Source organism: Myotis myotis, unplaced genomic scaffold, assembly GCF_014108235.1.
Source record: "Myotis myotis isolate mMyoMyo1 unplaced genomic scaffold, mMyoMyo1.p scaffold_m19_p_2, whole genome shotgun sequence".
Taxonomy (NCBI): Eukaryota; Metazoa; Chordata; class Mammalia; order Chiroptera; family Vespertilionidae; genus Myotis; species Myotis myotis.
In genome coordinates, this window is record NW_023416324.1 from 17,024,207 (window position 1) to 17,290,656 (window position 266,450).

The 266,450-nt window shown below is 43.3% G+C and overlaps 4 protein-coding genes across 49 annotated transcripts; 2 read left to right on the forward strand and 2 right to left on the reverse strand.

Annotated features, from left to right (window-relative positions):
- Positions 1-22,128: 22,128 nt before the first annotated feature.
- Positions 22,129-28,514, forward strand: OPRD1 (opioid receptor delta 1). Its single transcript, XM_036352794.1, has 2 exons — positions 22,129-22,480; positions 25,075-28,514. Exons 1-2 carry the CDS (start codon positions 22,141-22,143, stop codon positions 25,611-25,613), a joined length of 879 nt encoding a protein of 292 aa, XP_036208687.1. The 5' UTR covers positions 22,129-22,140; the 3' UTR covers positions 25,614-28,514.
- A 15,336-nt stretch (positions 28,515-43,850) lies between these two features.
- Positions 43,851-210,297, forward strand: EPB41 (erythrocyte membrane protein band 4.1). 44 transcript variants are annotated; one of them, XM_036348079.1, is made up of 22 exons: positions 43,851-44,000; positions 105,946-106,406; positions 114,932-115,144; positions 117,005-117,109; positions 121,129-121,171; positions 128,430-128,505; positions 129,207-129,425; positions 140,726-140,813; positions 146,923-147,075; positions 149,857-149,954; positions 155,578-155,750; positions 160,126-160,331; positions 163,426-163,482; positions 163,649-163,690; positions 164,900-164,962; positions 169,807-169,983; positions 195,404-195,853; positions 197,089-197,217; positions 203,214-203,315; positions 204,508-204,588; positions 207,566-207,670; positions 208,345-210,297. In XM_036348079.1, exons 3-21 carry the CDS (start codon positions 115,091-115,093, stop codon positions 207,662-207,664), a joined length of 2,415 nt encoding a protein of 804 aa, XP_036203972.1. In that variant the 5' UTR covers positions 43,851-44,000; positions 105,946-106,406; positions 114,932-115,090; the 3' UTR covers positions 207,665-207,670; positions 208,345-210,297. The 44 variants fall into 44 exon arrangements, 36 of the variants coding, with proteins under 36 accessions (XP_036203972.1, XP_036203961.1, XP_036203966.1 ...); XM_036348073.1 differs by lacking the exons at positions 43,851-44,000; positions 195,404-195,853 and adding exons at positions 171,738-171,785; positions 173,113-173,220 and having other exon boundaries at positions 105,929-106,406; XM_036348074.1 differs by lacking the exons at positions 43,851-44,000; positions 195,404-195,853 and adding exons at positions 171,738-171,770; positions 173,113-173,220 and having other exon boundaries at positions 105,929-106,406.
- Positions 209,710-213,969, reverse strand: TMEM200B (transmembrane protein 200B). Of its 3 annotated transcripts, none has more exons than XM_036348107.1 (2): positions 213,873-213,969; positions 209,710-212,053 (listed from the first exon to the last, which is right to left on the reverse strand). In XM_036348107.1, the coding sequence occupies exon 2, from the start codon at positions 212,031-212,033 to the stop codon at positions 211,110-211,112; it is 924 nt and encodes a 307-aa protein (XP_036204000.1). In that variant the 5' UTR covers positions 212,034-212,053; positions 213,873-213,969; the 3' UTR covers positions 209,710-211,109. The 3 variants fall into 3 exon arrangements, with proteins under 3 accessions (XP_036204000.1, XP_036204002.1, XP_036204001.1); XM_036348109.1 differs by lacking the exon at positions 213,873-213,969 and adding an exon at positions 212,659-213,856; XM_036348108.1 differs by lacking the exon at positions 213,873-213,969 and adding an exon at positions 212,550-213,856.
- A 17,102-nt stretch (positions 213,970-231,071) lies between these two features.
- Positions 231,072-261,329, reverse strand: SRSF4 (serine and arginine rich splicing factor 4). The gene is made up of 6 exons (XM_036347178.1): positions 261,045-261,329; positions 243,894-244,036; positions 242,899-243,011; positions 236,361-236,575; positions 232,828-232,917; positions 231,072-232,575 (listed from the first exon to the last, which is right to left on the reverse strand). The coding sequence occupies exons 1-6, from the start codon at positions 261,149-261,151 to the stop codon at positions 231,741-231,743; spliced, it is 1,503 nt and encodes a 500-aa protein (XP_036203071.1). The 5' UTR covers positions 261,152-261,329; the 3' UTR covers positions 231,072-231,740.
- Positions 261,330-266,450: the final 5,121 nt, after the last annotated feature.

The window sequence follows — 266,450 nt, forward strand, 5'->3', positions numbered from 1 at the left end:
TGATGCCTGTGCTGCGCTGTGTTTGGGGGCAGCAGTTGGCTATGAGGAGAGGTGGGGTAGGGCATTCCAGGCAGAGGGAACAGCAGGAGCAAGGAAGGGTTCCGCGGATTTCCTGCCGAGGGCAGGGCTGGGTGGCTGTGACAGGGACAAAGGCAGGGAAGGCCTTGCCAGCAGGTGTCCTCCTGGCCATGCGTGTCGGGTGCCTGCTGTGTGCTGAGCTTCGGCCAGGCTTTGGAGCCAGGGGTGAACCCACCAACTATGTCTCTGCCTTCCACAGTTCCCGCACATGTTAGAGGAACTCCGTGGACCAGCCCCCGGTAATTGCAGGGAGTCCTTCTGGTGGGGATGGGGAGGCGGGGAGACAGGACTGAGGAAGGAGACAGCCTGGCAGGGCTGTGCTAGGGGCTGGAGGTCGAACGGAGGCTCCAGTTTCAAGCCTGGGCAGTGGGAGCTGGGGCTGGACAGGTTCTCAGGCCCCAGGATAAGGTGGCCGTGCTGGGAAACCAGGAGCTTTGGGTCACAGGCCGTGGGGGGAGGACTTCGGAGCAATGTCTGTCCAGAATGGTGTTCAGGAGGATGAGTTTGGTGTGGGTGGATGTGAGGTGGATTGTGCGGGGAGGGCCTCAGTGTGTGGAAACCAGAGAGGCCAGCTCTGGGTGATGGAAGAGAGCTGTGTGACCTTGGGCTGGCCCCTGAAACCCTGGCCTCAGTTGTCCCCCGAAGCACTGTCAGACCTACAGGAAGTCAGGAGGCTGCCAGGTGACTCGCGGTGAGGCAGAGCAGGGAGAGCAAGCAGCAGCCCAGGCTGGTGCTCCTGCCCTGCCTTCTGGCCTTGCCCGGAACCAACACTTCCCAGGCCCTGGGTTCATTCCCTGAGGAGTGTGTGACTCAGACCCAAGCCACTGAGCCCAGGAGTCACAGAGGGCACGGAGGGGCCTCTCTCGAGCTCCTGCCACGTGCCAGAGGCCTCTCCAAGCCTCACAACAGCTCTGTCGCGGGGACTGGGCATTCTCACGGGTGGGTGAGGGAGTAGGTGCCCCTCACAGCCAGATGGTACAAATCCAGGTCTTTCTGATGGCAAATCCTCTCCACTTCAGCTCTGCTCCTGCTGTCCACGAGACACAAGAGGAATGGGGGCGAGAGCTGGGGGAGGGACAGGGGAGATTGTACACCTCTGAGGCCTCTGTGTGGGTAACAGCTGATGGGAGCCTGGACATTGGAGCCAGACTGACCTGGGGTCACGTCCCAGCTGTGCCACTTACTGAGAGAGTGAGCTGGGGCCACATATACACGGCCTCTCGGAGCCTCAGTTTTCTCATTTGTGAAATGGGAGTAGCAGTAGATCCATACGGGGGGCGGCGGGTTAGGAGAAGTTCATGAGGCATGACGTGAGGGACTGCAGCACGGAACCAGGCATTTAGGAAGTATTCAGCAAACATTTTCTATTATTATGTCTACTTAGAAGAGGAGTGAGACTTGCTTCTCATTCCTTGGATTGATATTTATCAAGCCCCATAGGAACCAGACTTATTGGGTGGATACTACAGGGAAACTTGATCAGTTCAATATTAGAAATATTCTTTTACTATAAAGGTAACACAGTGGTTATTTCAGAGAAAAGCTTTGCCATTTTGGTGTATTTCTTTCCTCTCTCTCTATCTCTCTCTCTGTTTTAATGGCATGAGGATCACACTTTATTGAAATAATGAGCACATTATATAAACTATTTTGTAAACTGCCTTTTCACTTAACATTATCTCATGCGCATGTACTCATGGTATCAAACACTCTCTGAAAACATGATTATTTTTATGGCTGCAGTATATGAGTGTGTTCTATGTGTGTGGGGGGGGGAAATTACATTATTTCTAATATTATGCCAATCTAAATAATGCATCTGTGAACATTCTGGAACACTTATGTTTGTGCACATTTCATATGATTTCTATAAGAAATTTTGCAATTGTCAAAGCTCTCCAAGAAGACATGGGCTGCTGTGTAATGTAGGGAGCGCCCCGTCACTGGCGGTGTGCAAGAGGACACCGCATAACCACTGGTGCAGGTTTGGCACTGCAGATTTGGGTGGAGAAAACATAAGACAAACAATTCCAGGCTCCTCTCACCATGGCTGAGATTTGAAGAATGCTTCTCAGATGTGATCTCAGATTCCCCCTCTCCCCTTCCTGGCAGATGATGCCTGGATTTTGAGAGGAAGGGGGGCCGTGCAAGGCATGATTTCATTAAGTTCAGAGTCCTGGGACCTCTAAATCCAATTGGCTACCCAGCACATCATAACATGCCCAGGAAGAGGGATAATCGCGGGGCGAGTAGAGCAGAAAGCCTGGCTTAAATGAGCAATTTAGGCCCCATTATCAGCTGGGAGATACAGGGTGGGATGGGGCATCTGGGTTGCGCTCTGTTGATTTATAGCTCCCCGTGCAGCTGCGAAAATCAGCCGCTTTGTCTCTGGCCTGGGTGGGTGTGAGCAGAAAGAATCATGTCTTTCTTTTGTAGCTTTCTGAGTCATTCTTGATAAGTGGAAAGAACTCAAACTTCGAAGTCCTTCACGGCCCAAAAGCCCCATTCAATAAACATCACACAGAGAGAGGGAGAAGCAGCCTCGCTCTTCTCCCTGCAGAAGTAACCTTTTCACCAAGGCCTAGAATTTTGAATCATGGATGATCATTCTCTCTTTTTTTTAAATATATTTTATTGATTTTTTACAAAGAGGAAGGGAGAGAGATAGAGAGTTAGAAACATCAATGAGAGAGAAACATCAATCAGCCGCCTCCTGCACACTCCCAATTGGGGATGGGCCCACAACCAAGCTACATGCCTGTGACGGGAATCGAACCTGGGACCCTTGAGTTCGCAGGCCGACGCTCTATGCACTGAGCCAAACCGGTTAGGGCCGATCATTCTCTTTATTGAACACTTATGTTGTGCCGGGTGCTCTGCTTAGAGATGTGTATATAGTTTCCCGTTTAATCCTTATGCCCATATGAGGTGAGCGCCCATATTATAGATGAGGAAAGGTGAGGCTCAGAGAAGTGACAGTGACTCAAAGTTCTGATCTTAGAGCCCACACTCTTAACCACTGCCCTGGTTTCTGCCACCTCGTATGTCAAGTGCAGTCCGTCTGATTTACGAATGAGGAAACTGGGGCCTGGGACATGTTCTGTGTCTTTTGAGTTAGTGGCCAAGCCACAGTTGGAACCTGCTTTTCCTAATCCCTTGTCCCCTCTTCTTGCATTTCTTTCCACGCTTAGAATTTCCTGGGCTAAGGGAGAGCCAAGGAGTAGCGAGAAGTAGTGGTTCTGGGAGCATGAGAAGTGGGTTCCTGCCCAGGTCAGTCCAGCCTGGGTGCCGGTGACAATGCCTGACAGGCCCCAAAGAACACTAAGTGTCGTCTGGCAGCCGCTGGAGAGGCAGCCACATCCTCAGAGGTGGAGAGGTTGGGATTCAAATCCAGGTCTGCTTCTTGCTGGGTGTTCACCCTTGGGCTCACCCCACTGAGCCTGTTTTCTCATCTGTGAAATGGGGATGATAGGAAAACACTTGATTGTCCAGAGCCTGTCACATAGAAAGAGGGGCGACGCACACAAAAATAGATGGTCATGAAATAGTGTTTTCTTTTACAAAAAAAAAAAAATTTTCATTGATTTCAGAGAGGAAGGGACCGGGAGAGAGAGAGATAGAAACATCAATGATGAGAGAGAATCATTGATCAGCTGTCTCGTGCAAGCCCCCCACTGGGGATTGAACCCATAATCCAGGCATGTGCCCTGACCAGGGATCGAACCGAAACCCGCCTGGCTCATAGGTTGAGGCTCAACCACTGAGCCACACTGGCTGGGCTGAAATCGTGTTTTCTAATTGCAGTGTAATTGTTCCTGTGTTTGCCTTCCCTTTTATACTGGCTGCTCCTGGAGGGCAGGGACTGTGTCCCATTCATCTTCTGTCTTGTTTCCTAGTTCAATCCCTGGCCCTAAGGAGCCATCACTAAGCATTTCTTAAATATCTAGTTGACACTTTGTGCATGAGATTCCCTCTCTTGAGTTGGGTTCTATAATAAAAATCCTCCAACTCCCAGACAAGAGGGAAGTAAAATGTGCAGGGACCTTGGGTCTCGGTTCTCTCTTGAATAACCCCTTCTCAGCCCAGGAGATCTTTCCTCCAGGGGCCTTCTCTGATCCCCCTCCTCTGTGTTCCCACAGTGCCCTCCGTGGGTCCCGTTACAGCAGGGACCACACACATTTTCAAACACATGATTGCTCTTCTCTTTCTCTACCCCCCAAATGAGCAGATGTGTGGTGGGGGCGGGGGGGGGGGAGGGTAGGGAAGAATCCTTCGTTCAAAGCTAGAGCTTTAGCCCAGGGGCTGACACTCAGGTGTTTGGTCAGTAGGTGTTTGTAGGAGGGATATGTCCTCTTTCCAGAGACCCATGGGTTGACCAGCGACACTTGAGGAACTCTGTTGTGTCCGACTGCTCCATCCCTTGGTCCAGCCACCCGTAAGCCTCCGTGGCTTCCACGAGCATATTGTGGTTCTTGAACTGACCCGAACAAGGAATCTGCCCTGTTTGTTGCTGACCTGGCTGGCCTCCCTGATCATGTTCAACTCAGTGGCCCTGTGTTTCCATATTCCAGCCCTTAAGCTTCTGTGACACACTGGGTCTCATTATAATGAACCACCTTCCTTCCTCAGGCTTTGCCAAAACGGAGACAGCTAATTAATTTCTGGCCACTCGCCACTCCTCAAATGGTGGACAGGGCTGTCGCTTGCAGCCCTTGCTGTCCAGCCGCCTTGTTTTGCCAGTCGGAAGAGCAACCACCCTTTGTCTGCAAACAGGGAGCCCCCGCTGGACCCCTGCTTGCTGGCAGCTGCTTTATTTAAGCTGTTCCCACAATGGGCAGAGCCTTTGTGATCACTGCTGTCGCTGTGCCTTGGTTTCCTCATTTGTAAGACAAAGGGACTGAACTTGCCATTCAGGGAGAAGAAGGTGTGGTAGAGGTTAGGAGTGTCTGAGCCTCAACATTCCTCATCTGTAAAATGGGGTTGCTACCGCTCACCTCCTGTGGTGGTTGTGCAGATTCCATGGGACAATGAACACACATGTGGCACTTACTTAGTAAGTGCTCAGTGAATACTCTCACCAGCCATCTTTCCTTTCAGTGCTAACATTCTATATTCCTGATGGAAAAAAGTCCTTTTGTTGGGAGAGCTGGAGAGTGGAGCAATTTCAACAGACATTGCTTCTGTGTTTTAGGCCACGGCTGGCAACACGGTGAATCCCTCTCTACTAGTTTCCTTGGGTCGCCGTCACAAATGACCATAAACTGGGTGGTTTAAAGCAACAGTCCAGGAGGCTAGAGGTCTGAAACCAAGCAGAGCCACGCTCCCTCTGAAGGGTCTAGCGAAGATGCCTTCCTTTCTAGCTTCTGGTGCTCTTGGGCAGTCCTTGGCCTCCCTTGGGCTCACAGCTGCATCCCAGTTTTAGCCTCTGTTTTCACATGGCTGTGTTCCTTCTCTCTGTGTGTCTCTGTGTTTCCTTTCGTAAAGACACCCACCAGTCATTGGATTTGGGTCCACCCTAATCTCGTATGGCTTCATCTTAGTGAATTTCGTCTGCAAAGACCCTATTTCCAAATAAGGTTGCATTCTGAGGTGCCAGGTAGAAGTGAATTTTGGGGACACCTATTTAACCCAGTACACTTCCTAGACCCACTCTCCTCCTGTGTATGAGGGTGATAATAGTAGCAATTTCATAGGGTGGTTGGAGTCATTAAACGAGATCATCTATGTAAATGTCATGGTAGAATTCTGTAGACTGTCAGGACCGTGTAAGCACTGAGTCTGTGTAGCTGCTGTGATGGCGATGGTGGTGAAGATGACGACGATGATGGGGATGGTTCTATCCATGGACCTACGCTACCTTGGTTAATCATTGGACACGGACCTAGAACACAGGCATCTACTAAGAGCCCAGAGCCGCTTCAGGAATTCTGGAGCTTTGGACAGGAGCTCCCTTCCCTCTGGCCTCAGCTGTCCTGAACCCTCACCTGGGACTCATCCTGGGGATGCAGCTTGGAGGAATAGAACGTGGCCTCCCAGAAGTCAGGAGAACCAGTACTCTAAGTTAGAGAACGTGTAACCTTGTGCCTTACATCTTTCCCTCTCCAGGCCTCAGTTTCCCCATCTTTAAAGCGGGAGAGGAGTTTTTAATGAATGATTGCAGATCAGAGTCTCTTCTAGTGCTGAAGTTGCAGCACAGGGCTCTGTGTCCCACCAGCGGTGGCGGGTTCCAAGGGCCAGCACAGAAGTCAGGTTTCTGAGACACCCCGGAGCAGTTCCGTAGGTATCACTCTAGACCTATTTTCATCTGGACAAGAAGAGAAGCTACTGTTATAAGAGTGCGCCTGGCCGTGTGCTAGGGACATCATAGGCATGAACTCATGCGGTACTCACCACACCCTCATGTGGTAGGATCGATATACCCAGTTCACAGATGAGCAAACTGAGGCTTGGAGATGTTAGAATTGCCCGAGGTCAGACTGTTAGTTAGAGGCAGAGCTGGGGCTTAAATATATTGTGTCCAGTGACAAAGTCTGTGCTTCTCCCTGGTTTGCACCTTTACTATTTACGGGCTGCCATAACACATTACCACAAACTTGATGGGTTACAGTGGTTCTCAACCTTCTGGCCCTTTAAATACAGTTCCTCATGTTGTGACCCAGCCATAAAATTATTTTCGTGGCTACTTCATAACTGTCATGTTGCTACTGTTATGAATCGTCATGTAAATATCTGATTTGCAGGATGGTCTTAGGCGACCCCTGTGAAAGGGTCGTTCGACCGCCAAAGGGGTCTTTACCCACAGGTTGAGAACCGCTGGGTTAGAAGAACAGAAATGTATTCTCTCACAGTTCTGGAAGCCAATAAAAAATAATGTCTGCCCGGCTGTACTTCCTTGGAAGGCTCCTGGGGGGAATCCTTCCCCACCCCTTCCAGTTTCTGGTGGCTCCAGGCCTCCATCGCTTGGCTTGTGGTTGCATCACTCTGATTTCTGCTTTCATCCTCACATGGCCGTCTCCTCTTCTCCCTGTGTGTCTCTTACAAGCACACCGGTCATTGGAGGTAGGGCCCACCCAGATAATCCAGGATGGGCTCCTCCGGAGAGCCTTAACTTAATCACATCGGTGAAGACCCTTTTTCAAATACGCCACCGTCACCGCTACTGGGGGTTGGGATGTGGACTTGTCTCTTTCAGAGCCACTTTCTTTTTTTTCTTTTTTCAAGTAAAATTTATTATAATAATATAAAAATATGGTATTAAAAACATTTATTAAGAGAAGTAACTTCAGCCCTGACCGGTTTGGCTCAGTGGATAGCATCAGCCTGTGGACTGAAAGGTCCCAGGTTTGATTCTGGTCAAGGGCATGCACCTTAGTTGCAGGCACATCCCTGGTAGGAGGTGTGCAGGAGGCAGCAGATCGATGTTTCTCTCTCATCGATGTTTCTTTTCTTTTTTCTTTTTTAAATTAAATCTTTATTGTTCAGATTATTACATTTGTTCCTCTTTTTCCCCCCCATCACTCCCCTTCATCGATGTTTCTAACTCTCTATCCCTCTCCCTTCCTCTCTGTAAAAAATCAATAAAATATATTTAAAAAAAAAAAAAGAGAGAAGTAACTTCAGAGGTCTTCTGACTTTATAACTGAAAAACAATGAAAATTGTTCTGTGCTTTCCAAAAAACAAACAAACAAACAATGCCACCTATCTGCCACTTGTTTTTTCACAATAGGGAAATTCTCATGTTACTCTACCTATTTCAATTCCGGTTTATTTTTTAAGTCACCTTTTCCTCAGAAGGAATGCTGGCCTTCTGAGAGAAAATGGGGTATTTATAACCCAGAGGATCTTCTGTTGCCTGATTTTCAAAGGAAGTTGGTTTTCATCTGACTTAGCTAACTTTCATTCAGAAAATTTTAATAAAATACATTTAAAGCTTGGTATTGTGAGCATGCAGAAGAAAAAAAACACAAGACTAAATGAAATGAAATAAAAGCTAGAATTAAAAGCCTCTAAATTGTACAGGTGACTACTAGTCTGACACTGATTCCTAAAACGAGTCCTTGTGCGCCGTGCCAGCCCCAGGTTTGTCCCACCGACTCTTACAGGACGTATATGACGACAACAATAATCAAAACTTACATGGAAACTTATTTTTCCTCAAGTTTTTGTCCTGTGGATGTGAATCACTAAGCTCACACATTTCCCACTTTAAGGAGATAAGGCAAAAAAAAAAAAAATCATCTTTGGAGTTTGCTCTGGTTTAAGCTTCATGGAGTAACACATAGGAGGCTACAAATCTGAGGATTTTCATCTGCCTGGGTCCCTTGGCAAGAAAGTCAGAATCATTGTCACTCTCTTCTGGGGGCTCAGGTTTCCGGACCTGCGACTAGGTTTAGCTGGAGAGAGAGCAGTGCTCTCATCTGCCATGTCCATGTCACTGTCCTCTGAGTCTTCGTCATCATCGGCGTCCCCCCCTTGGATTGTGCCCATGATGCATTTGCTAGGTCTTCTTTGCGCGAGCACCTCCCTGGCTGTCCACGGCTTGGACGGCCTCAGGGCCATTTGCAGTTATGGAAGTCTTGGTGGTGACAGTATCTGCTGAGTGCCTGGCCCCTGACGGGGAGGTGCAGGGAACGGGGAATTTCTGGAGTGGTTTGAAAATAGAAGGATGGCAAAACCGGTTTGGCTCAGTGGATAGAGCGTTGGCCTGCGGACTGAAAGGTCCCAGGTTCGATTCCGGTCAAGGGCATGTACCTGGGTTGCGGGCACATCCCCAGTAGGAGATGTGCAGGAGGCGGCTGATCGATGTTTCTCGCTCATTGATGTTTCTAACTCTCTATCTCTCTCCCTTCCTCTCTGTAAAAAATCAATAAAATATATTAAAAAAAAAAAGTAGAAGGAGATGAAAACGTTGTGACTTGGGGAGGCCGATCTGGGGGGCCTGTGTGACGGGGGTGCCGCTTCAGCTGACGTTCTGCCAGCAGTGCTGCCGGTTCGGTAGGACATACGTGAAGACCACATCTGGTAATGGGTGGAGGAGCCAGCCATGGGCAGAGACCTGGGAACCTGTCCTCAGGAGCCATCTGTGCTGGCTGGGGCATGTGGCCATGTGGATTGAAATTGCAGATCCCACAGAAAAGGGATTTGGCCTCATTTACTTGCCTGGAGAGATGGGAGAAACCAGGCCCGAGCACCATCTGTGCCCGTGACGTGATTTCCCTGCATCGTCTCGGGCCCTCCATTCACCTAAGAAGTGGTGTCTTCTTCACTCAGATAATCTCATTAATGAACACATGAGGACAAACCAAGATGGGAGCTCCAAGAATGGCCACACCACGCTGAGAAGGCCACTGACCAACAGGCCGTAACAGCGGACACATACCGAGCACTTCCTTGTGCTAACTCACGTCTCCCCAGAGCTGGATGAGATGTGTACTGTTAATATCTCCACTTTCCACCATGTGGGAAGGAGGAGGGTTAGGTTTAGTTTCTGTGATTCCATGGGCAGAACCAGGAATAATAGTGCCAGGTAAGAAGGAGCCAGTCTTTAGTCCTGCCCCATCCCCTATCCCCCACCTTCCCCCCCTCCCCCAAAAAAAAGAGAAAGAGAAAAGAAAGAACTTGCCTACCCTGTGAGTTGTGCCAACAGCGGGATGGGTTGTGCCTGCAGGTGGGGGCTTTGCTGTCTCCAACACACTCAAGTAGAAACTGCGAAACCTGTGCCTGGAGGGCCATAGAGGGAATGCCCTCTCTGTGAAGTTTCCTTCTAGCTCATATTCTAGGATTTCTTTCTCTAGGAGACCATCAGATAGCTGGGTGCACGAAGATGTGTATCACAGCCTTATCTATAATAACAAAAAGAGAGGAAACAGCCTGTGTGTCTTTCCACAGGGGATGTATTAAGTAACTTTCTTTGGGAGGTTTAGTATCTCTGAGTGACTAGATCCAGCCTGAAGTCTGTTCTTGAGCTAAAAATGACTTTTATCCTCTTAAAGGGTTGTTAAATAAAAATAAAAAAGAATATGCAACAGAGATGTTATATGGCCTACAAAGCCTAAAATACTTACTCTCTGACTCCTCAGAAAGAAGTTGGTTGACCTCTGGACTAGAATTTGGTCACCAAAATCTTTATTAATTTATATGTATGGTGCCCTGGCTGGTTTGGTTCAGTGGATAGAGCGTCAGCCTGCAGACTGAAAGGTCCCGGGTTCAATTCCAGTCAAGGGCCCATGCCAGGGTTGTGGGCTTGATCCCCAGTAGGGGGCATGCAGGAGGCAGCCAGTCGGTGACTCTCTTTCATCATTGATGTTTCTGTTTCTCACTCCCTCTCCCTTCCTCTCTAAAGTCAATAAAAATATATTAAAAAAAGAATGTAGTTTAAAAAATTTGGTTTTTATGGTTATAGAAAGATGGTCACAGCATAATTTTGAGAGAAACAGGTTACATAACAGTATTAGAGCAAGATCCCAATGATTTAAAACAGGGTATGTGTGTTGCATGCTATCTGTAACGATGGTCTGTAAAAGTAATGATGTTTTTAAAGCTTTCTTTATTAAATCATTCTGTATTGTTTGAACATTTTATAGTGAGCAGCTGTTATTTTTGAGCTCCCAAAAGCATTTGGGAATAAAATTAATTCTAAATACTCCAGCAATCCACGCTGTTTGGGACCAAGTGAGTTTTGATCGAGGCTGAAGCTATTTTCTTCGATTTGGTTCCTCTGGTACCACAAGGTGGATCAGACTGTGGGTTGGTGCTCTTACCTTGTTGCTGTTACTGTTATTGTTTTGGTTTTTAGGTCTCTTGCCCTGACTTTGACCCATATGGAGCTTTGTGTATAAATAGAAAAAAACATTCCCCTCAGTTTGGTTGAAAACAAAGGAGCTACTTGGAGAAATGATCTGACAGTATTTCCCTTTGCTGCCGCAGAGCTGAGTCACTTCAGATTCAGGGCAAACAGGGTGAGGCCCAGATGTCCTTCAGGGGACCTGGACTGGTCCAGGTTGGAAGGAAGGAATCGAAGAAGGAATGAAGGAGAGAGGTAGCGAGTGGGGAAGGGCTGTCCCAATCTGAGCTCTTCACTCCGTGACTGGTTACTTTCAAGGGTCAGGACACTGAGACTCCTCTGCCCACAGGGAGTCCTCCAGGCAACGCTGTCCCCTGTGGATAGCATGAAGGGGACACGGGTTTTGCCTGAGGATGTCCCAGTCTAGTTTGGAAGGCTGAGTCGCCAACATTCATTCATTCACCAAATGTGTTTGGACCCCTGCTTTGTGCTAAGGGCTGCTGTAAGTTCTAGGCACATAGTGGTGAGACGTTCTGGGGGACGTATGCTTTAACTGTTCAAGAGAATGTGTGGGGGGCACACAGAGCACTCTGGATTCATGAGAGAAGCAGAAACCGAAGTCCAAGGCAGACACTGGGGTTTCAGGGAAGAGCTCAGGGTTTGAATCTGCTCAGCCTCTTTCTGACTGTGCAACCTTGGGGAAGTTCTGTGTGAATTGGGAATCATAAGTACTGTCTACTCTGTAGGGGTTCCGTGAGGATTAAATGACGCAGAACGCTTTTCCAGTGCCTGCTACGTACTCAGTGTCCAACAAATGTTTGTATTCTATTAAAACACAAAACAAAACAAACACAGGTGTAAGGAGTGCATCAAACCATGCCTGAGCAGACCTTACACATAGCTGTTCATAAATACTGGCTACTGCCCCTCGTGACCAGAGGGGTATATTTTGTGCTGCATTGACCTCCCCTCCCTGCCCCATAAGTAGTAACTCCCCATTGGGCCCCGTCATTGTGCCTGTGACATTGTTCTGATGTTTATTGGTCTGCCTCTCCCTGACCCCATCTGGATTGTGAGCAGGGTTGAGGAATGTGTGAAAACCAGACGAATGCTATAGAGCCAGCCCACCTCTGGACCAGTGTACTCCACTCGGTCCTGGCCTCCGGACTGGGGCCCTCGCCATGGCCAATGCTTGATAAGGTAGTGCAGGTGGCAGGGAGACCGTAAACAGCAAAGCACAGACCCGAGGGGTTATGAGTGTGGGTTCTGGAAACCAGTTCGAAGTTTGCATCCTGTCACTGCCGCCTCCTAGCCATGTGTCTTTGGGAGCATCACCTAACTTGGCTCATCTGTAGAACGAGCATGGCATTAACACTCAGGGTTGCAGTGAGGAGGAGATGAAATCATGCATTTGCTGCTTTAGGCATAGTGCCTGGCCCACGGAAGCAAAGGCAGCCAGAGAATATTGCTTAAAGGAAACAAACAACCCCCACAAAGCTGTCAGACCAGGCCCATCGAGGCCTGCTCGCAGGAGGGAATGCGTTAGCCTTCTTCTGGGCGCCAGGCACTAAGACGTCAGCCAGTCTAACCAACTGCCCCGGGGGTGCCTCCGGGAGAAAATTCTTACGAGGAGCTTGCTTGTCATCCGAGAAGCCCAGCTCTTCAGAGCTCAGGAGGGTGTGTGGGTTTAATGTGGCCCTGCCTGTGCTGCAGTCACACCCCGTCTCCTTCAAATGGAAGGGAAGTCAGTAGAGGTGGTGATGACCTCCCCTGACAATGGGCTGTTTGACAGAAGACAGGAGGGGTTTAGAGCTCCGGAACTGGTATGATGAAGCCTCGCTGAGGACTGCGATGTTTGGGAGCAAATTCCCTAGCAGCTGCGTAATTCAAGGTGAGCTAATGGGGACCTGACTTTGAGAGAAAGCAAAGGGTTTCCCAGTGCATCTCAGTGTCAATAGAGGTTCAGCCAGCGCTTACCTCACCTCTGGGGTTGGGTCCAATGGTGAGGATTGAACCTCATGAGAAAAAAGCAGAAAAATATCAGAAGAAAAACAAACAAACAAAAAAGGCTGCCAGTTCTTGTCTACATGCTGGCTAGTAAGCTAGTCATTTTCACACGTTTTGGCTCCGAAAAAGCATGATTACACTGAAATTACCAACAAGAAAACAGGTTCAGAGAGGTGAAATAATTTCTCCAAGATCACACAGCTGTCTGTTGAGGAGCCAAATCTGAAAGGCTCTGAAGGACTCCCTCACCGCGTTCTCCAGCTTAGAAAATAGACAGCAACAGCTCTTGGTTACCCGCCACCTTTTTTCTTTATTGTGGTAAAATACACATAGCATAACAGTTACCATCTTAACCATTAAGTGCACAGTTCATTGCCATTAAGTGCATTAACATGGTTGTGCAGCCGTCACCACTATTCGTCTTCAGAACTCTTCTCATCTTTGCAAACTGAAGCTCTGTTCTAATCTATACTAATAAAAGCGTAATATGCTAATTAGACTGGATGTCCTTCCAGACGACCTTCAGGAGGAAGCCGGGGCTGCGAGGGAAGCCTGGGTCCCGGGTGGCCGGAGGGAAACCAGTGCCGGCAGCCGGGGGAAGGAAGGCCTACTCTTGCATGAATTTCGTGCATCGGGCCTCTAGTTAAATAATAAGTCCCCATAGCCTCCTCCCCCAGATCCCAGAAACTGCCATTCTACTTTCTGCCTCTATGAATCTGACTTCTCTATGTACCTCATGTCGTATTTGTCTTTTTGTGACTGGCTTACTTCACTTGGCACAATGTCCTTAAGGTGTATCCGTGGCATAGCATGTGTCAGAATTCCCTTCCTTTTTAAGGCTGAATAGTATTCCATTGACTGTACCACATTTTGTTTATCCACTCATCCATCCGTGGACGCTTGGATTGCTTCCAGCATTTGGCTGTAGTGAATAATGCTGCTATGAACATGGGGTGTCTGTATATCTGAGATCCTACTTTTACATCTTCTGGTTATATACCCAGAAGTGGAATTGCTGGATCATATGGCAATTATTTTAGTTTTTTGAGCTCTTGCTGTACTGTTTTCCACAGCATCTGTACCACTTTACGTTCCTACCAGCAGAGCACAAGGGTTTCAGTTTCTCCACATCCTTGCCAGTATTTATTTTCTGTATTTTTTTAATAGTAGCCATCCTGCTAGGTATGAAGTACTATCTCATTGTGATTTTGATTTACAGTTCCCTAATGATTGATGATGTTCAGCATCTTTACAGGTGCCTATTGATCATTTATGTATCTTCAGAGTTATGCCTATTTAAGTCCTTTGCCCTTTTAAAAAAATCTGTGTTTTTTAAAAATATTTTTAAAAATAGATTTTTAGAGAGAGAGGGAGGGAGAGGGATAGAGAGATAGAAACATTGATGAGAGAGAAACTTCATCAACGGGCTGCCTCCTGCATGCCCCCTTCTGGGATCGAGCCCGAAACCCGGCATGAGCACTGACAGGGAATCGAACCCGTGACTTCTTGGTTCCTGGGTCGGTGCTCAACCGCTGAGCCACACGGGTTGGGTTGTGGTTTTGTTGTTGTTTGTTTTTTGAGTTGTAGGAGTTCTTTATATATTTTGGATATTAATTCCCTTATCAGATATGTGATTTGCAGGTATTTTCTTCCGTCTGTGGGTGGCCTTTTTACTCTGTTGGTAGTGTCCTTTGGTGCACAAAAGTTTTTAATTTTGATGTAACCCAATTTATCTATTTTATTTTTTGTTGCCTATTCTTTTGGTATCATATCCAAGTAACCACTGTCAAATCCAGTGTCATGAAGCTTTTCCCATATTTTCTTCTAAGAGTTTTATAGTTTCAGCTCTTTCATCCATTTTCAGTTCATTCTTAATATGGTATTAAAGTAGGAGCTCAATGGCATATCCACAACTTTTTGAAAAAGGGAAAAAAAATTAGAAACCAATGTAGGATTTTGGGGGTGGGGCAATAAGCACTTTATTTTTCTAGAAAGTTCAGTCTCTTGCCCTTCTTGCTCTGCCTCCATCTAGCCTCCACGCAGTAGTCAGAGTGATTTTTAAAGACGCACGCATAGATCAGACCAGATCACTCCTCTGCTTAAAATCTCTGATGACTCCCCCCAACCCCTTGCCCTCAGGATAAAATCCACACTTTGTGTTATGGCCCGAAGGCTCCGCATGACTGACTGCTCAGCAGCGGACCACTGCTGCCTCTCCTGTTGTCCCTCTCTGGCTCACTCCCCTTGAGTTGCACTTGATTTATGATGATTCCTGCAGCTCACCAGGCTCTTTGCTGCCACAGGGTCTTTGTACATGTTGTTCTTTCCGTCCGAAACAACCTCGCCTTTCATCTTCACAGGACTGACTCCTCATTCTTTCCAACATGGCAGAGATGTCGTTTCGTCTCAGCTCGGACTGCCATAACAAAACACCACAAACTGGGTAGCTTAAGCAACAGAAGCTTATTTTCTCATAGTTCTGGAGGCTAAGGTCCAAGATCAAGGTGCCAGAGAGCTCTCTTCCTAGCTTCGCATGACAAGGAGCGAGGGAGCGACTGGAAGATGGGGGGGGGGGGGCGGGAAAAGGAGAGAAAGAGAGAGATATTAGTGCCCTTATAACAGGTGTCTCTTCTTAAATGGGCACTAGTCCCATCATGACTTCATATAACCCCAAGGCTCTCCCAAGGCCCGATCTCCAAACACCATCACATGGGTAGGGTTCCAATAAGAGTTTGGGGGAACACAGTTCAGTTCATTGTACATCTCCTCAGAGCAGCCATCAGTGACCTCCCAATCTATGCCAGGTTCCTCTCATGAACCCGCCTCGTGCTCCCACTGGTAATGTCCATCACTAAACCCTTCTCTTGTCCTTCGTGGTAGAGTGGTAATAGTGGGTAACTGTGCACTAATTAATACAGCGATTTGTTCAGTGTCTGCCCCCTCCCTACGACCATACATTTCAAGGAGCCAGACTATCACCTTCTCTCCTACGTCCCCTACTCGGTGCCTGGCACAGAAGAGGTGCTTGCTAATGCCTATTGGAGGAGTGAAGACCGTTAGCATAAGCTCACATCCCTTGACCTTTTCACTAACTGTGGGAGGTGGGGGAGGAAGGAAGGTGACACGCACTGAGGGGCAGTAGAGCAAAGTCACTACCAGGTGTGTTGGCACTAGAATGCCTCAACTAAATACCAGCTCTGCCACTCACTTGCCCATGTCACTTGGGCAAGTCACTTTACCTTTTATGCCTCAGCTTATGTCTCTTAAGAGATGTCAGCACCTCTTTGGAAGATGGAAAGCAATTGGAACAGGAGTACCAGGCTGAGCAGCGGTGGGGTGTGGGAATGAAAACAGGCAGGGGGTTGAGTCTCCATAGAGGGAGCAGTGAGACATTTAGGCCTCTCACTCTTAGGCCCTGCCCAACCAGGTAACGACCCCTATTTTGCAGGAAGTCAAGATTTTTTCCCTCGAGAAGTTAACCTGGAGAAACTCCGAGCTCAGGGCCAGCAGACACAGGAAGGGTCAGAGTGAGATACCGAATGGAAAATGGAGGGATCCGAAGGTTGTCTGTCTCTGCTACCAGAATCCCTGCAGCCAGATGTGTGTTGCCAGCAGGAGATGGGCGGATTCTTTTCTGAAAGCCTCAGAGAAGAGAACTGATATTTAGCTGTCCCCCAGTGTAAAGCCAGATCTTTGCTCAGTCCCCCTACAGGGCCCTGTGCTGACACGTGTGCATGCGCGTGCACACACAACACCCCTGTCAATTAGTTTAATGCTTCATGGAAAGATCCACCTTTAGTCACATATTACCAGATAGTTGAAGGCAGTCTCCAGAATAGAAGAGAAAGACCAATACAGACAATTAAACAAAAATGTTCGAAGCAAAAAGACAATGCAGAGAGCAGAAGAAAATACAAAAAACTATTATATCCTTAGAGAGGTCAGGGAGGATATTGTATCCATGAAATGAGATGTTATAAAAAGGAATAAGAAGAAAGGGCACTGAAAAAACAAAACACAAGAGCCATAACTTTAAAAAAAAAGTCAATAAAAAGGTTGAGAGATAATGAAAAGGAAATGTCCCCCAAAGACAAAGAGATGAAAGTAAGAAAATTTGAGATCAATCCAGGAGGCCCAATGTCTGACTAACGGATTGCCCAGACCAAGCAGAGGTGGAAATGACCTAATAACTATAAGGACATTTCAAATCGAAGGACATGAATCTCCAGACTGAGAGGGCCCAATAAAAGGAAAAAGAACCAACCAAAGTACATCTCCGCGAACGTCAGAATACTAGCGATAAAGAGACAATACTAAAAGTTTCTTGGCTGGGGAGGGCAGCTGACAAATCACCAGGAGTCAGAATGGTTCAGATACTTCAGGGGCAACAGGGAAGTTAGAAGATGAGGAAGCCAGACCTTCAAAATTCTGATGGAAAATGATTTTCAACCTACTCATCCTTATACAGTCAGAGAAATCAGAAGTGAGGATAGAAGGAAGGCATTGTCAGACATGGAAGAGTGTAAAAATGTTATTTTCTATGTGTCCTTTCTTAGGAAGGGACTAAAGGATGTGTTGCACCAACACGAGGGCACAAACCAAGACAGAAAAGACGTGTGAGCCAGAAAGCAGGTGTGCTAACACAAGAGCACAGGTGTGCAGCTGGTCTGGAAAGAAACCACCCGCGGAGTGAAAGGGGAGGAGGGACCTAGCCGCTTTGGCTCAGTGGGTAGAGCATCAACCTGCAGACCCGAGGGTCCCGGGTTCGATTCCGGTCAAGGGCATTCTCTCTGTGTTTCCCTCTCTTTTCCCCTCTCTCTAAAAATCAATGGAAACATACCCTCTGGTGAGGATTTTTTTAAAAAATGCAAGGGAAGGAGAGTGACTCCAGGAGATAGATCACTAGGAAAAGGAACTGGTATATTATGTGACTACATGGGAAAGGCATTTTATGGGTCTGCTGGAATGTTTGAGGAGATTTAGCAATATGTGTACAAATGAAGAAAAAAAAAGAGGCAATTATTCCAGGAAAAACAAAAATCTGTAGTAGAAAATAAATGTGATTATAGCATACCATTTGGCTCAGCAGTGGACAATATCGACAAAATCATAAGAATATAAACCCCATGCCCTAACCGGTTTGGCTCAGTGGATAGAGCTTCGGCCTGCAGACTGAATGGTCCCAGGTTTGATTCCGGTCAAGGGCATGTACCTTGGCTGTGGGCACATCCCCAGTAGGTAGTGTGCAGGAGACAGCTGATGGATGTTTCTCTCCCATCCATGTTTCTAACTCTCTCTCCCTCTCCCTTCCTCTCTGTAAAAAATCAATAAAATATTTTTTTTTTAAAAAGAAAGGAAAAGAATATAAACCCCACCAAAAAGAGTATAAACCTTGAATATCGGTTTCACTTAAATTTTTAAAATTGTGGTAAAACTATATTGGAAGAATGGGGAGGGGTGGTGGCGTTGGATCGTGTAAGAGTGAATCCTCTCCCGCCATAATAGGGAGTTGGGGAGGTCATTGCTAGTGTTCCGTAATACCTGATTCTCCCTGCTTCTGGGCACATAAAAGACTGCACTTCTCAGCCCCTTGCTGTTGGCTGGGGCCACAGGACTAGTTCTAGTCCGTGGGCTGCAGGTGGAAGTGCTATGCTGCAGCTAGACCAGAGCCTAGATGGCCCTGCAGCTGTCTCTTCTCCCTCCCTCCGGTGATCAAGGAGGCCTCAGGCAGAGCCGCACGATTACAGCAGGCTGGGATTATCTGTGGCATATAGTCCTTTGCAGCAGGCTGGGATTGCCTTGTGGCATATAGTCCTGGAAGCACTGACAGCACTCTGCAGGGGTGAGAGAGAGACCTTGGTTGTGTTAAGCCATTGAGATTTTGGGATTGTTTGTCACGGCTGCCTAGCCTGGCTCAACCGAATACAAACTACTGTCTAACATGGCTAAATACTGTCTAACATGGCTACATCAGGAAACCACCATTTAAACATGTTGTTTAGAATGATGGAGATAATGATTAGAAGAATAACTAAAAACGTGAAAAGTGGTGGCTCTGGCGAGCAGGCCAGAGGCATGGGGAAGGGCAGGGCAGAGGGGCACCTATTTTCATTATGGTGCTATGTGACTTTTTATATGATGTCATTGGATTACACTGGCAGAAATAAAATTTTATAAAAAGCTATATGCATATATGTGGCTTGGAAGGAGTCCCGCCAAACCATTATAGTGGCTGTCTCTTAGCGGGGAGGGGATGCGAGATGGAGTGGCTGGGCGCGGAGGCACTGTGGGAAAGGAGCCCGCACAGATGGAATGCCCGTCTGAGGGGTTTGGCTTTTATCCAGATGGCAATGGGGAGCCGCAGAAGGACTGTAAGCAGAAGAGTGTCCTGAGCAAATCTGCCTGTTATTGTGAGCACCCCGGCTTATGTGGATGATGACTTGAGGGGCGGAGAGGCTGCTGTGGTGGTCCCTGTGAGAGCTGGTGAGACCTGGCCTCTACAACAAATGCCTATTGAAAGCTTGCTATTTACCAGGCACTGTTGGTAGGGCCGATAATACAGCAGGGAACAAAATGGACAAAAGGCCTGTCTTCGGGGAGTTTATGTGGGCGAGAGAGTCAAATGGACAGAAACGAAGATAAATATTAAGTCAGGCGGTAGTTTGTGGTATAAAGAAAATGGAGCAGTGTTAGGAGCGAGAGGGCGATGGTGGGGATAGGGAGGTCAGGGCAGCCTCTCTGAGGAGGCCACATTTGAATAGAGTCCTGAGTTAAGTGAAGGAGCAAGCCATGCACAATTGGGGACTCAAGGCTTCTAGGAAGAGTGAGCAGCAGTCCGGAGGCCCTGAGGTGGAAATGGGCTGGATGTGTCCAAGGAACAGGGAAGAAGTGAGGGGTGGGGGGCAGCCATCAAGGGAAGGTTCTGGGAGCTGAGGCCTGAGAGGTGGTTGGGGCCAGTTTGTGGAATTGGACCTGAGCGCAGGAGAACGGCATGATTTTTTATTTATTTTTTTTGGTTAATCTTCATCCAAGGATATTTTTTCCACTGAATTTTAGAGAAAGTAGAAGGGTGTGTGGGGGAGAAACAGAGAGAGAGAAACATCAATGTGCGAGAGACATGCCGATTGGTTGCCTCCTGCACACTCCCAACCAGCACTGGGGATCGAGCCTGCAACTGAAGTACGTGCCCTTGGCTGGGAGTTGAACCCGCAACCCTTCAGGCCCAGGGCCGGTGGTCTAACCACTGAGCAACCAACTAGGGCAGAGCGGCATGATTTGTCAGAAGAGGCCAACAGGACAGGGCTGGGGCTGGTTAGCTGCGGGGTGGGGAGGCCTGTGAGGAGAGGGGGCTCTGGCTGGCAGTGCTCGGCCTCTCAGCCCTGCCTGGATCAGCTACAGCAGCTTCATCACCTACTTCCCAGCAGCTCATCCCCCCCCCCCCCCCGGGGAATTGAAGGAGCCTTCATAAATCAAAATAGCAGGCAAAGAACAGCCTCTAATTGTTCTGCGTAAAAGAAGCAAAATTAGACGAGTCAGCTGTGGGGTTGAGACTGCCTCCCACACAGCTGTGATCCCGCACCCCACTGAAGACAGACTTTCCAAGACTTGCAATTCTGCTGTCTTCCAGCAAAACTTTCTGCTTCTCCAGCTGCAGGACAAGTGACGGCTATTTTGGGAGGGAGTAGGACAGATGCTGGCCATGGAGGACAATGAGTGACTCAGCATCTTTTTTTTTTTAAAGCCAGACAAATCAGTGACATCATGGAGCCTTAGCGGTAGAACCCATTCAGTCATTCCAAACACCTTGAGGGCATGCATCGGTCCCGCCTAGAGGGGTAGAGGCAGAAGTGGGTTCCACCCTTGGGGTAGAGTGGAGAGAAAGCCTTGGTCCGGGAGTCAGGAGGTCTAAGTTCTTGACTTAGCTCTGCCGCTGTCCCTCCTCACCTTGGCTCAGTTTCCACATCTCTACTCAACATGGGCAATAGGCTACATCGTGTTTCTTAAACTTTAAGATCCATAAGAATCACTTGGGGGAGGGGGTTCTGGTTAAAGATGAAGATTCCCAGAGATTAAGATCTCAAGGTCTGGGGTGGGGTCCCAGGATCTGCATTTCTTGGGGTTCTTCCAATGATTGTGAGGGAAGTCCTTAAACCACACGTTCATAAAATCACTCCCCTCCACCTCTCAGAGTTCTTCTGCTTTGAAATTTGAGGAGTCACTCAGACAACTCTTCTTTGAGTTTCTCAGATCATTCCAGGGACATGAAAGCAGTCCTTACCCCTGCCTCGGTGCACTGGTATGTTTCCATGATCACATTGCACTGGCACTGTTTTCAGTGTACGAGTCTCCTCCAGTGTACCTGGTGCCCAGCCCAGGACTGGAAATGTTGGCCAAACCGGGGCCAGCTGTGGTGCTAGCAGCTATGTGGCAGCATAGACCGTGGAGGGATGGATGGTGGAGAGTTTCAGGTACCGGGCCTGGTTGCAGACATTTGGCTTGGACACCTGGGCATGTGCTCTGTGTTGGAGGTCTGACACTGTCCCCTGCTCCCCTTTCCTACAGCTGGGTGAGTCCAGCTGTATGGGAATAAGATAGTCTGGAAAGGGCAGTAAGAAGGACTGGGAGCCCATGGAGGACATTCCAGGTGGTCTAAGGTCCTAGTCATTCTGCTAGGCAGAGTCCCTCCATCAGAGCTGCCCAATCATATTCCCAAAAGACCAGGTCAGTGGTAGAGGGTCAGGTCACTCTGGTCTAGCCCCCAGCTCCGTTCTTTGCACTTGAAGAATAATAACATCTATCATATACCAAGCACTTATCATGCTTTGCGCTCTGGCCTAAGTGCTATATCATCTCATTACATTTCATAGCAACTCAATGAGATTGGTAAAAATATTGTCCCTCCTTTTACAGTTGTGGACACTAAGGCTTAGAAAGGTCAAGTTACTAGCCCAGAAGCACTCAGCTGACAAACAGTAGAGGCAGGATTCGAACCTAGACCTGTTTCCCTCTGGAGCTGTTTTATTTTTAAAAGATAAGGGTTTTTCCTACAATACCTTCTGCCAAAGTTACTCCAAGCCAGATAAATGCTCTTTCATCTGTTAGAATGGAAAGGAATGATGCTGAATCAGAGAGGTCAGGGTTCTAGTCCCTCCTATGCCCCGGACTTTTGTGTGACCTTGGATCAGTCATTTTGCCTCCCTGAGTTTCAAGTGGAACGGAAATCTGTGCATTGGGACAGTTATATGTGCGTTTCCCTTTAAGGTACACCAAGATGAAGACAGCCACCAACATCTACATCTTCAACCTGGCCTTGGCAGATGCACTGGCCACCAGCACGCTGCCCTTCCAGAGCGCCAAGTACCTGATGGAGACGTGGCCTTTTGGGGAACTTCTCTGCAAGGCTGTGCTCTCCATTGACTACTATAATATGTTCACCAGCATCTTCACACTCACCATGATGAGTGTAGACCGCTATATTGCTGTCTGCCACCCTGTCAAGGCCCTGGACTTCCGCACGCCCGCCAAGGCCAAGCTGATCAACATCTGCATATGGGTCCTGGCGTCAGGTGTTGGTGTACCCATCATGATCATGGCTGTGACCCGTCCCCGGGGTGAGTGGCCACAGGAGGCAGCACATGGGCCTCTGTGGGTTTATAGGCCACTTACAAGGGTAGAGATATGGACTGCTGATCAGTGTGGATGACTGGCCAGTGGGAATATGGATAGTCAACCAATGGGAATGGGAATGGTTGGCCAATGAGGAATGTGAATGGTTGACTGTGGTGAGGATGAATGACTAGTCAGTAGTCATATGGATTGCTGGCCAAAGGAAATTATCAATGGGATTATGGATGGCTGGTTTTTGAGCATGTAGCCGCTGGCCAGAAGTGTGTGGATGACTGACCTTTAAGGAGCTAGATCAGCCGTGGGCAAACTAAAAAAAAAAAAAGATCGTACCCTTTTATGTAATGATGTTTACTTTGAATTTATATTAGTTCACACAAACACTTCATCCATGCTTTTGTTCCGGCGGCCCTCCGGTCCAGTTTAAGAACCCATTGTGGCCCTTGAGTCAAAAAGTTTGCCCACCCCTGAGCTAGATGGATGGCCAGTGGGGTGAGGCTGTCACTGATCCATGAGCAGTGGAGGCCACAAGGTCTGCAGTCCCACCCCAAACTCCCTTCCACCCCAGTTTGAAATCATTGGCTCAAATGACCAAAGCAACGCCTAGAGATTGGCCTTCAGAGAATGACAGGTAGATAGGTGCATTTCCTCAGAGCAAAATGGTAATTATTAGTATAGTAACCGCCTCTATCAGTCAGGGGAGCTGCGCAATGGCTTAACACAGTAGAAGTTTATTTCTTACTCACATTACTGTTCAGTGTGAGCAAGAGGAGGGTCTCTATGCCGCACATTGTTCAGGGACCCAGGCTCCACATGATGGTTTTGGATTCCTCCACTGCTGGGTCTGGGCAGCAGATGAATATGGAGAGGGAGTGGTGAGAAAGCACAACCACTTTTCCATGTTATGGCCCATCTCTTCCTGGTGCTAGCGGGTCACATGACTCCAACTTGATGTAAAGAAGTGGGAAAAGTAGTTCAGCAGGGTGCCAAAGTCACTGGTCACTAGCCTCTCTGAGCCACACTATATCATGGGGTGTTGAGAAGATTAAGTGAGGTTGTCTGTGTAAAATACTTAGGACAAGTATTGGCTCATTGCCAAGGCCCAATAAATAGCAGCAATTAAGATGATTAAGCCTATGAGATAGACAAGGCAGAGACTCCTATCCCCATGGTTTATTTAGGGTCACACAGCCAGGCATTTGGTGGAATTTGGCTTAAAACCCAAGGCTCCTGGCCCCGTATCTGCTGCTCCTTTTGGCCCCTGCAGTGAAGGTTTGCAGATCACCAGTGCTGTGGTGGGAGAAGGGAACAGGCTTGGTGGGAGGCTTCTTGGCCATCGCTGACTCTCACAAGGGTAGAGCCCTTATCAAGTCTCTGAGCTTATTGGTCTTGACTCAGCAGCTGGGCCCTATTCCTCACTGTCAGCCTTCAGTTTACGGGCCATTAACTACAGCCCTGCTGGGGGCTGGGCCAGATGGGCCTCCTCACTCCCCCCCCCCTTCTCTCTCTCTCTCTCTCTCTCTTCTCTCTCTCTCTCATACACACACACACACCTTCCCCAGTGTGTGCCATCAGCACTTATATGCCACTTGCTGTGTGACCTTGCACAGTGCTGCTCCTCTCTGGGCCTGTCCTCCATCTGTACAATGAAGTTCTGCGACTCAGTTATCCACGTGGATCCTGCCACCCTGATGCCCCAGGTCCATTCCGTCTGTGGATTCCCAGCCCCCTTCTCACAACTCTCAGGCTCCAAGTCCATTGTGTAGCTCCTCAAATTCCAGAATTCCAAAAGACCTGGGAGTCTCCTGGGCCAGCCTCCGCCTGTATCTGTATCTCACAACATCCCATAAGCTGCGCATCCAGCCCAAGCCCACACTCTAGGGACAGGGAGCTCATTCCCTCCTGGGTGCCCCTCTTATCTCTGGACAAGTCTGGCAGTCGGAAGTGTTTGCCATTAAACTGAGATTTGCCTCCCCAGCCCTAGCCCCGACCTTTGGACTCCCCCGTGTATCTGCCCTGTGAGTGCACCAAGGGCTGGACTGTGTTATGTGCTTTACATGTTTTGCCCATTTAATCCTCACAACAGCCCTGTGAGGTTTAGGTACTGTTGTTAGGCCCACTTTAGGGACGCTCTTGAGGTTTGACTAGTTTGCTGAAGGCCACACCACACAATTAATAGGACCTGGGTCCTGCTCTTAACTCGCTCTCTATGTCAGTTTAGCAATATCGTCCCCACTGAAACTACTTTGGAAATGTGTGAGCTGTTTTCAGTTATCATAATCACTGGCATTTAGTGAGCTTAGGCTAAATTATAGCATTCTTGTTGGGCTTCTAAAGGGACTTGGAGAGAATATAGGAAGGCCTTCTGTATTAGGGCCAATCCTGCTGGGATCTTGAAAGACGAGTAAGAGTTCACCACGTGCAATGGAGGGTAATCCAGGTAGAGGAATCACCCTGAGTAAAGGCCAGGAGGAGGCGGTGGGACCGGACCAAGTTGAGAAGGGAGGGTCGCAGGCAGGCGGAGCCCCTTAGGCCCCCATTCCCCTTACCCTGCCTGTTCTTCTTTCATTCCTTGATGCAGACGGAGCCGTGGTGTGCACGCTCCAGTTCCCCAGCCCCAGCTGGTACTGGGACACGGTGACCAAGATCTGCGTGTTCCTCTTCGCCTTCGTGGTGCCCATCCTCATCATCACCGTGTGCTACACCCTGATGCTGCTGCGCCTGCGCAGTGTGCGCGTGCTCTCGGGCTCCAAGGAGAAGGACCGCAGCCTGCGGCGCATCACGCGCATGGTGCTGGTGGTGGTGGGCGCCTTCGTGGTGTGCTGGGCCCCCATCCACATCTTCGTCATCGTCTGGACGCTGGTGGACATCAACCGGCGCGACCCGCTCGTGGTGGCCGCGCTGCACCTGTGCATCGCGCTGGGCTACGCCAACAGCAGCCTCAACCCCCTGCTCTACGCCTTCCTGGACGAGAACTTCAAGCGCTGCTTCCGCCAGCTCTGCCGCTGGCCCTGCGGCCGCCAGGAGCCCGGCGGCTTCAACCGCGCCCGGGAAGCTACGGTCCGCGAAAGGATCACCGCCTGCACCCCGTCCGAGGGTCCTGGTGGCACCGCTGCCTGACCAGGCCCGGCTGGCCCACCTGGCGGTCACCCCGAGTGCTAACGGGGGTGGGGGCCAGGGCGCCGCAGGAGGAGAAAGGGGGCCTCTGTTTGGAAAAACAGACCCGGGCTTGAGATGGGCCAGGGGCCCAGAGATGGGGCCCCTGAGGTGGGTGGACCTCTGGGCGGGGCAGAGGGCTGGGCAGTGGGCTGTGCCACTGGACTGAGGGCCTGGTCAAAGGCTCTGGGTGGAGGAGGAGCTGCCGACTCCTAGGGAGGAGGACCTGTGGCTCTAGACCTGGGCGGATAAGTAGGGCCTCTACCGTGGGGAGAGCTTCACGTTCCAACCCTGAGCTGGGCTTGCCAGTGAGGGTGCGGACTGAGCCCTGAAGATGCCTGGCCAGGACCCATGGGGCAGTGGTGGGGACAGTGGCTTGAGAATTGAGCTGCAAGATCAGGCTTCTGTGTAGCGAGGAGGGGCCTCTTCTCGGACCCGACGCAAGGACAGGACTGGGAGGCTACTGCTCAAGATTGGGCCTCAGAGATAGGCCCTGTGTGCAGGGGACAGGGGCCTCAACTTTGGGCGAGAGGCCCAGCCCTGAGTTCTAGCAGGAGGTGGGGCTCAAGGCCGGGCTTGCCCAGGTCCAGGTCCAACTTGCCATCTCTATAAATAAAAAGCAGAGAAATATAGAGAGGGAGAGAAAAAAACGTACCTTCTTGCTCCTGGACAGTCATTTCCTTGGGACGGGCAGGGTGCCTCAGCATGGAGGTAGTGTGCCCAGCGCTGCACCTCAGTGGGGCGGCTCCAGGATAGGGTAGCGGAACAGGGCCGGGGTTGGGGTTGACTCCTCAGGCCGAGTCCCTAACGGGGCTCAGAAGGAGCAAGGAGGCTTCGTGGCTTCAGTTCCAAAACCGAAGCTGCTGGTTGGTCTCAGTGCCAAGGGGTGGTGGTGGGTGGGCTGAGGAAGTGGAGGTGGTGGTGCTGCTGGTTCAGCTTTGAGGTTAGTTCCTGAAGCCAGTGGACAGATGCCGTTGGGGGTTCCCTGGACCCCCAGGTCCCCCACCTGCTCTCGCTGCCCCCTTCAAGCTACGGAGAGGCGGGTCTACCCAGAGCTAGGCAGAGAGTATTTCATTTCATTTGTGGGGCATTTTATTGAGGCGAGCCCAGATCTTTGCTTCCCCCAGTACCAGGGTCTGTCCTTGGTCCCTGGCCTCCCCTTGCTTTATCTCCCCCGCCCCCGGCTTTCCCCTTCCTCACACATGCGCAGCCTCAGTCAAGCACCCTGGCTCCCTATTGAGGCAGTGTTCTGACATCCTTGTAAAAACATTTAATCATCTTTCCTTTGGGGGACAGATGGCAAGAAATTGACGTCTGTCACAAGCGGAAAAAGAAATAAAAGGGGGGAAAAAAGAAAAGAAACAATGTACCTCTTCTCCTTTTGACAGCCATTTCCTTGGAACAAAAGCCTTTCCCTGTCTGGGAGGCTGTCACTCAGCAGGGGCTGAACTGGCATTCAGCAAGGTGGGGGCTGAGGCACCAGGGTGGGCTTTGGGCACATTAGAAGCAGGGATACCCTTGGTTGGCAAAGCACAGTCCCCTTCTCAGGGCGAGGTCCCCGGAAACTGCAGACCTGGGACTTTTCTTCTCCTGAGAGAGGCTCCCCTAGTGCCTTGGGAAGATGCGGGGCTGTGCCCAGCACTCAGACCTGCTGCCAAGTTACCGAGGTCTGGGATCCCTGCTCACTTTCACCCTTCAAATGGAGCCTGAGACCATGGGGTCTCTGTGTCTGAATGGGGGTGGGTATCAGCAAGGTGGAGGCACTCCTGGACACTCCTCATCCCCTGGCACCCCTCCTGTGAATGCCTTGGGGAGATGTCAGGGGAAGCAGACAATTTAGGAACCAGGGAAGGAAGACTCCTGAAGGGGGTGAGGTTGGGACCAAGTCTGTTTCTTTTCCTTGCAATCGCTGTGTCCCCTTTAATTCTTCCTAGAACAGGCTGCTCAAGGTTGCCCAGGTCTGTCCACTACCGTTTCCTGTGGCTACAACAGACTGGCTCCCTTTTACTACTTCTCATACACAAATTTGTCCTGGGGTCAGCAGGGGCTGGGTCCAGACCATGTGCATTTAAGGGAAAGCAAATTTCTATGGAAATGTATGCCATGCCAGGCTGTAAGCACGCTGGGCACTGGGACTTGGAAATGAGTCAGGTACTGCCCTGCCCTCAGAAAGTTTGATCCCGTGCTGGAGACAAAGCATAAGCGATGATTGCATCTCCCTGTGATGTGTGTAGCCCACAGGGAGCCCTGGGAGGGTGTCACAGGGAACTACCTTTTCTAGCTTTGCACGGAATGAGATTTGTAGCAATTCTGAAAGAGGTGGAAAAGGGTCAGAGGTCCTTGATGCATGACGAGGAGTTGGCCACTAAGAAGAGGGACAGGGTGTGCAAATCAGGGAGATGTTCCAGCGCTTGGCAAACCTGAGAAGTTGTGTGCAGCTAGAGCGTGGGGCTTAACCGAATGTGTCTGATGACATTCCTGGGGGGACATGGTGGGAGTAGTATTATTACCCTTATTTTAGACAAGAAGTCAGGCTCAGAGAGGTCCAGCCACTCACCCTAAGCCACAGAGCTTGTTAGTGGCAGCGGAACTCAGGTCAGTGGAATTCCAGGGTCCAGTTTCCAGGAATTTACTGATGAATTTCAGACATCATTGAAGTAGAAGAGCTGTAGAACCCTGGGATGAGGTTTTGAAGACTTAAAACCAAATGGAAAGTCTTGAAGGAAAAGGGCAATTTTCCATGAACTTTTGTTCCACCTGGCACTCTAACTCTTCACATTTTAAAATGTACTGGAGCCCTACCTGGTTTGGCTCAGTGGATGGAGCATCGGCCTGCAGACTGAAGGGTCCTGAGTTTGATTCCAGTCAAGGGCACATGCCCCGGTGGTGGGCTCAATCCCTGGTAGGGGGCCTGAAGGAGGCAGCCGATCGATGATTCTCTCTCGTCATTGATGTTTCTCTCTCTCCCTCCCCCTTCCTCTCTGAAATCAATAAAAATATTTAAAAAAATAAAATGTACTGAACATGATGTATTTTAAAGCTCCAAATTAACAGTGTAATTCTAGAGCATCACAGAGCTCTCAAACTAGAGCAGATCTCATTTTCCCCCAAATTCCCATTCCTCTCTCTTCAGGAGGTGGGAGGGAAGGAAATTATTGTCTCCTACAATTTCATATCTCTTGTAATAGAAGTAGTGGTTGAGGCTGGAGTCAGATCTTGGCTTTCCCTTTCTGTGCCTCTGTTTCCTCATCTGTAAAATAAACTTCTTTCATGGGGCTATGAGGATTTGATGAGTTAATATACAGCAAGTCCTCCCTTAACTTCATCTCTAGTTTCTTGGAAAGTGCAACTTTAAGTGACATGATGTATAACAAAACCATTTTACATAGGCTAATTGATATAAGCAAGAGTTAAGTTCCTACAGGGATATTTCTGGCCACAAAAACATACCACTGTCCTATATAATAAAAGCCTAATATGCAAATTGTCCCCTCAACCGGGAGTTCGACCAGGAGTTTGACCAGGGGGTGGGGCCAGCCGGCCAACCATGGGAAGGGAGGCCTAGGCTGGCGGTGGTGGCAGGCAGCAAGGGGGAAGGGAGGCCCCAGCCAGCAGCTGCTAGGGACCCTGCCCATGCACAAATTTCGTGCACTGGGCCTCTAGTTTCTAAATAAAGACCCCAAATGCTTCTAATATTAAACATCAAAGTCAATGTGAGCTATACATACATTTAAGAAAGAGTAATAAAAAAAAGTAAGATGATTATTTTCCGACTCCCTTATTCTAGCTCAGGATCACAGGTGGCCACAGCCTCTCCAGGCAGCTCATGGTGCAAAGTGGACAGGATGTTCTCCCATCACAGGTCACATCACACACACACACTCTTTCTCTCTCTCTCATAATTTAGACGTGTCAATTCACCTCACGTGCACACCTTTAGAATGTGGGAGGAAGCTAGAGTATCCAGAAAACCCCCACACAGACAAGGAGAGAACACACACACCCCACACGGGCCTCAGCTGGGAATCAATTCTTTTCTCATCACTGTTATAATGAATCGATGCTGAAGGAAAGGACATCATTTGGGGACCTGCTGTATAGGATCCAGGGCATAAATAGGCTCTTAGCACATGGTTAATCACTGTTATTACTTTCAAGTGGACATGCAGTGCAAGGTCAGAGCTAGAGACCTAGAGGGAAAGTAGACGAGCTTCCAGGCCAGTAATAGGAGAAGAGACTGGGGACCCAGCCTAGGGATCCCTCTAGGCTCAGGAGCCACTGTGGAGAGTGAGAAGCTGGAGGAGGACGGGGAGATGTGCTGCCATGGAAACTGGAGGAGGAGGGCGTTCCCAGAGGGAGGGAGTGATGGATAATGTCAAGTGTCATATAAGAGAGGTTGGGGGTGGGGAGGGCAGGAGAGTGATGAGAGTAAACCAGAGTCCTCAAGTTCAGTCTCCTACCTGGCCTGCAATCCAATCTCAGCTCTGAAGCTAACTGGCTGTGTGACCTAGGCAAGGGATTTGCCCTCTCTGGGCTTCTATGTCTTCCTAGATCTAAGTCCAAGGAATGGGTCAGGCTCTAATATGATACTTAGTCTCATAAGAATCCTGATTTTTCTGCTTATTGGCCACTTGCTAGCAGTGTGCTTGCAGGCAAGTCGCTTTACTTCCAAGATTCCCCTCTGAGGGCTAGAAATGATGCTAGTGAGATGCTTACGAAAGTGCCCGGCACAGAGCAGACCCCAAAGACAGGGTTATTCTGTAAGCATGAGGGGCTGCCAGAGGCAGCTAAGGACGTTTGCTTGGCTTGGAATTTGAAATGCTCCTCAAGGTGCAGAGGGGCCACCACCGTCCTGAGAGGACTTGGAGGAGCAACAGCCCAGGCTGGGCACCTGCTGGGCTCCCACCAAAGACCGGTCCTGTCTGTCTGCAGCAGCAGCTCCCGAGCCCGGGCCCTGGCCTGACTGCCTTCCCTGCCTGGCAACTGCGGCGGATCCACGTGGAAACAGCCCCAGGGGCTGTAAAGCCCCCGGAGTGATGCCCCTGGGCCGAGGCCTCAGCCTTCACACACAGAACACAGACACACACCTTTCTCTCATCAGTAACTTACTCATTGTTATTTATTCTTTTCTTTCATTTCTGGGCACTGAGCACATAGTGCTGGGAGCTCGGGGACAGCGATGGGAGGAAGTCCCTGCACTCGGAGCTTGCAGATGCTGGGAGACAGGAGACTAGGACAGCTGGCTGTGTGCTTCTGGCGGCCAGCAGTTTGGGAATTCTGAAAGGGGTTAGCAGGGGTGGGCAAACTTTTTGACTCGAGGGCCACAATGGGTTCTTAAACTGGACCGGAGGGCCGGAACAAAAGCATGGATGGAGTGTTTGTGTGAACTAATATAAATTCAAAGTAAACATCATTACATAAAAGGGTACGGTCTTTTTTTTTTTTTAGTTTTATTCATTTCAAACGGGCCGGATCTGGCCCGCGGGCCGTAGTTTGCCCACGGCTGGGTTAGGGAGAGCCATGGAGATGGACATCCTGATGGGGTAGAGGGCGAGGCGGGGGGTTGCCCAGGTTCTAGCTCTGTCATCTCCACTGGCCATGAGCCCCACCGGGGGCCCAGCTCTTCCCAGAGTGCAGAGCGCCTTCACAGCCATCTCAGCGCGAATGAAGCCCATGTAATTAATAACAATAGGTCACACAGCACGTGGTCCTCATCATTGCTCTGGGTACTTTACCTGCGGTAATTTACTCAATTTTCACAGCTTGACCACGAGGTAGGCATTGTTATTATTACCCCAATTGTACAGATGAGGAAACAGACCTAGAGAGGCCACATGGCATTTCAATAGCTGGGCCAGCGAGGATGCCCTCTTGGGTCTGTCAAGTCCCCTTCCTCTGCTTCCCTCCTCTTGCGTGCCGAGAGGAAACTGATGACGCAGAAGACGCTAGGGAGACGGTGGGTCCAGCTCACAGGCATGAACGGAGCCTTCCTGTGCCAGGTCCTGTGCCTCCTCCCCTTGGCACCAGAGCCACATGCCAGCTGCCCAAGAAACCGCTGTGGCCTTGGCAGGTCCCCCATCCATTGCTCCCTGCCTTGGAAGACCTCTGGTTCTGGAATTTTCCCACTGCCTGCCATGACTTAGCTGTATGACTGTGGGCAAGTCACTTCATTCAATCGTGGATGACAACACTTACCTGGTAAGAAGTTGTGAAGATTTAGAAAGAGGCTGTGAAAGAAGGACTTCATCTGTTTTGGTCAAGAAAGCGTTCCCAGCAAATTGCACTACATATGGTGGCTATTCTACTCCGTGCTGCCTAGTAAGTGCCCATCAGATGGAGCTTTTTAATATTATGTCGTATTAAGGTTACACATGCTCTGACCTTAATGCTGTAGGCCTTCCTCTTTTAACCATTCTCCTCGAGTTTCAAATGGTGGAGCAGAATGCATTAGAGAGGAAATTTTCAATAGAGGTCTTCTTCTCCAGTTCCTTACACAGGGCTGTCCCCTTTTGTCCTCACCAGGACTGCTCTCCCAGGGACCCCAGTGGTGGGCACAGCCTGAGAGGGAAGAAAGGTCCCTGGGTGGCACTGGCCTAGACCTCTTGGCCTGAATGTTTGAGTCATGAGGACGGAGTCCCTTGGTGGGTGTCAGTGCAGGTGACATCCATCTGCTGGGACTCAGCTCCTAGAATCTCCTTCTGGAATGAGTCTCAAGCCGAGAGACAGAGAATGTGGGTTGGACTCTGTCATCCATTTCCTGGCTGTGCAACTTTGGGCAGGTCTCTGTCCCTCTCTGGGTCTCTACACAATGGAGGGACAGAGGCAGAAGTTGATGGGTTCTGGGAGTTCTACCATCCTGGGAGAGAATAGAGGTGTTTCCTTTTTGCCCCTTGATGCCAGAAACAGACACTTATTGGTAAAGTCCCCTGGGCATCTGCCCAGAGGCCAGGAAAAGGACGCCTTGGGGTCTGGTGTTTGTAATCGGAGCTGCTCCACTTTGGGGAGGAGGGAAGAGGCATGTCACAAATGAAGCGTGACTCAGACATCTGGCTCTTGCCAATCCCGGACCCCATCTTGGTACCAAGGACCCAACCTTCTGTTTTCCCAATAAAGTGAGCGCTATTTCAAGTGTCCACATCTCTGGCTGTTTCTTTTGCTCACCTTCTGTGGTTTCCTTGCTTGTGTGTGTGAGGGGGAAGCAGGGGCAATTTAGGAGGTGATATAGACCTGCCTGCGCACAGAGTGAAAAGTATAGCTCTGCCCTCAGGACCTGTCTTGGAGGTAAATACAACACTGTCCCTTAAGAACCCCATCTGGCCCAGCCAGCGTGGCTCAGTGGTTGAGCGTCGATGTATGAACCAGGAGGTCAAGGTTTGATTCCCAGTCAGGGCACATGCCCTGACTTGATCCTCAGTAGGGGGCGTGCCGGAGGCAGCCGATCAATGATTCTCTCTCATCATTGGTGTTTCTATCTCTCTCTCCCTTTCCCTTCCTCTCTGAAATTAAAAATAAAAAAAAGGAACCCCATCTGATGGGAGAGACGGATACCCAAGGCACGCTCCCCCCCTCCCCCTCCCTCCAAGTTGGCTCCTCCTCATCCCTGTGGTAACCCCCCTAATCTAAGTCCCTTGTTCTCCAGAGCCCTGCCTACCCCCTAACTCCTTCCTGCCGCCCTGCTCCCACCTCCCTTCCTCCCCCTGCCCTATGGTGACCTTGCCTCTGACTGTAGAAGCCCCAAACCTTTGTCCATATAAGGCAGCTCTGGGGGCGGGAATTAGAGCCTGGTGCTCCAAGAGAACCCCACCTTCTCAGTATTCTTTCTCAAAGAGTTGTTGGCCCTGCTGGTTCCTAAGGAGCTCTCTGGAAGAAAAACTTCCTGTTATGGGCTCTGCCTCCCCACCACGTGTGACCAGGTTGTTACGAGGGCACCAGGGCACAGAGCCCCTCTTCCTCTTCTGGGGCAACCTTCCTTCGGGAACCAGAGCCTCAGCCCAGGGCTGCCCACCTGGGGCTGCCGTGTCAAGATGAGGAGCGCCAAGGTGGTGGGCTGGGATCTCAATCCCACTCAGCTTCAGAGGGTGTGGGCAGCAGCCTGGGCAGGGCGACCACACCTGCCAGGGTGGGGAGGTGGGCTTGACTGCGTGGCCTCCCAGAGAGGTCACGGAGACTTCACAGGCCTGGCAGCTCCCCCCAGAGCCAGCTCCCACTGACGCTGGGAAGAGCATGCCTGAAGGTGAGAATGTTTGCACGGCATGGCTGGGAGCCCCTGGGTGTTCATGTGGCACCTGTGCACAGGGGAGAGTTCTTATTCCCCAAGGAAGAGCATCTGCGTGACCACTATGGGCATCACTTTCCTCACTTGTAACATCGGATAACAATTATTATAACGAAATTACCAGGACTCTCCCGACGGCCCAACCAGACAACGGCTGTGCGTGGTACCTAGGGCACGCTATCATCATCGGGGAAACACACTCTGCCTTTAACCTTCAAGAGCAGTCGGGTGCTTGAACAATCTCCAGATGATCTCTATGCCCCTTCCCAGTGGGGAATGCTCAGATTCTAAATTCAATCTGGCCTGCCTGCTACCTCAAACTCTCTAGTGGGGAGAAGTGGACCCTCTACAGGAAAAGGACTATGGAGGCCCTGCCCAAGGGCAGGCAGTTCTCAGAGAAGTGGAGTAGACAGAGCAGACTCCCGTCATGTGCCAACTTCATCACGCTTCCAGGTCAGCTTCGCTTCCTCTGCCATCACGAAGCCTTCTCTGGTTGCTCTCTACTGACCCTTTGCTCTGATTGGATGACCCACAGCTGCTATCAGGGCTCCCCAACGCTGAGCGCTGAGCGCTCAGCGAGACCTGCTCTTCTCAGCTGGCTGCTGGCCCCCACAGCATTGCCAGATGCATGGGAACTGCACCATGGCCTGAGGGGAAAGGAAAGACTTTGGGAAGGAACGGTTTTTTTTTCTTTAGTAATGTTTATGGTTGTTACAGAATGTTCAATATAGAAATCTGATGCGCTTGAAAAGAAGGGGAAAAAACATCACCCACAGTTCCCCATTCTATTAACATTTGACTGTACTCCTTACCCAGGGGCATCCCTAGGGGGTCCACAGGTGATTCCAGAGCCATCCAAAACAGTATGCATTGTGTGTCACCATGTGCCCTGTTGTGAGATTCGTTGGCGGTGCCAGGAGTCTGGGTCCAGGACCCAAAAGGTTAGGAGGCTCTGCATTAGGGGAGGGGGAGAGGGGAGGAAAGGAGGTTAAACAGTCACATGCACACAGACCCACACTGACCAAGAGGCCACACATACACACACCTGACTGTGCACACAAACATCTTCCCCATGTAGTTCTTCACATCGTCAGGGACATTCTATTCTGTCACCAAGACTCCTGGCATCTGTATACATGTTGCTCATGTGCGTTCATACCATATGTATGCACATGCCCTTCTTTGTGCACACACCTCCCACCGGGGCACACACTCATTCATACAACGATGTTCATACACTGGAAGACAGCCAAACAACCTGGCCTGGGAGAAATTTAGGAGAGGCAGCCCGAGACAGGCTTATTCCACGGATGCTTCTGCCACCTATTGGCCATGCCTGGCCTTAGCACCCTTATTTAGTTCCTACTCCTTTTTCCCATCTGGTGTCCCTATCAGCCGCGGGCAAACTATGGCCGCGGCCGGATCCGGCCCGTTTGAAATGAATAAAACTAAAAAAAAAAGAGACCGTACCCTTTTATGTAATGATGTTTACTTTGAATTTATATTAGTTCACACAAACACTCCATCCATGCTTTTGTTCCGGCCCTCTGGTCCAGTTTAAGAACCCATTGTGGCCCTCGAGTCAAAAAGTTTGCCCACCCCTGGCTCATTCAACTGCCGCACCCTCTCTCATCCCTGGAAGCTGCGGACTGGAATTGGTTCCTGAAAGAGGGTCTTGAATGAGGGAAGCATTCTGTTAAGAGACACTGGGTGAGCGTGGGCTGGAGGGGGTGGGGAACTAGCACGGGCTGACCACCTATTATGTGTTGACAGCTATGATCTCATTTATTTTTCTCAATCCCCTGTGCCTTATGCAATGCCTGACACATGAAAAGTTATAGTAGGTATATCAATTGAATAACAAAAAAACCCTGTAGCTCTGGCAGGGTAGCTCAGTTGGTTAGAGTGTTGTCCTGATGCAGGTTCGATCCTCTGTCAGGGCACATACAAGAATCAACAAATTAATGCATAAATAAATGGAACAACAAATAGATGTTTCTCTCTCTACTCTCTCTCTAAAAAAGAAAAAAAAGGGGGGGGGGAACACTGTAAAGGGAGTATTTTTAACAAATGAGGAAATGGAGGCGGAAGTGACTTTCCCAGAATCACAAAACAGTTTCCTCTGAAAGGACGTTGTTCTGAAGAGAAAAAGAAGGAAGATGCAGCAAAGCTGAAAGTCTTTAATTAGACTTGCAGGAAATCCAGCCCAGATCCCCACCCCGAGGGGACCAGAAGTGCCCAGGGGTGGATGATATCAACCTGGAAAGATGATTTCCCACCCAGGAAGGTGCCTCTACTCCAGTGGTTCTCAACCTTGGCTGCACATTAGAATCACCTGGGAATCTCTTTAAAATCCTGATTTCTGGGCCTCATCCTCCGGAAATTGTTTCTTTGTTACTAATGTTGTGGCCCCACCCCATAACAAAGAAACAGAATTTCCGGAGGATGAGGCCCAAAAATCAGGATTTTAAAGAGATTCCCAGGTGATTCTAATGTGCAGCCAAGGTTGAGAACCACTGCTCTACTCTAACTTGCTGCTTCAGATTCATTCACTCAACTAACATATGCTGAACACAGTGTAGCAATGAACCAACAGACAAAAGTCCATTCTCTGCCCTCGTTCCAGTGTGGGGGCTCCAAGAGGACTCCTTGTTTACTGTCCCACTCCCATGGGCCCCTGGCTGTGCTGTGTGGGTGGAAGATCCAGAGCGAGATCATGGAGATATGAGGCAAGGATGGGAAGAGATGCTTCAGTATTGAGGTTGAGCAGAGAGCCTCAGACCTGGAGTCAAGCAGACCTAGGTTTGAATCTAGCCTCAGCCCCTAACTGTTTTGTGACCTGTTCACACCTCTTACCCTTGCTGGGCCTGTGTTGAAGCAAAGCGCTTGAACTTGAACAGTGATTCCAACCATAGTTCCTTAGAAGGGCTGGGAGAGGCCAAGCACATGAACCTTCCCACACCCGTGCACACCCACTGCTTCCTTCTGTTTCCCACATTGAGCTTCTCAAAGAGTTTGACAATCACCTGGACTAATTTATTTCTAAGTTATTCTTAGCGCTAGAAGTTTTAAGATTCAGTCCATGTTTCCTGACCACCAGACTGTGAGCTAGAGGAGGGCTGGAACTGGATCTGAGTCTTCTCTCTATCTCCCATTGACCTCACCGCCCTCCCCCCCCCCCCCCCCCCCCCCGCCAGGCCTGACTGCAAGAGGAGGCTCAGAATGTGTCCATCTGGACTGACCACATGGGGACAACATTAGACTGATAGCACTGCAGGGACTCAGAGAACAACTGCGTACTGACCAAAGGCCTCTGTCCAAGCAGAGTACTGGCGCAGCGCCACTGGGAGGCAAGGGCAGGCAGAGAAGTCTTCCTGGGGCTGGTGGGGTTGGACCCCCAAACCTGGGAAGCAAAGGAGGGTTCCACTGGATGGAACAGAGGGTCCCTGCGCAGTCCTGGCTGGAGCAACCCAACTGGTAGGATGTGGCCACACAGAAGGTGTGGTGAGTATGGACTCAGGTCCAGGTAGGAAGCTCTGGAAGTCCTCAGTGAAAGCCGTGCCTAACAGGAGGCTGGGAGGGTTGGGGGTGGTTGGGAGACATGAAGCCAGATCCTGCTCTGGCTTCAGAATCCCCAAATCTCCCATGGGGAACTCATAGTTAACTAGGGATAAGTTACTAATGTTGAGGCTTATGTGTCAATCAAGGCCTCACACCTGCATAGGCCCTAGGAGGGACCCTGGCCTTGTGTTCACAGGGTCATATTTTCTATGCTATTTGCCAAAGCAAAATACATTCACATCAATTGGTTAAGACCCCCTCTTTCCACTCTGGCTCCCCCCCTTCCCACTAGTGTCCTCCAGATGGAGTGGCTACAGGCATTTTGTATTCTTAGCTTAGCTTTCTTTTTCCTTTCTTTTCTTTTTATTAATCCTCACCTGAGGACATTTTTCTCATTGCTTTTCAGAGAGAGTGGAAGGGAGGGAGCGGGGGAGAGAGAAATATCCATGTGAGAGAAACGCATCAATTGGTTTGCCTCCCACATGTACCCCAACCGAGGGCGGGGAGTGAACCCGAAACCCAGGTAGATGCCCTTGACTGGGAATCAAACCCAAGACCCTTTGGTCCGAGAGCCAATGCTCTAACTATTGTGCAACACTGGCCAGGGTAGCTTTCTTTTTCTTACGGAGGCCCTCAAATAAGCTACCAGCTCCACAATCCTGGATCTTATCACTGGGTCCTTGGTTTTCCCAACTGCAAAGATTGCAAAAAGGCTGTGAAGGGTCTTTTCGGGAGTGAAGATGATCTCTTTTAATCCTCTTATAGGCCTTGAGGGGAGATGAAGAGCAGGGATAAGAGACTCGCCTGGGGTCTCACAAGTTGTGCTGAACTGGAGTTGTAGTCTAGGACAGTCCCACTTGAGAGCCCACCTTCCCCTACAACCAACCCCCTGCCTCGGAAATGACACACATGCACCCAAGGCAGCACCCCCCTCCTTGGGGCAGGGCGCTTGGCACAGCTTCCCTCAGGCAGCCTGGACGTCTTGGGCTCTGCCCAGGTGTCTCCATGACCACAAGGTGGCGGCAGACACCTGCTTTCTTTCTCCCTGGAGCCTGTTTCTGGCCCCACCAACCAGAATCTTAGCTTTCCCACCTCCTGCATCAGCTTTTTCCTGCCCTCTCAGGAAACATGCCTTCAAGTCCTGGCCTTGCCGTTTACTGGCTGTGCAATCACCAGCAGACCACTTTGCCTCTTGCAGCCTGACTTTACTCATCCATAAAATAGGGGCATCTGATGGGGACAGGTTAGTGGCACCTGGCAGATGTATAACAAGCCAATTGTCGGCAGCCATTGCTGTTTCAACAGGGGCTTCTGGAGATGACATTTTCCCTGGGAAGGGGTTCTCCTGGTAGGACTGCCCTCTCTCCACACCGCAGCAAATCAGAGGAACTCCTAGACCAGGGGTGGGCAAACTTTTTGACTTGAGGGCCACAATGGGTTCTTAAACTGGACTGGAGGGCCGGAACAAAAGCATGGATGGAGTGTTTGTGTGAACTAATATAAATTCAAAGTAAACATCATTACATAAAAGGGTACGGTCTTTTTTTTTTTTTTTTTTTAGTTTTATTCATTTCAAATGGGCCGGATCTGGCCCGTGGGCCGTAGTTTGCCCACGGCTGTCCTAGACAGTGGGGTCTTTCAGAGCCTTTAAATGTTCATTGGCGGGCACCTCCTGTGCCCATGCATGGGTCCCTCCCTGGACGGGGGCAGCTGACAGCCTTTTCTCCATCCTTGCCAACACCCATCTCTCCTTTGAAGGAGGCTCTGCAGGATCTTGCCCGCCTCAATGTTATCCTATGGATCTGCCCCAGGTTTCAGATATATCCTCCTGGGGAGAAGGCTTTCTGAACTGTCCCCCGATTCTCTCTCTCCTCTCAGCACCCCCACCCCACCCACCCATGACTCCCATACCCTAGCCAGAACATGGCTATCTCTACCCCAAAGCTCCCTGGCTATCCTTAAAAGTCAGTATCTCTCCCCACCCCAATTGCCCTGGTCTTCACCTGGCATTTACAGCCTCCCACAATTCGGTCTCAGGATCCACTCTGTGCTCCCAATATACTAGACTATTTTCTGCTCCCAGAGCACATCGTCATTATTCTACTTTCAGGTCTTATGCGGGCTATTCCTCTACCTGGAATGCCCTCTTGCATTTCCATGTAGTAAATTTATACTTCAAAGTCTAGCTGGGAGGTCACCTCCTCCAGGCACTCTTCCCTAACCCTCAGAGGGGATCCTCTCCTCTCTCTGAGCTCTGGGTGGACGATTGCTTTAGGGCCTTTTCACAACGGGAGTGCCCATTAAGTGTGGAGAGCAACTCTCAGTTTACAAATGGCTTTTCCTTCCAGGATCCTGGAGTCAGGAAGAGCAGGCAGGCTGAGCACCATTACCTCATTGGACTGATGAGGAGACCAGCTGGGAGAGAAATATGATTGGCCAGGTCACATGCCCTGTAAATGGTGGAGACGGGATTCAAACCCAGTAGCAGATTCTAGCCACACCTCCTACCTCCGGCCTGAGCTTTGCCTTCAGTCTCCACCATTTCTTGTGGCCTGGTCTTGTGACTCTCTTCTCCTCTCAGACTGAGCAGAGTAGTGGTCAGTTTTTAATCATGTGGTCAACCAAGTTTTTCTTAAAATAAATATATTTTTATTGATTTCAAAGAGGGAGAGGGAGAGATAGAAACATCAATGATGAGAGGGAATCATTGATCAACTGCCTCCTGCACACCCCCTACTGGGGACTGAACCCCCAACCAGGGCTTGTGCCCTGACTGGAAATCGAACTGTAACTTCCTGGATTATACTTTGATTCTCAACCACTGAGCCATGCTGGCCGGGCAGTCAATCAAGTTTTATTGAAGGAAGAGATGTGTCCATTTCAGCCTTTTCCTCCCTGCCCCCCCCCACCCCTACCCCAACCAGTCTCCTGGCCTCTTTATCACCCAACTCAAGACTCAGTCACCCAGTCGGAGCTGGTGGCAGTGTCCAGGCTCTGAAGGATAAGGATTTGGCTGAAGGCCCAGGCAACTCAGAAGAGGAGGAGGGGAGACACAAACAGGTCCCTTTCCTTGCCCTCACGCTTATCAGTTCCCCCACAGGCCCCAGGCAAACTGGGTGCTCAGCTTAAGGGAAAGACCTGCCTCCTGCTCGTCACCTTCAGGCCGCCATTACTTAAGAGCTGTATGACCTTGGGCTGCCACTTCCATCCTCTGAGACTCACTCTCTTCTGAACGTTCTTGGCTGTAAGGATTCAGAGCTCAAATGAGAAAATGCATGTAAAACAGTGATCACTAAATGCCAGTTGCCTCCTCTGGAGGTCTCCCTTCACAGGGAGCATCTCAGGAACCAAACTGCTCCGTATATTCTGGGGAGGGAGATGGAGATTTCACAGGCAGAGGCAGTGGGGCAAGGGCGACAGCACCCCGACTCTCATCTCTATAATGACAATAAGGCTACATTCACCCCTTACAAGTACACAGGTGACCTCAACAAGAAACACAGGCTGCCTGGGCAGAGAGGCCCCTGGGCAGGGCAGAGCTCTCTAGGTCCTCAGGGCTGGGAACAGTTCGGAGGTGGGGGTGCCGGGGGCGGGGGGACCTGTTTATATGACACACAGAGAGACAGACACAAACAAGAGTCACACCCTCTATGCAAAGTCACCAACACATGGGCACACCCTCACATGCACCGATGCACTCCCCTACACACACACACACACACACACACACACACACACAAATACAGAGATGAGACACACACAGGATCAAGATCACCAACACACTCACACAGGTACTCCTCACAAACTCAGAAACAGAGTCCTCCCTGGCCACCCCCAACACACACACATTCATAGGCACACACCCTTATCAAGCCGGGCAGGCGCTGGCCCTGCTGAGTCACCCACAGGCAGCTCGGCCCAACAGAGCCGGAGCCACGTGCCCGCCCCAATCAGGGAGGAGGCGGGGCCTGCGGCAGCTCCTCAGCGGAATCCCAGTCACGGCAGGATTCTCCCTGCCTCGCCCGTTCCCTTGAAGACCAGAGTCAGAATGGGGGGGGGGGGGGGGGGGGAGCTGGAGAGGAAACCCCAGTGCTAAATTGAGACATTCTCCCCTGGGTGCATGAATACATGTGGGGACAATTAAAAAACAACACTAGATCCATTACTGGGTATTTGCATATGTATTTTCTCATAACGTTTCATGTTCACCACAGCTCTATAGAGAGTTGGAGCTATAATTAGTCCTATTTTACCCCAGAGAGGAAGTGACTTGACCGAAGGGCATAAAGCTGGCAAAATGCAGAGCCAAGACTCAACTGCCACCAAATCGCAAGCCCTTAACCACTGGGCAATGTCACCTGGTGGGCAGGTGAGTAGGTGGGCAGGTGAAAGTTGTGTCAATATGCTTGGAGCCTGGGTGTGTGTCAGCTTGGAGCCTGTGTGTGTGTGTGTGTGTGTGTGTGTGTGTGTGTAGGGGAGTGCATCGGTCCACAGCGCTAGGGTCTGAAAGTGTCTCAAGTGTCTAGACCTCTGATGAAAGGAAGTAAAGCTTCGCTGGTGGGTTGGAGCTCACCCACCTATATCAGAAAGCACCCCTCAGCTCTAGGGACTCAGTCAGACCCTCCTCTGCAACACCGTGAGCTTCTTAAAGGCAGCGGGGCCAGGACCCTGGAGCCTAAAATAAGACCGGAGTCAGAGGAGGCTTCAGCAAATTAGGGGGGCTATACATAAATGTATGACCTTGACATATCATTAACATCAATAATCATAATAAACGCTAACACTTTTTGGATCCTTAGCCTGTGATGGGCACTACTCTCAGTATTTCACATGGATTATTTCATTTAATTCTCACGACAACCCTTGGGGGAAATACTTTATAAAAATAAAAAGATTTTTAAAATATTATTTTTAGAGATAGAGGAAGGTAGAGGGAGCGAGAGAAACATCAATATGAGAGTGACACATCATCGACCGCCTCCCGCATGTGACCTGACTGGGACCCGCAACCCCTCAGTGCTCAGGATGACGACACCCAGCCAACTGAGACATTTTGGCCAGGGCGAGGGCAATACTTTTATTAACCCCCCCTTTCCAGAGGAGGAAACTGGTTTGGAGAGGGTTAGTAGCTCACCCAAAATAATGCACAGCTCGTAAGTGGCAGCATTGAAGATTGAGACCCAGACAGTCTTATGCCAGAGCCCATCTAGTAGAAAGATCACCGACCTCAGCGGAAGTTACTTGCCCACAATGGGCCTCAGTTTCCCCCATTTGCCCCAAAAAGTGACTAGCTCTCTGACCTGAAATATCCGATTCTCTTATTATTCTGTGATTCCTCTACATAGAAGAGGGATTAGGTTTGTTCTCAGTGAGCAGGAATCATAGAAGGCAGATTTGCCGAAACCGGTTTGGCTCAGTGGATAGAGCGTCGGCTTGCGGACTGAAAGGTCCCAGGTTCGATTCCGGTCAAGGGCATGTACCTGGGTTGCGGGCACATCCCCCGGTGGGGGATGTGCAGGAGGCAGCTGATCGATGTTCCTCTCTCATCGGTGTTTCTAACTCTCTATCTCTCTCCCTTCCTCTCTGTGAAAAATCAATAAAATATATTTTTTAAAAAAGAAGGCAGATTTGGCCTTAATTTGAGGAAGAGCTTTTGAAGTTTCAGGATGGTTCTAAAATGAAAGAGGCCAGCCTGGAAGGAGGTGAGCGTCCCGTCATTGGCGTTATATGAGCAGAGGTCTGAAATGAGGTAGAGGGGAGGAGACCTGGATCCCTGACTATGCAAGCACCTTCTAGCACTGAGATGAGCCAGCAGGAGGGGAAAGTCTCCGAGAGGAGTGGCAAGATGCGAGGAGAGGAACCAGAACCCACATTCACTGAATGTCACCTACTGTGTGCCAGACCTGGGCTTGCTATATTGCTAATTCTCAGGAAGACACGGTAAGATTTATAGTTAAGGAAACTCAGATTCAGAGAAGTGACTTGCTCAAGGTCACACAGAACAAAATGGTGAGCAGGTGATCCAGGTGTCTCACCATGGTCACTTTCCTAGGTCACCGAAGACCAACTCAGCTCCTTCCTCTCTTTCTGACCTTAGGGGCACCACCACGTGGTAAATTGCATCATACTTTTGCCATATGACGTCAGAGACCGTACCAGCCAATCCAGGAGCTCCCTGCTCAACCCTCCCTTAAACCCCTCGGGTTAACACGCGGCTGCCTAAGGCTAGGCGTCCGGGTCTGGCCGCACCTGCAGCCCCCGCCCCTTCCCGGTTGCAACGCTCCCAGTCCCCCGCCCAGTTCTCCCCGCAGCCCCGCCGATTGGCAGTTGCCCGCGCCAATCAGAAGGCCTCCCGGGTGGGGGGCGGGGCCTCAGCCGGAGTTGCCCTGTCAGTGCAGGTGGAGGCCCCCGGCCGGGGAAAGTGCAGGAACCTCTTAAAGGGAGAGAACAGCGGACGGAGAGAACGCGGTCCGGCTCGGCCCGGCCCGGCCCGGTCCCCGCCCCGTCCGGCCCAGGTGAGCCCTGACCACCCGTGGGGAGACCCCTGGTCTTCGGGAGGGACGGGGTGAGGGACAGATAGACCCATTCCCAAGGGCTCGGGCCGTCCCGGTAAGGCAGAGACCAGAGTCTAGGGCTGGGGGAGTTGGGGTCTAGGCGCCCCGGATTCTAAATTCCGCACCGGGGAGCTAGAGGGTCCTGGGCGTCTTGAAGTTAAGAGCGCGGGGAGGGCCACCGGCGACCGGAGGGGAGGACGGGCAGCTCGGGTCCGGAGCTGGTCGCTCGCCGCAGGCGGTCCCGGGCCTGCCCTGGGGGGTGGGGGGGAATCCCGAGTTAGGCTCCCGCGGACGCGTCTCTGCGGGGTGTGCAGCCCACGGTCCCCCGCCCCCACCAACCCCGCCCTGTTCGCGCCCGGCACGCTCCTGCCGGGTCCTGCGCAGCGCGGGCTGCAGCCTGCAGCCTGCGGGCGGGTAGCGCGCAGCGGGAGGGGGCCCCCCCAAGCCCGGCCCGGAGCCCCGCGCCCCGCTCCGGTCCTTACGTAACTGACTTTGAGTTTCCGGACTGCGGGACCCGCGAGGTGGGGCGCCGGCTTGCCCCACACTCTCCCTTCTAGGCTTAGGGGACTTCCCTCTGCCTCTGTCTCTCCGAGGGCTCTGCCCGTCTCAGATCCCGGCTTGCTCCTTTCCTCTATTCCCCGTGTGTCTCACCTCTGGTCTCTGTAGCCCAGTTCCTTCCTGGCCCTGTCCTCTGCTTCTCCCCTAGAGTGTTCTCCCCCTAACCTACCCCTCCTGGCAGACCCCGCCTCTTTGGGGTAGAACTGTTCTCACCTCCAGCAAATTGGAGGCGGAACTTGTCCAGACAACCCAGCCCAAGTTTGCCCCAGAAGGGGGAGGGGAGGACTACCCTGCGAGGGGGAGGGGGTGGTGGTCATTGCTCGGCTTCACTCGAGAGGGAGTGGCTGACCGAAGGCAGCCCCTTCTCTTTTCTGCAGCCCTTTTCTCCAGAAGGAGGAAGCTTGGGGAGAGCCTGGCTGGGGCTGGGGCTCTGGGCAGCTGGGAGTCCCTGTGAGAACTGCCTGGTGTCAGGTCAGGGTCAGATCCTCAGCTACGGAAAGGGAGTGGGAAGTAGGGCCAGAGCATTGGCACAGGGCCCTGAAGTTTGAGCAAGCGTCCCACCTTCACCCCAGTTCAGGCCTGGGGATGGGAAGATCAACAGAAGGAGGCCAGAGGCCTTTCGCATGGGGTGGGAGAAGGGCACAGGGCAGCTAGAAGGGACAGGTTATCAGGTCTAAGGAGCACCTGCTGGATCACCCTCCGTCTTCAAGGCCTTTCTGTGTGTGAGAGAGGCTGACACCTCAGAAATAACGCCTGTACCCTGCTGCTGTCGGTGCCTGTAAACAAGGTCTTATAGCAGTCATGAGGTGGGAATTCTTATTCTGACTAGGGATGGGGGAGGACAGACTTTGCAGAGTGAGGTGGAAGTGTTGGGAATTAGGGGATCCAGAAGCTGTAGGAAGCGGAGAGGAGGGAGGGAGGGAAGGGGACGTCCCCTGCCCTGTCGGCTTTGCGTGCGGCAGAACTGGGTTTGAATCCTGGCCCTGCCGCTTCCTTGCTGTGTGATGTTGTTGCATGAGTCATTTCACCTCTCTAAGTCCCAGATTCCTTTAGTCAATAATCCAGATCTCACAGGCATTAGCAGAATCAAATGAGGTAACGCATGTGCAGCGACCAGAATGATGGCTGTTCTGAGAGCAGGCCAGTGGGGGTGTTTTCACAAGGGGTGGAGTGGGGGAAGGCCTGAGGTTTCCTCTGTGTATATAGGAGAGTCAGGCAGGGCTTGCCAGGTTTCAGCAATGTGGGATGCAGGTGGAGGGCCTGGGCGTGTGGCTGATACTCAGTGAGGCAAGGAGGTCCACACCCGTCTGTCTGCTGATCTGCCCATCTCTGCGCTGCCTAGACCAAGCTGGCCTCCCTCCTGTAGCCCGCAGGTGCCAGTAGGAGCTCCCAGGGTTCCTAGGCTGCCCCGCCCCTTAAACCAGTGCGGGTGGGGCCCCTGGCAGGACAGGGTCGGCACCCCCCCTGCAGAGTGGATCCTGGCCAGGAGCCTGGCTGGCTGTGCTGGGCAGGAACATCCCAGCCTGGCTGGGAAGATGCTGACACTGTACAGGCCTTTGGAAGCCTAGAGCTCTGCTGGCTAGGGTCGGGTCGAGCACTGGGGCCTGAGCTGCAGGGTGAGACAGAGGCTGGGGTGGGAGTGATGAAGGGAGATACAAGGAGAAATAAGATACAAGGAGCCTGGGCAAAGCTGTGGAACCAGAGAGGAACTTCACGGGGTTAAGCCCTGAGCCTTTCCTGAGCTCCTGCTGTGTGCCATGTTCAGGTTTGCTAGCCACAGAGCTAAACCGGATACCCATGCATGGTTCACCATGGAGGTCATGGTGGGCTGAGATTTGTTAGGGGTTTGCAGAGTAGACCTTTATGATAGTCCCCTGAAAGGGGGTGGGGGGATTGGGCATTCAGAATTTCCCAAGGGCCTAAGATTCAGATGTTTATTAAAGGGGTCAGGATTTCACTTCCTTATAGTCTATGGACCAGTCACTTTTCTCCCTGGGTTTCAGTTTCCATTTCTGTGAAAAGAGAAGGGAAGACGAGCCTAGAGCCGTGGTCGGCAAACTGCGGCTCTTTGGCCCCTTGAGTGTGGCTCTTCCTAAGCCTTAGGAGTACCCTAATTAAGTTAATAACAATGTACCTACCTATTTAGTTTAAGTTTAAACAATTTGGCTCTCAAAAGAAATTTCAATCGTTTTACTGTTGATATTTGGCTCTGTTGACTAATGAGTTTGCCGACCACTGGCCTAGAGTCTCTAAAAGTCTTCCAGCACCCATTGCTATAGTCTCCAGGACCTGTTTAGGGACTTTGTCCATCCCCTACATCATCCCACATGAGGGAGAATGGACAGAATGGGGCAAGGACAAGGGCAAGGTCAAGTGAGATGGGCCCCCAAGTCCTGTTCTTGTCCTGCATTCTCTAAGCATAATTAGAGATGTACTTACTGTGCATGGAAGTCTGTGCTAAGCCTTCAATATGCACATTAACTAATGTCATCCTTACAGCCTCATGAGGGAATAGGTATTATCCCTCTTTCACAGGAGTTCAGAGAGGTGAATTGACTTGACCAAAGTCACACAGCTAGGAAGTGGCTGAGCTGGGATTTGAACCTAGGTCTGACCTCAAAGCCCAGACTGACTATAAGGGGGAGCCTCTTAGGTACTAGCCCTTGCCTATGCCCAGATTGCACCCACATTGTTTACCCCTTACCTATGGAACCTGCCTGACACCTGCTGGGTGAACTCAGAGCTCTGGGATATTCAGGCTGTGCCAGTGCCCACTGGGCCTGGTATGGGGGGAAAGGAGCAGAGGGAGCAATCTGTGGGTCAGCGTCCCACCAGAAGTTTCCCCAGATGGTCAGCAGCAGTTGACTATTGCTCGGGTGCAAGAGCTGGACACTGTGGTTATGTGGCCAACTTTGGACTTCAGTTTCTCCACCTAGAAAACTTGAATTTTATTATTTATTTTTAATATGTTTTTATTTATTTCAAAGAGAGAGAAAGGGAGGGAGAGGGAGAGAGAAACATCGGTGAGCTGACTTCTTCACACCCTCTACTGGGGATCAAGCCTGCATCCTGGGCATGTGCTCTGAATCAAACCAGCAACCTTTTGGTGCATGGGGTGATGCTCAACCAGCTGAGCCACACCGGCCAGGGCTGTGAAACTTGAGTTTTAGTAGTTGAGTGCAGACATTTCTTGGCCTATGGGTTTGTAGCTGAAGTCAACGATGGGGTAAAAGGTTAGAGGCGGGGTTGGTGTAGCAGTGCCTGAGCCTGTGGTGAAGGAAGAAGCGTTTGGGCCCGGAACAGCTTGGATCCTGGGCTGGCTCTTTGACAGCTATTTCAGATGAAGCGACTGAGGTTCAAAGCCGTGTCTGGGGCTGTGCAGCTAGTGTTGCAGAAAGGGAAAAAAGCAAGGGAGGACCTGGAGAACAAAGTCTCGGCAGATGCCAGTTGGAATCCTGGCTTGACCACTTAACTAGGCTTGGAGATATGAAGCGATGTGGCCAGAAACACACAGAGGAGTCCCTTCTCACTGTCCTCATCTGTAAAATGGGAATAGTAATAATTTCACCTTTGTCTACTTCCTGGGTTATTGTGAAGGTCAGAGGAGATGAGGCGAGAGAGTGGGTGCCTGGTATTTTTCAGTCCAAACCTGCAGTTCTGGTTATGTGTTTGTGGGGAGAGACACTTCTAATGGCCCCTCTGCTGAGATGCTTTACCCTGGTGATGTGTGGAGAACAGCCGAAAGAATGCCACACCATTTATTGAATGGGCTCAGGGCTTCGCCTCTCATTGTCTTCTTTAATCCCTACCTTGCCAGGCAGGTGGTGGCCTGACCTGTACTAGGTTCCTCTAAATCCTATGCCTACAGTTCCCTGTAATAATCGTAGCTAACACTAATGGACAGTTTATTGTGTGCCAAGCATTGTGCAAAATGTTTTACATATGTTCACTCACTTAATTTGCACAACAACCATGGAGGTGAGTACTAATGCTATCCCCTTTTTACAGATGAATAATTGAGGAGGCCCAGGGGTGGGGGTGGAATAATTGAGGCACAGAGAAGTTAAGAAATGGCTCCAGTATAACAAAGCTAGTGAGTGGCAGGGCCAGGATTTGAACCCAAGTTCTCATTTCCTCCTTGAAGCACTCATCACAGTTGTAATCCAGCTAATATTATATGATTGCCTCCTTACTGCACTATAGGCTCCATGAGGGCAGGGACCATGTCTGTCTACTTCATACTATATCTCCCACACTTGGCACACAGTAGGTGCTCAGTTACTATTTGTCCACAGGGATCCTGCTGCCTCCAGCTGGGCTGGGCCCTGGGAGGCCTGATGAGCTCAGGATGAATTATCAGATTATCAGGTTGCTGACTAAGAGGGTATCTGCCCCAGCGGAGCCCCAGAGGTAGAGGGAGGGCAGAGTTTCACCCCTGGCCCAGGCCCAGGCTGAGGAGGGGCCCCAGAGCTTGTTTGTTGGTTGTGCTTGTGTCTCACTGCTGTCCTTTGCTTCCATGTGCCACCGTGGTGATGGCTCCTCGGCTTCCCCCTGATTGGCTGCGTGACTCCCATGGCTGCTTCTGGGTGAGTACCGGGTTGGCTAAATAGCTGCCCTGTGGGCTTTGATTCTAATGCATGTCCTGTGGTTTTTGAGCCACTAGGAGGTGTAAAGGGAGGCCCAGGGGTGGGGGTGGAAGAACTGAGAGAGAATACTCTGTGAAGTTAGGACCCTGTCACAACCATCTGACTTCTCTCAGATGCTTAACCCACTGATGTGATTTTTGGGTCACGTGGTACAATGCAAAGGTCTTTGGGGCTAAATTGGTCTGGAATAAAATCCTTATTCTGCCATTTGTAGCTGGGTGGGTCTTTGCATCTCAGTTTCTCATCTGTAAAATGGGAATATTAACACCTACCAACATAGGTATGTTTGTTCTTTTCTTCATGTAATCCCCATGAGGGCAGGGATTTTTGTTCATCTGTTCCCTGCTGTATCCCCAGCATCTGGGATATAGTGGCATGTAGTAGATGCTCAATGAATATTTCTGAATGAACCTGTTTATTCATTTAGTGTCACTATTCCCCATCAATGTGCATTGTATTGGATCAAATGGCTAATGGATATAAAGTGCCCAGCATCATAGGGGCTCGTGAATGTGGGTTTTCCTTTTTGCTCACTGGACTGTGAGTTCCTGGGGTTGGGGGACTCTGTACTGAGCTCTGGGTCCTCTACTGAGTATGGGGCCAAGTACCAAGCCCATCAATTAGCAGAGAGAGGGGCCTAGGTAACTAGACTAGAACTGGGGAGGGAGTGGTGGAGCCTCTAGGTTTCATCAGACTCAGGGGAGAGGGGTGGCTGGGGAGATCTGGGGCTGAATGTGGGCGGGGTGAGGAGGGACAAGTCGTTCACTTCCCTGAATCTTGGAGACCTCATCTGTGACATGCATACAAGGAGCCAAGGAGAAGTGCCAGCTCAGGGCCCCATGTGATACTTGTTGGTTTCCTCCTAACCCTGGGCTCATTCTCAGATGGGACCAAGTAAAGGGTCCCTCTTTTTGGCACCTTTCTCTTTTAACTTGCTATCTAGCTGGGACTGGAATCTATGAGTCAGGAGTCTCAGACTCCTCAGCAGCCTGGCCAGGGCCCTGGGACAAGGGCTGGGCTCTGCCCAGTGTAGAAGTAGCTTAGTGGAAGTCTCAGCTTGGTCATTCTTTTGCTGTGTGACTTGATTCACTAACCCGCCTTCTCCAGGCCATCATTGCCTCACCTATAAAATAGGGTTAACAAAGGACACTTTCCTTGAAGAATTGTTTAATGAGCAAATGGATGGATTAGGCATTAACATTGCTGTTACTACTTGGGTCTGGCGGAGGAGGCTTCAGGGCGGGCCCCGGAGAATTACATCCCATCTCAGCCTAGGGATCCTGAGAATGTCTAGTCCACATATTGATTATTGCCATTCACTGGGTATTTCTTATATGCTGGGATGGTTGTTTCTGCTATTTTAGATACATTATCTCATTTAGTCTTTCCAGTGACCCAGGCATTTTGACCCCACTTTATGGATGAGGGAACTGGTGCTGAGTAAATCAAGTGAGTTACCCAGAATCACATAGTTATTTAGGGGTGAAGCTAGGGGCTCAGACTCAAGTCTGCTCATCAAGCCCAAATTCTTAGTGTCACACTCTTTTATCTCCCCTGAGGAGACAGATACTGTGTTTGAGTCATTTCTGTTAATCTCCAATGCCCAGCATGGGGCCAGTGGGAACTACTGAGCTGTTTGCTGAATGAATAAATTCACACACACACACACACACACACACACACACACCCAGTACCTCCTCCCAGGCCTGCAGTTCTAAGAATTTTGAAGACAACAGAAAGCTGGAGAAATCCAGACACCATAGTGGTTTAGAGTCAGACAGACCTGGCTTTGAATTCCGTATCTATTGCTTACTTTTGTGACCTTGGACAAGATCTTTAACCTCTCAGCCTTAGTTTCCTTATCTGTAAAATGGGGATAATAAAAAAAACCAAAACCCTACCTACCTACCTCCTAGATTCTAGAGAGTTCTTATGAAGATTAAATAGTGCCAATGAGGCACATGGTGAGTAATCAGTGATAGTAATTATTGTTATTACAGTTATAATTATGAATATTATTTGGGGATTACAAAGATATCCCTCTTGGGACAGTGAGACCAGATCTGGGAGGGGTCTGCTGGAGACAGGCAGGTGGCAACCTAGTCTGACAGGTTCTGAAAGGCATCTGTAAGGTGAAGGGAGAGAGGAGACCTCTTGGAAGGTTATCTAGTCAGTCCCCTAGTCATCTGCTCTCTCTCTATCATCTGCTTTCACTAACATCCACTCTTTGACAGAGCATAGCACACAGAGATGAGTCTGTGTTGTCTTTGCCCCCTACCTCCCCAAGTCTTCAGAGTCTGGTTTGGGGCATAAAGATACAGGAATCACCAGCTCCACCTTTGATCGATGGACTGAAGTGTGAACTGTGAATATCGTCTCGTGCAGAGACCGGGAGAGGGGCATTCCTAGCTGAAGGAACTACTTTGCCAAGCTGCAGAGCCATGACCTGCACTCAGGGGAATGGGATTGCAAAGACATGCTCGGGAGAGTTGGGGAACTTGACCCAGAGGCAATGGGAGGCCATTGGATATTAAGCAGGGGAATAACATAGTCATGCTTGTATTTTGAGAAGATCACTGGTATAGGGGACAAATGGGAGGGGGTGGGGAGAGGCAAGTCTCAAGGTGAGAGATGCTGAGATATGGGGCAAGGATTGAGCCATGGGATGAGGAGCAGTGGGGTGGATGTGAGGTTTGCTTAGGAGGCAGAGCCAGCAGGATGTGATAGTGGAGTGCAGTGGGCAGGCAGGAGAGGAAAGAGGTGAGAGTGAGATCTTGGGGTGAGATCCGAGGGACATACCTGGGAAGAGGAACTAGAGCTGGCTTGGGGTGAAAAAGCCACTTGTCTACTCCTTTCTACCTTCTGCCTCAGTTTCCCCAGGTAGCTTCTGTGTCTGAGCTGGACACTGGCAAGGCCTCTGGCCACCAGGGCCCATAGCCCCCATTCCTGCCTTGGGGGTCCCTTGTGGTGTCCCTGGCAGGTCTGGCAGCAAGGACAGCTCTTTGAGGTGGGGGTCAGACAGGGGCTGTGTGGAATAGAGAAGCCTGTGGTTGTAGTGCTACAGTGTCACTGAATGTCTGTATGACCTCTGAAGTCACTCCCGCCTTGAGAGCGGAGATAAGGAAACCTGTTTTGCTGCCTCAAAGATTCAGTGATACAATGCAATTAGAGACAACTATCATTTATTGGACATTGACTGGGCACTGTGTTATAGGGGCACAGAGATGACTCAGATAGGATTCCTACTTCTTGGGAAGCATGAAGCACTTCTGAGCAAGCCCAGCTGAGCAGGTAGTTAACTTTTCTAGGCATTGGGGGAGGAGATATTCAGACTGAGATTTGAAGGATGGGTAAGGGCTCTCTAGGTGGGTAGTAGAAGGAAAACATTTAGGCATAGGGAACATCTGTGAAGGTTTGAACCCACATAATGTGCTCAGGGCACGTAAGTACTGTAGTTTGGTATGGCCTGAGCATAAAGGGAGAGATGGATGGTGATGGGAGATGAGGCTGGACAGGGAAGCAGGGCCCAGACCATGGAGGGCTTAGAGATGGTCACTTTGCAGATGATCACTTGCTCCCCTCTCCTCCCTGCACCCTCATAGCTGCCTGCTCTCTGTTCTTCTCACCGAGACTGCCAGGGCCCTTTCCTCGTCCCCCTCCCCTCCTATTCCCTTCTCATCCCTACCCTAGTCAAACCCAGTGGCTCCTCTCTCAGGAGTCGCCAACCTGGGTTCCCTACCAGCCTGCCACTTAAGTCTGCAGTCACGTGTCCTCTTTGAACCTTAGTTTCCACCTCAGTGAAATGGGGACAGCAGGCCTTCCTCACAGGGAAGGGCGGAGGCTTCGATGAGGTAATCCCCACAGAGGGCCTTGTACATGTAATGGACACTCATAGAAAGGATTATATCATGATTTGGACTGCTCTGTCCCCTGGTCCCACCCACTGCTTCCCCTGCCTCTCCTGGCAGCCTGATCTGGCCAACAAAGGAAGGAAAGGATTAAGAAACAAGCCCAAATCTCCAGAGGGGGCCTGGCCCTCTGCCAGCTTCCCCCTCCTGCCCCTGGTCCCCCTTGGCTGCAGGCCCAAGGACACTGTCTTGAGGCCTGGGCTTCCTCCAAGGCCCCACCCTAGAAGCTTCTCTCTGGCTAGAGGCCAAAGCCAGCAGCAGCCTTGAACAAGAGACACATACTTTGAAAAAAATGTACCTTTATTTTTACTCCCTGGGAGCTGGTAATCAGCCCCTTTCTTTGGGTGATGAGGAGAAGAGCAAGTGTGATGTCCTGTATCCGTGGGAGGCCCCACAGTCTGGGCAGAATTGGATCCCTGAACCTCCTGGATTCTATAGCAGAGGCTGGTGACCAAGTTCCTTTTGGTCTAGATGTGGAACCTCCCCTTAGAGCAGGTGGCTAATGGCACAAGCTCATGCAGCAGAAACTTAGGTCTCTGGACCCTTTTCTGCGCCATCCTGTGAATGGGTATGAAGTGATGACTGACTTTAGCTGTCACTGTATTTCTGTGGGCCTCAGTTTTCTGTGCCGTAGAGGGGCTGATTTTACCGTGAGGGTGGGCAATGATGTAGATAAACCACCCAGCCCAGTGCTGAGCACTCTGAGTCCTCAATGGTAGGTAGCTAGTGTTACCGCTGTTGGAACTGCTGCCTTTAAGAACCTTCTCTGCCCTCCCTCTTTTCAGTCTAGGGACTTGGAATTTTGATACAGTTTCTTGTTAAACAAATGACACCCAATAAACCTGTTTTAAAGCCAGAGGCTCAGCATCTCCCCCCTCCCCCACCACTTTCCCATCTCCTGGTTGGCTGGAATGCGCTAGCCTCACCCTTAGCCCGGTTTTGGCCCCTGCCCCCAGATGCTCTCTGCCCTCCTGGATCCCAGCCTGCACAGTCTCTCTTCCAGAAGCCACAGGAGGCCACTTTCCCGTTTGCACCTTTCTCCAATCAAATGCTACTGTAGTCACTTGGGAAAAGCAGGGTCCTGCATCACCCACACCTGGGCTGAGGAAATAGAGGTAGATTGTGAGTTCCTGAGACTATCCTTAGGGAGCTAGGACAATGTTAAGACTTTTGCAAAGGCCATGAAATGGGCCTAAAAGAGAACACCTGGTAGAGAGGAAGGACCAGCAGACGGGAGGTTGGAGGGCTTCATCTCTCCCCCAGCTTGTCCTGCCCTCTCTGAGCCTCTGTTTTTCGATTTATAAAAGGAAGGGGATGGATTGATGTCAGAGGTTTCTACTAATATTATAGGATTAAAAGAAGGGATTTGGGAGCTGACAGACCTCGATTTAAATCCCAGTCTCACTGCTTACCAGCTGGGGGACCTCTAGCAAGTTGTTTTACCTCAGCGAGCTTTAGTTTTTTCACTTATAAAATGAGAAAAATATCAGCACCTTCACATAGGATTACTTAAGGACTAAGTTAGATAATTTGGGGAAAGTTCTCAGTCTATAGTTGGCACATTGGAATTATTATTGTTATTCATGATTGAGTAAAGACAAGAACAAGAAATCCATCAAAGGCAGTCAGAAAATAGTTCCTCGAAGATGAATCTCAGAGGAAAGGAGAGTGAGGGGGTGGGAAGAGATTAACCAAAGATCTTATATGCATATATGCATTCCCTATGCGTGCAAACAATAGGATAGTGAAGGCCTGGGGTGGGGTAGGAACCCAATAGAGGCGGGTAATGGGGGGAGGGATGAAGAGGGGACATCTGTAATACTCTCAACAATAAAGATATAAAAAAAAGAAAATAATTCGTCGGGAGGGTAGGACTAGACACATGTGCAGGATTCATTCATTCGTTAGTCATTCATTCACTCAGCAGGTAATTTGGATTTGGATAGATAAGACACAGAGAAGAGGAACCAGGAGGCTGGAGAAAGCTGGAGTCAAATAGACCTGCCTATAGCTGCTTGATGTGGAATCAATTACTTGTCTTCCTTGCGTCTCACTCCCTCCTCTGTAAAATGGTGAGAAGAGTGAGCTTAATCCTTACCTCCAGGATTGTCCTAAGGCTTAAAAGCGTTCAGGTTCACGGTCGGTGATCAGTCTGTCTGATTTCTTTCCTCTTCCAGTTCTGTTAATGACTGGAGGTAGATTTCAGGCAAGTCCTTGAATATGTCAGGCACACTTCTGCCTCAGGACCTTTGCACTTGCTGGTCCTGTGGCGTGGAACACACTGCTCCCCGATACTTTCGTGACTGTTCTCTCCTCTCCTTAAATTTTTTGTTTATGTCTCCTTCTCAGTAAAGCCTTTTCTGATTATCCTATTTAATATTGTAACACCGTTTCCTGCCACAACACCAACACTCCCTATGCTCCATCCTGGCTTATTTCCCCCCATAGCACTAATCACTCTTCGACATACTATATTTTATTGAATATTTGTTTATTGTTTGCCTCCCCTGACTGGAATGTAAGCTCAGTGATAACAGTGATTTTTGTCTGTCTTGTTCAGTGTTGTATTCCCTATACCTAGAACAATGTGTGGTTCATGGTAAGTGCTCAGTAAACATTTGTGGAGCGAACGAATGAATACATAAAGCCTTTTCTCTCTGGGTCTAGCACTGTGCTGAGCACGTAGTAGATTCTCAATAAATAATTGTATGAGTAGTCATCATCCTCTCCATTTGTCAGATAATATGTTGGGCTGGGTCAACCCTGAAGCCCTTTTCTTCTGACATTTCCTGCCAGGGCATCAGTTTCAGATAGAGTACCCACATCTTTTGTTCCTGAGCCTGAGCTATGCAGAATTTCTAGTTCAGGCTGTTTGGCTGTTGGGCCCACAATGGTTATTATGTCATTATTGGTAATTAGCACTTAGGCTCAGAGGATGAGCTTTTGTTTTTCAGCCGAAATCACAGCAGAGAGTTGTGCCAGCCACTGGGGCCAAGGCCTAGAGCAGCTTCCTCTGTAACTCCCCACTTCCCAGCTATGGGCCCATAGCTTAGGGAGAACCAGGGGCACCTGGGTAAGCAGGTGCCTTCCCCAGGCCGTATTCTGCAAAATTTCTCGCCTACCCCCTGGACTCTCCATGCCTGGCCAACATATAGGGGCTCCTACATAGAGGGGGCTCCCTGTGCCCCTGCGGGTGCTAGGTTTAGGGTTTCCCAGTGTCCAGCCATCAGGTATATTTTCTGATGCTCAGGATTCAGGTAGAATGGGTGGAGGAAATAACCCTGGGTTTGACTCAGGAGCCTGGTTCAAGTCCCTGCTTAGCTGCTGTGTTGTTGGGAACCTTAGGCACACACATCACTGCCTCTTCCTGGGCCTCAGCTTTTTCATCTGTCAAGGAGAGATAAAGACACCTCCTTAGCTTCATTGCGAAAGAGAGGCAGGGTAGTGTTGTGAGCAAAGGATAGAGTTCCGGGGTCAGACACACATGGCTTCCCAACCGTACCCCCTTCTAGATGTGTGACATTGGGCAAATTGCTTCACTTCTCTGACCTCAGTTGCCAAAGCTATAAAATGGGGTTAAAATAGTACCTACTCCATAAAGTTGTGAGAGCTAAATAAGAGAATGCAGGTCAAATATCTAGCACATAGCAAGTGCTCCATACATCTTTGCTGGTAGTTTAATAATGGCCATTATGGAAATGCAGGTAATCTGTAAATAGTAAGAAGAATACTAGCAGTACAGCCAGGCAGATGTGGGTTTCAATCCTAACTCTGACACGAAGTGGGTAATCTTGGGTAACTTTTCTCTTCTCTCAGACTCTACTTCCTCATCTGTAAAATGGGAATTATAGTCATACCTTCCTCCAGGGGCTGTTGGGAATGTTCAGTGACATGTTGTATATATAGTGCTAGTTGATACAGTGGTTGGCACATGTCATCCCCATTTTATAGATAAGAGAGGAAAGTGACTTGACTGAACTCCCATGTATCTCAGTGGGGAAGCTTTGATCTGAACCCGTGTTGGCCTGCCTCAAAAGCCGATGTTCTTTTTACTTCTTCTTGCCATCACCCATGTAGGTGCTGATGATGGGGATTGTTATGGCTGCTGGTCTCATCTCATTCATTCTGTGATCCCCAGTGCCTATACAAAGGCGATGCTCAATGAGTGTTTGTTGGATGAAGAAAAGGGGTACCAATGTGTCCTCACTTCCAGATAGGCTTTTGCCTTGCGGTTGAAGAATTTTTGGCTTGGTTGAAAGCAGAATACAAATACAAATAAAAAGTAACAATCATATGCAGTGCAGGTGTGAGCTTTGTAATCTGCAGAACCTTTTGCACCCCTCCCATAATTTGATCCTTCTTGCTGCCCAGTGTCACATCCTGGGTAGGCACTGCCGCCTCCCTCGGACTGGTGAGGATATGGGAGCCCAGAGAGGGTGTGTGGGCTGAGTGTTTAGGTCCCCCACCCCAATTCATATGTTGAAACCTCAAACCCCAATGTGTTAGTATTTGGAGATGGGGCTTTTGGGAGGTAATTAGTGTTAGATGAGGACATGAGGGAGGAGCCCTCATGATGGGATTAGTGCCCTTATAAGAAGAGACACCAGAGAGCTCACTGTCTCTGCCATGTCAGGACACAGAGGGAAGGCAGCCACCTAGAAGCCAGGAGGAGAGCCTTCACCAGAACCTGACCAGGTTGCCATCCTGATCTCGGTCTTCCAGCCCTCAGAACTCTCAGAAAGTAAATTTGTTGCTTAAGCCACCCAGTCTATGTCATGGCAACCCCATCTGACTAAGGCAGAAGGTAAGTGACTTGCCCAGAGTCACACAGTGAATGTTTGGCAGAGCTACGGCTGGAAGTTATTTGTAGTCATTTGTCTCTCTCTTCCTCACTGAAACCCTCCCAGTCTCTGGAAGGCTTAGAAATTGAGACAAACGAGGTTACTAGTTAGATTCCCGGTCAGGGCACATGCCCAGGTTGTGGGCTCTATCCCTAGTACGGGTGTGCAGGAGGCAGCCAATCTATGTGTTTCTTGCTCATAGATGTTTCTATCTCTCTGTTCCTCTCCCCCCCCCCCCTAAAATCAATTAAAACATTTTTTTTTTTAAAGAAATTGAGACAAGCTAGATAGGCAGCTCAGGGACTGTCCTGTCAGCAGCTTTGGAGCATCTTGGAGCAAGTCAAACCTGGGCCATTTCTGGATGCCAAATCCCCGCTTCTTCCCTATAGCTCCTCCTCTGTCCTCTCCCATGGTGAGGGGAGAGCCAGGCTGACTACGAGTTTTAGAAGAGGCCCAACTAGCTGATGGCACTGAGCCTATCCCTGTGTTTCTTGGGAGATTCTCTAGCTAGTGGGTTCCCTGCCCTAGAGAGAGAGAATTATTGGGTTAAGCTTGAGAGAGCTGGAGGCTTTGCTGGATCAGGGTCATTAGGCTCACTCAAGCTGGTGAGAGAAGGGGGTTGGGGGGTGGGTCATGGGAGGCCAGATCCTTGGATCCCTCCTTGAATATCTCAGGGCTGTAATCAGAAGGAGTCACAATAGTCTTCCCCTGGGGTCTTGGGACAGATGTTTTGTTTTGACTTGAAAAAAAAAAAAAAAATATATATATATATATATATATATATATATATATACACACACACACACATACACACACATCCTATATAATAAAGAGGTAATATGCAAATTGATCGTCACTCCAACACACAAGATGGCCACCCCCATGTGGACACAAGATGGCTGGCAGGGGAGGGCAGTTGTGGGCGATCAGGCCTACAGGGGAGGACAGTTGGGGGGGTACCCAGGCCTGCAGGGGAGGGCAGTTAGGGGTGACTGGGCTGGCAGAGGAGGGCAGTTGGGGGCAACCAGGCCTACAGGGGAGGGCAGTTAGGGGTAATTGGGCTGGCAGGGGAGGGCAGTTGGGGGTGACCAGACCAGCAGGGGAGGGCAGTTAGGGGTGACTGGGCCAGCAGGGGAGGGCAGTTGGGGGCAACCAGGCCTGCACGGGAGGGCAGTGGTGGGGGGGACCAGGCTGGCAGGGGAGGGCAGTTAGGGGCAATCAGGCTGGTAGGGGAGCAGTTAGGCGTTGATCACGCTGGCAGGGGAGTTGTTAGGGGGTGATCAGGGTGGCAGGCAGAAGCGGTTAGGGGCAATCAGGCAGGCAGGCAGGCAAGCAGTTGGGAGCCAGCAGTGCTGGATTGAGAGAAGGATGTCCAACTGCCCGTTTAGGCCCAATCCCAGGCCTAAATGGGCAGTAGGACATCCCTCAAGGGGTCCCAGATTGGAGAGGGTGCAGGCTGGGCTGAGGGACACACAACCCTCCACCCCTCCATGCACAAATTTCATGCACTGGGCCTCTAATATATATATATAAATTTGTTGTTCCACGTATTAATGCATTCATTGGTTGATTCTTGTATGTGTCCTGACCAGGGATTGAACCTGCAATCTTGGTGCATCAGGATGATACTCTAACCAACTGAGCTACCCAGCCAGGACCAGGACAGATGTTGATGTTGCTCATTCATATAATTTCCAGACTGCTTTCCTGAGAGTGATATGAAAGCAGTATGGAGCAGAGGACAGTGGGATCACACAGACCTAGTTTAAGCTGTGTGACATTAGGCAAATCACCAACCATTTCTAGGCTGTAGTTTCTTTAACTATAATTGAAGCTGATAATAACTTGCAGGGTTACTATAAGGCTGAATGCAACCATGCATATAAAGTACTTAGGATGTTCCAGGCACATAGTAAACACCTCATAACTGTAGTTGTTACTATTTTTAGTAATAAATTCTCTCTAAAGTCCCTTCCAGCTTAGGCATTCCTAGGTTTTATGGCTGTAGAATTTAGCCTGGCCTCCAGCTTTGGGAGGGAAATGTAGCTGAAACTTAGAAGAAGGCAGTGAACAGAATCTTGTAATAGGGGTTGGGAAGTTTAGGTTCAAGTTAAGGCTCTGCCACCCCTATATTGTGTGTCCTTGGGCAAGTCACTTCCAGTTTCTAGACCCATTTCTCAAACTGCTTAAAAAAGTTAGCAACTTGGCTTGAAGGTCCTATCCAGTCCTAACATTTGTGAATCTAGCGGCCTAAAGAAATACCTTAGAACCTACTCACCAGGCCCTCTTTTACATTTTCAACTTCCTTCCCTCTGCTTCTGGTTTCTTGGAGCGTCTGCACAGCAGAAAGGACATACTTTGCCAACCCTAATATATATCTTTGTTAAACCTCATTGATTTTTTTTTTTTTTTAGAGACAGTGGAAGGGAGGGAAGGGGGGAGAAAGAGAGAGAGGACACATCGATTGGTTGTCTCCCAAACATGCCTTGACTAGGACTGGGGATCAAACTTGTAACCCAGGTATGTGCCCCAGATTGGGAACTAAGCCCATGACCCTTTGGTGCATAGGCTGATGCTGTAACCACTGAACAATGCTAGCCAGGGCCAAAAAAAAAAAAAAAAAAATATATATATATATATATATATGCATTTTTTTAATGAACAATTCAAGTCTTACTACTAAAAACAACCCCCCCCTAGAAATGCATACCACTGTATGAACAGTAATTTTCCCACCCTGTTATAGCTTGCTTGATTTATCATTTGTGTTTAATAGGTCGAAAATGACTACAATTTTATGACCATGGGCTGGATGGAAAGCTCTACTCTTCATGTAATTTTATTCAAAATTGGTACCAGGATTGGTTTTTATTCAAGAATGATTGTTCAGAACACTTTACCGTGGGCCCAGCTTTTCAAAGCCCTCTTCATCTCTTGTTACCCACCCCCCCCCCAACAGACAAATGTTTTCCATGAGCCCTATCATTGGGGTGTCAGGCCAGCTGTGTCCCTAATACGCCCATGTCCCAGATTTGTTAATGGCTCAGATTCCAACTGTGCCCCCACTCTACCCCCACTTTCTTTCAATCTCATCTCTTCCAGGTCATCGGAGGCCCCATCTACCCTCCCTGGCTTTCCCCACTGGTCACCACCTAATTTCACCATCTGATTTCACCCTCTTTCATGCAGCTGGTGCTTGCTTTTGCTGGAGCTCAGTTTGCAATGGGGAAGGATTAGGACCCTTTCATGCCTGTCTCTCTCTTTTTTTTTTGCTTAGTGGCCTTGACCGCTCCTGGGGCTGACAGGCAGCCAGCAGGGCCTGTATTCCCTAGGAAGGAACAGGAGGGGTGGTGGGGGAGAGAGTGGCGGGCTCAGCTGGCAGGCGGGATAGAGATGGCCCCTAGAGACCCTATCCTGGGGCTTGGAGCACGGCACCGCCACCACCCAGATGTGAGCATGGAGTAGGCAGGGTGGGGCTCTGAGTTTCTGCCTAGGTGATTAGCTTCAGAAATGATGCTTGAGACCTTTATCCTTGGTACCCAATGGCAACCTCTGCAGGGTGAGCTGGGACTCAGTGTCTGGTTTGCAGAGGCCTCTTTTGAGAGGACAGGTGGACATATGAGTAAGGATAGTTTCTCTGCCTTCAGATTGGGCAGTAGTTACCCCCAACCCCCAAATATGTGTTGGGCCCAGCTATACTCAGGGCATTTAACTTAACTGTTATTGGTGTGCACCTAATTAATAACAAAAATCCCCCTTGTGTGGATGGTCCTTTATAATATACAAAGCTCTTTAATTTTCAGGCTAAAAGCTAGGACTAGAATTTAATTCTTTCAGATTCTAAAGCCTGTGCTAACAGTTCTTGGTGTGGATTTTAAGAGTGGTTTACAACTGCCTGGGTAGCCATTATCTGCTAGCCTGAGACCCCCTACTTTTTCAGGGTGATGTTTCTTAAATATTGTACACTCAGTACATCAAAATAAGCCTCTTTAATATGCTGTGTCATTACCTAGTACTTCACAGCACAGAGACTATTATTGGTCTTTATGAATCTGAATTTGGTGGTAGTGGTGAGCTGTCTTGTGGATTTATCCTTCATAGTAGCAGATTTCCAGGTCTAGTTGTAGTAAGCCTCTGAGGCACAAAGGTGGTAGAGCTAGAGCTCCCCCAATCAGAAGCATGGCTGAACTGGAGATCGTAAGACAGGGGACCAGAGTATTCAAAAACAGGTGCTTCACTCCTAGTACACAGAATGACCTTGGCCATGTCACCTGACCTTATAAGCCTCAGCTTTCTTATATATAAAACTAGAGACCCAGTGCATAAAAATTGTGCACTGGGGAGGAGGAGGGGGGAAGGGGGTCCCTCAGCCCGGTCTGTGCCTTCTTGCAGTCTGACATCCATCCGGGGATGTCCGATTGCCGGCTTAGGCCTGCTTCCCCTGGGGATCGGGCCTAAGCAAGCAGTCAGACATCCCTCTCACAGTGTGGGACCCCTTGCTCCTTACTGCCCACCTGCAGTGGAAGCGGGAGAGGCTCCTGCCGCTGCCGCTGCACTCGCCAGCCATGAACCTGGCTTCTGGCTTAGCGGCCTCCCCCTGTGGGAGCACACTGACCACCAGGGGGCAGCTGCTGTGTTGAGCATCTGCCCCCTGATGGTCAGTGCACATCATAGCGACTGGTTGTTCTGCCGTTTGGTCAATTTGCATATTAGGGTTTTTTTATATAGGATGACTTGTTCATTAAATGAAAAAGAGGGACAAAGTCCCTGCCCTCCTGGGGCTTGCAGTCCAGTGGGTCTATACTGCAGCAGTTTATTGAGAAGGACAGCAAACAAATAATACATATATAGTAGAATCAGGTAGAAGTAAGTGCTATGAAGCAAAATGAAAGCAGGACAAGGGAGTGTGAGTGGAGGCAGTTTCAGATAGGGTAGTCTGATGGTCCTCTAGGGGTTCTCAGGATGTTTCAAACAGATAATTCATATACTGTGCTCAGTTCAGTGCTGACAGTTGAGTGCTTAACAAATATATTATTATTATGTCAGCCAGCTCCACATCTCCCAGTCCACATTTTAGCCTCCAAATAGCAGTAATAATTCTGTAGCTCTTACTATGAGCTAGGCACTGTTCTAAGAACTCGACATATTTTAACTCATTTAATTCCTACAGCAACTCTTATGAGGTAGAAATTATTATTGTCCCATTTTATGGAGTCCAAAACAGGCACAGAGGAGGCCAAACACCTAAGGAGGGCTGGAGTTTGAGAACTGAATCGAGGTAGTCGGTTTCCCGAGGCTGAGCTGAGATGTGAGAGGGCTGTGATTAGATACTAAGAGACAGTGTAGCTGGCACAGACAGGCTCTGATGTCAGATTGTCTGGCTTCTTATCCTGGCAGGTGTAAGCCTCTCTGCTTGGGCTTCTTCTCTAAAATGGGAAGAGCAGAACCTGTCTTACCTTATAGAGACCATGCTTAAAACAGAGCCTTCTTTCTGCTCTGTGGGGCCACAGCCTGTTCAGAGACCAACCTGGCAGGGAATGTGAAAGGTCAAGCGGCCTCTGAAACTTCTGAAAGGAAATACAGGCACACAAGGCAATTGTCAGAGCAACCCTAAGCTCAGGTAGGATTTTTATGATTTTGAGGGTGCCAGGGCAGAATTGGGAGGTCGTTAAGCACAGAAGACAGCGGAGATCTTGGCGTGGCCACACTTGGCTTCCATTTCAGGCATTACACAGCTGCCAGGAGAGGTAACGTCTAATCGAATGTCAGGGTTAGAATGGCATCTAGAGATGGTTAAGTTACCAGAAGGGGAAACTGAGGCCCAGAAAAGCTCAGTGACTTAACCAAGGTGCATTAGGGGGCGGTCAGCTGGAGTAGTCTGGCAGCAGCTTCAGCTTCCCCTGATTTCAGATCTCGGCCTATTACCTGGCCCTCCTCCGGGTGGAAAGGGCCTCACCTGCGTCCTGGGCACTGGCTGCCTCATTCCCCACGTGGGTGCCGCTGCAGGCCAAGGGCACCCGGCTCCTGAGCAGGTTCGCCTTGCGCCTGCGCACACGCCGCCAGCCCCTTGCCTTTCCACTCTTTTCTCTCCCCTCCCCATTCCTTACCGGCTAGGGGAGTGGGGAACCAGAGGAGGCAGAACTTGGCTTCAGCCAATGGGATGACGGGCCGCGGCCCAGCCCCCTCCTCCCCTCCGGCGCCGTCCAATAGAAATTTACTACAATGTTGTGGCGACCCGAGGGGGAGGGGCGCGCGCGGGCGGGCGGGCTGGCTGCGGGCCGGGCCGGCCTCGCTTCGCGGAGGGAAGGCGGGAGGGCGCGCGGCGCTGCCTCCTGCTCGCTCACTGGCTCCCTCCCTCCGCCGGTGGGTTAGTCAGTCAGTCCGCCTGCAGCCGGCGAGCCCGAGAGTCGCAGAGGGCCGGGGCCTTGGACGCCGGCACCTCCTCCTGCCATTGTTCATCCGGCAGCTGCAGCGAGCGGTGGGCGCGGGACCGCGGTCCCCGTAGCACCGGTGAGGCGAGGCGAGGCGGCTGCAGCGTGCGAGCCGGGTTGCGGGAGGCGGGGCGCGGAGCTGTCCCCGAGGGGACGGTCCTGGCGGCCGCGGTGGCGCCGCAGCCTCTTTGTCTCCAGCCCGCCGCAGGCCCGGGGCTGGGGGGCTCCGGCTGTGCGGCCCCGGACGTGGGAGGCTGAGGGGCTGCAGCCGGGACGCGACGCGGCGGCCCGAGGAGAAAGAGGCGGGGCCGATGTCGGGGAGCGTTTCGAAGTTAGGCTTGGATTCGTTGGTGACGCGGGGAAATGTGTCTGGTCTGGTCCGTCCGTCATTGCAGGAGCCTTGGAAGGAAACCAAATGGAGGCGAATTGCGGGTTCCGGGCGGTGGAGGTGTCGGGGGCCGCGGCCGCGCGCTTTCCTCCGGACGAGGCAGCGGGCTGCCTGGAGGAGTCGGGCGCAGTCCGAGGGGTGGCGGGAACCCCGCGACGACTTCCAGGCCTTCCCGCCATAGACGCCCGTGTCATTAAACAAATTCGCCCGCCCGGAGGGCTCCAGTGCGCTCCCCCTTAGTCGTCACGGTTCCCGTGACCAAAGGGTTAAATCTGTTCTCTCAGCGTCGTGACCTCCTTTTCCAGTTCGTGCATCTGTCGGCTTGGAAATCTCTCCTGCTCGCGGGGCTCCCCCCCCCCCCCTTAGTACCTGTGGAGACTGGATGGAGGCTCGCCCTCCGAGATGCACCGGCCCGGCCGGCGATTCCTCCCATGGGGCTGTGCCGGGCGGGCTCCTGCTTCCCAGGGGCGGGCATCTCTGGGAAGCGAGAGTGACCTCGCGTGCAGCCTCGCTGCCGGGCTGGTTCCTGGCCGCATGACAGCCACTGTCATCCTGTTGTCTCTGACTGTCCCCGCCATAAATGACTAGTCTGTGGAGGCTTGTCGGGTTTTGGCGTGTATTGCTGATTAGGAGATAGTGGTGGTTTTTTGGTTTGGTTTTTTTCTGGCTTTTTAAAAGAGATGCTGAGCTTTTTTTAGTAGTCTGGGTGCTTTCACAGCTGCTATTTTGTTCTTTCTGTTTTTAGGGAAAATTGCAAGAAATGGCTATGTCTTGTATCCTGGATATTGTTATAGTGGTTTTATACTCTCTTGAGGATATACTGTGTTCAGTGCTGTTAATCATGACTGTTTCAGTATTCTCAGCCCTGGCCAAAACCTCAGTTGGTTTGGTCCTTTTAATTAAGTATACAGGCACACACATACATAAGGTAGCATCTGCATCTGTATCTGTATCTCCCTTGTACACCACTTCTCATCCCAATTTTGTGAGTGTGGCATTAACCCTTACTCTTTATGGGAACTTAGCTACTCTCCATTTTCCTTTTCTCTAAATTAGAAACATATGAGTTCTCTGTTGGCTGGCCAATTTTTGGTTTTATAACATAGTTTCTCGGGATGTGATTAATATAATCCATGTAGAGTATATAGCAGAATATCTGGCACACAGGAAGCACTCAGTAAATGACAGATTTAAAAATGGCTATAATAACCGAGCATCAGATTGCCTTGGAATGAAGTGCTGATTCAGAGTGCTTTCTATAGGAAGGTTATAATTAAGGTAAAGATAGGCATTATTATTTTTTAAAATATATTTTTATTGATTTTTTACAGAGAGGAAGGGAGAGGGATAGTTAGAAACATCGATCAGCTGCCTCCTTGCATGCTCCCTACTGGGGATCGAGCCTGCAATCCAGGCATGTGCCCTGACTGGGAATCGAACCCGGAACCTTTCACTCCACGGCCCAATGCTCTATCCACTGAGCCAAACCAGTCAGGGCGATAGGCATCAATTATATCCCTGGGGAAACTGAAGTACAGTTATCTTTGCCACTATTAAAAGTAAACTCACTAGTAAACCCAAGCTGACCATGCTAACCTGATTCCTTTCTCTTCTAGTAACAAAACTACACATTTTTATTTGTATAGTTGAATTCAGGCTTAGAAATAAATGTTTTTAATCTTTAGGCCTTACCAAAATTCTCTCAACATTTATACTAGTGTATTATAAGTCCTTATACAATACTAGAGGCCTGGTGCACAAAATTCGTGCAGGCAGGGGGCGGTCCCTCAGCCTGGCCTGTGCCCTCAGGGGATGTCTCCTTGCCAGCTTAGGCCCACTCCCTGCAGGCCTTATGCAATTTGGTCTCAATCTACCTTTCCACATTTATGCCCCCCCCTTTTTTTAGCTGCTTAACACAAAAATTTATTCTCAGTTTCTGTAGGTATTCTCCTTATTACTTATATTTTCCAACCAAAAAGAACTGCTCAGTAATAACCCTGTTTTCCCATCTCTGTACCTCTGGCCATGTGGTTTCACCTGTGCTTGTCATATCTGTATATTCCTTCTGATTATTTTTAGTTGTCTTACCTTAAAATTATTAACGATATTAGTAATTTGAAATGGGAAGAAAAGTTCCCTATGTTGAAGGAACTTGATGAAATTTTTTGTTTTGTTTTGAAGTTTCTTTGAACTTCATTATTGAATTTTCTTTTAACTGGTGTTCATTAAAAGGACTTAAGTCCTAAGTACCGCATCAATGTGTGCAGCTCATAGTAGATGATGGTTGATGGTAGATTAAGAAAAGCTCTTAGGCTTCCATTCTACTCAGAGCTAAGAATTCCGTCAATTAATGCTTGGAAACGCTGGCTGTCAGCAAATAGACTAAGCTAGAAGAATAAAATTTTACCTTTTAGGTGGATCTCTGCTTGCTTTCCGCATCTCTTTCTTGGTGGTCTAAGGGCCAATATTTCCTTAATGTTTGTTAAATCCTATTTATTGCATTATAGTAGTAGATATGGTGAATAAACCTGTGTTTTAAAGTAGGCTTATCCTTAATAGAATATATAAAATAACATTATATAATAATTGATATAATATTAACAAAAAATATACAAATCTCCCTCTTTGTATATTTAAAAGTACTTTCATTTTATTTCCTTTTTTTCCTCTTCAGAAGTGAGAAACACTTCTAAATTTACAAGTGACTTTTTTTTTTAAATCCTCACCCGAGGATATTTTTATTGCTTTAGAGAGAGAGTAAGGGAAGAGAGAGAGAGAGAGAGAGAGAGAGAGAGAGAGAGAGAGAGAGAGAGAGAGAAAAACATTGATCGGTTGCCTCCTGTATGCACCCCCACTGGGAATTGAACCTGAAACCTTTCTTTGCAGAGGCGGGGGCGGGGGGGGGGGGCAGAGGCGGGGAGGGTTGTGGCTTGGCCATTAAGTGATTTTCAATGATTCCTGTCTCCTCTGAAAAAAATGGTTGTGGTATTTTGTTGAGATATGACCTATATATTTTTCTTGTTGTTCTCTTTTGTCAGGTTTGTGCCCCACGTGTAAAGTTCACCAGTATGATGCTTTCTTGTACGCAGCTTGAATTTAACATTTCTGGAAATTATAGAGCTAGCTTTCTACCTCATTCCTTAGTTTATGCTCTTAATTTTGAATAGATTAATATTATAGGAGATAGCATGCTTACGGTGCTATTTTGTTTCCTTCTTTCTGTTCCTAAGAAAGCTTTCAGGTAAGCTTGTCAGAAGTGTTGCGTAGTAGTAGTCAAGAGATTCTTGAATTCTCTGCAGGAACTTTGGTATGCTTACCAGTAGATTGAGATTTAAAGCATGTTAGTCTATAATTTGTGATATGAGTGATCGGGCTTACTTATATTGTATTCTGAATGTTCAAATCCAATTTAATATTGGTGATCTGATATTATAACTTTAGAATAGCAGTGGCCATTGTAGCTGAATTTGGTTCTTAAATCAGTAGGAGTGTACTTTTCTATCACAATCTGTCTCCTTGTTATTTAAGAAGCAGGCCAGCCCAAGTGCTACCAGTATATTTTTCCAAGAGTCTCATCAGATTCATAATTGGTCATGTGCATATTTTTATGCAGATTTATTGCTACCTCTAAAGGAATTGTTTCCCCCTGTTGCTTGAGCATGGAATTACCTTATTTTGTTTGTCAGCTAAACAATAATAATTCTAATGAACAACTTTGCTTTTTTTTTTTCCCCTGAATAATGCCCCCAAAGATGAAACTTTTAAAAACTTTTAAAAGAGTTATAAAAATAGCATGATGATTAGTTATGGGCCTTATTTATGTAGAGAATCTAGAATAATTGGAAGGTAATTGGTTCATTGCATTTATAATAGCTTTTAGTTAGGGAAGAGCCAGATTCCAAATATATATGTTAATTTTGTTGTCTAAGTTTGTTGGTATGTGACTGGTGATTTACTGTGTGTCCTTTTTGTGAGTTGGGTCATGATTTGTTCAGTACAATGCAGTGTAACAAACACTTTGATGTACATACTGGGTTAGATTAGTATTTTTATTTACTCTGCTTCTATTTAAGGACTACACAGTGAGAAGGATAAAGAAAATAGGTATAGCCCGGCCAGCATGGCTCAGTGGTTGAACGTTGACCTATGAACCAGGAGGTCATGGTTTGATTTCTGGTCAGAGCACATGCCAGGGTTGCAGGCTTGATTCCCAGTGTGGGGCCTGCAGGAGTCAGCCAATCAATGATTCTCTCCCGTCACTAATGTTTCTATCTCTCCCTCTCCCGTCCTCTCTGAAATCAATAATAAAAATATATTAAAAAAAAAAAAGTATCTGAGAGAATCTGAGAGACTCTGGTTATGGTCAAAGTCTGTTTAGTGAGAGAATCTGATTTATGATCAAAGTCTGTTTACACTTATTTTTGTTAATTATTTTTATTAAAATGGGATTATACCCATCTTGAAATATTTGAGAATAAATTGGCTAGCTCTTTTAACTTTAGAAAAAAGCAACATACCATGAGCGTGGCCAATACAATTCAAGGAATGACTTGGAGAGACTTTAATATACCCTACCCCTAATCTTTATCAGCTTTCCCCCCAAGTCATGTAAGTAAATATGCTACCCCTAAAATCCCTTCTGTATAGAAATTCCAGAGCCATTCTGGCATCATGTTTATTTTATCATTTATTATTTTATTGCATTTATTAATACCAGTTCTAATTTTGTAGTTATCCCTTATTATCTCCAAGATAAATCCATATGGATTGAATTGTGATGGTTTATTAAATTGCTACTCTCTCCCTTCTATGGCTGAAGGCTCTTTGAGTCACTTCCACTCAATTAATCTAGGGCCTCGTCTGTCATTCTTAATTTTCAGAGCAATCTCTATTTGTAGAAATTAAAGTTGTTTCTGAGCTACGTGGAGTGGACTTTGGGTAGGGTTGAAGTAATCTTGCAGATTGGGTAGGAAGAGGCAGGATTGTCTGATGTAATGGATGGGAACTATGACTAAAAATTTATATTGATAAATAAGATTGGAAGAAGCCATAGATACTCTATTTGTATTATCTATTCTATCTATATTCAATGTATGTCTATAATTCTATTTATTAATATTATCTACTGATAGGGATAGGAGCACCTCAATTTCTTTTTGAAAATAGGTGGAAATAAAATAGGATATAATGTGTATTCCTATGTGCAATTGTGATTTACAGATGGAACCTACCTGCTCTTTGTGCCTTCTATCTTCTAAAAAAGTATCCTAATCCAAATTAACTTTTGGTAGGCCCTCTACAGTCTGAATTATAGCACTGGACATAACAGACTGATGTTTATATACTTTCTACAATAATATTCACTCAGAAAACTTTTATATTTTGCTAATATCTGCATTGAACCCTAAAAAGTTATGATTAAAAGTCTTGAGTGAGAAACCCTCAGTGATTTAATGTTAAAGCATAGGGTTATTTTGAAATAGTTAAATTTAAGCCTGTGACCCACAAGTGTGATTAGAAATGTATATTTTTGGTTGTGAATATACAGTAATATGCCAAGCTTCATTTGTGATTGCTGTTTAGCCATTACTTAATGCTTACATAAATTAACCCTGTCAGAATCATTTTAACACAATGCTAAATGCTATATTTTTAAAAATATCTTTTTATTGATTTTAGAGAGAGTGGAAGGGAGAGGGTGCTAGAAACATCATCAGTTGGCTGCCTTCTTTGGGGATCGAGCGGAAACCTGTGCATGTGCCCCTAATGGGAATCCACCAGGAATTGACCGGTGACCTTTGGTGCATGGGTTGATGCTCAATCACTGAGCCACACTGGCCAGGCCTAAATGCTATCTTAACAGTATAACTTTGAATACAAAAATCAAATATTGCCCTAACCAGTTTGGCTCAGTGGATAGCATCAGCCTGTGGACTGAAAGGTCCCAGGTTCGATTCCGGTCAAGGGCATGTACCGTGGTTGCAGGCAACATCCCCAGTAGGGGGTGTGCAGGAGGCAGCTGATAGATGTTTCTCTCTCATCGATGTTTCTAATTCTCTATTCCTCTCCCTTCCTCTCTGTAAAAAAATCAATAAAATATATATTTTTTAAAATCAAATATCGTATAAAAAAGCATTATTTTAATTGATATGTCAAGTATGTATTTTAATTTACCAATTTGATGTTCTACATATATTCAAGTGAAAAGTGTTTCACCTTAACAATAGACTTGATACAAATTGTTGAAATTCATCTCTCCCCACTTCTTCCCCCCCAGTTTTGACCATATGACAGAACTGTCAAGAGCTCCAAGGATGTAAGCCCTCAAATTTTACCTGCCAACCTGTTTCAGTGTGCAACAGGGACACATGGAAGGCAGTATAAAGTGAAGGCTTTTTTTGCTACCACCCATTTGCTGTTTCTTGCCTTTTTATCTTTTTAATGATTCAGAGAATTGATACCGTTGCTAACTTACTACCTGCAAGAGTCCTGCTAGTTTTGATGGTACTACGTAATTATATAAATCTTTGCATGGTGTCATATGATGTTGTATATATGTCCTCCCACACATGTCTTTAGAGTAATTTCTTTCCATCTGGTGTTGGAAATGAGCTCTTTGTGAGGCTATTTTTAAATCTTCAAGCTTTCTGGCATCCTCAACACTTGAAACAACGCAATTGCTTCTGAAGGCAAGAAAATTCAGATAGTATATTTAGTGCTTTTTTCCAGTGAAAATGTAAAAAGTATTTTATTTCAAAAATCATATTCTGTGTTCCAAGCAAGCAAAACATGTATTTTATGTTTAGATAGTCTCCAGATAATTTTGTTAGGTAGGAAATAAGTCAGTTGTTGCCAAGTAAATGAAGTAAAGGAGAAGTACTTAAGGGAAAGGAGGCCAAGAATAAGAAACCCGTTAAAGGGAAGAGGTTTTAAAGATATTTTATTCTCTGGAGGTTTATTGGTATCCTCTTCTGAACTCTTGCAGCATTTATTTGTTCCACACCAGATTTGTCAGGTATTGTTTTATATTGCATATAAAATTTGTATTCCCAGTAAGATTATCAGCTTCTGGAGGGCAAAAGGTCAATGTCACGTCTTTCATTGTCTTCCCTATTCCCCCAAACACAAATATTGCTTAGTATAGTAGTTAGGTACATAACATAGGGGACACAATAGACATAGAAAGGTGTAGTGAGAATGTGAATTCCAGGATAACTAAAATTTAAGACCTGGGTTATAATTTTGACTCAGCTTCTGATTACCTCTTTCTTTATATGTATATATATATCCTATTTTCTTGGACCGTAAGATTCAGAGGCATAGCCAGGTAGCTCAGTTGGTTAGAGTGTCATTTTGAGTTGCAAGGTTGCAGGTTTGATCCCCAGGCAGGGCACATACAAGAATCAACCAATGAATGCATAAATAAGCAGAACAACAGATCAATGTCTCCCTCCCCACGCTGCCCCCCTTCCTCTCTCTCTAAAATCAATTTTTTAAAAAAAGTAAGGTGCAGATATTATGACACTTTACTCCTCTCCTAAGAATAAAGATGTTATCCTACATAACCACAATACTATTATCATATCTAAGAAAATTAATAATTTTTCATAATAACCAATATCCAATTCATAATTTTAAAAAAACTGATGTCATCTACTTAGTAAGATTTACCCAATAACTCCCCCCCCCCGCCTGGGGTGCTATTTTCGTTGACTGATACTTGTTAGTTGTATTATCTCTAATATGACACTGGTTGACAAGAAATGTTCTATAGTGAAATATTGGCTTCAAAATCACATTCTTTATTGCTTCACTTTTACTGAATATGTCCCTGAGCAAGTGGGGAAGGAGAGATTTGGATGCAGGACTTCTGCCAAAACAATGAGTTCTTAGTGATTGTGATTCTGTGAAAGTACTTTTCTATGCCTCAGTTTCCTCTTCTGTAAAATGAGGATAATACCCACATCACACAGAATACATAGTAATAACAAACAAAAATAAACCTTGCAGTGTGCCTGTCACATACTGATACTCAAAAAGTAAATGTTAATTCCCTTTTACTTTTGATAAAATCCGACCTCATGGAAATACGGAGAATAATCTTTGGTTCAGAAGAATAATTTTTGCATCTTGACCCATACCCTTTTCTCCTTAAATTCGTTATTTATGTGTGTATATTATTATTTTTTATAAACAACTATAGCTATGTAGAAATATATGGTTTTTGGGCTTAATTCAGACTTATACTGTAACATTTTTAAATCTGAGTGTCTAAAGACCCATTTCACAGCAACTGTGGCTTCCTAGCTTCATTTCCGGGTTGGTATGACATGGTCACGTGGTTGATGTCCCCATTGTTCCTTTTATCTTTTGCAGCAGATGTGAAAGTAAACATACAAGGTGAAAAACAGGAAGGGGTTTGGCTGATATTCATCGGGAGGGTATTTTTGCAGGGGAACTTGTACATAAGCCACCTGAAATCTGAAGTGCCTTGAATCTTTGTGACTTTTGGCAGATACAGAAAGATATGCCTTAAGAAAGCAAACGATTTTGCAGTTTAAGGAAATCATGAATTTGCATGTCTTTTTGCATTTAAACATATTGGAGAAGTGAGATAGTGTGTTCCCCTTTTTGTTTGAAAGGGAGAACTGATGTATGAATTTTATAGTTGCCACAAATTCTGGGTTCTTCTTATCTATAGAATATTTTTCAATAAGGAAATGTGGAGTGTTTTGTTGTTGGATATCTGTTCTAATATCATTACACTTGAACTTTTTCAAAAGCTAAAACTTAGGACAGCATATTTCTATATGGCTCTTATCTTTGTTCCTAAGAAAGGGAATTTACACATATCAAATGCTAGCTATATATCAGGTTCTACTCTCCATATATGCTAAGTGCATATATTAAATTGAAATATTTCCATCTTTGACATTCAATCCACAGTGAGTTTTTATGCTTTGGTGAAATCCCTTCTTTTCCCCTTTCCTCTCTCTTCCTCCCTCTCTTTCCATTCCCTCCTCCTCCTTCTCTTAGTTATCTCCCATACTTTTGCTGATCAGTTTTCTATTTATAGTATTTCAGAGACAGTGTGATGTAGCAGCTAAGAATACAGATGGAATCAGATAGACTTGGGTTTACAGTAAGGTTCATTTTTGATAGGAAAAACTACTTTCTATCTTAATGAATAAAAATCAGAATCTTCCAGAATTGGCTTTAGAAGGAAATTCTGCAAATGGGGTGAAATAATTGGAGTTCACAGCAAGAACTTTTGATCCCTTGAGAAATCCCTTGCTGACATTACTAATCACAGAAGAGAAATACAAACAGTAGAGGGGTTTTGGGGTAGATGTATGGGGTTTCCTTTTAATCATTTACCTTAGATCATAACAATCTCCAGCCACAGCTCAATAATTTGGCACAAAATAGCTCTCAATAAATATTCCCTTCCCATTCTTTGATTCCTAATATCATTTGATATCTAAGGATCTATCCTTTAGTTTATTGTAATTCTTTTTTAAAATATATTTTTATTGATTTCAGAGAGAGAAAGGGAGAGGGAGAGAGAGGAGGAAACATCAATGTTGAGAGAGAATCATTGATGGACTGCCTCCTGCAAACCCCACATTGGGAAGTGAGCCCACATGTGCCCTCACCAGGAATCCAACCGTGATCTCCTGGTTCATACGTCGACACTCAGCCACTGAGCCAAGCCAGCCAGGCTAGTTTGTTGTAATTTTGTCTCAGAGTTTTGCTTGAGGAAATTCTAAGCACTTAATCAGTCCAAAGTTTGGCTGAGGACCGTGGTGATAAACATAGCTTGGTGTGATCGAGGTGGAATACCTGGTGCCCTGAGCTGAATTTAAATGTTAAAGGGGATGTCCTTTGTATCACAGACTATTAATACCAGAAGGGGATATGGAAGTGGGCTATTAATACAAGGTTCCTGTACTTGTTTCTAAGATAGGAAAAGAGTAATAAGGTCAAAGACCTTTGTAGTCACAGCTCTGATTTAGAATCCTGGCTCTGATACTGATAGCTGTGTGTATTTAGGCAAGTTACTTATCTTCCCTGTTTCTCAGTTTCTTCAGCTGTTAAATTTATTTAACATTTAACATCCTAAACCTACCTTTTAGAATTGCCGAAAAGATTAGAAATATGTATGCTTAACATAGTACTTTGCACATTATGGACACTTAGTGAATAAGAACTAATTATTATTATTATTTTAAATAACATTTAAAATCCAGCTTATACATGACTTATATATGTTCTGATCTTGGCTTTTTTGATACCTTTATTGAGCTATAATTAACATACAATTTACCTATTTAAGATGTACAATTCAATGTTTTGTAGTATGTTCACAGGGTTGTATAGTCATCATCTCAATCTAATTTTAGAACAGTTTGTCCCCCCAAAAGAAACCACATACCCATTATCAGTCAATCCCCATTTCCCACCCTGCAACCCCAGCACTATGCAACCATGAACTACTTTATATCTTTCTAGATTTGCCTATTTTGGATATCTCATATAAATGAAATAATATAATATGTGGCCTTTTGTGATTGGCTTATTTCATTTATGGTAGCATTTTCAGGGTTCATCCATGTGGTAGCATATATCAATAGCTCATTAATAATTCATTCATTTTTATTGCTGAATAATATTTCATTATGTGGTTGTACCACATTTTATTTATCCATTCATCAGCTGATGGACATTTGGCTTGTTTCTACTTTTTGACAATTATGAATAATGCTGCTGTGAACATTCATGCACAAATATTTGTGTGAGCATGTTTTAATTTCTCCTGAGTATATTCCTAGGAGAGGAATTGTTGTATCATATGTGCATAACATTTTGAGGAACCATCCTTGGTTATTTTTTTAATCATTTTTTTCTCTTTGATTCCATGGTCTCCTGTTTTCTGTCAGCCATCTTCACTGTCGGTTACCAACAGCCTCCTGACTATTTTTTATTATTTTCTTACTATTTAGCTGTATTCCATCTTGCTTAAATAAGTAATCTGATTACAAAGGAATGGTTTTCTATACTAGATATACGACCTATCCATGAGCTGTTCTTTTCCATTCCACCTTTTCATCACTGTTATTTCTCTCTGGCTGAATATGGTTTTAAGAAATAAAGTTCTAAATAAAATTCCACTGAAATTTGATTTATTCCTTAGTATATTGTACTTGGTGATGAATAATACCCAAGATCTGTGATAGAAGGAGAAGTCTTTAAATAGGTCTTTAATACAATGATATTAAAAGTATGAGGCAAGTAAAATTATTTCATCAATATTTAAAATGCTTAACAAAGGCTTTTAAAGAAAAGTAATACAAATTTATGAATACAAAATTAGAGAGGAAAAATATTTAGCATGAGAAATTGCAACAAATTACATAGTTTTATTTATTTATTTATTTATTTATTTATTATTTTTTGTTAATCTTTACCTGAGGATATCTTTTCCATTGCTTTGACAGAGAGAGTGGAAGGGAGGAAGGAAGGGGGAGATAGAGTGAGAGAGAAAAACATGATGTGATAGACATACATCAACTGGTTGCCTCTAGCACGTGTCCCGACTAGGGGTGGGAGCAAACCCACTATCCAGTCACATGCCCTTGACCAGGAATCAAATCCATGACCCTGTGGTATGTGGGCCGACACTCTAACCATGGAGCAACATGGGCCAGGGCACAAGTTACATAATTTTAAAAAGCTGGCCTTGGCCCGTGTGGCTCCGTTGTGGAGCATCATCCTATGCACCGAAATGTGATGAGTATGATTCCCCGTCAGGGAACACACCCGGGTGTGGGTTTGATCCCCAGTTGGGATGCAAACCAATGGATGTTTCTTGCTCCCTCACCCTTTCTCTCTTAAAAATCAATAAAAAAATTTTAAAAGCTGAAAAATAGCACAAACATCACAGAATTAAGAAAAATAGCATAACATTTTTTATTAATTAACTGCCTGTTATACTGCTGTAATTTTAAAATATTTTTAGCTTCATACTCCTCTAAATATTGTCATATTATGACTGTAATATTTTCTATAAAGACAATAGAAAGATAATTCAGCCTTTCCTCTACTACATGAAGTTGGCAGTACACATGAGAGCTCTGAAGCTTAAGTTCTTTTAGTTTCACAGTCGATCTACCTTTGTGCAGTAAATAATCTTAAAATATTAATGAAGAGGTTGTAATATGCACATTCTGTGTTGATTGTAGTTTATTATAAGTTACTTCTTGTGAATCTTTCTTGGATCGAATGTTCAATTATAAATTTATTTGTGTACATTTCTATAATATCGTTTCTTCTAGGAGTGTGAAGTACTAATTAGTCATACTTGACTACCCAAAGCTTTTTTTTCACTCTCCCTCCCTCCAATGTAGATATCTTTATTTCCCAAATAGTTTGTATTAGTGTTAGTTTGGGGATAAAAAATAGGACAAGCATAAGTTTATTTAGGATAGCCATATATTTTCAGCCTGAGATGTCTGCTCTGTTCAGTTTCACAGTAAATAGTCTATTTTTTCAGGCCCTCGGTACATTTATTCTTTCATGTCAACTTTAATTCTGTTTATCTCTTCTTGTATTAGTGTAAGTCAAGTACAGTATTACAAGACCATATGCTGTGCAAATCACTTACAAGTAAATGTGCTCCATGATAGTATGACCCTGATATCTTATTAATATTATTGGTTACTTAGAGTTTTATTTTTGGAGATCTAAGGTCTACAAATAGGACAAACAGAAGTCTAGACTTTTTGGTAGATTTTTAAATACCTTTGTTGATAATTTATAAATTCAGTATGTATATAGTTGAGTATTTCATTTTTTCCAATTTTTAAGAGCTATGACATCTTCTAATCCAAATTTAATTATAGGTCTGGTAATTTACTTCTTAGTAAATTATTATGCATAATATACCATAATATATCATTCTACTACTTCCTGAAGCAGGTACATTTTCCAACCCTGACACCCATGTTCCAGTCTGTCTTTTCTTTGTGGGATTACTCTATTTGGATATTTTGTCATCACCTCTCTCCACCATTTGTCTATCCAGTATCTTATTCTTTGCTAGTCATTATACTAGAAATAAGGATTTTGGAGGTGGACAAGACACAATTCTTACCCTAAAGGAAACCACCAAAGTTGGAATAGCTCTGTAAGGAGATATGCACAGAGTATTATGGGATTACAGAGAAGAAAAACCAAGGGAAGAGAGCAGTTTCTACTAGATCAAGTGACTTTTGAATAGATTTTTGAAGGACACATGAGAATTAGCCATTTCAGCTGAAAGGAGTGTGTGTGAAAAGCTCTTCAGACAGAGGGAATTGTAAATACAAAGGCACGAAAAGGTGAAACATGTTTGGAGAAGTGTGAGTAATTCTCTGTCCTAGAGTACATGATGTGGAGAGAGATGAAGTGAGAAATCAGATTGTGAAGAATCATGGATGCCATTATTAAGGGGTTTAAACATTATTCTGAAACATGGTGAGCTATGAACAGATTATAGTATTGAAAGATTATTCTGGTAGTTCTATGATGAACAAATGGGAGAGGACTAAAACTGGAGGCAGGGAAACTAAATATAAGGCTACTATGTTAAATAAGAACAAAGATTATCGGGGCCTGAACCTGGACAGTGACAGTGGAAGAGGTGAGCGATAAAGAGATTTAGGAGTTAGGTTAAATTTCACTTGAGGATACATTGATTGTGTGACGTGAGGACAACTAGGTTTTTTGTTTGAGCGACAGGGCTTCTGATTAGGTTTGCTTGTTATATAACTTTAGCATTCTGCACTTCTCTGAAATACACCATACCTTTGTAATTTCTTTTTTAATTTCACACTTCCTTGCTAGACTATAAGACTATGAGGGCAAGACCATATCTGTTTACTGAGGTGTCCAGCTTTTACTGGGTAAATGAATGAATGAAGAAATAATGGTGCTGCATTTAACCAGCACAGGCCAAATATAGGAGGAGGAACCTGTTTAAAGGAGGGGAAGGAGGGAGATTTTCAGTAGATATTCTAAGGCCAGCCTCACTTTTCCAGTCTTGTCTTTCCTGTTTCATTGTTTTGTTTTATTTTTGTAATGTCAATAATATTTTTCCCTTTCCCAGACTTAAAAACATCTGTTGAATATCCCACTTCTTCATCTCTTCCAGCCATCATATTTTCTTTGTCATCCGGTTCTATTATGTCTTTCATTTTAATATGTCTTGTATTTGTCCTTATGTTTGCATTCTCACTGACAAAGCACTAACTCAGTCCAGGGTTAAATTGTTGCATTAACTTTAAAAAAATACGTGAACTTTTTTTTTTTTTAAATATATTTTATTGATTTTTTACAGAGAGGAAGAGAGAGGGATAGAGAGTTAGAAACATCGATCAGCTGCCTCTTGCACATTCCCCACTGGGAATGTGCCCGCAACCAAGGTACATGCCCTTGACCGGAATCGAACCTGTGACCCTTGAGTCCGCAGGCCAACGCTCTATCCACTGAGCCAAACCGGCTAGGGCTAAAATACATGAACTTTTATCAGATTTAGACCTATAGGCCCACAGTGGCTGCAGTAAGTTTGGAAACAGCAGGAAAACTAAAGGCTAGTGACACCCAGGCCTGCTGAGAATTTACTAGCTGACAGGCATTGCTCTAAGCACTTTAGATTTTTAAAAAATATATTTTTATTGATTTCAGAGAGGAAGGGAGAGAGAGAGAGAGAGAGAGAGAGAGAGAGAGAGAGAGGGAGAGAGAGAGAGAGAGAGAGAGAAACTTCAATGATGAGAATCATTGACTGGCTGCTTCCTGCACACCCCCCACTGAGGTTTGAGCCCACAACCCGGGCATGTGCCCTGACTGGGAATGGAACTGTGACCTCCTGGTTCCTTGGCTGAAGCTCAACAATTGAGCCATGCTGCCCGAGCTCACTTTCTTGATTGTGTCCTTAGAAGCACAAAAGTTTTTAATTTTGGTGAAGTCCAATTAATCATCTCTTTTTCATTGCTTGTGCTTTTGGTGTAATATCTAAGAAACCATTGCCTAATCTAAGGTCATGGATATATACACTGATGTTTTCTTCTAAGAGCAGTGGTTCTCAACCTTCCTAATGCCGTGACCCTTTAATACAGTTCCTCATGTTGTGGTGACCCCCAATTTCATTGTTACAAATTGGACATAATTAAAGCATAGTGATTAATCACAAAAACAATATGTAATTATATATACGTTTTCCAATGGTCTTAGGCGACCCCTGACCCCCAAAGGGGTCGCGACCCACAGGTTGAGAACCGCTGTTCTAAGAGCTTTATAGTTTTAATGCTGACATTCATATCTTTGATCCATTGTGAGTTAATTTTTTATATGGTATGAGGCAGAAGTCCAGATTTTTTTTTTTTTTCCATGTCTCAACGCTGTTCTAGTTTCGTTAACAATTATGTTTTAAGTTATTTTGGTCCTAAATAGGGAAACCAAAATATTCAGAGATTGGCCATATGTTGTGTAACCCAAAAAAAATTGCAACTGTCTGATGTGATATGCCAAGAAATATGCATTAGAATATTCAATGTGTTGCTTGATAAGAAAATGAAAGCGTGACACTTACTTTTCTTACTGGGGACTTTTCACATCTGAAGATCTTAATGAATTACCCATTACCCTTGAAGGATGGCATACAAAAAGCACATAGAATATCATTAGATGGTTATTTTTGTTTTCAAGACATATTTCACAGCTTTTGATAGAATACCAGATTATTGTAACATTTAGTGTGGAGTCAAGTGATGAGGAAGAATGAGTTGTATGTAATTGTAAGCAGTCGGTTAGATGAGTATCCTTTGGAGGAAGAATTGTTTTTAATGGGTCTGCACTGAGTTAGAAAGTACCTAAATTGTGCTATTAATTTATCAGCAGAGATAATTTTTCTGCAAAGAAGATTCATAGAAATAAGTGACTTAGAATGCCTTTCACCCTGATTTTAAAAGTAATAAATAGTTGTGGAGTTTTAGAAAATGTGGGCAATAAAGAAAATTATAAAGACAAACCTAAAAATTACCCATACTTTTATCAAACAATGGTAAAACTATAGATATATTGATGGTATTTCTTTCTGAACTTTAATATTTTTCATTTGATGAGGAAATATAGAGCTTAATGGATTTCATACCCCCAACCCCTCCTACTCTGATAGTTATAGCTCTTTGTTTTTTTAATTATAATAGGAATATTAACGCAGTTTATTGGAAGAAAAGAGAAAAGAAAAAGTTTCTTTTCTACTTACATACAAGGAGTATAGGTTTCAACCCTGGTCAGTGGAACAAACAAATATTCTGATGTTAGTTTGGTAAAAGTTTTCTTTGGTTCTAAGGAATAAAATCAAGATTTCAAAGCTAATTTGAAAAAAAAACCCAGAATATAATTCTATTTATAAGTTGATAAATCTGGACTGATAAATGTCAGAGGGATTTGGGAAGAGATTAATCAAAGAATTTATATATAGACTAGAGGCCCGGTGCACAAAAATTTGTGCACTCGGGGCGGAGGGGGAGGGTCTCTCAGCCCGGCCTGTGCCCTCTCGCAGTCTGGGACCCCTCGGGAGATAACGCCCTGCTGGCTTAGGCCTGCTCCCGGGTGGCAGAGGGCAGGCCCAATCCCTAGGTGCAGCCCCTGGTCGGGCTCAGAGCAGGCTGATTGGGGAGTTGGGGCGCCGCCCCCTGTCATGCAAAGAGCAGGGCGGATCGGGAGGTTGCGATGCCTCCCTCAGTCACGTTCAGGGTAGGGCCGATTTGGGGGTTGGGGCACCGCCCCCTGTCACACTCAAGGCAGAGTCGATGGGGAGGTTGCGGCGCCACCCCCTGTCACACACAGAGCAGGGCCGATCAAAGGGTTGAGGAGCTCCCCCCTGTCACTCACAGAGTAGGGCCGATAGGGGAGTTGGGGCGCTGCCCTCTATCACCCACAGAGCAGGGCCGATCAGGGGGTTGGGGCATCGCCACTGTCACACTCAGGGCAGGGCCGATGGGGAGGTTATGGCTCTACCCTGTCACACACAGAGCAGGGCCCGTGGGGGGGGGGTTGGGGTGCCGCACCCTGTCACACACAGAGCCGCAGGGCGAACAGGGGGTTGGGGAGCTCCCCCCTATCAGGCACAGAGCAGGGGTGATCAGGGGGTTGGGGCGCCTTCCCCTGTCACGAACAGAGCAGGGTGGATAGGGAGGTTGTGGCCCCGCCCCCTGTCACACACAGAGCCGCAGGGCGATCAGGGGGTTTGGGCGCTGCCCCCTGTCACACTGATCCCGGTGCCGGAAGGCCTCGCGGCTCCGCTGATCCCGGTGCTGGGAGGCATATTACCCTTTTACTATATAGGATAGAGGCCTGGTGCACGGGTGGGGGCCGGCTGGTTTGCCGTGAAGGGTGTCCTGGATCAGGATGGGGGTCCGGCTTGGGTGCCTGGCCAGCCTGGGTGAGGGGCTGATGGCTGCTTGCAGCTGGTCACACCCCCTTCAGGGTGGGGGTCCCCACTGGGGTGTCTGGCCAGTCTGGGTGAGGGGCTGAGGGCTGTTTTCAGGTTGGCGGGTGACTGAAGCTCCCAACCGCTCCTTTTTTTCTTTTTTTTTTTAATTCTGGGCCAGCTTTAGCTCTGAGGCTTGGCTCCAGCTCTGAGGCTTGGCTGCTGAAGGCAGCTATCTGGTTTGTTTGGGTTCTATAATCGAACCACTGTTTCAACTCCAGCTCTGAGATCCCGGCTGGCTGAAAGCAGGGATCTGCATTTGTTCTATAATTGAAACAATGTTGCGGTCCTGCTGGCTGAAGCCCAGCTGGCTGAAAGCAGGTTTCTGGGATATAGTTTAGCTTCTATATTTGTAACAATGTTTCAAACTGCAAGCTCAGAGGCCGGCAGCGGCAGGCGGGGAACGTTGGCTTCCTCTGTCACTGAAGCAAGCAAGCCTCATGTTCGCTTCAAGCTACCTGGCTGCCGGCCGCCATCTTGGCTGGCAGTTAATTTGCATATCGCCCTGATTAGCCAATGGGAAGGGTAGCGGAGTGACACCAATTTGCATGTTTCTCTTTTATTAGTGTAGACTAGAGGCCCAGCGCTTGGACTTTGTGCACGGGTGGGATTCCTAGGCCTGGCTGGTGGTCAGGGCTGATCAGGGCTGGGTCGGAGAGGAGGCGACCGGTCGCTGGGCCAGGTGTGGAAGAAACAGATGCCAACATCGCCGTCGTTGGCACTCTGCCACCACGCATATCCCTGCCTCCAAACCTCCTCCGGGCTGATTGGGGCCTGCTGGCTGGGGGGAGGGACATGGCACGGGAGGGAGCTGGCCCTTGGCCCCCAGGAGGGAGCTGGCCCTTGGCGCCCCTGGGGAAAAGGGCCGCATCCGCCACCACTCACCCCCGGTTCCCCATCCCAGCCCAGGGGCCAAGGGGAGGGACCGTGGGAGGTTGGCCAGCCAGGAGGGAGGGACTGTGGGAGGCTGGCCAGCTGGGGGAGGTTGGCTGTGGGAGCACACTGACCACCAGTGGGTAACTCCTGCATTGAACATCTGCCCCCTAGTGGTCAGTGTGCATCATAGCAACTGGTCATTCTGGTCACTTAGGGTTTTATATATATAGATATGCTAACCCATGGACACAGACAATAGTTTGGTGAAGGCTTAGGTGGGGGCAGGGTGGAGGAGTTCAAGGGGGGGGAGGGGAGATCTGTAATACTTTCAATTAATAAAGATAAAATTTAAAAAGTCTATAAACTTGGGGGTAATAAAAATAGTTCTTACTAGTGATGATATGAACTAAATTGGCTCTGATTATGCTATAATTGACTTTGTGACCATGTAGTCCCTCTTATTACTTGGTTAGTTATCTGGTGATAATCATATGCATACAGTTATTTAATAATATGTGTACCTGAGGAAATCTGACCTGGGACATAAGTCATCTTTTTTTTAAAAAGTCATATTAATAAAAATGGTGTGTATATCTCTTTAAGGCTATGCCTAGTTCCGTTAATGTTTGTTGATGATGATGACTCCTTAGTGTTTGCAGTTTAGAATTTTTATTCATTTATTTTAAACATTTTTATTTATTTATTTATTGTTAATCCTCACCTGAGGACACTTTTCCACCAATTTTTTAGAGAGAGTGGAAGGGAGGGAGGGAGAATAGAGAGAGAGAAACATGATGTGAGAAAGATACATTGATTGATTGCATCCCACATGCACCCTGACTAGGTTGGGGATCTAACCTGCAACTCAGGTACGTGCCCCTTATCTGGAATCAAACTCAAGACCCTTATGTGTACAGGCTGATACTTTAATCACTGAGCCACTGGCCAGGGCTGCACTTTAGAATTTTTAAACTGATGATTGTTAAAGTAGCTATATCATCAACCCAAAATATTGTGAGAATAGACCTAAGAAGGTATCTTTTACATTCCAACGTAGTATAATTCTAGAGTTTTGAGTCTCATAACTCTAAAGGAAGAAAGGTCTTGTGCACCAGTAGAATGTATCAGGTATATGTATTTTTAAAAAAATATATATTTTATTGATTTTTTACAGAGAGGAAGGGAGAGGGATAGAGAGTTAGAAATATCGATGGGAGAGAAACATCGATCAGCTGCCTCCTGCACCCCTACTGGGGATGTGCCCGCAACCAAGGTACATGCCCTTGCCCGGAATCGAACCTGGGACCTTTTGGTCCGCAGGCTGATGCCCTATCCACTGAGCCAAAACGGTTAGGGCAGGTATATGTATTTAATGTTCTGTGTTTTTGTTTAATTGTCTTTAAGTTAGAAAATGGGCTAAAGTTATTGGATTGATGTGCATTGTGAGGTTATTGTTAGAATACTCTATATGTTAATATATCGTTAGAATAGTATATCTTTACATTTTAATTGTCTGTTTTAGTGGGGTTCCTTAAATAGTTTTGACAACAAAATTAGAAAATAAATTTGCTTTTAATAATACCAATCTTATTGGTCTGGCTGAATTAGATTGACATCTAAAATTAGTCAAGATTTGCCAGAGATGTAGTAGTGTTGATTGGTATAATCTCATTTTGCTAGATGACCTCAGGCTGCTTTTATACTTGTAAATCAGTCAGAATGTCCATTGTGACTGTGACAGGAAAATAGGCGTGGTATGGTTTATGGAAAACCTATCTTTGAGGAAGATGAATTTATTTCTTTCAAATAAGTATTGTGAATGAATGTAAGAATAAAAATGGTGCTGACACAGATTTGGGTTATTGATAATATGTAATATTTTATTCCTTTCATAAATGTTTGTAGCTTTTTACTAATGTATATAATACTTTTATGCTTGAGAAGAACCTTAAAGTTATCTATTTTAACTTCTTATTCAAAACAGACATCTCCCCTGCTATCTCACCTACCCATAGCCGATTGAATTGGAAATTGGCAAAATGTGGACATTAACAATTCAGGATAACTAGGCATGATGTGAAAATTTTGGATATTTGATATTTTAGAGCTCACTTTTTATTTTGGTGTGTTGATTTCCACGAGATTAAATTTTTCGAGTATAAATAATTATAACTCGAATAATACTTGATTATAATTTTACTTGCAATAATGACTCCACTTTTCCTTTCATTAAAGTAGCAACTGCATTTTACTTCATGCTATAATCCCTCCTCTCGCCAGTATTCAGCATGTAACTTTGACTAATAAAAATCAAGTAATGAAGGTATCTAGCTGTTTTAAATCTCAAAAGACTGTTTTAGAGTTCTCTGGCCTAGTTCATGCTCTTTGATGTATTCAAGACATTTATAAGGGTAAACAGAATGTTCATGGTTACTTCAGGTGTGTTGTGTTTTTAATGTGGAATGAAGTAAACTCATACAAAAGGAAAGAGGTAGAGAAGCCTACATCATGGCTGAAAGGAACAATTTTGAGTATGGAGAGAGTATGCAGAGTGTAGTAGAAAAACAAAAAGCGAGAAGATGGAGGGTGAGTAATTATTCAGGAATGGGAATGGAACAGCTGTGGGTGTGTGCCAAAGGGAAGGCCAAATTAATGGCTAAGTGTAACTTTAAATTCTTTTCTTAATTATGAATCTCAAATAGGCCTCTTAATCCCTTAAGGATGAATGGATTTCTTTTTATTAGATACAACTAGGGACTCTCTTAGTGTTTGGATGTCATTAAAATATAGTTACTTTAGATATTCCACAGAATAGGCTGGACATCTTAATGTTTAATTTTAGGATATTTCATATTCTTCTTAATCAGCAAAATTATTTTAATTATTTTAGTATAATGATGAAAATGCATTTTGGCTTGCTATAAATTGAAGTTATTTAATAATTACAATTTTTTTCATGTTCTCTTTAAACATTCCCCTGATTCCTTATTAAGACATACTTGTGGAAATTGTCACATCTTAGCTTTTATATTATTCATACTGTAGAAATTATATTTTTTATGTTTCAAATCATGTGGACATTTTATTTCTTTAAGAGAAATTTTACATGTACTCTGAAAGAAAACAAATCAACAGTTCTTGGAGAGCTGCTAAGAACAGTACTATATTTACTTGTGTTATGTGGTGAGAATTGGTTATTGATAATGAAGCAGCAACCATTTGCGTGTAGCAAGAATGGAATTTCTTTATTACTTATTTAAATCAGCATAGTATCCTTATACACTATTTTATATGTTTATTATGTGGCATTTGGTACATTAAAGGAATATATAAAACATGAAATGTAATTTAGAAAGTATAATAAAAGAAATACCTATAGACCTACAATCCAATTTAAGAACTAGGACATTACCAGTACTATTAAATCTACCAATGTTTCCCAGCCCCATCATTTCCCTGCCTTCCCCTCAGGGATAATTGCTGCAATGCATGTTGTATTTTACATTAAAAACTAGGGGCCCAGTGCATGGATTCGTGCATCTTGAAAGGAACTATAGGCCGCAAGGCTGTGGTGGGCACAGGGGCGGGTCCCAGTCTATCCTCTGTGCCCCCGCCCGGCCCCTCCTGCTGCAGCCCCTGGCTCCCCTGTTTGCCAGCAGCCCCACTCCCACTACAACTGCTCCCACACACTGATGGTGCTGGCCCTGCTTGCACCTGCTTTCAGCATGGAGTAATTGGTGCCGTCGCTGGCAGCGGGTATGAGAAGCAGCTGCCGGCCCTGATCACCCTTCAGGAGCAGGGTGGAGAAGCCCTGAGGGGTGATCCAGGCTGGCAACCACCGCTTGCACCCACTGACAGCACCGAGTGATTGGGGCTGGCACCCGCAGCGGGTGCGAGTGGGGCCAGCATGGGCAGCAGGTGTGAGCGCTGGGCAGGACCGTGGTGCATGGGAGCAAAGAATTTTCAGTAACCACCAGAGACTCACCCGGATGACTGCAACCGGCACCCTGCCTTGGTCTGGCGCCCCCACTCACCTCCACCATCCCGCCGCCGACGTCCACCATATTCTGCGCTCTGCCACCTGCTGCTGACGCCCGCCATTTTCCATGCACACCCCTTGGTGATCAGTGCATGACATAGTGACTGGTTGTTCGATTGTTCCTCTGTTTGGTCTATTTGCATATTAGTGTTTTATATATAAAAATAATTTTACTATATATATGTCCTTAGAAATATATCATTTACTTTTGCTTATGTTATTGCATGTAATTATAGTTGATTCACTTTTACTATGGTATAATATTTCATTGTGTAACTATTCCACAATTAATTTGTTCATTTTCCTGATGATAGCCATTGCAATGCTGCAATGAACATTGCATTCTTGCACATATCTACTTGTATGTGTGAGATATCTCCTTGTGTATGTGTGTGTGTGTGGGGGGTATAAGCATGCATTAGCACATCATAGTTACTCTAGAGTAGATTTTTATGAGTAGAATTGCTGGGTCATAGAATATACATGATCAACCTTAAAGATAAAACCAGGTGTGGTACTAAGCATTAGAATTTAATAATCAGAACAACCCTAACTATCAACATTTTAATAAAGGAATTGTGGTGTGGAGATGTTAAGTGTCCAAGAAGCCACATAGGTAGCAAGTTGTCTGAACAGAGTCAGATTCATGTTTAACTTTAGAACCAGACCTTTAGTCAGTATATTATGGTAAGTACTCATAATCAGGTTTTAGATATAACTGCGATGCTTTTTAATGTGAATGTTTGTCATAGATCTATTTTAGAGGATAAAATCTATTGTATATTAAACAAAAGACTTTCGTAGTTTCATGAAATTAGGAAACTAGTTTCATTTTAAATTGTGTTCTGCCAACCTTAACATATGGCTTCCCTTCTGAAGGTCATAAGATGGCATCTTATATCCCAGTGAGCATCTGTATTCTAGGCAAGAAGACAGTAGAGGGGAGGGTAAAAGGCCAAAGGGCAATGACTTTCATTCATATCCCACTGGCAGACTCTTTATCTGTAAGGATAGCTGGGAAATGTAGCCTTTTAGTTGGGCACATTCTGCCCTTAATTATATGGGGATTTTGTTAATAAGAAAAAGAGAGAGACATCTTGGATAGGCACCAAAAAGTTTCTGCACATTTATATCAAGGCCAAGTGAAGAAAGTTGTACCTCTTCCATTACAAAGGATGGTATTATAGATGTTGGTTTTTAATTATTGAGAAAACATGTTTATAAAAACCTATCTCTACCTCTACCTGTAATTACTAATCATGTTTGAACCTGATACCAGGTTGAACATTAGGTTGCATCACATTAAATTTTATTTTTACAATACCCCAATGTATTGGTGCTTAGAAATAGGGTAGGGACTGAGAAAAAAACAAAAACAAAAAACACCTAAAAAATGAAGTGATTTGATGTATGTTGGAGGAATTGAAGCAGGAGACTAAAAGGAGTACAATAATTGAGTGGAAACAAATCAGAAAAAAATTTGAATGAGAGGATAACTTCTAAGGGAATTTGGCCTAGGCAGACAGAAATTATCTAGAAAAAAGATACTAGTTTATGGATATTTCTTGAAACCAGGAGATTTCAAACTAGGAAGTTATTTACGGATTAGTGTTATCTACCCTTTGAAGTAAACCTATGGAGAAATAAACAGAGGTGACCTTGTCTCCTCACTGCTGAGGACTGCTGAGAAAAAGATGTCTAGTTCATATTGGGGATACAAGCAAGGATAAGGGTAGAAGAAAAATAAAATTATAGTCTATATTAAAGATAATATAGGCCTGAACTGAATTGTTTAATGGGACTTATAATTTACTATGTGATGTGGTAAAATAAATTTTCTTCTGTCCCTGGAGTAGAGGGGCACTTTTTCTTCCTAGCTATCGAAGTGATAGATGTTCATTGTAGTAAATCTGGAAAATACTGAAAAAGAGAAAGACATCCCTCCATAGGAAGATAACTACTGTTACCTTTAGTATATTTTTTAAATAGTACATTTTAAAATATACTATATCTATATGATGGTGTTAGAGCATCAATTATGTATATTATGTACATTTTGGAGGATAAGTATTTTCAGACAAGGGCTGCTATCTTGAAGTTTTTCTCTTTTTTTGCCAATTTTGTATTTTTAAAATAAATTTGTTATGTAAATCAGGATGAAGATAAAGATTTTAACTTGCCTTTTCATGGAAACATTGTGACAGATTTTATGCAGGACCTCAGCTGTGGTTTCTCCATCACCCCATTTAAGAAGAAGTTGATAGAGTGGCCCTAGGGAAGAAAGCATATGTATACACACTATAACCATTTAATAATGCTTGGACAGCTGAGTACGGACTGAACACTGGGATGGTATAATACAGGTCATATAGTTCTTTCCTTAGAGAATTAAAAAAAGAAAGCTGAGCAGCTCACAAGAATGTACTTTAGCCATCTCTTTCCTTAAATTGCAAAGTACAGTACTTAGATTTGTGTTTTAAGTTAAAAAAGTCCTAAATAGTCTTATTTTTAATATTTTCCTGACTTCACTATTTCAGGCAATACATGGAACAAATCTTCCTTTCACAGTTTTGCCAATCTCTTTTAACTTCATTTAGTTGAAAACTTTAAAGTTTTGGATAACTTTAAACATATGTAATAGGATAATTGACAGTATACTATAATGCATCCCAAGTAGTCATCACCAGCCTTAACAATTATCAAGTCATGGCCAATCAAATTTTATTTTTATCATCTACCGGCTTTTCTTCCTCTTTTGTTATTTTGAAGTGGATCCAGGACATATCATTTTATCTGGTGATAATTTGGTATTTCTTTAAAGATAAGTATGCTTTAAACATAATTATAATGCCATTATTGTACCTAAAATTAGCAATTATTTAATACCAGCTATCCACTTAGTGTTCAAATTTCCAATAGTCTGAAATACATTTTTTGTTTGTTGGTAATTTATTTGAGTTAGAATCCATTGCAGTTGATTGATATAGCTCTTCAGTTTCTTTTAACCCATAGGATGCTTTTTATATCCTCTTTTTCTTATTCTTTGATTTTTGAAGAAATTGGGTCATTTATTCTGTAGAATTTCTACTTTGTCTGGATTTTTGCTTATGTCAGTTCCGTGGTAGAGCTTTACAGGCTTCTTTGTTCTTTGTATTTTCTGTAAATTGGTAGTTGATTCTAGACATCATTTAGTCTTAAAACGAAGAAAGAAAAACTATGTGTGTTTTTTTCCATCTCAAGGTTTGCAGCTAATCAGCTGACTTGAACTCCTGCTACCCAGGACCAGAGGAAGAATAGACAAAATGGCAAGAGATCGTTGGATCTGTTGTCTAATGCCAGGCACATTTATGTTTAAAAAGGAAACTGATCCAAGAACTGACAAATTGAACCATTTTCCAATGAAAGTCACATTAGTGTTAATTTAATGATTCTAAGACAAAACAAATTTTTAATAAAAAAATTCTTTATATTAGTTAAATCTCATGTTCATCTTGTAGAGTTAATGAAGAGGAGGTGGACACCAGGGTGTGAAGCAGAGGATCTGAAACTTTAGCATCAAAATAACTTGGAGGTCTTGTGAAAATAGGTTGCTGGGCATTATCCCAGAGTTTCTGATTCATTCAGGGGGGAGTCTGGGAATTTACATTTTTAACAAGTTTCCAGGTGATGTTGATGCTACTGATAAAGAGGCTACAGTTTGAGAACGTTTAGGTTCAAGTTTAAGGGCCTGAATTAGAATTCTTTGGAGCTTTTAAAAAACCAAAAACCACCAGTCTTAAAGATGCTCTGCTGGGGTCTGGGCACCTCTCTTTTTATATTTTTTAATTCTCACCCAAGGATATGTTTTTATTGATTTGAGAGAGGGAAAGAGGGAGGGAGGGAGGGGGAGAGAGTGAGAGAGAGAGAGAGAGAGAGAGAGAGAGAGAGAGAGAGAGAGAGAGAAGAGAGAGAGAGGAAAGAGAGAGAGAAAGGAAAGAGAGAGAGAGAAGGGAGGGAGGGAGGGAGGGAGGGAGGAAGGAAGGAAGGAAGGAAGGAAGGAAGGAAGGAAGGAAGGAAGGAAGGAAGGAAGGAAGGAAGGAAGGAAGACGTTGATCAGATGCCTCCAGTATGCACCCCGACCTGGGATGGATCCTGCAACCTTGGTATGTGCCCTGACCAGGAATCCAACCCACAACTTTTTGGCGTATGGGATGATGCTCTAACCAACTGAGCACCGGCTAGGACTGGGCATCTATATTTTTAACATATTTCACAATGATTTGATGTGCCTCCCAGATTGAGAACTGCTATTGTAATTGTTTAATTTATCCCTCTATATTTTCTTTTTACCAAGATATGCTCATTCCTTTTTCATTTAAAAATATCATAGGCTTTTGATATTGTTATAAATGAGGCACATGTTAGGAAAGATTCATAGTTTTACATTGTGCTTTTATTGTCACAGTAGATGCCATAGTTAAAAAAAGGCAAGAGTAAAAAACAAAGCTGTTGGCACCTATCCTTGACAAATCAGCATTGATGCTCTTGCTTGCTGCAAAGCATAACTGTTATTTCAAGATGATTAATGTTTCCCAAAGGGTGATTGACAATAATTTGATCTGAGGATACCCCAATGCAGGGAACTCCTCTGTGTAATGTTAGATCCTGAACTTTTCATTAACCATTATGTGTGTGAGCCAATGATGAGTGATGACATCTCAATCACATTTAGAGTAGAATCTTACAGATTAGACATGCCAGTTAGCGTGATAAAAATTTTTGTTCTTTAATAACAACTTCTAAGGAGAGGCTCCAACTTCATACAACATATTTCTACTTTACCCTTCACAGGCTTAAAAATTTTAGGGTTTTAAAATCTTTTACCAACTTGAAAAACATGCAGAAGGGAGATTAAGACTCCCCATGTTTAAGCCATGTTCAGTTTAGTGTGAAAGCACATTTATTCAGTAATTCCTATGTGTTACTGGCAACAAAAACATGAGTTATATACAGTTCCAATTCAAGGAGCACAGAGAGATTTTCAACCTTAATTCATCTTTAATATTCAGTCTCAGTGAATAACCATCAGTTGTATAGACTCCTTTTCAGGTAAAATATTTTAGTGGATCTACATGTAATAGCTATAATTTTGGTAACTGTTAACTAACAAAATACATGACAAAACTATTATAAGTCTTTAAATGTAGCTTGATTTTATTAATCATAACAGCATCTATGTACATTTGAAGAATAGTAGTATATTTGGGAACCATTATTTATTCTGTGCCCAGTATTGGTGTATATGGCTTTTTGGACCCTTTGTTATAGCTCCAAACCTCCGTGGCCCTTACTTTCAATGAAGTAAGTTCATCATTATAGTTACTACTAATACTTACTAATGCAAGCACGTAGGTCAATTACAATGATATTTATACACTAGTGGAGGAATTTTCATTCATATTGCCGTAGTGGGGAAGGGACAAGTCTTTTATTCCTACTTGAATTTTGCTTGTAAATTAAATGTTTAATAAATGAGTTGTTTTTGTCTTCAATTTGATAATGTATTTTACTTGACTCTCCTCCATTTACTGAAAGGGTGTGGGTTGGAGCTTGACAAGGTTAATGATAAGCTGTGGAGAAGATTGAGTGAAAGGTGATGCTGGGTGGGAATCTGAGGAGACTGGATGGTGAAGGGAATGTAGAACAGGATCCAGAGCCTTCATATATAGGCAGTCTATCTTAAGCACTATTTAATTTGTCTGGCTGAAAACTATGACTTTACAGCACAATCACAGTAAACTGTCATGTAATAAACACCACAACTTTTGTAGTAATTTGTGAAAAAAATATTTCCTTGACAAATGTGGTTTACGTACTAAGGTCTGCTTTAGAACCTGTATTCATAATTTTACTCAGTCTCAACTAGGTAGTTTCCCTTCTTGCAGTTGGACTGTGTGTGCCATAAGAGAAAGGATGAATCAATCTGCAGTCAGTGTTGAGTCAGTTGCAGCTGCCAAGTAAAGTGCTCCCATTTAGCTATTGAAGCTTGCATGTGTAAAATATTCCTAATTTGTTAGGAACACACATGGCTGTGTGTGTATACATGTCATTGTGCTGTAAGCTGTTCTTTATTAGAAAAATACAGGTCGCCATGGGGTGCTAATTATGGCTTTGGCTAGCAAGCTGCAGAAAGGCAAATAACAAAGGCAAGGGAAAATATAGAGGAGGGGAGAGAGAATCGGGCTTTGCGGCTTTACACCTCTAGTATAAATGAGACATGGTGTGAGTAAACACAGCTGTATGGAAAATTGGTTTTTAAGAATTGAAAGTAAGTAACTGCCACTTATTCAGCAGATCTATACTACAGGTCTCTAAGAACAAGAACTTTTTCTTGAAATTTAGAGAGCTATCATGGATTGAGCTATTTATTTCTTGGAAAGTTGCTTGACAGATGAATCTTTGTGTTAGGTTGCAATCAGTATTACTGAAACTGCCTTTATGCAACATATAACCACAAATAAACTTGAGGAATTCCATGATTAAAGAATTATATGTAAAGGTTTAATATTTACATTACTATAAAAATAACTCACAATAGGAATCATCTAAAATATTCTTTATTGAGAATCTACTATGCAACACCTCTGACTAGGTACTGTGGGAAATACAGACATTTAGGATATAAACTCTGCTTCCAAGGAGCTTGCAGTTTAGTAATACACATAAAATATTAGAGAATGTATTTAATGAAATGTTGGGTAATGTGGTATGAACAAGCTCTCTAAATTTCAAGGAGAGAAAGAGATGATGGAGAGCTAGAGTCAAGGAAAGGTTTCCTGGAAGAGCTGCAACTTGAGAGCTTGGCCTTGACATAGTGTAACAATTCTACAGGCAAGACATGAAGAAAGCATTGCTTAAGAAAGACCAAGAATGGGTAGGAGTGTGGTTGGATCTGGAGTAAGTCAACCTTTAAATAGGAAGCTTTTGCATTGAAGCTGGGTAGACAGTGTATCCTGTCTGTGTGGCTTACATCTGTCAGATTTGGTTTTAGCAGATAGAACCACACTGTATGACGAAAACCTTTTCAACGAGGTATACTATGCAGGGGAAGTTAGAGAACATTCGAATAGTTTTTAGACATCTTCATGGGAATGTCCTTTGATTTTGCTAATGACTGCTTGCTTCTGGATAATCCATTTTCCCTTCCCTCTGTGGAGAGACTGCCAAAATAAAAGATAAAAGAATGCTCATTTTGCCTTACAGAAACACAGCAAGAATATATATATCCTTCCTACTAGTATATAAAAGCCTAATGTGCAAATTATTCGACCGTGAGTTTGACCGCTCACTATGATGTACACTGACTACCAGAGGGTGGTGTGGAACATGGCGGGTGTCAGCAATGCAGAGCTGGCAGTGGGCGGCAGTGGAGGTGCTGCTGGCCCCAGTGGGCCCCGTCGAGAGCAGGAACGCGGCGGGATGGTGGAGCGGGTGAGCTGGTGGCGCCAGACCAAGGCAGGTGCGAGCGGGACCTGATCGCCCCACCAATTGCCCCACTGGCAGCAGCAGAGGTGGGGGTGGGGACGCCGCCCGCCTACCAGGCGCTGATGGAGCCGGGCCCCATGGGTTGCCCCACAGGCGGGATGGTGGAGCAGGTGAGTGGGCAGTGCTGGGCCACAGTGGGGTGCCAGTCAGGATTGTGGGGCTGCAAGCCTGGGTGCGCAAGCTGGTGCCTGATCCCTGCAGGTCACCCCGAAGGACCCCACCCATGTATGAATTCGTGCACTGGGCCTCTAGTGTGTGTGTGTGTGTGTGTGTGTGTGTGTGTGTGTGTGTATTTAATCCTCACCCGAGGATATGCTTTATTATTGATGAGAGAGAGAGAGAGAGAGAGAGAGAGAGAGAGAGAGAGAGAGAGACATCGACATCTATATGGCAGAGAAGCATCTATTGGTTGTCTCATATACAAGCCCTGACTGGAGATCAAACCTATAACCAAGATATGTGCCTGACCAGGAAACAACCCACAATCATTTATGTATGGGATAGCGCTCCAACCAATTGAGCCATCCGGCTAGTGCAAGAATATTTTTGTAATATACAGTTGCAAGAATATTTTTGTAATATACAGTTGTTTTTAAGAATGGGTCTTTAAAAATGGCCCATTTTGTTTTTGGGAAAAACAGTGAATTTCAATGAATGTTTATAATTATGTGAACCTATGCTGTTCCCGCAATTCTTCATACCCTCTTTATACTCCTCTGGTTTGATTCTCTTTACCTGTACCTAGTTGAAGTTGCTATTATAATTTTAGCAAATAACCTTTCTGTACTTGTTTGAATTTTCTAACCAGAAGCATGTATTACTTATTTTTTTAAAGGGTCAACAGGTATTATCTGGTCAGAGGGATTACAGAATTATTTTTATTTTCTTCTCTATATAGAAGAATTAATGTTTTAAAAATTGTATGCCATCTTTGAATAAAACCTGTGGCATTTACAAAGTAAAATACTATGCAACTATTAAAAATAATGAGCTGAAAAAATGTACAATATATCTTAAGTAAATAAAGACACTTAAATGGAAGGATTAATTATGACTGGAAGGGTTAGAGAAAGTTTCCTGGAATACAGGGCATTTTGGCTGGGCCTTGAAGGAGGGTTGAAATTTCAGTAGGTGGATATGCAGGCATAGGGTATTACAGAGAGCAAAGGGGCAGAAGCAATGGAAATGCAGGTTGATTTAGGAAATGTAGTAGTTCCAGGTGACACCGGTGGGAAAAGAGAAGGGTAAGGGCAAATGACAGCTAAGCGGAGGTGCTGTGGAAAAGGAGTTTGGGTTTTATACTGTAGCAACTACAGAGCCTTTAAAAGTTAGATCTTTCAATAAATATAGGGTGTCCCAAAAATGTATATGCACACTTTGAATTATAAAGTCAGTGTTTATTAAAATACATTTCATTTTCAAAATTGAGCTGTCAGCTGTTAAAGTGTTAATTTTATTTTGGGGGGACACCCTATATTTGTTAACTGAATGAATAAAAGAGTGACATGATAAAAATCTCTGTTTTAGGAAGATAGCTTTGATAGCAGGAGGAACTGGAAATAGTGGCAGGTTATTTGTAGTATTCTTGAGTGAATTAGTGTAGGAACAGTAAAAATGGAAACAAGTAGGTAGATGCAGAGGTAGAATCAATAGGATTTGGCAACTGACTGAATTTTACTAAATTGGAACAAGAAGGGGAATAGAAGAATCCAAGGTTTTGAGTTTGAGAAAACAGGAGCTACATTCTTCCCGCCTTCTTGAATAAAGTATATGGAATTGCTATTTTTTATTGGTGATTTTGGATTATTATGAACAGTAATAAAGATCTTAAGTTATGTAGGATTTATTTTCACTTGTTTGGTGGTGCCCTTGGGAAGCATAAAAGAAAAAATTTTGAGGAACTCTAACTTATGTATTTTCTCCTTGGTTACTTGTGTTTTAGCTGTCATTATCTAAGAAACCATTACCTCATCCAAGGTCATGAATATTTACATCTATGTTTTCTTTTAAGAGTTTTATAGTTTTAGTTTCTATATTAGGACCAAATGCATTTTGAGTTAAATTTTGTATATGGTATAAGGTACAGGTCCAGATTCATTCTTTTAAATGTAGATATGTTGATATTGTTCTTGTGGCAATTATTCTATTGCCAGACACACAGGAATCACATATTTTAAAATTAGTGAATGAGTTTGTTTGAATTAGTGAGTGGGTTTTTTATATTATTTATAATTATGATATAACTTTAATTTTTACTCTCCTCAAAGGAGGAAGAAGAAAACTATTTTGTTGTTTTATTATGGAAAAAAGCTGTTTTTATATTGTAATTCTCATTGGCCTCCAAAGAGAATTTTCTTATACTGTTTAAAAATTTTTATAAAACCTAAATAATTCAGGGAAGCATTTTATAATTACTTTTTAAGAATTTTTTCAAGTTATTTTTGATAGAAACGAAACCTTTTAAGGTATTATTACTTAAAAAATAGGTGTAGTCTGGAGACCGTATCAAAGAGAAGAATGAATCAAATGTAGATATAGAATTAGTTAACAGTGTTTCTAGTATCTAGTTTGGTGCATGATTCTCTTGGCAGTATTGAAACACAATCTTATTTTTTCAGAGCACATATAAATAAAAATGACCTAGAAGTTAGGTAGGAATGGCTAAGCCTACTTATCTCTGGACTCAGACTCCTGGGATCTGACCCAGAACTGAGCACCCTTAGGGACTCTAAGGTCATTGACATTTGCATTGATTCTCATCACTCTAATTTCTTTTGAGTGTTACCTTTGTTAGAGACTATCTGGACTACACAAGAAAATATTTGGAATAAACGAGCATTTTTAAGGCCTTGGCATATTAATTTTCTTATGTGGCTAGGCAACACAAACATTTAGCTAATAGTTTTATAATTAAATTACAAAAGCATTTGCCTTATGAGGAAATGTTTTTCTTTAAAATAGTGAGTATTTATTATTAAAAAAGCTTTAAAAAAGTAATACAAAGTTTCTGATATTGATTATTGCCCATCACCAATTTATTTTAAAGGAGTTACTATATCCACATCTGAAGTCTCTGAATAACTTCAGTATATAAATAAGCCTTTTGTATTCTTGAGTATGTCTGGAGTCTGAATTTCTTTACTGTTTATCAAATGACTTGTGTACATCTTTTATCTTGAGGAAAATAGTTTTTGGGCATTAAGCATATTAAGATTAGTTTATTTTATTCATTTGCTCATTTATTGGTGCAGCATTCTAAGTACCAGATATGAAGCAATGAACAAGACAGGTAAAATCTTTTTCTAGTGGGGTAAATAGACAATAAGTAAAATAAATAGGGGAAAACTATATAGTGTGTCATTAAAGAATAATAAGGGCAAAGAAAATTAAAGGAAAAGGGAAAAAAGTGCAGTGGGGTCTCCAATTTTAGGCAGGAGAGGTGGTAGAAAAGATTTTGGCTTTTATTCTGAGAATTTACTTCAGTTTTCAGTTTAGAATTAAGTTATACAATTGAAGTAATATAAGAACTTTTCTAATTTAGGAAAATGTATTTGACTCCAAGTACCATATATGAAAGAAAGATACTGATACTCTGGAATCTATTTGGAGGAGGGCTAAAATAGATTTCATAAAATCCATGTGTTGAAGTTATTCCAGTAATGTGAAGCTTTAGTCTTTTACTCTTTCTTAGTACTCAACTTTTATTTTAGACACAATTTTAACACACTTGGCTATTGGCTTCCGAGTCAATGGTAGAAGAGGAGATATTGGAAGCTACTTGTTGGCAGGCCACCTTGACATCAGCAAGAAATGTGAGTTAATTTTGCAAATGGACAAACAGGAAAACTATTAAAGATGCTGATACAAAAAATAAAGTACTCAGGTATTCTCATGGCAGAGCTTACTGACCCTACAGACTTCAGCAGCCCTGAGGACATTATCATTGCATAGTACTTGAGGTACATAATGATGACTAAATCAATAAAGGCTTAATTATGTTCTATAGATCTTTAAAATGAAACAAGGAAGCGTATAGTCTATATAATGGTTTCCATTCAGAATTATTTTTTTAAAAAAATGTATTTTATTGATTTTTTACAGAGAGGAAGGGACAGGGATAGAGAGTTAGAAACATCGATGAGAGAGAAACACCGATCAGCTGCCTCCTGCACACTCCCCACTGGGGATGTGCCCGCAACCAAGTTACATGCCCTTGACCGGAATCGAACCCGGGACCCTTGAGTCCGCAGGCCGACGCTCTATCCACTCAGCCAAACTGGCCAGGGCTCCATTCAGAATTATTAAACTAACACTTAAAAGAAGTAAAACTGCCCTGACCGGTTTGGCTCAGTGGATAGAGCATCGGCCTGCGGACTGAAGTGTCCCAGGTTTGATTCCGGTCAAGGGCATATACCTTGGTTGAGGGCACATCCCCAGTAGGGAGTGTGCAGGAGGCGGCTGATCGATGTTTCTCTCTCATCGATGTTTCTAACTCTCTATCCCTCTCCCTTCCTCTCTGTAAGAAATCAATAAAATATATTTTTTTAAAAAAGAAGTAAAACTCAGTCCTATGGAAAATGATTTTTTTGGTCTCATATGTTTCTGTGATGCCTAGACATTTTAGGGGTAGTGTATTCTTCTGGGAGGGCCTGAGTGGTGTACTTTTAGGTTACATCCAGACATTGTCTCAGTATAAGCTTGAATTCTATGGATATATATTTGGTCTTCCTAGAAGGAGATGAGTAAGCGTTTGTTTATATAAAAATATCTATGAATGAGTTGATTCAATGGTGTTAGTTACCATAGAGATGACTTAAATTAAAAAGCAACTTGTTGAAAACAGCATGTTCATGCTGACATTCCTGATGCACTCAGTTTCTCAAGTATTCTTTAAAAGTCTACGTAAGGAGTAGTTTAAGATCCAAATAATTTTGGAAGGATAGAGGGGAATCACAAAATAACTCTTATATGTTTTAAATTACCATTTTAACCTGAAAAAAATGTAAGTGGTTGTCCTGTTTTTCTAGAAGTGTTAGTTGTGTGATTTAATTCTAAAGGAAAGACACTTTCCTGTGGTTTTGAGGGGATTGATTTTATTGGGGAAACAAACTGTTCTTTAGCACACTTTTTGAAACTTCAATATTTGACCATTTTTTTTTCCTTTATGCCTGAAAGAATGCCACTGGATTTTGTTGTCTGATTAGAGAAGTAAAGGGCCTTTTTCTTTTCTTTTTCTTTTTTCCCTCCAGCTTCTAACCTAAATGGTAATTCTGACTTTAAAATAAGGCTTTGCCCTGGCCGCATAGCATCTGCCTGATATGCCAAGGTTGCATGTTCTATCCCAGGTCAGGGCACATATAAAAATCAACCAATGAATCCATATATAAGTGGGACAACAAATCAATGTCTCTTTCTCTTGCAATGTTGCTCTCTTTCTAAAAGCAATAAATCCTTTTAAAAAATATATTTTATTGATTTTTTAGAGAGGAAGGGAGAGGGATAGAGTTAGAAACATCAATGAGAAACATCGATCAGCTGCCTCCTGCACGCCCCCTACTGGGGATGTGCCCGCAACCAAGGTACATGCCCTTGACCGGAATCAAACCTGGGACCCTTGAGTCTGCAGGCTGACGCTCTATCCACTGAGCCAAACCGGTTAGGGCTAAAAGCAATAAATCTTTAAAAATTTAAAATAAAGCCTTAAAGAAAAAAAACCAGTTGCATCACTAGCTTACTGTTTCTTTTGTTTTAGTCCTTACTTTCCTTCCTGTAAAATCTTAGCATTGGATGGGACCTTAAAGGTCAATTAATATAAAGACCCACTTAATGGAACAACTCTTTCTCTGGCATCCATAACAGATGATCATTCAGCTTCTGAGTGAATATTTCCGTTGATAATAAACTCACTATTCCTAATCAGCCCACTTAAACTAACACTTAAAAGAAGTAAAACTCAGTCCTATGGAAAATGATTTATTTGGTCTCATATGTTTCTGTGATGCCTAGACATTTTAGGGGTAGTGTATTCTTCTGGGAGGGCCTGAGTGGTGTACTTTTAGGTTACATTCAGACATTGTCTCAGTATAAGCTTGAATTCTATGGATATATATTTGGATATAAATATTGGATATTTTGAATTATTTGGAATTTCTTTTACTTTATTGGGATGAAGAATGTGTTTCTGTAATTTCCACAGACTAATCTGAGTTCTGCCCTTAGGAAACACATAGAATTTGGCAACTCCTGAAATTTGTGAGGGCCACAATCAAGTCCCTGCTTCGGATTCTCTTTTTCTAGGCTAAGCATTCTAATATCTTTCAATTATTTATCTTATGATATGCTTTCAAATTCCATCTTTTATTTCTTCTTCAGACAGATTCTGGTTTCTTTTAAATAAACTGTCTAGAACCGAATGTAAGTGTTAAGATGTAATATAAATAATGAGAACTGAGGGATTGTTACATTCCATGATCTTCTGCATGGAGAGCGAAGCCCAGAAGTTGGGGACCGTGTTTGTCTTTCTCTGTTGTAGCCCCACTAACCATGTTGCATAGAACATAATAATGTTCTCAGAAAATATATGTTGATGAGTCAAATGAGTGCTGTGGTTCCTATAAATCTAGAAATGCAGTAAAGTTAGCTATTTTAGAATTTTATCTCTGGAGCATGTTCAATCAAAACCTCAACATCCTTTTCTTGTGAACTATCATCAAATTGTATAACCTTCAGCCTGTACATGTATAATTGATATTGTTAAACCTAAATTCTTCTTTTTCTTTATAGTAATTCATTTACGGAACAAATATTTACTGAGTACCTACAGTGTTCTGTGCTAGGCACTAGGTTCTGTGTTAGTACTAGGTTCTGTGCTAGGTGGCACAAGTTCTGTGCTAGGTACTAGGTATATGTACTGTGGAAACAGCCCTTCTGTCATGGATATTACAATGTAGATGATGGTGCAGTGGGGAAGGCAGATATCACACAGGTAAACAACAAGTATGTTCTTATACATTGAGAGAATTCTGTGAAGGAAATAAATAGGTTCTGGAATAGAGGACTGGGAAGTGACTTATGGGGAGAGTTTTGTAGATGGTAGGGTAGTCAAGGAAGATTGCCTAAGGAGGACTTATTCTAGCTGGAACTTGAACTATAAGAAGAAACCAGACTTGTTGCAAGGGATGGGGTGTGTTCCAGTCTAAGAAAATGGCATGTACCAACAATTTAAAGCAGGAAAGCACTTGACTAGTGTGACTAGAGTATAGAGGCAAGGAAGAAAATAGAACATGGTGAGGTTGTTTTGTTGAGATCATCATTCAAGGATCTGTAGTTCAGTGAGAAGTGAAAGAAGCTTACATAAACATGGTAGCAGTAGAGAAGAGGAAAGGTGGACTGATTCTAAATATATTTTGGAGGTAGACTCTATAGGATTGACATAGATTTTATTGGGAAGGGAAATGGAGAAGACTGAGACAAGGATGATGCTTATGTATCTGGTCTGAGCTACTGGATGATACGATTGAACAATTTACTGGGACAGGAAGAGAGAATCAAGAGTTTACTTTTGGACATGTGTATTGAGATGCCTGTGAGATACCCATCTCTCTTCCCTCTCTTTTCTGTTTTGGTTGTATTGCTATCCCTCATTTATTAAGCTGGTTATCAGAGTGGGTCAAGGAAGGTGTATTATAAAAATGACAGACTCAGACATGAAACTGCTTGGGTTAATGAGAAGCATAATAAAAATAAGCTGGAAAATAAGCTAGAGAATAAGCATGCTAATGAAAATAAGGGCAACAGTCATTCTTAAGCTTTGGTTGCAAAGGCTTTTCAAATTTCTCTGCTTGGTATTTGTTTCCGCTTCCCTAGGGATTCCCATTGTGAATTTATTCACTGATAACCTGAATTTACTCAGTCGTTTGCCAAGTTTCTTTCTTTCTCTAGCCTCTCCCGCCCTCACTTTGTTTACCCACTTCACTGTTTAGAAACCTTCAGTGGCTCTCCATTGCCTTCAGGATAAAGTCCAAACTGTTTAGCATGTTATTCAAGTCCTTTTTTAAAATCTCCTCTTTGCCTGTCTTTCCCTATCTCCCCATTCTATCTTTACATACACTGTATGGAAAGATAAATATGTAAACAAATGGGGGACTTGAGACTTGTGGGAACAGAGATGGTCTTGGCCAGACTGTATAGCCTGTTCTTAAATTTTTAATAGATAGGGGCTTCTTTAGCAGAGAACGGTGGAGTAGAAGCGTCTGAAGTATCAAGTTTTAAAAAGACAACTACTATCCTGGGAATTTACAATAGAATCACTACCCTGTAGTATATTAATAGTTTCATTAAAGCATGGCTTAGTTTTATAATCTGAGGGGGGAAAATTTTAACCTCCCAGAACCTGTTTATCTGGGCAATGAAGACACTTACCTTATAGAATGGTTGTAAGTGGTGAAGTATGTAGAATAATATATGGTATTTAGTAGGTGTTCAATAAATGGTAGCTACTATTATTATTTCAGTTAGAATTATTTTATTTTTCCTCCCCTCCCCACATACCTTCTTCTACCTCCCCTCACCCCCCTTCCCCTGTGGTAATCACCTTATTGTTGTCTGTGTCTGAGTATTTTTTTGGTTGTTTCTTAATCCCTTCACCTTTTTCATCAAGCCTCATAACCTAGAATTAATTTTAAATGGTAACTATATAACCTTACCTCTTTCTACTTCCCTTTTATATCCCTATTCCAACCAGTCGGAACTACTTACTATATTTTGGAAGTAGACCGTATAGGGCTGTATATGTCTTAGTTCCTTAAGAATTGTGTATTATCCATTTTTAGTTCCTCTCAAACAGCTGAGCCAAAACTTTATGCATGATTAGCACCCAGTAAACATTTATAGGTGTTCAGTGAGCTAATTTGAAGAGTAAATCATTAAACTTTACCCCTAAATGGTGATTGGAAGGGAAATTTTCTTAGTGGTGCCAAACTGTACTGTTTTTATAAAGTTTTCCACCCAAGAAGCATTAATGGAGTACTGACCGTACTACTGTTAGAAAGAGATACAAAAAAGGTGAAAGATAGAGTCCAGCACTTCAATCTGCTCAGTATCAGGTTTTTAAAGATCTGATTTGTCTGAAGTCAACAGATGCACACTGTTAAAACAAGTGTACCTTTGATACCAGATGGGGTGTAATTCCTAGGGTTTGGAGGGTTAGGATTGAAATGGAATGGGAATTCATTACTTTGTCTTCAGTGCTGTTCCAATTTTTTTTTAATCAGAAGACCTCTTTCTGACATTACATAAACAGTTATCTCCTTTTGGATTTTGTATCCAGAATGAAAAATAGTATTATTTACAGAGGAAGGGCCTATTTGTAGAGTATTTATCCTGTTTTACTGCTTGACTTCTTTGTATCTTTTCCACCGATTACCTATTCTATCATTTGTAATGTGAATAATTTGGCTACATGTAAAACAGGTTTGTCAGGATGAGTTTGTTGGTCCATAGTCTATTTCTTTTTGTGATTATTTATTTATTTAATTCTGATCAGCCTTATGTGCTAGGTGCTTGATAAGGATTTGTTGAATAGTCATGCATTTGAAGTAAATGTGCTTGAATAAATTTAGAGAATGCCTTTGCAGTTTATGTTTGTCAGGTTTATTCAGTTGAAGTGAATTAATTCAACAAACTTTTATGAAGGTCTATAATGTGCCAGGTATTATTCTGTCTTCATGGAACTTACATTTTAGCTGGGGGAGAAAAAGGGAGAGGACACTAAACCAGTAAACAAATAAGGTAACAGGATAATTGTAGATAATAATAAGTGCAGTAGTGGTGAGAGGCCATCTGGAGGACAGAGGGCCACTACTTTAGACAGGGTGTATGTGGGAGACCTAAGGAGGTGAGTTCTGAGCAGAGAAGGTAATAATGAGAAGAAGATCAGCTTTGGAGAAGAACATCATCCTAAGTAGAGAGAAGAGCAAGTGCGAAGGGCCTGAGGAGGGAATGAACTAAATATAGTTAATTACTTCAGATTGTTAGCATCCAAATACAGTTTCTTCATATAAATAGTATGGAGCAGGTGTAAAGACAACATAAATGCTGCTTTTTGAGTGGAGTACTTTCAGATATACTAGTAACAGTGAATCAAAGTGTAAGATAATCAATAGTCAACTTCATTGCCTAGTGTCTCAAAAGTTACCTTGTGTGTTGGTTATTATTTGGTCACAAGGTATGACAATGCTTTTTGGCTATTATTGTAAGGCTTGATTAATAATACTGGGATTTTGAGATCGAGAGGCTGGAAATCAACAGATTTGAAATCTGTGAGGTCTATAACCTACCTTCTCCTCCTTTCCTACAATTGAATTGTTTGCTTTCTAAAATTTTCTTCTCTATTTTGTTTCTTTTTCTCTATTATTTCTCTACATTGTAATGGTTTAACTGCCTACTCTTAAAAATGCTGATTTTGAGCATTCAAAATCACATTTGTCAGAGGAAGAAGTTCTTAAAGAACTTAAAGTGGGATGCTTCTATAAAACCCTGTAATTTAGTATTGCAACAGGAAAACCTAAGGAATTTTGTGTGTGATTCTTTTAATTTGTCATTGTTGTTGTCGTCAAGTTTGATAAATGATCAGAATTCTGAATTTGTTGTTCTTAATAGAGAAGTCTATGCATTCTAAGAAATATAGGGGGGAAAGAACAATAAAGAGTGGGAGGTATCTCATCTTTTGGGCTATAGAGGAATAATTCCTGCAACCTTGAACCTTCAGATTGATACCCTCAGAAGACATTATACAAATAAGATCCTTTTTTAGGCAGGATAAACTATTTGCTCTGTACAGTTCTGAGCATTGAGTTTAAAATATGATATATTTCATTAAGGTGACCTCAAGGGGTACTATTTTAAGCTAATTTCTCTATGTGAATATCTTTAGCAAGACAAGGCATTAATAATTTATTCAGGATGTATAGGTAAATACTTTCGTGCTTTAATGGAAAGCCTAATGTTTAATGGACTGCAGTATTGTCTGTTGGCGATTAAATACCTAAATATATTAATTTTAGCACACTTGACCTGATTTAGGGTTTCGCCTACGGTAATGTGTTTTGCTTATAATAGCCTCCTTTTCCAACTTCTTTTTAATAGCAACATCATGACAACAGAGAAGAGTTTAGTGGCTGAGGCTGAAAATTCACAGCACCAACAACAGAAGGAAGAGGGAGAGGGAGCTATAAACTCAGGCCATCAAGAAACTCAGCTGGGAGAGGTTTCTCAAGCAGCAGCTGAGGGAGATAATCAGTGTGAGCAGAAGCTGAAAACATCTAATGGAGACACTCCTACACATGAAGACTTGACCAAGAACAAAGAGCGGACATCAGAAAACAGGGGCCTGTCACGGCTGTTCTCCTCATTTCTCAAAAAGCCTAAATCTCAGGTCTCTGAGGAAGAAGGCAAAGAAGTAGAGTCAGCTAAAGAGAAAGGTGAAGAAGGTCAGAAAGACATAGAATTTGCAACCAGTCTTGATGAAGAAGTCATTTTAAAGGCCCCAATTGCAGCTCCTGAACCGGAACTCAAAACAGACCCATCCTTGGATCTTCACTCATTAAGCAGTGCAGAAACACAGGTAAGGATATGTGAATGTGTGGGAAGTGGGTGTAATGAAGGTAGGTTAGACACTTTATTTTTCATTTAAGAACATTAGGTTTTATTTGTTATTAGCCAGTTGACTTGGGATTGATAGTAATAAGTAACATGAAGCTTTGGAGTTTCTGCTCTAAAGAAATTACTGTAGCCATGGGGATATAAAGTACAGCACAGGGAATATAGTCAATAATATTGTAATAACTATGTATGGCGCCAGATGAAATATCAGGGGAACTACTTTGTAAAGTATATGATTGTCTAACCATTATGTCATATACCTGAAACTAATACAAAATAATACTGAATATAAACTATAATTAAAAAATAAAATTAAAAAAATAAGGAAATTAATGTAGTCAATGGAAACTTGATTTTTTTAAATATATTTTTTATTGATTAAGATATTACATGTGTCCTTATCCCCACGTTACCCTCTACCCCCCCGCCCCCCGCGCGCATGCCCTCACCCCCCCGTTGTCCGTGTCCATTGGTTAGGCCTATATGCTTGCATATAAGTCCTTTGGTTGATCTTTTCCCCTTACCCCCACCCTCCCCTACCTTCCCTCCAAGGCCCGACAGTCCAATCAATGCCTCTCTGTCTCTGGATCAGTCCTTGTTCATCTGTTTATGTTGTTCATTATATTCCACAAATGAGTGAGATCATGTGGTATTTATCCGCTCTCCAGTTCCATCCATGCTGTGACAAATGGTAAGAGTTCCTTTTTCTTCTTCCTCTTCTTAAAGAATACCTTTCAGCATTTCATATAATGCTGGTTTGGTGGTGATGAACTCCTTTAGCGTTTTCTTATCGGTGAAGCTCTTTATCTGACCTCCTGAATGATAGCTTTGCTGGATAAAGTAATCTTGGTTGTAGGTTCTTGGCATTCATCACTTTGAATATTTCTTGCCACTCCCTTCTGGCCTGCATGGTTTCTGTTGAGAAATCAGCTGACAGTCATATGGGTACTCCCTTGTAGGTAACTGACTGTCTTTCTCTTGCTGCTTTTAAGATTCTCTCTTTGTCTTTTGCTCTTGGCATTTTAATTATGATGTGTCTTGGTGTGGTCCTCTTTGGATTCCTTTTGTTTGGGGTTCTCTGCGCTTCCTGGACTTGTAAGTCTATTTCTTTGACCAGGTAGGGGAAGTTTTCTGTCATTATTTCTTCAAATAGGTTTTCAAATAGGTTCTCTTCTTCTGGCACCCCTATAATTCTGATGTTGGTACGCTTGAAGTTGTCCCAGAGGCTCCTTACACTATCTTCATATTTTTGGAATCTTTTTTCTTTTTCGGTTGGGTCTTTTTTGTTTCTTCATATTTCAAATCTTTGACTTGATTCTTGGGATCCTCTTGTCTGCTGTTGGATCTCTGTATATTATTCTTTATTTCAGTCAGTGTATGCTTAATTTCTAGTTGGTCCTTTTTCATGTCCTCGAGAGTCTCACTAGATTTCTTGAGTGTCTCACTAAATTTATCGGCGGTTTCCATAAAATTCTTGAAAAACCTTATAAACGTGGCCTTGAACTCTATATCCAGTCATTTGCTTTCCTCCATTTCTGTCATTTGGGACCTGTTTCTTTGTCTCCACATTTTTTATGCTTCCCTGTGTTGGTAGAGTGGCTTTGTGTGCTAGGTGTCCTGTAGGGCCCAGTGGCTCAGCCTCCCCAGTTGCCTGAGGTGGACACTCTTGGTGTACCCCCTTGTGGGCTTTTTGCACAGTCTTATTGTAGTTATGCCTTGATTGTTGTAGGATCACTGGGAGGAATTGACCTCCAGGCCAATTGGCAGTGAGAATCAGCTGTGTCTGCAGTGGGAGAGCTTCTGGGGCAAGACTTGCTTCAGTGGGGTTTTGGTGCTCACTGAGTCTGCACCCTGAGTGTGTCCCTTATAGATCTGAGGAGTTGTAATCTGGATGGTCCCCCTCTGACCACTGGGTACACTGGCTTTTGGATCTAAGGAGGTGCTAATTTAGCCTCTGCCTGAGGTTACACAGCAGGAGCTACGAAGAGAACTGCAGATTCCCCTTCATTTTTTTGGAGTTTGGAGGTACCCTGATGAGGCCCAGCTGTGAAGCAATGCAAGCTGCTGTGGGGCCTTGGGCCTTCTCTTGGAAGTTCTGGGTCTGTCTGGCCCAGCTGCAGTTAGGTAATTTTCAGGTTGCAAAGGGCTGGGGCATTCATATGCAAAAGCCTCTGCCGCAGCTTTGGTGGGGTGGGGTCTCAGGGAATCAAAGGGCGGAGCAAGCAGCTATGGCGGATTCTCAGCCCTGCCCTAAGGGGCCGCGCGTCTCAGTGTCCCGGTAATTGCTGCAAGCACCTCTGAGGGAAAGCCGACCTCAGGTTCCGATTTCTGCCCGCTGCCAGACAGTCCAATTTCTCCCCGTATGAGTCCTGGGTCCCCAGAGACTTCCCGGAACCAGAGTTCAGAGCAGTCGGGAGCTTGTGACTCCCTCCCGATTCAAAAAGACAGCCGTGTCCTCAGGTGCCAGCCCCTTTCTGCGCGCGCTTGAGCCTCCGTACCTCTGCACTTTACTTCCGCAGCTCCTCTGGCTCTCAGTGTGCTTTTCTTTCCTTCTAGTTGTAGAATTTCCACTCAGCCAGCTTTCCTGTAGTTCTGGATCATGTCCGTTTTGTCTTTATGTTGTTTTTTTTGAAGTTGTTGTGGGAGGCAGCAATTTCCCGGTGTTTATCTATGCCGCCATCCGGAAACTTGATTTTTAAAAAGATACTTATACGGTATAAATCAAAGAAAACAAAATGAAAGAAAAGAACTTATCAAATGAATTTATTCAGTCTATATAACATTTTACTGTTATTGTAGAACATATCTATGATACTTAATAAAAAGGAAAAAAGAATTCAGGTGGTTTAGAGTTAATTTTTGGAGTTTATTAGGAATGGGATAGTTATCAGCAGACATGATTTTTTAATGGAAATCTCATTAAAGCCATGTGATAGATTCAAGCCATCCAGAGGTACATGATAGATTTGAGCCATGCCTGCCTTATTTTTGTCATCTTTTCTAACTGGGTCATATTACCACAGAGTATAAGATACAGATGAGAAAGTCTAGGTCTTTATATCACCATTGTAATATATAGTAATTTGAGGTCTTAATTGTGTCACCAGTGTAGTTAACTAAACATGAGCTCTGGATTTGTTCATTTGTCCAAAAACATGGGGTAATTTTCAGTCTTTTTATTTCTGAAGCATGTATTATCTGCATTGTAAAAGTCTAAGTCCTATATATTTTTACCAGAGGCCCGGTGCATGAATTTGTGCATGGGTGGGGTCCCTTGGGCTGGCCAGCGATCAGGGCCAATAGGGGCTGGGACCGCGGGAAGTTGGTCGACCGCAAGAGTTTGACTGTGGGAGCTCACTGACCACCAGAGGGCAGCTCCTGCATTGAGCATCTGCCACTGGTGGTCAGTGCGCGTCATAGCGACTGGTCAATAGGTCGACCTGTTGACTGGTCATAACAGTCGCTTAGGCTTTTATATATATAGTTCATAGGTCACAGGTTTGGGCTATACAGTTTTATTCGAATTTTCTAAAGTATTACATGCATTTCTAGAAATATTGTATAATAAATGTGCTAAGAGTAAAACTTAGGATAAAGTTGTAATTACATACTTGCTAGTAGTGAAACAAGATTGAACATAAGATTTACTATATAGTGTAATAGTTAAGAATGCAGGCTATGAAATCAGACTAGAGGGTTCAAATCATAGAGAAGTGACACTTTTGCTTTATCATTTTCCTCCTCTGAGGATAATAATATCCACCTCATTTGGCAATTATGAGGATTAAAAGAGATAAACATGTAAAGTCTCAAGTTATTGCCTGGCATTTAGTAAGCACTCAGTATTAGTTATTGTTACTCAGTAAAGGCCAAGATACACTACATATCTTAATATTGTTAATTTTATTTGAAGAATACCAATAGTTAAATTCTACCCTCTTTCAGGAAGCCTGGTACTTTCAAGAGGTTTTTAACTGCTTTTTTGGGTCCTCTGCTTTATGTAGGGAAAAATCCATATCTCATTGTAGTTAGCATTTGAATCAGGGTCATTTTGCCTAAAGATCATAGTATTTGTACTGAAGTTGAAACACATGACAGACAAAATTCTAGATTTATTTAAAATCTCATTCATTGAAATTTCATTAATTCAGAATTGGGATAAATTGTGTTTAGGTATTTATCTACATATAAAGAAAAAGAAATAAAATAAATAATAAAATTTCAAGAGGATATTGTTTAAAGGAGCAAACTGTTTAGGGCAGTGGTTCTCAACCTGTGGGTCGCGACCCCTTTGGGGGTTGAACGACCCTTTCACAGGGGTCGCCTAAGACCATCCTGCATATCAGATATTTACATTATGATTCATAGCAGTAGCAACATTACAGTTATGAAGTAGCAACGAAAATAATTTTATGGTTGGGGGTCACAACATGAGGAACTGTATTTAAAGGTCCAGAAGGTTGAGAACCACTGATTTAGGGCTTTATGGAAGCTAGTATTTAAAATCACAGCATTGTGGATCAGAACCTTATTGCTTAACCATATTTCTTACTTGTAGGAGAATTTCATTTGTGTGGTCCTTTTCTATCCAGAATTTTTAACAAAGTGTATTTGCCTTATAGGACTGTACTATTTTTCATCTAGAGTGCCTTAGATTTTGTTGGAAGCCATCTGTCAGTTTTTAATATTTATTTACTCATTAAACAATTGTTTATTGAAAACCTACTATGTGTACCAGACCCTGAATATACATTAGTAAATAAAAACTATAATATGGTAAAGAAGTTTGATATGATGAATTTTGGAGCCAGACTGATATGTGACTTATTAACTGTATGATCCCAAGTTACTTGAATTTCTCTGGCTTTAGTTTCTTATCTGTCAAATGGGGATAATAATAGTACCCTTCGCAGAGTTTGTTATGAAGATAAAATGAGTTCATATGAGTAATGCTTTTGTATTTGTTATGTAAATGTTTGCTTTATTTTTATAAAACAAATATCATCCCTACTCTTGATGACTTTATAGTCTAATGTAGGAGACAAAAAGTGGTAAATACAAAATAATTATTTATCATAATAAGTGTTATGAAGGCAACACAGAAGGTACTGATTTGAAGAATAGGATGGGTAGGATAGCCAATGAAGGCCTCTCTGAAGAGGTTGCATTTAAGAGGGTCATGAGGTTTGGAAGGATCCTTTTAGACAGACCTCTTCCAACATGTAATGCAGGCGCCAAATAATTAAATTCTTTTTCCTAAAAGTCAGCCATGTATTCTTTTAAATGAAAAGAATTTTGTCGTGCTTGAAAAAAGTCTCCCAAAATCTTATTCCACTTAGTTGTATCGCTTTGGGATATAAATGTAAATTATACAAAGATACATTCAAAGATGGATAGAGGTAAAAAAAAAAAAAAATAGCCTCATAACAGTTCAGGCACCAGGAGACCCATATTTCAATTTGTCTCTTGCTTCTTTATTTTTATTTTTATTTTTATTTTATTTATTTTTTAAAGTTAAATCTTTATTGTTCAGATTATTAGTTGTTCCTCTTTTTTCCCCCCATAGCTCCCCTCCACCCGGTTCCCACCCGACCCTCTGCCCTCACCCCCCCCCCCCCCACTGTCCTCATCCATAGGTGCACGATTTTTGTCCAATCTCTTCCCGCATCCCCTTCACCCCTTTCCCCCCCCAAAATAGTCAGTCTATTCCCTTTCTATGTCCCTGATTCTATTATAATCACCAGTTTATTCTGTTCATCAGATTATTTATTCACTTGATTTTTAGATTCACTTGTTGATAGATGTGTATTTGTTGTTCATAATTTGTATCTTTACCTTCTTCTTCTTCTTCCTCTTCTTAAAGGATACCTTTCAGCATTTCATATAATACTGGTTTGGTGGTGATGAACTCCTTTAGCTTTTCCTTATCTGTGAAGCTCTTTATTTGACCTTCAATTCTGAATGATAGCTTTGCTGGATAAAGTAATCTTGGTTGTAGGTTCTTGGCATTCATCACTTTGAATATTTCTTGCCACTCCCTTCTGGCCTGCAAAGTTTCTGTTGAGAAGTCAGCTGACAGTCATATGGGTACTCCCTTGTAGGTAACTGACTGTTTTTCTCTTGCTGCTTTTAAGATTCTCTCTTTGTCTTTTGCTCTTGGCATTTTAATTATGATGTGTCTTGGTGTGGTCCTCTTTGGATTCCTTTTGTTTGGGGTTCTCTGCGCTTCCTGGACTTGTAAGTCTATTTCTTTCACCAGGTAGGGGAAGTTTGCTGTCATTATTTCTTTAAATAGGTTTTCAATATCTTGCTCTCTCTCATCTTCTGGCACCCCTATAATTCGGATGTTGGTACGCTTGAAGCAGTCCCAGAGGCTCCTTACACTATCTTCGTATTTTTGGATTCTTTTTTCATTTTGCTTTTCCAATTGGGTGTTTTTTGCTTCTTTGTATTTAAAGTCTTTGACTTGATTCTTGCGATCCTCTAGTCTGCTGTTGGAACTCTGCATAATATCCTTTATTTCAGTCAGTGTATGCTTAATTTCTAGTTGGTCCTTTTTCATAACCTCAAGGGTCTCACTAGATTTCTTGAGGGTCTCACTACATTTATCGGCGGTCTCACCAGACTTTTTGAGAGTCTTACTAAATTTATCAGCAGTTTCTAGAAAGTTCTTGAAAAACCTTAAAAGTGTGGTTTCGAACTCTATATCCAGTCGTTTGCTTTCCTCCATTTCTGTCATTTGGGACCTGTTTCTTTGTCTCCGCATTTTTTATGCTTCCCTGTGTTGATAGAGTGGCTTTGTGTGCTAGGTGTCCTATAGGGCCCAGTGGCTCAGCCTCCCCAATTACCTGAGGTGAACACTCTTGGTGTACCCCTTTGTGGGCTTTGTGCACAGTCTTGTTGTAGTTAAGCCTTGATTGTTGTAGGTATCACTGGGAGGAATTGACCTCCAGGCCAATTGGCTATGAGAGTCAGCTGTGTCTACAGTGGGAGAACTTTTGTCCTGGAGACACCCTTCTGGGGCAAGACTTGCTTCAGTGGGGCTTTGGTGCTCACTGGGTCTGCCCCCTGAGTGTGTCCCTTATGGATCTGAGGAGTTGTAATTGATGGTCCCACTCTGACCACTGGGTATACTGCCTCTTGGATCTAAGGAGGTGCTAATTTAACCTCTGCCTGAGGCTACCCAGCAGGAGCTACAAAGAGATCTGCAGATTCCCCTTCCTTGTTTGGGGTTTGGAGGTGCCCAAATGAGGCCCAGTTGTGAAGCAATGCAAGCTGCTGTGGGGCCTTGGGCCTTCTCTTGGAAGTTCTGGGTCTGTCTGGCCCAGCTGCAGTTTGTTAGGTAATTTTCAGATTGCAAAGGGCCAGGGCATTCATATGCAAAAGCCTCTGCCGCAGCTTTGGTGGGGCGGGGTCTCAAGGAATCAACAGGGTTGAGCAAGCAGCTGTGGCTGATCCTCAGCCCTGCCCTAAGGGGCCCCGGGTCTCAGTGTCCCAGTAATCGCTGCAAGCACCTTTGAGAGAAAGCCGCCCTCGAGTTCCGAGTTCTTCCTGCTGCCAGACAGTCCAGTTTCTCCCTGTATGAGTCTAGGTCCCCAGAGACTCACCCGGAACTAGAGTTCAGAGTAGTCGGGGGCCTGCAACTCCCTCCCGACTCAAAAGGACAGCCGCGTCCTCAGTTGCCACCCCTTGCCGCGTGCGCCTCCGTACCTCTGCACTTCCGCACCTCCTCTGAGTCTCAGTGTGCTTTTCTCTTTCCTTCCAGTTGTAGAACTTCCACTCAGCCAGCCTTCCTGTGGTTCTGGATGATGTCCGTTTTGTCTTTTAGTTGTATTTTTGAATTTGTTGTGGGAGGCAGCAATTTCTGGTGTTTACCTATGCCGCCTTCTTGTTTTCTCTCTGTCTCTTGCTTCTTTAAACCTTCTTTGTATTTATCATGATTGATACCTGGTATCAGTTAATTGGTAGTTACAGTTAGTCTACTATATATGTTTCTTTGTGCTCTAAAATTGGTCCCAAGAACCCCTCTTAGCCATTCATAAAATTTTGAATACATGACAAATCACATCTCATTTTGCAATTCATTAGGCTACCTTGTTAAAATTGAGGAGCATGGCACAGAGATGTTAAAATTTTGATAGGCTTTAAAATTGTATAATGGCATAATCAGGAAGAATATATAATGCTGAAAGCAACAGAATGGTGTCCTCTAATTTACCTGAAACCTTTGCTTACTGATTTGAAAAATGGGATTCTACCTTCTGTTATGTAGTTTTAAGAATAAGAGAGTCTGTAGTTCTTTTGGGAGATCGTAATATCTTTCATAGAAAAAATAATTATTTAATATTAGCATCACTTATATTTGTTTCAACCGTTTTTCTTCTTCAGTTAGTATTGTTAGTGGTAGCATTATTATAGATAGAAGTATATACAGCATGTTTTGTTAAATGTCTTTATTATTGACTTGGTGATGTCATGCATATGTAGCCTGCTCAGGAAGAACGCACAGAAGATCCAGATTTTGAAACTAAGGAAGGAGGAGGAGTTGAAGAGTGCTCTAAAACAGAAGTGAAAGAAGAAAGCCCGGAATCAAAAGCAGAAAGAGAATTAAAAGCTTCCCAGAAATCAATCAGAAGACACAGAAACATGCATTGCAAGGTTTCTTTGTTGGATGACACAGTTTATGAATGTGTTGTAGAAGTAAGTACATTTTAAGTTTCGGTAGTTAGAATTCTTACAAATTATTTCATGTAGGATTGGGTAAGTGGTGTCATGGCCTGAGAAAAGACCCAGTATAATGACAATTTTTATGGGCTTAAATGTTAATAGTGATTTTTCTGGAGGTAGAGGTGTAGAAGGATTGATTATGAGTGAGTCTATTTTCTTCAGGTTTTTTTTTCTGCATCTGTCAAATCTTGTGAATTGAGTACATGTTACTTTTATAGTCAAAACAAATTTTTAAAAATATTTTGATTGAATTTTAGAGAGAGCAGAAGAGAGGGAGAGAGAGAGAGAAACATCAGTGTGAGAGCAAAACATCGAAAGGCTGCCTCTTGCATGCTCCCCCAATTGGGGATCAAGCCTGCAGCTCAGGCATGTGCCTTGACTGGGAATCGAACTGACAACCTTTTGGTGCATGGCATAATGTCCAACCAACTGATCCATACCAGCCAGGGCCAAATTATATTTGTAAAAAAAATTTACTATGTGTTCACTTCTGCTCTCCTCTCTAAACCTTGATAAGCTTTAGTTTATTTAATGTATTTCTTTATCCCCATTATATAGGATATAAAAAATTTAAATCAAGTAATGCTAATTCTTAAAATTCTCGATTTTCTGAAAGAATAAAAAATTGAATCAAGATTGAATAAAAATGTGAGTTATTCAGTTACTCTTTTGCTCCTTCAAGACAAGTTAAAATCCTTAAAAATCTATTAGCTATTTTTTAAACTAGAGCAGTAATTGTCAATTATATGCTTGATATAAAGCGATTGTTGTGAAGAATTCCCAGATCATCTATGTCATTTAGAGTGAAAACATAGGTGAGAAAAAGGTGTAATATGAATGGGTTAAGTCTGAAAGTGAGTTAACATCTATATGAATTACTAATAGTCATTAAAAATAACTCAGCTGATTGAGAGGACATGCCATGTATATGTTCCAAAAATTATTTCTAGTTTTTGACATTTAAAAAATATATTTATCAGAAGGCATTAATTAGCACATTTGATTCTTCCCCCCCACCCCCCAACTGTTCCAGTCAATAGGTAGGACAGGTGTAAATACAAAAGCTAATGTTCAGAAAGAGTGATTAGATTAAATAGACTCAGATTATTTAGCTAGTATATGGAAGAGCCAGGATTTTTTTACTCTAAATCTTAGTTTCTAAGTTAGGGAATTTCCTCACTATAAACAGGAATATAAGTACCCACATTTGGCAGTTGTTTATTTTCTAGGTAAAGAGATATTAAGAAAATGATTCGTAGCACATCTGAAAGAGCAACTGCAATAGTTAATATTTGTAGGTATCTAGAATTTTATACTTCATGCATTTTTTCTAAAGAGATTGAACGGACTTGAGACATAGTTTATTCTCTGGGGACATTTGGTCTGAGAATGATATAGTATAATAATTTCCATAGCCATTAACTGTCAATGTCAGCAGTTGGTTCAGTTAATTCAGATGGTCATGATGACTGACAGCAGCCCATAGCAAGCTTCAGGAAATATTGCACCAAAAAATAAAGAATGTTATGTTTACGAAGGAGGTGAAGTGGTGGTGGTAGATGGAGGGAAGCTGGAATTTTGCTTTGAATTGTAGCATTATTTCCAAGCCATTGTAAGTGTGTTGCATATATAAGTTGACAAGTTGCTTCTTATGAAGCAAGATTTTTATAACTCACATTGTTCTACTTATACTGTGTAATCCACTTAAATGTTAGCTATTAGCTATTTTTTAAACTAGATAAAAGAGGAAATTGGAAAATGACATTTTATTTTATTTGGCGATGAACACAGGAATAAGAGGAAACCTCAACTAAAATATGTATATCTTTGCAGAAACATGCAAAAGGACAAGATTTACTTAAGCGAGTGTGTGAGCACCTCAATCTTTTGGAAGAAGACTACTTTGGTCTAGCCATTTGGGATAATGAAAACTCCAAGGTGAGGAAATTGCTGATAATGTATGAAGCTGTGTTGTTAATGTATTTATGCCTGCCTCTCCAAGACACGGTACACTTAGAGTTATTCTTATTTCTCTAGACTAGAATGAACATTTTAAAGAAAAAATATCATTGCTGCTGTGTTCTTTCATCATTGAAAGTATCTATTGTTTAGTTTTAAAAGACAGGCAAAGTACAGAACTTTGATATCCTGATTAGCAAGTATATACCAATCACCTTATGTATTATTCATATAGTATTTGATCTAGTATGTAGCAGGTTTATAATAAATGTTTGTTGAATGGATGGTTCTATCATAATTATCATACTATAATTATAGGATAATTATGATATACAGGGATTGGCAAAAGTAGGTTTATAGTTGGGAGTATGCAAAACACAGAGTTTATCCTTGTATTATTATTTATTAATTATTGTATTATTTTCCATATGAACAACTGTAAACCTACTTTTGCCGCTGCAAACTTATAATTTGAAAGTAACATTATAAAAGAGAATAAAGTCCCGATATTGCTGAAACACTTATACAATGAATCTGACATTTTCTTTCAGCCTAAAAGAAAACCAGTAAAGTTAATTGAAGGAAATAAAAAAAGTGTGAGAATATAGAGGAGGGAAGAAAGGTTAAAAGTCAAGGATTTTTTAAAAATATATATTTTTTATTGATTTCAGAGAGGAAGAGAGATAGAAACATCAGTGATGAGAGAGAACCAATGATCGGCTGCCTCTTGCACGCCCCACACTGGGGATAGAGCCCACATCCAGGCATGAGCCCTTACCAGGAATCTTATCATGACCTCCTGGTTCATAGGTCGATGCTCAACCACTGAGCCATGCTGGCCAGGCAGAAGTCAAGTATTTACTTCAGAAAGCTTGAATTATTTCCTGGGCCAATTAACTGAAAATTACAAATATTTAGCTCAAAATTTAATGATGAAGACTTTAGTTCAGTTTAACAAGTATTTGCAGGTGCTATACTAGATGATATGGATATAGCTGTAAATAGGTAGACATAGTCCTTGCCCTCTGGAGCTTACAGTGAAGAGTGATGAGTGTCATACCAATGGAAGTACAAGACGTCATGGGAGAATGTAGCCAGGGAAGTCCTCTCTGGACAGCTGATGCCTAAGCTGAGACCTGAAGGATAAAATGGGCTGGTGAAGTGGAGAGAGAAAGGCCTGGAGTTGAGAGAGTAGCCTTAGAGGAACTAGGAGCCATCCAGCCTGGCTTACTATAGGGAGTGAGGAATAGAGTAATAGATGAATGTGTGGATGAATTATTTTACCTAGGAGTGGGGAAATCACCTTTCACAGGCAAATAGCAAACACTAGTATAATGAATATTACATTAAGAGTGTGAGGAATTTAGTTTTTAGTTATCTGAAAGGATGGATTGTGTTCTATTGATTCATGACTGGCTTTGAAGGGCAAATGCCAGTTATGATTGTGTTTTTATTGTCTGGTAAATGAGAAAGACTAAAATCAATTTTGTAAACATACTTGCAGAGTAGGAGGCCATTTTGGGGATCTTATCTTTTGCTAGGAAGATTTGGGTTGACATCACTAGTGGACTTGTTTATTTTTAAAATATGTTTTTATTGATTTCAGAGAGAGGAAGGGAGAGAGAAAGAGAAACATCAGTGATGACAAAGAATCATTGATCGGCTGCCTCCTGCATGCTCCCTACTGGGGATGGAGCCCGCAACCTGGGCATGTACCCTGACCAGGAATTGAACCATGACCTCCTGGTTCATGGGTTGAGGCTTAACCACTGAGAAACACCAGCCAGTCTAAATGTGGCTTTTTAAAACATGTAAGCAGTGAAACCTAGATTACTTGCACTATAGTGTCTATAAACAACTTAAAGTTCTTTGGTCTTAATGAGAGACAAAGAAGAAACACCCAGGTTACCCCTTTCTGACAGGGCTTAGACAGCTGTGTGCCTAGTTTTATACTATAGATTAATTTTATATTGTATTATTTTTAACATATATTTCTTAATCAGCTATGGTAATTGTGGAAGCCAGGGAGATAAAAGGAAACTAGTCCTCACTCTTGTGCTTATTGTCTGTTATAGTAACTGTCCTATATAATAAAAGGGTAATATGCAAATCGACCAAATGGCAGAATGACCGGTCACTATGAAGTGCACTGACCACCCGGGGGCAGACGCTCAATGCAGGAGCTGTCCCCTGGTGGTCAGTGCGCTCCTGCAGGGGGAGCGCTGCTCAGCCACAAGCCAGGCTGATGGCCGGTGATCTCAGCAGTGGTGGAGGGAGCCTCTCCGGTCTCTGCAGCAGCACTAAGGATGTCCAACTGCGGGCCTAAGCTGTTAGTTGGACATCCCTTGAGGGCTCCCAGACTGCTAAGGGGTGCAGGCTGGGCTGAGGGACCGCCCCCCCCCCCTCCTCCAGTGCACGAATGTCGTGCACCAGGCATCTAGTCTTTTTTTTTTTTTTTTTTTTAAATATATTTTATTGAATTTTTAGAGAGGAAGGGAGAGGGATAGACAGTTAGAAACATCAATGAGAGAGAAACATCAACCAGCTGCCTCCTGCACACCTCCCACCGGGGATGTGCCCGCAACCAGGTACATGCCCTTGACCGGAACCGAACCCGGAACTCTTCAGTCCGCAGGCCGACGCTCTATCCACTGAGCCAAACCAGTTTGGCATCTAGTCTTTATATAACAGTTAAAGTGGTATGTGGTTAAATAGAAAATTGTGGTATCCAAGCTCATTTCTTTGGTAGGGCAAATGGGATGCTCACCTGTGCTTTGCCCTTGTTAGTAGAGAGTGAAGAGGGAACACCTTACTTCTCTTGTCTAAATACCACTAAAATTCAATTTTAAACTTTTTAGTGGAGGGAATGGGAAGGGATTGGGAAGAGGTGTGAGAGGAGCTCCTGGGATGCTGGTAATCTATATATATAAAACCCTAAGTAACCGGAATGACCAGAACGACCAGGATGACCTGTCGCTATGACTTACACTGCGTGGTGGTGGGGCCGGCCGGTCAACCTCCCATGGCCTCTCCCCCTGGCTGGCCAACCACCCATGGCCCCTCTCTCAGGCCGGCCCCACCCCTGATCGGCCCACCCCCACCTCTATCAGAGTTGGGGCTGGCTGGCCAACCTCCCGCGACCCTTCCCTCCAGCCAGCCTCAGCCCTGATTGGCCCCCTCTACCCCAATTGGGGCGGGGCCAGCCGGCCCCCGCCCATGCACAAATTTATGTACTGGGCCTCTAGTGTTGTTATATATTTGCTTTGATAATTTATGTACTTTTCCATATGCATCTTATGTCAATAAAATCTTTGAAGAAATTCAAATTAGAACTTTCTGTCTTTAAACGTTTCCCAAGGAGCCTATGAAAGATGTTAAGGGGGAGGCTCTTTTCACATACAGTTATTTTATATGGTTCACCACAGTGCTGGGAAGATTTTAAGTGGGATTGGAAAACAGTGAAGGGAGGGGTTAATGTGGACAAGAGTAGTCAGGGGAAACAAAATAGTCATTCAGTAAACATTAACTGAGTGTGAACCATGTGCCAGATGCTGTGCTGACATAGAAAAGCTGGAAAAATAAGATCTGGGTGATGTCAATAATCCTGGTTATAGGTCTCTACTAGTTGTTATAGTGTAATAAAAATAACAAGTGCTTATTTAGCATTTCTTGTTTACTAAGAGCTTTATATACATCAATTCATTTAGTCTTCATAATAACTCTATGAGATAGGCACTACTACTAATATTTCATTCTATAGATGAGGAAACTGAGGTATAGAGATGCTAAAAAGGGACACTCAGGTAGGAAGTAGTGGAGCTAGGATTCCAGCCCAACTGTCTGGCTTTATATTTCTATGCTATGTGAAATTAATACAAGAATATTGGAAATGTAGGTTGACCTGGAGGCACTATTTGAAATGGTCAGTAATCCTGGTTCTGGTACTCTCTTGTTTATGTTTTGGAAATTTGTATGAATGCCTTTTCTTCTTTTTACAGACATGGCTGGATTCTGCCAAAGAAATAAAAAAGCAGGTTCGTGGTAAGTAAATATTGCCTTTTTGTATAATTCTTTCTTTTAGTAGGTCAGCGGATTTCCAACCATTTTCTGGCTGTGGGTCACTTTAGAATCCTGACTATAGTAGATGGCTTTGAAATTGAGATAAAGCCTTCCCCTGGAAGGAGGAGATTCCATAATAGAGAGGTACAGCAGTGGTGAACACTGTTAAGATGTAGGTCAGATCTTGATGATTTTTTTTTTCTTTTTTTACAACTAGGCAAAGTTGGGGAAGATAGGTTAAGAGAATCAGAAGGTGGAAAAGAACAGAGATGAAAAGAGAAAAAGGATAGGGGAGTCAGTTCTCAAAAGGGTAGTGATTGAAACTGTAGCAGCCCTCAATTAGAAGTATGCTGCCTGATCCTGTCCTTTTTAAAATGTTCTGGACTATTGCATTCTAACTGTCTCCATGATTTTCTCGCTACAGTTCGTTTTGTCCCTTTTCAACATTCTTCTTCCAAATTGAAGTATAAGAATAGATAATAAGAATTCTTTGCCAATGATCCTTTTGACATTGTGGCTTTCTCCTAGCTTCAAACCCTCTAGAACAATGGTTCTCAACCTTCCTAATGCCACGACCCTTTAATACAGTTCCTCATGCTGTGGTGACCCCCAATTTCATTGTTACAAATTGAACATAATTAAAGCATAGTGATTAATCACAAAACCAATATGTAATTATATATGTGTTTTCTGATGGTCTTAGGCGACCCCTGTGAAAGGGTCGTTCGACCCCCAAAGGGGTCACGACCCACAGGTTGAGAACTGCTGCTCTAGAACATATCACTGCTGCACACCCTGCTCTGACTAATGTCTAGGAATAGATATTTCTAGGCCAGTTAAGTATAAATTAGTATTTTCTAGCCCTAGGCCCAATGGGATGGCTAAAGGATAGAGACTTTCTCTCCCCAACACCCCATTTATGACTAGATGTCCTTTTAATTTAGTTTATTTTGAGGAAGCTTCTAGGAACTGAAAGATGTTATTCATCATGATTAGAAGTTTTAACTTTTAATCACCTGGAAACAATTTTTTTTATTTGTTTCTTAAAAGAAAACACTTTTATTATGGTGAAATGTTTTCCTTTAGACCCTATTTTTATATATATATGTACATATATATATGTGCGTGTGTGTGTATAATTTTATTGATTTCAGAGAGGAAGGAAGAGGGAGAGAGAGATAGAAACATCAATGATGAGAAAGAACCATTGATTGGCTGCCTCCTGCACGCCCCCCACTGGGGATCGAGCCCACAATCCGGGCATGTGCCCTTGACCAGAATTGAACCTGAGACCCTTTAGTCCTCAGGCCGATGCTCTATCCACTGAGCCAAACTGGCTAGGGCTATAATTATATTTCTTAAGACAGAGAAATAAAATACTCCTTTGAACTAGCAACTCTCCATATTTGCTCCCAGCCTATAAAATCTTGTTTTAAAATGCAGGTCAAAAAAATATTTAGCATATTTGAAACATGACCAGAAAAACTTAACTCCTAGCCCTTTTCAATGAAAATACTTTTAATATTCAATTTTACTTAGGAACAAATGATTATACAAGAAGACTCTTTAGGAAGAAATGTTAAAACAGTTTATAATAAGTAGAGAAGAATATCTGGTAGATTATCTTTCTGGCTTTAAAAAAATCTTTTGCTAAGAAAAAAACTCTAAGTGTTTGTCATTTTTTTTTTAAATTAAAAAAAAAAAAATCCTTACTTCAACACAGGAAAGAAAAACTGTGTTCCTAAAACAAACTTTAATAGGGAATCAAAATGTAAGCATTTCATTTAGCCAAAGAGAAAGAAGATTGATATTTATTTATTGCAGAAGTTTTTAAAAATACATATGTATTTTTATTGATTTCAGGGAGGAAGGGAGAGGAAGAGAGAGATAGAAACATCAATGATGAGAGAGAATCATTGATCAGCTGCCTGCTGCATGCCCCACACTGGGAATTGAGCCCAAACCCAGGCATATGCCCTTGACCAGAATTAACCTAGGACTCTTCAGTCCACAGGCCGAAGCTCTATCTACTGTGCCAAACCAGCTAGGGCTGCAAAAGTTTTTTAAAATTATTTTTCATCATGCAAGTAATATATACTCATTGTGAAAAATTTCAACATTATGAAAGTAAATCATGGAAAAAGTAAAAGGCCCCTAATCCTGTTTTCCAGATTTAAGCACTATTAAATTAGTATAGTCTACAAGATTTTTTTTTAGGCATATGTAGATTTCACCTTTCACAAATACAATTATGCTATACATTGCTATATATTATGTATTACACAATATGTGTATTATGCTATATATAGTTTTTAAAATTAATTTTTAAAATAGGCAATAGAAAATATATGGTATAAAATTAAAAGATGTAAATGAAATAGTGCAGGGTAGATCTCCCTTCTACCTCTGTCCTTTAACCGATTCCTTGTGTTTTTTTTCAGAGATGTTTTGAGTGTATATAGACACATGTGCACACAAATGTGTATTCTAATATAAATATGTATTTACATATGTGTGTCTTAATATAAATATGTATTGAACATGTATATTTTGATATAAGCATTTAATATTTATATGTATTTAATATAAATATGCAACCAGCCCTAGTCAGTTTTCTCAGTAGTTAGAGCATTGGCCCAGGGACTGAAGGGTTGCGGGTTCAATTCTGGTCAAAGGCATCTACCTTGGTTGTAGGCTTGATTCCGACCCCGGTATGGCATGTGTGGAAGGCAATGTGTCTCTCTCACATCGATGTTTCTCTCTCTCTGTCTCTCCCCTTCTCTTCCACTTTCTCTGAAAATCAATGAAAAAAAATATCCTTGGTGAGGATTAACAGAAAAATTTTTTTAAAAATGCAGTCTTTTATGTAACACAATATAGAGTATTTTTCACCATCAACATATACACATTTATTTCATCCATTAAAAATTTTTAATTGATTATATAGTTGTGACATATTACATATAACCAGTACTATTGATGGAAATTTTGGGTTAATCTCAATACTTTGCTATTACAAACAAGGTTGCAGTGAGCATATATTTTATTTATATAATATATATCTGTGTACTTATAAATGTCTGTAGATAAAACCTTAGAAGTAGAATAAAAAATATGAATATTTTAAATTGTAATAGGTAGTCATCAATAACTTTTTTCATATTTCAAAAATATAGAAAACTATGGAGTCTAATATAACAAATACCCATGTACTCATCACCCAGAATTAATGTGTTAACATTTTTTAATATGCCTTCCACATTCTTCTTTTAAAAATGTTTTTATTGATTTTTAGAGAGAGACCTATAGAGAAAAACATCAATGAGAGAGGAACATCATTGATTGGCTGCTTTCCATGCCCCACACTGGGAACTGAGCCCACAACCTGGGCATGTGCCCTGACTGGGAATTGAACCTGTGACCTCTTGGTTCCTGGGTTGAGACTCAACTATTGAGCCACACCGGCAGGCCATGTGTTAATATTTTTAATTTAAAATAGAACCATACAAGGTTTATCTCTTGTTTTCCTCCTAGTCCCATTCCCATCTCCCAATGCATAGAAATCTATTATCATGAATTCGGGGTGATTCCTTTCAGTCCATGTTTCTATATTTTCCTTTCATGTATACCCATATACAGTGTGTGTGTGTGTGTGTGTGTGTATATACATATGTGTGTGTGTGTGTGTATATATATATATATATATACATATATAACTTTGTCTCATTTTTTGAAATTTCCCTCTGACCCAATCTTACCTTCTTCTGAGATTTATCAGTCTCTTTCTCTCTCCTTGCAGCTTGATTTTTAGCTTTCTTTAATTCCATTGATTCTGAATAAGAAAGATCTCCCCTACTGAGTTAGGCTAGCACCTCCACACCTTTCTTTCTGGTATAGCACAGAGCAAAGGCAAGAAATCCCATCTATTAGTAAAACACTGATATATAATGTACACAAGTTATGTTTTTAAAAAAATCTATAGCCCAAGTATGCCCCTTCTAAATATATCCTTCTCTCCTTCCCCTACAGAAGTCATCACTGTTCTGAATTTTGTGTTAATGAGTCCATTATATATTTTAATGGTTTTTATTACTATGAATGTATGCTTAAAACTGTTTCACCTTGCCCTAGCAGGTGTTGCTCAGTGGTTAGCAGGTTTGATTCCGGGTCAAGGGCACATATCTGGGTTGCATGTTTGATTTAGATTGAGTGGCAACCAATTGATGTATCTCTCTCCCTCCCTCCTTCTCGTCCTTCCCCTCTCTCTAAAAATCAATGGAAAAGCCTGGTTATGTAGCTCAGTGGTTGAGTGTTGACCTTTGAACCAGAAGATCATATTCCATTCCAGCTCAGGGCATATGCCTGGATTGCAGGCTCGATCCCCAGTGGGGGGGGGGGGGGGGGCGTGCAGGAGGCAGCCAGTCAATGATTCTCTCTCATCATTGATGTTTCTATCTCTCTCTCCCTCTTCTTTCTTCTCTGAAATCTAAAAATGTATTTTTTAAAAAATCAATGGAAAAATACCCTCGGGTGAAGATTAAAAACAACAAACAAGTTATGTTTATATTATATTGTAGTGTATGAAGTGTGAAAAAGCATTATGGCTAAGAAAACAATGTATATACCTTAATTTAAAAATACTTTATTGCTCTAAGGAGGTAAAAGACCTGTACTCAGCCCTAGCTGGTTTGGCTCAGTGGATAGAGTGTCAGCCTGCGAACTGAAGGATTCCGGGTTCAATTCCAGTCAAGGGCACATGCCCAGGTTGTGGACTTGATCCCCAGTAGGGAACGTGCAAGAGGCAGCCAATCAATGATTCTCTCTCATCATTGATGTTTCTATCTCTCTCTCCCTTCTCCCTTCCTCTCTGAAATCAATAAAGACATATTTTTTAAAAAAATAAAAGACCTGTATTCAGAAAACTACAGGACATTGAAAAAAGAGATAGAGGAAGACATAAACAAATGGAAGAATATACCGTGTTCATGGATTGGTAGAATCAACATCATTAAAATGTCCATACTACCCAAAGTAATCAATAGATTCAATGCAATCCCCATTAAAATACAAATGGCATACTTCACAGACCTAGAACTAACTCTTCAAAAATTCACACAGAATAAAAAAAAAGATCCTGAATAGCTGCAGCAATCCTGAGAAAGAAGAACAAAGTTGGAACGAGCATAATACCAGATGCCAAGCTGTATTACAAAGCCACTGTTCTCAAAACTGCCTGGTACTGGCACAAGAACAGACATATAGACCAGTGGAACAGAACAGAGAACCCAGAAATCGACCCAAGCCATTATGTTGAATTAATATTTGACAAAGGAGGCAAGAGCATACAATGGCGTCAAGACAGTCTCTTCAATAAATGGTGTTGGGAAAATTGGACAGTTACATGCAAAAAAATGAAACTAGACTACCAACTTACAGCACACACAAAAATAAACTCAAAATGGATAATGGACTTAAATATATGATGGGAAACCATAAAAATCTTAGAAGAATCCGCAGGCAGCAAAATATCAGACATATGTCATAGCAATATCTTTACTGATATAGCTCCTAGGGCAATAGAAACTAAGGATAAAATAAACAAATGGGACTACATCAAAATAAGAAGTTTCTGCACAGCAAAAGAAACCATCAACAAAACAATAAGAAAGCCCACTGCATGGGAGAACATATTTGCCAATGTTATAGCTGATAAGGGTCTAATCTCCAAAATTTATAGGGAATTCATACATCTTAACAAAAGGAAGATAAACAGTCCAATCAAAAAATGGGCAAAGGACCCAAGTAGACACTCTTTGAAAGAGGACATAAGAAAGGCCAAGAGCCATATGAAAACGTGCTCTAAGTCACTAATCATCCGAGAGATGCAAATCAAAATGACAATGAGGTATCATCTCACACCTGTCAGAATGGCTATCATCAACAAATCAACAAACAACAAGTGCTGGCAAGGATGTAGAGAAAAAGGAACCCTTGTGCACTTTCGGTGAGAATGCAGACTAATGCAGCCACTGTGGAAAACAGTATGGAGTTTCCTCAAAAAATTAAAATGAAACTCCCATTTGACCCAGTAATCCCACTTGTAGGAATATAACCAAGAAATCAGAAACACCAATCAGAAAGGATATATATACACCTATGTTCATAGCAACACAATTTATAATGGCTAAGATTTGGAAACAGCCTAAGTGCCCATCAGCATATGAGTAGATTAGAAAACTGTGGTACATCTACACAATGGAGTACTATGCTGCTGTAAATAAGAAAGAACTCTTACCATTCACAACAGCATGGATGGACATGGAGAGCATTTTGCTAAATGAAATAAGCCAGTCAGAGAAAGATAAATATCACATGATCTCACCAGTTTATGGAATATAATGAACAACATAAACTGATGAACAAAAATAGATCCAGAGACAGAAGCATCAAACAGATCATCAAACCTCAGAGGGAAGGCAGGGGAGGGTTACGGGGTGTTAAGAGATCAACCAAAGGACTTGTACACATGCATATAAGCATAACTAATGGACACAAACACTAGGGGGGTGAGGGCATGTGCTAGGGGGTGGGAGTGGCCAGGGAGAGGTCAATGGGGGAAAAAGGAGACATATGTAATACTTTAAACAATAAAGAATTTTAAAAAATACTTTATTGCTAAAAAATACAAACCATCATCTAAACCTTTTGGAAAAATGGTGCCAATAGACTTGCTTGATGCGGGGTTGCCACGAACCTTTAATTTGTAAAACCAAAAACAAACAAAAACACATTATCTACAAAGTACTATAAAGCAAAGTTCAATAAAATGAGGTATGCCTATATTGAGAGATGTCACAAATAAATAATGCTGTTGCCAAAAGAGAACATTCATGTATCATTCATATGACCTCTGAGCACCCACAGTAGTATACTAGTATAAATCATATTTTGAAAACTATTGCTATAAACATGTCTGCCTATAAGATGGTTTCCTTCTTATTTAGCCTATATAGTTTTAGTCTTTTGTAAACAAAACTGTATTAAGTTGATTAAGAGAAAAATGAGACCCTCTAACTTTACCTCTTAAGTGGTATCTAAACAAATTTTATAAAAATAACAATATTTCATTCACAAAGCATGAAAATATTAAAACCTCAGGAAAAATAGAATATTTTTAGGTATTTCTAACAATCAGAAACTTAGGCATAAGCATAAAATCCTTTTGCGTTTATTTTTACAGGTATCCCTTGGAATTTCACATTTAATGTAAAGTTTTATCCACCTGACCCAGCACAGTTAACAGAAGATATAACAAGGTAAACAATTTATTAATGGTCAAATATGTAATAAGTAATTCTCATGATTATAAACTCTGGGAATTTCTCTTCAGAATTGACGGAAAATGATGAGCTATTAAACATAAGATAAAGTTTCTGATCATATTCTAGTGAAAATGTATCAATAATGTCATCTTTGAATCTGAAGGGCAATGTCTACGCATTTGGCAAAGCAGTGTGAAAAAGGCCCAATTTCAGAGCCAAACAGCCTTTATTACTACCTAACATTGAGCAAGCTTACCTTTTGAGGCAGACTCCTCATCTTGTAATCTAGCAATAATTCCCCCCTCACAAATTATTTTTGTGAAAGTTAGTTAAGTTGATATGTGTATGGTTCTTACTGCACTCAACAAAACATTAGTTTCCTTACCTCCTTCAGACTTTCCCTCTTTTCTTTCTAAACTTCTTTCCAGCAATGACTCCAACATAGTCACAGTTTTAAAAAAAAAGGGGGGGGGGAATTTTCAAACACACAGAAAAGAACAAATAATAGTGCAAGAAGCAACCATAAACCCACTACCTAGATTGAACAATTATTAATATTATCGCATATTTACTTAATCACTTTTTTGCCCTCTTCCCTTTTTTCCTCTCTCTTCCCCTTTCTTCCTTTTTCTCTCTCTCTATATTTTGTTATTGTTGTTGCTGACATGGTAACATCTTTTCTCTTTTGGCTATAGATATTATTTATGTCTTCAACTTCGACAAGACATAATTGCAGGACGTCTGCCCTGTTCCTTTGCAACTTTAGCTTTATTAGGTTCTTATACCATCCAGTCTGAGCTGGGCGATTATGACCCTGAACTCCATGGTTCGGATTATGTTAGTGATTTTAAACTGGCCCCAAATCAGACCAAGGAACTTGAAGAGAAAGTCATGGAACTGCATAAGTCATACAGGTAAATATGTCTCCAGAGTTTGTTCTGTGTTTGTTTTGGCAATAAGTTTAAACCCTTTACCTGGTCTTAATTCACTGTTTGCTTTAGTGGGAACTGGTGCCACAGAATGAGTCAGCATAAGCTCAATTCCCTCCCAGTTCATTAAGTCATTTAAGTCCTCTGATCTCAGTTTTCTCATCAGAGTAATGGGTGTTGCATTGTGGGAGAAAACAAAATGAGCTAATATATGTAAAGTACTAAGCACAGTGTCTCTGGCACATAGTAGGTGTTCAATAAATGGTAGCTATTTTAATATTACTAGAGACCCAGTGCACGAAATCGTGCACTTGGTGGGGTTCCTCAGCCCAGCCTATGCCCTCTCGCAGTCTGGGAGACCTTGGGGGATGTCCAACTGATGGCTTAGGCCCGCTCCCCTTAGCGCTGCCATGGAGGCGGGAGAGGCTCCTGCCACCGCCACTGAGCTCGCCAGCTGTGAGCCCTGCTCAGAGCTTCTGGCTGAGCAGCGTTCCCCCTGTGGGAGCACACTGAACTAGGGGGCGGCTCCTGCATTGAGCGTCTGCCCCATGGTGGTCAGTGCGTGCCATAGGACCCGTCGTTCCACCATTTGGTCGATTTGCCTTTTATTATATAGGATTGCCATACCTTATTTTTTCAGATTTTAAACTTATACTATATTAAGCATATTGAGATTCTAGTGCAGGGTTTCTTAACTTGGGGTCTATATACATGGATAGACTTCAGAGGGCCCATGAAACCCCAGGAGGTATTTTTTAAAGTCTTTATTAAAGTTACTGCTTTTTCTCATGGAAATAATTGGTAATGTTGGGAGATAGCAAAATACTTTTATCAAAAGCAGGATTTATGGTCATACTGAGCTGGATTACATTTTTGGCTCTTCTTGGTCATGGCCTTGGGACTTTGGGTCATTCATTTAATTTCTCTGAGCCTCAGGTTTTTTATATGTCTGGTAGAGATTATTTACCTCAGAGGAAATAGGATGGTTGATAGGATTGGGAAAGATAATGTGTGGAAAAACTTAATACAATGTCTTACATAGTAAAAATTCAATAAATGTTAGCTAATATTAAAGTGCCAATATAATTTGTGTTTCTTCCTACCATACTTCCCATATTTGACTTGCTATAACTAAATTTTGTAAGCTGCTTTAGCATACTAAGGTGAATGTCTGATCTTGGCCTTGAGTTAGTACCCTGAGTTATGGTTAGCATGAGTAGGTTACAATGTTCCAGAAGGTCACACTGCTGAGAAATCCAGAATAGTCTTATAGGCTTTACATGGTACTAACAAGTATTCTGTCTAGACATTGAACAATCTTGTTTACCTTGGAGTGGTTCCAATAGGATTGCATGCATTGAGATGCTTTGAGTAAGGGACCTTTAACTCAAGTTGCCCAAGTTCTGTCTGCCTTATTGCCCCTGTAGTGTACATCAGTCATGAGAACCATAAGGATTTTAAGTCTACAACCTATATAGCAATAGCCTTGTAAGAATAATCCTATTTTCATGAGGTCACCTATTTCCAAAGAAACACTAATATCTAGGACCCCCTAAATATACCATTTTCTACTTATTAATGATTATAACTTAATGATCTTGCATTGTCCTTAAATACATTTTTAATACTTTTATTTATATTCTGATTATGATTCTAGAAAATTTTATATTTATAAAATGTATATATTCACACACATATATCCGTACAAAAGCAAATAATAGGAACAACCAGTTAAAGTAATTTGGTTTGTTAGAATGTCAGGATTTAGGGGAATGCTCTTTTTAGTTTAAAAATAATTTTTATTATTGATAGTAAAATCTTGGGCAGTCAGTAAAATAGTAAAAGAAAATATTTTACTCTTGCTGTGTAGCCAAACAGCAGATGGTGTCAGATTATGATTGATGCCTTAAATCTATCTCTGATGATTTTTTACTGGCTATTTGATCATAATAGAATCTCAGGTTATCCAATGCTTGGTTCTCCTTTGTAGCATTGTTATACAATCATCATCCTATCTAATAAAAGAGAAACATGGTAATTAGCGTACGACCGCTACCCTTCCCATTGGCTAATCAGGGCGATATGCAAATTAACTGCCAGCCAAGATGGCGGCCGGTAGCCAGGCAGCTTGAAACTAACATGAGGCTTGCTTGCTTCAGTGACAGAGGACTCCAACGTTCCCCGCCTGCCTTGCCGGCCTCTGAGCCTGCAGTTTGAAACATTGTAACAAATACAGAAGCTAAACAAAACCCCAGAAACCTGCTTTCAGCCAGCCGGGATCTCAGAGCTGGAGTTACACATTGTTTCGATTATAGAACCAAACAAACCAGATACCTGCTTTCAGCAGCAGAGGCCTCAGAGCTGGAGCCAGAGCTAAAGCTGGCCCAGAAAAAAAAAAAAGAAAAAAAGGAGCAGTTGGGAGCTTCAGTCACCCGCCAGCCTGAAAACAGCCCTCAGCCCCTCACCCAGACTGGCCAGGCACCCCAGTCGGGACCCCCACCCTGAAGGGTGTGTGACCAGCTGCAAACAGCCATCAGCCCCTCACCCAGGCTGGCCAGGCACCCCCACCCTGATCCAGGACACCCTTCAGGGCAAACCAGCCAGCCCCACCCATGCACCAGGCCTCTATCCTATATAGTAAAAGGGTAATATGCCTCCCAGCACCGGGATCAGTGGAGCCGCGAGGCCTCCTGGCACTGGGATCAGCGTGACGGGGCAGCGCCCAAACCCCCTGATCACCCTGCGGCTCTGTGTGTGACGGGGCAGGGCCACAACCTCCCTATCCACCCTGCTCTGTTCGTGACAGGGGAAGGCGCCCCAACCTCCTGATCAGCCCTGCGCTGTGCCTGATACGGGGGAGCTCCCCAGCCCCCTGATCGCCCTGCGGCTCTGTGTGTGACAGGGTTTGGCGCCCCAACCCCCCCCCCTCCATGGGCCCTGCTCTGTGTAGTGACAGGGTAGAGCCATAACCTCCCCATCAGCCCTGCCCTGAGTGTGAGAGTGGCGATGCCCCAACCCCCTGATCCGCCCTGCTCTGTGTGTGACAGGGGGCGGTGCCCCAACTCCCCTATCGGCCCTACTCTGTGAGTGACAGGGGGGAGCTCCTCAACCCCCTGATCCGCCCTGCTCTGTGTGTGACAGGGGGTGGTGCCCCAACTCCCCTATTGCCCCTACTCTGTGAGTGACAGGGGGTAGCTCCTCAACCCCCTGATGGGCCCTGCTCTGTGCGTGACAGGGTGGAGCTCCCCAACCCCCTGATCGACCCTGCTCTGTGCGTAACAGGGGGGAGCTCACCACCCCCCCTGATGGGCTCTGCTCTGTGCGTGACGGGGGGTGGGGGGGAGCTCCCCAACCCCCTGATCGACCCTGCTCTGTCCGTGACAGGGGGTAGCGCCCCAACCCCCTGATTCGCCATGCTCTGTGTGTGACAGGGGGTGGCGCCGCAACCTCCCCATCGACCCTGCCTTGAGTGTGACAGGGGGCAGTGCCCCAACCCCCCAATCGGCCCTACCCTGAGCGTGACTGAGCGTGGCATCGCAACCTCCCAATCCGCCCTGCTCTGTGCATGACAGGGGGCGGCGCCCCAACTCCCCAATCGGCCCTGCTCTGAGCCCGACCAGGGGCTGCACCTAGGGATTGGGCCTGCCCTCTGCCACCCGGGAGCAGGCCTAAGCCAGCAGGGCGTTATCTCCCGAGGTGTCCCAGACTGCGAGAGGGCACAGGCCGGGCTGAGGGACCCCCCCGAGTGCACAAATTCTTGTGCACCGGGCCTCTAGTCATAATTATAAGCAGCTAATTATTGTGTATTATTATGTGCTAGTTATTATGCTAAGCACTTTACATACAATGTCACATTTAATCTTTATAACCACCTTTTGAGTTAGGCCAGCCTTGTGGTCTTCAAGACTTTTTTAAGGTTAAAATTATTTTTATAACAATACTAAGATGATATTTGACTTTTCACTGTGTTGAAATGGATGGAGCACAAATAAAGGCAATGACATCAAACTGTACTAGTTGTTATTATATTCTTTACAGACAGGCACTTTAATTTTACTTTTTAACTTGAAGTTAGAAATAAGACTAAAAGGGCCAGTTCACTTAGAAATTTTCTTGATGAGGAAGTAAAAAGTATTAATTTTATTAAATCTTAAATACATATTTATGTAATATTCTTTGTGGTTAAATAGGACCTACACACAAAGCAGTTCTGCTATATACTGAGGTACAACAGTTGTCTTGAGGAAAGCATCTGCGTAATTGTTTTGAGTTGTGAGCTGAATTAGCCACTTTTTTTAAATCTTCACCTGAGGATATTTTTTCCATTGATCTTTAGAGAGAGAGTGCAAAAGAGGGAAGAGGGAGGAGGGAGGAAGGAAGAGAGGGAGGGAGCGGGGAGAGAAAGAGAGAGAGAGAGAGAGAGAGAGAGAGAGAGAGAGAGAGAGAGAGAGATCAATGCAAGAGACACATTGACTGGTTGCCTCCTGCATGTGCCCCAACTGGGCTGGGACCAAATATGCAACTGAGGTATGTGTCCTTGACCGGGAATCAAATCCACAACCCTTTCGCCCAAGGGCTGACATGCTAACCACTGACCAAACCGGATCGGCTGGTCACCTTTTTTATGAACACTGTTTTTACTTGAAAAAATGACTATGGCCCTGACTAGTTTTGCTCAGTGGATAGAGCATTGGCCTGCAGACTGAAGGGTCCCAGGTTCAATTCCAGTCAAGGGCACATGCCCAGGTTGTGGGCTTTATCCCCAGTAGGAGTGTGCAGGAGGCAGCCAATCAGTGATTCTCTCTCATCATTGATGTTTCTATCTCTCCCTCTCCCTTCTTCTCTGAAATCAATAAAAACATATTTTTTAAAATGACTATGATTATTCAGACTTGGTTATTTTGAAGACATTTTCTTAAAAGTGAAGAGAGCCAGTACATTTAGGATTAGTAAGCAACTGACAGTATTTGTTGCTGATAAAATGATAAAATTCAAGCTTTCAAGTGAAAATTGGAATTTTGGAAAACTTGTATTTGCCACCATGATCTTGACAAGTTACAAATATTTAAAGGCTTTTCTGATGAAGTTGTGGTGATTTTAATGAATGTGATTTTTTAATATATCATACACTGAAATATGTCAACATTTGGAAAATGTGCATTATTACTCAGTGAACCAATGTTTTTCAGATATGAAGTTCGTGATATAAATCATGCATGGATAAAAAAGGTCCATTTAAAATGCAAGATAGATAATACTGTATAAAAATGCATTGATATGTTTTCAGATTTCGTATTGCAACTAACCTTTAAGAAACTGCCATTGTTGGGTTTGGGTGTAGTATCAAAGAATATTATTTAAAATAATTAATCCTTCCTTTTATAACTATGTGTCTTTGTGAGATAACATTCATATATTATAACAAAGTCAACTTATTACAACAAATTGAATTTAGAAGTGGATAAGAGAATCTAACCTAAGCCAGACATTTTAAAAATTTGTAAATATGTAAAACAATGTCCTTTTTTGCTATCTTTTTAGAAAGTATTGTTATTTTTCACACAATGTTACACTCATGTTACAATATGAGTTTAGTGTTATTTAAAGATTTAGTAAATATTATAAATTTTTTGTTAGTTTTAATTTTCAATATCAAATAGTTTTAATTTACAATATCAATGTTTCACACAATGTCACACTCATGTTACAATATGAGTTTAGTGTTATTTAAAGATTTAGTAAATATTATAAATTTTTTGTTAGTTTTAATTTTCAATATAGTAAATATTGATAGAAATAACCCACATAAAGCAGTAATTTTCAGCCTTTTTTCATCTCATGGCACATAAACTAATTACTCAAATTCTGTGGCACACAAAAAATAGGTGTAATTTTGATTCATTAACACTGGGCTGCTATAGTTGTGTTGGCTGTTGTGGTTTTTTTAATTTGACAATGTAAGGGAAAAGGTCAACTATTGCATGCTTTAAAAATTCTTTGCTTCTGATTTACAAGAGATTTGATTCCTTTAGATTGACAAATTTAAGAATTTCAAGTTATTTTAGTAACAAAATACGTTAGGCTTAAACCTGGTTGAAAATCACTGACATAAAGGAAAGCTTTTTGGAGTCCTCAATAATAGTTAAGAGAGTGAAGGGATCCTGAGGTACAAAAGTTTTGAGAACCACTGAGTTAGGTAATAAGACAGAAGCATGGGCTCTGGAGTCAGGCTGTCTTACTTTGAATTCAGACACATTCCTTATTAGCTTTGTGATTCTTAGAAAGTTGCTTAAGTGCTCTCAGCTGCAATTTTCTGATCTCAAAAATATGGGTGATAATGTGAATTTTATGATTGTTAAACCATAAAGTTCATGTAAAGTGCTTAGAATAATGATTAGTATACAGTGAGAATTCAGATGTTTGCTAGGATAATGATAATTCTTGTCCCTATTTTATGTGATGAATATGAGTTTGGGTTTAGAGAACACCTCTTTGGAACTTAACAGAATTTAAACCCCAGAAGGTGAAATGATCTGAGGAGCAATGGATATGGTTCAGTTGATGTTCTGTTAAATACACGGGTAGATTGAGCAATAGTGGATCTCCATGACTAGAACATTTTGCAGTCTGTCATCTTGGAATTTACTTCCTCCTTTTTAGAACAATATATAACCCTCACAAACAGAAAGCCAATTTGATTATATATAGGAGGTTTGTTTTTTGTTTTGTTAATACTCACCCGAGGATATTTTTTCCATGGATTTTTTTTAGAGAATGAAAGAGAGCAGGGAGACAGAGAGAAACATCAATGTGAGAGGGCTGGGGATTGAGCCTGCCACCGAGGTACATGCCCTTGGCTGGAATCGAACTGGGGACCCTTCAGTCCGCAGGTTGATGCTCTGTCCACTGAGCCAAACCATCTAGGGCCAAATGGAGATTTTAATTATGTCCAAACACATGACATTTTAACCAATACAAAGAAACTTCTGCTTGGGCAGAAGCATGTACTAGGCATGGAAAAGCACAAGCAAATACCACCCTGCTCCTCAGATAAGGCAGAGATAGCCACTTATATGGAACTCTTAGTAATGGCCCTTTGCCCAGACAGAGACTTTGAAGCTATAATTAACACTTTAAATTTACACGAACACATCAAGCTTTAAAAATTAATTGCCCTCCATTTATGGATACTAGGACTTGTCAGTTTCCCCCCTTAATTATTTGAAATCACAGTCCTTAATTAAGAGATGTAAGAAACATTATTAAACGTCTGTCACATAACACTGGCACTCACTGAATGGCTATATATCCTGACCCCACTTGCTCAAAATAAATACAGGGAAACTTTGTTGTAACTTTCCTTTTTAATGAGCAAGAGTTAACCAGTGCCAAAGCTTTCTGGTTAGGCACTTCGTAGGCGGCAGTACTTTGAAAAAGTAAATTATTAGGTGGTATATAATAAATTCATGACAGTACTCTGAATGGTTTAGAGGTATCTAATCTCTTCCCAGCTAATTTGTTATTACTTTCAAGAGTCTTGGGAAAAGCCATGATCTTTAAAATTTTAAGTTAAAAATACTTTAAGTTTGATATATGATATTACATTTAGAAAATGTTATATTTGCATGCACAGATGTCTGTGGATGGTGGGATTATAGGAGACTTTTTCCCTGTGTTCCTAATGATACTTTCCAAATTTTATATGATGAACATAGGTGATTTTTATAATCAGAAAAGGCTTCCTTAAACAATTTTGTTTAAAAACTAATAGGTGGGACAGAGCAAGATAGTCATATGTGCAGAAGGGCAGTCTGGCTGGCGATATTCAGGCCTAAGCAGGGTGGGAAGAGTGTTCATGGGGATGAGTGTGCAGCCTGGTGTGGAAAGTCAGCTCAAATAGGATGAAGAGGGCCGTCATATGTTAGTTGGCAAAGCAGAGTGAGAAAGGCATCCACATGGGGCTAAGGCCTGCATCGGGTGGAGGGCACCCATATGGGTTGTACCTGATACAGGGTGTTGAAGCCTGAGTAGGATGAAGAATATGGCCATGGCTCTAGCCAGTTTGGCTCAGTGGATAGAGTGTCCGCCTGCAGACTAAATGATCCCAGGTTTGATTCTGGTCAAGGGCACATGCCTGGGTTGTGGTCTCCAACCCCAGTAGGGGGCGTGCAGGAGGCAGCTGATCAATGATTCTCTTTCATCTTCCAAAGGTTAAGATTATGAAACAAAGATTAAGGAACTGTTCCAGACTGAAGAAGACTAAAGAGACATGAACTAAATGAAACTTGTGATGCTAATCTGGATCCTTGTGTCTATATAGAACATTTTTGAAACTGGCTAACCTTGAATGGAGTCTGGGGGTTAGATGGCAGTAATGTATTAATATTTCCTGCCTGGCCAGTGTGGCTCAGTGGTTGAGTGTCAACCTATGAACCAGGAAGTCATGGTTCCATTCCTGGTCAGGGCACGTGCCCAGGTTGCAGGCTTAATCCCCAGTAGGGGGTATGCTGGAGGCAGCCGATCGATGATTCTCTGTCATCATTGATGTTTCTATCTCTCTCTCTTCCTCTCCCTTCCTCTCTGAAATCAATAACAATATATTTTAGAAAATATTTCTTAGTTTTGACAGCTATATTGAGGTTATGTAGGAGAATGTCCTTGTTTGTAGGAATTACATACTAAAATATTTGGAAGTGATGGGTCATCAGTTTGACAATTTACTCTCATGGTTCAGGAAAATATTACTTGTGATTATAGGTAACTTTTAAAAATTTATTTTTCAATTACAGTTTACATTCAACATTACTTTGTATTAGTTTTCATATTATAGGTAACTTTTAAGTTTAAGTGTGTTTCAAAATTTTTAAATTATATTATTTTAAACTAACGGGAAAGTTATATCTTTATTTTTATTTTATTTTTAAAAAAATATTTTTATTGATTTCAGAGAGGAGGGAAGAGGGAGAGAGAGAGAAACATCAATGATGAGAGTGAATCATTGATTGGCTGCCTCCTGCATGCCCCCCCAGGCATGTGCCCTTGACCGAAATCGAACCTTTGTCCCTTCAGTCCGCAGGCTGACCCTCTATCCACTGAGCCAAACCGGTTAGGGTGGAAAGTTATATCTGCAAATTTAAAGATCTCTTCTTACTACCTGCCCATAATACAGTTTTAAAGCATGCTTACTCAGAAAAGCATTTGACCACATAGTTTGAAATTTAAATCTGTACTCAAATTGATTGACCCCATTATAGTCCCTTAGAGTTAGGGGAGTGAGTATAGGGAAGATTTTATCATAATTGTTTCATTTACTGTTTTAAAATTTGTCTTCAGGAGCTCCAGTGGCGCAATCGGTTAGCGCGCGGTACTTATAAAATTTGTCTTCAAATTCAAGTGGTCAAAATTATTTCTCTTTTATGAGCTGCATAAGGTATATCACTGTTGCAATAAAAAATAATAAATATTTATATTTTACAAAGCAGTTTCACAACCATTACCTAATTTTGTCCTACCAGTCACATTCATTCAGCAAAGACAAAAAAGTAGTTATTATATTGATTTTGATTTTATAGTTCAGATATTGAAGACGATACCAGTTCACTACTTTTTCAGCGTAGGAGCCAGGATTCCAGTTCAAGAAAATATAACTTGAGTCCTAACTAAATCCTGCTGCCTTAAACAAGGAGTCATAACTTGCCCATGACTATGTGATCCCTCAGGGCCTTTTTTTTCATCAGCAAAATGAAAGTGTTGGACTCTGCAATCTTCAAGCTCCATTCCAGCTTCCAAATCCTAAAATTCGCCCAGCCGGGTGTGGTTCAGCGATTGAGCGATTTAGCGTTGACCCAGGAACCACGAGGTCACTGGTTTGATTCAGGTCAGGGCATAAGCCCTGGCTGCGCTCGATCCTCAGTAGGGGCGTGCAGGAGGCAGTCAATTGATGCTTCTCTCTCATCATTGACGTTTCTGTCTCTTTCTCCCTCGCTCTGAAATCAATAAAAATATACATATTTTTTAAATCCTAAAATTCAAGCCATAGATAATAGTAACTACAAAACCCATAAAATGACTCTTACAACTATAAAAGTATATAACTTATGTGGGGTAGAAAAACTATAAAACTTTTATATGTTTTTAATGACTTGACTATACAGATTTGTAAATGTCTTAATTTTCCTTTCTTTGGATCCATTAATAAATAGAATTCAGGTGTGATAGTGAACTTGTGAAAAGCAGTTTATTCAGGGAGGCTGTGACATGAACAATTCTGCTCCTCTCTCCTGAGATTTTGTTGTTGTTATTGTTCCAAGGAACCCTTTGTTCTTTTTAATGAGGGTAAAAACAGATGGTTTTTGAAAGAGACTTTTCCTCCTGTTAAATGAATAGGCCACTGCTGCTTTGTATAGCTTGAGGCAGTCTTATGGGAAACAGGCATTTCCATAAGTTTTCTTTGGGGTTGTGGGTGCATTGTTGTTACTGTGAAGTTATATTTTATTGGTCTGAATTGTGCAGCACTACGAGTGATATCTTTCTCTTTAACATAACTGCTCATGAGATCTTTTTGGGGGGAAAAAAAGGAAAGTTAAAAAGGAGAAGGAAAGACCATCACAGTGAGTATTTAAGCAGTGAGACTGATTGTTTTCAAACAAATCAAATTCATTATATGCCTAGTAATGAAGACATCTTAATAACAGAGAAAGCAGCCCCATTATCTACATGCTTCTATTAACCAATTTATTTTGTTTAGATCAGTGGACAGGAACACCATCTGTTAGATTTTTTTTTTCATCAAGCCTGTCCCCATTAAGAGTCTCCAGTTAAGTAACTTCAGCTGCCCTTCTGTTTAATTTTCATAGTAACTCAATTCAGGGGTATGGAGCGAAAAAAGCAGCTAAGAAGATATGGTAAATTGTACCATGCCCTCAGAGGATTTAATTTAGTCACCCCTTTAGCAAGAAAAATTAGTGGGAGGAGTTTATATGTGTTGGGAAAAAGACTGAGGAGAGGAAGGGGCAGAACTGATGGTGGATGAGGCTGCTTTAAGGAAATTGTTTAGTAGGGTTTTTTTAACTTTTTTTTTTTCTGATAGCTTTGTGGTGAACTTTCTGTTGCTCTAAGATCTCTTATTTTAAGAGTCATTTTCCATAATATTCTTCTTTCAGAACTATGAACTATACATTCATATTGGTATATACGTTTATATAAAATGCAATTATCATACAAATGTTACTGTAAATGTTGACACTGTGACACTGAAAGAGTTTTAAATTTGTATTCTTTCAAAGGTCCATGACTCCAGCTCAAGCTGACCTGGAATTTCTTGAGAATGCCAAAAAGTTGTCTATGTATGGTGTTGACCTTCATAAAGCAAAGGTAATAACTTTGGCCTTTATTAACATGCATGTATCAGACCTGTGTCATATAATACTTCTCACTAACCTTTATCTGGGGTTATTATTATAAAACATTCTGAAGAGAGAAGAATTTTTTTTTAATTAAATCTTTATTGTTCAGATTATTATATTGGTTCCTCTTTTTTCCCCCCATAGCTCTCCTCCAGCCAGTTCCCACCCCACCCTCCGCCCTCACTCCCCACCCACTGTCCTCATCCATAGGTGCACAATTATTGTCCAATCTCTTCCCGCACCCCCCACACCCCTTTCCCCCCCCCCCAAGAATAGTCAGTCCATTCCCTTTCTATGTCCCTGATTCTATTATAATCACCAGTTCATTCTGTTCATCAGATTATTTATTCACTTGATTTTTAGATTCACTTGTTGATAGATGTGTATTTGTTGTTCATAATTTGTATCTTTACCTTCTTCTTCTTCTTCTTCCTCTTCTTAAAGGATACCTTTCAGCATTTCATATAATACTGGTTTGGTGGTGATGAACTCCTTTAGCTTTTTCTTATCTGTGAAGCTCTTTATCTGACCTTCAATTCTGAATGATAGCTTCGCTGGATAAAGTAATCTTGGTTGTAGGTTCTTGGCATTCATCACTTTGAATATTTCTTGCCACTCCCTTCTGGCCTGCAAAGTTTCTGTTGAGAAATCAGCTGACAGTCGTATGGGTATTCCCTTGTAGGTAACTGAATTTCTTTCTCTTGCTGCTTTTAGGTTTCTCTCTTTGTCTTTTGCTCTTGGCATTTTAATTATGATGTGTCTTGGTGTGGTCCTCTTTGGATTCCTTTTGTTTGGGGTTCTCTGCGCTTCCTGGACTTGTAAGTCTATTTCTTTCACCAGGTAGGGGAAGTTTTCTGTCATTATTTCTTAAAATAGGTTTTCAATATCTTGCTCTCTCTCTTCTTCTGGCACCCCTATAATTCAGATGTTGGTACACTTGAAGCTGTCCCAGAGGCTCCTTAAACTATCTTCGTATTTTTGGATTCTTTTTTCATTTTGCTTCTCCAGTTGGGTGCTTTTTGCTTCTTCGTATTTCAAATCTTTGACTTGATTCTTGCGATCCTCTGGTCTGCTGTTGGGTATCTTTATAATATTCTTTATTTCAGTCAGTGTATGCTTAATTTCTAGTTGGTCCTTTATCACAACAGCTAGGATCTCACTAGATTTCATGAGGGTCTCATTAAGTTTATTGGCGGTTTCTAGAAAATTCTTGAAAAACTTTAAAAGTGTGGTTTTACAACATAGACTGATGAAAAGGGACAGACCCAAAGACTGAGAAACAGCGATCAGGCTATCAATCCCCAGAAGGAAAGTAGGGGAGGGCGGGGGTAAGGGGAAGAGATCAACCGAAGGACTTGTATACATGTATATAAGCCAAACCAATGGACATGGACAACGGGGGGATGGGAGCATGAGTTTGTGTGTGGGGGGGAGGTTGGGGGTTAATGGGGGGGATGAGGACACATTTGTAATACCTTAACTAATAAAAAAAAAAATCTAAAAAAAAAATAAAATAAAATAAAAGTGTGGTTTTAAACTCTATATCCAGTAGTTTGCTTTCCTCCATTTCTGTCATTTGTGTCCTGTTTCTTTGTCTCCGCATTTTTTATGCTTCGCTGTGTCGATAGAGTGGCTTTCTGTGCTAAGTGTCCTATACGGCCCAGTGGCTCAGCCTCCCCAATTACCTGAGGTAGACATTCTTGGTGCACCCCCTGTAGGCTTTGTGCACAGTCTTGTTGTAGTTAAGCCTTGATTGTTGTAGGTAACACTGGGAGGATTTGACCTCCAGACTAGTTGGCTTTGAGAATCAGCTGTGTCTACAGTGGGAGAACTTCTGTGCTGAAGACACCCTTATGGGGCAAGACTTGCTTCAGTGGGGCTTTGGTGCTCACTGAGTCTGCCCCCTGAGTGTGTCCCTTGTGGATCTGAGGAGTTGTAATTGGATGGTCCCACTCTGACCACTGGGTACACTGGCTCTTGGTGCTAATCTAGCCTCTGCCTGAGGCTACCCAGCAGAAGCCAGCTAGCTGTAAAGCAATGAAAGTTGCCCTGGGGCCTTGGGGCAGTTTGTTAAGTAATTTTCAGATTACAATAGGCCGGGCCTTTCATATGCAAAAGCCTTTGTGCAGGGCTTGGGCAGGGCGGGGTCCCAGGGGATCAACAGGACGGGCGGAGCAAGCAGTATGGCTGCTCTCAGTCCTGCCTTCAGAGGTCCTGGCAATCGCTGCGAGTGCCTCCAAGAGAAAGCTGCCCTCGAGTTCCATTGATGCCAGACAGTCCCGTTTCTCCCATATGAGTCTGGGTCCCCAGAGACTCGCCGGGAACTGGAGCTCAGAGCCTGAGACTCCCTCTCGATTGAAAACGACAACCACGCCCTCAGCCGCCAACCCTCTCCGCATGCACCTCCGCACCTTTGTATTTTACTTCTGCACTGCACCTCCTCTGAGTCTCGGTATGCTTTTCTCTTTCCATCTAGTTGTAGAATTTCCACTCAGCCAGCCTTCCTGTGGTTCTGGGTGATGTCCGTTCCATCTTTTAGTTGTATTTTTGAAGTGGTTGTTCGAGGCAGCAATCTCTGGTGTTTACCTATGCCCGCCATCTTGGTTTCTCCTCTAAAGAGAGACGAATTCTTGTTAGACTTTTAAGTCTATCAATTGAGTCAATCAAGTGTATCAACTATTGAAATGAATTGTCCCTTTGTAATTCCACCATCAGAATTCAAGTTTCACATCCAAGCCATCAAAATATATAACATCTAGAGCAAAAAAAATTGTTTTCCTAAAATACAGATATATTTGAAAATGTTGAGTGGCATCCATGTATGTTTCACAGCCAATGTCACATATATCCGAATCACTTGGAGCATTTACTAACTATGCCGATTCCCAAACTCCTCCAAGATTTACTGAATTATTTTGGAGAAAAGGCTAAATTTCTAGATTTATTAAACATCACAAATGATTCTCACCTATGCTTGAATCTGAGAACCATTGGCCTAAGGTAGTAGTTCTCAAAGTGTGATCTCTGAACCAGCATTTAGCATATTGAGGAACTTGTTAGAAATGCACACTCCAGGCCCCATCCCAGAATTACTGAATAAGAAACTTTGTGGGCAGAACCCAGCAATCTGCTTAATCAATCTGTCCAGGTGATTTTAGTGCACATGGCATGAACACTAGTGGCTCATTTGAGAACCACTGGGTTATGATATTGGGAACTTGAGCTCTAATCCTAGTTCTGTTTAATACAACCTAATAGAATGAATACTTTAAGGGCAGATGCTTGACTTCTCTCATCTTCAGCTACTGGCTGGGAGGTTGAGGAGTTTGTGAAGGAAAGGGCTCAAGGGATAATCAGAGTTTCATAGAAGAACTTAACTAGGATGCATGAAGAGAGGACTCAAAACTAGGTCCAGCCCTAGCTGGTTTGGCTCGGTGGATAGAGCGTCGGCCTGCGGACTGGAGGGTCCCAGGTTCGATTCCGGTCAAGGGCATGTACCTTGTTTGCGGGCACATCCCCAGTGGGGGGCCGGGGGTGTGTGTGTGTAGGAGGCAGCTGATCGATGTTTCTCTCTCATTGATGTTTCTAACTCTCTATATCTCTCTCCCTTCCTCTCTGTAAAAAAAATCAATAAAATATATTTAAAAAAAAAACAAAAAACTAGGTCCAATGAGAAACAAGCAAAGGAATAGGAATACTTGGCCCACAGAAGAGAAAGTTGGGAAGACATAATATCTGTCTTCGTGCATTTAAAGAATTGGTGTGTGAAATAGAGATTTTACTATGACTCCAAGATATAAAACTAGAGCCAGTAAAGTAAACTACAGGGAAATTCTGTTCAGCATAGTTTGACAAACTGTCTAACAGTCAAAGCTATTCAAAGAAGGGATGGACTACCTCATAAGATAGTGAGCTTTCTATTGTTAGAGGTACCCCATGGTAGGCAGTACAGTCACTTGAGTGATTGAACTAAGGTGACCTTTCAAGCTTCTCCCAATGTGAATATCTGATATCTGAAGTCTCTTCCTTAAGTTAGATTAATTCTATTACAATTTCATTGCATGTTAGTGGTTTTTCTAAAGATGTTGTTCCAGATTGTTTTGGGCTGGGCACTATAACTTTGAATCTATGTAATCTGTGAATCTGTAAAGTAGATGGTAGGAAGATGAGTAACATTAGAATAGCTATATTTCCAAAACTAAAATTGTTTGGTTTTGCTCTTAATTCCTGCTGGAGCCTGGCTATTGATTCAGTAATTATCTGGAATGAATAGAGGAGTCAGGTAACAAGTTCCTTTCCCAAATGTTGTAAAGCAAATTGTTTCTTCAGAATGTATAATTGAGAGATATTGTTGTACCTACAGGCTTTAAGAGCTTAAGAGGACATCTTCTGGGAAATTCTCAGTTACGTAGTCGTTGAATTGGAGTCATATAATTTCTGCTTCTCGATTGTGCTTGCACGTACACATGTAGGCACTAATATGTTTTTCTATACCCAATTGAGGAAAAGAAGTAGTCAAGAAACCTTTAACTCTAGGTTTTGATTACTTATCTAAATAAGTAATCATCTGTAGAAATTAACTCAGGTGAAATTTAGTTTCCTTGAGTTACAGACATATAGATGATTAACATCTAATTTTTAAATTTTTCTCTAAGAAAAGAGGCATGTAAATGTGACTATGTTTTATCTGACTATTCTTTCTTGACTTGGGGATAATATTTATAATTTAATATACTTAACATAATAATTATAAGAACCTACAATTCTCTCACATTAAATTTATATAGTAATAAAGTTAACTCCTTATCATGATTTTTGAAAGGATGACCACTTTATCATAAAAAAAAAAAAAGCCTGGCTAGTGTTGCTCAGTGGTTGAGTGTTGACTTATGAACCAGGAGGTCGCAGTTCAATTCCCGGTGAGGGCACATGCCTGGTTTGCAGCTTCAGTCTCCAATAGGGGGGCTGCAGGAGGCAGCCAATCAATGATTCTCTCTACCTTGATGTCTCTCTCTCTCTCTCTCTCCCTTCCTCTCTGAAATCAATAAATATATGTTTTAAAAAAATAATTGTTGAAAGTGTTTATTGGTATACTAGAGGCCCAGTGCATGGATTTGTGTACTGGTGGGGTCCCTCGTCCTGGCCTGCGCCCTCTTGCAATCCCAGACCCCCTCGGGGGATGCCGGAGAACCAGTTTTGGCCTGATCCCTGCTGTGCATTTGTGCACTGGGCCTCTAGTATGCATATAAGATCTTTGGTTAATCTCTTTCTACCCCCTCTTTCCTCAGATTCATCAGTCTGTTCCACGTTTCTATGCCTGTGGTTTCTGCTCCTGTGTTTAGCCTCTGCCCCCTGGTGGTCAGTGCACGTCATAGCTACCAGTTGGCTGGTCACTTAGGCTTTTATATATATAGACTAGAGGCCCAGTGCATGGGGTGGGTGGGGGTGGGGAGGGCCCTCAGCCCAGCCTGCACCCTCTCCAATCCGGGACCCCTCGGGGGATATCCAACTGCCGGTTTAGGCCCTACTGGGGATGTGCCCGCAACCAAGGTACATGCCCTTGACCGGAATCGAACCTGGGACCCTTCAGTCTGCAGGCCGACGCTCTATCCACTGAGCCAAACCCATCAGGGCATCTATGTAACTGTTTTAATGGTCACATTATATTTCACCAAAGAATGGGCAATAATTTAACCCTGGAGGTTGGGTACTTAGGTTATATCCAATTTTTCACTCTTACAACATTCTGAATATTTTCATGTATAAAGCATTTTCTGTGATTTGAATTATTTTCTTGGAACAAATTACAGAAATAGAATTACTGTGTCTGATTTGGACATTTTAAAGATATTTGTGATAGGTAATAACATTGTGGGGGTTTTTTAATGTGGCAGAGTAATGACATTTTTACATAGACCGAATAGTCCCATGGATTATTATGTTAGGTTAAGCTTTATTATTCATGGTATGCTTTGTAACTCTTTTTGGTTGTTGATATCTTCAGATTCTCTAGTAATAGTCAGCAGTGTGTTAAGCACTTTGCTCAAGACTGAAATGCTAATGCTTCTCTTTTTCAGGACTTGGAGGGAGTGGACATCATCCTAGGTGTCTGCTCTAGTGGCCTTCTGGTTTACAAAGATAAGCTGAGAATTAACCGCTTTCCTTGGCCCAAAGTGCTGAAGATTTCTTATAAACGTAGCAGCTTTTTTATCAAGATTCGGCCTGGAGAGGTATAGAATTTGTGTTTCTTTTCCCCCACCCCCGAATCAAACACAGACCATGTCTACAATATCTCGTCGCTTCCTTTTTTTCTTGTTATGTCATCTAAGAGGTCTCTCTATAGTATGCAGGAGCTGATATTCTGTTTTCTCAATCAGTCCTGTAATGCTGCTTTTCCTCCTTGCTACTGGTTTTCTGGGCTTTTCTCTTTATGTAAGTAAATATACCATGGCCAAAAGTGAAACTTGCATTGATAAACTTGTTCCTTGTTTACTCCAGGTAAAATCTTCATGGATAATGGTTTTAAATTGAGTAGCATGAGATTTTTATTTATTTATTTATTTATTTATTTAATATATTTTATTGATTTTTTTACAGAGAGGAAGGGAGAGAGATAGAGAGCTAGAAACATTGATGGTAGAGAAACATCGATCAGCCGCCTCCTGCACGCCCTCCACTGGGGATGTGCCCGCAACCCTGGTACATGCCCTTGACCGGAATCGAACCTGGGACCTCTCAGTCCGCAGGCCGACGCTCTATCCACTGAGCCAAACCGGTTTTGGCAGCATGAGATTTTTAAATTGAGGAGTTTAAGTTACTCATGTTTTGTACCACCAATCTCTTACTCATTTAATTAAAATGTGTTTATATGCGTAGCTTCTAGTAGTTACTGGGAATATATTCCAGGCTCAAGTTCTAGATTTTTAATAGAGTTGTTTAACTTTGTGTCAGATAATTCAATTATTAGTTGGTGGGCAAGTTTCAGGATATATTAATGCTGACCAAATTTAACTTTTATATTAAATAGTCATTATGTATAGAGGAAAATTGTTTAAGTAGGAATTAAATTTTTTTAAAAGTTCTACCTCTTACTCTGCCAACTACTAAGTAAAAGACCCTGGAGAAATCTAAGACTCAGCTTCTTTATCATTCAAGGTGGAAAATACCTTCTCTGTCAGGGTTGATTTGAAGACCAAATGAGAAGACAGCTGCAAAAAGTCTAAGCTGGAAAACATTATATTAATTTAGAGGGTTTTTGTGTGTGTATATCACCATCTGCTGGTGGAAATGGCTCATTATTTGAGCATGGAAATACTGGATGTTCAGCCTTAAAAATCTCATAAGAATGATCATTGAAGCATTTATTTAGTACCATAATTATTTACCTTGTGCCTTTCACAGAACAATCTCTGTCTTCTGTCAAAGAGTTTCAAACCAAGAGTCATTCAGTCAACAGATATTTATTGAGGGCATTCTTTGTGCCATGCACTACTCTAGTGGGTAGAGACAGTGAATAAAAGTCCATTTATTTTTGTGGGAAGACGCACGCGCGCACACGCGCGCGCACACACACACACACACACACACACACATTTTAATAAATTTGATAATAGAAGTTTTTGGTTTCTTTAAATGTCAATTATATAATATATACTAAAATTGCAGAATTCTTACTTTAAGAACACAACCAGGAACAACAGTAGGATTTCAATAAGTGTAGTATTATGACTATAGTAGATGATTTGGAAGTAGCATGGTTTAGTGGAAACCAAGAAATTCTAGTTATGCCACTTTATAACTGTGAAACTGAGAAGTAACTTGTCTGACCTTAGTTTTTTCATGTGTAATACTATCTAGTTATAGCATATTGGCAATAATAGGCGCTAGAAATAAATGTCAGTTTCCTTTCCATCTTAAAAAGTATGCTTAAAGCAGACTAGCAGGATATGGTTTGCTTCAGTCAAAGAGGTATCAAGATAAATTAATAATCAATTAAAGTAAAAGAGAGAAGGCAATTACTAATTCAAGAATTGGTTAGAGCCAAAATCTTTCATCTTTAAAAAAAATTTTTTGTAATCCTCACCCGAGGATATTTTTCCATTGATTTTAGAGAGAGTGGAAGAGAGAGGGAAAGACAGAAATATTGATGTGAGATAAACACATCAATTGGTTGCCTCCTGCATGAGCCTGAACAGGGCCAGGGCTGAGGATGAGCCTGCAGCCTTGCAACCGAGGTAGGTGACCTTGACCGGAATCAAACCTGGGATCCTTCAGTCCACAGGCCGATGCTCTATCCACTGAGCCAAACCGGCAAAATGTTTCATCTTTAGCTCCTATTACTAAAAAAACAATAAATAAGTAAAATTGCATAATAATATTGATTGATTGGAGGAATCATCTACTATCTCATTCCCTGAGCATTAAGTAGTCTAGTATCCCAAGTGCAAATGATGACTAAGAAAGAGCCCTGTCTGGACAATCAAAAGGTAACTTAATGATGACCCAGAAAAATGTACTCTGCATGTGTGTGTTTCTGAGCGAAATAAGATGCATACATAATATAAGATGCATTTCTTGGCTTCCTTGTTGTGGAAAAAGCCACCTCGGTGAGTAAATTTCTTTTTGTAAGTAGGAAAATATTTTAAATATTTTATGCCTTTAGGGATGTTCTTTTTATTCTTTTTTTTATTGCCTGTTTTTAATATATTTTATTGATTTTTTACAGAGAAGAAGGGAGAGGGATATAGAGTTAGAAACATCGATGAGAGAGATTGATCAGTTGCCTCCTGCACGCTCCCCAGTGGGGATGTGCCCTCAACCAAGATACATGCCCTTGACCGGAATCGAACCTGGGACCCTTCAGTCCGCAGGCTGATGCTCTATCCACTGAGCCAAACCGGTTCGGCATCTTTTTATTCTTGATGACCTTTTCTGTAGTACCATATTTCTCTGGTCCTTATCACTATAGTCAAATAATCCTTTATGTTCAATGTTTATTTGTGTTTTTATAGCAAGAACAGTATGAAAGTACCATCGGATTCAAACTTCCCAGTTACCGAGCAGCTAAGAAATTATGGAAAGTCTGTGTAGAGCATCACACATTTTTCAGGTATTGTTCTCACTTCAGTATTTTTCAAGGATCACTTGTTTATGCAAGTTTCTGTTTTAAGTCTGCTATTAAAATTCTCTTCTTTGAATGGCTGACATTTTTTTATTTAGCTCAGGTAAGACCATCTTAAGCAAGACAGAATTAGTCCAGTTCTCCTTTGGATTGAAAACATGCCTCAGCATTCCCAGAGCACCTTTCTGTGTGTGGTAGGAGGAGGAGAGAAGTGAGGATAGGAACCTGTGTTTCCTGGGGGCTCTGTGATTGCTCTAACTGGAGTTGCAATCAGTCCTATCAGGAGGAGGCACCCTGACCATCTCCACATGCAATTTCTCTAAGTACTGCCTAGCTACTTTCTGTGGGGCTTTTTAACTGAAAGATGAAAGGTATGAAGCTGATCATTATCTTGGCTCTAATCAACCCAGAAAGGGAGCACAGAGAACCATCTTTGAAGCTCAATTGTGTCAGAGGATCAGAAGAAAGTTTTCTTTCCTCTGGTTTTCAAGAGGCCATATCATTAACCCCCCGTCTTCATTTACCAAGCATTTTCTCAGTGTAGGTAGTGTACTAGGCACTGAGACTATATATACTACAAGATAGTTCTATTCCCTGTCCTGATAGAACATACAGTCTAGCAGAGAACACAGACCTTAGATTACTGTATTGAAAGGAGAGTCAGCTTGTTATTGTCAGCTTGCCTTTTTAAGAAAAGTTCTTTATTATGGAAAATTGCATACATAACAACAGTAAAGAGACTAGTACAGTAAAGAGACTAGTATAATGCATATCACCCAGCTTCCATAATTATCATCCCAAGACCAGTCTTGTTTTATCTATTATGCCACCCAATTCTTCCCACTACTTCCTAGATTATTTTGAAGCAAATCTAAGACCTCATGTCACATCATTCATAAATAAACTTGACTCTCAAATGGCTCTCAAGAGAGAGAATCATGATATATTTTCCTTCTAGTTGTATTTTTCATTTCATACCTAATATTACAGCACAGTGGACAGGAAGAAAAACCAGGGAAAATAACATTTAAATTCTCACTTAAAAATAAAACATGAGGATACATTTTATACCCAATTAAAGAATCTTAATCATTGACTTTAAGATTTTTGTTTATGCTTTCATCATCCTCTTCTTTAAAATCAAACCAATAGAATAGAGTTTTTAAAAAGGGTAAGGAAAAGTAAAAAAAAAAAGTTATTTTGAGTGTTTAATATCTATGCTATAGATTTCAGCTACAACCAGTGTATTTACTTGTAGGATAGCATATTTAAATCCATTGCATCAAAATAAGAAGCTATATTAACATGTAATGCTTCATTACATAAAAGAAAGTCAGTATTTGCTGAATTAAAATAAACGATCCCCAAGGAAAAAATACTTTTTTTTATAGTATTTGATGTAATAATTTATGTATTTATTCAGCAAACATTTATTGAGTGCCAAATTCATGCCAGGCACTATGCCAGAAGTGAAAACATAAGGATGAATAAGTGGAGACCAGCACATAAATTGTTTCAATTCATTGTAGTAAATGCTGTGACTAAAGAGAGCACAGGGTACTGCATAAGAAGATGGGGTTCCTAACTGAGTTGAAAATACACTAAATAACCTATTAAATAGGTTACCAAGGATTAATTGAGTTTGGAGTGCATTTGAGAAAATTATTCTAGTAGAGTGGAAAAAGAGCTCTGATTTATAATAGTTAAGATTTGGAAACAGCCTAAGTGCCCCATCAGCAGAAGAGTAGATTAGAAAACTGTGGTATATCTACACAATGGAATACTACGCTGCTGTATGAAAGAAGGAATTTTTACCATTTGTAACAGTGCTGGGGTCCAACCCCAGCAGGTCCAGGGATCCCCAAAGGTGTGGACGGAGTCGGCGAAGAAGGAATGACACGGAGACAGCGTTCAGTTGATCAGCAGCCTAGCCAGGATCTCCAGCCAGGATCTCCAGCCAAGTTCTGGTCTGGATCTCCAGAGAGGTTCTGGTTAGGATCTCCAGCGAAGTTCTGCCTGGGATCTCCAGCCAGGTTCTGTGTCCATGTTCTCTTGCTAGGTTCTCCAGCCAGGTTCAGTTACCAGGTTCTAATTAGGTTCTCTTGCCAATTTCTGTAGTCAGGTTCAGTGCAGGATCTTTTGCCATGTTCTCTCCAGCGAAGTTCTTCTGTCTGTGTAGGTTCCTTCTTCTGAGTTCTGTCTTCTTCGTTCTGTGTTCTGAGTTCTGTCTTCTTCGTTCTGTGTTCTGAGTTCTGGCTCTTGCTGTCTTGTTGTATCTGTATTTATACCAGTTGATTCAATCCTATCAATCTCTATTACAAAGGTTAGGGCGTTTCTTATCTTCATTCCAGGGAGTAAAGATTATGTAGCTTAAGCACAATTGTTCGTAGTTAAAGTGATTAATTACCCGCCTGGCACTTAGTTAAGAGGTTTTATTCCCTCCCTAACTTCAGGGGAAAATCCCTACCTGGGGAAACAACCTTTCTCAGAGAGGAGACCTTGGTTAAAACACATAGTGCCAAGAAGGTGAGCAAACATATTAAGAACAATATGCCATATATGCCAGGTCCCTTGAAACAGCAAGGATGGACCGGCTCCCGGCACAACAGCATGGATGGAACTGAAGAGTATTATGCTAAGCAAAATTAGCCAGTCGTAGAAAGATAAATAATAAATGATCTTACTCATTTGTGGAATATAATGAACAACATAAACTGATGAACAAAAACAGAACCAGAGTCATAGAAGCATCGAATAGACTGTCCAACCTATGAGAGAAGGTGGAGGGGTGAGGGGGTAAGAGATCAACTAAAGGACTTGTACGCATGCATATGAGCATAACCAATGGGCACAGATGGGGGGAGGGTCGGGGGGGATTTGCTGAGGTTGGGGGCAGCTGGGGAGAGGTCAGTGGGGGAGAAAGGAGACTTATGTAATACATTAAGCAATAAAAAAGTTAAATTAAAAAAAAAAAAAAAAAAAGGAGGAGAACCAAGATGGCGGCATAGGTTAATGCCGGAGTTTGCTGCTTTGAACAACTACTTCAAAAGTGAAACCAAAAAACGGAAGGGACATCACCCAGAACCACAGGAACGCTGGCTGAGTGGAAGTCCTACAACTAGGAGGAAAGAGAAACGCATACGGACACTCAGAGGAGGCACAGTGCTGAAGTCAAATTCTGAGGTGCGGAGTGCGCGGAATGGGCTGGCGGCGGAGGGCGTGGTTGTCGTTTTCAATCGGGAGGGAGTCGCAGACTCTGAGCTCCAGATCCGGGCGAGTCTTTAGGGACCCAGACTCAAACTGGAGCAGCGGGACTGTCTGGCTTCGGTCAGAGCGAGTGCAGCTTTCTCTCCGAGCTTTGCAGCGGGTGCTGGGACTCAGAGAGGCAGAGCCCCTGGGGACAGGACTGAGAGCCGCCATAACTGCTCTCTCCGGCCCACCCTGTTGATCCTGTGCGACCCGCCCCGCCCAAGCCCTGCACACAGGCATTTGCCGGATAGCCTCAGGCAAAGGCTAGATTAGCACCTCCCTAGAGGACAGAAGTTCTCTCACTGCTGACACAGCTGATTCTCATAGCCACTTGGCCTGGAGGTCAAACCCTCCCTGGAATTAGCTACAACAATCAAGATTTAACTATAAGACTGCGAACAAAGACCACTAGGGGGTACACCAAGGAAGCATAAAAAATGCGGAGACAAAGAAACAGGACAAAATTGTCAATGGAAGATATAGAGTTCAGAACCACACTTTTAAGGTCTCTCAAGAACTGTTTAGAAGCCGCCGATAAACTTAATGAGATCTACAAGAAAACTAATAAGACCCTCGATCTTATATTGGGGAACCAACTAGAAATTAAGCATACACGGACTGAAATAACGAATATTATACAGACTCCCGACAGCAGACCAGAGGAGCGCAAGAATCAAGTCAATGATTTGAAATGCGAGGAAGCAAAAAACACCGAACCGGAAAAGCAAAATGAAAAAAGAATCCAAAAATGCGAGGATAGTGTAAGGAGCCTCTGGGACAGCTTCAAGCGTACCAACATCAGAATTATAGGGGTGCCAGAAGATGAGAGAGAGCAAGATATTGAAAACCTATTTGAAGAAATAATGACAGAAAACTTCCCCCACCTGGTGAAAGAAATGGACTTACAGGTCCAAGAAGTGCGGAGAACCCCAAACAAAAGGAATCCAAAGAGGACCACACCAAGACACATCATAATTAAAATGCCAAGAGCAAAAGATAAAGAGAGAATCTTAAAAACAGCAAGAGAAAGAAACTCAGTTACCTACAAGGGAATACCCATACGACTGTCAGCTGATTTCTCAACAGAAACTTTGCAGGCCAAAAGGGAGTGGCAAGAAATATTCAAAGTGATGAATACCAAGAACCTACAACCAAGATTACTTTATCCAGCAAAGCTATCATTCAGAATTGAAGGTCAGATAAAGAGCTTCACAGATAAGGAAAAGCTAAAGGAGTTCATCACCACCAAACCAGGATTATATGAAATGCTGAAAGGTATCCTTTAAGAAGAGGAAGAGGAAGAAAAAGGTAAAGATACAAATTATGAACAACAAATATGCATCTATCAACAAGTGAATCTAAGAATCAAGTGAATAAATAATCTGATGAACAGAATGAACTGTTGATTATAATAGAATCAGGGACATAGAAAGGGAATGGACTGACTATTCCTGCGGGGGAAAGGGGTGTGGGAGATGCGGGAAGAGACTGGACAAAAATCGTGCACCTATGGATGAGGACAGTGGGTGGGGAGTGAGGGCGGAGGGTGGGGCGGGAACTGGGAGGAGGGGAGTTATGGGGGGAAAAAAAAAGAGGAACAAATGTAATAATCTGAACAATAAAGATTTAATTTAAAAAAAAAAAAAAAAAAAAAGGAAAGAAAAAGAGCTCTGTTACTGCCCAACCTCTTTACAGCTATGTGACCTTAAGCAAGTAACTTCTTTTTTGAGATTCACTTTCTTCTATCAGTAAAATGATAATATTACGAGGATATAGTGAAAATATTACAGTGCTATAAAAGGATTTTGAAAACCATAAGGCCCTGTCTACAGAGATATAATAATATAAGATGATATTAATATAAGTAAATTATACATGTTGCTTAGAGAAATGACATAGAATTAAAATAGTGATTGCTTGCCGAAACCGGTTTGGCTCAGTGGATAGAGCGTCGGCCTGCGGACTGAAAGGTCCCAGGTTCGATTCCGGTCAAGGGCATGTACCTGGGTTGCAGGCATATCCCCAGTAGGAGATGTGCAGGAGGCAGTTGATCGATGTTTCTCTCTCATCGATGTTTCTAACTCTCTATCTCTCTCCCTTCCTCTCTGTAAAAAATCAATAAAATATATTTTTAAAAAATAAAAATAAAAAATAATGATTGCTTGATTTAAAATATGTCTTATAGAGAAGAGAGCAGAGTGGTGCAGCACAAGCGTGCTGGGCCCATAAAATATGTCTTAGTAACTATAAGGAAACTGAAAATTTTGAAACTTTTAAAATCTAGATTTTTGTCTTTAATCTCACAGTCTCAGTAGAGTGAGATTAAATATATTATATGATCATTATGGTTTTTTCCCCCCAGACTGACATCTACAGACACCATTCCTAAAAGCAAATTTCTTGCACTGGGATCCAAATTTCGATACAGTGGCCGAACTCAAGCTCAAACCAGACAAGCTAGTGCTCTGATTGACAGGCCAGCCCCACACTTCGAGCGTACAGCAAGCAAACGGGCATCCCGGAGCCTTGATGGAGGTTTGTATTGAATTTTGGTGAGATATTAAGCATAATAGCATAAAAGATAACTCTTTAGGGAGAGATAAAGGAAGTACAGTTATCTATAAGAGAACCAAATTAAAGAATGTCATTGGTAAAATGAAATGGATCTCACTAATTATCTAAGTCAGTGGAATCATCTTAAGCAAAGAAAAACTGAGGTTCAGAGAGAGTAGTAACTAGACCAAAGTTCCACTGATAGGTAGTAGGAGGTTGAATACGACTAGAATTAGAATTCAGAACCTCTACTGCAGAGTGGAACTTAATGTAGTATATTGAACTAAAGCCTTCTTGAATGTTTTTGTTTGATTCTCACCCAAAGATAGGTTTCTGTTGGTTTTTTCTCTTTTTAGAGAGAGGAAGAGAGAGAGAGATATCAATTGGTTGTCTCCTGTATGCATCCCGTCTAGGGATTGAACCTACAACCTAGGTATGTGCTCTGACCGGGAATGAAACCCACAACCTTTCGGTGTATAGGATAGTGCTCCAACTCACTGAACCACCAGGCCAGGGCCCTCTTGAATGTTTTTAAATAGTTTTTTTTTTTTTTCAAGTAGAAAAGAGGAAAAGGGTCTGCCTCACTAGAGCAATTAGTTATTTTAGATCATTTGTCATGTGGCAATTATATACAGAAAAAGCAGTCCTATTATTGGAATCTCCAAATTTTGTTTAAAATAGGGAGAAAATAAATAAGTTTCGTGATTGTGTATTCTAACCGAAGATCTGTCTGAATTTTTCTCAGTATCAAGGATTTGAGAGCATTACTGAAATGAAGTAACAAGCCATATTCAGTTCTTTATGCCACTAAGAAAAGAAAAGGTGGCTAAAAGTTCAGAAGTCAGTAACCAAAGTAGAGTATTGATATATCTGGTGCTCAGAGCATCTTCTTCGCTAGCTGAAGAAGTAAAACTGGCTCAGATCCCAGTGTATATAACCAAGTGGTAAGTCACAAGGATAGCTAATAAAGATGACAAGAATCTTTCAACTTATATTTTTGTTGCCCTTTTTGCTTTTCAAGCCGTTTCCATATATTCCTACTTAGTAACAAGACACATTTAGGAATTCTTGTTTTGCTCATGAGGAAACTAGGGCACACAAAAAGTTATATAACTTGCAAGTGTCACACAACCATGAAGTTAATCCATTCTTCAGTTCTTGCCAGGGGAATACAATCCTATCATTTTTTGAAGCTTTAAACAAATCCCCAAGCCTGACTCTTAGATGTCTCATCTGTCTGTGGTGGACCTGGGCAATAGTCATTTTTAAGATCCACAGCTAATTCATGTGGGGTCCCTCTGGTAATGGAACCACTGATCCATTGCATACCTATTGTGCCTGTACTATACTAGCAGAAGCTGTGCTGGTAAGTTACAGAGCCAGAACTGGAAGTTAAGTCTCCTTTTACTCAACATGAGGGTTTTGAGTTTTACTCTTTATTGCTATAATGTATAAATGTCTAAGTTTCTGTTGTCAGAGGGGAGCAATATAATACTGGAATTAATGGGTTCATAAGATTATCACAACCAGCACTCCAGAAATGGGAAATAATTGAATTTTTCAGGTTAAATGTTCTCTACAGACGCATCAAGGTCTTGTATTAGTTAACAAAAGAATTCATTAAACTGAAGAGCCTAAGCACCTTAAAAGTATTCACTACCTGCAACACTGTGAATATACTAAAAACATTGAATTATGCACACTCTCTGGGTGAATTGTATGGTGTGTGAATTATATCTCAATGACCACAGCCACTGCCATGATTCTCTGTTCTGATCCATAGTTTGTAGTAGTCTGATTGAGAAGAGGAAAGAAAGTTCTCTCCAGGGCTCCCAGGTTATATTTTTCACTTGAATTGCATATCCATGAATACATAACTAATTTTTGCTCCACATGCTCTTGAAATATTAACCCATAACAAAAGAAATACAAAGACTTAGGTATGACATTAAAAGTTATTAATAGTTAGGGTTTGTAAAGTATTTTTATAGCCATTGAACATGCCTTCCCTGGTATTCTGTGGAGTTAATATCTTCCACATTTTACTAGTGATGCAACTTTCTGCCTCTGTTTCAGCTGCCAGTTTCCACACTTTTACCTACTTTTCCACATGCAGTATAGATTGCCAGGGCTAGGAATGCTGGAGACATACATCATTTGGCTCTGCAATATTAGTATTGTATTAAAACCAAACGCAAGTGGCAAAATAACACATGGTGAAAGCATGGGCTATGTTTCTGCAATGCCAGTCAGAATTGAATTAATTCTTTGAGAGGAGGTGTGAATACACATGTATAATGATACTTCAACACAACTGTGAGCAAAATATTTTGTCACATTCCCCTGTGTTGTTAGAATTGGTCTACCATCTGCCATTCTTGCATTGACTGGCTTAGAGCACCCATGAGAAGCAGGGACTTGCAACAGGGCAGAGTTTTCATTGAAAGATAAAGTAGGTTATTTTATTTCTGCTGTTATACCTATGTGTCCTCTGAGGAATGATTTCTTTCACTGGAGATCAATATAGGGTTATGAGCATTTCTTTCTTGGTGTTGTGTATATGAAGTAGTTGTGAATTTCATCTTTTTTATCCGTTCTGATTCATGGAATTTTTTTGTTTTACCTAATCCTTACTGTTTATAAGTCTAAATTTATCAGAAGTTAAATTCAGTCTACTCCGTTTAAGGAGGCAAAAACATGTGTTATACAAATTGTAAAGGTTTTCATGCAAAATAATTAAAATTTAAAAGTCTCAGTACATGCAAGGATGAATTGTTATCAGAAATATTAAATCATGTACAAACACACTGCAATCCTAGACACTGTTGGGTGAGATTTTACTACAAAGTGTATAGATGTTTTCTTTTAGTCCCTGGAAGAAGGAAGATAAAAATCATAAGAGTGTGAATGATTGCTTTGAAATAAGTGATCTGAAACTTAGCTGTCAAATAGTCGAAACCAAAACTCTGAAGAGATCAAGATTTTGTCATAAACCTAAATTGAATATTCTCTCTAAAAGGTTAGTTAACCTCAGCAACCTTAGCCTGTACACTCTGTATGCCAGTACCTCCTTCCACTTCTCTTCCCAGTTGTAACAACCAAAAATGTCTCCAGACAGTGCCATGTGTTCTGTGGGAGGCATAAATTACTCGTGGTTGAGAGCTGCTGGCTTAAATATATTCGAGAATAGGAGTTATAATACAAATTGATAAGACTCAAGGAGTTGGTGGGACAGAACCTAAAAGGTTAGAGGTATTTCTGGTGTGTTTTTTTTTCCAAGGACTAACAGCCAAACATTTTGAATTCATATTATTTTAATCACATGACTTATTAAAAAGGAAAGTGTTGTGTTCAAAGATTTACCCTTAAACATGCATCAAAAGCATACTGTCTTAAAAGATCCATTTACCGCCCTAACTGGTTTGGCTCAGTGGATAGAGCGTCGGCCTGCGGACTCAAGGGTCCCAGGTTCGATTCCGGTCAAGGGCATGTACCTTGGTTGCAGGCACGTCCCCAGTGTAGGGTGTGCTGGAGGCAACTGATCGATGTTTCTAATTCTCTATCCCTCTCCCTTCCTCTGTGAAAAAAAAAGCCTCAATAAAATATATTTTTTTAAAAAAGATCCATTTACCAAGTTATTTTGTAATCATTCTGAGGAGGCTTCACAGAAGAAATCAAGCTTATTCCTTTTCCCTAGAATATACTTTTAGGTTCCTGAAATTACCCATAAGTGAATAGATCTTTATTTGTTTTTTAAAAAAATTATTTTTGTTGATTTCAGATAGGAAAAGGGAAGGAGAGAAACATCAATGATGAAAGAGAATTATTGATTGGCTGCCTCCTGCGCATGCCCCCTACTGGGGATTGAGCTTGCAACCTGGGCATGTGCCCCCACTGGGAATCCAACTGTGACCTCCTGGTTCATAGATCAATGCTCAACCACTGAGCCACACCAACTGGGCATAGATCTTTATTTCAAAGAGGCTTCATGGAAGAAATAAGACTTGATTAAACCCCTTCTTTTTCTACATAGACTGCATTACAGGTTCTTGAAACAGATTACTAGGTTACACAATCTTGGTAACTTTTTAATAAAATGAGTTTTCAATTTCTTTTCTTATTTTGATGTCAGCACCTCCACCCCTGACTCCTGTTAATGGAACATGATCACCTGCACATTTTAGTTTTTTTCTTATTGCCATCAATTACCTGGCTGAGCAGTACTAATGATTTATTTTTGTACCTTCTGTGTGATAGTCACTGGACGCTGTAGCATTCATATGGTCACCTGGTGACTTCGAAGTGGTACAGTGACTCTTGCCTTCACTTATTCTCTTTTCCTTTTCTCACATAACAGCGGCTGTCGATTCAACAGACCGAAGTCCTCGGCCCACTTCTGCACCGGCCATTGCTCAGAGTCAGGACACAGAAGGCAGTGTGCCAGGTGCACCTGCCAAAAAAACAGTGGTTTCTAAAGCACAGAAGGAAACAGTGAAGGACGAAGTGAAAAAGGAAGAAGTGCCACCTGAGCAAGCTGAGCCAGAGCCCACAGAAGTGTGGAAGGTATGTCGTAAGTCCACGTATCTGGCAAATTAACTTTCCCATTTAGAGGTGTTAACTGCTTGGCCAGGAAGGTTTTCAAAGCATTAATTCCTATAGAATCCTTACAAAGTTATTTCTCCCTTACTCTTTCTTAAAGAAAGTATCTCCCATGAACCTGTAAAATGTTTTCATAGAATGTTTTCAATGTCATGAAGACTGTGAGCTATTCAGAAGTTTTCACATGACCCAACCTTAACTCAGCTTTTATCTAAAAAAGAAATAATAATAAGTCTATAAAACACGGCAGCACTGTGATCATCTGCTTTTAAAAATGTTTTACTCATCCAGAAGGAATATCTGTATTCCTTTTTAAGAGTATGCCATGCTAGTGTGATAAAAATACAATTTGTTTTCCCTAAGTTGGATATGTGTGTAACATAGCCAGAGATTATCCAGGTATTACATAAATTGCATCTATGTGGTTGTTGCTTTCCAAAAAGAGGAAGATCCAGTATGTGGGAGAGGTTATGCTACTGACTTACTGATAGTTCTGAGTTGATTGTACCCTTAGTCACCGAACCGTATTGAAAAATTACTAATTTAATTAGCAGATTTTCCAGGAGTAACAGTAACTGGACTGATCTTTTATGTGTTGATAAGTGGTGAGGGAGTTGAGGTGCTAGTTCAGATTTATTGAAGTAAATACAAATCTCTCTTTTGACAACAGAAATTAATCGACTCAGTCTTTATAAGAAAAATGATGTCTTTATATGTCTGTTTAGAAATTTAAAACCATATAAGACCTTGTGCTCTCACCTTGGCAGATGGATTAATTTTGTTCTTTTGGAGTCAGTTCAACATCTAGTTTATCTGTAGAGCAGAGGGCAAGTTGGCTCTGTGTTGATGGTATTAAAAAGAAACTGTGCAATACAACGTGCAGTTTTCACTGTCCTTTGAGATCAACTTGAGTCCAGAGAGAAAACAAAAAACATTTGATTGAATGATGGGTGTTTGCATTTTTGTACCAGCCAAATGTGCATGACACCAGCCATCCAGTTCAATGTCAACAGTGCCTTTTTCATGTTAGACTACCCAGTTTAAAGTTACGATCTCTTACCTGGCACTTCTGACTGTTATACTAACTGGAAAGTGTTGGATTACTGGAGTTGACAAGGGAATCTTTTTGAATGACAAAAGATTCCTTTGCCTATAAGCAGACACAAGTGTCTTCAAGAAAGGTTCCCTTTGCTCTTGGGACCTCAGCAGAGTGGAGAGATCGCTTTCTGGTATATGGTCCCCATTTAAGTGCCTGAAGGGGGTCTTCCTGCCAATTAATTCTGTATAATATTGTTTTGAGATACTTGTGTTGAGATCAGACTGAAAACCACCTGTGATGACCACCTATTCCTATGATACAGTACAGAATTAAGGGTGACTCTGAGTTGATTTTATTTGTAGCAGTTAAATAATTATGGAATTTACTTGAGTCATATTTTTTACTTGAGCTATATTTTTATATAAAGCAATAGCAGTAATAAAGTAGTCTTGTAGCTGTGTAAATTTCACTATCTAACACTAATTTAGTGCCAGATAGAGAGAGCTTTTTGGCATCTTGAGTCATTTGACAAGACCTGTTTTGCAGGTGTGTACATCTTGTCACTTAAGGTTCTCTGTAGGGGGCATACACAGAACTACTGCTGCTACTTGGCCTCCATTCTTAGACCAAAGTAGAGGCTCTCAATTTCTGCTGTTGATTGCTAGGAACCCAAAGCAAAAATATCATTATTCCTTTACACAAGTAATTTAAGCTTTACAAAATAATTAAAAACTACCATTTGCTAAGCATTCACAAGTCTATGAAAATATCATTTCCACTTTATCAATAAAAAATTTAAACTAACTTAAACTCAGAGAGGTGAAATAACTTAGTTTATTTAATCACATAACCAGTATACTGGGATTCAGAATAGAACTGACCTAAATTGTTAATTACCCTTGGTAGTTAAAAGTGCTCTTATGGATGTGTTTCTGATTTGACCTGTCACAAGATTTGGTGTTATCTTATGTTCTTCACAGTCAGTCCTAGAGAAAATAGCACAGTGACATTGTACTTTGAAGTTATGCTGCCAAGTGTGTTAAAAATAAACCCACTGATCGATTTGGTTCTTTAGAGAACTTGATGCAAAGCATCTGAGTTGACCCTTAATAAAAACAGTTTTCTAATTTTGAGATATCCAGTGCATTAGGCATTGCTCACTTTATTATGCTTTCTCTTAATAGTCTGTCTAGTGTTTGTTTATTTATACTTACTCCATTTGGGGTATATGAAATGACTATTACTAAAGGTATTTCAAAGCTAGGCAAGAGGCCTTAGTTATTCTCTTCTTAGTATTAAGGATGAATCTTACCCATTCACCAAACAGATGGGCTCCAGCTGCCTAGAGAGGAGATTATAGAATGTTGAATACTGCAGCTGAGCCCTGTGTGTGCGTATTTATAAACCAGCCTTAGTAATAATTGCATGCATCAGTAACAGTTTGGATTAAGTTTATTTTGATGTTTTGTTGTCTAATAAACTCGAGAGTGAAACTGCCTCCTTAAATATATTGGTCAACTACCAAAATGTTTTATACTTACCTGCTTGGTGTTATATGTGCGCTTTAACTGCAAAGATTTTCTTTTTGTTTCTAACTATCATGTATGTCATACATTGATATCTTCATTTGTAAATTTGTTTTTAAATGTTATTTAAGGTACCTCTAGATCATTAAAAAGCAAAACAAAAACATATGGCTTTTTTAAGCCTAATTATTTTTAGTACGTACTTTTTTATAAATAAGTATAAAATGTTCATCAGTAGGATAATTACCTTAGTTTTCTTTACTGATCACTTGCTGTCCATATTACCTCTTCAGCCTTGAAAATGTGATGAACTAACAGATTGCCCTTGAGAGTAATGACCCTCCCTCTTACCCCCCCTAAAGGCTGCATCATGATGATTACATATCAACTTATTTTACCACCAGCTTACAGATGCGGCTTTTTTGAAAATAATGCTATTCATAGGAACCTACTAACCTAAAATGTTTTTAACCACTTTATTTCTTAAATGTAGGGGGAAAAAACCCACATCGAGGTCACAGTACCCACCTCAAATGGTGACCAAACACAGGTTTGTGCCAGTAGGACACTTGTTCCTTTTCCCCTCCCTCCTCAATGTTTATTTCTCCCCAACTCCCCTCTCCTTAAAAAAATTAAATTAAATTAAGGTTCCAACTAACTTTAATGAGCCAATATTTTATCATTTTTCTTTCTTTTTTTTAATAATGGCAAAACAGAAGCTTGCAGAAAAAACTGAAGATCTGATAAGAATGAGGAAGGTTAGCCATTTTTCACTTTCACAAAACTGCATTAGCATCACCCATGCTGACTTTTACAGTGCATTAAAAAGACAGTGATCCATTCTTTTCATTGATTTCTCTTAATCAGAAATTACTTTCAAGTAAAGATAGATGTATATGTATGCATCTGTGCACACACATATGATACAAAAGACATTATAATCCTATACTATAATTGAAAAATTTCATTAAAATAAACTTTCCAGTAGAAAAATATCTTTTGAAACACAGTAAAATGATTAGTAAAGGCCAAACCTATCCTTTATTAAATTTTATAAGAAATATTTCACAGTGGCACCATATTCTTGAAATCGTTGGCAATATTGTATACATATTTATTATGGAAACCATCATAGCATTTCCCAGTACTGTTAATAACTGGGTTTGACTGCTCTGTGCCTTTTTCTTCCCAATTATAGAGTGAGATGAATCAGTTTCTGCTGAATATAATATTGAATGATCATATATAAAATACCCATAGATCTTTCTTATGAAAAGTATTAGAGATGTACATATTGCATTATGAGTATGTATGAAATATGTCAAAAAACTAAATAATGCTTTTTAAAATATATTTCTTTATTGATTTCAGAGAGGAAGGGAGAGGGAGAAAGAGATAGGAACATCAGTGATGAGAGAGAATCATTGATCAGCTGCCTCCTACATGCCTCCTATTGGGGGTCAAGCCCGCAACGCGGGTATGTGCCCTTGGCCGGAATGGAACCTGAGACCCGTAAGTCTGCAGGCCGAGGCTCTATCCACTGAGCCAAATCAGCTAGGGCTAAATAATGTTTTAAAGTATTTAGCTATTCCAGAGATACAGGAAGGAACATGGAGTTTTAATGCTTCTTAAAATCATGTGTTAAGATAACCCCTCAAACAGCTCAACTTAAAAAATGAACATAAAACATCTTATTATATAAGAAGCCAATGAAGCCAGGAGCACTGTCTGTTTAAATAACTTCATCACATTCTTCCATCGTTCATGGACAAGGTCATCCATTTCCCAGTGGTAATCGTGTTCTCTGTGTGTCCTTGTGGTTCTGTGACCATTTCATGTTGGCTTTGCTGCGCTGTGGACATTTAATTTTAAACAATTTTTGGTTTGCCAATTTGCAGTTTTTCCCCCGCAAGAACAGTATTTTAATTTTTTATGCTTTCTGTTTTTCCCCTCTTTCATTTTCACAGAAAAAGAGAGAGAGACTAGATGGTGAAAACATTTATATCAGACATAGCAATTTAATGTTGGAGGTTTGTATGAACTTGAAGCTTATTTCATTTGGTTGCCTGTAACTTCCTGCATTCTTTGCTGATGCCCCTTTCTTCTTTCTGTGCTGCGTTTGGTTTTGCATGCCATTGCATGGGAGAATTTTAGGTTTAAAATGCTTTTGCATGTTGGTAAACACAAAGATATGTAACCATCTCACCTGATTCTTTTTAGTTTCCATCTCTCATACTTATCTAAAAAATATATGATTGGGAATACCTTTGCCTCTTGTGGTTCCATTGTTTTACCCACTTTTAGAAAATTTTACATCTCTGTTAAAAAAAATTCATTGAATTTTCTAAGAGTATAAATATAAACTGCTACATGTTCCAAGCATCAATTTTTTTTATCTTCTGAACTGAGTGTGGAAAAGCAAGAGAAATGACCACAATTCAAAATGGACTTAAAATTTTGGAGATACCAGGAAATGGTGGAAGGACAGTCAGAGGGAAGGAAAAGACACAGAAAGGAGAGAAGGGAGCCTAGCATTTAATGAGTAGTTACTATGACCTAAGATGGTTTAATCATAAAAACAGGTATGTGGGTATGAGATTATTATTTTAAAGATGAGAAAATTGAAGCTTAGAGAAATTAACTAATTTCCATATGGTCATAGAACTGGTAAATTGGTAAAGCTAGAGTTTGAGGTAGGCCTGTCTAACTCTATTACACTACTTCCGCCCCCCCCCCTCACCCCCCCAACTAAGAAATAGCAACATACCGTCGATTATAGCAATTGTAAGGTCATTTTCCCATTACAATCAACATTGGTGAGAATTTTATCAGAGTTATGTTGCATACTTTATCTAGTTCTGGGCTCCATATTGGATAGGGATGCAAAGTTAATTAGAAGATTTGGAGAACTCTGAGGAAAAAATAAGGAAATGAATTATTCTGTATAGAGAACAAACTGAGGCTATGTTAGTTTACACATCAAAAAACTCATATAGAAGTTGATGACCAAATTATTTTACAATTCCACTCAAAACAGAGCCAAAAGAAACAACCACAAACTCTGATATCAGGGATTTAACTTAGTTAAAAAGGAAATATAAATATACAGGAAGATGATGAACATGGTTTCAGCCTTCAGAAGGCTTATGGTGTGAGGAAGTGGAGAGGAGAGTAACAATAAACAAGTGAACAAATAGTAATAAAATGGTTACAAGTTGTTATAAAAGCGATGAAGGAAATAAACCATAGGCTGTGCTAATAAAAGGGATCTACTGTGATAAGATGGATAGGAAAGTTCTCTCTCTGAAGAGACAACATTTTAGTTGAGACCTGAAAGATGAGCATATATTAAATGTGGTCAATACTATTAATCTGGAATATTAAAGAAACTTTTTAGGATAGATCACTGATTTAATGTAATGGTCTCTAATAATTACTTAAGCTCATCTTATTCTTTGTCAAAACATAAATTTTGAGTGCCTGCTATGTATATATAAGGTACTTTGATGAAAGTAACACAGGTTATGGCCAGCCTTCGTTAATCATGTACTATGTGGTGGGTACAATAGCAAGTGCTCTACGTACATTTACCTCATGTAGCATGAGGTTTTTCAAAGCTGGACCCTAGGATATTTCAAGCGTGGCAACTAGATCTCTTTGCTTTAGCCCATAACTAAAACTAGACTTGAATGGTTCCTCTTCTGAGATTAGGAAAAATAACTGATTTCAGTTGATCTCCTTGAACTCAGCAATATAACATCTCCTAATTCCAAACATGCCAGTTTCTTGGCCTCCTCTTAACTGGAACCTGCAGTACCAATCATATATTTGTCCTTTGTCTCATGAGGTGTGTTATGGCTTCTGAGACTCATAAAGTCCCTGTGTGTGGTGTGTTTTTCCCCAGCATTTCACTGACAGCCATGAGAGGGGATTTCTAATAAGTGTGTGCTTGAAAATTAAAACTACTAACTACCTTTTGAGAATATTTTATATTTAATGAAGTGTTTTGGTTTGATTGCTGCTAAAATTAAAATATGATAGGCATCAAAAAATGTCTAACCTGAAAACAGCCAAAGTAATTTGGCTAACCATCATTCTGTAGTTATTATAAAAGTTTGGGTGTGTTTTTTTTTTCCTGTTAGGAAATTCTCTCAAGTTATCTGTCACTCTAGCAGTTGGTTTTTGTTTTTTTTTTAAGCGTCCCTCCTCCCTCTACTCCTACCCTACCCCCACTAATGCTTTGTTCTGGCACAAATAAGGTCGGGTTAATTTTTAGATGTACCGCCTCCTCCTCCTCCATCTCCCAGAGGGAACCTGTAGCAAGTGTCTATGACAAATTCTATTTGGAACAGGTCCCTTTGAGCTCTTAATTTTACTCTGTGCCCCCACAGGTTTCCAACAGCCAGCTAAGAAGGATGGAGAAAGCTCCCTCAGAAACCATTGATGTTATTGAAACACTTATTTTCTCAGGTTCCAAGCCAGAGAAAAGCTAGGCAAGAAGAGTAACAAACTCTCGTGTTAAAAGGTTAACCTAGAGAGTCAGAGTTTTACCATAGCATCTCTTGCTCATTTATATTTTGCTCCATTCGTTCTTTTAACTCTCCCCCAAGTGTTAAGTTGTTCTTGGCCTGAGCAGATTTAATTTCCAGTCAGGTGCTGGGTCACAGGTCTTACATGCCTGGTGAGTTCAGATGCTCAGCCTACTACAGAGTCTTTGAGCTTGTTTATGCCTTTTCTCTAGCTAGTAAACATGCTTTTCTTGCTTTCAGATAGAACAAAAGTGCAAAGTGTTGTTTCCCCATGGTGAAGCCCATGTTCATGAGCTATACTTACACTTCATCCCAGAAAGCAAGAGGTACTCTTATGGGGGAGCTGCAGGATTGCCCTTTTGGGGTTAGTTTTCTCTTTGAATGACCGCAAATCAAATATACATGGTTCATTCTTTTTTTTTTTTTTAAATATATTTTTATTGATTTCAGAGAGGAAGGGAGAGGGAGAGATAGATAGAAACATCAATGATGAGAATCATTGATTGGCTGCCTGCTGCACGCCCCCTACTGGGGATTGAGCCCGCAACACAGGTATGTGCCCTTGACCGGAATCGAACCCGGGACCTTTCAGTTCATAGGCCGACGCTCTATCCACTGAGCCAAACCGGCTAGGGCTACATGGTTCATTCTTGCAAAAATAAAAAGCATGGACTACTAAATGAATTTTCTGAATGAATATCTCCAGAATCAAAGTTGTGTCATGTGCCTTACTGTTTCTTTTTTCCTATGCTATTTGTTATTTTCCCTTTGACACTGCTTTTGAAAAATATTTAATGTAGTTAAAGCCTAAATTGCTGCAGAAAAAACTTTTAAAACAAATTTTTATTTCAGTGAGTTCCAATTTTTTTCCAAATGAGGCTGTTCCCCACAAGAGTAAAAAAGAAAAAAAGAAGACAAATCCCAAAATTCACATTGCATATTAGGAGATATATTTAGTGTTATGCTTTTCTTGGATACAGAGCTGCCTTGATATATAACAAACACAGAATTTTTAGCAGTCATCAGGTGACAGGCTCCCACATATTTTGATCTCAAGTATAAATCTTTTGAGTTTTTTCAGAGAAGAATTTTGGCAAAGAACATTTGAGTTTTTGTCTTCAAGTTGTATTTCTCAGATTATTTCTGGCCAAATCTCCCTTTTGAAAGTTGTTATATACCTCCCGTTACTTAAACCTAAGTATTTCTCATTATTACAAGCTTTACCAATCTTAGTTTTGATCATTTCTCCCTAGAATATGCCCTTTAAGTGCCTACCCCTGGTTGTCCAGTATGCACATCTGCTGGAACAGTTGAGGTATTTTAAATCGTCAAGGAGGTATATAAATTATTTTATGAACTCTTGTTAAATCACTCCCAATTCATTGACGTTTAGTAGAAGAAGGCCCCTATTTTTTAATTGTACTAAGGGATAAAGTGAAGCTGTCAGAGGCTGGAAAGCATAAGCCTTTTAGTTTATATGAATAGTATTGGCAAAGGAAAAAAAAAGCCATTATATGACATACCCCTGACTAAATATTCAGAGATAGTAACAACCTGCTCTGGAAGCTTGAGCCTGAAATTTCAGTAACTTTTTTTTTTTTTGTAATCTTGGAGCCAATCACTTTCTCACAGAGAGTCTTTTTTTTTTTCTTCTTTTAATTATAGTTGACATACAATATTATATTAGTTTCAGGTGTATAACTTAGAGAATCAACATTTATGTACTAGTAATAAATTCTTATATCAAGAAAGGACTATTCCTGTTTACTAAAAACCAGCAACAGCCACTAAATAATAGGGAAGCAAAACTTTCTCTAGGTAGAAATAGAGGAATATTGTACAGTTGCAACTCACCAATGCAAGGCAGTCAGTGATAGAAACTGAATCTTTCACCGTGTCCTTCATTTAATAGTTTCTCCTTGTCTATTGCTATCTCCATCCTGCCTGAGCTGAGCCTAAATCAGTTTATATCAAGCTGAGGCTAACTGAGTATGAGATTACCTACCTTCTTGGGATGAGGAGTTGGAGATCTAGCGCTGTGTCATAATGGGAAGAGAGTTGTAAAATTGAGTGAGCTTCTAATGGGTTATATAACTGCTAAGCGCTATGGGGTTTTGATGCTTCACTGCTTCCAAGAAAAGCACCTTGTTGAAAAAAAAAAAAGGCAAGCAATTATACCATGTTGTATATTTACAATTTGAATACAATTTATGGGTTAGCTATATCTATCCCTGGATGTGGTGGTGTGTTTTCTACCAGTGCTCATAATCTGTGATGGGCTTCCCTTGGTACTTTTTTTTTCTCTGAGTATTTATTGTTTTGCATCTTTACCCTTCCAACTATAGGATTTAGACAAAAGTCAAGAAGAGATCAAAAAACATCATGCCAGCATCAGTGAACTGAAAAAGAACTTCATGGAATCCGTACCTGAACCACGGCCTAGTGAGTGGGATAAACGCTTATCCACTCACTCCCCGTTCCGAACACTTAACATCAATGGCCAAATCCCAACAGGAGAAGGAGTGAGTACTTTATTCACGTGACCAATTATCAGAATTAGTGAAATAAGTGTTTTTATATTCATATTCTGTATCTGAGAGAAAGTTTAGAGCTGAAATTTAGCTTTGGTGTCTCACCAGTTCATTGCAGCTTTAAGGCATTCGTAATCGAACACTGGTTTTTTTAAGTTATTTGGACCACCCAGTCTAATTAAGAGAGCCAGAGCTACCAGTAGATGATTAGGGTCTGAGAACTCTCTGTAGCTGCATGCTTCTGGCTAGTGTGTGTTTACAAATTGACCATAAGCCAACGGAACTTTATGGTCAAACTGTGCCTTCAAGGACCAGAGAGTACACTAAATTTAGTAAGGTCAAAATTAGAAAGGAATAAGCATTTTTAAAAAACTTATTTGAACATTTGAATAACTTATAAATGTCTGGAATGGTTGACCATAATTATATAATAAACCTAGGAGGCCCCTAAGCCTGCGAATGCAGAATACCAAATATTAAATTATTGTATTTCAATTTTAGAAAAACTGTTGATGATTTATTTTATTTTTATGAGAAATATCAAACTTTTAATACACTGCTTTATAACATAGTCACAATTAGAGAAACCAGAGATACTTTCCAGGGGCTATTCTTTTTCTGTTATTGTTGTCATTCCTATTGTAGAAATTCTACACCCAAATAAATGAATCTGTGTAATGAAAATGTCTAAAAGTTACCTTGAGCATATATTCAAAAATTCTTTACTTAATCTTTAGCCTGCCGGGCTAAATATTTATATAAATAGTTACAATGACTTTGCTGAGTGACTGTAATGATCTTTAAATTATATGCTTGTTCCCCCCCCGCCCAAAGCAATAGCAATTCTAGTTAAGAAAAGTAAAGTGATATCTTAATAATTTTTAAAAATTGCTTTTATATTCAGAATTTAGGATAAACTATCCAACTTATTTAGTTTCTGGAACTGGAGAAGATAGTAAAAGTTGGTTTACAAAGGGTACTTTCTTTATTTTTCAAAATGTGATTAAAATTGGCTAATGATTCTCTAAATGGAGTCAAACCAGTTTCACTGAGTAAGGGTGGAGAAATCCTGAACGATGAGCAGCTAAGTAGAGTTACCAGGGATGCAGGATGCAGTTGTCCCTGTTCATTGTCTTCGAGGCCTCCATGCCCTGATGGACATGGACGTAGTTTTGTATTCTAAATCTAGCGAATGTCCCCTGAACTGACTTTTTTTCTGGTGGACAAAATGCGTTTCTATCTTGCCTGGTAACTGCATATTTCCTAGAAGTTTTCTTTTTGGTTTTGTGCAAATAATAAAAGATGCTCACCTACTTTGGAAAAAGTAAAGAGTATTCTCTTGTATGAGGTTTGGTAAATTTGAATCAGTCTCCATTTCCAGAAAATGTCTTATATCTTAATAGAAACCCTTCAGAAACCATCTCAGGACTGGTTTGGGGAATGGCTGTGTCATTCTGTGGACTTTAAAGAAATGACTCTTTATAAATTAAATTACATCATTGGGGATAGTTGTGAAACTTTAGCTCTATGTTTGTGTATATTACCCCTCTAAATGAATAATGGAATAAATAAGAACTGTACTGTGGTAGCCTTTTGTATAGGATAACTCCACTTTCTGGCATATCTTACTTTTTCTTTAATAATTAGAACAATATTTCTGTTCTCTGGGGATACCTCTTCCACCTTTGACAGCATTGTTGTTGCATTGCAAAGCAACTGAATTTTTATAATTTGTGTATGACCAGGTGAAGAAAACTGTCCTTCCCTCGGAAAGAAAGGTTGGTGGGCCAGAGGTAAAGCTGCTGTTACTTGTGCTTCTCGATCACAATTTGCTCTTGCCATGGCACTAAGCAGATAATGCCCCAGAATTGAACAGCAGCGGCTAATTTATTTTTCTTTTGGCGATACTAGTAAATTCACACCCACCACCTTTTGACCTAACACATAACATTTCCACTGCTGCAGCTTTTGCAGCTTCCAAATTGCTTATGTTGGCGCATGGCTGGTTGAAAAGCTGCATGCAGATGTAAATATGTTTTCAGAGAGAAAATGAATTTAATTGTACCCTGTTCTTTTTATGTTGTCTTTCTTCTCCCTTTGTTTTCTGTTAAAAATCATTATTATAATTTTGCATCCTTTCTTTTCCTTTTTTTCTTTTTTGCTGACCAGTCCCCCAGCTACTTTCTCCCTGATACATATCACTTAGGGGTGTGCAAAGAGCCAGTGTCGACCTTCCAAACTGATCCGAGAAGGCTGGCTCACCTGCGAGAACTTAGAGCCAAGTTTTTCCTTTCATAGATAACAACATCTGTCTTGATTGGATGGCAGAGTACAGAAATTTGGGCGAGGGGCGGGGAGCAGGGGCTTGAGAAAAACTTAACAATTGGACAATTGTAAAAAAATAACTCTCCTTAAAAGTATCAAAAGTATTTGCCTAATGTGATCTATAAACCTTCATGGTGGTCATTATTATTTATTTTTAATCATAATTCCAAGAGAGAGGGGAAGGTAGTTTATAATTGTAAATTTGTGGGGTTTTGGTTTTTGGTGGGGTTTTTTGATAGACCTCGGAGGCACATATAAAATTTTATACATTTTTTTCTCTGCAATCTTTAAAATGTATAGGATTAAGGTTTTTATTCCCTTGAGCAAAAGCTAATTGCCGTATTGAATGAACTGTTCGTTTTTAAAATCTATATGAAGAAATATGAGGGTAACTTTATATTCTGCCATTCTATTTGTAATAAAGGTAACTTTTCTGATGGCAAGAAGAATGCTTCATTATTGGTTTTGCCCAATTGATCTAAGAAAAATTGACAGCACCAAAACAATGAAAAGTGACCCAAATTCTTATGTGAATATCCTCGAAGGAGGAATAAATGCTGTAAGGAAGTCCAGTGATTCCTTGATTTGTCAGGACTTCTAGTGTTCATTCAAAAAAGTTATCTTTGAGTATTGTGTTATAAAAACTTTGCTGGGATAAATTGTCAAAATAAAATAGAGTGTCCAAAAGATTTTCCCAAATCCTTTGCACATCCCCAAGTATCACTTTTAAGCATTTTCCATCTGTCATTTTGTTCATCTTTCTCTGTCTTTCTTGATCTTCTACCGTGAAAGCAGACACAGGAACGTGCTCTGTTAGTACAGGATGAAGAGAAAATTAAAAGGCAAGAGAGATCTACTGAAAGAGCTTTGCCCCAGCAAGAAAATGAAGAAGTTCTTCCCAAGGTTTCTATTCCAATCCCTGAGGATCACAAGTCTTTCAAAAAGTGCCACCTCTACTCTAATACTCTTCCATCTCCTCGTATTCCTTTCATGATGTCTTTTCTCGTGGTTCTTGCATTGGCTGTTTGGTGGTTGGTCTTTCTGTGATTGGAAAACAGGGTGCTCATCTGAAATGTCAAGACTAAAACTGTCGAACTTTTGGCTTCTACTGTATGATGCCCTCTGATCTTGATAGCTCACTGTCCTTGATAGCTCTTGTGATCATTTTTCTGTCAATAAAATGTTACTCTTTGTAGAATATGCATTATGGGGTACAAAGGAGTAGGAATGGATTGCCTAAGGCAGCTTTCTTCACTGAAGTGAACAAGTTTAGACTAATCAGATTTAAGCGTATGGCAGGTTGGTACTTTCTCCAAAAGCTTTTGCTCTTTTATCTTTTATGTTTTTATTATTGTTGCTGTGTCCTCCTCTCCAATGTTTCACACAAAGCAAGATACTCTGCAGAAACATTCAATGGAATATTTTCCTAATCTTCCATAGTCATTTGTGTGGCCCAGGCTCAGTAGTTTAAGAAAAAAATTCAACTTGCTAACCTTTCAAAAGCCTTAAAATGACACATTTTAATCTACGAATCCAAAACCACTCCTTTTCTTGATATATCAAACCAATATATACAAAGGCCCTTTTTTTGAAAAGGGCTTTTGACTTCTGTGGCCTTCCTAATGTGTATTTCTGAGAGGTACAGGGACAAACAACTTCATCCTGTCTGGTGTAGAGAAGAGTTCTGCAAAGGTTAAATGCCATCTTTTCATAAATAAAATGTTGATGGTTTAAGGAAAATGGTGCTGGTATCCCATAGCCTCCAGCCAGGACTGAATTTCCCAGACTATATCCATCTTTAGAAGTCCTGGAATACAGATTTATTCAAGATCTATACATAAACATACTCTTCTGAATTAAAACACTGTGTTTGTCTTTATGACTTAAGTAATTAGTTATATTGCTAGAAGCATAATTTAGCCATGTGGCAAGCTTAAAATATATATTGATATATTTTGTTTTCTTGGTACACTTTAAACACGTTTGTTCTTACATTTGTGTTGAAACCAATTGTTTTGAATTGATGACCTTGTGAGCTGAAAAATTCTTTCGTGACAAGTGTGTCCTATGTTTGCATGTTGATTTTTAAGTCTTTCCTGAAGTAAATATGAGTGTGCTCTCTCTTCACAACATAACTCGGATGTCTAACCTGTTACTTTCTACCTTTATTAATGAAGTCTTGCATGTAGCTTGCTTTTTATAGCACTTGGATGTACCAATGTGGGTGATTTGGTTAATGTCTCAAATATTTGTTTGTAAGTCTGAGTTCATAGGGTCATCAAAATGAGATTATTGCACTTTCTTTTACTCTTTAATTCTTTTCAGGTGGTGAAACTGCTAAACACGACTCTTTGTTTTAAGATGATGGCTTCTTAGAGCAAAAAAAAAAAACCAGTAAAACCAAGAATCTTTTGTCCTTAAGCATTCATCACTATTGTTTTATTGTCTCTATAGACATGCAGAAGTAATTCTCTGGTATTCCTGAAAACTGTTACTCTGTCATTATAGGCTTTCCAAAAACAAAACACACACACACACACCCACACACCAAAATAAAGGAAAAAGAAGCAAGGAGCATGTTAAGTTTAAAAATCCGGCATGAGTGTGTATCTTTCATGTCAGAGGCTATATCTGTTTCCAACAAATATTTTATAATTAAGCATATTTATTGATTCATTCATAAAAAGAAAAAAAAAGTCAAGTCAACCTGAAATATTGCAAAGCTATTGTCTAACTTAGAAGGTGATCATCATAAATATTCCCCTTTACCTGTGAAATAGAGATATAAGAGCTTTCTTGTGAAATAAATAAAACTATAGCATTGGTTTCAATTATTTTTTCAAGGAACTAGGAAGGAAATAATCTTAGAATGTTATTGATACTTTTATAACTGTTCAGATTATAGTTCTAGTTTTCATTCCTATACACAGCTTTTTATTATTATTTTAAACTTCACCTTGAAATTTTTTCCCTTTGTATTAGAGTTATTCCAAATTCATTAAAAGTCTAATGTAATCCAGTAATACTTTTCAGTTTTATCAAGTGCAGCAGGAGTCCTCACAGATCCTTACTGATGGAGAAGGGCTAAACCTTTATTTGTATTGGACTAAGTTGGCTCAAAAATTATACCCAACACAATTATCAGAAGAAACACATTGGACATTACAGCTTTGTATTACCTAAAATTAATGCTACTGATATTGGTAACCTAAAGCTGTAAATAGTTTTGGTTTCCTTCTCATATCTCATTCCATTCTCAATACCAGAGACAGATCCAAATAACTGTGTATTGGTTTTACCCTGGTTCTGTTTCTTTTTACATATATTTATTTATTTCAGAGAGGAAAGGAGAGGGTTAGAGAGATAGAAACATCAGTGATGAGAGAGAATCATTGGTTGGCTGCCTCTTATGCCCCCTACTGGGGATTGAGCCCACAACCCCAGCATGTGCCCTGACTGGGAATCAAACCGTGACCTCCTGGTTCATAGGTTGACACTCAATCACTGAGCCACACCAGCCTGGCTGGTTCAATTTCTTAATGGCAGGTTGATATGTAAAAAATAATTTGAACTAAAGTTATTAATACAGACCAGTAAAAAGTCTTGAGTGTTTGCCTTGGTTTTATTTATTGCTAGAGTAACTGAGAGGTTCACTTATGTGGTGCCCAGATTTCCACCTAGTAGTGTAGAGACAAACCTACCTCATGAGAATGAATCTGTAACATATTCCAGGCACCAGAAACTCTGGTTATTGTTTAATTCCTGCTTTTTTGGGGACTGGGAAGATGGAAACTAAAAAACAAACACATGAAAATAAGAAATTAAATAGCTATGTTTATTTCCATCTACTCCTTACTGGTATTTGAAGAAGCACTTACAACTACTAAAGTTAAAATGTCTTTCCAAATTCATTAAACTCTTAAACAATTCATTTTATCCTTATGGCATACTTAGAGTGGGCCATACTTGTGAATAAAGCCAGCATCAATATTTCGGACCTACCTTTTAGCCATTTTCTATGAAGAAGATTCAGTTTGCATGGGTGAATTTTACTACTTGTTTACATTTTTGGTAAAAGTTTTGAAGAGAGAAGATGACTCTGTTGACACATTAGACTGCGGTTATCTGTGGATTAGATTTCCAGATCATCCTACATCCTACTACATGTCTTCCTATTAAATATCATTATAAATTTTACTCTGAAATTTATGTGAATATAAGCCAATTCACTTTCTCCTATATTCCTAAGTCACTTCTGTAATAAGCATATAGGCATAGAGTCTCAGTTATTTTTTTAGAAGGCATTACCAATCAAAATCTATATTTGGGTTTTACCCTTTCCTTTCAAAAGGAAGCCCTAAAATTCAAAAATAATATAAAATGCTTTTCACTGTTGCGTGTTTTTGCCAAGGGTATTGAGTATAGTAAAGATATACAGAACTTCTCCAGAGTTTCTTTACTTTTTATTCTTCTTCATAGACATTACAAAATCCCAGTCTTGCTCTATACTGTAATGGATGGTATCAGTAAGTCTGCCCTCACTTCTGCTCCTGTTACCCCTCACACCTTAGGATCTCCTTTGTACTGCAACAGAACATGACGCAAAAAGAAGCACCTTGGTGTGGACTTAGGAATGGGCATCTGAAATGGTTAAGAAGGTATGGTTGTTAGAGTGAAGACGCCATATAAAGTTAGGCTGGAAGAGGAAAAGATGTGGCTATGACCAACAATTACAAATTCATGGAATATTCCATTTCCTAAATGAAATTCCTGTCATACTAGAACTTGAAAGACAAGAAGAAGAGAAAATAATTTATTGCGTCCATAGATAGGAAATACAGATTAAAAGCTAAGTAACTTTAATAATAGCCTAACTAAATGTATAGAATGACAGATTGTTGAGGAAACATGCTTTATTAGTGCTTTTCTCATCTTTTGCGATCTATATCCTAGACGGATATCGATCTGTCCTCCCCTTTATCATAGTCAGAATTCTTTTTGGGGTAAATAATAGAATAAATCTAACATTTAGAGATTAAAGGAGCTAGGGGAAGCATAGAGTCCCAACTATCTTTGTGGGTCCCCCCAAATCAACAAAGGATGCAGTTTAGTCTCATTTTCTCTTCTATTGTCTCTTAAAAAGAGTCTTTGATATGTGTAGGATCCTATCTCAACAAAATGCAGAGGATAAAAATCAAGGAAAGGCATGGTTACTGCTGTCCATGCATTTATTCATGGCCCACTAGGATAATGAATTGCAGGATTATCAGAATTTTAGGATCCAACTCCTCTCCCCTACAATGCTTGACTCTATTGTACAGTATCATTTAGAGATTTAGAGATCAGGTGGTCTCCTAGCCTGTGTTTAAATATCTCCTAAGATACAGCACATTTCATCTTTGGACATCTCTGATTTTTGTATAAAAGTCATTCTATCTTCCACATTATAAGCTCTTTATATAGTTAAAAGTAACTGTCATGTTGGAATTAGTCACAGTTATTGCCCTCAGATAACTTACCATCTTATATCCAGATCTGTCCCAGTCTTCCTCCTTCTGCTTGCTTCCTTTCTTTTTTAGCATTCCTTGCTTTAGCAGCTCTTTCTCTTTCTGGCTCTGTTGCCCATAGGTTGCTTCCCTGTGGTTTATTTAGCTTTATGTCCATACCCATTGACTTGTCCTCTGTAAAAGAACATTTTGAAATTCCTGTAAATCCCAGCTTCTTCATAGATAACACAGACACCTGGGATTTATTTTTTTAGATCTAAGTTTGCTTGCTTCTCTGACAGCCTGTCTAACGTTTACATACTTAACACTTAACACCCCAAGTGATCTGATTTATACCAATGTGATCTGATAAAATTATGGAAACTTACTTTCTGTTTAACATTCTGATTATGATTTAGATCTCCACCAGAAAAAAAAAAAATTAAAACTTTGAAATGTTGTTAATCTGTACCTTTTAGTTTGTGCCTGTCTTCTCAAACTGAGATTCTCAAAGGTGAGAGTCCTTGTTTTGTTCATCTCTGTTTGCCAGTCTATCACCCCTGTATCTCAGATATAGTATAACAAATAACTGATAATTGTTAAATTGAATTAAATGATTAGTCACAAATGGTAATGGATCAACTCTAACTTTTCACTTAGACTTTCTTATATTGGGACACAGATGTGTGCCAAATTCTTCACTGTATGTCCAGTCAGTACATGCAGGTAGCCTAGAAACCCGTATACAACCCAGAAGCCACTGTCTCTTGTTAATTCAGTAATATGGCCCCTGGTTTATTCAAAGAATCTACATATACCTCTGTGATAGGTGTTAGTCTCTCTAATAAATGTCTTATAATTTGGTTCAATTAAAAGTTCTTATCCTTTTACTACAGGTAATAATCAATTATTTTCACTATAGAACGTATTATCAAGACAGGTATGTTTCTGTATGTATTGTGATATCAAAAAAGAACTTCATTATTTGACAATTTGTATTTATCAAAAAATGCATTACAGAGAGCAGTTGATACATGTGTGTTTTACATGATATAAAAACATGAAATATGTCAAACTCTTGTGATAGCAAGAGTTTTAGATATATCACATAGACCAGGGGTTGGCAAACTTTTTCTGTCAAGCACCAAATAATAAATATTTTTAGGCTTTACAGCCCACATAGTCTTTGTCAAAATTTTGCCATTGGAGAGTGAAAGCAGCATACACAATAAGTAAACAAATGAATGTGTTCTAATCAGACTTTATTTATATAGACACTGAAGTTTGAATTTCATATCATTTTTACGTGTCATTAAATATTATTCTGTTTTTCCCCATCATTTAAAAATAGAGAACCATTCTTAGATCATAGCCTGCAGAAACCAGGAGAGGGCTGGATTTGGCCTGCTGGCTGTAGTTTGCTGACCTCTGGCATAGGTCTTGAGAACCAGAGACTGACTAATTACATTTTCTGCCCTTGTACTGTTTTGAAGAGCTGTAGTTGTAATCTTGTCTTCATTCCTTGTAGAAGTATTTTTTATCTTGTTTATGATTAGAAATGGAAAACAAAAGACAAGGTATTTGTTTCTGTTTATCTGGCAGAGTACACCTGAACAATAATCTAAAACATCTGTAACCACCACAGCATGCCTGCCTTTGTCAGTTTTCCAAATTTTTGTTCTCTGTTAACATACTGCCTTTGTAACATATTCAGTGATGAATCCAGCTAACTCCTTTGGTGTTTGTTTGTTTGTTTTTTGTTTTTTAAGGGTCTACCTCCATTTTCCCCTAAGGAATAAACAATTCCCAAATTCACCTTCTCTTTAGCCAAGTTTTAGACATTATCTAAAAACCGTGGTAAAGAAAGTGAAATTATTTTCAGTCTCAACTTTTGGTACACCTTAGTGATGTAAGCGGTTTGGTATCTAGGAAAACCTTTTAGAAAGGTTCCTCTTTCAAAATAAAGAGATTTCTCTGACAGGAATTCCTCCATTCAGAACCTAATTAGGCAATATTTACCAATAAGTCAGAATAAAGTGAAGTTATATTCTTTCATAAGTGTCTTTGCTTCCAAATTGACGTGGTTGTGTTCTGAAGGATTCCTTGATCTGTAATTAGCTTTGGGAGGTCCTTTCTAATAAACCCCTAACATGTTCTTTTTGGTTTCTTGGTCCAAGATTCTTGAGCTCTGATACTCGGTTGAATAAACTGTTAATCCATTTAGCAGTTCAACAATATATGTAAGCCTCTGCTGAGAACTTCTCTTTTGGAACAATTTCTTTGATATTTTTCTCACGTTATTTGCTCTGTTAATATGTAAATTTATCATGAATAAATCTTGTTGCAAATCTGATTCTGGTTGATACTAGTCATTAAGGGAAATAGGAGCCAGTGATGCTATATATAGACAGACCTTCTACAAAAGAAAAAAGAAAAAGGAACCTCTGCTTCAGTGGATCTGCAAGAGATATTGTCAGCCAGTCTTTCCAGAAAAGTTCTCCTGTTTTACATATTTTTACTCTTGTCTGTGACCCAGTAATTACCTTTTTCTCACTCCTAAAAAAGAGATAACCTATTGACCTGTGTTCAGTTCTCAGAATATTTTAAATCAGCTGGGAACTCATTTGACTTATTTATACCAAGCATTTTAAAACAACTTTTTCTAACCAACTTAATCAGTCACTATAATACATGTAATTGTCACATCTGTTAGAAGCATTTTTAATATGCTGATTGTCTTTCAGATGTTGTTTCATAAAAGCACTCTACAAATTAGTAGTTATTAACCCGCCAGGATTGCCACTCTGATCGTACTGAAGAGTGAAGAGTGGAGTGGGTGTGGATATGTGGGTGTGAGGAGAGCTTGCTCCTGGAAGGTGGAATTAACAGAATGTATTCCACTTGATCTCTTACTTCACCTTGGATAAACCTTATCTCTTATTCTCTCCTCACAGTTCTAGCTTCTATTGTATTATCCAGGTGATTACTTAAAACCAACACTACATTTTGAAGTGGTCTACTAGTATTTACTAGCTCAAAGTAAGTACCTCGTGGAGGTCTGAGTAATAGAAAAATTTTGTAGTGTTTCTCCAAAACCACATTCCTGTTAGAGATTTGTTGAAAGCCGTTTCATTATTACAGGATTTTTCAGGAAGAGAAGGCACAGCTAGTTAGCATCTACTAGTTTTCTGTTGTATTTAGTTCTATGGAATCATGTTATTTTTTAGATATCAAATAGGGGCATAATATTTTTCTTAAATGCTTATTATGGCTTTATCATTTTTGGAATTGGGACTCCCGAGAAGCCCTGCCAAATATGTTTGTGTTCCATACTAAATGAGTTTTTGCAATGGTTATAGCCCCTTCTCTCCATCTTCATCTCTCCCCCCTTCTAAGTATATAAAATAAAATGGACCAACCAAAGGCTTCTGGTCTCCTAGATATGTTTAGTATAACCTTTAATATTTGCTCAATCACTTTGACTTCTGTAGCTCTGTTCAAGCTTGAGAACACTCATTTGATCTGTGGAGTCCTTTGCTGGTGAGTGCAGTATCAAGGCAAAATTTTCTATTGCCTAATAGTTAAATTTTGCATCAGACACTGATTTTGAAGCTATTTGCTTTTACATTCATGAATTCTGGGGATAATCTAATAACAGCACTACTTAGGGAATTATAAAAACTATGCTTGAAGAATACATCACTGGCAAATTCCATTTGCTGGCATTTGTGAAGGCTGCATTATGGAGTAATTTTCATATAATAAGCAGTTTTACCAACGGTGATTTATTTAAGGCCTACACCTTCCTAAATAAGTTCCTTTATCTAGATGTAATCTTTATATGTCAGAGAATAGCAATGGACCATGAAAATGACTCAAATTTCATGGAGAAGCTAGTGATCTCTACAAGAATGTATTTCTAGCTGGGGACCAATAACATACAAACTTTTTTTTTTTAAGTGGGGGAGGGTGTAACCAAGTGATAAAAGTTAGAATGAAGAGAAATGTATTGCATGATAAAGAACGGCACACTAGAAAGGAAATAGAGAATTTTTAAACCATCTTTTGCTGGCCACATGGTTACTCTGTTGTTAGTTTATCCCCATCTTGAGTGTTTGTGATTCTAATGTCCTTTTTTAAACCATCAGTTGGCCTGAGTTTTCCACCAAAACTGTACTCAAACTGTTATTTATGAGGCTTTGGGGGGCAGGGGCCAGCGGGTGCTTTTCTTTTGGTAATTTTTGTTCTTCCTCATTTTTTTCCTTTTTTGGCTGAAGAATGGGCTACTGCTGCTTGACTTGTCATCTTTATGTGCTGTTTATATATGGCTTTTACAAAAGAAGGCATTACCACATCTGATTTATCTTTTATTGCAAGTGTCCATTTAAAAACATTCGTTTTAACTTGACAGATTTTTAAAAATCACCAGGTTAATGTTTCTAGTGATTATTATACAACCAAGAAAAACACTGTTATTATTAATTTTTCAAAATAGAAATAAGATTACAAATATTGATATGACGTAAGTTTTATTTTTTAGAGCTTTTCCCCAAGGCATTTAAATTAAGCCATTCTTTAGTGAGATAAACTTGCCATGTTTTGTTAAAGAGAAGAATGTAGAAACACAGCACTCGCAATTAACTGATCTTTCAGGATTGGATTGTACGTTTTTAGTTTGCATGTTGCAGAGCATTTGGGGGTATTATTTAAATATATTCTTGATAATTTAAGTGACTGTAATGTTTATTGTTTACTTTAGTTAAGAACCAGGAGCTGCACTCTTCTGCTGGGTATCTTCCTTCTGTGCTAAGATAACCTCGATTCCTGCTGGTTCTGTGGGCACTTGCAGTGCAAAGCATTTCTTACTGGGTTTGCAAAACAAGGGTAATGTGCTCTGTGGGTGTCTGTGTGTCTGTGCACACCCTTCCCCCTCAATCCTACTGCCACCTTCTGCTCACTCCCTTTTTCATATCAAAACTTATTTTCAAAAATTATACAAATCTTAGCCCTGGCTGGGTGGCTCAGATGGTTAGAGCGTCGTCTTGTACACCAAAAGGTTGTGGGTTCCATTTCCGGTCAGGAGGGGATATAACCAGGTTGTGGGTTTGATCCTGTCACAGTATGTAGAGGAGGCAACCATGATGTTTCTTTCTCACATCGATGTCTCTCTCTCTCTCTCTCTCTCTCTTCTCTCTCTCTCTTCTCTTCTCTTCTCTCTCTTCTCTTCTCTTCTCTTCTCTTCTCTTCTCTTCTCTTCTCTTCTCTTCTCTTCTCTTCTCTTCTCTTCTCTTCTCTTCTCTTCTCTCTCTCTCTCTCTCTCTCTCTCTCTCTCTCTCTCTCTCTTTTTCTCTCAAATCAATAAACATATCCTTGGGTGAGGATGGGAAAAATTATGCAAATCTTATTAAGATGTCTAATGAATCCCCAAACCCCCTTTTTCTAAGGTCCAGAGACACTGATAAAAATTTAATGGATCAGCTTCCCCTGAGGTATTTGCATCTCAACAGGCCACAGAGTCATTGAAAAGACAAGGGAGACATCACAAGGGCAGTCCTGACTCTCAGTTTACTGACAGAATGGCAAAACAGATGGAAGACAGTGTGAAAACCAGTGGTAGTTTAATAGAGGTAGTGGATTTAGGGTTCCATTGTGTCAGTGACTACAGAGGTAGTAAGCTCACTTTCAGACTCTTTTTAGACAAAAGTTAGTAAATTTCAGGAAATTCATCTGTGGATAGTAACATAGAAAGATATGCTTTGGGCTTAGAAACAGCAATAAATCTATTAAGCTTTAAAATGATTGTAAGTTTTGTGATAAATCAGAAGTGTTCTCATTATTTTCTTTCTTAACAGTGTATATCTCAAAATTATTAAAAATGGCCTACCTACTATTCTTTGTAAGGATCTTGGCTCAGGAATATTTATTAAATATCCTCATAGTGTACCTATTTAAATTCTTATTTTCTATCACAATTTCTTCAAAATTCTGCCTGGTCATGTTCTCTAAAATGCTAGTATAATGAGAACCTGGCAGAGAACTTGCTAAGCTCAAATGAATTCCAGCTTCAGTTAAATCCATAGGCGTGGCCTACTTAGTGTGCTCAGGAAACCCTTCCATGTACGGACTAGGTGCCTTTATTGCTCTGGTTCATGTTTCTTTGCAAAAAGTAATAGTTTAAGAAATATAGTACAAAGGCAGATAAACTCAGGGCCATGTGGTGATTGTGGCAATGGTGGAACCTTGGGGAAAAGGCAAACTTTTATCAGAGCTTAGCACGTCATTTTGAGCACTCTCCACAATTTACCCTCCCAATAGCCATATCAGGTAGTGATGTTCTTGCTTTATATGATAAAATTGAGTCCCAGAGAGGTTCAGAGACCTGCTCAAGAAAAAGCCTCTTTTAAGTGAGGGAAGTGGAGTTAGACCCCACGTCTTCTATGTTTCAGCCCAGTGACATTCCCTCTTACTCTGCAGCTAAGTCACTTTGTCCCCAAATGAAAATGTGGAAGTTACAGAGAGTGACTTAAGGAGAAGGTTGGAATTTGTGATGCCCTAATGCAGCGGTTCTCAACTTGTGGGTCGCGACCCCTTTGGCGGTCGAACGACCCTTTCACAGGGGTCGCCTAAGACCATCCTGCATATCAGATATTTACATTACGATTCATAACAGTAGCAACATTACAGTTATGAAGTAGCAACAAAAATAATTTTATGGCCAGAGCCGGTTTGGCTCAGTGGATAGAGCGTCGGCCTGCGGAATAAAGGGTCCCGGGTTTGATTCCGGTCGGGGGCATGTGCTTGGGTTGCGGGCACGTCCCCGGTGGGGGATATGCAGGAGGCAGCTGATCGATGTTTCTCTCTCATCGATGTTTCTGGCTCTCTGTCTCTCTCCCTTCCTCTCTGTGGAAAATCAATAAGATATATTTAAAAAAAGGAAGAAAAAAAAATAATTTTATGGTTGGGTCACAACATGAGGAACTGTATTTAAAGGGCCAGAAGGTTGAGAACCACTGCCCTAATGCTTTATAAAAAAGTAGGCATTTAAAATGGTTCTCCAAGATCTGGAAGCCACTAATGAATTGATTAATTAATACTGGACTCCTTTTATCTCTTAAATTCCCCAGGTTGAGTCACACAGAATCTCCCAGAAACTGAAATTGGATCTCTTTCAGTCAGTAGGAACCAGAAGTTGAGAATGAGAAATGAGGCCTTGCCTGTTGTTGAGACAGAAGTTCTCAGGGCTATTGTTTGGCCCCCGTGGAGATAATCTGGTTCCAGTGTTAAAATCATTCAATAAAAAGAATTGAATTTTTTAGAAGAAAATAGTAGTTCCTTTTTATTGGGGCTATTTAGATAGATCAATAGTTTACATTCCTGTTAATTAAACCAAGCCTCAAGCACAAGGTCAGAAGAAAATTAGCTTGGGATCCAAAAGCAAACAAGCCAAAAACACTGACATCAAAACAAATGACATTGTGTAACACTAGTAATTATTTCTTCTTCATCAAAGAAAGTATTGTTGGTATTCTGTACCTGAGTCCCTAAGTGTATTTATGTAAATGTGAAACTCTTATTGTTTGGAATATAGGGTTTGAGACCATTAAAGATGGTGTTGGTTCAGTAAGGTAGCCAGGGTATTTATGCAGTTTAGTGAAAGAATTTGTATTTTGGTCTGGTTGGACTATGAAAGTTCTTTCTGCAATTATCATTTGTGTTTCCTACTTCTCAGTTTAGTCAATTTGATAAAAATATAATGTTACTTTAGCACATTAATGGCCCTCCCTTAAAGTTTGTCTTGGATAATTTCAGCAAGAAAGCCCATATTTATTAATTTATTTATAATGTTTGTTTGAACATGCATATATATGAAGATAAAATTTGCACAGATATTCTGAAGATAGAGCTTTGAAAACATTGAATAGAGTATGAGGGAAAGCTTTTTTTGAAAACGTAAACAGATAGTGATTCCAAGGCCCTTATTAGAAGCTAGGTTTATAATGGACATGACTGTGTTTTCTTCTTTCTTTCAAAACTTTTCTCTCAACTGTATAATTCTGCTTGTGTTGGACTCAGTAACATTGCTGACTGGTTTATTTCAGTGTTTATCCTATATAATAAAAGGCTAATATGCAAATTGTCCCCTCAGGCAGTCATTCGACAGGGAGACTGGGAGTTCGACTGCTCACTATGACGTGCACTGACCACCAGGGGGCGACACGGAACATGGTGGGTGTCAGTGGAGTACTGTGCAACCTCTCGCTGGCTACTTGGGGACAGAGGTGTGGTGAGAATGCAGGGTGTCCATTGAGCTCGCTCTCACTCCCCCTGCTACCCTCCCCTGGGACACCAGGGCTCACGCACCAGGGAAGCACCCACACAGCCTCTTTCGGGTGAGCCGGGCCAGCAGGAGCCAGACTGTGAGGCTGGCTGGGAGAGAACCCGCTACCTGCCCGCTTCTGTGCAGTGCCGCTGGGCAGCCCAGAGGCCCATGCTGCACCCTGGCCCATGATGTCCAGCTGTGCTCACCGCATCTCCGCATGGGGACTCAGGCGGAGGGGGATGCATGGGACCCCAGGGGCCCAGGTGCTGCCCAGGGCCCAGAGGTGAGCTGGGACCTGCCCTTCCACGCCAGATTCTCATGCTTTGATCGCTGGCCAGGCCTAGGGACTGCACCCGTGCATGAATTTCATGCACCGGGCTTCTAGTAACATTATAATACTGGAGAATGCACAGAAACATAATAAGACACTGTAATTAAGCATAGAGACCAGGTCTGATAAAAGTTTGCCTTTTCCCCAAGATTCCACCATTGCCACAACCACCACTTGGCCCTGAGTTTATTATATAAACATATTTAACTGCCATCTGTACATATTGTCGGTATCCTCATTTAACTAAGTCTATCCTAGAGATTGGATTACTGCTTTCTCTGATTAACCCCCAAATCACCTAAAAGGTTTCTCTTCTGAAATGACAATGAAACACTATCTATTGAATTTGGTCAATTCATTCTGATGCCTCATACCTGATTTTAATAAAACAAGGTGTCAGCAGGAGGAAGGGAGGGAGGGAGGAAGGGAAGGAGAGAGAGAGAGAGAGAGAGAGAGAGAGAGAGAGAGAGAGAGAGAGAGAGAGAGAGTCCATTCTGAAGTGAAGAATGATGTGTTGATCTATAATATCACTAATCTAGAGTTATTGTTCAGATGAAGTTTGGGGATCTTTAAGATTTTATATTCCTTGTTGCTATAATGACTTGCCAAGAGAGTAATAATTTTCTTTTAGTGTCTTCACTGCTGCAGAAGCAGGTATCTAATAAGGACATTTACTTAGGGATTAAATCACAGCTACAACCATATTTTTATTCATATTCCTGAGAATATCCCTGCCATCTCTAAATCAGAAACATTAAGCAAAATATAAATTGTTTACCAGGCTCTTCAGGTTTAATAGATCACATCATTATGAAACCAGATATAAAAGTTTGCATAAGGAAAGAATGTAATAACATTTTTTAAAATAAGTCATGCATATTTATTTTAGGAAGGTTAGGAAGTACGGAAAAAAACAACAACAAAGAAAGAAATGAAATTATTTGCAGTCCTACCACTAGTGATATTTTAGTATAATATACCTTAAGGTCTTTTTCATGTGTATAATTATATACATAAGAAAATATTTTTAAATGGATAAGAAATGAAACATCACATTATCGAGAGGAGGGTTTGGTCTTTGAAGTTAGCATTTTTGCCTTCTTTCCTTATTCCAACATCTAATCATGTCCTGAGATGAAAATACTTCCCCGAAATCACATTGCAATGTTGGCAGTGATACTTCTGTTGTTCACTTCATACTTATCTGCCTACCCGGGATCTTAATATATAGAAACATAAAAATAAGACAACACCAGGCTCTTGTCTTTCTTTTAACAGAGAAAGGGTTTGTTTTTGTATTGTTACCCAAAGGTAAAGTTGATCTTCACTAAGCAGGGACAAGTGATCACATGTATGGAGCAGAAATCACTACATAGACCTTCCAGAAAAAGACATATGGCTCTTCCTTATGTAGCAAAATTTAGAAAGATTTTCAGGATTTCTCTTCATTGTGATGCTAATAGGATAAGATAGTTTTGTAAGCACAACTGCAGTTGTTCTGATAGTCTCTTCAAATATATAAATCCTTCAAGGATGGCTTTATATAGTCTGTGTGGTTTTGGGGGGTTTTTACTGGGAAAAAAACACACACACAAAACTCTGGATTGCATTTAATGAAATGGCAGCAAAACAACTGTAAAACAACCATATCCTGCTCTTACTGATATTTGGAATATATCCTGCTCTTACTGATCACTCTAATAAGGCAAGAAGAGGCATTTATAACCCCAAAGTACTAGTACATACGTACATGGAGTTTGATAATCCTGAAACATATCCCTTTGAATAAATAGTTTTCAAGAGAAAGCTTTTAGAAAAAAAAAGATCCTCTGTCCCCCCCCACCACCACCACCATCACCACCACCGAAGAAAATATTGAACTATCATACATAGTGGAAACCATTGACTTTTTAAGTAAAATTAAGAATTTTCCATCAATAGTGTTCCTACTCAATTAAATACTTGTGTAACATTCTTCCTCCTCATATTTTTGAAACCAACTAGTTAGCCTTGTAGTACTTTATACAAGCAGCTGGTCTTTCTATTGTAGCATCTTTTTTCTTGTAGATACCCCATCTGAATTAGCACCTTTGAATCACATTAAGTCTCAATTTTGTCTGTCATTGTGGATGATTCAGATGCAGTCATATATTCATGTCCCTGAGAAGTTCCCTTCAAAGTTACCAGGCCACTTTGGTATTTGCAGTTGTTCAGAGTTTTATATAACCCAGTTGTCCTTCCTGATGGTCATAGCCAAAAGCACAACATTGTCAGTTAAAATTTCTCTCTGATGTTATATTCCAAATTTTGAGTGTTATGTCATAGAGATTTTATATCTTCTTTTTGCCTCAATCTTTTTATTCTGGCTTTTCAGCCTTCTCCATTGATCGATTGTTCTTTCTATCTGTCTACCTATTTATTTAAATTTAATTTGTTTTCTTTTTTCCTTTACCATTTATCCTCTCTATGCCCTCTTCCACCTCTAGCTCCCTCCCCCCCGCCCAATCCCACAATCATCACACTGTTGTCCATGTCCATGAGTCCTCTCTCTCTTTTTTCTTTTTTGCTTAAATGTTTTTCACCTGTTGTATTCTAAGTAGAATGTTGAATGTAACTAATGAAAAATGCATGTTAAAGATATTTAGAGGAAAGGGGGGATATATATAGTACTTTCAACAATAAAGATTTAAAAATAAGATATTTAGGTTTTTTTGTTTTTTATCTTTGTTTTTACTTGTTTTCAGTTGTCTATATATTTGCTTACTGTGCTGTTTCAGTGGTTATAGGATAAAGTGCACTTGTGAAGCAAACACGGGGCCAACAGAAGATGATTTTCCAGTTGTATGTGACATGTGGCATTTGAAGGGACTGTACACCTTTGAACAACCACCGTTACCTCCAAACCAGATTGCATGCCTATTATTGTTTTGTGTGCCAAACCCCAAAGTGATTGGGCTTGAATCTCTGAATGATGTGGACCCATTAGAGGACTGTTTTGATGGTCACAGATTGTAGTGGCTGAAAACATCCTTAAGCTGATCATCTTTTTTAAAAATGAAAGTTTTAGCCCTAGCTGATTTGGCTCAGTGGATAGAGCATTGGCCTTTGGACTGAAGGGTCCCAGGTTCGATTTCAACCAAAGCCACATGCCCAGGTTGCGGGCTCGATCCCCAGTAGGGGGTGTGCAGAAGGCGGTCAGTCAATGATTCTCTCTCATCAATGATGTTTCTATCTCTCTCTCCCTCTCCCTTCCTCTATGAAATCAATAAAAATATATTTTAAAAAATGAAAGTTCTCCAAAGAAAAACAGGAACAAATAATTATGTTCGAAATGTGTGTGGTTCCTTGGAAATGCTGCGCTTTTTTGTATTTTCTATCATTGTAGTGCAGTTTGAACGAATGTGTACATCAGAGGTCTTCGTGTTTGCATCTTAAAATTAGGTAATGACCTCATCTTTTAAGCTTGAATTCATTTTTTACAAATAGGTTTTTATTGATTTTTTTAGAGATATGTGTGACTGACACATATTAGGTGATCAGAGAGAGAGGAAGGAGGATAGATAGAAACATCAATGAGAGAACATCAGTCGGCTGCCCCATGCACATCCCGTACTGGGGATTGAGCCCAAAACCCGGCATGTACCCTCACTGGGAACCAAACAATACCCTCTTGGTTTATGGGTCAATGCTCAACCACTGACCCACAGCAGGCTCATTTTTTAATTTTAATTTTTAAAAAATATATCTTATTGATGTTTTACAGAGAGGAAGGGAGAGAGATACAGAGTTAGAAACATCGATGAGAGAGAAACATCGATCAGCTGCCTCCTGCACATCTCCTATGGGGATGTGCCTGCAACCCAGGTGCATGCCCTTGACCGGAATCGAACCTGGGACCTTTCAGTCCGCAGGCTGACACTCTAGCCACTGAGCCAAACCGGTTTCGGCTAATTTTATACAATGTGTAGAGAGTTCCCTGTTCTCTCCATTTAGAAGTATACGCAATATAAATCTTTAATTTTGTAAGTGATTTTTATAATTATGATGTAACTCTATCCTATCCTTAAAATATTTAATATAAACCCTTTATGTGAAAGAAAGAGAGAGAGAGAGAGAGAGAGAGAGAGAGAGAGAGAGAGAGAGAGAGAGGAAGAATAGTGTTGGCCACTAAAATCAAACTTTGATAAGCAGACTTTGGATAACCTTTGTATTTCTCAAAAGTATAGTCAGGTTTGATGGATTTATCCTTTGGTCCTACTTGAAATGATTTCTGGTACCATGAAAAGAAATGGACTTTAGAACCAGAGACTGATTTGAGTTTAAATCCTAGTTCCATCACTTACTAGTTCTAAGTTGCTTAACCTCTCCATCTCTTCATCTATAAAATAGAGATAGTGACCCACCTCATAGTGAGCTGAAAAATTAAATGAGGAAACATGTTTGACTAGCACAGTACCTGGCACATGGTGAACATGTAATAATGTTAGTTTTCCTCTTATTTTACTGATGTAGGAGATAAAATGCTGGACTAGACAATAGCTCATATTTTATGTTCTTTCTAAACATACCTTTTCAGTTTTTGCATAGCACAAGGCGAAGCAGAAGTTCTCAAGTCTGGATATTGTATACTTTCAACAAGTTTTTACTTAACATCTATTAGGTTCTAAAAACTGTACAAGAGAGTACATAGTAATATAGCTAAGTAATATAGTAAGTACTTATCCCCCAAGGAGCTCATAGTCTAATGGAAAAGACTGATGACTAAAGCATTAATGACAGAGTACAATGGGATCAAAAGAGGAATGGTATCTAAACATACTCTAGGCCAGGGTTTCTCAAACTACGGCCCGCGGGCCACATGCAAATACAAATATTGTATTTGTTCCCGTTTTGTTTTTTTACTTAAAAATAAGATATGTGCAGTGTGCATAGGAATTTGTTCATAGTTTTTTTTTAAACTATAGTCCGGCCCTCCAACGGTCTGAGGGACAGTGAACTGGCCCCGTTTAAAAAGTTTGAGGACCCCTGCTCTAGGCAGCCAGGATGGAACGTTCAGAAGAACTGACCCTTGAGCTGAGCATGGACTTCCAGGTAGAAGGAAGGATGTTGACAGTACTTACAAAGGCACAGAGGCAAAAGAAAGCATGCTCTGTTCTAGAAACTGCAAATAATTTTGAATTAATGGAGAGAAGGATGTGTGTGGAGGTATAGCAGGGTGAAGATGGAGAGAGAGGTAGGAGTCATATTTTAAAGTATTTTCTGTCTTACTAAAGGGTCTGGACTTTAACCAGAAGGCAATGAAGAACCACTGAAGGGTTTTAAACTGCAAAATGGAATTTTCAATGTTTCTTTTTTAGAAATAACATTTTAGCAGAAGAATAGAGGGTGTATTTAAGGAAGGTTTTAGATAAGAAAGAAGTTAAGAAGAAACACTGTTTAATGCATGAGTAGTAAGCCAGGTGAGGCATTATAAGAGCCTGAATGAAGATAGTAAATGTGGGGATCAAAACAAGCAGGTAGGTAAGGGAGACGTTAAAGTGGAATAGAATGTCTTGCTGATGTAATCTATGGGAGGTGGTGATGAGTGTAAGAAAGGCATTGAAGATGGTTCTCAGGGTTCTAGCATGGAGGACTGGATGAATGATGGTGCTGTCTACCAGCGTAATAGAAATGATGGAGGAGGTTGGGGTGACAGGTCCAGACGGTAGCAGAGATGAGTTTAATTTGGGGCATATTGCATTCCATATGCCTGGGAGGATGTCCAGTAAGTCGTTGGTTGTGTTGTCCAAGAGATCTGGACAACAGAGCCAACTGGAGAGGTGGATTTGACTTATGTGAGAATGCTGTAAGTGGCAATTTAGCTCAACTGTTATCAGTTTTCCTTTCCTTCCAATGACTAACACATATTAGGTGATCAGTAAATATTTGTTGAATTGATATTACTGTGACTACAGCTTTTACCCTTGGTCTCCTCTGTCTATGCTTTGAAAAAAATGATTGATCTAATTTTACTCAGCAGTAGGCAACTTTGGGCCAGGTGGTGCTGGCCTACACAACGTTTAATTCATAAATGGCTTCTTGATGACAGACCACCACTTATCACTTGAGTAGACTGGTATAAAATTGTCTCTTACTTGATTGATTATCTTAGGTATTTTCCTGGTTATTAATTAGCCTTCTCAGTTGTAAATGTATATATATGGAAAAGCCATAAAGTTCCTCTCCATGTATATAGGTTTGGATGTGCCATTCACAGAGCTAGCATGTAGCAATTTGAGAAAGCCTATTTGTTTATTATCAGCTAATCTATTTCTTTTTATAAATATATTTTATTGATTTTTCACAGAGAGGAAGGGAGAGGGATAGAGAGTTGGAAACATCGATGAGAGAGAAACATCAATCAGCTGCCTCCTGCACGCCTCCTACTGGGGATGTGCCCACAACCAAGGTATATGCCCTTAGCTGGAATCGAACCTGGGACCTTTCAGTCCACAGGCTGATGCTCCATCCACTGAGCCAAACCGGTTAGGGCTAATCTATTTCTTGATTTCTCTATATCAGCTTGTGTAACCCCAAAGAAATGGTAGGATAAGTGCCTTAGAAAGTACAATCTATAATAATAAAAGCGTAATATGCTAATTAGACCGGATGTCCTTCCAGACAAAGCCGCAGCAGGCGGGGGCCAAGGCAGAGGCGGCAGAGACCCCTGGCCATGGCGGTGGTGGGCAGGGGCTGGGGCCAAGGCCCTTGCACGAATTTCGTGCATCAGACCTCTAGTCTATAGACATAAAAGCCTAAGTGACCAGCCAACTGGCTGGTCATCAGTGCGTAGCTATGATGCGCACTGGCCACCAGGGGGGCAGACTCTCAACGCAGGAGCAGAAACCACAGGCATGGAAACATGGAACAAACTAATGAATCTCAGAGGGAAGGGGGCAGGGGAGAGGGCGGAAAGAGATTAACCAAAGATCTTATATGCATACTAGAGGCCCGGTGCATGGATTTGTGCATCGATGGGGTCCCTCCGCCTGGCCTGCGGGGATCGGGCTAAAACCGGCTCTCTGGCATCCCCCAAGGGGTCCCAGATTGCGAGAGCACAGGCCAGGCCGAGGGACCCCACTGGTGCACCGGTCCTCTAGTATGTTTATAATATTACAAGTTCATTCTAGTGTCCCCAGGCCCTAGCATATTATAAGTGCTCAGATAATGTTGATTGAATTAAGTGAATCTATATGATACTTGAGAGTTTACAAAGTGCTTTCATTTAGTTTATTGTATTTGATCCTCAGAAACCTATAAGTCAAATTGAGAATTATCCTCGTTTTGAGTATGATGAAATCATATACCTTAGCAAGATATTTTATATATCTCTGTTATATCTGCCGACAGAGACAGTTTGCATGGTCATTTCTCAATTCAATTTTTTAATGTCCTTAGTCAATTTATAATAGTCAGTGAAAGACCTGCCTAATCGAAATTGTGATGCTCTTGTTTTAAGATGGCTTAGAAGAGCCCTGGCTGGTTTGGCTCAGTGGACAGAGCATCAGCCTGCGGACTGAAGGGTCCCGGGTTCAATTCCGGTCAAGGGCACATGCCCAGGTTGTAGGCTCAATCCTCATTAGGGGGCATGCAGGAGGCAGCTGATCATGTTCCTCTCTCATCATTGATGTTTCTATCTTTTTCTTTTTCTCCCTCTCCCTCTCTGAAATCAATAATAATAATAAAAAAGATGGCTTAGAAGAAAAGTGGCCTCAAGTTCTTGGTACACTGCCTCTTCTCTTGCCTTAACAGAGTGCTGGTTTATGTTCATCACAATATCACAATGTAGGCTGGTTTACAAGTAAAGGAGCAGCAGTGATGTGGGTACTAAAATGTGTAAGCTGGTCCAAGCATATGTCATTTAGTTCAGAAACACCTTCTTAAGAGAGCCTGTCTGGGATCCAGTTCCTATGTGGTATGTAATATGGTAAATTGCCCTAACTAGATTTTCAGGCCCAAGTGGCATATTTACAGCTTTCTGGAGAGTATTTGAATATGTTACTTCCCATGACATTTGGCTTCTGTTAGATTGTTCGTTCGTTTTTCAAATGACTCGTTCTTTTCTTACTAGTGTGAACTCCTTCTCTTCCACCTTCAGCGCCTTTCTTTAAACTTTAGGAATAGGCCTACTATGGCATTTTCTTCTCATCCACATTCTCTTGAAAGTACTTATTTTAGATCTGTTTTCCCGGGATGTGAGGCGTTTAGCCTCAGAGGGAACTCTGTGTTTCCAGGATTCATTTCCCTTAGGGGTTGCCGATGTTAGTCATTCATCTGTGAAGAAATGACCTCAGCTGCTGGGTCACTTTTATTTTATTTACACAGAAATGTTTCACTACTTTTGATATTACATTGAATTCATGGCAATAATTGAATTAAGCCTGTGCCAGATGAACTCAACTTTTATATCACTGCCAACGAAAGTCTAGATTTCAGCTTCTGCATTAGATGCTAATATGATGATACATATGGCTTGGAGATATGAAACATTTTTCAACTTGATCAGGCTTCTCAAGAATATGGTTTGATTGACTCTTAGGTTGCATTGTTCCTGTGTCTAGTAATGAGTTGGGTATTTAGGAATGGCAAAGTAACTAACTCCTTTAAGTATGAGAGTATGTTATACAGGAAAGACCAAAATAATACAAAGTGCTTGGTACAGGGCAAGGGACATCGAAATTACTTCTCAGATTAACAGACTTTTAGAATCATGACCCAAATAAGGCTGGAACTGCTTAAGCTGCTTAATTCTTCCTTTGACTACCTCATGAGCTAAGATTATTAGTTTATATTAGTATTAATATTAATATTTTTGAGGCCTCTTAAAAATCATTGTTGATTCTCAGAGTTTACTATATTCCCCATTTATTCCTAATCTTCTTGCTTTTGTATGTGTTCATTCATTTGTAGAATATAAATGGCATTCGCACAGAGGAGGCGGCTGCCGTGACAAAGGGGCCATCTACCAACCCTGACTCTGAATGGGAGGGCCCCGAGCATTCAGTAATTCCTAGTAAGAGCCAAATGACTACCCCCGCGGAGTCTCCACAAAGCTTTGACTGTGGCTCCCTCTCCATAAGCAGCAAGGAAACAGAAGAGAAGGAGCAGGGGGCTGCTGGCCATCTTGATATTAAGGAAATGCCAGGAGGCCCAAGTGGGGAATGTATAGGAGTGGAGGAACAGGCCAGTGCCTTAAAGCTCTCAGTATCACCAGCTTCCTCTCAGCTGCAACTTGGTGAAAAAAAGGCAGAGAGTAGTGAAGAACATGTTACACCAGGAGAGCCACTTGGAAAGCAAAATGGATCATTTGCTGACTCTTGTGTGGGTAACCAGTTCCCCACCCTCATTCGAAGTTTCCAGGTAGTAACTGATTTAATGATGCAGGTCTAATGACTCACTTTGGGAGAGGGCCAGAATCTGTTCTGTAGAGGAGGTGGAGGTGGTGGTGGTGGTGGTGGTGGTGGTGATGGTGGTGATGGTGATGGTAATGAGGGTAGTAGTCTGTCTGCTTTTCTCAAAATCACAGAATAAAATTGAAGCCCTTGACGACTATAAAGAAATTTAGTCAGGGGAATTAACTCCATGAAATGCTTTCTCCCTTGATGATTTAACAAGACTTTTGAGGGTGAACTCCATCTGTTTGCCTTTATGAAGCTGGTGTGTGTTTCTCTTTTCCTTGCTCAAGTGTGGGCGATGTAAAGAGATGAATTTCTGAGACTTACATGATGAGGAACCTACAGTGTTCTGATACCATGCTCAAAAAACTCAAATACTCCTAATTAGAAGGCGTAACTGATTTTATTATGAGATTTCAGGCTCCCAAAATTTATTTATGTATTGCAGCCACACTGTACAGCCCACTACTCCCACTGACCCCACTCACAGGGGCTTCCATGATCATAGGCACTAATCTTCTATGCTAAGGTGGGTGGCCACATAACTGTATCACAGTCAAATGGTAGTTGTAGGGTGATTTATAGTCTTGGGGAAGGTGAACTGATGGACAAGAAGCCTTTGATATTCCACTAATGTTAATTCTTCTGAAATTCTGATATTAATCACCAGGTGGTGGTAAAAGTGATTATTTTCTTTCCCGTTTTCCAAATATTGTTTCTTCTCAATTACTCCAAAGTGGATGTCTGACATTGATTTGAAAGAAATTAATGAATTTCAGGGTAATGCATTTCAATGCCACTGCTGTTTCATGTACCACTTGAACTTATTGGAGAAAATGTGGCTGGGTTTTTTTAATGGTACGGTCACAAGGACAACAAAAGTGACTGCTATTTGGCAGATAGTTTTATTTTCAAATTCTGAAGGTCAGTCTGAAGTGTTTTATATCACCAGCCATAATTGTCTGATCTTATAACTTTCCATTAAGCATATGAAAGTTATTGCAGTAATGCTGTTCTTTAATATCCCTCATGATTTGACACCTTGTCAGCACTACTTTGGAGTAGTGTCCAAGTCTTGGGCAGAGATTGAGCTAGGCTTTTGCTTGATTAGAGCTGTCACTTTGATCAGATCAATGTCAGAAGATTAATTCCCCACAGCCTTCAGAAGATTCTGGTAACTGTGTCTTTACTGCTTCACAGCCTCCTCTGGTGAAGACTCAGACCGTCACCATCTCAGACACGGCCAATGCCGCGAAAAGCGAGATCCCAACCAAAGACGTCCCTATTGTCCACACCGAGACCAAGACCATCACCTACGAGGCCGCTCAGGTAGGACGCGGTTTATGTCTCAGGGGCAAAGGCTGAGTAAACACAGTAAATAGCCTTTGTTCACATGGTTTCTAATTATTTACTCCAATTAACACTAGGCTTTTCTGGGGCCATTCTTTTTAGTAGAGATCACTGATCTAAGAATGAACCGACATACTTTATAAAATCAAAATTGTCTTGGATCTGATTGCTGATATCCACCCTGTTCACTTAGTGAAGGGAGTCTAGTGTAGTGGTTAAGGACATGAGTTTGCCCTGACCGGTTTGGCTCACTGGATAGAGTGTTGGGCTGAGGACTGAAGGGTCCCAGGTTTGATTCCGGTCAAGGGCATGTACCTTGGTTGCAGACACCTTCCCAGTAGGGGGTGTGCAGGAGGCAGCTGATTGATGCTCCTCTCTCGTAGATGTTTCTGACTCTCTATCCCTCTCCCTTCCTCTCTATAAAAATCATTAAAATATATTTTTTTTAAAAAAAGAACATGAGCTTTGGGTCAAACAAACCTGAGTTCAGGTCCTGGCTTCTCCACTTGTTAACTTAAGCAAATAACAGAATATCTCTGAGCCTTGCTGCCCTGCCCATCCCCTCCTCTAGTCCACATGATGTTAGTGCCTGTATCTACTTCATGATTTTGTTAGGAAGATTTTATAAAACATTGTACTGCATGGAATTGACTTGAGCACCATGCCTGAAAGCAGAAATTAGTAACAGCTATAATAATTATAATCTATTAGTGCAATTAAATTAAATTTAACATCACATAAGAATTTAAGTATTTAAAATTCCATTTATGTCCTACTTTTAATAAACTTTCTCTTTTATTATTGGCAATTTGAATGAGCTAGGGTTGCTTATATTGAATTATTTTTCTTTTCTTTTTTTAATTCACAGGAGCCAACAGTAAGAAACCCTCTATAAACCAAGCTGTTAATTCATTCATTTATGTATTGCAGCCACACTGTATAGTCCACCACTCCCACTGACCCCACTCACAGGGGCTTCCATGATCGTAGGCAATAAATATTTCTCTTTCAAAAAAATTTTAAAATTTATTGATTTTTTGGCCAAAACCGGTTTGGCTCAGTGGATAGAGCATCGGCTTGCAGACTGAGAGGTCCCGGGTTCAATTCCGGTCAAGGGCATGTACCTGGGTTGCGGGCATATCCCCAGTGGGAGATGTGCAGGAGGCAGCTGATCGATGTTTCTCTCTCATCGATGTTTCTGACTCTCTATCTCTCTCCCTTCCTCTCTGTAAAAAATCAATAAAATATATTAAGAAAAAAAAATTTATTGATTTTTTGGGGAGAGAGAGAGAGAGAGAGACAGAGACAGAGACAGAGACAGAGACAGGTTGTCATTTCACTTATTTATGCATTCATTGCTTGTTTCTTTTTTTATTTTTTATTTTATTGATTTCAGAGAGAGAGAAACATTGATCAACTGCCTCCCACACGCATCCCAACCGAGACTGAACCTAAAATCTGGGCATGTGCCCTGACTAGGAATCAAACTGGCAACCTTTCCCTGCACAGGACAATGCTCAACCAACTGAGCCACTCCAGCCAGCGCTAAATATTTCTTGAGCATTTATTTATTAGGCCAAAGCAGTGTACAGGTAAACACTGGCCATATCCTCCGGAACTCACATTTGATCAGGAGAGACAGACAATAAAACAACAAATAAATATATAAATTTCAGACAGTAATATGTGCTATAAAGAAACTAAAATAGTTAAACAATCTGAGTTAACATGAAAGGTTGCTACTTTGGGGCTGGAGTAGTCATTCGGGAAACCCTCTCTGAGGAGGTGACATTTTGGCCAAGGCCTACAGGATGACTAGCTGGATCACTCATTGCAAGATCTGGGGGAGGACTAAGTGAAACGACGTCTGTAAAGTGCTTAGTGCTTTCACAGACATGTAATGTTAGAACGCGTCCCCCTTCTCTTTCTTGTGGTCTAGAGCGTGGAATTTGAGTTTGGTAAATAATGAGAGGTCGCTTGAAGTTTTTTAATAGTGGTGATAAAGTGGCATAATGAAAGCAACAATTTTGGAAGATGATTCCTAAAGCTGTGTGCTGCATATGTTGAAGTAGGGGAGCGCCTGGAGACAGGAATATGACGAAAGCAGGTGTGGGGAGATGCTGGTGAGGAACTGAAGTGTAGCCTGAGGACATGTGAAAGAGAGAGAGAATGAATAGGTAGGACTTGGCAGTGAAGGGGACTAAAAGGAAGGAATAGGAAAGGACTTTAAGATTGTGCACACAATTAGCCAGAGGATGTAGGAAAGAATTACTTGCTTATGGGAGGGAGCCCTTTACGTTGTCACTACCATGGAAACAACCTAAAGGTCCATCAGTGGGAAACAGGTTAAATAAATTATGGTACATTCAATGAAGGTGAGTCTAGGCAGCTATTTTTAGAAGCTTCTGATGGGAATAGACTATGTGATAAACTGATACATGAAAAAGCACAGTGCAAAAACGGTGTGAATAATCTGTAGAAAAACGTACCTTGTACATAAGCACCAGATACTTTTTGGCTATTATAATTATTTATTTGTTACAAGTATTTCTACTTCTATTTTTACTTTATTGCCAGCCAAGTAAGCCCAGGAATCTTTTTGTTATTCTTCTACAATTCTACATGTTGGGAAACAGGGTGAGAGGAGATAGGGAGCCAGAATAGGGTTTTACTGTTTGTGTATATGTGCATGTGTGTGTGCATGAGGTCAAATTTACATCCAGTGAAATGCACAGATTTTAAGTGTTGCATTTGATTGGCTTTGATAAACATATACCTGTGTAACCAAGACATATTTGGGATATAGAACATTTCCATCACTCCTTTCTTTATAACTTTTCTAGTCAGTCCCTACCCCTCTAGCAACTATTCTGATTTCTTTTCTTTTTTTTAATATATTTTATTGATTTTATACAGAGAGGAAGGGAGAAAGATAGAGAGTTAGAAACATCGATGGGAGAGAAACATCGATCAGCCGCCTCCTGCACATCTCCTACTGGGGATGTGCCCGCAACCCAGGTACATGCCCTTGAGCAGAATCGAACCTGGGACCCTTCAGTCCGCAGGCCGACGCTCTATCCACTGAGCCAAACCGGTTTCGGCAACTATTCTGATTTCTATCATCATAGCTTAGTTGTTCTTGGACTTCAAATAAATAGAGTATGAAATAGTACACTTTTGTGTCTGAACATGTTTTTCAGACTCATCCATGTCATATGAATCCATAGTTCACTGTTTTTTATTGTTGAATAGCATTCCATTGGGTGAATATACCACAATTTGTTTATCCTTTTATTTGTTGATGGACATTTGAGTTGATTCCAGTTTGGGGCAAATTTGAATAAAGCTGCTATAAACCTTTGTGTGCAAGTCTTTCTGTGGACATATGTTTTCACTTATCTTGGGTAAACACCTCAGAGTGGAATTGCCGGGTCACAGGATAAATGGATGTTTACCTTTATAAGCAACTGTCAGAGCCACAGTACCGTTGTGAGGAAACATTGGTAAGAGGATCAAAGAAAAGAAGCCTGATGTGGGAAGAGTATAAGTTGGAAATCCTAACCATGTCTCCTCTGTCTTCCACCTCCTTCAGAGACAGAAACGGAGGAGTAAGGAGTTCAAGGGAAGGTAGAAAAAAAGTCACAGGTTTAGTAGAGGAGGAGCTCTTTAAAAAGGTTTACCCACCCTGGCCGGCGTGGCTCAGGTGTTGGTTGGGCATCAGTATGTGCACCGAGCAATTGCCAGATCAATTCCGGGCCAGGGCAAATGCCCAGGATATGGCTTGATTCCTAGTCTGGGCGTGTGCGCAGAAGGAAGCCAATCAATGTTTCTGTCTCCCTCCCTCCCTCCCCACCTCCCTTCCTTCCTCTCTTCTTTCTCCCTCCCTTCCTCCCTTTCTTCTTCCCTCCCTCCCTCTCCCTCTCCCTTCCTCTCGCTCTAAAAATCAATTTAAAAAATAAAAAGGTTTAGCTCTCCTGGCATGCAAATTTATATTCATATAACAACTTATAAAATTATTTCTGTAATCTCTTTTGACCTTCAAAACAATGCTCTGGTGGAAACAGGGCACTTACTACAGTATTACCTGTTACAAATGGGAAAACTAAAACTCAGAGGAGTCAGACTAGCTTGCTCAGTTATTTGAACTGGGACCCAAACCTCAGTCTTCAAACAAGAAGTTTCGTGCTTTTAGTCTCATTTCAAATGCTTATTAACTATAGAACTGTGACCAATTACTTTACCTCTCTGGACCTCAGTTTTCTTAACTATATACAGTGAGTATATAATAGGACCTACTTAAGTGTAATTGAGATAACAGTTGCATTATGTGCTTGGCACATAGTAGGAGTGCAGTAAATATTAGTTAAGCCTGAAGCTAAGGTAGATAAGAGGGTCTGGGCTAAAGAAAGTATCAGCAAACTAGCCAGTAATATACCCAGTATGATACTGCTATATGTGTGAGACTTAGGTGACATGACCATGTTCCTTCTCTTTGTCTTGTCTAAATTCCTACTTGGAAGGGAACCCAGCTAGGAATTCTTCTCCTTCCTCCACCTGATCCCCCACCCCATATCTCAATAAAATGTAGTCCTTAATAAAATGTAGTCCTACTCATAAAAAGGTTGGAGGCCTCTGCTTATAATACAGATGACTTGTATAAAGTGGCAAAGAAAGATAGCGGCCTAACACATGTTTGCTTCAGGATTTTTTGTGAAAATAATTGCTATTCTCTAAATTCCTTTCTGAGACAATGTGCAATGCCAGTACCAGGTATTTTAGATCATTATCATCTGAAAAGCATGTTGCTCTAGGCAGCCTCCATCTTCCTGGTCTTGTTTGTTTCCATAATGATTGTGGGTTAATCAGCCGGTCTGAGTCTAAAGGCCCTAACTTTTCATCAAGTTGAGTTTGGCCCCTACCAACCATCCCATCCCTCTTCCTTTTTGCTAATGTCCTTTCTCAGCCTGGTCATAAAATGTTTGTCTTTCTCATAATGTGGTGAGCTCCAGAGAAACAAGAAGTAGCCCAGCCCTGTTCTCCATATAGATGAACTGTATTTTGAATACTTTTTTTTTTTTAAATGTAGAGGGGGGGAGAAGGAGAGAAATATCGATGTGTTGTCCCACTTATTTATGCATTCATCGGTTACTTCTTGTATGTGCCCTGACTAGAGATTGAACCTACAAACTTGGCATATTGGGACGATGCTCTAACCAACTGAGCTACCCAGCCAGGGCCTGAATACTTTTAAATCCCTCCTATAATAAGGAGGATCCATTTCAATAACAGAGTTGTTATCAGAAATGTCTTTGAGATAGTGTCTATATCTCCTTACACGTTGCCTTAAATGGACATTTCCTACCTCATTGTTCTAGTCTCCCATCTCTATCTTCAAAGAAGATAGCCTGAGGTTCCCTGGCCTTTCCCGGGCCTTTCTGGAAAGCTCTCCCTAGGATTCAGAACCCACCCATGCCTCAGCAACCAGGGGCTGCCCCTTTCCGTTCTGGGTGCTGTGTATAAAGAGCTCCAGATCTGTAGAGAGGACAACTGCCACTCACTAGTTTTGAGTTTGTGGGCAAGTCATTCCCTCTGTGAGCCTGAGTTTTCTTACCTGGGAGTATAGGCCTCGGCCCGGCCCTTTGAATTGCTTCATAGTGCTGTGTGAGCATCAGAGAGATGTGACAGTGCGTAGTTATTGTGACTCTTGTTGAACCTACGGCTACACCCGGCCTCCTCTTTCTGATCTACCCTTATTACTGACCCAGTGCTATGGGAAACTGGGCCCCTCCAACTTTTTTAGAGGGAGCCATGTTGCCAGGGTATTTTTTAAAATTTGATTTATTAAGAGATCACTGTAAAGGAATCGGGGGGTTTGATTTAGAATGGACAGCTAAAGAGCAAAACTGCATCCTGCATTTGCCCACCAGGCTTCCTTTGAGGCATAATGACGGGTTGTGCTTCCTTCCCCTCTGTAGACTGATGAGAGCAATGGGGACTTGGACCCAGGAGTCTTGCTGACAGCTCAGACCATCACCTCTGAGACCACCAGCAGCACCACCACAACTCAGATTACCAAGGTAACAGACCAGCCAGTGCTTCCTGCTGGAATCCAGTGGTGCAGCAAGCTCACTGCCTCTCTGCAGGAACGACCCTGGTCCATAAACCAGGGTTTTCTACTCCATCCCCTTTGAGCCAAATTATGCCAAGTGTCCAGGTGGAAGGACCTGCTGCTTCCCCAGGAATAAACCTGGAGAGACCCTGAGAGTACCCCTGCCTACTTAGTCTCATAAGTCACATGTGGTTGTTCTTTTCACATCCGTCTGTCTCTCCGATTAGTGAGTCTCTTATCTGGTGGTGGAGGTAAGTTTAAAAAGTCAGTTTAAGGGCAAGTTTGGTGCTCGCTTCGGCAGCACATATACTAAAATTGGAACGATAAGGGCAAGTTTGTTGGTATTATAATGCAAACATATTTTCCAAGCCAAGAAATCAGAACTCGGGGTCCAACAAGGAGTTTTTATGTCATGTCCAGGATCAGGGCCATGGGAACTAGAGTTTGGATGCTGAAATAATGGAATTATCACAGTAGTGCTTATGGGGGCAAGAGGGACAACCTATCTAACATTGGGACTGCTCTCGGGAAGTCAGGGACAAGCCATGTTTGCTGTAGCACTGGAAGAAAATGCATGTTCTTATAAGCAGGAAATCTAGATTTCTGACCAAGCTCCCCCATCAACACACGGATGACTGGAAGCCAGTTACTTAGCATACCTAGACCTTGGTTTTCTTCATGTGTCAAGTCGGGAAACCAGGCCACGCTGAGGGGATTATTTGAGGCCCTTTTGACATCAATAATATGAAAATGCTTTAAAGTAAAGAACCCACTTTCAAGTTGTGTGAGGCTTTTGGTCAGTCTTCTGATTTTTTTTCCCCTCCTGAAAATAGTCAAATAAAATATACAGTAATGAAGGAACAAAATAGACCTATTTTGTTTACTCACTGAATTTCTGTGGTATTTATGAGAAAGAAAAGGGGGAAAATAAACAACTAGAGAATTCTGACTTTCGGTTTCACTTATTGAAGATTTTAGCAACCCAAGGGGATAGAGGTGTGTTCATTTAGCAGGTTCAGCCAAGATTTTGGACAAGTAGGTGAGAAGCTATCCTATCCAGAACCTAGCAGCAGATTAAAATTTAGAGTGGAACTTTCAGAATAATCTCTTGCTGTTTCTTTTTCTTTCTTTCTCATATGACCCCCTCCCTTTGGTTTCAGACGGTCAAAGGTGGGATATCAGAGACCCGGATTGAGAAGAGAATTGTGATCACAGGAGATGCCGATATTGACCATGACCAGGTGGGAATGCTGAGGAGACCCTGGGCATGGGAGGGGTCCTGGGCAGGAAGACTGGTGGATGCAAAAGACACCTCTGCCAGCTTCACCTCCAAAGAGCCCCCTCAGCTACTGTCGCTCTTATGCAAGAAGGAAGACAGAGGGAATCAGATCACAGAGGCTGTGGGTGCGGGCCGTAGACTGGGGAAGCAAGGAGGTGTAATAGGAAGAAATGGACTTCAGACTCCAAACAGCTGAGTTTAAATCCTAGTTCTTAGCAAATCCTAGCTCTCAGCTCCCTAGGCCTCCGCTTCCTCATCTGTACGATGGGCATTTTCCTCCCAAGGCTGTAAGACTGAAGAGAGACACAGCATGTGGCACAAGGTGGGCTCCAAGTAACTGGCGCTGTTGTTACGTGGGGATGTCGGGCCCTAAGCCTCTGCTAGGGACAGCAGGTGATAGCGAAGCCAAAGGAAGGCATGACCTCTACCCTCGGCTGTCTAGCTGAGGAGACAACTAGGGGGACATAGACTGGGCTTGATTTCTGCCCTAGATCTATCACTGACTCACTGTGTGGCCTCGGGCGAATCACTTTAACTCTGATTTTTTTTTCCCTCTCCTAAAAGAGTACGTTGATCTAGATAATTTCTGGGCCTTTCTGAGAGCTAAATTCTATGTTTTTATGTTAATTAGGTGCTAATTGTGTGCTACAAGCAATTAGCAAATAATAAGGTCAGGATTAATGTTCCTGATTCTCTGCCAGTGAGGTTAGAACTAATGCCGCAGAGAAGAGGGGGTGGAAGACACTGCCTGCAGATGCTTCTGGAATCATTGACAGGAGCGCCGGAGCAGTGACGCTGTGGCCTCTGTGCTGATATGCTGAGTGCCTTAAAAAAAAAAAAAAAAAGAAATGAAAACTTGAGCTGAGTGCCGGCTGTTCCCTTGGTAGCAGGCTTGAGACTTACAGCTAAGAATGCTGGGCTCAGGGTCCCAGCAGCAAGGCTGCTCACCCAAGTGAGAGGCCTTGCAGCCTGTCTGCCCCAGCTCAGTGGATCCTGCTGCATCACCAGCCTGCACCCCTCCTCAGTCTCATGTGATCTGGGCCCCCACTCTGTGCTCGCTCAGTCTGTGCCGGACAGCAAGAGCGGCGGGCGGAGAAAGTGCGTGGGGCTCAGGGTGGGATAGACCTGGGTTGAGTCCTGACTCCATAGCTCACGGGGTGCATGCCCTTGCGCAGATGATTTTACTTCTCTGAGATGTGGTTCCCTTTCTATAGAATAAAGATAATCGGAGGTTTCTTCAGGGCTGTTGTGACACAGGGACAAGCACACTTGATAGCTCAGAGAGAGGCTCCGGGTCCGCGGTTCTCTAGGTCCTGAGGGCTACGTGAAAGGAGGTGCGGTGGCCCCTGGATGGGTTGCGGGAGCACTTTAAGGAGGACTATTCAGGAGAAGTTGTGTGATGCAGGCTTTCATAGAGAGGCAGGTGAAGGCCGGAGTAACCGGAGAGGGCGTGGGCTGGGCCTTGAAGCATGAGCAGATGAGTTGAGCAAAAAGAGGTCAAGGAGGGTGAGGATTAACCAAAACAAAGATCAAAAGAGGATTTCCCTTCTTCCCCTGTTGCTCCATCTTAGAGATGGTTCTTTTAAAAGTATATTTATTGACTTTTAGGGGATGGGGGGGGAGAGAGGGAGAGAGAGAGAGAAACATCAATGTGAGAGAGAAACACCAATTGCCTGCCTCCCACAAGCCCCCTACTAGGGATCACGCCTGCAACCCCGGACATGTGCTCTGACTGGGAATAAAACTGGCAACCTTTTGGTGCCCTAATGGTGCTCATCCAACTGAGCTACACCAGCCAAGGCTTAGAGACGGTTCTTTTTTTAAAAAATATATATTTTCTTATTGATTTTTAGACAGAGAAGAAGGGAGAGGGAGAGAGAGAGAAAAAAACATCAATGCATGAGAGAAATGTCAATCGGCTGCCTCCTGCACACCCCCTGCTGGGGACTGAGCCCACAACCCGGGCATGTGCCCTGACCAGGAATCAAACCCGAGACCTCTTGGTTCATGGGTCGACGGTCAACCACTGAGCTACACCAGCCAGGCTTAGAGATGGTTCTTAAGAGCTGGGTCAACAGTCAGCTGGTCAAATCTAGCTAGAGTCCTTTTTAATGGGGGAGGGGGGCACTTCTCTGAGAATTGGTGTGCCACCAGACTCCAAAGGCTAAAGTCTCAGAGACTTGCAGCCCAAGGAGAGTAGTGGCTTCATTGCTCTTCTTTCCCGTTGCCCCCTCTAGCTTCCCTGAAATGATCAAACCCCTTCAGATGCTAAGACAGCCCCCCCCCCCATCTGATAAACCATGTGGTAAAGAGGAAAGCCCAATGGACTTGAGTTAAAACGCCTGTTGCGTTACTAGCTGTGAAACGTTTAGCACTTTAACCACTGAACCTCAGTTCCTTGTTTATAAAAGGGAAATAATGATTCCGCCCTCGTGCACCGGGTTGTTGTGAAGATTAACTACATAATAATAAGTAATGTGGTTAGGCTAGTACATGGCATGGAATTCGGCTCTCCTGCTCCTCCTTTCTTCTCCCTACTTTAGCCAAAGCCACCTCTTCCTTTTGGTAGTACGCATCTTCCTTTTCCTCTCCTATTCTGAGCTTCCCAGGCACCGTTTGCTGAACACAGATTTTGCTTTGTTCTTTAGACTCACTTCTGAGTGGATCCTCCCAGACCCACCCAGCAGGTGCAGCCTTCACCCCTGAAGTCCCTCTCTGATTCCTTAAAGATGCTCTCACCCTCCCTGTCTCTGTGCCTTTATCCAGGAGCCTCCCTATGCAGGATAGAGTGGAGACGGTCATCATTAGCTTGGCTTAGCCTGAATGCTGCCTTGGTGCTGCAGACAGGATTGAATTTGCCAGGAAAATGCTGTCCTGTGACCTTACCTCACTGGCCAAGCTGCTTCCTGCCTGATGGGTGCCCTTTCTGTCCTCCTCAGGTCCTGGTGCAGGCCATCAAGGAGGCAAAGGAGCAGCACCCGGACATGTCAGTAACCAAGGTGGTCGTCCATCAGGAGACTGAAATCTCTGAGGAATGAGCTCAGGTAGGGGCTATTCCTGCTGTAGTGGAGGGTGCTCCCTCTCCAGCCTCAGAGAGCACTGGCCAGGAACCCTGGCCACTCTGGGAACCATCCCCCCAGAGGCGTCCACCCTGGAGCTGGGTACAGTGAAGGCAGAGGAGAGGTTGACGAGGGCAACATAGGAGGTTATTAAGTATTTGGCTCCAACTAAAGCAGCCAGGTCTCCTGTGTCCTCCCGCCCTTAGTGCCTGCAGTGCTGGTTGGAGGCGATAACCCAAATGTGGAAGCAAACCCCACCCACCTCCTGAATCTTCATGCAGTCCCTGCTGCTCCACCTTGCGCACCTCCCCTTCTCCTCTCTGCTCTCACAGAGAAGAGCCAGAGAACAAAACCAAGAAAGACAGGGCCAGGCTGCCTGGAGACGGAGGGGCTGGGGGACAGGGAGAAATGACTGAAGTTCTCGCAGTAGACTAGAGAGTTGGCAGCAGGGGAGCTGCTGTTTGAGAGACAGGGATCCAGATAAATTCATGCCTAAAAGTGACTTACAAATGATTGGAAGATGCTATCCATCACCCGTCAGGACTGGGTCCTGTAAAACCGCGCAGGCCTTGGTTATTACTTGTGGCCACAAGAACTTGGTGATGGGACTGGGTGAGTCTCCTTGCAGGATTTACCAACTTTGCTTTTCTTTCCTCTAGGAATCACTTACCCCCGACCCCCTGCCCGTCTCCCATCCAAGAGAAAGCCAGAGGAACGACAAAGAAGCTAACTGCAATAGTCAGACTTCAGACTTCCAAGGTTCTAAGCCACCAGAAAATTAATTTCACTTTCTATTTGGAGTTTATACCAACAGAGTCTTTTAGACATCACTGACCTTTTGAATACCTTTTTCTATATTGTGATACTAGAACTGTTCAACTTTTCACTCTACGAACTGTTTTTAAAGAGCTTTTTGGTTTTTTATGGGGTGGTTTGTAACCCCTTCAGCCCAGCCTCTTCCCATTGATTTCCAACCCAGATGCTGACAGGGCCCACAGAATTCTTCTGGAAGCCTCCAAAGACTGTCCCCGCTGTGTTGGGGCCAAAGCCAGCTGCATGGGGCTGCCCTGCTCTCCCCTAGTTTTATACCCTTTGGGTGACAGTTGAAACTTTAAAAAACCAGCCCTTTCTCAGAGCCAATGATGTGACTTTACAGGAATGTCGGGCAGGGTGCTGCCCCGATCCACAGACCCAGCAGAGTCCCTGTCCCTTTGCGGAGGGTGGTTTGGGGGAGGCAGAGACCTCTGCCAAGAATGTGGCATTGCTTTTCCTTCCTCCCTCCTGTTCTTTCTTTTTGGAGATTCTTTAGATCAAAGATATAAGAAGTTGCTCAGCTCTATCTGATACTGTGAATGTTTTAACAGATCGTGGCCTTCACCTTCCTGCCCTCCGACCCTTTTTACCTCACCAGAAGCGCTGGCTCTGCTAGGTACTCCCCCACCTCCCATCTCAGGAGAGCAAAACTCACAGGAAAATAGGCACTTTGGGCCAAAAGCACTAATGGCACATTTTTAGTGGTGATTTGGGCAAAGAAAATGAATGAGGTTTTTGAAAGGTTTTCTAGTTCTGGGAATGTGCACTGCACACAGGGGGATGAGGGGTTCACCTCGTTCAGGTCCCGCTAAGAAGCATTTCCAGGTGACCACCCCGACCATGTGGCAGCTCTCAGAGCACAGGACCACGCGTCAGGGGGCCTACCCTTCCCTCAGCTCTGTCACCAGCTCAGCACTTCTCCTTGCTGCTCCCTGTCTGTAAACTGGAGCAGATCTGTAACGCCCTTCCCGCACCAGGAAGTCACACTGGGGACAAGCTAGCATGAGGGATGTCCTTCCAGGCCTCTTCCCCCTCCTCCCTCTCTGCTGACAGATCCTGAGGTTTGGCAATAGTCAGACTTTTTCTTCCTGCAGTTGTGTGTGCGTGTGTGTGTGTGTGCATGAAGAAAAGCAGACTCTGTCCAGGTAGGAAATGAAGAGGAGAGGGACTTGGCAGTTTTCCTAGTGACTCAGACACATCACAGTAACAACTCTCGCTGCAATTTTATTTTTATTTCACTTGAGAAATAAAGACTTCCTCCAAGCCACCCGAGGTCTCTGCCACCCACCCACCCACCACTCCGGACCTGCATTTATAAGCGGAGGGCCCACAGAGCCTGGCTGTCAGGGCGTCTTCAACACCTTTCCCAGACCTCCCCCCCAACCCCCGTTTTGCAGCAGGGCAGCGGAGGGTGACGGGACAGCAGTCATCTCAGAGACGAGCCACGGCTGTGGCCTTACCGACCCCCAGGAATGCTCATGGGAACTGTCTACCGGGATCTCAGCCCCAGGCTGGTGGTTTTACAAATCTCTCTCAAATGTATTATTTTGGTGACAAAAATGAAGGAGCTTTGTAAAATTTTAAAAAATTATGAATCATATCAAGTAGTTGTTTACATTTGACAAAATAGGAACTATGGCAGCAGAATCAAATTGGCAAAATCCTTAGATTAAATAGGCAATAATTAAGTCTGCTGTTTTGGCCTTTTGTAGTAAGAGAAGTGGCTGTAGTGTTTAGACAAGTGTTTGGTCTTGCTTCTTGTACTGCATTTTTCAATAAACTTCAAAAAAAAAAAAAAAGGACTGAATCTGTGAGGATTGATCAACTTTCAAAGTTATCTTCCCCTCTTGCTAAAAAGAAAGTTACCCACATTGGCCAAAACGCAGCTTCAATATCGTATAAAAAGGTCTCTGAGAATTGGCAAATGCCTTTGGCCAACAGGAGGGAGATTTTGCAGCATAGACCAGGACAAGGAGAGAAGGGGGCTCCCAGACCTGCTTGGGAGGGGCCAGGCCCTCAGCAGGAGGCATTGGCAGTCTGTAGCCCTAGGAGGATATACCCTGCATGGCTGAGGGAAGAAAGGGATTGAGGTGGTGAGAGTTAAAGGCTCAGTCCCCATCCCAGATGGCAGTGAAGGGTCACAACTGTACCCCATTGCCCATCTTCCTGGAGGCCCAAACCCCATCACCAGTGCCACCTTGGAGGGAGCCTGTCCCAACCTGTAACATCTCAACCTACCTTCCAAGTCTTAGGGGTTCTTGCCCACCATTGGGTTTTGCCAAGACACCAGGTGCATCTCCCAATCACCCTGGCCTGGCCTTCCAGCCTCCTCAGGTACCTGTTCAGGGCTAAGGCCACTTCGGAGGCTAAAGGAATTCCTGAGGCCGAGTCATGCTGATCTCCAGAGTTCACATGAAAACACTTTCCAGCTTATTGAACCCTGTGCAGTTGGCATTTCTCTGCCGACGTGCAAGTCAGGATGCCTTAGCAGCTGCTGGGCCAAAGCATCCATTCCCCAGTCTGGGATGTGACAAGCATCTACTAGACGTTGGGACTCCTGGTCCTATGACGATGGTCCATGCTGCAGCCTCGTAGCAGGCTGCCCAGCTCCTCAAACCGGAGCCCCGAAGTCCCCTCCTCCTCCCAACTTGGTATAACCCTCCAGGCTGAGGCGGTCCAGCCGGGGCCAGCTTCGGTGAGCACAGTCCCGAGCTGCCGGGGCCCCAAGCAGGAGCTCTCCGAGGCCCAGATCCAGAGACTTGGAGTGTTCGATGCCGGACCCCGAGGGCTGCACGGTGATAATCACATGGCCAGTCTGGGTCCGTGGACCCCAAGGTGGGGGCAGCCCCGGGCCCTTCAGTGGGTAACTGCTGAGCAGGGCAGGCAACCCCAAGCGAGGATTAGCAGGTTCTGAACGCAGACTCCGCACGGAGGGGACCGGGGAGGTGCCCCGGCGCGGGGACAGGTCCCAACTCTCTGGTTCCACACAGCCGATGGCTCCGGGAGTCCTGGGGCCGGGGCTGGGCAGGAGGGCGCAGTCCCAGCCGGGGCCGTCGGGGGGCCGGAGTGCCTGAGCCCGCAGCACCCCCTGGCGAAGCCGTTTCGTCTCCAAGTCGCGGTTCTCGTAGAGCAGGGTGTTGGCGCAGATGAACACGAACAGGCCGACGCCCATGACCACCGGCCCGAGGAGCCGCATCCGCTCGTGTGGGCCGTGCGCCCGGCTGGCACCGCGACCCTCGCGTCGCAGCTCGCTCACGGGGGGCGCACTGGCATTGGCAGCTCGCGGCCCCGGGGCCCCGGCGCGGTGCGGCCAGTAGCCGGCCACTGCGATGCCCATGCCCACCAGGACCACGAGCGCCCCCAGCGCCGCGAACGCCCCCGACGGCGAGCGCAGCCGCAGCCGCGCCCGCACCCGCAGAGGCTCGGGAGGGGAGCGCGGGCGCCGGCGGCGGCCCAGGCGGCGGCCCAGGCGCGACACGCGGCCCTCGGGGCTCCTCCGCACCTCCCCGCGGTCTCCGGGGCTCCCGGCCGTCATCTCGCCGTCGTCTGGGCGCTCTGTGGAGAGAAGCGGGAGGCAGGGCTGAACCGACGGGCCTAGGGTCGGGGACACAGATCCGGGAGGGAAGGTCGGGCCGCCTCGCCAAGGATCTCGCTTGGAAATCCCTGGCGGCCGCCCCCGGGTTCTCCCGGGCTGCCAGGCGGGGAGCCGCCCCCACTCCGGTTTTCCGCAGCGGAGCTCGGAGCCAGGGCCGCGCGGCAGAAGCCCGACTTGGCCGAGCCTGCGGGCGAGCGGAGGGAGGGGCGCCGGCTGTTCCTTGGCGCATCCTCGGCTGCGGGGCTCTGGCCGCCCGCCGACCCCTCTTCGCCGGCCCGCGGGTCCCGGGCCTCGGGAGGTGTGGGAGCCCCGGCAGCGGCGTCTCCAGTGTAAGTCCGGCCCGGGCCGACCTCACCCCCGCACGTGGCTGCACCGTGGTAAAGGGGGGCGGGGGGGTACCGCCCGGTCCGCTGGAGCGGCTCGCGGGCCCCCTTCCCCACACTGCGCTTCACGTACCGCAGCGTAGGAAGGAGGGGGTGTCGCTGACTCCAGCCTCCCGCCCGCCCCCTCCTTCATGGAGCTGCAGCAGGAGAGACTTGAGCAAGACTCGGGAGCCCGCTCTGACCTCGACCAGCGCAGACGTGGCCCAGGATTCCTTTCAATTCCGCGCAGAAGAGGCCGCCCCGCCCCCAGCAGCCAGGCTGCGGCGGGCAGGAGGCCGGGGCTGCGGGGCCGCACTCCGCCTGGTCCGGGACTCCCTCCTGGCGCTCCCCTCGGCCCGGACAAGGCTGTTCCCAGGTTGCAGCGTTTCCAACTCGGGCTCCTCCGGATGAATCATCCCCCTTTCCCGCCGCCTGGCCTCCTTTCCGGCCTCCTCCGCCCGAGGCCTCCGTGGCCCGCGTCCCGGCCGGTGCAGCACCGCCCCGGCGCCTCGGGCCACCCCCGGGTCCGGGCCGCCAGCTGAAGCCCCTCCCGGCTGCTGGTCCAGCCCGGCCTGGGGGCTGGATCCGGGCTGGGGCTGGGGCAGGAGCAACCGGCTGCGTGTGGTACGGCCCCCACGGAAGGGAGGGTGCGGGGAGAAACGGGGCCCCCGGGACCGCAGGAGAGGACGGTTAGGACCTCGCGGGCCAGTGGTGCGTCCTCACATCCCGAATCTGGTTCCTAAGCAGCTTCAGCGCTGGAACCCGCCCCAAGGCCCCAGGGAGGAGGCCTTGCTCCCCTACCCACTCCCCAGCCGCACCCCGAAGCTCGAAGCAGGACGCCCATCCCTGCCCGCGAGAGGAGAGCTGAAGTCCAGGGCCCAGCACGGGCAGCAGCATCCGCGCGTCCACCGCCGGGTTTTCACAGATGGCAACTGCGGCCGAGAGGGGCCTGCCCGGGTCACACCGCCCAAGGCGGGGGCTCCACCGGGCCCGGGCCCAGCTCAGGGCCGGACACCTCGCGGTGCAGCAACGGAGCGTCCCGGCAGGAGGCGAGGCCCGGTACCCGCTTGTGCAGGAGTGGGAGGCCCTCTCCCAGCCCCGGTCAGAGCGAGCCCCAGTCCCAACTCGGGGAGATCACCTCCGAGCCCCCGCGGAGGACGGGAGATGGGGACACGCTCCGAGACCCCAGGCTCGGGGGTGTGGGTCGGCGCTGGGAGCTCAGAGCGGCCAAAACTTGGTCGTCCGGCCCGAAGGTCCCGGTCTCGGGAAGTTCTCGGACTCCCGCCTCCGCCTCGTCCCCACTTCGGCCGGAGGAGGAGGACCGGCTCCAACACCCTCCCGGGCCTTTCCGGGGCGAGGAGCCCAGCAAAAAGTTGGGGAAAGTGGGGGACAAACCCCGGACCCTAGTTCTGCTCACCTGGCGCCGCCGCGCCCGGGTGGGTCCGGGTCCGAGTCCGCGCGCCGCGGCTCCAGGCACTGCCGCCGCCTCCAGCGAATCTGGGCCGCGGGTCCCGCCCCCGCCCCGCCCCGCGCCGCCCGGCCCCGCCCCTCGGGAGCCCGGGGACCGTCCGGCCCGCGCCCGCCAGGCCCCGCCGCGGGGAGGACGCACGCGCGCAGGTCTGGGCGCAGGTGAGCCCGGTGGCCGCTCGCGGAGGCCGAGGGGGCGCCCTCTTCCCACGCGGGGAGGCGGAGCGCGGGGCTGGGAGCCGCCGCCCGGCCCGCAGGCTGAGCTCCGTGCGGCGGGACTCGCGGGCCGCCCCCTCCGCGCCGCCCAGAGCCCCTCGGTCCAGGCGCCGGGAGAGGACCTGCGGGGGCGGCTGAGCGCTCGAGGACGCCCAGCGCCCCGGGGGGCTGCCTGGAGGCGGCGGCCCGAGGTCCTGCTTCGCCGGGCTTTCCTCTCCCTGGGCCTCACCGTCTTCACCTGTAAAATGGGCGTATGGTGTCTGCTTCGCATCCTCCCGCGGGGCGCAGCCCGGATCCCCCTGCGGCGCTCACGGCGAGGGGGCGGGTGATTGGGGTGACCCCGGCCGCCAGAGCTGAGGGAACCGAATGGGTGTCGCGGGTCCTGCTCTGCCTCCCTAACAGCCTAGAAGATGCGTCCAGTCTGGGGTGGGGGTGCTTGTCCCGAAGCCGGAGGGGGGCCCCGCGCCCCGCCCGCCCCAGAGGCGAGAATGTGGAGCGGAGCGCGGGGGTCGGCCGGCCGCCCAGTTTCCATGATGCGGGGGGCGGGCCCGGAGGAGGGGAGTGCGGGAGGCCGGCCAGGTTCCGCGCCGGCCCGTCGCTCCCGCAGCCCCCGGGCCCCTCGGGAGGAATTTCCGGCCTGGGATTGATTAGGACACGCCCCGCCCCGGCGCGGAGACCCCCCGGCCCCGGGGGGGGGAGCTAATGAGACCCGGCTGCGCGCCCGGGGGGAGGGGAGCGGCAGGAAGTCGCCGGCCTGGGCCCCCCGCCCCCTCGCGTGGCCGAGCGGGGTCCCGAAGCCACCGGCAGAGCTCGGCCTCGAACCCGGCTCCGGCCCTCTGCCGATGGAGCGGCCTGGGGGCCGCATCGCCGCCCCCTCTCCCAGCCCCGGCCCGGCATCTTCCGGAGCCACCGCGGCCGCCCTGGGAGCCGAGCCTCCTCGGGTACCGACCCGGAGCAGAGCGGCGTCCGGAGGAGGCCAAAGCGGGGGGCCGGGGCTGCACCCCTGCGAGCCGAGAGCCCGGGACGGAACGCCCTCCGCTCTGCGTCCGGACCTTCCTCCCGCCACCTCCCGCCTCCTGCACCTCCTTCCTGGAGACCCGCACCCCGCACTTCACCTCCCCGCACACCTCCCGCCCTCACAGGCGCCTTCCCCCCGCCCTGTCACTGCTCTTCCCGGGGACCCGCCCCTGGACTGTCCGGCGTCCTTGTCCTTGGCCTCGGCCTCCACCTGCCCTGGTGTCTGCCACTTGCTTTTCCTGCTGCTCCTCCCAGCTCCCCTTCCCCGGCCCCCCGTGTCGGGGCTCCCCCAGCCGGGCCACCAGCCCAGCCTTCCTGTCAGCCAGACCTCAGGGGAGCCTCCCGGGGATCCTGGCCCGTTCCGGCTCCTCCCATGCCCCCTGCGAAGAGCCTCACCGCCCCGCCCCCCAAGACCACTGCACGGGTCGGTCACCTTAGGCCCCTGGTCTCCCCCTTCCATTGAGTTCACCACGGCCCTGGACCCTGCTCTTCTGATATGGAATTAGCACCTTCCCCCTGTGCCCGGGCCCTGTCCTGCCCACCGGCCATGCAGAGGGCACCACGCAGCTCTGCACTGAATGCGAACCACCCCTCACCCTGCTTACAACCCCAATGCTTCCCATTGCGCCCAAATCTCCACAGACCAGCCCCTGCCCTCTCACACTCCCCTGCCTGGGGGTCTGGACTGTTTCCACCCCCAAATCTTCTGCACTCCAGCCTCCCCTGGTCGTCCCTCGGCTCCTACTCACCCTCAGACTTGCCCTGTCCCCCAGACCAGGTCAGCCCCTCCTCCACCCTGTTCTGCACCCTCACATGAGCCTTCTCTGAGCAGCACTGCGCGCTGGCAAACAGGCCAGTGTTTGGGAACTGAGTCTGCTTCCCGTCTGTGCCCTCCCCCTCCCCCATCTGTCCTGCTCACCCCTGGAGCCCTGTGCCCAGCACAGTGCCTGCCCACAACGCCCTAGACTGGCCTGTGTCTCCCCCAAGCGCCACACCCTTTCCTAATCTCCACCCACGGGCCCCACTCAGACAGCAGGAGAGAAGACTCAGCTCTCTGTGTCTCCGTAAAAAAGCGGGGGGAAGGGGGGGGGGTGGAGTTAATACCTCCCAGTGTTGTTTTGAAGATTAGATAAGAACACGCATGTCAGCATCTGGCACGAAGTGAATGCCCACCAAACAGCTGCTCCATCCTCTGCCCGGGGTTCCTGGCACAGAGCACAGGTTCTGGGACTGGGGGAGCCTCCCTGGGGTCATTTTGGGGGGTGGGGGAGAGAGGCGTCCCCTGTCCTAGATATAACCTCTTTAAATTCTCTTGCGAGTTCTAGGAAGTCAGTGTTAGGCCTAGTTTACAGATGAGGAAACTGGCTCAGAGAGGCCACCCAACTGCCCCACAGACACCCAGCCAGCAGCCTGCCCTCTGTCCACGGGGCCTGCTGGGCGGGCACTGGCGACCTCACTGTTGGGACACGGACTTCCTCCTGGTCTGTTCTGGCCTCTGTGTGAGCCGGACTCTTTCACTTTTGAGGAGGGGTCTGTCTGTCTCGCCCTCAGGGACCCAGGGGGCCAGCATTTCTGCCCAGGCTTCTCTGTGAAGACAGGAACTGGACACAGTGACCCTTAGGTGCCTGCCCGCCTGAGGCTCCGTGTCCTCTCCAGAAGCCACCGTGGGAGGGGGCAGCTGTCACATCCTGCCTGTCGCTGCACTAACCCGGGCCACAGAGAGCAGGGCCTGGAAAGCCCTCTTCTCTCCTCTCTGCTTCAGTAGCCGCCATGCTGGCCGAGGCCAGGCTGCCCGGCTCTCCTGCTGGAGCCAAGGGCTCCTAAAGCCGCCTTGTCTGGGGGCTGCCCTGGCAACGCTCCTGAGCCGGTGTAGCTCCCCCCCCCATCCCCCAAGAGACACCTCGACTGAGAACCCCGACGGTCGCTGGTTCAGAAGGGAGAGCCTAGCTCCGAGGCCCAGTTTTGTGTTGTTTTGTAATGTATTGGTTTTTTAGGGAGAGAAACAGCCACTTGTTCCACAAAGCAGACATCTCTGTGCCCTGACCAGAGATCAAACTCCCAGCCTTGGTGTATTGGGGGTGCGTGCTAACCAATGAGCTCCCCAGCCAGGGCTCCAAGGCCCAGTTGTGACTCTGCTGCCCAGCCATCCCCTGGGTGCCGTGGGCGTCACGGCGCTCCCTCACAGCTCCCGCCTCTCGGTTCGTCCCCCACGAGAAGGACTGGGGTGCTGATTCAGTAGGTGACTGGCAGGTAGGATCCAGAAGCCCAGCTCCAATGCTCCACGCTATAGGGGCAGAAGCCAGTGCCCCGCTAGTGACATTCCCACCGGGTGTCAGGGTCAGAAGAGTTCCCCACAGTCACAAGGTCCCATCCAAGGCTCAGGCCCTCAGGGGATTCTGGGATGTGAACCCCCAGTCCATCTCCCACTCCATGGAAGCTCTGAGCTGGGCCACTGGGCTTCTCTCCTGGTGTCGGGGCCATTGGCAAAGCCCTGAGGGAGAATGAGTCCCATCTCCATTGCTCTCCTAAGCCCGGAAGAGAGAAGGAGGCCGAGACTGGGTGACACGGGGAAAGTCAAGGGGGTGAGACCCTCCTGGGGAACAGGGCAAAGCCAGCCTCCTGCCCTAATCCCTAGGCTGAGGGACAACAGTAGGAATGTCACCTTCTGGCCAAACTGTCGGCTACCCAGGCCCTTTATACCCGCCGTTACCTTCCTAAGTGCAAGGCCACTCTGAGCGTGAGGGGCCACTGTCACCTGTGTCACATGTGCCTGTGGGCACTGTCTGTCCATCTACCTATCAGTCACCTGCAGAGAGCAAGTCTCAGGCTCTCGGAGCACATGGTCCAGCTTCTCACAACCCTAGACTGGTCCCCGTTCTGTCTATAATGCGGGGTCAAATGCCAGTTTCCAGAGATCTGAATAGAGTTCTTTGTAAACATAAAGACAACGTAAGGAGACCCAGCGAGGCTGAGTGGCATGCCCGAAGTCACAGTCTGATGATGGGTTGTCACCCCAGTTCTCCCTTCCCCATATCAGCGAGGCAGGAGTCCAGTTCCAGCGGCTAACCCCTGCCTCCGAGCTGTGCCAAGAGCTTAGTGCCCAGGCCCGGAGCAGCGGGCAGCAGGAAGTATGCCACAGACAGCGATGGAGACCCAGAGCCCTTAGAAAAGCCTGGACGCCACAGGCTGGGGGAGTCGCTGTCGGAGCCTGCCTGGCGCCACCTGGCGGCGAGATCCCTCACCTGCACCCGCGGGCTCCATCCTCCCTCGCGGAGGCCCGCGTTACCCCTGGAACCCCCGCCTGCCCGCCCTCCCTTCCGGGCCCAGAGCGCCGCAGCATTTGCAGCAGAGAAGCGGGCACCCAGTTCCACCTCTCCGCTGACTCCCCGCGCGGGGCTCCTGGGCCGCACGTGTTCCCCTCGGGCCTCGCGGCCCCATCCGGCACGCGGGGTCCCCGGCCTTGCAGCCTATGGATGCGCCCCCTGGCACACCGCAGGCTGCTTACGACAGAAAGGATTCTGCTTGGGAGGTCGGAGTGGGGGCTGAACCGCACGGGACAAAGCCGGGTGAGCGCGTGGGGTGGGAGGTGGAGTCAGATTGACCGCGTGGGCGCCCCTGCGAGGCGCTGCTTGAGCAGGTCCTCTGTAATCCTCCCAACGGCCGCGAGAGGGCAGCACTACCTCCATCCCTGCCCTGCCCACAGGAAACAGGTTTACCGAGACACTAATGCTAACTGCCAGAGCGGGCTGGCCCCCAGGTCTGCCTCATCTAAGCCCAAACTCTAGTCTTGGGAGACTTGCCCTGGTCTCTCCTGGGCCATCCAAACCCCCAAGGTCGCCTTTCCCGGGCCCTCGCTTGGGCATTCGGCCCAGGCTGTGGACGTTCGCTTTTTTATCAGCCACGTGTCCTTTGATGTTTGCGAAGACTACCGCCATTGGGAAGGGGAAAGGAGGCCCAGGGAGCTCCCTCGCAAGCACCCTCTCCTTCCTTCAAATGCTGGGTGACGCAGAGAGCAGCTGGACCCAGGAACTTGGACATCAGCGCAGCTTTGCAGCTCCTTTCCATAGGAGGAGACCCAGGACATGGCAGGCAGCAGTGGGCATCCGCAGTGGGGTGCCTCCCTCTCCAGTGTCAAAGCTCCAAGCCAGGAGGGGGTACGGAGGAGGCAGCCCCCGTTGAGGGGCTGGTGTGAGGGTAGGAACTGTATTGGAAGCTGAGGGCACCTCTCAGGGATCACTTACTCTAAGCCAGGTGGGTGTGAGGCCATTGAGCTCTTCTCTGGCCTGTGAAGCGAGGACTGAGCTATTTCCTCCTCCTACCAGGTTTCTCTGACTCCAACCCTTCTCGGCAGAGCGGGGAGATAAAGGTCTGAGCTTTACAGATGAGGAAACTGTGGCCCAGAGATGTTAAGTAACTTGTCCAAGGTCACACAGCAAGAAGGTTGTGAGAGTCACGCCCTTCCTAGACTCTCTCATTTCGTCTGTAAGAGTTGGAGAACACACTGACCTTCCCAGGGTGTTGTGAGGGACCAGGCAATGTGACGTGCAAATCCCCTCCACTGTGCCTTGTAGTCAGCGGACGCAAGGCCAGTATCACATCCTTCACTGGGTCTCATACTGACATTTTCCAGGAACCTCACGGGCCTCACCATATTCCAGTAAGAAGAGGTAGCCAAAAGGGTGACAGAATGTCCTCAGGCTGTCGAAGGGCCTGGCAGAGTTTCTTCACAGGACGCCAGCGCCTCCAATAATTAAGCTAAGAGACCCTGCCTGGGAGTCCTGGCCACGAGTCAGAGACGTTATTGGGTCCAGCACAGGTTTCTGGTTTGGAAGAACCACTGATGATGTTCCAAGAGACTTTTCAAATCTCTTGCCAAGAGATGCCTGAGGGAAAACATTCAGGTGACTCAAAGATCATTGAAGGGGCCTTCCCTCAACTTCTGGCAGCTAAGTGACAACAACAACACCACATCCTAATGTGTGTGTGGGCATGAAGTTTTCATTTCTTTTCAAGCAATTCGAGTCTAACCAATAAAGATGGTTCACTCAATGATATTTAATATCTAAACCTTTGTAAGGTTTCTCATAGGAATAAATTCAGGAATGGGGGCATCAATCCAGCGGGTGCAGAATGGCCCCGAGTGGACACAGGAGCCCGGGTTTGGTGAGTGCCCTCTTGTTGACTCGGGAGGCTTCCATGTTGGTTATAAATGACGGCATATGTAAAGGAAGACCTTTGCCCCGGCCGGTTTGGCTCAGTGGATAGAGTGTCGGCCTGCGGACCAAAGGGTCCGGTTTGATTCGTCAAGGGCATGTACTTTGGTTGCAGGCTCCTCCCCGGCCTGGGCCCTGGTCAGGGTGCCTGCAGGAGGTACCCAGTCGATGTGTTTCTCTCACAGGGGTGTTTCTTGCTGTCTTTCCCTCTCTCTTGCACTCTCCCTAAAAAATAAGAAAATATCCTCAGGTGAGGATTAACAAAAAAAATTGTTTTTAAATATAAAGAAAGACCTTTGTACTTGGTGCTCTTTTCTTTGTTTGAGTCGTCCCCTCGGGGTGAATGCCCGAGAGTGGGCGGTAGCTGCTTCCTCCAGATTTCTCTCATTCTGGGTGATTTATGGCCAGAATCAGTGGGGCTGCCGGGGGAGGGAGCTTCATAATAGATACCAGGTGTAAGTAATACCTTACGGCTGTTCCAACTTGCATTTCTTTAGGACTAGCCGAGGATCTTAATAGCCTCTCAGAAACACCAGGGAACGTGTGACTTAAGGATAAGTATTCTAGCTTATGGGAAAAGGAATTTGATTCTGATGGGATCTCATTAAATCTCCACTTGCCTATTGTGAATATACCTCCAGGAAAGTGCATAAAACCTGAGTGTCCAGCTCAGTCCACTTTCCTAAAGCAGCCTCCCATCTAGGCCCCTCCGGGCCAGAAACAGGACAGGGCCAGGCCCCAGAAGGCCCCGAATGGTCCTTTCCAACCACTACCTCTTCCCTCCCTTCAAAACAACATGCCGTTCTGACCTCTAATACTGTAATGTAGGTGTGTGTGTGTGTGTGTGTGTGTGTGTGTGTGTGTGTGTGTGTGTGTGGTGTGTGTGTGATGCTGCAAAAAGCTGTATTTCATTTGGTCCCATGCACGGGAGACGGCTCCAGGGTGGTGAAAAGAATGGCCAGTGGTTTCAGGGAGAAGCTCGGGCAAAGCCAGACACCAGGGGAAGCAGAGGGGCCCCTCAAAGGCCTCTGGGCTCCAAAGGCTCCTGGTGGTGCTTGAGGGGGAGGCTTCCGGAGGAGACACTCCCCAGCCCAGCCTGGGGGCCGGCAGCCTGTGGGGTGAGGCAGGTGTTGCCCATCCTCCTGGCGAGGTTCACCTCCTGCCCCGGAAGTGGTTCTGCAGGAAGCCCCAGAGCTGAGGGTCTGCGGGTGGAACCCGGGGCGGCAGCTCCACGGGGCCTGGCTCAGGTGCCTCTCCAAGGCCAGGGCGGCTGCCACGGGCCCTGAGTTTTGCCCCCTCATCTTGGGAGGCTTCAGCGCGTCCTGGAGAGAATGCGGCCGCCGCGCTGGTTTCACATCTTTAAGCTGCTCAGCGCCCTCCATGCCTTCACCAACTCTCGGAAGAAGGGCCCAGCCCTCCAGAGCCACCTGGTCCCAGTCGGCATAGAAACGCAGAGAGAGGTAGGTGTGGGGCCGCAGATGGAGCCGGCCAGGCTCCCTCGGTGGAATAACTCTGAGGAATTGGGAGCTCATGGTTTTCGGCAATAAGGTGTTAAGGGAAAAAACAGCAGCAGCAGCAGCAGCAACAAAACAGTGTTGGCTGGTCTCAGAGGCTGAGGGTGGCTGAGGAGGTTCCGAAGGTGGTGACTGGAAAAGACTTTGCAGGGTGGCCGGAGGCTGGAGGAAGCCTGCGTCTGTTCTGTTCAAACACTGTTGAAGCAGGAGGTAGATCTGGGACCGCCCAGGGCACTCTACAGTTTAGAGCAGGGGTTCTCAAACTCTTTAAACAGGGGGCCAGTTCACTGTCCCTCAGACCGTTGGAGGGCCGGACTATGGTTTAAAAAAGAACTATGAACAAATTCCTATGCACACTGCACATATCTTATTTTGAAGTAAAAAAACAAAACGGGAACAAATACAATATTTGTATTTGCATGTGGCCCGCGGGCCGTAGTTTGAGGACCCCTGGTTTAGTTTTTTAAACAGCGACATTTTAGTGTGGCGTGTTTTAAAGTTTATGTATGTGGAGTTTAGGTTGGTGCTCCTGTGTGTCTGGCTTCTTTATGTGTGTGAGTCACGCATGTGGCTTCATGTGGCCATAGGTTGTTCATGTCATCCATGTAGTGCTCTGTTACAGAATGTGCCACAACTTATTCGTGCTACGTTTGAAAACTTTGGGTTTGATCCTAGTTTTGGGCTGTTACAAATAAGGCCGCTAAAGACATCCGTGTACATGCCTTTGGTTTGGTGCCCAGCATGGCCTGCGCACTTGTGTCCGTCTACACACACAGCTTTGTGTCTCTTGGACTTGCCTGGCTTGGTGGTGGTGAAGTGAAGCATCTGCATTTCAAATCCTTGTATGGCTGTAACGAGCATGGATTAAGTTGTGTTTAATTTTTATTTTAGCATTGAAAAGTCTCTGTAACTGGCTCAAGTTTCTTAAAAACAAGTTCCATGTCTGGTTCATCCTTTCTTTAAAAAAATTGATTTTAGAGCGGGGAAGGGAGAGAGAGAGAAACATTGATCGGGTGCCTCCCGAATGCTCCCGGACCAAGGACCAAACCTGCAAATTGTGTATGTGCCCCGAGTGGGAATCAAACCCGCCACCTTTTGGTGCCTGGGACGACAGTCAACTGAGCCACACGGGCCAGGGCTGTGTGCAGGTGTTTGTGTGAACACAACTCATTTGGGAAAATACCAAGGGGCATGATTTCCGGGTGGTAAGATTATGCGTAGTGTTGTAAGAAACTGCCAAACTGTCTTCCAAGTGGCTGTACCATTTTGCATCCCCATCAGCAACGAAAAATTCCTCTTGTTCCCCAGCCTCATCAGCATTAGGTGTTGTCAGTGTTTGGGCCATTCTAATGGGTGTGTAATGGCATCTCAGTGTTTTCTTTTTAAAATTTGCAATTCTCTAATGACATATGATATTGAGCATATTTTCATATGCTTATTTGCCATGTGTATATCTTCTTGGGTGAAGTGTCTGTTCAGATTTTTTGCCTATTTTAAAACTGGGCTATTTTATTGTTGAATTTTAGGAGTTCTTTGGATAGTCCTGTTGTATACATGTTTTGCAAACATTTTGTCTGTCACTTCTCTTTTCACTCTTTTTAAAGGAAATGTATTTTTATTGATTTCAGAGAGGGAGAGGGAAAGATAGAAACATCGATGATGGGAATCATTCATTGGCTGCTTCCTGCACGCCCCCTACTGGGCATTGAGCCTGCAACCTGGGCATGTGCCCTGATTGGGAATTGAACAGTGAATTCCTAGTTTATAGTCAACACTCAACCACTGAGCCACACTGGCCAGACTTCACTCTTTTAACAGTGCCTTTCACAGAGTAGAAGTCTTTTTTTTTTTTTAAAAATATATTTTATTGATTTTTTACAGAGAGGAAGGGAGAGAGATAGTTAGAAACATCGTTGAGAGAGAAACATCGATCAGCTGCCTCCTGCACATCTCCTACTGGGGATATGCCTGCAACCCAGGTACATGCCCTTGACCGGAATCGAACCTGGGACCTTTCAGTCCGCAGGCCGACGCTCTATCCACGGAGCCAAACCGGTTTCGGCAGAGTAGAAGTCTTTAATAGGATTGAACTCCACTGAACTTTTCTTTCATGAATTGTTCTACTACTGGCGTTATATATAAAAATTCATTGCCAAATCCATGGTCACCTAGGTTTCCTCGTAGGTTATCTTGTTTTACATTTGGGTCTGTTTTAACTTTTATGAAGGGTGTACAGTAGGTGTCTAGATTCAGCTTCCTCTGTGTAGGTGATCAGTTGTTCTGGCACCATTTGTTGAAAAGACTATCCTTTCTGTATTGAATTGCCTTTGCTCCTTGCCCAAGATGAGTCACCTTTATGTGTGGGTCTATTTCTGGGCTCTCTATTCTGTTCCATTAATCTATCTTGTATATTCTTTAACCAATACCACACTGTCTTGATTACTGAAGTTTATAGTAAGCCTTGAAGTTGAGTAGTATCAGCCCTCTGACTTTGTTCTCCTTCAATATGTGTTGGCTGAGTTTTTTTGCCTTTCCATATAAACTTTAAAATTAGTTTGTTGATAGCCACAAATTAACATGCTGGGATTTTGATTGGGATTGCATTGAATCTGTGGTTCAAGCTGAAAAGAAGTGACATTTTAACAATACTGAGTCTTTCTATCCATCAACATGGACTCTCCATTTATTCAGATCTCTGACTTATTTCACCAGAGATCTGGTACATATTTTGTTAGAGTTATACCTAAGTATTGCATTGAGGCAGGGGGTACTAATGCAAATGATAGTTTTTAACTTCAAATTCTAATTTCATTGCTGTACATAGAAAACAATTGACTTTGTATATTAACATAATATTCTGAAAACTTGCTGTAATTGCTTTAGTTTTGGGAGTTTTCTCTAGATTCCTTGTGATTTTCTACAGTTGATATATCACTTTACAAATAGTTTCATTTCTTCCTTACTAATCTGTGTACCTTTTATTTCCTTTTCTTGTCTTATTGCATTAGCTAAGATTTTTCAATACAATGTTGAATAGTGTGAGGGGACATCCTTGCCTTGTTGACTTTAGGGGAAAAACATCTTTTCTCACTATTATGTATGATTTTAGTTGTAGGTCTTTTGTAGATTTGAGGAAAACTTCCTAGTTTGCCGAGTTTTTATCATGAATGAGTGTTGGATTTTTAAAAATGCTTTTTCTGCATCTATTGGTAGGCTTATGTAATTTTTCTTCTTTACCCTGTCCTTGTGATGGGTTACATTAATTGGTGTTTGAATATTGAACTAGTCTTACATACCTGTGATAAATTGCAGTTGGTCATGGTATATAATTATTTTTATATTTTCTATTCTATTTGCTAATATTTTGTTGATGATTTTTAAATCTTTGCTCATGAATATTCGTCTGTACTTTTTCTTTCTTATAATGTCTGTCTGGTCTTGGTATTAGGGTAATGTTGGTCTGATAAAATGAGTGAGGATTAATATACAGGTCAATTGCTTTCCTATATATAGCAATGAACAATTGGAATTCAGAATTAAAGATAATACCATTTACATTAACACCCTTAAAAATGTAATAATTAGGTATAAACCTAACAAAATATGTACAAGATCTCTGGTGAAAGAAAGGAAGTATCTTGTATTCCCCTGCTTCTATTTTCTGAAAAGAGATTGAAAATTGGTATTTCTTCCTTAAATATTTGGTAGAATTCACCAGTGAACCATGTGGGCCTGGTGCTTTCTGTTTAGAGTTATTATTGATAAACTTTTTTTAAAAGTAGATTTAGGCCTCTTCAGATTATCTCTCTGTATTACTTTTGATACATTGTTTTTCAAGGAATCATTCTGCTTCATCTAGATTATCAAATTTGTGGGAATAAAGTTCACAATATTTTTTATCCTTTTAATGTCCCTTTCATTTCTCATATTGATAGTAGTAATTGTGTTTTTTATTTTTTATTATTGGTTAGAAGTTTATAAATTTTCTTAAAGAATCGGCTTTGGTTTTGTTGATTTTTTTTCCCTATAAACTTCCTGTTTTCAATCTCATTGATTTCTGCTCTAATTTTTCTTTCCTTTTGCTTACATTGGACTTAACTTGCTTTTTTTTTTTTCTAGTTTCCTAAGGTAGAAGTTTAAGACTATTGATTTTTCTTCTTTTTCAACTAGGTGTATTGAATACTAGAAACTTCCCTCTAAGAACTGCTTTTGCTGCATCTCACAAGTTTTCTTTTTTTTTTTTTAATTTTAAATATATTTTATTGATTTTTTACAGAGAGGAAGGGAGATAGAGAGTTAGAAACATTGATGAGAGAGAAACATCGATCAGCCGCCTCCTGCACATCTCCCACTGGGGATGTGCCCACAACCCAGGTACATGCCCTTGACCGGAATCGAACCTGGGACCTTTCAGTCCGCAGGCCGACGCTCTATCCACCGAGCCAAACCGGTTCCGGCAACATCTCACAAGTTTTGATAAGCTGCATTTTCATTTCGCTCAAAGTATTTCTCAAGACTTCTTCGACCCATGTTATTTAGAAAGGTATCATTTAATTTCCAAGTATCTTGGGATTTCCCATCTATCTTTCTGTTGTTAATTTCTAGTTTAATTCTGCTAACTGTGGTCTGAGAGCATACTTGCCATGATTTTTGTTCTTTTAAATGTTAACTTGTTTTATGGCCCAGGATGTGGTCTGAGAATGTATATGCTCTTGTTATTTTATAAATGTCAAGATGTTCATTGATGGTACTCTTCAGTTCAACTGTCCATACTGATTTTCTGCCTGCCTGATCTGTCAATTACTGATAGAAAGTGGAAGTCTTCAACTATAAGTGTAAATTTGGCTTTCTCCTTGCAGTTTCATCATTTGCCTTGTGTATTTGGTGCTTTGTTGTTTAGTGTACACATTAAGGATTTTTTTTTTTTTTATATATTTTATTGATTTTTTACAGAGAGGAATGGAGAGAGATAGAGAATTAGAAACATCGATGAGAGAGAAACATCGATCAGCCGCCTCCTGCACACTCCCCACCGGGGATGCGCCCGCAACCCAGGCACATGCCCCTGACCGGAATCGAACCCGGGACCCTTCCGTCCGCAGGCTGATGCTCTATCCACTGAGCCAAACCGGTTTCGGCCACATTAAGGATTTTTTGTATCTCGTTGCAGAATTTACCTTTATCGTCATGTAATGCCTCTTTATTTCTTGCTCTGGTCTGCTGTCTGAAATATAGCTAATACTGCTTTATTTTGATTAGTGTTTCCATGACACCCCCTACCCCCCTTTAATTCTCACCCAAGGAGGACATTTGTTCCACTGGTTTTTAGAAGGGGGTGTGGGGGGAAAGTACAGACACACATTGATTGGTTGCTTCCCACACTCACCCTGACTGAAGGTGGGGATCAAACCTGCAACCCAAGTATTTGTTGTTGACTGGTAATTGAACCCGAGCCCCTTCAGTGAGTGGGCCAACGCTCTAACCATTGAACCCACTGGCCAGGGCTCTCCTTTTTAATATGTCTCTCTTTAAAAAGTATATTTTTATTGATTTCAAAGAGAAAGGGAAAGGGATAGAAATATGAGAATTGATCCACTACCTCCCGCATGCCCCCTACTGGGGATGAGTCTACAACCCCCACATGTGTCCTGACTGGGAATCGAATCATGACTTCCTGGTTCATAGGTCAATGCTCAGTCACTGAGCCATGCCAGCCAGGTAGTGTCTCTACATTTAAAGTTGGGTTTCTTTAGACAACATAGAGCTGGGTCATTTTTTAAAAATCCCCTGATAGTCTTTTATCTACCTGACATTTGAAGTGATTACTGATAGTATCTACCACATTTGTTACTGTTTTCTATCATTATCCTTGCTCTTTGGTCTTATTTAGTCTCCCACTCTTTTTTGGTAGGGATAGGGGAGGAAGGTTAAGTATAGAAAGAAGGGTATAGATTTTGAGCATCCAGAGCGAATGGTAGTGGACCTTTGTATTTCTTTGGCTGCTCCTTTTTGGAAAATTCCCCATGAGTGTATTTTGTGGGCATTAATGCAATTTCCCGCTGTAGAAGCTAAAATAAACCATCTTTCATCCCTTTGCCCCTTGGCACCTAGGATGTGGAATGATGACCTGGGCTTGGACAAATGGCCACTCCCAAGCCTTCATCAAATGACAGAACAACTAAAATTTATTCACAGCAGTGGGCTGGTGGCTTTGTCCTGCAGCCACTTAAATTTTTGCTTAAGGAAAGCAGATTCATTCTTGAGGAAACTCTGCTTGACTTAAACTGGAGTTCAAATCCTATGTGACTTCAAGCAAATGTCTTCCTATATATAACTGTATCATAAATGGTGCAATTTTATAATGGAGAACCAGAGAAATCTAGAAAATAATCTTAGCTTTGTCACTAGCTGTTACATTGGACAAAATATTCACCTGAGTTTGTTTTTAAAACAATAATGTACATAAAAGCACCTTGCTTATATAGTAGATACAGGTAGGCAAGTAAATAAAAACTTAGGCCATTCCTCATTCACCTTCCTCTTTGTTCCATTGGACTGTGGGTGGGTGGGGCAAGCATTACCTAACTGTAGCCTCAAATGTTACTGCCATCTCTGGCTCAATTTACTGTCAAGGGACAATGCAGCTAGAACAAGCGCTGCATTTAGAAACCTCCTACTAAGGGGTGGCAGGCGATTCCTTGCAGTGATTTGCCAAAGATAGTGAACAGATTGGCCCACTATCTGGCTTACAGGAGGCACTCAGTACTGATGCCATCATGGGCCAAGCAACATGTTTTAGAAGTTCCATGAGAAGAGGGGCCTTGTGGGTCTCTTTCATATGCTATTTCCAGATTCCAAAATGGTGGCAGGGTTAAGTGGAAGCTACTTGGACACTCTCCAGGACCAAACTGGAATTATAACTAAAACACATATGCTAATTCGTGTTGTGGAACAGAGCTTGGCCTATAGAAGCATTCATATTAACACTGTGGGGGGGTGGGGGGACACTGTACTGCAGCCTCTTCAGCTGCAATTGAGCCTAATACTGATCCCAGGGCAGTGTGAGAACAAGATGAAAAACGTGCATGCAAAATACTAATCTCTGGTGCACATCTGGAACCCAACACAAGCGTTTCCAAATCTTAATTTCATTTTTACCTCTTCCTTTTCAGAATCTAATATAAATGGAATTAAAAATTGCTAGGGAAAAATGACTGCAAATCTCTTCTATGTATACATGGAATTTCCAGATTGTTGTATTGAAGGATCACGTGCTAATAAATTCATTGGTTAGAATTAATGTGCTGTAAATATCTAAGTGAGAACTTTCCAATGCTTATGACATTAAATGACAATTTATTAAGTTATATGACAAATGACGTTAACTGCCGAAACCGGTTTGGCTCAGTGGATAGAGCGTCGGCCTGCGGACTGAAAGGTCCCAGGTTCGATTCTGGTCAAGGGCATGTACCTTGGTTGCAGGCACATCCCCAGTGGGGAGTGTGCAGGAGGCAGCTGGTCGATGTTTCTCTCTCATCGATGTTTCTAACTCTCTATCTCACTCCTTTCCTCTCTGTAAAAACACAATAAAATATATTTAAAAAAAAGAAAAGAAAAGAAAATGACGTTAACTATGATTAGGAACAAAGCTTGGAAGAGAATTCGGAAAATCTATAGTTTGAACTTGTGAAAGAAAAAAATGCCCAAAGAAATGGCCCCACCTTCCAGGGATGAAATCAGGGAATATGGAATTCTTGTTACCTACGGGAGACCACACAAGATCCAAAGCAGTGGGAATTGTATTGGTTGGAGTCATTACCTTGTCATGACGACCAAGGACGGAGGGAAAGCTGTAGGGAGATTGAGGTTCCTAGGTTTGGCTGCACAGTCTGTTGTAGAAATTAATCTTAGCGTTATCACTATTACATTGGGCAAAACAATTCACCTTTATTCTGGGAAAGTCCATGTTTCCCAAACTGAACTCACTCACCTTCATCTTTCCCACTCCTCAGAAAGGCTTCCCCATCTTGGATGACCTCGGACACCTCCTTTCTGCAGGTCAATGGCTGATCTTTTCTTCTGTTCCCTGTGGTCACTGCCTTTGTTCAGGTCCCAAACAATCTGCAATCACTGCATCCCCCAAAGTGCTGGGTTCCCTGCAACTGATCTCTCAGATCTCCTGCAGCACAGCTCAGCCCACATCCTCCTGCCCAGATATTTTCCCCCAACACTCACAGGACAATGGCCAACTCCCCGCCCCAGTATATTAAGCCCTCTGTGACCCAATTCATCTTGTCAAACTTGCTTTTCTTACCCTTATTCTCAAACTCCAGGTTCATTGGGCACCCTGTCCCATGCTTTCCTAATTACATGGTATTGCTCACAGAAGTGTCTTTCCACAGGAATGCCTCACACCCCCCCCCCCCATTTCCAAAAGTTCAGTCTAAAAGACATCACTGAATTCAGAGGAGGTTAAAACTCCATTCTCTGAATTTTCACTTTATCCTGGTGATGTTTATCATTTGCAACCAGATCACAAACTCCAAGAGGACAAGAAACACTCTTGGATTTGCCTTCTGAGTGTGTCCAACAGGGTATGATCTAAGACAACAGGACAGAACTTTTAATCTAGCCCCTTGTACACTGTTAGGCAGCAGTCTAAAAAGTGGCTCTCTCCCCTAAAGCTTGTGATGATGGTCCTCTGGCTTCTCAACAGTCCCTCAAGGATGTAGGCCAGATTGGAATCACTGTACCCCTGGTACCTCGTACAGAACTGGGCCAGACAAGTAATGCAGAGAATGAGGGATGAAGCTAATCCAGCAGTTTTTCTTCCTGGTTTCTTCGTCCAAATCCTAAGGTGATGAGGCTTGCCACTTCAGATTCATGGCCATTAGTTCAAACAGTACAGAAGAAAGTTATGTTCATGAAGAACTTATCTGCTGATGCTCCAAGTTCCCAAAATGATTCATTTCTCATCAGCTTGGTCATATGCTTCTTAAGAGAGGAAGGACTATAAATTCCTGAGAAACTAAATTCTTTTATGCTGTTGGGTGAGAAAAATCCTTTAGGAAAAAGTGTTGGCTCCCTACCCATGATCCTAAGAAACCAAAGAGCCATTATACACTGAACTTTTTATGCTAAGAGGTATAAAGAGAGATCAGGAAATACAACTTTGATTTAAGCACCATGAACTTTTTGTCAAGCAAAAATAGTCTTTATTCAAATTTAATGGAAACAGGGGTCACTATACTTTGCAAGACGGGGAAAAATAAAATTAAAAAAAATTATTTTCTTTTATTTTCTTAATATAAAACAATATAATCACAATACCAGAATATGGAACTCTAGAGTTTGTTTCCTATGGGTTACTGCAGATATCAATTTTCCTTGACTGTGCTATTCACAACTTTGTAAGTCCAAAAATATGAAACCAAAGTGGTAGGAAACTTAAGACTTAGCACTTTCACTAAATGGCATACATCAAAGGGCATCAATTCAAGGGCAAAAATGGTTGAACTCACCATACCTACCTATGTCATCATTCCAGCCTTAGACTCGTCCAGGTACTGAGCTCCCTGTAAGAAATGCCAGGCCTGAAAGCCAAGGCATTTTGGATATTCTACTGTGGACCACGAGGAAAGGGGGTTTTCAAAGAGAAGATTGTTTTCAGTCGAGCAGGAAGGCCTGGCGCCAGGAGGCTTTACGGAGAGGAAGCACTTAGATTTAACAATTGTAGACACACCATTAGGGGAGTTAAAAATGTACAGCAGTGACGTATGTTCTACTTCAATCACTTGTGCTACGGCTACCAAACATGTACAAAACCTCTCGGGTAGTTCCAGCTGTGGTAGTAGCCCGTTAGGATCTTGAGTGGGATCTAGATCTAGACCGGGAAGGTGATCTGGATGCAGACCTGGATCTAGACTTGGACCGAGATCGGGTTTTTGAAGCGGACTTTGATCTGGAGCGTGATTCTGACGGGAGATTTGGTTTGGATTTAGAATTGGACCTTGACCGGGACCGGGTCTCCTGATTGGTGCTAGCATCCTTGCTCTCCCCTCCACCTTCCCTCTGGCCAGACTCGGACTTGGCACGTTCCCGCTCCTTTGACACCGAGCGGGACCGTGACCTGGACTGGGAGCGGTCGGCATCTTCCTTCTTTTTCTTCTCGCTGCTGCTGCTTGACTTGCTGTCTCGCTTGCTGCCATGTTTTCGGCTCCTCTTGCTCTTGCTTCGGCTGCGGCTGCGGCTGCGACTGCGGCTGCGACTACGGCTCTCCTCCCGGCTTCTCTTCCTCCCCTTCCTCTTATCCTTGCTTTTGCTGCGGCTCCTGCTGCGGCTCCTGCTGCCTCCCTTGCTCCTGCTCCTGCGGAGGCCTTTCTCCTGACTCCGGCTCTTCTCCTTGCTCTTGCTCCTGCGCTTCTCCTCTTCCACTCTCCTCTCTTGACTCCTGCTTCGGCTTTTACTTTTGCTTTTATGCCGACTGGGACTCCTGCTCTTGGACTTCCTGGTATTGTCGTTGTTCTGAATCTTCTCTTCAACTTGGTCTTTACTCTTGCTGCGGCGCTTGTCTGCACTGCGGCTACGGCTGCGACTCTTGTCGTCCTTGCTGGGGCTGCGGCTTTTTTCCTTCTTGCTCCGGCTGCGGCTCTGACTGCGGCTACGACTCTTGCTCCGGGAATGGGAGCCAGACCTGAGAAGACAGTGATGTGAAAGTCACATACAACTCCATGCCTGATGCTCATCATTAGATGGAAAAGTTGAAGGGACGTGGAACCTTGCCCCACAATATAATGCCTGGCCAATGATTGCTGAATACCCAGGATTCCAGTCTAGATCTGGAGAAACTGGCATGAGATAAGACTGGTAACATGATTGTAATCAATGTGGCAAATGGTACGGGTGTTTCCTGTCCAACCACTCCACTTATACAAGGAAGACCTACCTAGACCGAGATCTACTCTTAGAATGACTGCTTTTGCTGCTGCCACTTCGGCTTCTGCTCTTACGAGAATGTCTGCTTCGAGAGCGAGACCTATAGAGAGAAAACATTAAAAAATATATTAATAATACTTGCTGACAAAAGCCTAGAGGACAGTCAACTAAGATATTTTTTCAATAAAAAAATTATGTATGGCACTGACTGTTCAGGCACAATGCTGAGAGAGAACTCTTCCTTGTGCTCTAGGTCCACAGATCAAGTTGCTCACAAATATCCCACCTGGATGGCTTACCTGAAACTGAGCAACTCCAATCTTGAACTCACTCTGCTGGGTTCCAACCTCATTTCCACAGATGCTGCCATTATTTACCCACGTCCTCATGCTAGAAACCACAGCAACTCTTGACTCTTCTCACTCCTTCATCCTCTTACATGATAATTCAGCCTCTTCTCCAGTCTATCTGCCTCCGCCCCCTTCCCCTGCTCCCATAGCAGCTTCCCGGGATGCCACCTGGCACACTTCTGCCTTTACCCATCTAATCTGTTCCCTTCACGTGGACTCTCCTTATCATTGCCTTTTAGGCTCAGTGGGGGAAACAACAGAATAAGAAAATGGGCTCAGAACATCTCATCATGATAGAAAGAGGCAAACTTTCAGAGATTGCTGGGCACCCACATCTATGAAAGGATTCTTGCCAAAATTGACCTGTATCTCACCTCACTGACTCCTCTGTAGATCTAACTTCCAGATTACAGGAACTTCAGGGGATAAAGTTCAAATTCAGTGATACCAAGAGGAAATAGGCAAATAAATTCAGAATGTGGGATAGTATTAGAAATCAAGAAAAGTAAATGTCACAGGGACAAGAAGGTAGAAAAACTGCCTCAGACCAAAGAGACCTAACAACCCCTTGCAATGCATGACAATAAGACTAGATCCTGGTAAGGAAAAAACGCAGCTATAAAGACATCCATGGAACAGCTGGGAAAACTGTAATATGGCCTGGACATTAGAGAACTTTAGAGAGTCACTATCAACATTCTTAGATTAGAAAATAGATGTGTGGTTATCCTTATTTCTTAGAGACACATGCTTAAGTATTTAGGAGCCAAGTGTCATAATTTCTACAACTCCCTTTCAAACACTACAACAAAATAAATGTATAGAGTGTATATAAATACACATACACAGAGCAAAAAAGACAAGTTGCCCTGGTTGGCTGCTCAGTGGTTAGAGCATCACCCCAGGACTGAAGGCCCCTAGTTCGATTCCTGGTCAAGGGCACACACCCGTTTCAGGTTTACCAGCCCCAGTAGGCAACCTATTGATGTGTCTTTCTCATATGATGCACCCGCACTCCCCCTGAACCTCCCTAGAAATAAATGAGAAAAAATATCCTGGGATGAGGATGAAAAAATAATAATGACGGTTGAAGCTGGAAGGTATATGGTGTTTGTGAACTATTCTTTCAACTTTATGTTTGAAAATGATCATAAAAAATTTTGGGGACCTGGCCAGTGTGGCTCAGCGATTGAGCATCCACTTATGAACCAGAAGTCCCAGGTTTGATTCCTGGTCAGGTCACATGCCCAGGTTGTGGGCTCGATCCACAGTGTGGAGCGTGCAGGAGGCAACTGATCATGGATTCTCTCTCATCATTGATGTGTCTATCTCTTTCCTTCTCCCTTCTTCTCTGAAATCAATAAAAATATATTTAAAACAAAAGTTTTGAGAAATATTTAGTAAAGCATATTCACACAAAATCCAAACAAAAAGATACTGAAACAGGAGCCAACTTGAAAAGCTCTCAATGACCAAAGACATAACATTCTGAGCATAAAAAATTATGGCTGCAATAGACAAAACATTAAATATACAAACATCCAAGAACACATTCAAAATGATGCTAAATGACCACCCTTATCACCTCTGGGGGTTACTAGGGCACATTTAATATTCTGAAAGCTGGTAAATAAAAATATCAAATTTTCAGTTTGCCATTTCCTATAAAAACTACTTGAGGGTAACAAAAGTATGGATGAGGGAAATTATCCTTTATAGAAGTATAGCCTTTAAATACAGAAAGAATGAAAAAATTAGGAAGTCATCATTTTGTAACCACCAACAAATAGCTCTAGGTAATAATTATCAATAGATGCTAAAATTATTATGTGAAATGTTGATGCAGAACTTGATAATGGAACCATCGTTCAAAGTGGGACAGGCAAACACCACATAAGTGAGGCACCAGGAAGTACAAAGAACTACTTGTGAAGGACACCTGAATTTACTCTAAATGCCTCAACATCTAACAAGTTATAGGAAATATGGGGAATAAGATAAAAAAATGTGTTAACACCGCAAGGACACAATTAGCAAAATCTCAACTATCGGAAAATCTTCAAAATAGATAATTTCTTTAACAACTAAATGCATGGAAAATAAAAAAGGTAAAGGAGGACATATCAGTGATTAAAAGGAGAATTAGCCGAGACCGGTTTGGCTCAGTGGATGGAGCGTCGGCCTGCGGACTGAAAGGTCCCGGGTTCGATTCCGGTCGGGGGCATGTACCTGGGTTGCGGGCATATCCCCAGTGGGGGATGTGCAGGAGGCAGCTGGTCGATGTTTCTCTCTCATTGATGTTTCTGGCTCTCTATCTCTCTCCCTTCCTCTCTGTAAAAAATCAATAAAATATATTAAAAAAAAAAAAAAAAAAAAAAAGCCCTAGACGGTTTGGCTCAGTGGATAAAGTGTCGGCCTGAAGGGTCCTGGGTTCAATTCTGGTCAAGGGCACATGCCAGAGTTGCAGGCTTGATCCCCAGCAGGGGGTGTGCAGGAGGCAGCTGATCAATGATTCTCTCTCATCACTGATGTTTCTAGCTCTCTCTCCTTCTCTCTGAAATCAATAAAACTATATTTAAAGAAAAAAAAGGAGAATTAAGAGACATGATTGCAATGTGTGGACCTAGTCTCTGCCCATCATCTCCAACTTATCTTTTAGAGCTCAGTTTCTATGGTGGGTTGTTAGAGAAGCCTTTGCCTGTTCTCCAGACTGGTTGTGCTGTACATTTCCTTGGGCATACTTGGCACAATGCTCAATGCCTGTTTTTTCCACTAGACTGAGTTCATGAGGGCATTGGACTATATTTGCCTTGTTCACAAGTGCCTGGCCCATATGCAGAGCAGCTGCTGAGTAAGACAAAAAGACAAAGTCTCCACACTTGAGTAGCTAGAGCATCTGGGAGAGTAATCAAGGGACCAGTTAGTGGCCATGTTTGCCCTCAGTGAGGGTATGATATGGGGACCCAAGAAGAAATGAGAAAGGTCACTGATTCCTGCCTCAGAGAAAGGACTTTACTTCTATTTGTATTCATGACATAAGAGTTCAAGAGCTTTACAAATAAATATGTAGTTCAAAGTTGAGTTATTGAAGAACTATATTCCTGAGAATTCAACAGGAGAAAGAAAATATATTATTTATATTCTCATTAATGAATTTATAGTGATTTCCAACACATAATGACATCAACAGTACCTGGAGTGACTGCGGCTCCTGGAGTAGGACCGGCGCCGTCTAGAACCAGGCTTGTCTTCGACTAATCTGATTTTTCTGCCATTGACTTCAGTTCCATCTAACTTTTCCAAAGCTCTTTTCATATCGGAGTAAGAAACAAATTCAATCACCCCTTCATTTTTGCGTCCCTTGTGAGCATCTGCATATGTCACTTCTCCTGCCTGACGCATATAATCCTAAAGAAAAAGAAAATCACTGATTAGGTTAAGACACATTTTGTTAAGCAGCTAGTGCAATCACAGTAACAAAAATTTTCCCTTTCTTTTAGGAAGAAATGCTAGCTTCCCTCAGAATAAAGTTTATTCTTAAAATAGTTACATCTACAGCCCTGGCCAGTTTTCTCAGTGGTTAGAGCATCAGCCCATGAACGGAAGGGCAGGTACTTACTTGGGTTGCAAGTTTGATCCATGGCCCCAGTCACAGTACATATAGTAGGCTACTAGTTGATGTCTCTCTCTCTCCCCCTTTCATTTCCCCCCTTCTACTCTCTCTCAAAATATTCTTGGGTAGAGGAAAACCAAGATGGCGGCATAGGTTAACGCCGGAGATTGCTGCCTCGAACAACCACTTCAAAAAACAACTAAAAGACGGAACGGACATCATCCAGAACCACAGGAAGGCTGGCTGAGTGGAAATTCTACAACTAGGAGGAAAGAGAATATCATACCCAGACTCAGAGGAGGCGCAGTGCTGAAGTGAAATACTAAGGTGCGGAGTGCACGCGGAGTGGGCTGGAGGCGGAGGGTGCGGTTGTTGTTTTCAATCGGGAGGGAATTTTGGACTCTGAGCTCCAGATCCGGGCGAGTCTCTAGGGACCCAGACTCGGACGGGGGAGGCGGGACTGTCTGGCTTCGGTCAGAACTCGAAGGCAGCTTTCTCTCCGAGGTTTGAGGCGGTTGCTGGGACTCTGTGAGGCAGAGCCCCTAGGGACGGAACTGAGAGCAGCCATAACTGCTCGCTCCGGCCCGCCCTGTAGATCCCCCGGGACCCGCCCCGCCCAAGCCCTGCACAGAGCCATTTGCCGGATAGCCTCAGGCAAACGCTAGATTAGCACCGCCCTAGAGATCCAGCACAGAAGCTCTCCCACTGCAGACACAGCGGACTCTCATAGCCAGTTAGCCTGGAGGTCAAATCACCCCTGGTATTGCCGACAACAATCAAGGCTTAACTACAACAAGACTGCGCACAAAGACCACTAGGGGGTGCACCAAGAAAGCATAAAAAATGCGGAGACAAAGAAACAGGACAAAACTGTCAATGGAGGATATTGAGTTCAGAACCACACTTTTAAGGTCTCTTAAGAACTGTCTAGAAGCCACTGATAAATGTAGTGAGATCCTCAAGAAATCTAATGAGACACTCGATGTTATGATAAAGAACCAACTAGAAATTAAGCCTACACGGACTGAAATAAAGAATATTGAACAGACACCCAACAGCAGACCAGAGGAGCGCAAGAATCAAGGCAAAGATTTGAAATGCGAAGAAGCAAAAAACACCCAACTGGAAAAGCAAAATGAAAAAAGGATCCGAAAATACGAAGATAGTGTAAGGAGCCTCTGGGACAGCTTCAAGCGTACCAACATCAGAATTATAGGGGTGCCAGAAGATGAGAGAGAGCAAGATATTGAAAACCTAGTCGAAGAAATAATGACAGAAAATTTCCCCCACCTGGTGAAAGAAATAGACTTACAAGTCCAGAAAGCTCAGAGAACCCCAAACAAAAGGAATCCAAAGAGGACCACACCAAGACACATCATAATTAAAATGCCAAGAGCAAAAGACAAAGAGAGAATCCTAAAAGCAGCAAGAGAAAGAAACTCAGTTACCTGCAAGGGAATACCCATACGACTGTCAGCTGATTTCTCAACAGAAACTTTGCAGGCCAGAAGGGAATGGCAAGAAATATTCAAAGTGATGAATACCAAGACCCTACAACCAAGATTACTTTATCCAGCAAAGCTATCATTCAGAACTGAAGGTCAGATAAAGAGCTTCACAGATAAGGAAAAGCTAAAGGAGTTCATCACCACCAAACCAGTATTACATGAAATGCTGAAAGGTATCCTTTAAGAAGAGGAAGAAGAAAAAGGTAAAGATACAAATTATGAACAACAAACATGCATCTATCAACAAGTGAATCTAAGAATCAAGTGAACAAATAATCTGGTGATCATAATAGAATCAGGGACATAGAAAGGGAATGGACTGACTATTCCTGGGGGGGAAAGGGGTGTGGGAGATGCGGGAAGAGACTGGATAAAAATCGTGCACCTATGGATGAGGACAGTGGGTGGGGAGTGAGGGCGGAGGGTGGGGCGGGAACTGGGAGGAGGGGAGTTATGGGGGGAAAAAAGAGGAACAAATGTAATAATCTGAACAATAAAGATTTATTAAAAAAAATATTCTTGGGTAAGGATTAAAAAATAATCCTATGTAATAAAGAGGTAATATGCAAATTGACCCCCATGCCATAAGGCCAGCACAAGATGGTGATGCACACAGCGAGGGTGTGGCCGGCAGCTGCCTCGCACAGCTTCCACCGGGGTTCCTGTGGCCCTGTGGGGGCGCAGGGGGTCCCGGCGGCTGCTTTGCACAACTTCTGTTGGGGTTTCCGTGGCCCCGCATGTGCACCATGGGGGTACAGCCTGGAGGCGGGGCATTGGGGTGGCACTCCAGGACTCGGGGCAGTCCCATGGCGTGCGGGTGTGTGTGTGTATGTATGTCCCCGGGGTCTCACGTGATGGGTCACTAGTAAATAAATAAAATATTTACATCTGCACACCAACCATTTACTGAGGTTCTTTTTAAAAATTTTTTTTTTATTAAATACTAGAGGCCCAGTGCACAAAAATTTGTGCACTCGGGGGGGAAAGGGGGGTCCTTCAGCCCAGCCTGTGCCCTCTCGCAGTCTGGGACCCCTTGGGAGATAACACCCTGCTGGCTTAGGCCTGCTCCCGGGTGGCAGAGGGCATGCCCAATCCCTAGGTGCAGCCCCTGGTCTGGCTCAGAGCAGGGCCGATTGGGGAGTTGGGGCGCTGCCCCCTGTCATGCCCAGAGCAGGGCAGATTGGGAGGTTGGGGCACCGCCCCCTGTCACACTCAAGGCAGGGTCGATAGGGAGGTTGCGGCGCCACCCCGTCACCCACAGAGCAGGGCCAATCAGGGGGCTGGGGTGCTGCCCCCTGTCACGCACAGAGCAGGGCCCATCAGGGGGTTGGGGAGCTCCCCCCTGTCATGCACAGAGCAGGGCCGATCAGGGGGTTGGTGCGCCGCCACTGTCACACTCAGGTCAGGGCCGATGGGGAGGTTATGGCTCTACCCCATCACACACAGAGCAGGGCCCGTGGGGTGGGGGTTGGGGCGCTGCCTTCTATCACCCACACAGCAGGGCGGATAGGGAGGTTGTGGCCCCGCCCCGTCACACACAGAGCCGCAGGGCGATCAGGGGGTGTGGGCGCTGCCCCCTGTCACACTGATCCTGGTGCCGGGAGGGCTCTTGGCTCCGCTGATCCCGGTGCTGGGAGGCATATTACCCTTTTACTATATAGGATAGAGGCTTGGTGCACGGGTTGGGGCCGGCTGGTTTGTCCTGAAGGGTGTCCTGGATCAGGGTGGGGGTCCCCACTGGGGTGCCTGGCCAGACTGGGTGAGGGGCTGAGGGCTGTTTTCAGGCTGGCGAGTGACTGAAGCTCCCAACCGCTCCTTTTTTTCCTTTTCTTTTTTTATTCTGGGCCAGCTTTAGCTCTGGCTCCAGCTCTGAGGCCTCTGCTGCTGAAAGCAGGTATCTGGTTTGTTTGGGTTCTATAATCGAAACAATGTATAACTCCAGCTCTGAGATCCCGGCAGGCTGAAAGCAGGTTTCTGGGGTTTTGTTTAGCTTCCATATTTGTTACAATGTTTGAAACTGCAAGCTCAGAGGCCGGCAAGGCAGGTGGGGAACGTTGGAGTCCTCCGTCACTGAAGCAAGCAAGCCTCATTTTAGTTTCCAGCTGCCTGGCTGCCGGCCGCCATCTTGGCTGGCAGTTAATTTGCATATCGCCCTGATTAGCCAATGGGAAGGGTAGCAGTCGTACGCTAATTACCATGTTTCTCTTTTATTAGATAGGATATTTTATTGATTTTTTTACAGAGAGGAAGGGAGAGGGAGAGTTAGAAACATTGATCAGCTGCCTCATGCACACCCCCTACTGGGGATGTGCCCGCAATGGAGGTACATGCCCTTGACTGGAATCGAACCTGGGACACTTCAGTCTGCAGGCGGACACTCTATCCACTGAGCCAAACTGGTCAGGGCATTTACTGAGGTTCTTTAAAGCATCAGGAATTAAGTAGATGGTAGAGATAATGAATATTTAACTGTTCTTTTATAGGCCTGGAGCACGAATTCGTGCACCAGAGGGGTCCCTCGGCCTGGCCTGCACCCTCTCACAATCCGTGACCCCTTGGGGACGATGTCAGAGAGCTGGTTTCAGCCTGATCTCTGCAGGCCAGGCCTAAGGACCCCACTGGTGCACGAATCCATGCACCGGGCCTCTAGTACCTCCCCACCCCGGCTGCCTGGTGCCTGTGTATGCAAATTAACCCGCCATCTTTGTCAGGTTAATTTGCATACTCACTGATTGGCTGGTGAGTGTAACAGGGGTGGTTAATTTGCATGTTTCTCTTTTATTATATAGGATAGGATTATGTGTAAACACAAAAATTTTTAGTTAACTATCACTTTCTAAATTTTATACTGGCACATTCTTTGTTTATAGACACTTTAGAAGCTTATATCATTACATTTAAGTTAGGACTTTTACATTTCATTATAAATTCTTGTTTGAAAGCATGTTGGGGGAAATTTTTTTTTTTTTTTTTTTTTTTAAAGATTGCAGCTTGGCTGGCATGGTTCAGTGGTTGAGCATCGACCTATGAATCAGGTCACTGTTCAGTTCCTGGTCAGGGCACAGGCCTGGGTTGTGGCTTGATCCCCAGTGTGGGGTGGGGTGTGCAGAAGGCAGCCAATGAATGATACTCTCTCATCACTGATGTTTCTCTCTCTCTCTCTCTCTCTCTCTCTCTCTCTCTCTCTCTCTCTCTCTCCTTTCCTCTCTGAAATTAATTAAAAAATAAATAAAATTTAAACACACACGCACACACACATATATATATATAACTGGGGAGTCTAAATATACTCAACTCACTTTGCTAGAGATAACTTGTTTAATGGTGGACTAAAGATGAGAAGCAAGATAGAAAACTTTGAATACCCTTTCTTCTAAAGACCATCCAGATTAAGACTACTCATTAAGCTTTTCTTCCTTATGGAGATTAAAAACGAACAGTTCGATCTTAACTTTTTGACATTAAAACTTTTTCAGGTCCTAACGGTTTGGCTCACTGGATAGAGCGTCAGCCTGCGGAGTCAAGGGTCCCAGGTTCAATTACGGTCAAGGGCATGTACCTTGGTTGCGGGCACATCCTCAGTAGGGAGTGTGCAGGAGGCAGCTGATCGATGTTTCTCTCTCATTGGTGTTTCTAACTCTCTATCCCTCTCCCTTCCTCTCCGTAAAAAATCAATAAAATATATTAAAAAACACACACACAACTTTTTCAGGATGAATAGTCCATGAAAAACAAGGAAATCTTATGAAAAAACATGGGTCAGGTAGTCATATTTACCAAAGAAGATCTACACTGCAAGCTGCATATTAAAACTAATGTTGCAGAAGACACTGGTGGTTTCAACTTTTTCTTTAATTAAAAAAAACCTACATTGGTATCTCTCTATAACAGCGATTTTCAACTGATATGCCACAAGAATTTTTAAAACATGCAATACCTGACTATTTAGTCAGGGGCACTGACCTCTTTTCCCTTAAGATTGTCAAATAAATAAATAAATGACAACAGCCAACATAACAATAGCCATCCGATACGAATGAATCAAAGTTACACCTATTTTTTTTTTAAGATCTGCAAATACACAGTTTATGTGTGCGATGAGATGTAAAAGATTGTAAATCACTGTTCTATAACATTCTCTGTGAAGGAAAATTTCATATAACATAGATCAGCAGTTCTCAACCTGTGGGTCGCAGCCCCTTTGGTGGTCGAACAACCCTTTCACAGGGGTCGCCTAAGACCATCCTGCATATCAGATATTTACATTACAATTCATAACAGTAGCAACATTAGTTATGAAGTAGCAACGAAAATAATTTTATGGTTGGGTCACAACATGAGGAACTATATTTAAAGGGCCAGAAGGTTGAGAACCACTGACACAGATTGTCCTTAGAGTGATGGTCCCATAATATATAGTAGTAGTGAGATTCCGAAGTCTTCTGTACTCTTATGGAACCTTTAATTGGAGAATTTCCAAATGCTTTGGGAAAACTTTCAAACATATAACACCACTGCATTCTGTGCATGCCTGGGTCTGCATAAAGTTACCTCTGTCCCAACCTTAACTCCCGCCCAACCTGATCCTAGAAGGTTAACAGGGTCCAAACCTTTAGGTCTTGCCAGCTGCATCGACTTGACAAATTTTCCACAATAAGTCTGTATTCTGTGCGGGTAGGAGGGCCATACTTATCTCGGCCACTTCTTCTATAACCATATCCACCTTTGGAAGGTTCAAATAGGTAAGATTACTTCAGTGGAGGAAAAGGAAAAAATGCTATAGCCCATATTTCCCTTAAATATTCCATTCACCCCCATCCCAAATAGCACATATATTTTAACTATATCCCCACCCTCTAATCCAAACTAGATTTTTTAAAAAAGCAATCAACTAAACATGAAAATTTAATTTACAAAGTTGTAAGTATATATATATATATATATTCGTTAATATTTATAAAGATCATGCATAAATTAAAAACTATTAACAATTTAGAAATAAGTAACCAAATTACTAAATCAGTTACTGGTGTTACTCACAGTGATTAAAATTTTTGTGAATATTTTATATGATAAAAAAGAAAGATTTTCAGGCACCTATTTCAGTTTAATCTCATCTGTGTCTAACCCTTGGGATCCTCACCACCCAGGTCTAATGGGGAAAGGTTGCGGTCGTCACATGGCTTCCTGTTTTTGGTCAGCCAAGGGCCACAATGGTTCAAAGAGCCACGCATGGAAAGGTAACCCAAGGTCAGCAAATGGAACAGGCAGTCATCTTAGCCTCAAAGGATTCTTTTAATTAAAACATTGAGGTCTTTGTTAAATCTATGTTAAACAATTGCATTACAGAGAAAAACAAAACAACAACACAAACACACATCATTAAACATATTTATAAAGTATTAAAACAAGAAATTTATGCCATTAATTAAAATTAAACATCAAATATATTTACTTGCAATTTTACATTTTAAAAGATACATATTTTAAAAACAAATGGCTTAAATATCAATACATTTTCATGTAACATTCATTAATTACTTTTAAAAATTAACATTTAGTAACAAAGGCATGTCACTGATACAAATGCCCTTTAAATGCTTACTGCGTCCAGAACCGTAACTGCCATCTCGACGTGGGCCGCGGGCATGCTCAACAATTACTCGCTCACCACAAAGGTCTTTGCCATTCAATTCATAAACAGCATCATCTGCATCTCGCAGATCATCAAACTCCACAAACCCATATCTAGAAGAGAGCAAACAAAATCGTGGTTGGCACCATCCTGACATCCAGCTTCATTACACTGAAGAGAAACCAATGAGGTTCATGCTTAGCAAAGGTTAGGTGGGGTTTGCAAATTAAAGATCAACTTCCTCTTCCCTTGAGCAGAAACCACTTTGCTTTGTGCCAACAGGTTAAGGAGACTTCTCAAGGTAGACTCCTGTCTTTCTAGTAGGAGCCTGACTAAATATAGAGACCACTTCTTTAGTTCCCCAGTAGTTGGTGGCAACTACGAAGACCTCCACAGGGATGCTTGATATAAGGTATCAAAATATTGCATAAAACTCTCTGATTAGATCTACATTCAGACACTGTCTTAACTGTTGAATCAAGTTTGGAATAACATACCAGGTTAAAAAATCTCCAATCTCCTTGATGAAAAAATTATTTAAAATGTCTCTTTTCCTCTACCTAAAGGAAGTAGTCACAAATGAATAAATGTTCTAGAAATTATCAGTGAGAAATAGTCAGAGCTCTTCACTTCCTTGCAATATCCCAAATTCATTTTCATGAGGTTTTAGGTAGCCTGGAGTTCTCTAAAACCTATCTACAACTGAGCAAACTTCTATACAAACTGTTGTTAGAAATTTCCCAGCAAATAGGTTTGGTGGTTTAACATATACCAGAAAGAAAACAAACTACCCCCCAAAATTCTATTAATGCCTGTTAGAGACTACAACTTACAAAACAAAAGCACAAAATCTATAAGATATTTATAAGCAAGATGAAACAAACTATGTTATCAATAAACTTGTAGTTTGGTCTATGATAGACAACTGTGAAAAGTCTAGCTTTGTGACCACTGACTACATCTAAAAACCAAAGCCATCTTAATGATGGCTTTGATCACATATCTGATCACAAAGGGAAGTTATCAGCAGTGTCTTTAAACTCTAACAAAGTTGGGCACACAAGCAAACTTAGTAGTGTTTCTCTGCGTTTAAACATGCTGGAACTAAAAACAAATTAAAAGATTTGCTACAAGTTCATCCAGCCTGACCAAAATGATTCCAGCTTCTTTAACCCTTTGCGGTCCAATTTTATTTTTGGAATTCAAACAGTCTGGTCCAAATTAATTGACGGGATCCAATGTTGAACCGGTTTGCGGTGTCGACCTCAGCCTCGATATTGGACTTGCTCCTAGCGCCTGGTCTGTCGAGTCAGCCTCGACGTTGGACCGAAAAGGGTTAACATGTAATACTATATATCCTCAGTAATATGTTAAGTAAGAGAACTCAGTTTTGCAGAATTCTTTCTTTACTAAAGGGTTCCTTTCCAGCAAGTCTCTCAAGGTGACAATGCACAACTTTAGAGGGTTCTTTATGCTGAAATGGCATTCAAATGTTAAGAGTCACTAAATCTCAACTCCCTTAAAAAATGTAACACAGACACACCCAGCTGTTTAATGGGAAATGTTTTGCAGTAACACAACTCAGAAGTCACCTGGCTCTCTTCATGGGCTATGAAGTCTTTAAAACATGGTTTCATAATTCCATGGGCTAGAATTTCTGAGCAACTTAATAAGAATGACATTGAACTTGAGGTAATATTTGACAGAGCAGGTAAAACCTCTCCAAATCAGTGACTTTCTATGTTAAAAAGTGCTTTAGCCACTAAAAATCTCTAATAGATCATGTACTGCTGCTGTTTTTTCCTTCCCAAAGTAGTGTGGGTCATGAGGAAAGTTATACTATTATTTTTAGAGAAACAAGTTTGAAAAGCAAAAAAAAAAATAAATTCAAATCTATTTTCTCTTTGGTTTATTTCTAAATAGATAATAAAGTACCCCCCTCTAAATTAAGAACCTTCTTAACTGTCAAGACTTGTCATACGTCTGCTTTGCCCACAGAATCACTGCTCTTGGCATCATATGAGAGCCTGATGCTCAGTATAGAGGGATGGGAGAAAACACTTAACATGGGCAGGATGAAATGGCCTCCACACCCCTCTGGCTCAGCACCATTCAATGACCCCAACTCATTAATGTGATGCCAGAAGGAAAACAATGACTCCTAAAGATTAAATAAATAAGAGGAACATCTAAACAGTTCTGTTCAAAATAATGATTTACAACTACTTAGGGGTCAGAGAATGCAAGACCCTATGCTATGCAAATCATCCAAAATAAAAAGCCAAACTTTTGTTAACAAGTGATGTGTGTGAGACCTATGTGGCAATGCATTCTCCCAGACTCAGAGATCCTCCTGTGCAGGCTCATTCTGTGCCAAGGCTTACCTGCAGAACTCATCTAACGTTAAAGGGAAAGTAAGGACAACCTGTTAAGTGGAGGCACAATGATCTACAAACAAAAGGTAATGCTCAAAGACAGACCTATCTTTTTTTTTGCAGCTGAGGCTGAAGGAGGGCATACCTTGCCAATAAAATTCTTCCCTGAGTTGTAGAGATTCATTTGTGTTTTTAGAGGATAATGGCCCCTACAGTCCTTCCTTAATATTTATTTCTAAAAAGTCCCAACAGGTGGGTCACATAGTAGCCATATTTTTGTGGGCTATCCAAGATCGTCATATAGCTGACTTATGATCAAATTTACTTCACAGAAAAATTTTGGCTACCACTCTATGAAAAGCCACAAAGCTTATTTGGAACATTTTAATGCCAAAGTCCAGTCCAAGGGTAAATGAGGCACCTGTCACTGACATACTGGGTGGTTTGGAAGATGAACTCAAGTATCTTTCTATAACAGGGGTGGGCAAACTTTTTGACTCGAGGGCCACAATGGGTTCTTAAACTGGACCGGAGGGCCGGAACAAAAGCATGGATGGAGTGTTTGTGTGAACTAACATAAATTCAAAGTAAATATCATTACATAAAAGGGTACGGTCTTTTTTTTCAATAGTTTTATTCATTTCAAATGGGCCGGATCGCGGGCCGTAGTTTGCCCATGGCTGTTGTATAACCACAAACCATACCTGAAAGGGACTCCTGTGCTAAGACCAAAGACCAGGTCAGTGTGGTTGCTTCTAACACATTACTGTTTATTTAGATCTGCTTTACTCAAAGAATGACTTACTTCATTCAATAAAGTGAAAGGGTTCCCAAATAAAGCAAAAAGACTACATATTAACAATAAAATGTTACTTAACATTTAATTTCCATATGCTGGGCAATGTTACCTTATTTAATATTCATAATACTTAGAGTCAGGTCTATTATCCCTGTTTTACAGATGAGGAAAATGAGGTATATTGTAACTATTAAGACTGCAGAAGCAAGAACTGGCCTGGGTTCTAGTCCTAGTTCTGCTATAAACCAACTCTAAAAAGCACATTTAAATAATTTTATTTCTCTTGGTCTAATTTATCTATGAAAAGAGGTAGCTGCACTACATATGTCTAAGGTTTCTTCTAACATCAGAAGTATGACAGATAAAAGTTAGTCCTCCTCTGGCTTAATGATGGAATGATGGGATAATTTAAGCCAATATGGTAGGCACCAGAGGTATACAAGAGTGACAGATGGACAGGGATAAATTTAATTTCACCCTCTAAAATACCTTTTAAAACTACTGTATGGGTCCCAATTTTAATTTATTTAAATACTTTAACTGTCTCTGAAATTTTAGTGCCTTCTAGAAAGAACTCTTTTTAAATCCACCTTAATATCCCTTTGAACTTTGCATAAAATAACATGAAATTAATCTCTGCTCCCCAAAGTACTCTCCTTTTGATACCTTTGTCAGAGTGATATTACACACATGTGTACATGTCTCTGGTGTGACCTGAGAATAAGCCTCACAAGAACACAGCCCAACATTTCTGAATTCTAGCTATAGACACCCTTCCTCTTCTGCTCTATTAAAAACAAAGACCATCTTTCAATAATTCTAGTATGAGAATAAAGAAGTTGAAGGAATTCTGGAGACTGAATCTAAGACAAATTTAAAAATCCCTCTATGGCAGGGATTGGTAAAAACAAAAAGCCCCCAATATTCCTCCTCCTGCTGGACTCCCACATGTCACATCTCTCAACCTTTCTCCCCTATACCTATGTAAAGAGCAAACAGCATGGCCTAATTATTAAACATACTCTAGTTAACAATTAAAAGAAAAACCTACTTTCTTCAACATTTCTCTGCTATTGCCTTTTCCCAAACTCTTTTTCTCGGGATCTTCTTTTATCCTGACAAATGGAGTAAAAAACGAAGGGAGGGAAGTTCCTGTTACTTTCTCCCTAAAAAAAGTGGACACCATGATGCTTAGCAAGTATAGACAGGTATCTGGAAACCACAAACGAATGGCACACTGAATGATGTGGGCTGCTCTAAACTTTAGCCCATTCTTCTAATTAACAACGCTATGGTCTTCCTCATTCAACACCTAATGTACTGCTCAGGCTAGCCGTCAGAACGTTGAAATGCTAGAACTGAAATGACATGTTTATCAAACTAAAGTACTCCAAGACTTCGGTTTTAGAAGAATTCACTGAAGAATTATCATCTGAGCTTGTGTTATTACTAAATAGTTTTTCTGTGATCCTAATAACCTATACCAATGGTCCCCAAATACCATTCTGCATGTTCCACTGAAGAGAATGTGGAGTTGATCTCACCCCTTTTGGAACAGCTTAGGGTCACCTCTGTCTTCCAAACATCATCTCTGAAGAGGGAGACTGGAGAAAAGTCCCATCTGAAAAATTATGAGCATGACTCGCTCTGGAGATAGGCTGATCAGTGGCTAACTGGTCAGGGACTGACTAAGGGGGGATGCTTGATACCAGCTAACTGACAGGGAGTGGATATGGGGAACAAGGGAAAGCAAGCCTCCATGCGTGTGCCTGAGATCACCCACCAACACTGCTCACACCAAGGGGCATGCCTTGGATGTTCTCGCTATAAGAAAAATTTGCCCCTTTTCACAGTGGATCTCTGCTCACCTTTGTCCTAAAACTGTGCCACATGCTTTTCTCTGTATGTGGACATGACAGTCCTCAGCCAACCATCAGCAGGATGTGTTTTGTTTTCCCAATGTGGTGAGCCATTCCCACATTCACTCATTTTCCTTGTAAGAACCGAACCTCTCCATGGCTGGTCAGGATTAGGGATGGTGCTGTAGCCAAGGAAAAATTTTCATCTGTTGAAGTTAACCCACGGGTTGCCTTGAACCCTTAAACTAGGGTCAATAGCACTGTACATTAAGGGCAGAGCCCTTAAATCTACCCTGAAAGAAATGGCATTTAGTGAACAGGAATTAAATAGCTTTCTTTAAAAGCATTCAGTGTTGGACCTATGCTTCAGCCAACTTGGTGTTTGAGATGAAAAACGTTAGGACACACTGATAAGAGAGTGATAATAATTTAAAAAAACCATAGTAATTCTTGCTGCCTGCTTGGAAAACTGCAGAGATACTTCTGCAACCAACTCTCTAGTGTTCAGGTGAGGCCAACTTGGACAAAAGTTTGTGAGTGAGAACTATAACATCTCCAGATCCCAAAGGTCTGCTGCATTCCAGGGAAGCAGTGGTCAGGTCCTCAAAGTAGAACCAGTGTCACATTCACTTCTTTGGGTCACCAATTATGGTTGCAATTTGACTTTCCCGGTAAGAGGTTTCGTTATAACCCACAACTAGGAGCTGCTACTACATAAAATAGGTTCCTGAGATTTTTTTCCTAATTTGAGACAGGAAGGAGGCTTCTCTGGGCATTCTGGCCTTCCTTTCTTTAGTCTCAGAGGAGGGAGGGCCATCAAGGCCACCCGGAGAAGGTGGATGACTTACCCGTGCTCACTGAGTGGCAGAGCTGGGGTGCGACTTCAGGGCTCACCAATACCCAGTCTGGGGCTCTTTTCACGTCGGCAAACTGGCAGTTCCTGCACACCAAGAGCTCTCTGATTAGAGCTAGTGTGGATTCCTGGTCTGCAAACGTTGGCCACAGCTCAGTCTGCACTTGATTTTTCCCCACCTTCAAAGAAGAAAACCTACCTCATGATTTCTCTTCTGGATCCCTGACCATCAAATTCACTCCCCAAACCTTATAATCTTATAATCTACCTTTGACTATTCCTCTCTGGTTGCCCATTCAGTCTATTGTCTAGTTCTACAGTTTTCTCACTCTGTTGGGCCCTCAGGACTCTTCCTGTTTGATTAACTTACTTAATTCTAAGATATGGCTATTTTTTCTTAGTCAACTTGTCTCTTTACACATAGCAGAGAAAGTCAGCTACTTTTATCATTCTTCTGCTCAGAGGTCTATAATGACTCCTAAATATCTGTTTATGCCATTCTCTAAACTTGGAATGCCTTGATTACACAAGGTAAATAATACCAATCTTCTTCCATATACTCTCTGAGTCTCAGAAATTTGCCAGATTCCAAATTTTAGCACTTTCTTTAAAGTTTCAACACGTCTATTCAGTTTTATGTTTCACACAACGTTTTTGCGGCTATTCAAGCCTTGTTCTTTTTTCTTTGTGCTTATCCTCTCATTTGATTATGAGCTCTTTAATAAAAACAGCAAAGGTTAATATTTATCACACTGTAAATAATTATTCATGTTTCATTCATTCCTCATATCATAGATGCAGAGTATACTACTACTACATCTCCCATTTTACAAATGAGAAGACTGAGGCTTGAAGAGGCTAAGCAACTTGCTCATTGTCAAGGAGCTCATAAGTGGTATAGCTAAATATGAACCCAGATCCATCTGACCCTAAAACCCAAGCTCTTAACCACAGGTTACACTGCCTTCATAAAGGCAGATGCTTCTCTCCCATAGTCCTGAGTATAATCTTTTTCATTCAACAAATGCTGCTGCTTGACTTGACAATTGAACTTCAGATCAGCCAGGCTGTATTAAAGTTTTTTGACAGACTAGGGTAAAGTCTCCAGAGGAAAAAAAGAAATTTATCTCAGGGCAGGGTGAAACACCTCTAAGCTTGGGAAATATGACAACCAGGTTACTTTCACTCTTGTCTTTTGGTTCCCATTAGCCAGTGTCAGCCATCTGGTCCTTCCGAAAACATGTGTGGGTTCAGAATATAACAGACTAGAAGAATAGAGGAAAAATAAGATTATTCTGTGCCATGCCCATTCTGGAGGTCCCATATCAACCCCCAGAATCTGTCTTTGGTTTTAGGCTCAGCAAAAATTAGACCAGCATAGAGACATTAGAGAGTTGGGCCTAGAGGTGGTAGATGTGAATGGATATTGACAATATTATGTATTTAAGAATGCATTTAGTTTTGTAAGGGATGATAACTGGGACCAAAAAAATCCTATATAATAAAAGGCTGATATGCAAATTGACCAAATGGCAGGAAGACCAGTCGATATGATGCACACTGACCACCAGGGGGCAGATGCTCAACACAGGAGCTCCCCTTTGGTGGTCAGTGCATTCCTACAGGGGGAGCACCACTCAGCCAGAAGCCCTGAGCTGGGCTCATAGCTGGTGAGCACAGCAGTGGTGGCGGGAGCCTCCCCTGCCTCCACGGCAGTCAGACATTCCCTGAGGGCTCCCGGACTGTGAGAGGTTGCAGGCTGGGCTGAGGGACACCCCCCCCCCCTTCCAGTGCATGAATTTCGTGCACGGGGCCTCTAGTATAAATATAAGCATGAATAATGAGGAAAAATGGACCAGAAATCAAAGAATATTATAAGGTTTACAGATCTCCAACTATACAGGAATTATAATAACCAGAAAATACTTTGCAGATAAGCATGTAAGATCTGACGAATTTCAACTACGATTAACGTGACTACTACAGCCCAAATTCCTTTGTAATAACTTTCACAACTTTGATGCTTCTAGTAATCTCACAGATGAAAAAACTGACTTAGAGCAGTTAAGTAACTTGCAAGGCTACCCGACACCTGGGATTCTTCAAATCTTGATCTAACACTCGATCACCATGTTCTACTATCTCCTATACACCAAGAGAAAGAAGTGGTTCATACGAGCAAACACAATTTGAGAAACACAAGTTCTAGAACACAGAATATCAGTTTCATCAAATTATGTGCTGGGGGTGACAAATGCCCACATGAATATTAGCATCTTATAAGAAAAATTAAGTGACAAAAAATACCATATCTGGCCCAGCTGGTGTGGCTCAGTTGGTTGAGCATTGACCCACGAACCAGGCAGGAGGTCACGGTTCGATTCCCAGTCAGAGCACATGCCCGGGCTGCGCACTCAATCCACAGTAGGAGGCGTGTAGGAGGCAGCCGATTCATGATTCTCTCTCATCACTGATGGTTTCTATCTTTCTCTCTCCCTCTCGCTGAAATCAACACAAACATATTAAAAAAATACCAATTTTGCATCTGTTGTGTATTAATACTAGTAAGTTGAAACAATTATTCTCTAGACTACTAGTAGAACCAAATCTATAAATTAATTATTAAAATGTTAACACCAGTCTAGGGAAACAGAGAAAGGTATCAAACCATAAAGGAAATACCAGCCCATTTCTAAAGGATTATTCTAAAGGAATATTCACATACTGGGGTGAGGAAAATAGAATAGAAACAATCACTATCCTAAAAACAACGCAATAAAATACAGTTCCTCCAGCCTGTATTTTATAGTTCCTCCAGAAAAGGAGGTAGAGAAATATGTATCAAATTCAAATTTATTTTTACTTTATAACTGTCCTATGCACTTACATGCTAATTTGTTTCAACTATCCAAAACTGTTTTAAAAAATTAACTAAGGTTGCCAAGCCATTTCACTTTTACTAGGTGGCAGTTATATTTCTATCCTACAAAATGCAACTAAGCCCAGAAAGCAACAGACCTACAAATAATGTGTAGATAAAATGATCACAACCAGAACCTCCTGTCATAACTAAATATTATTTTGACATTTTAAGTCAACATGGCTGCTTTCCTTAAATGGGGGGGGGGGGGGGGTTAAAGAGGGGAGGCATACACAATCACACTTGTGTCTATTTCCATTTTCAGACACTTTTCAACATTAAGTGTAAGTGAAATTAGAAGGTCTACATGAAAAGGGGGTTAACTACTCCCTGCTGACACACTTAAGTTCATGAAACCTCAATCACAATTATAAACAATCAAAAAAACCTCAAGAGATGAAAGTCATATAACCAACTTAATATAAAGCTCTTGGGACATAAGATAGAATTACTGTTAACAAAAAAGAATTACTGTTACTTGTACGTAATGAAATATAAAGTTTTACATTCAACAGACAGCACAACCTGATTCCACACCAAGGATACAAAGAAAACTAGTTCCTACTTCTAAAGACACTATGAGTGGGGTGACAGGTGTTAAGGCCTCTTATAATAGGTTACGCCTCTGGGACCATCTTGGCTGTTCTCATGTCCCTCAACTGCCCCAACCCCTGGGCTAAGGTCAGTTGCTTTTGCATTTTTATTTTTGGTTAAAGATGACACTCCCTATGTTATTTCTTGGGGGTGCCCTTTCCCTGAAAATGGCCATTTAATAAAATTATTTTAACATTAATGGGTAGCTTTATTTTATCCACATGAAATAACATTTCTCTATATCAGTGCTTCTAGTCTGTGTTCCTGATTCCCTTGCCTGAGATTCCTGCTTGATTCATTCCTGAACATTGAACTCAAACTCCCTCCTTTCAGTCTCTGCCCTTTTCTAGGTCTTGGAGGTCTTTGCCCCCATCCTCCAATTCTGGCATTCAGGGCTAAAGATATGGTTGGGGTACTCAGATGAGGGGTAACAAGTATCCTTAAAGTGCTTCTTCAGGTATCGTCATTTGCAGTTCAGAGACCTCTAGACCAGCAGTTCTCAACCTGTGGGTTGCAACCCCTTTGGTGGTCGAAGGACCCTTTCACAGGGGTCGCCTAAGACCATCCTGCATATCAGATATTTACATGACAATTCATAACAGTAGCAACATGACAGTTATGAAGTAGCAACGAAAATAATTTTATGGTTGGGTCACAACATGAGGAACTGCACTTAAAGCGCCAAAAGGTTGAGAACCACCGCCCCTAGACTTACATCTCAATACAAAGAAAAAGGTCATGGAGGGTATTTCCTCAAATAAGGGCACGTACATTCTGATCCCTCCCCTTCAGGATACTCCAAGACCAGACAGCCCTAGCAATGCTAACAGGACGGAGGTCATTTATAGCATTTACTCGCACAAATCCTACCCAGGTCAGCCATAACAATACTGATATTACTGTATAGTTCAGGGGTGGGCAAACTTTTTGACTCGAGGGCCACAGTGGGTTCTTAAACTGGACCGGAGGGCCGGAACAAAAGCATGGATGGAGTGTTTGTGTGAACTAATATAAATTCAAAGTAAACATCATTACATAAAAGGGTACGGTCTTTTTTTTCAATAGTTTTATTCATTTCAAACGTAGTTTGCCCACGGCTGGTATAGTTCTTCAAAGAGTAGCCTGAGGTGGAGAATCACTAGCAAGAGTCTATCCAGGGCCAATGTCATAAAAAGTACCACCTGTCATATTTTTGGCAGTTACTTGTCAGCTTGTTGGAAGCCTCTGCCAAGAGACCAAAGACTGAACAAGTTGTGGAACCTGAACCACCTTCTCACCCTTGGAGACAAGTCCCAAAAGGACAGGACAGAAGCATCTGGAAAGAAAGTGAAGCTTTGACTGACACTTCCATGCTATATCTAGTATGATGAATAGGGAAGATCTTCAGTTTCCAGAATTGTCCATAACTCATTCTGTAAGCATGGGCCAGTCACTTAATTTCCCCATGCCTCAGTCTCCCCAACAGTACAAACTAGAGACATCACTTGTTTGTAAAGTGCTTTGATATAATCAGTTGAAAAAAAGAAATAATACAAATGTACAGTTAATATATTCTAGTTTTAAAATTCTAGTGTTAGCTTACAGATTTCTAAATACCACATCTAATAGTATTCTGTCAGATGCTTGGAGTACCTTTCGTCTAAGGAGCTCAAAGTATAATTTTCTATTTAGGTTATTTGGAAGCACCCAAAAATACTGGTAAGCCAAAGCATATTTTATCTAGTTTACATCCTGTGCCTATCTTTTAAGAAGAGACAAATACTTCACATGGCCCTTTTATTCACATGTTACCTCAATGAGGAAGGAAGGAACAAGATATTAAATGGAGGAATAGGGGTTTAAAAAATGACTCGGCCAAATAAAGATAATGTTCATTCAGATAACAAACTGGGGACCCAGGACCCAGGAGTGGAAGTGTTGAGCCAGGGTAATTTATGCTAGTAACACATTTGGTCAAAACTGCAGTATGGTATTGTCTCCTGGCAGTGATTTATCAAGATGACAAATTTAAAAAATTACCCATGTCTTTGGAAAAATAAAGTAACATTTTTTTTTTTTTTTTTGGAGGTAGGATGACTTCAACAAGAGTTTAGCACAAACATAACTTGGTCACATTTGTATTGGTCACACTACTAATAAAACCATAGACTGCTATTTAATCCATAGTCCTATTTTTCATTATGTCTTATTTGCTCTAGAAAAAGTTCTTGGTTAAAACACACAAGACCCTTTCACCTGTTTAATCAGCCAAGATTTTAAACGACATGGATGCCAGGATGAAGTTATTTGGCTGTATGCAACAACAGCCTGGAAAATGTTTATTCTTACTGTGACACATGAACTTTACGTCATAGAATCTGTCCTAAGGAATGACAAAAATGCAAACTTTTATGCACATGATATCCACCACAGGGTTATTTTTAACAGCAAGAATTTAGAGACAACCTTGGAGTAATGGCTGGGTAAATCATGACACAGCCATACAATGGGTTTTATGCAGTCATTAAATAGATGTGCACGAGAAAGATTTTAATGTAATAGAAAAAATATATAAGTAAAAAAAGTGGGACATAAAATTGCACACAAGACCATGCCTATGTTAAAAGAATTTTTAATATTTTTTTCTTTGTGCTTTTGGTATTGTTTAAATTATCCACCACAAACCTACATTTATTTTCTAATCAGTCAAAAGTTTTTATAATCAGAAATGTGGTATTTTGAAGTGTTAACTTTATGCATAAACAGTTGTTCAAATACTCCTTTAAATGAATCTATATTTTAAATCTTAGATAATCATAAAATTAATCCAGAACCAAACTCCTTACTTTTCTTAGAGATCCAAAGCCTGGGACTGTGTGGGTTCAAATGTGACATTTTGAGGGCAGAACTGCCCAAGAACAAAAAAGTGGTGGGGTCTTTAAAGGGAGAATGTTTTTCTTTTGTCATTCCTGTCACCCATTAATTGTATCGTTACCATAAAAAATAAAATTTATCTGCTTTTTGGTGATGGATAAAGGCAACCTCTCATATGATTAATAAACTAACAGGTTCAATTAATCTGAAACCAATTCTTGGAACACTAAACTAATTATATTTCCTTTATCACCCTTTTAAAAGAAGAGAAAACACAAGCTCCCATCAAATCTGTCAAAAGAAAAAATCCTTGCCCTAGCCCAGTGGTTCTCAACCTTGGCTGCACATTAGAATCACCTGGGAATTTTTTTCAAATCCTGATTTCTGGGACTCATTCTCTGGAAATTCTGTTTCTTAGTTATGGGGTGGGGCCACAACATTAGTAACAAAGAAACAGAATTTCCGGAGGATGAGGCCCAGAAATCAGGATTTGAAAAAGATTCCCAGGTGATTCTAATGTGCAGCCAAGGTTGAGAACCACTGCCCTAGCCGGTTTGGCTCAGTGGATAGAGCGTCGGCCTGTGAACTGAAGGATCCTGGGTTCGATTCAGGTCAAGGGCACATGCCTGGGTTGTGGGCTCGATCCCCAGAGGGGGTGTGCAGGAGGCAGCCAATCAATGATTCTCTCTCCTCATTGATGTTTCTATCTCTCCCTTGCTCTTCCTCTCTGAAATCAGTAAAAATATATTAAAAAAAAAAAAAAAAAGATAAAATCCTTCCTTGTGTAGGTCCTGGGGGTTGGTGGAGATTCATTTTAGTATCTGAAGCCTAACAATACCCACAGTGATCAGAGACAACAGAATAAAGACTCAACTCATTGAAAAAGTCTGAACAGATTTAAAAAATTAAATAAGGTACCTTCTACTTGGAGGAATTTTTAAGAAGGGTGAAAACAATGCCGAAACTGGTTTGGCTCAGCGGATAGAGCGTCGGCCTGCGGACTGAAGGGTCCCAGGTTCCAATTCCGGTTGGGGGCATGTACCTGGGTTGCGGGCATATCCCCAGTAGGAGATGTGCAGGAGGCAGCTGATCGATGTTTCTCTCTCATCGATGTTTCTAACTCTCTATCTCTCTCCCTTCCTCTCTGTAAAATCAATAAAATATATTAAAAAAAAAAAAAAAAAGAATGGTGAAAACAAAACTTTCTGGTAATATTTAGCTATTGTGAAAACCCAATTAAACAGACCAGGACATCTCCTAAAAATTTTGGCTACTTACAATTTCACTGTAATATGAAACACAGGTTCTGAATTTATAGCCAAGCTTCCCTGGAGAGTTTTATTATTATTATTATTTTTTATTTTTATTCCCCCCTCCTCCCCGGAGAGTTTTAATTCATGCCTTTAACAAACTTAGACAAACAAACAACAATACAAAAACAACCACCTCAATGATTTGGGGGTTTACCGGTCCAACTACTAAGCAAGTAAAATAATTTCAGAATGTGATAAATTGTACTCATTAACTAAAATATGGAAAAATTAAGATATAAGGATCTAGGATTAAAACCACAAGATTTTGTGGCAATAGAAACTACTCTATCAAAAATACTTTACATGGAGACAGTGATTTTATTATTAATAAAAAAGCCCACAAGACTCACAAATAATCAAGGACAGCGAAAGTTACCATGGAGTTGAAAGGCTATAAACAGGTGCTGCTAATATTGTTGCTTCCTTGGCTCCCAGGGTGACTACTGCTGGAGTCAGTGTGGCAGGTATGAATGTAGGATCCACCTAAGGAGATCTGGAGTGGTCTCTATTGGTCCTGGGGAGATCTACATCATGTTTGTGGTCCTAACCTGAACCATCCTCCTAGGAGTTCTCTAAAACAAAGGCAATCTAGATTAAGGTGGCCTGGTACAATGAACTACTGCACACATACTCTTCTCCAAATCCCCAGAGGGCCCATAAAAGCCTCTCCTGGACACTAAAATCTCACATGGACAGTTCATTTGATTCCTCATTTAGTCAACTTTCTATTATAGCAGTACTTTATGCCTGTGTAATTAATTCTGAACTGTACCCTCAACCATTCAGCTTCTTATATATATCTTAACTTGATGTATCTGTCAACTGATATATCTCCCTTCTACAAATTTGAACTCTTCAGCAATTCTTAAAAACACTATTCACCCAACATCTGCTTTTGAGTTTCAATTACTAATAATCACAATCCAGGTATATTCAGGAATACTTCTCAGGGAGATAGATCTACTATCCTTCTTAGTTTCCAGGACTATAAGGTTATACATGTTACTATATTATGCCATCTTTTCCTTTTGTACCCACTTCTTCCATTCAGACTCCTCTGCACTTTTGCCATCTTGTCCAAATAATTCTTGCTTAAAATACATCTATGCCATTGGCCCTCAGCTCATTTTCCTCTGTAATGACCCCTGAATGCTGCCAGAAGGTGTACTTGCTTGATGATGGTCACACCAGTCTTCAAATCCCTGAAACGACTTCCTATTCCTCATTTCAACCTTCACTTTCAATTACAGATTTCATGCACATCATAGTTTCCCCAAAGAGATCTAGATATTTAGGGTTCTGGAAGAATCTGCCCTTCCTCTTATCCCAACATTTCCAGGATTGCTCAATTTTCCCCTCCAGAGCCTTTGAATTACTAATCCATAATTTTGAATTTTTTTGTATAAAGTCTTATAGTTGTTTCTGTTGTGAAATTTCTAGATCCTTCATGGGATTCAATCCAAACTAGATTGTTTATTACTTCTCAAAATTACTCCTTATTGGACCACCTCCTCACTATCTGTTATGACATACACTATTCCCAGACATTTCTCCTTCTCCATTTCAAACTCTGGTCAATCCATTCTTTAAAGCACAGTTCAAACAACCATTCCAAGTTTTACATGTCTGAGTTTAAAGTGAGAGCAAACATTTCTTAACTCAAAGTATACATTTTATAACCATGAACACTTTATTTAAGAACAGAATTCTTTTCTGCCGCTTCCACAATTCATTTAGCACAGTAGCAGGCATCCTGTTGGTGGGTTATCAACATATTTGTTCAATTAACCAGTTTTCCCATTAATATCAACATTATGACCTGCTCTGTCACTTGAATAACCTTAAAGAGACCTCACCAAACATGCTTCAAACTAAGATGTCTCCTAAAGACCACAGTCAAATCCCTGCGATTACAGCTACCATCTGTAGCTATGAGCCAAATGCTTTACAATTATTATCTCTAATCTTCCTGAATGAGGAAACTTAGAATTTGGGAAGTAACTTGCCCACAGATAGTAAGTGGTGAAGCTAAGATTTGACCAAGGTTCTGTCTAGTTTCAAAACCCATGCTTTTCCATAAAATTCAGTTATTCTGTCAACTCATTTGGGTTCTGAAGAAAACTTGGAATTTTAACTTGAACTCTCAGGTATATATGTATCACAATAACAATCTCCCCCCCCCCCCACACACACTTTATCTAGTAAATTTCTTAAGACCGAAAGCTCTGTTGTACAAAACGAGTACTCTTCTAAGTCCTTTACGCTAAAAGTCATATTCATACTAAACAATTTTTTTTTCATACTAAACAATTTATTGAAGACATTTCCTTCGTAAGGAAGTGATTCTTCCTAATGATCAATTTGAAATGACTTTAAAACCCAGCCAACAAATTGAGTATATGGTAGCTACCAATTTGCTCAAATATGCACCTTATATTTAGGTATCTTCCATAACTGCTCAAGTGTCAGCAGCTAGTATTATACTGGGGAGTAAATTGTAGCCACATCAGACCTGTTGCAAAGTAGGTCTTAAAAAAAAACACGTCAAGAGTGCCTCTTAACACCAAGGTTCAGGATTGTAAAATGTTCCCCTTACTCCTTTTAACCTCTATACCCATTCCTACCTACATTTCCTGGTTCTGATAGTTTTTCCTGTTGAGCATATTCTCCAGACCTGACTCCTCAGCTGTTTTCCCTGAAACGCGTGGCCCCTGCGGGCACTGCTCTGCCAAAATAGATTAGAAATGCGAGGAACAGACCACACACCCGGGGAGCAGTACGCTGTGGCCTCCGTCTACATGAGCCACTCGACGCACAGACTGGCCGGGCGGCCACTGTTCTCCAACAAATCCTACCACGACAAAGCAATTTTCCGGCAAGCTGGAGAACAGAAACCACCGCCTGGGAACCGCACGGAGTCTTAAAGATGAGGAGCGAAGACGTCAATTTACCCACGCGGAGGGGACGGCGAGGGCTTTCAGCACCGCAGGGCGATACTTTCGAAACTGTCACTAGACTCCTCAAACCGGAATCTCCCGCCCAAAAAAAGTGTGGCACATGCTGTCTAAACAAGGCCTCCCTCGAGCGCCTCGCGCCGGGAAAGATGCGCCGTGGCCGTGTGATTCATTGGAAGGGAAGAGGGGAAAAGGGGCAGGAAATCCTATTTCCAGCAGCTCTCAGAGCGGGAAAGGCCGGTCTCCGGCCGGAGAACAGCCGGGCCCCGGGCCCAGCGCCTGGGAAGGAAAAACCCAGGCCTCCTCGGCGCCCTGAAGCTGTGCCCTCCCGCCTGGAGCCCCAACCTCACTCGGGTTTTCCTTCTCCCCGTCCCACTCGTAGCCTCACCACTGCTCCCATTTCCCTCCACCACCCCCACCCGCGCAGGCGCAGTGGGAACCCGGGCCTACCCGCGCCCCCGAGGCGCCGCGACTATGGCGGAGCCGGAGCAGGCCGGCAGCAGCCTCGCTCCGGGCTGGCGTCCCTCTTCCGTCCCCGCGGCTTCCCCCCACAGCCGGGGCCCTGACCCCACCCGGCGGCCCCATCTTGCGCCCTCCTCACCCGTTCTTCAGATCCACCTCCAGAATCTTCCCGTAGCCCTTAAAGAAGCGCTCCACATCGCGCTCCCGGGCCTGGTAGCTCAGGCGGCCAATGTACACCCGCGGCATCCCGGCAACGGCGGCAGCTTGGCCCGGCCCCAGCCCCCTTAGGCGGCGGCCGGCGAAACGAGACCGCGGCGACGGCGGCAGCGGCGACGGCGGCAACGGGCGGGCGGCGAGACCGACGCAGCCGAACCCGAGCGACGTACGCGAGCACGCACTTCACGGGCGCGCGCTTCCCGTCTCCTGCGGGGAGGGGTGGGTAACGGGAGGGAACGCGCGTTCGCTTCCCGCCCAGCCGCGGTGAGGGCGGGGCTTGCCAGGGGTCGCGCAGGCGTGGGGCGGGGCCAGGTGATGGACAGGCGGCACAGGCGGTGCGGGGGCCCCTCGCCCCTCCGCCCGGGACGTCTTCTCGCGAGCTCGCCGTCGCGAGGCCTGCGGCCGCCGCTGGCTGTGCCCCTCTCGGCGGAAGTGCCCGCGCTTCCTCACCCGCCCGCCAGGCATTCACGCTTTTGTCGTTTGAACCGGGAGTGGTTTCCAGTTTAGAGCAGGAGCTTTGGCATTAAAGTCGGCTTGTGTCTGTGACCTTGGGCTCCCTGTGGCGCCACCTCTCCGAGCCTCGTTTGTCTTCTCTGTAAAGGGGGATAGAAATTCCTACCTTTCCGAGTTGTCTTGAGGATGATTACGTAACGCACTTTGCGCTGCTCCCAGCACTTAACACGTGCCCAGTAAATAATACCAATATGGTTTTAAAAATAGGACAGTTTGCTTCAATAGGAGCCGTGTGGGGAGTGGAGAAGGCTGGCGCTTGGGAGCGAGATTAGGCTTGACATTGACTAGACAACCTGGCCAATTTAACCTACTTTCTAACTTGAAAAATTAGAAGAACTTACCCCATCTCAATGGAATACCGGCATAACTAAACGGGGTGGTGTATGTGGAAGAGCTTGGAACAGAATCTGGAACGTGGTAGGAGCTCAAATATTAGTTCCCTTTTCACTAACCCAGTTTACCTAGAACCACAAGTTTTTCCCTCCTGTTTGTATTTTTTTAAAAAATATATTTTATTGATTTTTTACAGAGAGGAAGGGGGAGGGATAGAGAGTTAGAAACATCAATGAGAGAGAAACATCGATCAGCTGCCTCCTGCACACCTCCCACTGGGGATGTGCCCGCAACCAGGGCACGTGCCCTTGACCGGAATCGAACCTGGGACCCTTCGGTCCGCAGGCCGACGCTCTATCCACTGAGCCAAACCGGTTAGAGCATGTATTTGTTTTTTTAATTATATTTTGCAACTGTAATTCATGAACCTTTTCAAGTGATATACAGTGAAAAGTCTTCCCCCTCTCTCCTCTGGTTGCCTAATTTCCCTCTCCAGAGATAATGAAGATGGTCCGTTTCTTAAATGTAAGTTGGGGGTATTTTGCACATAAAGCAAATGGTAGTGTAGTGTATTGTACACACAATTCTGCGCTTCATCTGTTTTGAAAATCACTCCGTAAGAGTACAAAAGGAGCTTCTCCAGACTATTTTTATGGCTCCTAGTGTTTGTACACAGTCATTCATTCATCAGTGCCCTAGTGAAGGGCGTTGAGAGAACATTTTGTAATGACTGTTGCAGAGTAACTTGGCATATACATATATGTAGAATCTATTCCTAGAAGTACTCAAAGGGTGTGAGCAAAAGTAGCTTTGATAACTATTGCTCAATTCTCCATCTCCTTATCAACACTGTTATCAAACTTTATGATCTTTGTCAATCTGATAGCTGAAAAATGGTAGCTTGGGTAGTGTAAATTGAAATCTTATTTTGAGTGGAGTGAGCCTTATTTCATGTTTTAGAGACACACCTATTTCATGTCTTAGAGACACATATTTTACTTTCTGTATCTTTTGAACATTTTTCTTGTTTTTTCATAGGAGCTCACAATATAATAGGGAAATCAGCTCTTTGTCAAATGAGTTGCAAATATTTTTTCCCTAGTCTGTTGACTTTTTTTGACTAGTTTTTTTTGTGGTTTTTTTTTTTTTTTTTTTTTTTTTGCCATGCAAAAACATTTTGGGATCAAACTTATCCATTTCTTATTTACCTTTGATTCTGGATTTTGTGTTGTAGTTTGAAAAGTTTGAAAGGCCTTCCTCACTCTGGTTTTTTTTTTTTTTAAATTTTTTAACTGCCCTCCATGGTTTATTCTGTTACTTTGAGGGCTTATTTTTGTATTGCAATCTTTGATCCATTTGGAGTTTAGTAAAGTGTGAGGAGCATATCAAGAACTAGCACTAACCTTGGTTGTCACATAATCTGCTCAGCCTATTGTACAGATGGGAAGCAGCCCCACAGGGGAAAGGCCTGTCTCCAAAGTCTGTTCTCCTCCGGAGTTCCCCAGTTCCGCGAGTGGCTCCTCTAACCAGCAAAGTGCCAGAGTTCAACCTTCAAACACTACGTTCTGTCTGTCCTTTTGATTTTTCCTTCTACATATTCACGAATCTACTCATGTCTCTCTGCTCCCATTCAGTAAGCTAGTTCACACACCACGGCTTTGAAGCATGCTGCGCCCTCTGTCTGGAATATGGCCGGCTCCTTATTCAGGTCTCAGGCTTTCCTTGCCCACCTTATCCCAAGCAAGTCTCCCCCGCTCATACACACTAGGATATCACTCCCCCCCCCCCCCCCGCCCCAGCACTTATCACACTCTAATTACCTTATTTATTCACTTGTTCACTTTCTCCTCCACTAGGATATAATCTCTGCCAGGCTGGTGTGGCTTATTGGTTCAGTGTTGACTAGCAAAGTGCCAGAGTTTGATTCTTGGTCAGGGCACATGCCCGGGTTGCAGGCTCGATCCCCAGTATGGGTATGCAGGAGGCAGTCGGTCAATGGTTCTCTCATCGTTGTTGTTTCTCTCTCTCTCCCTCTCTGAAATCAATATACATATAGTAAAAAATACGTAAAAGATTGTAAGTTCCTTGGTATCAGGGGCCATGTTTTGTCTCCTGCTTTATCCCCAGCACCTACAACAGGGCTTTTTCACATAATGGGTGTTCAGAATGAATATTTACTAAATGGTTAAATAAATAGAGTGATAGCCTAGTGCAGTGATGGTGAACCTATGACATGCGTGTCAGAGGTGACAAGCAAACTCATTTTTTTGGTTGATTTTTCTTTGTTAAATGGCATTTAAATATATAAAATAAATATCAAAAATGTAAGTCTTTGTTTTACTATGGTTGCAAATATCAAAAAATTTCTATATGTGACACGGCACCAGAGTTAAGTTAGGGTTTTTCAGTTTTTCAAAATGCTGACATGCTGAGCTCTAAAGGTTCGCCATCACTGGCCGTGTGTGTGTGTATGTGTGTGTGTGTGTGTGTGTGTGTGTGTGTGTTTGTGTGTGTGTCTGTACTTGGGATAAGGTGGGCAAGGAAAATCTGAGGCCTGAATAAGGAGCCAGGCCATATTCCAGACAGAGGGTGTGGCATGCTTAAAAGCCTTGGTGTGTGAACCAGCTTAGTAAGTGTGAGTGGAGAGACCTGAATAGATTCATGAATGATTGGGACCAGTGGTCACCAACCTTTCGGACTACCAGTGGTCCGTGGGCCACCGGTTGGCGACGGCTGCTCCAAAGGTTTCCTTAAACTAGTGCCCGCCAACCTTTCCGACCTCATGGACCACCAGTGCCCGGATTCTGGACTACTTCAATGGCCTCCTGATTCTCCCCCCCACCCCCTCCACCTCCCCATGAGGCACAGACTCAAGAGAGATTTGAACTCTACTGATTGAAATGTTAATTATCATTGAACAAAATCAAGGAATCCTGAGAAAAGAGGGAGCTCAAGGCCAACTGTGAGGCCAAAAGAGTTGGTACTGACTGGTATGGTGACCAGGGCCAGGGGACCTGGTGTCCATTGTCCGCTGTGACCTTGAGCAACTCACCTCACTTCTCTCAGCATCCTCTTCTGTAAGGTAGTGACATTAAAACCTCAATGATAGAGGGAAGTTGTGAAAACCAAATGAAGAAGCACTTCAACTTGCTTGTACACTGCAGAGGGTTAGGCACATAGGGAAACCTTTCTTCCCTTTCAGAGAGTGCCAGGGTCTCCTTCCCACTGACCTTCCCAGGAGTTTCCTGCCTTCAGATGAAGGCAGACGCTTTGCCAGGACTGAGTCTCTGTTTTCTACCATCTGCAGCCGCTCTGGCCGGGCCCAGTGTCCCACCCAGGACATGGCACTTGCCAATGAGCGTGTGGCTGGTGGGTACTGCTGAGGGCTTCCAGGCATAAGGATAGGGACACGTGCATACACAGGTTGATGCAAAAACCTTTTTCTTCTGGGCCTCAGTCTTTCCCTGAGGAAAGCAGGCTTAATTATCTCATCTCCCAAGACACAAGGCCATCATCAATATTACAGCAGCGGCTGTAGACTGCCATGGGGGCGATGCTCCCAGAAGACACCAGAGAGAGCCAGAGTCACGAAGCCTCAGGGCTTCAGGTGTGCCCAAGCTTTGGTTGGAGCTAGAGCCGGTTTGTCTTATTTGTCTCCTGGAGCCTAAGTTCCTCCTTGAGATGAAAAATGGCATTGTTACTCAATGGCAGGTGAGTGGTTGCGAGCCAGCAGTCCTGGATTGTGAGAGGGATCCCTGTGGGACTGGGCCTAAACCAGCAGTCAGATATTCCTTGAAGGGTCCCAGATTGGAGAGGGTGCAGGCTGGGCTGAGGGACACCCCCCACCCCATGCACGAAAAATGGCTGCTGGGACAGCCAGAAGAGCTGTCCCACCCCACTGAGCTTCTTCAGCCTGAAAATCAAACACAGCTTCCTGCACTTGCAAAGTATGGGAGAAATGATCCATTTAAAGTCAGATTCTCTTTTGAAATTGTTTTGTCTTAGCCTCCTTTCCTCTGCTGGCCTCTTAAGTGATGGTAATCTCTATGTTGGTCTTCAAAAATTTAGGAAGATTTTACTTATATAAAATTCAGAAGCATGGGAATTTCTGATTTTTTCTTTCACGTCTCCCTTCTCCAAATTCTCCCCCAACCTGCTGCCAGAGGGAATTTTCTAAAGTACAGTTTGACCTGGCTCAGAAATATTTTTTTTTTTTTTACTGCTAATGGGATAAAGTCTGCCTTCCTTAGCTGGGAATTACTAACGGCAATAATTCACTTTTTCAGCTTCAGATTGATTGACTTCATTTCAATATAAATTGAATTATAGAATATGTAGCAGTTTTGATTAGGTTTAGAGAAAGCCCAAACACTAAGGGATTAAATAACATACAAGTTTAGTGCTTCTTTCTTTTTTAAAAAATTGGTTTCTAGAGAGGAAGTGGGGCGGGGGAGAGAGAGGAACATCAATTCATTGTTCCACT

Excerpts from the sequence above, each read along its gene's own strand:
- OPRD1 (XM_036352794.1), top strand. The coding sequence starts at position 22,141 with ATGAAGACAGCCACCAACATCTACATCTTCAACCTGGCCTTGGCAGAT. Across the intron at positions 22,481-25,074 it reads GGCTGTGACCCGTCCCCGGG|ACGGAGCCGTGGTGTGCACG; the intron begins GTGAGTGGCCAC and ends TCCTTGATGCAG.
- EPB41 (XM_036348068.1), top strand. The coding sequence starts at position 105,936 with ATGACAACAGAGAAGAGTTTAGTGGCTGAGGCTGAAAATTCACAGCAC. Across the intron at positions 149,955-155,577 it reads GAGCATCACACATTTTTCAG|ACTGACATCTACAGACACCA; the intron begins GTATTGTTCTCA and ends TTTTCCCCCCAG. Across the intron at positions 204,589-207,565 it reads CCGATATTGACCATGACCAG|GTCCTGGTGCAGGCCATCAA; the intron begins GTGGGAATGCTG and ends TGTCCTCCTCAG.
- SRSF4 (XM_036347178.1), bottom strand. The coding sequence starts at position 261,151 with ATGCCGCGGGTGTACATTGGCCGCCTGAGCTACCAGGCCCGGGAGCGC. Across the intron at positions 236,576-242,898 it reads GCAGCTGGCAAGACCTAAAG|GATTATATGCGTCAGGCAGG; the intron begins GTTTGGACCCTG and ends CTTTTTCTTTAG. Across the intron at positions 232,918-236,360 it reads AGGAGCCGCAGTCACTCCAG|GTCTCGCTCTCGAAGCAGAC; the intron begins GTACTGTTGATG and ends TTCTCTCTATAG.
- TMEM200B (XM_036348107.1), bottom strand. The coding sequence starts at position 212,033 with ATGACGGCCGGGAGCCCCGGAGACCGCGGGGAGGTGCGGAGGAGCCCC.